At 51.5% G+C, this 247,958-nt stretch overlaps 13 protein-coding genes and 10 non-coding genes across 27 annotated transcripts; 10 read left to right on the forward strand and 13 right to left on the reverse strand.

Moving 5' to 3' along the window:
- Positions 1–2,275: 2,275 nt before the first annotated feature.
- On the reverse strand, positions 2,276–5,763 carry UROD (uroporphyrinogen decarboxylase). The gene is given in 11 exon segments (XM_075710675.1): positions 2,276–2,622; positions 2,810–2,876; positions 3,142–3,242; positions 3,370–3,507; positions 3,632–3,709; positions 3,711–3,794; positions 4,050–4,247; positions 4,345–4,407; positions 4,608–4,687; positions 4,770–4,882; positions 5,735–5,763. Coding segments are annotated over 11 exon segments (1,110 nt in total). The 5' UTR covers positions 5,758–5,763; the 3' UTR covers positions 2,276–2,457.
- Positions 5,764–6,094: 331 nt separating this feature from the next.
- HECTD3 (HECT domain E3 ubiquitin protein ligase 3) lies at positions 6,095–16,320 on the forward strand. Its single transcript, XM_075710311.1, has 21 exons — positions 6,095–6,418; positions 6,514–6,674; positions 7,128–7,220; positions 7,484–7,619; positions 8,051–8,166; positions 8,449–8,562; positions 8,971–9,053; positions 9,414–9,579; positions 10,062–10,143; positions 11,016–11,198; positions 11,870–11,922; positions 12,250–12,314; positions 12,753–12,856; positions 13,190–13,309; positions 13,653–13,742; positions 14,107–14,313; positions 14,705–14,834; positions 15,284–15,358; positions 15,593–15,674; positions 15,796–15,867; positions 16,121–16,320. The coding sequence occupies exons 1-21, from the start codon at positions 6,095–6,097 to the stop codon at positions 16,203–16,205; spliced, it is 2,541 nt and encodes an 846-aa protein (XP_075566426.1). The 3' UTR covers positions 16,206–16,320.
- A 5,061-nt stretch (positions 16,321–21,381) lies between these two features.
- On the forward strand, positions 21,382–30,020 carry LOC104028475 (E3 ubiquitin-protein ligase HECTD3-like). The gene is made up of 21 exons (XM_075710441.1): positions 21,382–21,705; positions 21,798–21,958; positions 22,520–22,612; positions 23,041–23,176; positions 23,548–23,663; positions 23,915–24,028; positions 25,110–25,192; positions 25,442–25,607; positions 26,178–26,259; positions 26,535–26,717; positions 26,813–26,862; positions 26,982–27,046; positions 27,321–27,424; positions 27,705–27,824; positions 27,953–28,042; positions 28,135–28,341; positions 28,597–28,726; positions 29,190–29,264; positions 29,541–29,622; positions 29,694–29,765; positions 29,936–30,020. The coding sequence occupies exons 1-21, from the start codon at positions 21,382–21,384 to the stop codon at positions 30,018–30,020; spliced, it is 2,538 nt and encodes an 845-aa protein (XP_075566556.1).
- Positions 30,021–31,043: 1,023 nt separating this feature from the next.
- On the forward strand, positions 31,044–135,894 carry EIF2B3 (eukaryotic translation initiation factor 2B subunit gamma). Of its 2 annotated transcripts, XM_075710431.1 has the most exons (14): positions 31,044–31,076; positions 31,309–31,457; positions 34,179–34,318; positions 52,485–52,644; positions 57,238–57,349; positions 82,307–82,396; positions 100,960–101,090; positions 101,740–101,933; positions 106,071–106,148; positions 106,851–106,999; positions 120,898–121,001; positions 132,675–133,155; positions 134,632–134,841; positions 135,732–135,894. In XM_075710431.1, the coding sequence occupies exons 2-12, from the start codon at positions 31,310–31,312 to the stop codon at positions 132,725–132,727; spliced, it is 1,359 nt and encodes a 452-aa protein (XP_075566546.1). In that variant the 5' UTR covers positions 31,044–31,076; position 31,309; the 3' UTR covers positions 132,728–133,155; positions 134,632–134,841; positions 135,732–135,894. The 2 variants fall into 2 exon arrangements, with proteins under 2 accessions (XP_075566546.1, XP_075566547.1); XM_075710432.1 differs by lacking the exons at positions 134,632–134,841; positions 135,732–135,894 and adding an exon at positions 134,011–134,081.
- An 11,355-nt stretch (positions 135,895–147,249) lies between these two features.
- PTCH2 (patched 2) lies at positions 147,250–167,650 on the forward strand. The gene is made up of 23 exons (XM_075710814.1): positions 147,250–147,324; positions 147,646–147,838; positions 157,781–157,970; positions 158,095–158,164; positions 158,410–158,501; positions 160,457–160,652; positions 160,753–160,874; positions 161,245–161,392; positions 161,622–161,753; positions 161,831–161,986; positions 162,119–162,211; positions 162,300–162,425; positions 162,505–162,623; positions 162,751–163,156; positions 163,240–163,552; positions 163,805–163,947; positions 164,037–164,217; positions 164,734–165,017; positions 165,597–165,734; positions 165,883–166,025; positions 166,297–166,396; positions 166,824–167,063; positions 167,237–167,650. Exons 1-23 carry the CDS (start codon positions 147,250–147,252, stop codon positions 167,648–167,650), a joined length of 4,074 nt encoding a protein of 1,357 aa, XP_075566929.1.
- A 2,416-nt stretch (positions 167,651–170,066) lies between these two features.
- Positions 170,067–177,200, reverse strand: BTBD19 (BTB domain containing 19). 2 transcript variants are annotated; one of them, XM_075711441.1, is made up of 9 exons: positions 177,150–177,200; positions 176,918–177,057; positions 174,620–174,857; positions 174,145–174,198; positions 172,566–172,625; positions 171,193–171,261; positions 170,676–170,807; positions 170,326–170,451; positions 170,067–170,201 (listed from the first exon to the last, which is right to left on the reverse strand). In XM_075711441.1, the coding sequence occupies exons 2-9, from the start codon at positions 177,004–177,006 to the stop codon at positions 170,067–170,069; spliced, it is 903 nt and encodes a 300-aa protein (XP_075567556.1). In that variant the 5' UTR covers positions 177,007–177,057; positions 177,150–177,200. The 2 variants fall into 2 exon arrangements, with proteins under 2 accessions (XP_075567556.1, XP_075567555.1); XM_075711440.1 differs by lacking the exon at positions 177,150–177,200 and having other exon boundaries at positions 176,918–177,006.
- Positions 177,201–179,079: 1,879 nt separating this feature from the next.
- On the forward strand, positions 179,080–179,757 carry DYNLT4 (dynein light chain Tctex-type 4). Its single transcript, XM_075711529.1, has one exon. It carries the CDS (start codon positions 179,086–179,088, stop codon positions 179,755–179,757), a length of 672 nt encoding a protein of 223 aa, XP_075567644.1. The 5' UTR covers positions 179,080–179,085.
- A 1,702-nt stretch (positions 179,758–181,459) lies between these two features.
- PLK3 (polo like kinase 3) lies at positions 181,460–187,957 on the reverse strand. Its single transcript, XM_075710930.1, has 15 exons — positions 187,799–187,957; positions 186,873–186,980; positions 186,670–186,786; positions 186,083–186,212; positions 185,908–185,995; positions 185,267–185,362; positions 184,373–184,568; positions 183,898–184,024; positions 183,387–183,496; positions 183,190–183,307; positions 183,002–183,085; positions 182,640–182,802; positions 182,383–182,512; positions 182,031–182,141; positions 181,460–181,654 (listed from the first exon to the last, which is right to left on the reverse strand). Exons 1-15 carry the CDS (start codon positions 187,955–187,957, stop codon positions 181,460–181,462), a joined length of 1,932 nt encoding a protein of 643 aa, XP_075567045.1.
- Positions 187,958–196,760: 8,803 nt separating this feature from the next.
- On the forward strand, positions 196,761–200,875 carry BEST4 (bestrophin 4). The gene is made up of 9 exons (XM_009479452.2): positions 196,761–196,912; positions 197,183–197,277; positions 197,792–198,025; positions 198,329–198,483; positions 198,575–198,652; positions 199,012–199,164; positions 199,453–199,533; positions 199,989–200,143; positions 200,458–200,875. The coding sequence occupies exons 1-9, from the start codon at positions 196,761–196,763 to the stop codon at positions 200,873–200,875; spliced, it is 1,521 nt and encodes a 506-aa protein (XP_009477727.1).
- Positions 200,876–203,438: 2,563 nt separating this feature from the next.
- On the reverse strand, positions 203,439–203,568 carry LOC142593629 (small nucleolar RNA SNORA35). Its single transcript, XR_012831106.1, has one exon. It is a non-coding gene; the product is annotated as a small nucleolar RNA SNORA35 (small nucleolar RNA).
- A 664-nt stretch (positions 203,569–204,232) lies between these two features.
- RPS8 (ribosomal protein S8) lies at positions 204,233–209,311 on the reverse strand. The gene is made up of 6 exons (XM_075710590.1): positions 209,281–209,311; positions 208,252–208,358; positions 207,793–207,892; positions 206,253–206,428; positions 205,128–205,257; positions 204,233–204,390 (listed from the first exon to the last, which is right to left on the reverse strand). Exons 1-6 carry the CDS (start codon positions 209,282–209,284, stop codon positions 204,281–204,283), a joined length of 627 nt encoding a protein of 208 aa, XP_075566705.1. The 5' UTR covers positions 209,285–209,311; the 3' UTR covers positions 204,233–204,280.
- Positions 204,604–204,675, reverse strand: LOC142593616 (small nucleolar RNA SNORD38). Its single transcript, XR_012831093.1, has one exon. It is a non-coding gene; the product is annotated as a small nucleolar RNA SNORD38 (small nucleolar RNA).
- Positions 205,915–205,987, reverse strand: LOC142593615 (small nucleolar RNA SNORD38). The gene has a single exon (XR_012831092.1). It is a non-coding gene; the product is annotated as a small nucleolar RNA SNORD38 (small nucleolar RNA).
- On the reverse strand, positions 207,984–208,087 carry LOC142593617 (small nucleolar RNA SNORD46). Its single transcript, XR_012831094.1, has one exon. It is a non-coding gene; the product is annotated as a small nucleolar RNA SNORD46 (small nucleolar RNA).
- LOC142593614 (small nucleolar RNA SNORD55/SNORD39) lies at positions 208,425–208,505 on the reverse strand. Its single transcript, XR_012831091.1, has one exon. It is a non-coding gene; the product is annotated as a small nucleolar RNA SNORD55/SNORD39 (small nucleolar RNA).
- A 652-nt stretch (positions 209,312–209,963) lies between the features above and the next one.
- LOC142593609 (U5 spliceosomal RNA) lies at positions 209,964–210,079 on the forward strand. Its single transcript, XR_012831086.1, has one exon. It is a non-coding gene; the product is annotated as a U5 spliceosomal RNA (small nuclear RNA).
- Positions 210,080–211,028: 949 nt separating this feature from the next.
- On the forward strand, positions 211,029–211,143 carry LOC142593619 (U5 spliceosomal RNA). Its single transcript, XR_012831096.1, has one exon. It is a non-coding gene; the product is annotated as a U5 spliceosomal RNA (small nuclear RNA).
- Positions 211,144–213,945: 2,802 nt separating this feature from the next.
- On the forward strand, positions 213,946–230,356 carry KIF2C (kinesin family member 2C). 2 transcript variants are annotated; one of them, XM_075711656.1, is made up of 18 exons: positions 213,946–213,994; positions 216,653–216,772; positions 217,501–217,617; positions 218,044–218,144; positions 218,392–218,487; positions 219,709–219,763; positions 219,850–220,012; positions 220,287–220,377; positions 222,011–222,074; positions 223,235–223,326; positions 223,565–223,707; positions 225,208–225,412; positions 225,834–225,944; positions 226,446–226,513; positions 228,081–228,177; positions 228,255–228,371; positions 228,741–228,867; positions 230,201–230,356. In XM_075711656.1, exons 2-18 carry the CDS (start codon positions 216,673–216,675, stop codon positions 230,275–230,277), a joined length of 1,824 nt encoding a protein of 607 aa, XP_075567771.1. In that variant the 5' UTR covers positions 213,946–213,994; positions 216,653–216,672; the 3' UTR covers positions 230,278–230,356. The 2 variants fall into 2 exon arrangements, with proteins under 2 accessions (XP_075567771.1, XP_075567772.1); XM_075711657.1 differs by lacking the exon at positions 217,501–217,617 and adding an exon at positions 228,652–228,667 and having other exon boundaries at positions 228,745–228,867.
- Positions 214,926–240,323, reverse strand: ARMH1 (armadillo like helical domain containing 1). The gene is made up of 12 exons (XM_075711658.1): positions 240,058–240,323; positions 239,613–239,681; positions 238,925–239,091; positions 237,902–238,098; positions 237,629–237,713; positions 235,113–235,235; positions 234,536–234,608; positions 233,418–233,547; positions 232,459–232,536; positions 231,584–231,689; positions 221,267–221,275; positions 214,926–215,056 (listed from the first exon to the last, which is right to left on the reverse strand). Exons 1-12 carry the CDS (start codon positions 240,261–240,263, stop codon positions 214,926–214,928), a joined length of 1,374 nt encoding a protein of 457 aa, XP_075567773.1. The 5' UTR covers positions 240,264–240,323.
- Positions 235,445–235,559, reverse strand: LOC142593630 (U5 spliceosomal RNA). Its single transcript, XR_012831107.1, has one exon. It is a non-coding gene; the product is annotated as a U5 spliceosomal RNA (small nuclear RNA).
- Positions 236,045–236,159, reverse strand: LOC142593637 (U5 spliceosomal RNA). The gene has a single exon (XR_012831114.1). It is a non-coding gene; the product is annotated as a U5 spliceosomal RNA (small nuclear RNA).
- On the reverse strand, positions 237,081–237,195 carry LOC142593638 (U5 spliceosomal RNA). The gene has a single exon (XR_012831115.1). It is a non-coding gene; the product is annotated as a U5 spliceosomal RNA (small nuclear RNA).
- A 3,534-nt stretch (positions 240,324–243,857) lies between the features above and the next one.
- Positions 243,858–247,672, forward strand: TMEM53 (transmembrane protein 53). 2 transcript variants are annotated; one of them, XM_075711131.1, is made up of 3 exons: positions 243,858–243,912; positions 244,499–244,611; positions 246,385–247,672. In XM_075711131.1, the coding sequence occupies exons 1-3, from the start codon at positions 243,858–243,860 to the stop codon at positions 247,045–247,047; spliced, it is 831 nt and encodes a 276-aa protein (XP_075567246.1). In that variant the 3' UTR covers positions 247,048–247,672. The 2 variants fall into 2 exon arrangements, with proteins under 2 accessions (XP_075567246.1, XP_075567247.1); XM_075711132.1 differs by having other exon boundaries at positions 244,511–244,611.
- The last annotated feature ends 286 nt before the right edge of the window (positions 247,673–247,958 follow it).

Raw genomic sequence — 247,958 nt, forward strand, 5'->3', positions numbered from 1 at the left:
TGCAAAAATCTTTAAAATTACGTGGGGAATTTAAAAAAAAAAAAAAAGAATTGAAAAAAAAAAGAAAGAGCAAGCAAAGAAACCCGCAACACTAGAACCTCATGCGTCACCAAAAGCGATGGCTTTGCAGAGCGCTTCTCCCGCCCCGCCCGAGACATGCAAACTCCTCTATTTGTGAAGATACTTCAATAAAAACAAGTTAAAGTAACTGTTCTCAGGGATTGCTTACTAAAAGTAACACAAAAAAAAAAAAAGCATTTATGATACTGTAAATACTATAGTATATGTGTCAATTATTAAATTGTAAAGTTATAATTATTTATAATTCTGTCTTTTATTTGGGGGATACTTGAAATTGTCGTGGGCTGGGGCGATTATTTTTATTATTGCTATTATTATTATTATTATAACTATTATTTAAAAAACCACACAAAACAAAACCACAGACAAAAAGAGGAGGAGGCACGCGAACATTTCTCAGGTTCCCATGGCATCGTCGGCAGCGAGAAGGGTGTGGGGGGAGGCGAACGTCCGCTTGACTCACAGCCCTGGGACGGACGGACGGATGGACGGAAGGAGGAGCGGCATCCCAGCGCTTAAGGACAGCAAAGGAAGGGACTCGGGGCGACGCTTGCTCGGACACGCATGGATGCTGGCGATGGAGGACACGAGCCCATCGCCTCGTACGCAGCCGTCTCCCGGCGGGCGCAGGGGTGCGAGGTGCCTGGGCGGGTGTGGGGGCACCGGGGCTGCCCGGCCCCTGGGGGGGGGGGGGGGGGGGGGGGGGCAGGCGCAGCCTCCCCGCACCGTTCTGCTTCCCGGCTCTGTGGTGTGGCCAACGCTCGGCCCTTCCCGGCTTCACCCCGCGCCAGGAGCAGACTCTCCAGCCCTGGGCCGGCGGCTCTTTGGTTTTGGTTCATTTCTTTGCCAGCGGGTCGGGAGGGCTGGGGGGGCCAGGGCCGGTCTGGACGGTGACTTGTAGTTAGAGAACGTGGGCTAGTTATCTGCTGTCTGGTTTGACTTTTAGTTTTTTGGCAAGTGACTTGTGTCCGTGCTCTGGCCAGGAAACCAATTGTACTCGGTCTCTGTCGCCACCAAAATAGCAGTCTTCAACCAGTCTGTTTCTCTCTTTTTTCCTTCCTTTTTTTTTTTTTTTTTTTTTTTTGCGTGCGTGCGTGTATGTGTGTGTGCGACCTCTTCATCTGATGTTTAATAATAAAAGGGATGAACGTTACCACCTGTATCTCTACTGCCTTTCTCTGAAGTCAGAGTCACCCCACTTGCTGGGCAGCCTGGCGTCGCGGGCAATGCGGGCAGGGCAGAGCCCTGGGGAGGCGGCAGCATTGCAGCCCCCATGGTACCCAGCTCCTGCGCCCCAAGCAGGGGGATGGAGCAGTGACAAGGCACCCTGGCTGCTTCAGGGTGCAGTTCCCTGCCATGCTCAGCGTCAGCAGGTCCCTGCCCACCCTGGTGCCACTGACCTGTCCATGCCAGCTAGTGTTGGTGCCCATGTCGTGGTCCATCCTACACCCAGCCTGGACTGCAGCGAGTGTGCTGCAGCGTGGGATGGGGTGGCAGAGTCATAACCCAGGGTTTCTGGGTGCTGCTGGCACCATGGGCTGCTTTCTGCATGGTTTGATGAGCCCCAGGCAGAGTTGGCCCTGAGGATCAGAGATGATGGGGAGATGTGTGTGGGAGTGAGATCTCCAGGACCAGTGGGATGGTCCCAAAGAGGCTGTGGGAGCTGGAGGAGGATGATGGTGGTGCTAGGGCCATGGTGTCTCTGCAGCCACCCCAGCCAGTGTGGCGGGGTGCTGGTGGTGCTGGTGTCTGGAGGGCTCCTGCCACGTGGTCGGCTGTCCCCTACGTGAGTCCTGCTGGGTCTCCCACCCACTCGGGGATGCCCTGGGTTGATGTCACATTGCCTATTCATTCCCGCCTGAGCAGGACTGCAGCACAGCTCGTGCTGAGCCTGTGGCAGTGGTAGGCTGCGAGCTCCCAGGCTGTGAGCCTGCCAGCCTCGGGCAGCCCATCTCCCTCCCCTAGCAGGGCTGAGTGCGTCCGTAGTGCCAGGAACTGCCTATTGTGCTCTGGGCTCATATCCTCTCTCTCTCTCTCGCAAGCCCTTGGCACAGCACTGTGCAGCCTGACAGGGAGAGGCATCCCACACACACACACACACACACTTTGCTGGCATCCCCCTTTCCCCATTCTGAGCTGCAGGACAGGGCACAGGGGCTCCCCCCGACCTCATGGGCCCCATGGCCAGGCTGCCGTCACTGCCCATCTCCTCCAGGGCCATCCAGTTCCCCGTCCCCCCCCCCAGCCAGAGCCACACGGCTGCTGCAGAGAAGGTGCTGGTTTAATGCTGCAGCCCAGCCTGGAGCGAGCCCTGTGACAACACACTACTTGGGGTGACTGTGCCCAAACCAGAGTCCTGTCCCCAAGCCCCCAGGCTCAGCTGTGCTTGTTGATGTGGCGGGAATGAGTGTGCACAGCCTCCACAAAGGCACCCACGTGCTCGGGGTTCATGTCGGGGTAGAGGCCGTGGCCCAGGTTGGCGATATAGCGTTGGGTCCCGAAACCCTCCAGCATCTTCTTCACCAGCTCGCCAATCTTCTCCTGTAGGCACAGTGGGAAACCACGTCTCAGCCCCATCCAGCCCAGGACACTCCACCCCCCCGCCAGTCCCCAGCCAGCCTGGGGACTGCTGGGACACAAGCCAGCGCTGCAGGTGGGGAAACTGAGGCAGGAGGCCTTTCACACAGGCTAGAACTAGTGCCCATTGCTGGCGATGGCCACCGCTCACCTTGGGTGCGTAGAGAGCACAGGGATCCAGGTTCCCTTGCAGGGTGACATCTTTCCCTGTCTGTGCACTGCAGCAGGAAGGAAGCAGGTGAGTTGTTCCATGTGGTGCAGAGGCCGGGGGCAGCCGGGTGCTTGCAGCCCCCACCATAGGGCACATGGGACCCCTCAGTGCAGACCCTGGTTGCTGTGAGCTCCACGTAGCACAGGGGCCCAACTATCCCCACCTCTGGAGCAGAAATCTCCAGGCGTGGGATGGCTCAGGGCAGAGGAAGAGGTCAGGGTACCCGGCCTGGGGTGCTGCCCAGGCACCTGAGCGCTCTGCCAGGCTCTTACCGAGCTTCCTGGGGCCGGATGGTCCAGTCAAGACCAACCACCTCGTAACCAGCATGGGCCAGGTCGCGCAGCGCGTAGTGCGCATCCTTTGCAAAGATTATCTGGGGAGGGAGGAGACGGCAGTAGTAACTCCACTGTGGGTGAGACTGGGGGAGGCAGGTACCGGGGGATGCACCCCTCTCCAGCAGCCCCCAGATGCCAGGGTCAACCTAGGCAGCTCCCCCTCACCATGGGCACCAGGGGCAGCGCCTCCTCCTTCAGCTTGCTCTTGACAGCCTGGGCAATGTCTCGGATGTAAGGCAGGGCGAAGTCCTGAAACTGCTCCGGGCCCAGGTGCCCCGCATGGGACTCAAACAGCTGGAGCGCCTGCCAGGGACATGGGGTTGGGAGAGACACACCTCAGTCCTTCCTCCTCCTCCCAGAAGCTGGACGCTCTCTGCTCCCTGTCCCCAGTCCCTGCCCGACCCTGTCCCCATACCCCAGGACACACCTGCGCTCCAGCAGCCACCTGCCCCACCAGGTAGTCAGTGACGACATTGGCCAGCAGCCGCAGCAGTTGGTGGCTTGCATCGGGGGTGACGGTAGAGCCAGCTCTTGGCCTTGGCCATTGTAGTGGAGCCGCCACCTTCAATCATGTAGGACATGAGCGTCCACTGTGGGAAGGAGAGGAGCAGAGTGAGGAGGGTGATGGAGACAGAAGAAGACTTGAGGGGCCAGTCACAGTGCTGAAGGTAGGACCCATGAGCACACCAGAGCCTGGGGCACAGCTGCTCCTGCATTGAATGTCCCCCAACCTATGCACCCCTATAGCACCCACAGCCCTGGGGGTGTCATGGCCAGTGTCACCCCAGAGGAAAGAGCAGAGAAGCCCAGCTGGGAAGCCTACATGGAGGAGCCACATCACTTACAGGCGCCCCGGAGAAGCCGATGAGGGGTACCCTGCCCTCCAGGCTGTGTCGCGTCAGTGTGATGGCCTGGAAGACGTAACCCAGCTCTGCAGTCACATCCACCTTCTGTCGCAGTTTCAGCAGATCCTCCACCTCCTTCAGGGGCTCTGTGAATGTGGGTCCTTTGCCAGGGACCATGACAACCTCCATGCCCAGCGCCTGCGGACAGGGGAAAATGGAGGAAACAGGAATGGGGTGTCCCCAAACCCAGCCCCGTTCCCAGCCACTGCTCCCCACCACTGGCCATGGCTCTCACCTGGGGCACCACCAAGATGTCGGAGAAGATGATGGCAGCATCCAGGGGGAATCGTCTGAGTGGCTGCGGAGGAGAGGAGGCAGCGTCAGTGAGGACCTGGGACCACCTCCCCATGGAGGACCTGGACAAGCACATGGGGCAGTGGGGTCCCCAAGGGCTGCACAATTTACTGGGGCCACCTGGGGTGGCCAGACCCAAGGTTTCTCCCTGTCCCCATCGGGGCAGGGAGAAGGAACACACAGACCCCCCCAGGGGATGCTCACCTGCAGCGTCAGCTCACAGCACAATTTGGGGCTCCGGCAAGTGGCAAAGAAATCCTGTGCTGCCCGGGTCTCCCGAAACTCTGCAAGCGACCAGCATGAGCGTTATGGGGTGCGTGCTGGGCCCCCCTTGCTGCTCCCCCCCGCACACCTCTGCCTGCTCACCGGGCAGGTAGCGCCCCGCCTGCCGCATGCACCACACCGGGGTGTGCTCCGTCTCCTCCCCGCGTGCCGCTCGCAGGAACGTGTCGTTCTTCAGCTTGGGGAAGCCCTTGGGGCTGCGGATGAGAGCAGATAAGGGTTGTCACCCACGAGGGGTCCGGGTGCCCTACCAGATCCCCGCGGCTGGGAGCAGGAGGTGCCAGGGCCAGCGGCTTGTCCCCACTCCCTGGCTGGTGACTGCAGGAAAGGGCTTGCTCCCAGCTGTGACAAACGCTCCCCATCACGGTCCAGGACCTCTTCCTGCTCAGGATTGCAGGGCCCTCCCCGGGGAGAGGCGATGCCAGGCCAGGGGCCCTGTGAGATTAAGTTATCAGGGCCAGCAGTTGCTCCCGCCTGGAGAGATTTGGGGCCAGCGGGGCGTGGGGGGTGGGCAGCCCTGCCACCGGCATCCCCAGCCCCTATCTGTGCTGTGCAGCCCCTGAAGGCTCAGGCACCCGCCGAGGTGGCAACCATGCGTCCCCAACCTCCCCACCACGGTGTCACCACTGAGGGGCTGCTGGAGCCCAGCCTACCCCAGGGACGGGGACCCCGGGCAACCGCGAGGGAAGGCCAGCTCTGTCCTGCTGTGACAGGTGGGGGCCATGGGGACAAAGTCCCCAAAACCTCCAGTGTGGGATCAGTGACTTCACTGCCGCACCAGTGGCCCTGCTGACCCATCCCAGTGCAGGATCAGTATTCCCAGTGCAGGATCAGTATTCCCAGTGCCTCAACAGTGCGGGATCAGCCCCCACAGGGCGTCACCAGTGACCCCAGTTCAGGACCCTGGCGCCAGCACCGTATCCCCAGGGCCACACCAGTGTCTCACCAGTGTCCCCAGTACAGGGCCCCAGTGCCAGAGCATGGGCCTCAGGGCCACACCAGTGACCCCCGTGCATGCCCCGCCGCCCTCCCCGGCCCCGGTTACTCACAGGAGCCGCTCGCCGTCCTCCATCCTCCTGCCCCGCTCCCCGGCCCCTCCGTTGCCTCCCGACACGGCCCGCTCCGCCCCGCCCCGCCCCCGTCCCGCCCCGCCGGCGCCGCCATCTTGCCGGAATCCCGCCTCTCCGTGCGCCGCCATCTTGCCCCGCCCTCTCCGTACGCCGCCATCTTGCCCTGCTCCTCGCTCCTCCGTACGCGGGCACGGGCGCCGCCATCTTGCCCTACGTCTGCCCCACCGGGCGCCGCCATCTTGCCTTGTCGGCGGGCGGGGTTTGCCGTAAACCCGCGAGTAGCGACCCCGCCGGTGTGGGGCTCGGCCGCTGCCCGCTGTGCACGGTGCCCGGTGCGCGATGCGTGCGGGCGGGGAAGCGCCGCACCAGGTGCTGGGCCGGCTGCGGTTCCTGCTGCAGTGCAGCGAGTGCTTCCGCCGCGCCCAGGCGCTGCCCGCCGCGCTCTGCTACGTGCCGCGGGAGGTGCAGTACAAGATCTGCAAGGACCCCGCCGCCTCCGCCGCCGCCGCCCGCAGCCTGCTCAGCGTCTGGGACAGCCCGGGGCCGGCGCGGGGCGGCAAGCGGGCGGCGCGGACCACCATCGAGGTGCGGAAGGGCGGCTGCCTCCGCGCCACCGGCGAGGAGTACTGCAACGGCGCCGGGCTCTGGGTCAAGCTCAGCAAGGTAACGGCGGGCCGCTGGCTGGGAGGCCGCCGCGGCCTGCGCTGCCCGTGGAGGGGCCTGTCCGTCCCCTGACGGGAGCCGCCTGTCCCCCGCAGGAGCAGCTGGAGGAGTACCGGAGCGGCTGCGAGCTGGAGGAGGGCTGGGTGCTGGTGTGCAAGCACGCCGACGGCGGGGACCGGCTGGTGCCGGTGGAGTCCACGGAGCGGATCCAGCGGCAGCAGCAGCTCTTCGGGGTGGACTACAAACCTGTCATCAGGTGCGGGGCCGCCGCTCCCTCCCTCTAGGTCGCCGTCCCTGGCTTCCCCGGCTCCCCCTTGCATGGCAGAGAGCAGGGAGGCTCTCACCCCCCATTCACCCGGGCCCAGCTGCGTGGGGTTTCGGTGTGCTGCCCCTCAGCCGTTGCTGTCCTGGACTGAGGAGCCAGCCTGCTTGGCCGCTTCTTCCATGGAAGTGAGGCAACAGGGATGCTAGGTGTGGAGCTAACTGGGTTTGGCTCGGTCACTGTGCTTGTCACCTGCCTAGCTGGGTGTGGGCTGGAAGAAGTAGGGATGGTTGGAAAGGAAGGGGCGGCAGATGAGGCTGGAGGTGATGGAGGATGCAGTGCGGAGGGGCTTTAAACCCGAATCTTCCCCTTCCAGCTACTCCTTGACCACCAGCTCCTTCTTTCCCCTGGGATTTTCTCACTCCCCCCTTCTCTGGGTTGTTTCAGATGGGAGCAGGTGGTGGATCTGACGTACTCCCTGCGCCTCGGAGCGAAGCCCAAGCCCATGGAGCAGGATGAGGCTGCAGTAGAGAAGCTTCGGTATGAGCTGTTTCCCAGCTTCTGCTGTGGTTGGGTGCAAGCCACTGTCTCTCCCTGGCTGCACAGACAGCCGTCTCCTGCAGACTTGGGGGAGAGGGGGGAAGGCAGGCAGCGGGGAACAGCTCTGCTCGGCACAGTCTTGTCCTAGATAAGCCTGCACAAAGCAGAAGACAGGGCAAGACCAAGGCAAGCAGGACATGGACCTGCCTTCCCTAACCCGTTAGCCTGGCTCTCTAGAGCCATTAATCCCTTTTCCCTGGTAGGTTTGTGCCCCCAACGTGGACTTATGAATGTGATGAAGACCTGGTGCATTTCCTGTATGATCATATTGGGAAGGAGGATGAGAACTTGGGCAGTGTCAAGCAGTACGTGGACAGCATCGATGTCTCGTCCTACACGGTGGGTTAAAGGGATAAGGCTGCATCAGCCCCGCTGTGCTGTGGGGCAGGGGAGTGTGGATGGTGCTTGGTATGCTGGGCTGGGCTGTGTTTGAGGATGTGGGAGAGAAGCCTGGGGAGCGTCATGCAGCTTATTGTGTAATGTGGCCCCTGGAGGGGCAGTGGTTTGAGAAGCAAATGTTAATATTAGCTGCTAAGCTGACTTTAGGGAGGGTTTGATATTCTGTACTCTGTGTGTGACCCCAGAGCACCTTGGAGGGTCAGCCCCAGTGTCCTGTACTCTCTGTGCTCCCTGTGTGTACCCACAGCCCAGCAAAGGGAAAGGGCCAGTCTGACACCCTCTGGCTCTAAGATTCATGACGAGAGTAACCACTAAGGAGAAGTTAATCCTACCCCCATGTGATCTTCTTTTCATTTGCTGCCTTCTTCCAGGAGGACTTCAATGTGTCATGCTTGACTGACAGCCACGCCGACACGTACTGGGAGAGTGATGGGTCCCAGGGCCAGCACTGGGTGCGGCTCAACATGAAGAAAGGCACCATTGTCAAGTGAGGCACCTCTCCCCTGCGCGCTGGCTCGTGGCTGGGGCGAGTCCTGCAGCCCCCGCTCTCTGCATGAGTCTGTCATGGCCCAAATTTGCCCTGTGCTCCCCGCCCTTCTGCCTTGCTCTGGCTCTGGGCTTGAAGGGGTCTTAGCATTGTCACAGGTACCCAGGGACCCTAGCACCAGCTGTGTGTGCATGATAACAAGTGTGACCAGGCAACGAGGGGGAGCAGCAATGGGTGTTCAGATGCAATTACCTTCTCCTCATTTCATGCTTCCCTTTGCAGGAAGCTCCTGCTGACAGTGGATACCACCGATGAGAACTTCATGCCCAAGCGGGTTGCCGTGTATGGGGGTGAGGGGGACAATCTGAAGAAACTGAATGATGTCGGCATTGATGAGTGAGTGGATGGAGATGGAGAGGGTAATGTGGCCCTTGCAGGGGCTGGAGGTGCTGGACACCCAAACCATGCCAGCACCAGCCTGGCTTAAGAGGCCCAGGGCCCTGGGACAGACATTTTCCATCTCTGAGCTGTGGGTTCACTCTGCCTACAACAGCAGACAGCGTAACTGTCAGGGCTCTCCTGATGCGATTGTGGGACCCATCGGGATCATGTCACCTGGACCTGAGGCACCAGCAGGTTCAGGCATTCAGCATAGGCCATGTTGCAGGCAACTGCCTCTAGGTTCCTGCCACATGTTCCCATTTCAAAAGATGCAAACCCTCTTCCCTTACCAGCGGCTGAGTGGATTTTGGCAGGATGGACAAGGGAACAGCTCTGCAGCCCTCGTCTGTGCTGTGTTTGCAGGAGCTACATTGGGGATGTGTGCGTCCTTGAGGACATGACAACACACCTGCCTGTCATCGAGATCCGGATCGTGGAATGCAGAGGTAGGGCTGGGTGTTCTGGCCACATCCATAATGCACCTGTAAGATACTGTACATTAAGAGTTTGTTCCTGTGGCTTGTACTTCTTGGCTCTGTGGGCTGTTTCAGACGAGATGCAGAACCATGGGAAACTCCAGGGGGACCTGGAGGTTTGCAAGCTCTCAGGTTTCATCCTATCTTTCTCTGCCTTCAATTTTTTTTTTTTCTTCTGTGAATGCCCCACTTCTTCACAGAGGTATTTCAGGCTCTCAGTGCCCAGCCCCAGAGCTGGTGGAGCTGGTCACATTCCTAGTGCTTTTACTTATTGCTGGAAGGCTTGCTTTCTCATCATCTTAGCATATCATCCATGGTCTTCCTTGGCAGATGATGGGATTGATGTTCGTCTCCGAGGCATCAAAATCAAATCTTCCCGACAGAGGGACTTGGGGCTTAGTGCTGACATGTTCCAACTGCCCAATTTAGTGCGCTACCCTCGCCTAGAGGGGACAGACCCTGACCTGCTGTACCGACGAGCTGTGCTCATTCAAAGGTACTGTAAGGAGGGGGGCAGACAAGTGGGGTGGCATTGCCTGCAGGGATTGGTGCCATCTCCAGCATGAGTATGGCTGGAAGCTGTAAAGCTGTGTGACTCCCCTTGGGACAGGCATCCTGGACCCTGGAGGAAATAGCAGAGTCATTTGGGAACAAAGTGGGCTCTCTGGGGTAACTCCCCTATGCTTTCAGAGGAATTTTGCGGCTCACATTCGTGGTGTTGTGTGTCACAAGCACAGCATATCTGTGCAGTGGGTGGGGCAGGTGCATGCAGAGTCCCTTGCAAGGGGTGTGAGGTCCCTGTAGTGCCCAGGGAGTGGGAATTTAGTACCAAAGGTTCTGTGGTGTAAAAGACCGTGGTGGGTTGGGTTTGGATCAGTTGTTACTTTTCTACTTGTGCCTGGGAGTGTCTGGTCTGGAATCAGCTTGTGCAGATCCCTGTCCCTCCTGTGTTGTGATACCTTCTTCTTTGGGATTTAGGTTCATCAAGCTCCTGGACAGTGTCCTGCATCACTTGGTGCCAGCCTGGGACCACACTGTTGGCACGTTCAGCAAACTCAAGGTGGGCGATTCCCTCTGTCTTACGGGGCCTCAGTCTGGCAGGGTAGTTGCACTTGGGCTGTGGCAAGGGAGGCAGTCAGTGCTTGTTGCCTTTAAAGCAGCTCAAGGGAAATACCTGGCTAAGCTCAGTTCATTAAAGCTGTGAAAGGTGATATTGTTTAGAGGCTAGTTTCCTGCTAAAATGCTGATGTGGAAACATGTAGCTATGGGGTAGCAAGTAGAATCAAACCAGAGCACTTCACCCTCAAAAGGACTTGGACCATAGCAGCACTGGGCATGTGAGCTGGATACACATTCCCTCCGAGATCTCAGCCCAGGACACTCTGTTCCTGCGCTTGCTGCCAGCAGCTTTGAGCTGGCTGTGTCCAAACAGCAAGGCTTTTACCAGTAACTTCTTTCTGGCTTTAATAAGCTTTTGATTTCCATCTTTCTCATTAGACTGAGTTTGTCCCTCCAGTAGTCCATTTTCCTTATGTCCTTTCCCAGAATACATTGCTGGGGTAGCCCCATTCTGTGTGTTTCCAGGCCTGGTGTCAGAAAGCACTGTAATTCCTGTGCCAGCTCAACATAGGACCCAAAGCATTTGAGGATTCTTGTTTGTTTAGAGGAGCTTGCTTTGATTACAGATAGGAGGGATAGTAAGACCGATGTTCTGGTGAGAGTAAGGGTGAAGGAGAGTCCAAACAACACTGGACTGTGAGCATCAGGTGATGACTGGTGGAGCAAATATTGTCAAGGAGAATGTGTCTGTGTTTGGAAGGGAGTGGCCCTGGGAGGGGGAGAGACCTGGAGGGCGCAGTGGCTTCAGTAGGAAGTAGGTGACGTGTTTTGGACACTGGGCACTTCTGATGTTTTGGACGTACCTGTTGACAGCATATCAAGCAGTTCTTGTTGCTGTCCAAGAGGCGCACAGCTCTCATTACCCAGTGTCTGAAGGACTCGGAGACCAGCAAGCCCAATTTCATGCCGCGGCTCTATATTAACCGACGCCTGGCTATGGAGCATCGAGACAACCCTGCCCTGGACCCCAGCTGCAAAAACGCTGTCTTCACCCAGGTACTGTCCCTCCTGGAAGGGTCCCCACTGCTCTGGGGAGAGTGGGGCATCCCAAAACCAAAATGAACCACTTAGAGGTGGGTGGAAGGGACAGCTTGGAGCTGAAGATACCTGGAGTCCTCAAGGCCTCTTCACATGACTCATAGGCTCTACAATTACATGTGCTGATGATCCCATATCCAGGAATAACATCTAGGAGGGATTTGGGATCTCTGAGTTAAAGTCTGTATCCTGGATGCTCTGTGTGGCATGTTGCTAATGCAGAGCATAACAATCTCGTTACGCTAAAAGGGCAGCAAAGAATTCTTCTGTGACAACAATAATGCAGCTGCATACAGTCCTGTGTCATGGTTTTACAGCAATGCTGATCTTCCTATTGCCATTCTCCCCACACCTCCAAAAGATCTGTGTGTGCACAAACAGCCCAGACTGCCGAGAGGTTTAATATGTGCTCAATGTATCTCTGAGGCCAGAAGGCTCCATACAGTGGTTAGCACTGTAATTTATGTTCCCCTTCCAAAAATGAAGGGCTCTTAGACAATGTAGAGATCAGCTTTGGACAGTATTTGAACGTTGGGGGCAAACCAGATTTCTTCCAATTTCCTGCCTTCACCTGGCACCAGTTCCCCTGGAGAGGGGATACCAGGCTTGATCTTCTCTGCTTGTTCCAGGTGTATGAAGGCCTGAAACCCTCAGACAAGTTTGAAAAGCCTCTAGATTATAGGTAAGTGGTGTCTGGGGGAGGGAGGGGATCATGCAGTGCTGGGAGCTCTGTCCTCTGTCACAGCAGGGTGTTTGGGGAGTCTGTGTGTCCTGTGCTCTGGAGAGGGTTTGCTAGGGCAGGAGCCAGCTCAGCCATGGGATCAGGGCCTGTTCCCCAAGGTGTCACCTCCCTGCTGAGGGTACAGGTGTCTCTGGAGATTGAGGCCGTGTCCTGTCCTAAGCCCAGGCTGGTCCACTCTAGTCCCCTGGTGTCCCTGCTGTGCCTGCTGCCTCCCCAGCATCTCCTTGGCTTTTAGCAGCACCTCAGGCGATGCCTGGTTCTCTGCAGGTGGCCGTTGCGTTATGACCAGTGGTGGGAGTGCAAATTCATCGCAGAGGGCATCATAGACCAAGGTAGGGGCTGTGTGAGGCAAGAGCTCCTCTGGAGTAGAGTCGGGGGCTGATGGGGTGACTCTGTTGCTGTAGGGGTTCTTGTTTGCTCCCAGTGTTACTGCCCACGGAGGAGGGAGGGAAGGCAGGTTGCCTTGTCCTGCCACTCCCAGCCATATCCTGGATAAGGAGTGCTGCTTGCTGAGATGGGGACCAGACCTCCATCAGTCACTAACAGCAGCTTTGACAGTGCCAATGCTCCTTCTGGCTGTCCTCCACAGGCCAGGCAGGGATGTTATTTCTCCTGTCTTATTTCCTCTGGTGCCATAAAGCTCTGACAGGAGCCTTCTGCTCAGCCCTGGGCCAGGCTGGATCAGAATTCCTCATCTTTGCTCCATAACTCTGAAGGTCAGCACATGGGGAGTTCACATCACTAAAAATGCCCTTCTTTTGGGGTTGCAGGTGGCGGTTTTCGGGACAGCCTGGCAGACATGTCGGAGGAGCTGTGTCCCAGCTCAGCAGACACCCCCGTGCCTCTGCCTTTCTTTGTGCGCACGTCCAACCAGGTGCTGTGGGTTGGGGTATTTGAGGCAGATCTTTCTGTGCCTGGCAATGCAGTGCTGTCCCTGTCCCCCTGCATGCCAGGGCTGTACCTACTTTCGCTGGTCCGAAGCTTTTCCTTGTGAAGGGTTGGGTGGATTGCGTTGTGGCACCTCGTTTTAGGATATGCTGACAAGTGCCTAGATAGTTGTCTCTCACTAGGAATATTGCCAAGGAGGATGGGGGGTTTAGCCCACTTCTGTTGTGAGAAGTGCCCAGAGGCACTGCAGGAAATGAGTTAGTGGTACTTCATGCTGTGCCGAGATCGTGACTTGGAGTTCTGCCTCTCACTCCTGTAGGGTAATGGCACTGGAGAAGCCAGGGACATGTACGTCCCCAACCCCTCCTGTAAAGACTTTCCCAAGTATGAGTGGATTGGGCAGATCATGGGAGCAGCTCTGAGGGGCAAGGAGTTTCTGGTAAGCTTTCAACCCTGTCCCTGTGTGGAGGTTTCCTGCAAAGGGAGTCGTTAGCCCCCTTCTGCAGCCTGTCTGACAGGAGATGGGGGGGGTCTGTGGTCACACACTGGGATGAAAGGTGTTTGGCAGGATTTGGGGTTGAGGGGTTAGGAGAGCTCACAGCCTGAGTTTTGGGAGATGCTGCTGGGAGCTTGGCAGAGGTTCTCTGCTCGGCTGTGATGAGCTCTGCATGTGGACAGGGGGAGCAGGGAAGCTCCTTTGTGTCTGCGCTGTTGAGCCCTATCTCTATCTTTGGGGATGTCTCCTTTCACACATACTCAGCAAAATTCCTGTTCTCCTTCAGGTCCTGGCTCTTCCTGGCTTTGTATGGAAACAGTTAACAGGGGAGGAGGTCAGCTGGAGCAAAGACTTCCCTGCCGTGGACTCCGTGCTGGTGAGAGGGACTGGGAGGCTGTGCCTATCCTATCCCTTGTGGCACTTAGCAAGGTGGTGATTTGTGTCCCTGTCCTCATGTTGTACTTGCTTGCTCCTGTGATGTGTCAAAGAAACACGCACAAAAAGGGCACTCCTGGCATTTAATGCATCTTATAGCTAATACAGAGATGGAGCCATGCTGACTACTGCTTCAAGCATGCAATGCCCCAGGGTCTGCTAAACAGCTCTAGGGCAGCATACCCCATGCTGTGCTGCTGTCACAGTCACTCCAGTGTTGCCTGGGAAGGGAGGAGATGGGGACTTGGGCACACCACCGCCCACTGGGCATCTCTCTAACAAGCACTCATCTGGGGCCTGGGCAGGTGAAGCTCCTGGAGGTGATGGAAGTCATGGACAAAGACACCTTTGAGTTCAAATTTGGGAATGAGCTGACCTACACGACAGTGCTGAGTGACCAGCGCATGGTGGAGCTGATCCCCAATGGCAGCAGCACCGTGGTGCGCTATGAGGACCGCAAGGAGTTCATCCGCCTGGTGCAGAGGGCTCGACTGGAGGAGAGCAAGGAGCAGGTAACGCTGTCCCATAGCATCAGTGGTCATTGAGTTCCCAGAGGCATACCCCCCAGTCTGTTTCTGGTAAAATGCATTGTGGTTAGTGTCCCTGTGCTCATTAGTGCAATAGTAGGCGATCCTTTTTGGTGAGGTCCTGGAGCCCATGGAGTTGTTGAGAAGCAAAGTAGCGTGTAGCAGCATGGGAGATACGGGGTTTTATTCCCAGCTCTGACACAGGCTTCCTGAATTAACTGGGATGCGTCTCTGTGGGATCCTGTTCCCTTCTTCAGGTTCCTTGGAGCATTTGCTGAGCAGTCACATGGCTTGCGTCCAGCCAAGTCCCTAGGCTCAGCCACGAGCCAGGGAAGTGGGCAAGGCATGCTGCTTACCTGCCCTGTCTCCTTTTCAGATCATGGCCATGCAGGCTGGGCTGCTGAAGGTGGTGCCCCAAGCTGTTCTTGACCTCCTCACCTGGCAGGAGCTGGAAAAAAAAGTCTGCGGAGACCCTGAAGTCACAGTTGATGCCCTGAAGAAGCTCAGTAAGTGAAGGGCTCTGCTGAAAACTCTTTCCCTGAAGACAAGACTGTCTTCTCTCTGTGCTGGGACAAGGAGAGGTGTGGGAGGCTGATATTAGCCTCTTTGTTAGAGTGAGAATGTGGGCCTGTATACTTCTTGCCTTTAGCTGGGTGCTGATGGGGCAGGGGTGTCCCTTGTCTGCATGCTGGGCCTCAGGGTAGAGGCTGTGGCATCCCTAGGCTGTCAGTATCTGAGCCTCTGTGGAGCCAAGATGTGGATCTGGATGTGCTTTCTGGGAGGGGCCTGGCTGCATGTGTCCCTCTCACCATGGGTCTACGTGCTCACACCCTGCAGGCACCTAGAGGTTTCTTCCTGTGCTGGCAGAGGACCCCTGGGTGAGCAGGGGAGGCCCCACTCCAAATTATCCAAAATTGGATCTTAGTAAACTCCTTTTCTGTATCCTTTCTACCAGCCCGGTTTGAGGACTTTGAGCCATTGGACACCCGTGTTCAGTACTTCTGGGAAGCACTCAGCAACTTCACCAATGGTAAGTGATTTGCTCTGTCCCTGCGTATCTTGTGCCATGACAGCCCCTGCATGCTGGCTGGGAACTGGGAGGGTGAAACCACCCTCATTGCTGCCTGGGGAACAGATGGGAGCCAAAGAGAGCAAGCAGCTGAGCTGAAGGAACTGCTTGCTAGTGCTGGGGAAACCTGGAAGTGGTTGTACTCTATCTTGCATCCTTCTAGGGTCTTCTGATGTCTTTGCTTTTCCTTCACAGAGGATCGCAGCCGCTTCCTTAGATTTGTCACTGGCAGAAGCCGCCTTCCAGCACGGATCTACATCTACCCAGACAAGATGGGGTGAGTCTGTTCTTCTGTGGACTGCAAGGCTGACAGATCCCACGCCAAAGGGATGTGTGGTCTGGTCTCCCCTGCCTCGCTGGCCTGCTGGTTCTGACCAGTTTGTCACTTTCTCCCCAAGCTCTGAGACAACAGATGCTTTGCCGGAGTCATCCACCTGCTCCAGCACCCTCTTCTTGCCCAACTATGCCACGTAAGTTTTGGTACTTCCTTACATCTGGGGGACTGGGCTCTCTTCTTAACCTTGGTGCTGACCCATAGGGCCCCATCGCTTTGCCATGCTTATGTCCCCCTGCCTGTACCATGTGGCTGCTGTGATTGTCTCTGTGAGCAGCTGGTGAAGCATAGCCTCCATCTCAGAAAGCATCTTGTCCTCTTGCCTGGCAAATGCAGCAATGGCAACTCCTCCTTGTCTTTTTTTCCCCCCCACCTCCTGCCATCCCTAGAGCCAAGGTATGTGAAGAGAAGTTGCGCTATGCCGCCTATAACTGCGTGGCCATTGACACAGATATGAGTCCGTGGGAAGAGTGATGTTGCAGCCTGACCAAGCAGCATGGACAATCGTTCGACAAAACCGTGCAGTGGGAAGAGCTCCCTTATCCCCCCAGGATATGTATATATAATAAACATACAGGTGTGAAGCCTAGCTCCCAGCAGTGGTAACCAGCACCTCTTTGGACATGGAGGTTTGGGTCTTCAGCAGGGTGGGAGCAAGCTTGGAGTGTAAATGTAATTACATTTATGGCCCATCCCTCATACATCAGAAAGGTCTGGTAGGCTTCTGTAATGAGTTTCTTCTCTACGTGTCCCTGTTGCAGCTCCACAACTCCCACTACTCCCAATTTGTGCTCCAAACAAGTGGGGTAGGGCCACAAAGCTGCACGGCAGGTTACAGCACAGGACAGAGAACTGTGAGCTGCTGCCAAGACCACAGGGATGCTTGTGTGTCCTTGCCTGAGTGTCCTGACCACATTCCTTTGCCTTGTTCCTGCTCTCACCTGAGGTCATGGAAATGAGATCATTCATCTAGGTTTAAGAAGAAATGGGGCAGGCTGGTGGGAGGTGCTGCAGGGGTGCCTCTGGCCACCAGGTGTCACAGCAGACCTGCACAGCAGGATTGTGGGTGCTGTCAAGAAAGGGCTTCCATGCTTTTACATCGCACAAAATCCCAGTTCCCGTGACCACCCATGGTTCCCTGCAGCCCTTGCGCAGCAGCGGCTGCTGGGGGAGCTGCTCCCCTATGGGAGGTGGGAACTGTGTACCTCCCTCCTGCTCTGTAACCTTCAGTTCTGCATCTGGCATGCTGGTGGCATAGCAGCTGTTCTCCCAGGCTCTTTGAACCTTAGTTTTCCCCTAAAAGCCAGTATTACAACTAATCTGTTCTAGTTCTCATGGAGATGTGCAGGCAGGGCCAAGCTCTTCTCCCAGACAGCAGGGGTTAGAGCAGTAGCAGGCACAGCAGTGCCAAGCTCTGCTCCCCTCTGCCTGGGGAGGTAGGTGGAGGTTTCATGTAGACAGGGAAAGCCTTTGCCCCAGGCGAGTGGAGAGACTGTGGGTACCAAGGGTTGGAGCTCCTTGAGCAGATGGACACACAGTGTGTGAGCGAGGAGTGGGTAATGAAAGCTTTACAACTTCAAAACCATTGGAAATGTTCCTTGATCTTCCCAGCCCTGGGCAGGGCTAGTCATTGCCTAGCACTGTGAACTACCAGATGTCAGTCCGCTTTTGTACCCCCAGCTCCATCTTCAGCCCGTGTGGTCTGTTGGACCACCACTACTAAGAGCCACTGAGTCACAGAGGCTTCACTGGAGTGCGGCTAATGCTGTGAGTTAAGATTTATCCTGTCTTAACGCTTCATGCCTTTCTCTCCTCTGTTGAAGGAGTCTGTCATCCAGAAATCACTTCCAGTTGTAAACAAAGTCCTTCACCAATTTCCTTTGAAACTGCTGTATTCCCAGACCTGCTGGGTGGTTTGTATTAAAAGGGATGTAGGACCAGGAGAGAGCATGTGTTGCTATCTCCCATCGTGGTGAGTGGAAGGAGCATAGGGTGAGCGGGGAAGCCATTTCTGGCAACACTTCCACACTCCACTGTGTGGGTGTGAAGTCCTGTCCCATCTGCTGGAGGAGGTTTTTTGTAAATCCTAGAATTATCTCAGAATTGAGCTCTGTGGCTGATTTCAATGACCAGCATGGACAGGAGCAGAGCCAGTGTGATACCTTTCTGCGCTGGTGGCTGAGTCACTTCCTAGGGTGTCTGTTTTAAATGGGCATGAGCGAGCTGGTGAAAGGACTTTGATCTGCTGGCTTGGCCTTGGTCAGGAGTGTTGGTAAAGGAGTCTTCAGCATCAAGCTGGGGTTTGAAATGAGCCATCCTAGATCCTTTCTGGCCACTGACATTTGGGTGGAATTGATCCTGCTTTTTCCAACCTTGCCCACTTGTATCTAAGGGAGATCAGCAGGAGGTCACATTGTTTACCAAGCAGAACTAGAAGTAGCAAGAAAAATTGACTCCTCTCTGGTGCTTTATTGCTGGACAGGGGACGAGTGGCTGAGGGTGGGATGGATAAAATGGCCCTAGTCTTTGGTGGAGGGTGAGCTGATGTCACCTGTGGGAATGGGCAGGCTAAGAACCAGCTGGAGCTGTTTGGGGTGACCAGCTGTGGGGCAATGGGCACCTCCAGCTGAGACATCTTCAACAGGTGACCACTGCTCCCCTGACCTTGGTGGAAGCAACTGTAGCTGACAGAGGGTAACTGAGGTAATTATGGAGGCAGCCAGAGCAGCTCAGGTTTCTCACTGAGGGATGAGATGCTTGGGCAGCTCTATTCCCTCTCGTCATCCATGTACACAGTCCCAGCCCTCCATCATGAGGGGAGAGCTGCCATGCAGGGTGATGCTGAGAGCAGGGCCTGGCTGAAGCGGTGGGATCCCTTCCCTAGAAGCATCGTGGCATCTTTATCCTTGGGGATGCTCAAGACTTGTCTGACAGCCCTGGGCAATCTGATCTAACTTCCAGTCTTGCCCTGCTGGCTTCAGGTCTAGGTCCTCCCTAACCTGAAGCACTCAATGACTGTGAAGTTATCAACACTAGCTTTTCCCATATTTCCCACATTTCTCTACTATTCCTCGCAGCAAGGTCTTTTAGTCCCTGACCTGTCACACACTCGAGTTTATTTCTGCCACTGAGAAAAGAGTGCTGCCCAAGGGCTTGCTGGAGCTCTGGGCAAAGGATCTAGCTGATGACGGGGATTTCTATTTAAAAAATACTTGCAGTAACAGGACCCTGGCCCTAGCAGCAAGGCTGCAGTTGGGAGCTTATCCAGGATGGTCTGGGTTTTACCCCTACAAGCATATTGAGAAAAAAAATTGTTGTACCATACATACCATTGGTTTACTGTCCATTTTGTGTTATGGCCATATACATGTTGGAGAATGGCAGCAGCTGCTGCTGTAGTGTTATACCAGGGTGTAGAGAGACCTGTGAAAGCTCTTCCAGTTGCGGGAAGAGCCCATTGCTGCAGCGAGGTCTCAGCTGAGATCGTTTAGTGCCTGGACAGAGGGTCTGGACAAACGTGGCTGCTGAGCAAAGATGCCAAGATAACCCATAGATCATGCTGTTGAGTTTGCTGTGCAAAGGTGAGCTGGGAAGGGGGGAGCTGGTAACCCCCCCGGATCTCCTCCACACAATCCTCTGTCTCATCTGTGGTGTTTTAAAGCCAGTCGCAAATCTGCTGTGACAACCCAGCGAATTGTGGAAAAGGTCAGCCTGGCTCAGCTCTGGCCGATCTCAGGGGCCCAAAGTAGGTGTTATGTCAGTGCTGGGTCACGTTGCTTCTCCTCTGATCTCTAAAGCTGCGGGTAGGAGCCGTCTCCTACCATATTTGACAAGACACAAGTCAAGTGCTCCTGCCCCGGACTCCTGCTGCGCGTGGCCTGGGGCGAGGGAGCTCTCCTGGGCACCAGGAACCAGAGGCTGCGTGTCACCACCCCATCACCCAGTCTCAAGTTGGTCGAGATCAATTTCCAAGCCAGTGCCATCCTGAGGAAGGTGCTGGTGCCCCTGTGCTGCTGAGAAGAGGAGGCATCTGCGTGTGCCAGCCTGCAGCGTTACGGGGTGGGTAGGGATGAGCTGGGGGAGGGACTGATGCCGTGACGGCTCCGTTTAACCACTCGCTCTCGTCTGACTTCAGTTTGCTGAATTGTCATAGAATAGCTTCAGGTGATTAATAATGCGCGTGTAGTCTAGCTGTTCTTGTTATTCCACTACTACCCTGGAGTATGACAAGCTATAAATAGTTTGACAGGATCTGTCTGTCCATACCTCATATAGGATCTAAAATAAAGTGAACGAACTAACTGCTCCTGGCCTTCCTGATGATTTGTCTGGTCTGGCTGGGGCTCCTGCATCCTTCTGTTGGGTTAAACAGCGATGGGGACTGGTGTCATGAGAGGCGACTGGAGGTGAAGCAGAAATTGGCCCTGTGACACCCTTTGCACACAAAGCGGTGTCATGGAGGTGGCTCAGTGTTAACTGGCTTAACCCTTTGCAACAGCTCTGCAACCAGTTTTACAGGGTGACAGGGCTGCGGAGGGAGGGCATGGGACCCTCCTGGCTGCCGTGGCCCTGGTTAGGAGCAAGGCAGAAGTTTGCAGGGTTGAGGGCACTTTGCTTCTGGCAAAGCCAGCGCCCGCTGCTGCCGTGAGGCACGGTCACGCCGGTTCAATAGATAACGCTGCAGGGGTGACAGCTGTCAGACACCTTTGCAGGCAGGGATGGAGCTGGACTCTGACCTGCCAGGAGAGCAGGCAGGCGCCAGAGGGGTCTGGGGACCTTTGAGCTCTGCCAGCCTGGTTGTTTCCTGATTCCTAAACAGAGCTCTTTGTGCCCAGCCTGGAGGAGTTCAGGTAGCATGGGGTGGAGCCGGGTTGTTCTCTGCCACCGCCTCGCTGCGGTATGCCAAGGGCAGGTGTAACACATTGCCAGCATTCTGAGGTGGTTGGGTGCTGCTGGGTGTCATGGCCTCGCTCCTCCTGCCAGGATGCCACTGCTGGCTGTCGTAAAGCTGCTCCCGGGCAGGGAAGCTCGTCATCCTCCTCAGCGCGTCCCCAGAGTCTCCCCAAGACTGCCTGGGGCAGGAATGTGTCCCCCAGCCAGCCAGGGGCCGGCTGTCCCCACAGCAGGATGCCCGCTCCCCTCTTCTCCCTATCCGTGCCGGAGATGTAGCCCTGCGCCCTGACCCCCGCGGGGACCCCCTCTCGGCTTGCAGGGATGCAGGCAGCGACGGGGCCGCCGGGGGCCAGGAGGGAGCGGAGTCCTGAGCCGCGGGGCGAGGGTCTGCAGGCGACCCGGCTCAGCTCCCGCCGGGGCCCGAGGGACCGGCGTGGCCGTAACACGGTCGCGTCTTGGCGAAGCGGGGGAGACGGCGGCCCCACACCCAGCGCCCCGCGGGGGAGCCGGGGCCCTGTGGGCCGGGCGGGGTGGGGAAGGGCGGGGCCGTGCCGGAGGGCACGGGCGGAGCGGCGCCGGCCCGGGGAGGAGGCGGAAGCCCCGGGGGCGCGGGCAGCCCGCGGGGGGCGGCCCCGGAGGGGCCGGGCCGGGAGCGGCCGGAGGCGGGCGCGGAGGCACCGCGGGCACAGCGGGGCGGGCACCGCCGGGGGCACAGCACCGGGGCGCAGCGGCAGCGGTGCCCGGTGCCCGGTGCGCGATGCGTGCGGGCGGGGAAGCGCCGCACCAGGTGCTGGGCCGGCTGCGGTTCCTGCTGCAGTGCAGCGAGTGCTTCCGCCGCGCCCAGGCGCTGCCCGCCGCGCTCTGCTACGTGCCGCGGGAGGTGCAGTACAAGATCTGCAAGGACCCCGCCGCCTCCGCCGCCGCCGCCCGCAGCCTGCTCAGCGTCTGGGACAGCCCGGGGCCGGCGCGGGGCGGCAAGCGGGCGGCGCGGACCACCATCGAGGTGCGGAAGGGCGGCTGCCTCCGCGCCACCGGCGAGGAGTACTGCAACGGCGCCGGGCTCTGGGTCAAGCTCAGCAAGGTAACGGCGGGCCGCGCCCCGCCGTGCAGCCGGGAAGGGCCCCGGGGGACGTCGGGTCCCGGCGGCGGTGACAAGCCGGGGTGTGCTTGCAGGAGCAGCTGGAGGAGTACGCGAGCTGCCGTGACCTGGCCGAGGGCTGGCTCCTGGTGCAGAGGTTTGGAGAGGGAGGAGATAAGTTGGTGCCGGTGGAGTCCGTGGAGAAGATCCAGTGGCAGCAGCAAACGCTCGGGGTTGATTATAAACCCGCAGTCAGGTACGGCCCCAGCCTGCTGCACCCCGGAGAGGGACCGGGCTGCAGGTGCTGGAGCCGCGTGTGCCCGGTACTCACAGAAGACGTGCGACCCAACCATCCCAAATCCCTTGGGCACGTCCAGCACAGCCCCCCTCACTCCCTCCAGTGCAGGTGGGACACATCCCTGCCGAGCTGCCTGCGGGCAGGAGGGTGCCCGCTCCTAGGCTAATCCTGTTTGCTTGCGGCAGCAGCTGCGCAGGATAAAGATGATGCCAGGGGGGTTCTGAGGCACTCGGGTTTGGGCTGAGCGATGCCGCAGAGGTAATGCAGTGATGAGAGCTCATATTTGATTTTCGTGACAAAAGGCCATGTGCAGGACTGGATTTCCCCACTCTGCCCAAGCTTTCACCTGGGTGCAGGGATGCTCTCATCCCTCCTGCAGCTGCTCCTGCAGCCCCTGGGTGCTGTCACTGGCCCCACACTGCTGCTGCCTCCACTCCAGGCTAAGGCAGTAACACTTGGGCACACTGAGCACTGACCCATCTTTTCCCTTGCGTGGCTCCTCTGCTGGTGCTGCTCCAGCTGGGAACAAGTGGTGGACCTGACGTACTCTACGCGCCTGGGAGAGACGACCAGAGTCATAGAGCAGGATGAGACTGCAGTGCAGAAGTTTCGGTACGAGTGCATCTCCTAGAGTGGTACTGCAGCACCCCAAGAGGGGGCTGGCCAGGGCCTGGACATGCCTGTGGGGCCAGGACTAGCTTCAGGGTCAGGAATGGGGAGGATGGGTGCCATGAGATGCCTTTTGCATTGATACCGTTAGACATTGCTTAAGCGAAGATGGCCTTTGCTCCGCAGAGCATTGGACCAACCACGTGGTGCTATTCCCACTGGGCTGGGGTGGCCATAAACATCCATGGTGGTGGTGGTGAGATACAGCCATGCCATCTGCCTGTGGTGGGGACAGCTGCCTGGCACCACCCTGATGTGGTGACCATGAGATGCTGTGGCTGATCTGAGCTGGGGCACCTGCACAGTGCTGGTGGGCAGGTTTGGGGCACAGCCTGGTCTCCTTGTCCCATTAACATGGAGCCCCCCTGCAGGTCCGTGCCCCCGGGCTGGAGCTACGAGCACGACATGGAGCTGGGGCGCTTCTTGTACAACCACGGTGAGAGGGAGCTGCAGTGCAGGGACTGCACCAAGGAGCACCTCTGCAGCATCGAGGTCTCCTCGCAGGTGGTACGTAGCGGGGCTCCTTCACAGCGTAAAGTCAGTGTGAGACACAAGCATAACTGCAGCTGCAGGGAGGAGTGGCTGGCAGTGGCTGTCTCCTCTGTGAGGGGCAGGGGATGGTGGTGGGGTTTTGCTGCTCTAGTGAAGCTGCAAGGAGTTGGGCATCAGGAGCAAAACCCCATTGTGTCTCTGGGGCACTGTGAGGGGTCCATGGCCATGTCCAGCTTGCTCTATGCAGGAGCCACCATCCACCTGCAGCCCTGCAAACTGAGGGGCTGGTCCTGACCTCCTCTGGCCCCATGGGACCCGTCCCGGGGGTGGCCATGGTGTGCCCAAGGATGCTCAGCTCCCTCCCTCTGCTCACTGCACTCTTGCAGGAGGACTACGGCGTGGCCCATCTGACTGACAACCAGACGTACACCTTCTGGGAGAGCAACGGGCCCCCGGGGCAGCACTGGGTGCGGCTCAACATGAAGAAAGGCAGCATTGTCAAGTGAGACCCCCGCTGCTGGCAGCTGTGCCTGGAGGGGCAGGGTGCGGGGCAAAACACCATCTTCCTCTTGAAAGCAGCTTTCCCCAGGCTGCAGCTGGGGGCTCAGGGTCAAGGTGGGGGCAGCTGCTGCCAGATGCACCCGAGGAGGACATAGCCTTGCCCGCAGCCCTGGGACATCTCCAGGGGTATCTCCATGCCCAGGCAGCTTGGGAGGGGGCGACAACGCTGCCCATTGCTCTTCTTGTCCCCAGGAAGTTGTGGCTGATGCTGGACGGGCAGGCCATCTCCTACATACCCAGGCGGGTGGCTGTGTATGGCGGGGCGCCAAACAGGCTGCAGCACCTGAGAACTGTCCTTATTAAAGAGTGAGTAACGAGCGAGGAACGGCGAGGAGCAGCCTGGGTCTGTCTTGGGCCAAACACCCTAGCTGTCTCTGCATCCCGAGCAGACACTAAGGAAAGGGCTGGGGTCAGTCTCGAGTGACCCCATGGTGACGGTGGCTCTCCGCGGGTCCCAGGATGCAGGTTACCTCTGTCCCTGCAAGCGTGGTGGCCCCCCGCCTCCACGTGCCAGCTGAGCGCCTTCATCTTCACTCCTGCTCCTCACCTGTGCTGTGGCAGCTGGGCTGCAGCGTGCTTCCTCCTGCTCGGTGACTTTGGGGGTCTTTCCTCCTCCTCCTCCTTCCCCTGACCTCTGGGAACACATGCTGCTGCCGTCTCCTTTCTGACCATCTCTGCTGTGCTGTAGCAGGAAGTCCCGAGGTGCTTCACCTCTCCCTCTTTGCTCTGGCTTTGCAGCACCCTTCTTGAGGCAGGCAGGGGTTTACACAGGGGTGTGAAGATGATCTCCTCCTTCCCCAAAACTTGCCTGTTTGCCTTTTTTTGGCTGAGCAGTGAGATTTGTCTTTGAAGAAGCACCCATGAGACTGCTGAGGTCTCTTTCCTGGTGGCAGGAGCCAACTCCTTGCTGTGTCTGGGCAGTGGCAGTGGTTTTTCCCCACATACCTGTAGGTCTTTGACAGGACCTTGCCAAAGGCTTTGGAAATACAAGTGAATCACCAAATTGCTCATCTCCACAAATCCTTGTTTCCTTCAAAACAGACCAACTCGGCTTGAAGGATGGTTGTGCCGATGCAAGATGCACTGGGACCCCCCAGGAATGATGATGCACTCTCAGCCATCTCACCTTTCTGTTCTGCTTTGAATTTATGCTCTTTTCTGGCTCTTTGGATGTGACTTCCACCTTTTTCAGGACGTCTCTGTGCCTCTGACAGCTTCTTCTTTCCGCTCAGTCCCCTCCTGCCGCAGCCCCGGTGAGGCTGGGGGGCTTTCACCACGGGTAGCAGCGCATCCTTGGCTGGGGAGCCAGACTGGCCTGTGCCTTGCTGTCCGCCTCGCTGGTGTCTGTGCCTTGCAGCTCTGCCATCTCCCTCCATGCTGTGTGCAGGAACAGCTTCCAGGACGTCTGCATCCTCCGCGACATGAAGACCCACCTGCCGGTGCTGGAGATCCGCATCCTGGAGTGCCGGGGTGAGCCTGCACTACTGGGCTGGGACTGCCAGCTTAGCCTGGCCCTAAACCTGTAGCCAGTCCTGGCACCTGTGGCTCTTCCTGCCGCACCGGCTGCTTTTTGGGGTCCATTGGAGGAAAAGCTGGGGAGTGAGCTTCATTTGGGATGCCGCAAGTGCTGGGGGCTCCTTGCTCCAAGTTGCAGCCTCTGAGCCATGCTGGTCGCACAGCTGCCGCCACACACACGGCATCGCTGTCCTTTCTTGGCAGACCAAGGGTACAATGTCCGATTGCGAGGGATTAAGATCAAGTCTTTCTGGGAATGGGACCTGGTCCTCAATGCCGACATGTTCCAGCCAGCCCGGCTGGTGCGCTACCCTCTCCTGGAAGGGGTGGACACCGATGTCCTGTACCGGCGGGCCGTGCTCATTCAGAGGTACAGCACCGGGCCGGCACCATCCCCGCAGTGAGCCTGGGTCCTGAGAAGGACCGTGCCCTGGCCTCTAGCAGGGGGTTGCATGTGCCTTGCTTAAAGTCTGCCAGCTCCTTTCCCACATGCAGCAGGGACTTTGGCTTGCTGCTGCCCATCCAAACATGGCTGCTTCCAGTGCCTGGGGAGCACGGTGCCAGCATGGGGCAAGGGGAACCCACGGTGTGGAGTCTCCCACCCTGCAGGGCAGCCCCAGGCTGGGGTCAGCACTGGCCCCATGGAGACACCCTCTGCAGCGAGTCAGCTGCAGTGCTGTGGCGTGGGCTGGGCTGCCCTCGTTTGTAGCTTTTTCTTGGGTACAAAATAAAGCGCTTGGACAGAGGGTGCTGGTTGGGGGCTCCCCTTGGTGTGCCAGGGTCCATCCATGGGCTGGAGGAGACCCATGGGCAGAGAGCATGGTGCCCGGGCTCTGCATGTGCCTGGGGCTGTGTGTGGTGAAATGCCATGGGCGTACTGGGCTCCACACTGGGCTCCAACCTCCTCGCATCCTCACGCTGCTCCTCTCCGGTTCTCCAGGTTTGTCCAGCTCCTGGACAGTGTCCTGTGTTACCTGATCCCCCTCTCTGAGGACAGCATTGGCACCTTCAGTGCACTCACGGTGAGCATTTGCCAGGCTCCCCTGGGATGGTGCCGGTAGGAGCGTCTCATCACGGGCTCGGCTGGTTTCGCTGGGGGCTGTGGCATGTTCCCCTTGATCTGATGGGGACAGACCAGCCCAGGGCTCATGTTGAGAGCTGCCATGCTGCACATTGCTGGAGGGATGGGGGAGCTGAGCATCCCCTGCGACACTGGGGGGCTGTGCTTGAGGAGGGGGAAAGAGAGGACATGGCAGCAGGATCAGGCCTCTAACCATCCCTGCTTGTCCCCTGCTAGAGCATGAAGCCATTCCTGCTGCTGTCCAAGCAGAGTGCAGCCGTCATCGCCCACTGTCTCCAGTCCTCGGAGAGCACCCCTCCTCACACCCCACCAAAGCTGTACATCAACCGGCACCTGGCCCGGGAGCACCGTGCCAACCCCGCACTGGATCCCAGCTGCAGGAACACCGTCTTCACCCAGGTATGGCAATGCCATGCCCCATGCCAGGTACCTGCCAATGCAGTGTCGCTTGCCCCCGCTGCATCTCATCCCCTTTCCGCTCTGCTCCTCTCCAGCTGTACGAAGGCCTTAGATCTTCCAAGAACAATCAGCCGCTGGACTACAGGTAGGTCTTCACGTCACATTTGTGGGGTGTCACCTCCACGGAGCGGGATGCGGGGGGATGCCAGGTGCTGCTGGCTCTCTCAGGGGAGGGGTGTGCATGGGGCTGTTGCTTCCCCACAGGTGGCCCCTGAGCTACAGCCAGTGGTGGGAGTGCGAGTTCACCACCGAGGGCATCATCGACAACGGTAAGAACTCTCCCCTCCTACCTGGGGCTCTCCCCTCGGCTTTCTTGTGCTGGGGGACAGCTCGGTGGGCTGCCCACTGTGGCGGGATGCCCACACTGTCCCAGCTGCTCTGCAGGAGGCAGCCCCGCTCTGCACACATAGGGTGGTCCCTGCATCTCCCCTATGCACCAGCGCTGCCCCTGTCACATGGAGAGCTTGTGGCTTGGCCAGATCCTGCGGCTTAGCGTCTGGCCCTGGTGTGTCAGGCACTAACCAGCCTCTGCCCCCATTGCAGGCGGCGGTTTTCGGGACAGCCTGTCGGATGTGTCAGAGGAGCTGTGTCCCAGCTCGGGCGATGTCCCTGTGCCCCTGCCCTTCTTTGTGCGCACCTCCAACCAGGTTTGGCACCCCACTGTCTGCCTGTCCCAGCCCTGGGGGGAAATCCAGCAGAGCCTGGGGGTTTGTCCCTCAGTTGCAATATTTTTGGGTGTTAGTCCTGTCTTAACACTTGCAGGGCTATTGGCTGGGGGGGCTGTGCTTGTACCTGGGTGGTGGAGATCTGGAGGGGCATAAAGGGCAGGAGAGGCAGGCGGAGGGGTGATGGAGAGGGAGGCTGCAGGAGGGACCATGCTGGGCCGGTCGCATCTGTGTCCATGGGTCCTAAGCCCCTCTCCTGCAGGGTAACAGCAGCAGCGACAGCAGGGACACATACGTTCCCAACCCCTCCTGCAAAGACTTCCCCAAGTACGAGTGGATCGGGCAGCTGATGGGAGCAGCCCTGAGGAGCAAGGAGTTCCTGGTGAGCACAGCAGAGCCTCCCTGGCTCGCAAGAGGGCTTGGCAGGGGCCACCGTGTCTCAGGCAGAGGGGCTGCCCTCGGGTGAAGGAGGGACACCGGGAGGACGTGTGCCTCTGCTCCCTCTGGCAGGTCCTGTCTCTGCCGGCACTGGTGTGGAAGCAGCTGGCAGGGGAGGAGGTCAGCTGGAGCAAGGACTTTGCTGCTGTGGACTCGGAGCTGGTGAGTGGGGCTGGGGGCTGGCAGGGCAGTGCCGTGCACTCCCGTGGATGCTCCGGCTCCACCATGATGGCTTTTGCCTGTTGGGATTGCAGGTGAAGCTGCTGGAGGTGCTGGAGGGGGTGGACAGGGAAGCCTTCGAGTTCATGTTTGGCAGAGAGCTGACCTACACTGTGGTGCGGAGCGACCAGCGCATGGTGGAGCTGATCCCCAATGGCAGCAGCACTGTGGTGCGCTACGAGGACCGCAAGGAGTTCATCCGCCTGGTGCAAAGGGCTCGGCTGGAGGAGAGCAAGGAGCAGGTAACTGGAGGGGCTCCAAGAGGACCCTGTCCCTGTGGCAAGCCCTCCTGGTACCTGTGGGGTTGGTGGCTGTGAAAATGTGTCCCCAAAACCAGCTCCAGCTGGGCGGTTCCTCTGTGCATCCCATGCTCAGGATGTCCATGAGACCCAGGGTCCCCTTTTGGAGTCCTGCAGTCCCTTCCCCCAGTGCCCTGGCTGGCTGCCCTGGGCTCAGACCGCTGCAGTGACGTGGGACCCCTCCTGTGCCCCCCCCAGATCGCAGCCATGCGTGCCGGGCTGCTCTCTGTGGTGCCCCAGCCTGTGCTGGACCTGCTCACCTGGCAGCAGCTGGAGAAGAAGGTCTGCGGGGACCCTGAGATCACAGTGGCTGAACTGCGGAGGTTCAGTAAGTGCCAGGGCCAGCCCAAAGCTGCTCCCAACCCCCTGCGTGGGCAGGGGCTCCCCTCGACGATGCTCATCCTGTGCATGCATCCTGCCCCGTGCTGAGTCCCTGGTCATGGGGTGTCAGGGAGCCTGGGGGAGGATGAGCCAGAGGCATCCTGGATAGGGCTGGGATGCTTCAGGTTTAGCTGCAAACCCCACTGGTCCACACTCTGGTCCCTCTGGTCCTTGGAAACTGTGAGCAGAGGTGAATGGCCACCCTGCAAACTGGGACCCCCACTTCTCCACCTGCCTTTGTGCAGGGGTGCCAGCCCCACTTGGGGTGCCGGGGGCTCACTGAGAGCGGAGGGTCTCCTCCTCCCGTGTGTCCGCTCTGGGCTCTCACAGAAGTGCAGGATGGACACATCCCATGTTAATTTGCTTTGCTGGGAGTTTCTAACGAAGCTGTTGCATATTCCTCATTGCAGTCACGTTTGAGGACTTTTCCTCCGACGACACCCGCATCCAGAACTTCTTGGAGGCACTCAACAACTTCACCAGCGGTGAGTGACCCCAAGCCTTTTCCTGCTCTTCATGTGCAGCGGGATGGGCCAGGGGACAGGGTACCCACTGCCCTGCACCCCGGGTATGGTCTCTGGGTGCTTCCCTGGGAGTTGGCTGGGGTCATCCCCCCTCGCCCTTCCTGGGATGCTGAGAGCATCCCTTAGTTTTGCCGTGCGCTCCTGGGATGCTTCTGCAAGGGCAGACCCTGCCACAGCAGCAATGACTGGGATGGTCCTGTCCCTGTCCCTGAGACTGTGCCCTGTGCTTCCCCTCAGAGGATCTCAGCCGCTTCCTCAAGTTCGTCACTGGCCGGAGCCGCCTCCCAGTTCAGATCACTGTCTACCCAGAAAGGGAAAAGTGAGTCTGTCCTCCCCGTGCCGGCGTCCCTGCGCCATGCCAGGGTCTGACTCTCTCTCCTTTCTCCCAAGCTTGAACGCATTGGACCTGATGCCACAGGCCTCCACATGCTCCTGCACCTTCTTCTTGCCCAACTATTCCTCGTGAGTCAAGCTGGGGACAGGAGATGGGGATGTTCCCCCCTCCCTGGGGCTGGCATTGGGGTGCCCTCCCAGGCTCCCCAGGTCCTGCCCCAGGGGACATCCGGGCGGGTATGAGAAGCGTGGGGCTCTTGGTGCCCATCACGGCCGTGACCCAGTGTTCCCCCCACCAGGGCCAAGGCCTGTGAGGAGCTGGTGCGGTACGCCGTGTACAACTGTATGTCCATCGACACTGACAAGAGCCCCTGGGATGAATGAGGCCCCCCAGGTGCCCCATGCCATGAGAGCTGCTCACCTTGGGGACACTGGGTTCAATAAAACTGCAGGGCCGGATCCTGCCATCCTGCCCCTGGTCCTGTTTGTGTCTGTGCTTCTCGAGGGCTGGGACTGGAGCATATTTGGCCAGTGATGCAACTGGGGGGCCAGCATGGCACTGTCTGCTGGGTGCTGCACCGGCATGGGGTGCTGCGGGGTGGAGAGCATGGCATGCAGGTGGGGGCTGTGGGTCCTGTCCCCTCCCCAGACACTGTGTGTGGGGAGCACGGCCACAAACTGCCCCCCTGCCATGCACCCTGCAGCCTGCCTCCCCAATGCACCCTGCCTCCTGCCATGCACCCTGCCCCCCCCCCAATGCACCCTGGCCCCCTGCCATGCAGCCTGCCCCCTCAATGCACCCTGCAGCCTCCCCCCAATGCACCCTGCAGCCTGCCCCCCCCAAATGCATCCTGCACCCCACCCCCCTGCCATGCACCCTGCAGCCTCCCCCCCAATGCACCCTGGCCCCCTGCCATGCAGCCTGCCCCCCCAATGCACCCTGCAGCCTCCCCCCAATGCACCCTGCAGCCCGCCGCCCTGCCATGCACCCTGCAGCCTCCCCCCCAATGCACCCGGGCCCCCTGCCATGTAGCCTGCCCCCACAATGCACCCTGCAGCCTGCCCCCCCCCCCCCCAAAATGCACCCTGCACCCCGCCCCCCTGCCATGCACCCTGCAGCCTTCCCCAATGCACCCTGCCTGCAGCGCCACCTCCATCCGCCTGGGGGCGCTGTGCCGCCGAGCCCCTCCCGCGGTCGGGCAGTGATCTGTGACTCGGCGCTCCGCAGCCTGGGATCCTTCCCTCGGTGTTCTTCTCGCCTCCCTGACCGGGAGGAGCCGATCGCAGCACGGCGGGGAGGGGGATCGAGCCTATCGGCGCTCTACCGCTGCTGTCCGCGATCGACTCGCTCGGCTCTCCGCGCGCAGGCGCAGTGCGCGCCGGTGCCGCCATTGCTGTCCTGTCAGTGAGGCGCTGGGAGCCGGCGGCTGCGGAGCGGAGGTAACGGCGAGGCGGGGGGAGGCCCGGCGCCTCCGCAGGGGCTGCGAGGGGCGCGGGGGAGGCGGGGAGCCGGCGCAAGCCTCTGAGAAGCGCTGGCGGCTAAAGTTGGGCCAGGCTGAACCAAACCGGTCTATAGCCCGACCCGGCTCGGCTCGGCTCGGCTCGGCCTGGCCTGGGCCTGTCCGGTTCTGCCGACGTTGAGTGAGGCCTTGTCCCTGTGCTTTCTCCGCAGCATGGAGTTCCAGGCTGTGGTGATGGCGGCGGGGGGCGGTTCCCGTATGATGGACCTGACCTCCAGCATCCCGAAGCCGCTGCTCCCGGTGGGCAACCGACCCCTGCTCTGGTACCCGCTGAACCTCCTGGAGCGCGCCGGCTTCGAAGGTGAGGCACGACGGTAGCTTGAGGTGGGGGTGGAGACGACGTGCTTACCCTGGCCTCTGCAGGCTTCCCGGGGCCACCTCCACCGCTCCTGTTTGTCGTGTGTTCCCCCCCCGCCCCATTGTTCTAATGTCTTGTCGCAGGTGCTCTGTTGATCGGGATAGGTGCTTTAGCAGGAGGTCGCTTCTCCACACTGGAGCTGTGCTATTGGCTCATGTCATGTCTTTTCTTTCACTATAGGCTGCACCTCCTGTGTCCCCTTCCCCCTCCTCTCCCCTTTCCAAGGCTTTTCCAGTCTATATGCTTTTCCCAACGTTGTCTTTCCCAGTGTCATTAACTAGGAGTCTCTCACTCTTTTTTTTTTTTCTGAATCATTAACAAGAGTGACGTGAGAGGCATGTCAACTTTCTTGGGATATCGTTTGGTTTGTTGTTTCAGTCTGGCCTGAAGTTCAGGGTTACTTGTTCTGTCTGAGGCATTTAGGCCTTGTTGTTGCAGCGTGGAGCCAAGTGCTAGGTTTTGGACAGAACAGGGCAGGGGGAAGTAACAGACTTGTAATGCTCACCTGTGGGCCTTGTTTCACGGGAGGGCTAAAATGGCATTTAGTACATGCTGAGGTTCTTTAATATTTTCTGGGTTTAGGTTTTTGTTTACCTTTTGAGCAGTGGACCAAATCTTTCTGTGGTGTTCCCCCTGCTACTTATAAAACTTATTCCTGACACCTTTTGTAGCTCTGTTTTTTCATGTTTGTATCTGTCCTTTGCCTTTCTGCTTTTCTGTTTTTGCTTGTCCTGCATGACTGTGCAATTATTTTATACTCTATCCCAAGAATGTGGCTTTTTTCCTGACTGCTGCTTTTCTCTGTGAAGATGTAAAGATCAGCTCATGGTTATTCATGTCAGCCTCTTACAGTTTCAGTGTGAAGGAACAAAAGAAAGAGCAAACATAAGGCTTTGCCTTTACTTTGTTTCATTAAGAAATCCTCAAGAACTTTTTTCCCTTGGAATTGCTTTTTGCCTGTTGTTTATTGAGTCTGCTTTCTGAATGTCTGCTTTCTTTGACTGTTCTCCTCTCTCTTTTTTTGCTAGGAACATACTTTTATCCAGTGATATGGATATATGGATAGCTAAAAGCTTCTCTGTAACCAGTCTTGTGCTTTGTGTGGCTCTTTATTCAGAAGTAACCATTTCCACTTGATGCTTTTGGCCACTAGTAGGTGGTGTTATGGTCAACCTTTCTCACATATAGCTTTTCAGTTTATCTATCCCCTATGAAAATTTGGATATGCAGGGTTGTACATACAGCTTCAGTAAGCAAGCTGCCACCTTCCTGCTCCTTTCTTGCTTCTGCCCCCTGACCAAGCTGTACGTTTCTGTGTTAATACTCCAGTGGTATGAATTCTCTCCCTGGATCATAATTCTAAGCATTACTGGAGGCTTTAGTTCCTCATACTTGCTTATATTAGTAAGTAAGTGTTCCACAGTCTGATTTACTGCATCCCTTCTGTCCCAACCATGAGTGCTTCATCTCTTCTAATAAATATTAGGAGACCTTTGTCCCACTCACCAGATTTAAGCTGAACTGTGGGCTTATAACTTCCACCTGACACCAATTCCTTCTCCATCAGTTACTTCTTTCCCCAATGCAAGGTGTGCTTTCAACCCCTTTCTCTAGGTTCTTCAACCTGTTTTGAATCCACATTGGCATCCAATAGGGGAATGGGAGGGAAGCCCTCCCATATCTCTGGTACCAAACTGCCACACGATTCTTATCTTTACAGTTCCTTCCTCTTTTCTGTTAACAGATTCAGGATGAGTTCAGTTTTGAATGATACAGCTTTATTCTTAGTGTGTTTTTATCTTGCCACAGGAGCTTCTTAGGCTGAGGGCTGTATTATTTTATTATTTCCCATACTTACCTATTAAAATTCCATATGGAATATGATGTTACAATATTGGGGTTTTTTTTTGGGGGGGGGGGGGAGGGGGGGAGATATTTTAATGTGAAGGTTTGACTCTTGCTTTTCCTTCCAGCTCTTGAGGTCAGAGGAAAAGGTTTCTTGCTGTTTTGTTTTCTCAGTCTTTTCTTTGCAGAGCTTCTGTTCTCACATTCTTGATTTTGGAAAATACCCATGCCACTGTCGATATCCTCCAAATATGCATTTACCTTTTTTCTTTTGTAGATGGGATGAGTTTGTTGCTCACATATTACTTCAGACCCTTGCCAAGCTGGTGCTGGGAAATAGTTTAACGATTATACAGTAATACTGTGGTTGGTGGTGGTGTTCACAGAAGATTATACCAGATCAGGGAGGGCAAAAGACAAAGCTCTAAAGAGTCAGTGACATTAATGTAGGGTCTCTTTGGTCTGTTTGAGGACATAGGGTTTGAGGTCACTTGCTAATGATAGAAGACATTTCTGTTCTGTCTTGCTATACTTGTGCCGCTCGCATGTGTCCCTTTCAGTATCAGCCCTCCACCCACACAGAGCAGGAGAGATTGTTTTCATATTCATTCATATTCATTAGGAGTTTAATTCTGTTCTTCAAAAGTTACTATTGCCAAAAGAGCTTGGTTCATCAGAGAACCCAATTATGTTACTTGAGCCTTTTGACAGTTCCATCAGGCTTTGTTTAAAAAAAAAAAAAAAAAAAAGTAAGTGTATCTTATTTGTGATGAATATTTTTTTTTTTGCTTGATCTCATTCCACTTTCCTCTGTCCTAGAGGTCATTGTGATTACAAGGAAGGAAATCCAAAAGATGTTAAACTTGGACACAAAAATGAAGCTGGATTTTGTGTGCATCAGTGACAACATGGACATGGGTACAGCAGATTCACTGAGGCATATTCACCAGAAAATTAAGGTATTACTGTCTTTTATTGAACTTGACTGGAAGACATTTGTTTATAATACTTTTTTTTTTTACTTGTGCTTTAAGAACTGTCCTGCGTAATGATATGGCAGATAACAGAATTTCCTGATCTTCAGAAGAGTTGAATTTTGTAAAGGTCACCTCATGGGGGAACTCAAACAAAGACTCTAAATGACTAGAATTGACAGCTAGGACGGCTGGAGCAGATCCAGGCTGGACACTGGCTGCTTCTTAGTCAGTGTTAGCTTTCTGGCAGGTTAATTAAAAGGATGTATTTGTTCGTAAAATTTTTCATACGATGTGTGATAGCTGTTGTCCACATAGTGCTTGGGGAAGTAGTTCTGTACAAATATTCGAGTTGTCTTAGCTTTGGCAATACACCAATAAGTAAGGAAGCTTATGTTCAGTTCTTGGCCCTGCCACAGCCTTGCCTGCACCGTTAGGCAAGTGACTTGCTCTGTGCTTCAGTTTTTTGCTTTTCCTATGCTTTTGCTAGCTTGGTCATATGGTAAGCTCCTCAATAAACAGTATCCAAATGTGATAGGGGGCTGCTGTTCTAATAAAACCACCAGTTTATAGAATTTTAATTTCTAGCTGCACAATTAAAACACTCCCATGTAAGGCAGAAATGCTGCTCAGAGCTCTTACCATGATCTGGGATGGAATTTTGGTTTTGTCGTTGTCATACACTTAATCTTTCCGATTTGTTCCCTGTCTGTTTAGGCCATCTTAGCCAAATTGGCTGTTTAAATAAAGGTTGCAACAGAACATCAATGGACCGTTTAAGTCCTGAGGTGCCTTTTTGTCTTCAGGCTCTTTTTGAAGGTAATAAACTGCAGTATAACAGACTATGTACTACCAAGAGAAGCATTCCGGTTGAGTCAAGATGAAACTTTCCAAGCAAATATGGGTGTCTAGGTGGCACAGCAAAAGAGATTCTGCAAGGGATTAATGTACAGACTAGAATAATTTAGAGGGTGAAGAGAAGATAGAAAGAAGAAAAGCAAAATCAACAAGATCAGTTTAACTTAACTGAATGTTTCTGTCGTGGAGAATCACGCTCTGTCATAACTCAGTTTGGCAGTATTTTTTAAATACTTGCATGCAATAAGGAGCTCTGCACTGCAAATTGTGACCCTGGCCTTAGAGTTTTATTGCCTGATCAGAGCGATCAGTCTGGCTGGCTGGGTACCTCTTTGTGGTAACCAGGCAAGTTTGCTTAGGGGGAGGCCTGGGAGACGACAGTAAAGCGTGTGGGGGTAAGAAAATAGACTGTGTCTTCAGAGGCGGCAGTGCTGATCTTCTGTTTATTTTTCAGAAGAAAGGCTTAGAGAAGATGTGAGGTGGCATTGGAAAACACACAGCTTTTCTTCAGTCAACTGCTGTGTATGAATGGCAGCAATTGCTTCTGCCCTTTTTATTCCATGCCTTGCTTGTCTGGCCAGAGAGGACAAAGTGGTCTCTTATTTGAAATAAGCCTATACTAAGCTCTTGAGCAGATTGCCGCACTGTGTATTTTGGAGTCATTCCTCTAGTAAATGCATACCACTGGTACACCTCTTACAGGGTATACCCTCTCCTGTGTGATATAAGTGAGAGAACTACACAGTAGAGGTAGCTGAAAAGCTGCAGTATGTTGGGTATGTCTACAGTGTAGCAGGAGAGGGATCTCACTGAAGAATGCCCTGGTGAAAACAACTGCTGCTTGTGGCCATCGTTTGCTGGCAGGCTTTTTGCAACCCGTGCCAGAAGTCTGATGAGGAGTTTAAACTGGTTGCTGAAACTTTTATTTGTTGCAAATTGAGTTAATTGCCCACAGACAGAAGAGCAAGTATGCTCAATAAAGACGAGGTAACGTGGCACAGTATAGACAACTTGCCTGTGTGCAATGCAAGTGACATGGAGTAAAGCCAAGATTATATGTAAGAAGTATGTCTAAGGCTAGCTGAACTGCTGATCACAAATCCTGAGATGCGCATAAATGTTGAACCGCTCTAAAGCATAAAAATCTTATGACTTTCTGCCTTATCTGGCATTTGACTGAGGGAGTTCCACCAGTGCAGCACTGCTGCTTTCTGTGCCTGCAGTTGCAGGCCTTTTTGCTGTGTTGCACCTTGGTTAATGAAGCTTGGTCCTTTAAAGATTAGATGTTGAGATTAGATTTACAGAATTGCACTCAGTAGTAGCATGAGAATACATACATGCAAAGCCTGTAAGGGCTAAAGGAAGGCAGTTTGTGGTGGTGTTTTATTGCTTTTTGGTGCTGGCATTTTTGGGGGCAGGTAAGACTGACTGTCTTGGTTCACAGTAACAAGCAGCTGACTCCACCAGTCCTACTCTTTCCTGGTTGTTCAGAAGTTCATGAGAGCAAAGGAAGCCTGTTCAAGTTTTTGTTTGCTGTTTGCCCACTCTACACACACGGGATTTTTCTGACATCTTTACTTCAAGAGTTGATATGCATGCTTTTTGCTCTGCTGGAACTCTTCCTGTTATTTTTGGCTGTCTCAGCCTACACCTGATTGACAAGGTAGCAGCTTCATTAGATTTTTTTTATATTCATTACAAGTCTGAATGTATCCTTTTCTTGGATCCTTCACACAATAAAGATACCGTGCCAAACTTGATTCCTAAAGGCACCTGCTTGAGAAGTAATGAGCAACAGAGAACTTGGTCCCTAAGTTCCACTTTTTGGGTTCCTAGGCCTGTGTGTCAGTCTGGCCTGTTCTTTACCAGTAGTTCTTTAATTGACTTGTGTGGTGGGGTGTTTTTGTTTGTTTTTATTTAAACATTCAATTCTGGTGTCTGAATAGCGAACACCATTGACCAGTTTGTCTTCACACCTCAATGGCTGAGAGCGGAGGCTCAAAGAGACAAAGTAATTTACATTAACGAAATTTGTAACGGTACTGGAAACTGGACATCTGTCCCAAGTCTCTCATGGCTTTGTGCACAAGATCATCTTTTTATACTGTGTGCATATTGCATACTCTCCCCACCTTGAAAAAGCCAGTGGGACAAGAGATTAAACACAAGTTGAAACTATTTTAAATGGAAACTACAGAAATAGAAACTTCAGTAGAGCTGCAGTCCAATTTCTGAATTGCGAATGTTGAGGTTTTTTTCAGTGTGTACTAGATTATAGCTTCAAAAAGGTCCTCAGTTTGAGAATGCGTCAGTCTAAATGTAAGTAACTGAAAAATCATTTTGCCGCATAGGAAGCAGAAACTGATAGGGATTTTTTTGTCTGTGTTTATATTATTTTTTCATTAGGTAATATAACACTTATTCATGTTTTACACTAAGTTATTAATGTCCAGCACTTAAGATGATGATGTCAAAAAGCAAAAAGTGCATATAGGAGTGACTCATTTATTTCTTAAATGTCTTGTTTTATATAGGGATATGAAAACAATTTAAGGACTTTGTTACAACTATTGATCAGATCCTTTAATTGCTTTCCTGTGGGCAATCCCAGCATTTCACTAGAATGCTGTTGGTTTCAGGATCCTGCTATAGTCTGTGTACCTTATGGCAGTTTCCATGGCTATCATTTTAATGTCCAGTCTTTGTTTTTTGATGCACTTCTAATATCATTGTCAGTTTTATTCTTCTGGCCCTTTAAGTTCCTAGTTTTCTGCTCATCTTTTTCAGGACTGATAATGGGTGGATTTTCAAAATATGAAAATGAAAGTGAAGCTGCAAAGTCTTAATTCTTTTCTCATTTATATATGGGATTGGAAATGTTAGAACATAGACTATGTAGACTGACAGTTGATGGTATTATAATAGTGCTCTTATTGAAACTGCAGCTTTACCACCATAGGGGTGTTTACAGGTCTCTGTCACTTTGTGATCTAGCCTAAACAGTGCCTGTAGGTTTGGATTGATGACCTGCCCTGGTCATGAAGAGTGAAGAGAGCTCCCCTATTCCAGATGGGGCCTTGGCAAGAGGAATTTAATGTATTTTGGAAGATGAAAGTCTGCTTTGGTAGCTGAGTAAATTCATTACAGGAACATCAAATTTATTTATTTATTTATTTTAAATGCCTTCTGACTTCCATTTTCTTTCAATTGTTCACATACACAATTATACTAGAGTAATTCTGAAGTGATTTACTTAGTGAAAACTTCAGTACTTCTTGAGTTATTGCCTTACCCACAGCATGGAAGTGAGACAGGTCCAGCAAGACTTACGGGACACAAAAAGAGGCACTACCATGGATTTCTTCAGCTGTGTGCCTGTCAGCTTTTGAAAAGCTGTGCAAAGTAGTGGAAAAAAACTTTCACTGAATCTTTTGAAGACAACGAAGAGCTATGATAAACCAAGCAACTTTGATGGATTGTAACAAGCAATGAATCAAGCAGTTACATCCTTAGGTTCCAAATCTGTTAAAGCAGTAGTCTCGTAGAATTTACTCAGTCCAGTATCTTTATGTTGAACTTTTAAAATATTGCTGTATGTTCATGTCTGTTTCCAAGAATCATTGTCAATAAATACTTTGAAACTTAAGAAAATTATTTTTATAGATTAAATAACAAAGTCAGCTCTCTCTAAGTCTGTAATATGTAAATATCACCACATCCAATGTACCTTAGTAAAAGCAGACTGTGAGCTCTTTAGGGCAGAATCTGCTTTCCTTTGTCTCTGAAGGACATATGTTTTGGTCTCCTCTGTTGGTTGGAGCCATGTTGCTATTGTCTTTATTATTTGCATTAAAGAATATTCTTGACCTGTCAGAGAGTGCTTGAAATAAAAAAAAAATTAGCATAGGTGTAAAAAATTGTTTTTGTAGGAAATGTAAATCAAACTCCCTCCTGAAGGAGGAAATCTTGTTTTCCATATCCCTTTTTTTTTTCCTGTCACTTTCTGATTCTGCTCTCTTAAGATATCTTTCCTACTTCATCAATCACTTAGGCTGTTACTTGTCACTGTTTCATCCATTGCAGGCATGGGAGGCACATAGCCTTTGCATGCTTTGCTAAGGAGCCTGTAGAATCTGTAAGGGGGAAGAAATAATTTGCTTTCTTAAGAGTCAGATTCTCTAAAGGGTAAACTTTCATTAGGGACAAATGAGCAAATAATTTGAATATAAGGATGGCTTAATCTAGCCCTAAGCTTGAAGAACTGAATACCTCTTCCATAGATGATGAGAAAACGCTAAACTTGCTCTGGATTTGTCTTTAATTTTCCTCACACATGGTGTTTCAAGATTAAGGGGTTTTTAAATGAGATCAGTGTTTGGCATTTTTAGTAAAACAGTATGTTCAGCATGCTGCTGTAAACTAAGGATGATGTTACAGGTGTGACAGAGCAGGTGCTAAGATGTAATTTGATAGTTTCTATGTTCCTGTTTTTATTTTTATGTAGCATCCAAAGCTTGCTACCTGCCAGGAGCAGTGGGGAAGGGGGTCTCTGTAAGAGGTGTGTGTTTTCTTTTTTTAAAATCATGTATAATTGCTTTCTCCTCAATAACTATTTCCAGTCCTTGTTTCTGGTTTTCATTGGTAAGCAGCACTGGCTGGAGCATTCCGATGAGTTCAATCTGAATAAGAGGGAAATTAGTAAGAGTCCTGGCAGTTTCAGTGGTGATATCTGATACGCTTTCTAGCAAGAGAAGAGATGCGAGTGCTGTCTGCTGCATGCTGCGGTAGGAGATGATGCAGTTTTGTTTTGTAGGCAGCTTGTCTTTCATTGGTGATTTTTTTTTTTTTTCCCATAATTGTGGGCAGTAGACTGCCTTTTTAAAAGTTAACTTCTTTTGATGTCTCTTGAGATTCTATGTAATGAAATCCCTGGGCTCACTTAGGGAGGCTTTTCCTCTGTAGCTGGTGTTAGTGGACACACTTTTTTCAAGTCATAATGTAAAGTCTTCCAGTCTGTCCACCATGGCTTTTTAGTGGGGTCATTCCCTCTAGTATGTTGCGCTGTGACTTCTTCAGTCCAGATTTATGTCTTCATTTATCTGACTTCTACCACCATTCTTAAAGGCCTTGTCTTGCAGTTTAGTAGACCTCCTTTGGATGATTCACAGGACCAGTGTGCAAAATATATGTGCCATGACCTGCCATGTTATAGCACAGTAATAGTGTCAAGACTTTGCTTGGTAACATGGAATTCATGATTTTGGGGATTAGTAACAAGAATTTGTAACAGGAACTAGGAGCCCAAGAGTAAATTGCAATGTCTCAGAATGTACTAGTTTAAATAGGGTGATGGTGAGCAGCCACTCTGATGGAGGAAGGAAAGGTAAACACAAGACTAGAATGTATCAGGTGAAGTATTTTTTTGATAGAGATGAGAAATTAATACTATCGCTTACGGTAATGGGAAGATTTTTTGCCTGGAATAGTGCACAGGTGTGGAACTCAAATGCATCAAATGCGGAACAAACACTAGAAAAGGAGATAAGATATTCAGAGTGGAATATAAGTGGGTTTCAATTTGCTATGAGAAAACATATGCTGAAAAATACAGAAAGGTTTTAATCAGAGCAGAATAGGATTGTGAAATAGTCTTCTAGAAGGAGTAATCAAGACAAAAATCCCCTAACTTTATACTGGAGTGAGAAGCTGATTTTTTGTTGGGTGGTTTTTTTTTTTTTGTTGTTGGTTTGGGTTTTTTTAAATAAACTAAGTAATGTGATATATGGAATGGCAGGAGGCTAAACTCTGACTCAGGAAACCTCTTTGAAAATTGTATTTCTGTGACTTTCTGCTTGTACCATTCATCAAACTGCTGCAGACCTTTTTGTGGGTTGTAGGTTATTGTTGACGGGGGGGGGGGGGGGGGGGGAAGATGGGGGGTGTCACTGTAGTTTACAAATGAGTTCCTCTGAAATTTAGGTGTCTCTAATATTTGACCGTTTTGTTTCTTGTGCCACATTTTACCAGACCCACGCAGCTGCTGTCTGGCGCCACCTCCCAGGCTGGGGCCTCTCCAGGCAGCAGGTTGAGAAACCTGTTTAAATCATGAATCTGTGTTTCAGGCTGAAGCAGGAGGTGGATTGGGTGTGCCTGGATCAAGCATTTGTCTTCACTGAGTCTATATTATTTTCATCTTCTGTTAAGCATTCTCTCCCTTGTGTCACTCCACTATACTCCAGTCAGTGATTAAAATGTGGTGTTCCAGCAGAGTAACAGCAATGGAACAATTTCACATTTTCCTTCCTTGATGAGCCCTTAGTTGTGTTAATGGAAGCCCTGACTAATATGGTGTGAATTAATCAGCATGTCTTCTGCTGCTATCATTGGTGAGTGCTTGCATGCGAAATGTTTCGTCTCAGGTGGTCCACCTGGCTTTCTCAGTTTCAAAAAGTAAGATTTGAAAGTAATACAGCTCTTAAAAAGCAAAGCAGAACAAACCCTAAAAAGCTACCAAAAAGAAGAAGAAAAAACAACTTTCTTTGAACAAATAAACAAAGTTTGAAACTCCAGATTCTCTTGGTATGTGCATCTTTGGGAGCCATGTTGTGGAAAGTGTGATGTCACGGTGGTGGTCTGTATGCTGCTGAGGGTCACTGATCCGTGGAGTCTTGGACGGCATGGCTAAGCGCTTCGCTTCCTCTGTTGAAAAATCTCCTTTCCAAACACATGATGTAAGTAAGCTTGCTGTAATGGCTGGAAGCTGGAATCTGAATCCTTTTGGTACAGCTGAGCAGAGTTTGGTGAGCACGGAAAGAAAAACTTGGGTCCCTATAATATATAGTTATGTATTTTTGTACTGTCAGTGGAAATAAAAAAAAAAAAAGAAATTCATTTGTAAGAGACAAGGTTTCTCTCTCTCTCTATATATGTATGAGCAAGACTTAACTAAATATTGTGTTCATCTATTTTGAAATACTAAAAAGAATTTCATCAGTTTTTTTCAGCAGACCTGACAGAAAATACTGTTTACTTGAATGTCTAAAATGCAAATAAAAATTGCTGTCTTGCTGTTTTTTCTGATTCTGCCTTTCACAATGTTGTTAGTGCTGTGTGGGAAAAGCAGATGTATTAGATGGCAGCTCACAGGGTTTGTAGCACCTTGTTTCCTTCTCTACATCCGACTGAAAGCTGCCACCACTGAGGCACTAAGCAAAATTTATTACGGATTGCATGCCCAAGTCCTATTCCCAAAGCACAGCTGATTGTCTTAGTAGAAAGCAGCTATGCTGGCAGGTGCTCAGGCTGGCGGTGTTGCTGGGGGGAATGATACAGCGCTGCCTGACTGTGTGCTTGATGAATGTGTTCAGGACTTTGCTCTGATCTTTATTTTTCCTGGCAGGGTAAGAGTTAGAGAATTCAACAGTTGTTGGTTGTTGTTGGGGTTTTTTTGGTTTTGGTTTTTTTTTTTAAAGTTACTCAGCTTTAGAAGAATGTAGCTAATTAAATTAATTATTTAGCTGCCAGGGTTTACTATGGATCAGGGATAAAACACCAGAAGTTTGAATGAGGCAATTAGCTCTGAAGGTTAGGATCAAGAGTGGTTATTAGGGCACTTGCTATTCTGCACATTGTCGGCTAAAGAGGATGCCTTCCATTATACACACAGGCAAAACCTTAGGTGTTTTTGCAAGAAGAGTCATTGACAGACCTGAGATGCCTGTCAGTTTTAATTGTTGCATCTCCCACTGCATGTCCTTATCCTTTTCATGCTCCTGGCAACTCAAGGCCTGTGCTCATTATGTTAACCAATACCTCTTGTTTCCATGTAGAAGTTAATTGACAGCATTTCTCCTGTATTACAGTATATGTTTTCATTTAGACCCTATGTGGTTTGTGATGAATTACACAAATTCAGCCTATTCTAGTTGCAGCCATAGTAAGCTCTTTGCACACATTTATAGCTGAAATAATTTGTTTAAAAGCATCCTGGTAAAAATCTTTTCCTGTTTTTATGAGCTACTAGTAGTTTTCTTTTTTGGGGAGTAAATAGAAGTTAGTGTTCATTTTTGTAAATCATCCTTCAGTTTCCCTACTTAAAGTATATACAGTCATCTTGTGTAAATAGCTTACTGTGCTATGTGTTGAGGGAAAATTACAGCTTCAGTAAAGGTAATCTCAAAAAACATTGTACACTTTCTGTCTTTAATGACACTTTCATGGACATATGAAGGCAAAGAAGAGTTAAACGTCCTTTATTATCAGCTCATTTTATCAGGTGTAGGAAGCCTTTTACATTAATAAGTCAAACTCAAGTTTACCATTTTCAAAAGTCATTCTGTGATGAATGTTCAAAGAAATGAAAAATCTGCCTGAAATGAATTTGTGCATCTTATTTTATTTCCAAAAAAGAGTAAGGTTTTAAGACTGTGGGGAAAAAAGCCAGTGTCCTCCAGCTGCCATTTTTCCTTGGTGCTGTCAGTGGAGAGGGCAAAGCCTCGTGCCATGTATGAGCCTTGAAGACGTAACTGTCACCCATGCCTGGGCGAGGACATGAAGGGCGGCGTGAAGGCATCGCTGATGTCTGTGCCACCTTGGACTCCACAGAACAGGAGGAGTTGTGTAGGGTTCCATTTCGTGTTCCTCAATCATGTCCTTGTTTTGAATGTTAAGTTACCATCTGGTCTGATGTTTCAATAATTTTTTGCTTATAACTTCCAATTTCCTTGGCCTTTCCCTGTGAGGCTCAGGGCCTCCCTGGCTTCAGGTAGGGTGATACTTGCAAGGAGGCATTCACAGGCTATTTGTATGTTTTTCTGGAATAACATTCCTTCCTTGCTGTCTGCAGCCTCTTTACTTTGTTTCTAGCCTGCATGATTTCTACTCATGTATTTTCACCATGTTTGGATCTTAACAGCCCTTCCCTTCATAGGAGGTTGGGGCTTTTCATGGCAATCGTGGGCTGTATAGCTATCATGGTTAACCCTGTTGCAGGTGTCATTCCTCAGTGAGTATTCGTACCTTGGAAGAGAAAATGGAATTGTTTAAATCAAACACAATTGTGTGTGTTAACCGAAGTACACAGTTCCAGTTATTGGGGAATGTGAATGGGAGTAGATGCCAAATGTCAACCCATGGAGTTACTGTGCTAGAGAGGGTTTTTCCCTGTGTCTGTTTTTGCAGCCTGGTACAGTAGTGTAACATTGATTATAGGAAGGTGGTGCTGTGCACAGCACAGGCTATTACAGAGGCTGCCACTTTGCTCAGCACTGTTGAAAGCCATAGTGAAGATCAGTGGACTTGTAGGATGCTGGACTTGAATTTTGCATTTTTGTCATGTTATGGTAACTAGGAAACCCATGTAGGTTATGTAGTTTTTCCTCTGTGCTGGAAAGGGAAAAAAAAATTGTGTGTTCAGGCTTTCTTGAAGCAAATTTAGGCATTCTTCTGTAGTATAAATTCTGTTAGATCCTTTGGGAAGATGGTGAAAATTCTGGGTGTAGTCTAATAGTGCTTGAAAAAGCAGTGGAGGTCTTGAAGTTTTCATAATGTGTTTCTTACAATACCAGTTGCTGCAGACCAAATATCACTGGAAAATTGGAGAGGTGCTAGAGGAGAAAATAGTATAGTGTGGGGGATAGTATAGGAATCTACAGTTCAAAACAGTACTTTTATGTAACATAGCATGATTTGTTTTTGCAGGAAAAAACACTTGAACAAAACTAATCAGGTTTCACGTGTGTGGACGCTCAGTTCAGCGCAGGCTAGCGTAAAGCGGCAATGCCATTGAGCTGTGTTTCACAGTGACCAGTTCTGTTGAGCCTGTGCTTTGTGGAGCAGATTAGCATTTGGGGTTTCTGTTGGAGTAGAGTTGAAACTGGGTTTTGTGTAATAACTTCTTTTGACCTTGGAAAGAGTTGCATGCTGTTTTTTTTAATTTAAGATCATGCTGATACTAGCTGTGGGATGGCAGAATGATTCCTGTGGACACATGCTGTATACGTCTTGGTTTTCATTTATAGTCTGGTTTGAGACTGCAAGGAACCATTATGATCCTCTAGACTGTAAGGGAATTTGCACACAGTAATTAGGGCTGTTAGCCCCAAAACTTATGGATGACTTGGTGCATGTGTTTCTGAAGGATAGCAAGTCTTTATTCATACATTCTAGTAGATGAAGAGTCTATTACATCCTTTGGTATTTTACTCCAGATCATATTTATTCTCTCTCTTAAAACACTTTGCCTTTTATTTCTACGTTGAATGCTGATTTTTAGCCACTGAATCCAGTCATGCCTGATTTTTGTTGTGTTGCTGAGAGATGTTCTGCTGTTTAGGTAATTGCGGGCTGTGGGCAAAGGCCTTCTTTCTCCTCAATAAGTTGAGCCGGTTGAGCTCCATTAGGACTACTTTTTATTATTATTGTTTGTAGGACTACAGCACCTGACTGCCTAAGGCTCTGCTTACATTAAGTGTTAAGCCTGGGCTTGAGCTCTGGGCTTTGGCAGCAAGCCTGCTGCGCTGCTGCTGTTGAGATTGGAGCCCGACTGCCGTGTTCTCCTTTCTGTTCACGTGAGGCAGAGTCCAAGATCAACTGCACAGCAGGTCTGGTAGCACTGCCATCCAGGTAGTCCTGGAAACCTGCCTTCCAGGAATAGGAGTGACGAGGAGAGCGCCATTTGTTTCTGGAGTTCTCCTGCCTGTGAAGGAGAGATCTGTTCCTGCAGTGCATTGAGCCAGGGGAGAATTCAGCTTGCCAGGCTTACCCGCCGTGAACTGGTGAATTCAGGACCTGGGTTACGGGGTGCTTCCCTGAGCTTTAGCACACATGGTTCTCGTGGGTGATGGTGCATGCTTCTGGATGCCTTAAGATGGGGAAAAACAGTCTCCTCTGTGGCACGCTTAGGATCTGGACATAAACCCAAGAGATGATGTCTGACCTCAGACAAATGAGAGAGCCTAGCGAGACAGGATAGTATGTGTCAGTGAATCAGTCCGGTGCCCCAGCATACTGATAGCCTGATAATTGTCAGTTTTCTCTAAGTGTAAAGGTAGCAGATTTCTTTTATTTTTAAAAAAAAAAAAAAGACAGCAGAGCATAAAACCATGTCCTTTAGAAGATACAAGTAGGAAATAGAGCTGGCATCCTTTATTGATGTAAGGCAGAAGTAGACTTGGTAAGTGAATGGTGAGTGGAAGGGATAGGCTATTAAAAGCAGGGTAAACAACTTGTGCTTGATGTGACAGAAAATGGAACCAGTGAAGAAGGGTAATGTGGTTGGAGGAGGAAACTGGGAAAATGATTTTTGAGTACTATGTGAGTAGGACAAAATTGCCTGACAAAATGAACCAGAGAGAATGTGGATTGCAAAGCTTATGTTCCAGACCAGAAGGTTTACTGTCCAGTGTCATAATATCAAAGTCCTGCTTTGAAAACATTCTTAATAAGCTTATGAACTTGTGTTCATCTGTAAACTTCTGCTCTTGGTTGCTGATAACTGTAAATTACCCTTTTCCACCCCATGTGTCAGTTTGAGCAATAGGTAATGAGACTTCCTCCTGGGAGGAGACAGGATGCCTTCCAGGCTTGAATATCTTTCCTGTTCCTAGCTTATATGTATGTAAATTAAAAAATATTGATTTTGGATGGTAGCTCTTGAGATACAAAGATAACCTAAAATGGTGTTTTTATTGTATGATCCCATCTGATACAATGCATAGGATGAGCCATATGATGGGACCGGGGTTAAATCTTCTCTCCAGCTTCTGGCATCTTTCTTCCAGCTTTCTTTGAGAAGATAAACAGTGATGCTGACAGGTTATGTATGTGAAGGCATTCACATTGCCTTAAGATATCCTCACCTGATGAATTCAGGGCCATCCAAGAGACTCCCTTGGCTCCTGCATTAGACTTTTCTGTTTTGTTTTTTTTTTTTAAAAGAAAAAAAAGAAAAAAGAAGCCTCTTTCACATTACACACTGTCTTTCAAAAAAAAAAAAAAAGTAAGTTCCCATCTTTTAATGAGAAGAGGTTGCTGCAGGATTTCAGATTGAGGGACATCCTGTGCCTCCACTGCCCTCTATCCTTAGAAGAGTTATGAAGATGCTGGTCTACAGCAAACTTGCTGCTGTAGGGTGAGCACGCAGTAGGTAAATGCTTCATGTCTACTAACAATGTACTAAATCATTGTTTGCTTCTGAATCTTGCTATCAAGGACATTACAAAAGCGGAGTGGGAATTCCCAGCCAAAGGCAGCCGTTTCATTTGGTAGTTAACAAGATCCTACAGACATCAAAAAATAAATGAGGTTCCCTGCTCCAGTTACAGCAACAGCCATAGAGCTTCAAAGAGGTCACAGGTGTGGAAATTGGAGGACTCTTAATGGAGACTGAGATAAAAAGGGATTCTCTAAAGCCTTGGATGTAAGTTTGTGATCTGAAGAGTGGTGAGTAATGCAATTGCTAGGAGGTGTCTTTGGCTTTGCCTGGAGCATGCTAACAAGCAATCAAAATGCTTGCCCACAGCCAAACTGTTCTTTCCTTTTCCACTCTTTAGAATAATAAAAGCATTACACAAACCCCACTGTTAATGCAACATGTGGGTGAAGTTCCAGGCTATTGTGTTTAAAACTCTTAGTCTTAATTCCAGCAGTAATTATAACTTGTTTCTCTCTTCCCTGTTGTATGGTAACACCACAGGAAGTGATGCAAAGTTCTCTGTGCGTGTGTTAACTTAGGCTGAGTGTAGGAACAGAGTCTATCTAATCTCTTGATTTTTTTTCTTTACCTGTCAAAGTCTCAGCTGTAATACTGTGCAATTGGAAAGTTTTTGTGTTTAACTTACGTGTTTTGTCTGTCTTCAGTTCTGTTAGGAGCTGGTTCTACTGCTGGTGGATATTTTGCCGCTTTTCTGTTTATAATGCAGTTGGACGTTTGTTTTCCTCTTTCTCTTGAAGCTGTTTTTGTTCAAATGAGAGATTTCCTTCAACACATGTTTTCTCATTTTCTAGTCTGCAGTTTTTGAGGCCCTCAGCAGTTTAGGCTAGGAGGTCCTGCCCTTGTCTATACTTGATAGAAAAAGCATAGTGAATACCACTAAAAATTCATCATTTGCTGCCAGCTATCTGTGGTAAACTTGATAGCTCCTGTTTGAACGGAAAGGATCCAGCAATTATTGCTGAATATAAAAGAGTTTTTAGCGTTGCCTTTGTATACAGGGTGTGAGAAAGTCCAAGGCTTTTTATTTATGCTGGTATATTACACCATATAATTGCATCCATCTTTTGATATGTGGTATGAATTAGTTCCATTGAAAACATGTTTTCTATTTTTAAATCAGTTGTCTTGAACTGAGTTCTTGAAACATTCTGCTTCTTGGTCCTGTTTTTGTGTAGATTTTCCATATTGTGCTGGGCTTAATATAATTGTTGACATGTTGGTTTTGAGTTTCTTTTTTTTTTTTCTCTATTTTGTATAAATCTCTTGAAGTTTTATGTTACAGTGTTGTGTTTATCCAGATTGAGTATGTAAGTTATCTCATAATATCTGAGCATCTCACAGTTCGGAAACGTGTGATGAAGTGCATTAGCCAGCGTTAGAAAGGGAGAGTGGAGATTTGGAGGCCTTGAGTGCTGTGCTTCTGTTCTTGACTTTCCTGAACAGTCTGTGTTCAGCGATGGCTAGACTGGAAGCCCAGGGCTCCATCCATGGTCAGTAGGGACAGAGAAACATGTCTTTGAAACTCAGTTCATAGGTGGGATGATCTCTGCAGGACCTTGTTTTTCTCCACTGATCAGCAGCTGAGTCTAAATTCTGAACTTGAGTGCATGTAAATTGCAAATCTGAGCTTAAATGGGGTTACTGAGGCCCAAGTGACTCTTCCGAGGAGTGTCATATTCTCCTTGTCTTTCTGTGGCTTTCGTGATGCTCACAAAAAACTTCAGCTGTGCTACCAGCAAGCTGGGGCTGCTGTCCCTATACCTGAGTAGCGCTGCAGTGTTTCCTGGTGTTCCCCAACCCAAAGTCATTTGCTGTTCTCTTTTATTATGCTTAACGTCTGGTCTGTACAGCAGCTTCTGTGGTAGAGCCCTGGTCTGCGACGAGGGCTCCTCTGTGTCATAAAAGTAGTAAACAAAATGGCACCTATCAAGTTTGGCAGAGCAGGAAAATGCCAGAAATTCCAAGCATTTGTTTCATGCCTCATCTGTTAGATGGTCCTCCTTGAGTTAAGACCCTTGCCTTGTCCTTCCCGTGGTTGTAATGGGTGTTGAGAGTGCATTTGTGCATGCATTTTTCTTCCTTTGCAGTGGTTCTGCTTGGGGTGTGTGCTTGCTGGGTTTTTTTTAATCAGTTCATGTTGATTCTTATCGTGTGTTTGTATAATAGTTTGGGGTTGATGTAATCATTGTTATATGTATTTCATTAAGAGATGTATGTGTGTGTACTTAGGTGTTTGCATAATTCATGAAGTCAAGTATGTTCACATACCCCTTGTTAGCACATGAGTGCATGTAGTAAGTATGTACTTCTCTTCTTTGTATCAGTGGCTCATTGGGAAAGGTGCACTTTTTGGCATGTATATATGTAAAAAACCCACAAGCTGTACCATTTATTTTCTTTCTTCTACACCCACCCTAAAAACGTAAAGAAAAACACACACTTCTGCTAGGGTTCTAGGATAGTTTATTTTTTCATTCAGCCATTAGTTTATTCGTTCAGGAGTTGTACACTGGAAAAAAAAGTGCATCCATTAGACAGTGAGGGCTTTATTTATGAGGGGGGTGGTGTTTCAAAGGGGAGGCTGTCAAGTCCCAAAAGAGCCTTTCATGGTGTATTCTCAGCGTGCTTCTGAGGCCACTGCTCTGCTCATCAGGAGGAGAGGCAGAAATGTGGGCTTTACAGAGCAACTGTGTGTTTCACTGGTCCCTGCGCTCACTGACGTTTATTTACATATTGGGAAAGTAAATGGGTAGAACAGATGGCAACCAGACATTTGGTGGTTCTGTTCCCGTATGCTCCTCAGGGGTCTTGCATTCAGTTTTTGCAAAAAGCTTGTCCTATAGTGGGGAGAAAAAGCCCAGGAGCCTGTTCACAACTATGAAATGCTTGTTGGGTTTTTGCTATAGTGATAGATTAAAGCATTTAGTAAAATGTGAAATAATTACAAGGTTTGTTTTACAAGTCCAGATACTTGTTCCTTAGGATAAGTCCATTGGTGTGTCTGTTATTATTTCTTATATTCACCACTGGAGTGAATGTATTTAGATTTGAAGCTGGTGATCCCTTCCTTCTACAAAGTGAGTTTGAAAAGTACAGGTCTATTTATAAAGGTCTTGGATACCTTTTGGCCTTTTCTGCAAATATTGTAACTCATTTGTGCTCTTGTAAAAATGGAATATCTGAAAATTTTGCAGGATTTTCCAAGATACTTAATATGTTTCTTCACTGTTTACAGTTACGAAGCAGGAGATTTACTTCCATACCAAGTTGATTTTTTTTTTTTTTCTGACTTTCTTTGTACACACTGGAATGTTGGAACAGGGTTGCTCCAGAGTGCTAGGCAGCTTGCTTGAGTGGTTTGGGTTGTTTTGGTTTTTTTTACAGTGTGTGCATGTTGTTTGTTTTATAGAAGTGATAATTAAAGCACTTCTCCTAGGCAAAACCGTAATATAACATACACATTTTGAAAATATGTTAAAAGGGGAGATGCAAGTCAGGTTTTGAATGTGTAAAATTCTCAACCTGCACATTGTTCCTTCCTGTAAAGCAGCCAGGTGTTTCTCAGTAAAGTGGGGAGAAATCAAATGAAAATTGAAGAGCTTGACCTTTTGCACAGCATGCCAAATCAGCAGCTCTAACAGTTTGTGACATGATGAATTCCAATGACTTATTGATAAACACACGAAACTGCCTAGCATTTGTAGGAGAACTTGTCAAATAATGTAAATACCAGACCTCAGTTAGTCTCACCTAGAATGTAGAATCTCCTAGTATTAGATAATCTCCTAGTATTAGTCTGTAAAGCAAACCTTTCTATAATGAACCTTTCTGTAATAAAAGGTCAATGCTGAACTAGTTTGCTTTGAACCAAGATAGTTTTCAAAAGTAAACATAGAATTACTGATCCTCCATGAGTTAATTGACTCAGATTTTACCAAGTGTTTTCTAGTGCCCTTCTTATTAAATAATGTATTTTAAAAAGACAAAACTAGGAAGCCATGTCATGCTCTGCAGGGAAGCTTACCGTAGTAAATGGTAGCACAGAAAGCAAAAATGGTGAATGTCAGGAATGAAACACTATCTTCTTCTTGAGACACGGTTAGAAGGTTGATCATTAACAAAAAATAAAGTGGAAACTTGCTACTCTTCTGTAGGCCATGCTGCACAAATATTATGTTAGGATTAGTTTAAATGAAGATAATTGCCAAACTATTAGATTTTTGGCAGTATATTCCACAACCCACGTGAAATACAGAAAATTGTTTCTAAGTAAGAGGTTTTAGCCAGAGTATATTGATAGTGTGCATAGTTAATGAAGCTGCTACGTCTCACTCAATATGTGACAATGTTTCTGTGATATATGCAGCAGTTCTCTTAAATACTTTGTAAGGCACTTTGGAATCCTTTGAGATCAAAATTAAATACAAACGTATTATTAAATAGAACCTAACTTCCTCTTTTTTTTTTTTTTTTATATGGGCTATTGCTGGTTTTAGGAAATGTATTTCTAAACTGAGCCCACCATCACAGTGCAATTACCAAGTAAATCACATCCTAGATAGTCTTTGCTTTTTTTTCCCCCCGATAAAATAACATAGTTTAAATATCTTTTCCAGTGGTTTGTAGCCAGATGCAAAGTCAGCTAAAAAAGATTTCTCCAGAAAGATTTCTTTTCTACATCATTGTGTAACTAAAAGTAACTGTTGTAAATACTGCAGAATTTCATGGCAGTCTTGAAAGTCGTGACTTCTGTATCCCCGGTTCCTTCCTTTAGGAGCAGATGATGGCAGTTTAGGTGGTCACATATTCTTTATGGTCCAGAGCTGGATAAGCATTAACCAAATAAGTAATTCAGTAACAGCAGGACTCAAGAAAAGTGAACTGGTAAAAACCAGTAACTATTCTTGGCAGAGTATGGCAGACCCTGTGTTTTTTTAATTTAAAAAAAAAAAAAAAAAAAGGAAGAAAAGAAAAAGGTTACGGGTGTATTTGTTATTGAGTCCTCAAATGCTAATCCATATGTGGTCATTTGTATCTCTGAAGGGTTTGGGTTGTTTTTTTTTTTTTCTTCTTTGACAGACTGATGTCTTGGTGTTGAGCTGCGATCTGATCACAGATGTTGATTTATATAAAGTTGTGGATCTCTTTCGGACACATGATGCTACTCTCTCCATGTTGATGAAGAAAACTCATGAACCCACAGAAGTGGTACCAGGACAGAAAGGGAAAAAAAAGCCAGGTATGTAGATAGGAATACATATATTTATTTATTAATAAATGATAGAGAAACCACTGGTATGTATGATATGTTTAGTTATCAGTCCCAGAGCGACAGAAATAAAAAAGGTACAGATACCCTATTTTTCCTCAGATTCCCTGGTGGGGGTGTGACTTGTTTTTTTCCAGCTCAGAATTAAGTATTAGACTCATGTAATCTTGCAGGCTCTGATCCAAAGCTCACAAGAGTTAAGGGAAAAGCTCCAGGTGACTTCAGTGAGTTTTGGATCAAACCCTAAATTTTTGTTACATATGAACATTAAAACCATTAAGTTTTTCAAGAGCATTAAGCTTCAGCCAGATTATAGCTGGAATTTTTACCATTGACTGTAGGGACCAGCATTAGATGGGTAACAAATACTTCTAGAAATTCTCCCCTCTCATGGTATGTACTGAATTACTCTTCTGAGATCACGTCCAGGAGCCTTTTGCTAGGCAAAACTCCCACTGATTTCAAGGACTTAGATGCTTATCTTGTCCCTCTTACCATAATATCTTAGTTAGTGCCTTGTAATCTTTAATGTATCTATTCTCACAACACTGCTGTAAGGCAGGGCAGGGCTATTATCCCCATTTTACTTATATGCTAAAAGTACTAAATACAATACAGTTGTTCCCATACCATACCTCTCATATTCTTTTAATGATATCTGTTAAATTGCTGAGGCTTGATTATTGCCAGCATAGTGGGTCCTGGTCCCTGAGTAAAGCTCGGAGGAACTACAGTAATACAAATAAGAAAGTGTAGCTTCAAACTATTTGAGAGGAGTGAAATGCAAGCCAACAGTTGGACTATGTGTGTGTCTGAAAGCGGAGGAAATGTGTTTTTAAACGAAAGCTGCTTAGACTCTGCATGAAAAGATTTTCTGGAGCGAAGTGTAAGGGTAGTAGGGCTGAAAGCATTTAGGACTTGGACTCTCAAACAGCTCTAAACCCTGCTGGTTTTGAAAAGGCAATCTAAGTGATAATGGCACATAAAACATTGGCTGTAGTAGTGCTCTTGACACAGAGTTGAGCATTCAGGAGTTATAAACTAATGGGTCTATGGTTAAACATCATAGAGCTGCTCAGTACATGAGCTCTCAGTACACAGGGTGGGGGTGAGGAGGTCTATAAGGATAAACAAGATCATCTGAACACTCTTTGCAAATGTAAGCACATCAGGTTGCACATGCATTCTTAATTTACTTGTTTTTTAATGTCTGTGTGCTTGACTTTGTAGCATTACTCTTCCTACATGACTTGTTAAAATTTGTGTATGATTTCCCAGGTCTGTAGAAGACTAAACTTGAAAACATTAAAATTCCATCATGTGGAAGTGTTTTGACACCCACAATGTTTTTCTGTGGGGCTGGATGCTAAGGTCTCCCACTCAAAGCTACTCTACTTGATCTGTCATGGCTAGCTCTAATAAGTTGTCATCTATGAACTGCCTTGGATGAGACTTTTTAAAGTCATTTGCTAAAAGCAGGGGAGTGCTGAGACTGAGGAATTTTGGGTTCTTCTCCAGGTTCTGGAGAGGGACAGTACATTTTAGGGAGCACTGGACCCTCCTACCTTTCATTCCTACTTGACTGAATGCACCCTATTGCTGCCAGCATCATCCTAGCTCATCCCTATCTCTTCCCCTGCTGGCTTCTTGCCACCTCCAGCCTCCATTCTTGTTCTCTTTGCTTAGCCTCCTCCTTTGAGGATCCTGGTCAAGAGTCCAGCTTCTCTTTCTCATATATTACTCTTTACATTACACTCCCGTCCCCTGTTCCACTTCTGACTTCTCATCTCGACCTGCTTCACTTACCTGCCCATAGTCACCTTTTTTCTTCTCTTCTGATTCCTATCTCTGTGGTCCAGTGTCCTTTCACAGACAGTCCCAATTTCCGCCAGTTTTCAGGGATTGCTTTGTCTCCCTTCCAGCCTGTCTTGCAGAGTCCTTGTTTTTATGCTTTTCTTTCCCCTCACCTTTGTGAGCTCATCAATTTTATTTCTTTGTAAAAAAACAAGTTGCAAAAACACAACAGATCAAGCTCTTTCACCTGGAGCAGTCATAAGAGCATGGCTGTGGAGCCTCATGGCTTGTGTGCTTTGCTTGTACCACCTGATGGTACAGAAGATGTTAGATGGCACCTGCTATTTGATCAATTCTAGGAGCTGAGGAATTGAAACAACGTTTCCTTAAGAATAGAATATGCAGAAATTTTTGCAGCAAAAATAGATGTCTTGAAAGAGCATGTGAAACTGCAGTTTTTCAAAGATTTATAATGGAGTCAGATGGCAAAAAGTACACTGCTGATACACAGGTCAGCAGTACTTACTGAATGTCATGCTGCTTCTCCGAAGAACTGGAATACCAGAGCTTTTCAAGGGAAGGCCCACCTAACCATTTAAGCTTAGGCTAAACACTTTTTTTTTTCTTTAGCCTTAGAAGCAGCTGAACTGTTATTGCTGAAGTTTTCCAAATGTTATTCTTAAGGCAGGTGCTTGGCATTGGAAATTGCATCCCAAACAGTTAAAATTTGATGAAACTTATAAGCAACTGAAGACAAGGTATTAACATGGAATGAGTCAGGCAGTTTTTCATAGTATGTGGCACTATTAGCTCCTTCTCTAAATTGTGACGTGTATATGTACTTGCACTGAAGTGTTAGTATTAGAAATGGATCCTTAGTTCTGACGAGCCACTAGATATATTTGCAGCTTTATTTATTGTTTCACTGTTCATACAAATTCATTCATTTTTTGAGAAGGAGCAATGAGGCTTTTATTTTGCATATGACATGGAATCCAATATGAAGTCATTGCTTTCGGGATATTATTGAACACTGAAGAACTGTGATATAAAGAATAGTTTTTAAATTAGCATAAATTCTGGTCTTAAGCAGTTATAAATTCATACTGATGATTTCCTTAAATGTTTGATGTAACTCAGCTGCAAGTTACAGGGTGTTCATTGGCTTTTATATTTAGGGGATCATACATTCACAATAATCATCTCATTGGCTTTTTTAATTGATCAATGAGAGGCATGGCAATTTAAAAAAAAAAAAAAAAAAAAAAAGGCAGGGTGCTAGTGAATGGTAGTAACCCAAATAAACAGAGAGTGTTAGGAATTCAGACACCCAGAATGTTGCCATGTGCTTAAAGATGACCTGCAAGGGATTGAGTGGAAAAGAGTGTCTGAACCTTTTTGTGTACAAAGAAAGGCAGAAAAGATGGGGATGGTGACTCTTTCCTGCTTGTTTTTCTTGTCTTGAAAGCAGCAGGCATGTCATCACTGGTATTCCCTGTGTTTGCCAGAAGACCTCTTGGTGGTCTTGCAGGCTGCATCGTGTGAATTCTCTCCCTTTAATTGAAAGGGTGTGGATACCAAATCTTTAACAAAGGTGTCTTTTTCCCAAGTGTCAATTAATTATGTTTGATTAAAAAGCATTTTAGAAAATCTGACTGAAAACTATTTCTTCTCATCACTGAATTGCTCAACTTCCACACTCTTGTGATGTCATGATTTCTTTAGGTTATTAAAAGCCTTCAAAATCGATGGGGATCTAATTTCTAAGGTAATTAATAAATTGCAATAGCTGTGTCAAATCCTTATTTATCTATCGTGAGGAGGCAAAACACATCCTACATTCCGTTTTTATACTTTAAATGATTTTTTTAGTTACCATCACTGCAGCTTTAACATTTTTCTTATACTTTCCTTGCAGGGATTTTATAAACTAGTTATGTATTCATTCTTCCAAGTAAGAATAAGCTGCCACCACTGTATTCAGATGTTGTGGAAAACTGCTCAAAAATAAATGCTTTACATTTCAGTAGACCAAAGTCACTGTTGATGCACAGTCACTGATTGCAGGAGAGGGGAATTGCCACAGTAATATATGTGACTATTAGGTATTCTCTTGGTTGGCAGTTTTACAAATAGATATTTAAACCAAGTTAACACACCCAGAAACATCAATGGCAGGAGTCTTAGTATCTATACTTTTATGTGTGTTTGTGTATGTGATTTAGGTTTTCTATTGCTATCAGTATTTATCTGAAATAAGAGATCAGTTGCAAAGTAGTTGTCTTAACTGAAATCAAAATCCTCTCCAGACCACCAAATTCTAATGTGGAGTGATTTATGAAGAGGAAAAAGCAGTTGGATTTTGAAGAACTCTGTTTGCCTTGGGTTTGTTGTATGAACTCAGGTAGCAGGGTTTCCCCCGGCCCCACCCCACTGTCCCGTCCCGTCCCCCCCCAAAAAAAAAAAAAAAAGGAGGAAAGCACAGCTCAAGATGAAGTGTTGCATGTCAGGACCTGTAGTTGGCATCTTCATAAAAAGGATGCAAAAAGCTTGCAGGGCCTGTGTTTTGAATGTCATGATATGTATCAGCTACCCTGACTGAAAAGATGTTAATAAATATTGTGGATAACTTTTGCAAATTCATTGATTTGCTGGGTTAGTCTGAAGCCTAGTATTTCATATTTTGGGGGTAGTTGGTGGTCTCATTTGTCTTTCTAGCCTGCATTAAGACAGGGTTATATAATGACTGTGTTTGTTTTTCTACTTCAGTGGAGCAGCGCGACTTCATTGGAGTGGATGACACAGGAAAAAGATTGCTCTTCATGGCTAATGAAGCTGACTTGGATGAAGAACTTGTCATTAAAAGATCCATCCTTCAGAAGTAAGCTTATGAGTCCTTGTAGTAGAAACTGAACTTGGGATGGTGGAAAGTAACTGTAGACTAGGAGTGATGGTTAAAGACAAAGTAGGATGAGAAGGGAAGAGGAAAAGCAGCTTTTGCAATATTCAGGGAGCAGTATTTTATTATTCATTACATCATTACAACAGGTTGATAGGCTTGTCTGATACCTTTATTGTGAAAAATTCCAGGGGAAAAAAAAGGAATGGTGAAAAGGTAACTCTCCCTGAAATGAAGCCAGTATTGCTATAGTTCAGATACAGATTAGATTCAGAAGTGGTAGACCTATGTCCGTAAATGAAATGCTAGTCTCATTGGCTGAGTCCCAGACGGATTTACAGTGTATCTGAGAAAGGCTCTCAGGATTTCATGACACTCTTGTGCATATAAGGCACAAAACCTCATCTGTGTTTCCAGGCCCCAAAAGATTCATTAGAGAATCCATGTTATATCCACCATTAAACTGCACTGGGGACTTGGATGAATTTATTAAATATGCCAGACTAGCTGAGCTTCCTGCACAACGTAATTCATATCCATTAGTAGAAGAATGAAAGATGGCTTGTTGCTCTTTATGCTCTTCTGTACAGTGATTTTAGTTTTCTTGGACGCACATTGTCTGACATTTTCTGCAGAAAGCTCTGCTGGCTCCTTCAGACCCAGCCTTTGCGGTCTGTCCCAAGCTGACAGTCAGACTTTCACCTCTGTGAGGTTAGACACCTGTGGGGCAGCCACCTGAGAACTGGGAAATTCAGCTGTGTGGACCTTGTAAGTCAAGGATGCAGACATCTGAGGTCTGCTCCCAGATAATCTCTTCTGTGAAAATGCCTCCGGTGTGTGCTGTAGGCCACAGCTAGGTGTAATCTTTCCTTGAACATCCCGCTACCAGATGCAAGGGAGGTGCTCTGTGCCCATGGAAAGATGACTCCTCTTCTGCCTGGATTTAAGGATTACCCTAGAAGGAAGGTGGTCAAGAGTGAGCCATGTGTTAACTGCTGTGCTGGAAAGAGCCTGTCCCAGCATGTTCCTACTGGCTCTCTCATGGGTTTTTCTTGGACATGGCAGGGACCAAGCTGCAGGCAAGCAGCTTTTATACATACACAGCAGCTGATCTGCGTAGTGTGGGAAATTTAGTGCTGTTGCATTCTGTGTTTTTGAGCAAAGACTAAGAGATCTGTTTTGGGCTAGGGAGAAACATTTTATCTACTGTTAGTGATGGGTTTGTCTTTATGGCTTTCTCCTAGCACTAGCGGGTGGCTGTGATGTAACGACTTAGAAATTGCTGTAACATGTGTGATCTCAGTTGACCTCTGATTTTACAGGCTCATCTAACCAGAGGATTTTCATTCCTGTTACCCTATACCTAAATTAATCAGGCTTTATCCTGCAGGCAAAACTTTGCCTTCAGGAACACCTGTTCAGATACATTGTCTTCAGCAGATCTTCTTGAGCATAATTGTTTGGGGTTTGGTAAATGTAGTGTTGGTGATATACAGATGGGATAAAAATCTGTATTTCTCCCTGTCTTTCTTATATTTCCATATGCACAGCTATCAAAGCTACTGTAAAGTGTTAACCACCCTCCAAGTAAAGCCCACAGATGATAGGATAGTCTAGAAGCACAAAGAGAGAAGATCTGCTAAGTGTTAAAAAAAAAGACAAAAAAAATTAAGAAAAAGATGCTCTCAAGCAGCAGGCAGATGCATTGGGCCAGTATCCACCTGTGTGAGCCTCTGACATCTGAAACCGCCTGCTGTGGATGCTCATGTGCTCTCTCTGTTTTACAGCTGCCATCTTGGAGCAGCTCTGAGGGAAGCAAAATAGTATATGGAAATTGTCAAATATTTTCAGATGAGGCAATTCCAGGGTAGCAACAACTGTGGGAGCTCTAGGAAGACAAAGTGTTGGCAGCTAATGATGTTTTAACCACTGTGTTGCCTAGACCTGCTCAAACCCTGGCTTTCTCATGTGAGAAACAAAAGCGACGCTTGAAACGATCTTTGAAGTCTTTTTTTTTTTTTTTTTTTGATACATCATAGTAAAGCAAGGAGAGGCCAAAAAAAAAAAAAAAAAGAGCAAGCCCAATCTCGTTTTTTCTTCATGGATCACTTGAAGTGACTGACTTTCAGCTACCATGTTGGCCGTTTCTTGATCTCTGGACTTTGTTTTGATGAAATAACAGACTTTGTGGCAAGATGGGAGAATTTCCAGTACACTCATTCGTTCCTCTGTAAAATACAATAGACATCTTGAGGGCATTGCTTTTGTTTGTTTTGCTTTTAATGGTCCCTTTGAAGGGCTATGGTGGTCTTGTTACATGAACTCTAGAACTCCTTCAGTGCTTGTTTTGCTCTTCAGATCCTTTTCTTTTTCTATTTTCTATTTTTCTCTCCCTTTTTAAGGAGGGGAGTGGAAGGAGGGACAGGGAGGGAGTGGTGAAAGGAATGGAAAGAGGGAAGATGAACTTTTCTTTAAAGCTAGGAGTCTTGTTACTGGTAAAAATCTAGATCCCATACAGAAATGGTTCAAAGGACCTTTGGCTTCCCCTCCTCACAGGAGGGAAGTTGTGTTGACAAAACATCCAAAGCTGTAGAACGCTAATTTAAATCCTTGAAGAAAAACCTTTTTCCTGACCTTTGCCTTCTTCCTATCACTGGATTTCACGCTCTTCACTTCCCTGCCATAAAAGAGCAGCTGGTGGGGAGAGACAGGGGAAAACACACATTCTCCTGAGTACCTGTTGAGTATTAAATATTTATTTGCTCTTGACTCAGGCATTTTGTAATAATGAAAGTGTTACAGAATGAAACATTTTAATAGGATTTCTAAGTTTATGTGTAACCTGTTATTCTTTCTCAGTTTGGTTAGGATTTCTTTTCCAGATTTGTTGGTTTGATTTGTTTTGGGGTTTTGTGAGTTGTGGATAGCCATTTTGGTTTTGAGAATGCCTCTCCTTGTTACACCGCAGAAAGGAGTCTGGATTTTGCTCCTTTGCTTGCCAGAGCAAATCTGGCAAAGCTTTCCATTCAGCTGTTAAAATTGTCCTTTTTTTTTCTCCTGTGCTGTTAATCACCCTTAGGACAAGTCCCACAGGTAGCATCCTTCCTCCAGTAAACAAGTGCAAAACAGTATCAAATACGTCCATCCAGGCACGTTTTGGTGTGCATCAGGATGGGCTGGGAGACAAATTTATTGGTGGTGCCTAGAGAGGCTAATGCTGCTGGGGAAAGCATTTTCAAGGAAATGGTTCCCTGTTTGGGTAATGAGAGCTTATAAAAAGCCATGAACAGCCTGTGTGTGTCATTCACTGTGGCAAATAGCTGCAAGATGAGATACTAGAATGAAAGAAATACAGTTTGGGGAAGTTTTGGAGCCAGCTTAGGGCCCTTTGAAGAGAAAAAAAATAAAGTTATGTGCTCATCCCTGGAGCCTGGTTTTGCTGGTGACATCTCTCTGACTTGGGTCTTGGCAGGATGAAGGAGCGAGGAAATGATGAGAATTCCATAGCTGCCGCCTTTGCTTTAGGAGGGGGCAAAGGTATTTGTTTTCAAAGCATGATTACAATGGACAGGGAGCTTTTTGCTCCACCTCTAATATTTATGGTCATGCAAAGTGAGACAGTAAAAGACACCTGTTGGAGCAGGTCTAAATTTGGAGCATTTCCTTTTAAGATCTTGTGGGCTGCGTAAGGGTGAGTTCAGCCTTCGTGGGTGTTCTGTCTGCACAGACGCAGGTGCAGGGCTTCTCCTAGAGAATATGTTCATAAATCACCATGACAATTCCAGCTACTTATTACCTCATGTGCTTCAGACAGAAAGGAATACCTCATCTATAAATATATACAGTACTAACATTAGTAACCTTGAAGTAACAATACAGATCTGTTTTTAAGATATTTTAATAAAAAGAGGGGGGTAAGATGGGGGAGTTTCTTCTTCCTTTTCCCTTTGCATCGTGAGAGTAAAAATGAATGGTGTAGTATAATTTTAAAAGTCAGCATTGCCAAGTGGGTAGGTAATGGGAGTTCAGGAATAGCTTTGATACACTTGATTTCCTTTCTGTTGCCTTGGGATATTGCTCTTTTTTTCTGCTGATAATTTGTTTTAAATAAGTGGATCATATATAAACACACTGCAACTTCCTTAGTGTTTCAGTTCTCTGAAACTGCCCTCCTTGGGAAATTGGCATCTCTGAAATACTCTGCCACTCCTATGGTGGTTCTTTTGGGTTTTTTTTTTTTCTTTTAAAATGTGCTTTTATGAGAAAGGCTGGGAATGACACACGTATAGGCAGATGCTCCACTGTGTAAAGCATCCTAAACTAGATCATGGGCAGATGTCCTCTTCCAGATCCAGCTGTGCTGGTGAAGGGGGCCACCACCTCCAGCTTGCCCCCAGCTGGATGTATGATCGAGTACTTCATGTGCCACAAGTGTCAAAATGAGTTGCATTACTTAACAGATTAAACAGTAGGGCTTTGGTAATGTGGTTCTTTTTACTTTGTGCATTAGGGAGTGGTCCCCACAAGCAGTGCCACTGGCAGGGGAGGGAGGGGTGCAATAACCCAACTCGGTAGGAAAATCCTGAGGAGCAACTCAGGGCAGACCAGGGAGCAAAAACTCTTTGCTGGGCTCAGCAGTCTACAGGATGAATATACATGTATTAGCTTTGGTGGTGGTCCCGTGCTGGAGAAATCAGTAGTTTTCACTATTAGCAAACTTTTGTTACCAAGTTTCCTTTGCATTCAAGTGATATTTTCAGGAATGCCATGGAAAGATGTTGGTTATATCTTTTTTTTTTTCTCTAAAATGTGACTTTTAGAGAGTGATGCGTAGATCTTCATGTCTTTCCCATTAGTCTAGATCTGCTCTTGCAGTTATTCCAGATCTGCTCTTTTCATAAATAAAAATAAAATTTTCTGACTAGCATCCAGAAAATAAGTCAAGTTCTTTTTGGCTCCTCCATCATGAAAATAGAAATTCTATGTGTTGATTTAGGTAATAATCCTTTTGCAGATGCACAAGCCAGAAAAGAATCTGGTTCCCCTTCCCAGAACTGAATTGGTTTCACAGTACTAGTAGGAATTTAGAAAGTTGTAAAAAGTTATTTTAGCCAGTAAAGCAAGCGGATCTGACTCTGAATCAAAACAGGGGAACTAAGTCTATTGAATAAGAGGGTGTGATTTTTACACACTAACTTCTCAGACTATAACCACACTTTAAAAATGTTGGTGTAGCTTTAATCATATTTCTTTACAAAAGAGGATTTTGCTGAACATTTCAAAAAAAGATATTGGTCTGTGAGTTGTTGTTTGAGCCCTGAGTTGGGAGTAGGTGTTCTCAAGATGCCCTTGGAGGTCTTGCTTGCCCGTTTAGAAGTTTCTCACTTCACTAAGAGTAGCTGCTGTAACTAAAAGGCATTCATTTTCTCAGAAAGTTTACCTTTTTTATTATGCGTTCAAACTTTGCTCAACTTGCTCTGCTTTTTCTGTAAATATGTTGGGGATGAGCGTAGCCTTCAACTTCAGAAACAGAGTATTTTTAAAATGATTTATTGTTTCTAAAATGGATGTAGCCAAATATAAGGAAAACATTTTAATTTGGTGCTTTTATATGTTATGCTTGTACAATAAACGTGAACATACTATCAAAGCAGTTCGTGAGACATTGACTTTATATTTTAAAGAACATACTGCTATTACTGATTTTAATACTGTTGCTTCCACAGGATTTTATTGTGTTTTGCTGCTGCCGTGTCATTTTATTCATTCAGTGGGGGGGTTGAAAGGAATGTACAACATGTCCAGGTCCTATTTATAAAAGAAAGGTCATGCCATGTCCTGACAGCTTGTACAGGTAAGAGGTCATGAATCTTAGAATCTGGAATATTAGCAACAACTTCTGTTGAATGTAGCTATAGAAAGACTTATTGGCAACAGATTTAATTTTACTGCAAGATTCTTGCCAGCGTTACAGTATGCATAAGACTAAAAGCAGAGAGCGTGAGGCTCAGCATTTGGTTTCTAATCCTCAGTAAATGTATGTTGCGTGGGCTGTCCTTAGTCATTTGTCTGTCTGTCTGCTGCGGTCTCAGACCAGCACTTAGCCCATGATTCGCTTTTACTTTTCGGAGGTTTCAAAGGAGGAAGAGCTGTATTGCTTGGACACCCTTGAGTCCATGTGACTTGGTAAATGCAGTGCTCTGGATGAGTCATCAGGTTGGACAATACTGAAGTTGAATCTCTCCCATTGTTACTCTAAGCCAGGCTTGGGTCTTGAAAAGATGACAAATGGTCTGTTCATTTTAGAAAGATGTCTTAATGTTGTAATACAGTTGCCACTGTGTAGTTTTTAGCGATGCCATGAGTTAGTTTATTTTGCAGAGTTGATGGGAAATACAGCCATCACCGCTTGGTTTTGTGACGTATTTACCTCAATTGATCCAGACATAACCTGTATGATCAAAAGGTTCCTCTGAATGGTCTGGTTAGGGGCGATAACACAGAATGATCAATTATTTGATTTTAATATATGTTTTCAGCCATAGCGTGTATTCAGTAGAGCTGCCTGTTGAAATCTTAAGGTTTCAGCGTGTGTCCGGCAATCCCGGAATGACCAGTACTTGACAGAGGGGCACAGACTCCTTATTGTGCAGTTGGGATGGTACAGAGAAAAAAAAAAAAAGCCAAAGGTCAGAGAAGTTATCCCTGCTTGTGCAAGTGCTGTCAGGCTCTCCCCTACTACATGTCCACCATGTGTTCCTCATCAGCGGGATGTGGAACTCCATGACGCAGAGCAGACTGGAATGCGGAGTTAGTTAACACCCGCCGTTGGGGAATTTATCAGCCAATATGGAATATGGGGGGGAGGAAACAGCCTAGTTTAAAGCAAAGTAAGGGTGAAATGAGGCATGTGACTGTTCCTCTTCAGTTAAAAGGTCTGATTCTGCTTGGGGCTTAGGTCCTGGCTCCCAAGCCCAGCCAAAGCTTGTGGTTCCCTTACTGTTCTGCATTGCTGTTTTGTTTTGGTTTTGGGGTTTTTTTAAAATCCTTTAAATTGTCATGCTCAGCAGAAGATTTTTGCAGTGGGCTGGAGGGAAATACCCTTGGGATTTTTGCAAGGAGCGATTCATCTAGTTCATTCTAAGAAACCTGGACTTTGAAGAGCCTTTCCTTCATCCTGGTCATTGAGATCCCAAATCACTAACTTGCAGGGATACATAAAAGTGATGGCCTCTCCATTAAAATTAGTTACACTTGGTATCAATTGAACGGTAGTTGCATAAAATTTTTAGTGCTGGTTTATTACACTTACTTCATGGCTACTGTGAACTCTAACCTGGATGATTTACTGTCATGTTTAACACTGCTAAGAATATTGTGAAAGTCATAATGGAAAGAGTCAAATACACAATTAGCTGGTTGAAGGTATATGTGTGCCCACGATCCTTACTGGATTAGCATTCTATTTTACTCGCAGCAAATATATATCTTTCAAAATGTTTCCATTCATTCAGAATACAATGCTGAATTCCCTCTTGAATAACTGTTGTGTGGTTCTCCCCAAACAGCATTGTGCTGGCAGTTTCTGGAATTACACAGGAAATGAAGAGCATAGCAAACTTTCCTTTCTCTTGCTAAGACATGTTCCCTGGGAGTTCTTCCAGTAGATCAAGTAAATAGCAGAGATCTGTTCCTGCGGGCAGCATGTCCTCTGTGTTTCTGCTTTGAAAAATCCTAGTTTTCGCTGGCTTTAAATCCTTCCTTTCTTCATCAAATTTATTGCACCATTTCCTCAGCTAGAGGAGATTAGATAGAGCTTCCTTTTATACGCAGTAAAATTTCTTATCCACTTGTCTTAGAGATTTCTGATAGGACCCTCTCCTTCCACAGACACCAAGTATGAAATACTCTGTTAGGAATTAAAAGGACATGGCTATTAGACCTTGATATGTGAACCAGCAATGCAGAATGCTATATCTTGCACAATTACTTATTCTAAATATAACTTACATGTTATCTGCATACTTGCATGTTGGCTGGCAATAGCTGTTGGTATTACTTGGGTCGATCATCTTGAAATCCTTTAACCTTTTAAAAAAACACATTGGGGGTGGTATTCATAATTCAGGTTAGTTGGAAGCTCAAGATTTTGGAAAATCTGGGTCAGTCAATACAGAGAGATTTTAAAAAGGGAATAATTTAGGGCCTTCAGACAGAAAAAATTTGGCTGATGGACTTTAATTAAACTCCGAGGGTTGGAAGCAAACCAGTAAGAAAGCAAGGGAAATTCAAGTTAAAGCCCAACTTCTAGTTTTTCTGCGTATAAATCCTCCAGCAGCTGGTGATATTTGCAAGAGCGCAAGAGACTGTCTTTCACTATTCCCTTTGATTTTATTTTTTTCCCTTTCCTTTATTATTCCCAAGGTGTAGCATTAAATATCATTTCATAGGCCATGTGTGTCCCTAATTTCTGTGTCCCATCTGTATGGTACATGTGTTCATACATGTATGCATGTATGTGTAATATATAGCTTTGTTCACTAATGTATGGGTACAGGATTTCTAGAGCTAGGTATTTATTTTTTTGTCAGTTTTTTTTCCCCTGAATGAGCTACAGCATTTCTGAAAATACCTCTGAAATTCCCACTTCTGTGACTTTGAGCCTTAGCCAGGTAGAATAGTAATAACAGAATCACAGCCAGCGGTGCCATAAATTTCAACTAAAGTATCGGGCAAGAAGGTTGATTTCTGTTTGTACTGTTGTTAGAGATATTTATGCAGGGCAGGTCTTTCAGCAAGTGTGATTATTTTCAGAGAGGCCCTCTCTCCATTCTTGCATCAGAATGTGCTGGGGATGTCTGTGGGGAACAGCACCTGACGAACAGCAGCCAGACACAAGGAATAAAATCCCTTGGGAATGAGACTTCTCTTTATGGCCATTTTTCACTTCTAAGGCCACTTGAAAAATATTGTTCTTCAGGTAGATCTCCTTCCTAGATCCCTGGGTTAGCATCTGGGTGCCTGCCATTTTCCCAGACCAAGGAGCTACTGAAGACTTAAGCTTTTCAAGTAGGAAAGTATGCAAGCACATATTTTGCAGTACCAGACACTATTGAAAGAATAATGGACCCTTCCCACATTCAAATCCATTCTTGCACTCGCTCCCAGACCTCTGGAGCCACTGTGCTAGCAAATGATTACATTCTGTTTCTCTTCCGTAACTCTTCCTAAACAAAATGTTAATTGAGACATTGATTTATACAATTTAGATTCTTTTGTTAAGTCAGTGTAGTTAAAAGTAGCCTCTGGCTATTGAGGGGATAGATCAGTGAGACAAATTAGTGCTTGCTGGTATGTTTTTCTGTATCTTACCCTTTGAGAAAATAGTATATATTTCAGATTTAAGGAATATGTCTCTTGCACGTGTTTGTTTTAGATGTACCCCATGATAGTTTAGCTCTAGAACACAGGATTCTGGGTGTTTTCTGATTTAGGTTATTATATGAAGGAAGCAACCTGAAAAAAAGTAGACTTTGGCATTTTTTTGCTATGTCCTTGATGTTTGTTAACTGAAAAGGAAGAGTTATGATACTAGGGATGTTATATATATTCCATGCTTTTGTATGTGACAGGGATAACCTTGTGCCTGGGGTAAAAAATTACTTCTCATGTCCTGGACAGCTGTTGACTTAAAGGGTTTGCAGAAAAGTTGTCTAACCTTACTTCTCAGTAATCTATTCTTGTCTTTGGAAAAAAATAGAAATGTTAATCTGTTTGATTGTTGTAGAGAACCATTAAAATAAACAACCTTTGTGTTTACAGTGGAAGGCTTCTCTTGTTCTACAGGTGATCTGGTGCTGGAAAGGGTAGAAGTTAACATGTGAATTGATGTGCTATCACCTGTTTGCATTAAGAATGTCTTGTAATCGATATACAAAGAGATATCACTTCTCTACTTGGCTTTGTGGCCTTGAGAAGTCCACTTAATGTTTGTCTCACACTTTCTTTGCTTTTTAAAATGAATGCAATTTTACTTTCCTGTCTCATAGGGGCATAACTCATGAATGTTTATGTCAATTCTGTAAATGTAAAATGCTGTTCTGAGTATAGGGTATTAACTGTTGGCTTTCCTACATTTAGGATCAGAATAGTACTTGTTAAAATGACCTGCAGGAAGCAGCTGATGTAACACTGCGTACAGCGTGAGTTACGGATCATGTTTAAACCTAGATTTTCAGTTTCAGCACTTGCATTTCTGCATGTCAGACGCCAGTAGTATTTAAATCTATTATTGTATAGTTTATTGTGTGTTACGTTGTTATGCGTTGCTGTTCTTACCACTCCACTGTCTCTAATTTCCTTTCAAGGTACTCATTCTCCAGTTTTTCATACAAAAGCACTGGACATACAACAAAAAATGAAATGTGTTTTCTTTTGCATTAACAAGCCACTACTCCTGAGTGTACATGATCAAATCTGTAGATAGGTGGTTCCTTGCGTGCGCATGAACTGGTTTTACAAATGCTGGCTTGAGCCTGGCACAGCTTGCAGCAGTGCACCTGAGCTAACATGCGAGTGGCTGTACCGCTGCCAGGGTCGGGCTGGGCTGGCAGCGGCGTAGCTGGGCGGGCAGAGCAGCTCCGGAGCAGTGAGCCCTGCGGGGGCTCAGGGCACGCCGTGGGAGTGCCAGAAGGACTCGGCAGGAGCCAGTTCTGGTGCAGAAATAGTAGTATCGTCTAGACTTTCTCAGGTCCGTATTACTCTGGATAAAGGGGAAAACGTGATGCTTATATTTCTTACTTCTTGGGTTTGTTTGCTGCTTTCCACTGCCAGTTTGCCCACCTGATGGCAGCTTTTAAATTCTGAGATAAGAATTGTGGTTTGTTACCCACACATACAGCTTTGGTCAGCACTTTCCGGTTCCAAAAAAATGCAAGCATCAAACGAGTTCTTTTGTAGTTCTTCAAACAGCGTACTTTTCACAGTAGAAAAGTAATTCCCTTTAGAAGGTGATCACTCCAAAGACTAACTGCCTTCATTTCTCCTAAACATTTTAAAAGCAGGACAACAATTTCCTATGACTGATCTGCTTTAAAAGATCTGAGTTGATTTGGGCTGCTGCGTGTGATCTGCTTCTTCACTTTTTTTAATTAAAATTTTATGCACGAAGAGAGAGTTAATGTTTTCCGAATGACAAGTTCTGGTAATAAAACAACGCGATACTGCCCTGCTAAATAGTGGCCTCATGAAGGTCACGTGCATAAATTAAGATATAATGAATGTGTAAGTCAAGAATGCCACAAACAGCAGAAATGCCAAATACCATATTTGAAGCACAGCTGAGTAACCTGCTGCAAAGAAATCTGTCACTTTACCTGTTCCTTCGTTTCTGTGTTTTGAAGTCATGATTGATGGATTCACCATCTTGAAGGCAGCGGATGCAAGGATATGAACTTGTGTGTCTCTGAAAAAAGTGTTTAGTCCTGAGCGCCAGTCTTCAAGTGACAGACAGCTCATAGCAGACTGCAGCACAATAATGTAAAGGCCAGCTTTACTTGACGCTCTTTCTGTCCATTGACTTCTTAATTTTCCTGAAGGAAAACATGTTGAGTCCCCTGCGGAGGTGACTCACAGGTTCTATTGAGGACTTCTGGAAGGCTTCAGTCTTTTACCTGCCATGTGCCTGCGTCACTACTGCTGATTTCATCTCCTCCTACAATGACAATAAGAAAACTGGCTCTAAGTGTTAATTCAAGTCTCAATGGAAGTATCTTAGATATCTTAGTATACTGCTGTTTCCTAAGGTTTCCAGACATGCTGACATGTAGCTGATGAGTGTTTTTCATCATTGATTAGTGCCTGAAAAGTTACTGTGTGGTGAAGAGGTGAAAGCTGAATGGAGCTGTTCAGCGTATAAACAGTTGAAATGAACAGGAGTTACGGGAAGGTGTGCTGCACCGTAGTGGTTTGAAGCCACAACCAAATGTGTGCTGTGCATGTCGGGGGAGAGTCAAGGACAACTGCAGTCCATGCAAGCTAAAGATGTTGGGGCCATATCTTTGTAAAGGCAGATCTGTTTTCTAAATGTAAGTTTACTGCTCTAAATTATTGATCCCTGCTTGCTGCAGGCTGGGTAGAGCCACGGATATGGAGAATTAGGTGAAGTTATAGGCAAGAGAGAAACTGCTGAGCTTCGGAAGTATTCCTTGGAGGTAGGCACTGTCTTGAACTTGTGTGTTATCTCCAGAAGTGGATAATATTCTTATTTACACTCACAGTTAAATATTTATTCCTCAAATTCTGGTATGTTGTGGCTTTTAAATCTAACATGACGAAGGACAACCAGATAAATTCTGTAGTAAAGTGGATCAAAATACAGTGAAAAAAGTGTATGAGAACCCATTCTTCATAGTCCTGTTTGTTACCTTAAGCAAAAACATGACCCTCACTGCCACTGTTTGTGTCCTGAAGAGAATACCATGCTCACATCTATGAAGAACTAATTTTGTCAGCTGGTTGAATAGTAAGACCCAAAATTGAGATTAACAGTTATCAAAAAGTAAGAAGCAAGTGCTCTGCTGTTATTTGATCATTTTGTGCTTACTTGCTTATCTGAGATTTTCACCAGTTACTTTTTTTTTTATGATTTCTGAGTATTGTTCATTAATGTAGTTATTTCATTGCTGAATGACAGCATATTTTTACACAGTGCTGTTGCTTCTAGCATCGTTTCAAAAGGAGAGGTGATTCTCCTTGCCAGAAGTAGAACTGTTGTGTTGTATGGTTTGTACTTCCAGAAATTCCTTCAGGGCTTCAGTTTGTATTTGATTTTTGGCTGGTTTGCAAGAATATATGATCCAATTGATCCAGTCACATTTTTAATTTTAAACATACATAGTTTGTATACATTAAAAAAGGATCATTTGCATGTAAAGAAGAGCCCATGAAAGTGTGTTTGAGAATTCTTACCTGCACCTGGGCATAGAAAAAGTTCAGCAAATTATTTTGTGTGTATCCATTGTATATTTGTTTCTTTTTTATCAATGTACGTCAGAGGTCCAAATACAAATAAAGTGTGCTATGCAGGCTAATTAAATCAATGCCTCTGTGGAAGAACTTAGTTTCTGGAATTGCTCTTGTAAATCTGAGATGTAAACAAAAACCTAGTTATTTTTATATCGTTTCCCTTTGCCTCATGTACGTGATTCTGGAAGTTGAAGAGTTATATGTTTATGCCTCTTTTTATAGCAGAATATTTGCGTGGCTGAATTTTTATTGAAGCATAATTCCTGGTTTCCTTAAAGCTGAGCAAAGCTACTGTACAGTGGGAACACACATTAATTTGATTTGCTGTGAAAGGCTGTTCATTTTAAAGCTGTGAAGGCAGCAAATTGTCCTCAAGTGTTTCTTCATTAGGAGTTGTTTGCTGCTTTTGTAGAAACGGCTGCTACAGCCAGGGAAAGTAAATTGGGAGCTTTTCCTGAAAGAAGGATGTGCAAAGAACAGCATTTAGGCCATGGGATCTTACTGTCCTTCCTTCTCCTGCCCCTACCTACCTGGGGTTGATGCAGGCACCACTGCATTTTATTCTGTTTCATTTGAGCTGCGTGCCGAGATGAGCAGTCTCCAGAGGCTCCATTTATCTGCGGTTGGATTTAGTTTGTTCTTTCTTGGCTGGGTTATAGCTTCCTCGTAGACTATGAGCTCATTGTGCTGGTTCCTTTAAAATGTAGAACGCAAAGATAGTACCTGTCTTAAGAGTTTAGAGTCTAAATGGACCGTGCGATTATGGATATGGCCCTTGCTCCCATATTAAATGTGAAATTCCAGCTCTTCAGGATAAACCTATTTCCTAGTGAATTCCAATAAAATAATAAAATCTACTACTTGTGAGGAGCACAGCTTCTGTGGTGTGAATAATCAGACCCACTTCTGTTGAAGTGCCAAAACTCCCTTATATTTTTAATAGCAAATTATTTTGAGAGCAGAGCCCAGAAGCATGGGATTGTTAGAAGTAAACTAGTCTTTTAAGGCTTCCTGTTCATTTTGGTTGTGCTTACTGCTTTTTACCTCTCTCTGATTTTTTTATTTTTTTTTTTTAAACTGTTCTCTGCAAAAGCAACCATTGTAGACTTGGCCCTTTTTTATATTACTAATACAGTCTAGAGGGTTAGTACAGGTCTTTATAGTTACAGATTGTTTCTAATCCATTTTTTTCTTCATAAACTAAAGGCAGGACTGTACACGAAATCTCTGTTATTGTATTTGTGCTTTGTACTCATGTACTTGTTGACTGTTTTACAAGCCAGTAACGTAGTAGCCACAGGCTAGGAAGCTTGCCCAGAAATCTGGCATATTTAATTAGTGCTAGTAAACAAGCACAGTTTCAAATTTAATTTTTCCTTCTTTAATTCCTATAAACCTCAAGCCATTTAAAACTTAATTTTGACACTAGTTTCGTTTATGCAGTTGGATAATACTGAAACAGTCCACAACCACAGATGGAATAGTCCCAGTCTCTTCCAAGCAAGAAGGGAATAGAAGTTGTTTTGTTTTAATAGTATTTGAGGTTGCCGTAAAACTGTAAATGATAATCTTCAGGTCATCCGCTACCCATATTCTTCTTCTTTCTGTTAAGCTAAGTGTTTCAAGATGAGGAAGTTGTCCTACCGTGGCTTTAGCCTTGTAAAGGAAAAGGATTGGATTTGTTGCCATTCTGGTCTTTGTACAAAGAGCTGTTCTAAGAGTGAGTTGTGGAGGCATCTGAACTCTGTTACTTGCCATAGCCAGTTTATTGCTTCTAGGCTGTGAGTTTTAACTCGCTACCCCAGGTGGCATAAGCAACAGAGGCTTCAGTTGCTGTCTTCTCTCTTGCTTTTCGATACCAGCTTGTGATCAGTGGTGAAAATGGTTCTCTACTACTGCTTTCGCTATTAGGGACCACTGAAGTCTAGATTATTAACATTTCTCCTATCTATTTCATTGCTGGAGCCACACTGTCTCCAGACAAGTAGTGTGCTGATGTCTCCTTATCACAGCAATAAAATACTTGCTAATTTTGGCCAAAAACTGGACTTTGTAACTGCAGCTAAAAAAAAAAAAAAAAAAAAAATTGAGTATTTAAGTTGTGAAAATACACAGATGAGCCAGTGTCTTATTAACTGACCAGACAGCTTTTCCTTCAAGAACGTGGGGGGGGTGGGGGGTGGGGGGTTGTTTTGTTTTGGTGTTTTTTTTCAAATGAACAGTGACTGTCTCCTACTTATTATAAAGGCAGCTCCCACCTACTGTATGAAGTGAGTTAGCATGTGCTGGGCTGTGCAGAACAACACTCTTGTTCGTGTAAAGCTTCTCAGTTAGCAGTAACCATCCCAGGGAAGGAAGTTAGCCTACTTACTGGTCAAAGTACTGTCTCACTGCATTGAATTCACCAGGATTTTCTTCTGTCCTCTGCAATATCCTAATTGCCATATTATCACTGTTCAAAAGGAGTGAAATTCCTCTGGCCCAACCCTAAGCTGTTATTCAGGTCCTAGTAATGGGTGAAAGATGAGAAAGATTTTTGGAAATCCAGCTCTGTCCTCAGTGCAGTGTACGTTTTTGTTCAGCTGGACGTAATGCTGTAGTGCTCCAACTTTAGCATCCTCCTGAAAGCATTTTAGGTGTAAGCTCAGTTTCTTATGGTAATATGAAGCAGCAACTTCTGTTATAGCTATTAACAAATCTGGAAATTTTAAATCATGAGTAATCTGGTCTAACCAGAAGCTAATCCAATGTGGTTGTAACCACTGTAATTACTTGTTTAAAAAATGCAAATTTGGACTTTGGGTGGATGTTAAGCTCTTCTTGTGGTAACGATAGATTTTTCTGTGTCTTGTCTCTTTTCTTTTTTTTTTTCCCTTGATGCTTATGTTCATCATCCCATGGTATTTCTAATGGTGTTTTGTAAAATGCCAGTTAGCTATTAAAAGAATTAATCATAAAGTTCTTTTGGGTTGAAAAGATGGCAGATGTCTGCAGTGGCTTCAGTCTGACTTCAGTTCTCCTTTGGTTTTAAATTCTGCTGTCACTCTGCAAAAAGAATGCTACATTTTCTAATTTTAAGGCATTGTTTTAATGAAGTTCTTATTTGATACTGTCAAAATATTAGCTGATAGATTAAATAGTATAGGTTCTTTTAACTAGAAAAGAATGCAAGTAAGTATCTCTCTATTTCTTGTGGGATATTCCTATCACTTGGGGTATTTCTTCACTGCAGAATTGGGCTGTACTCTAACGGTGATGTTGCCCTGATCCCTGATGGCTCTGTGTGTCCTGAAATCTCATGGCTCAAGGTTGATGTTGCCCCAAATCCAGGCTAACATGTGTCTGAGGATGTATCTGAATACTTGGGCTGAGTCATGACTTCAGTGTAGTCGAGTTGGGAAACCCCTCTGTTTTTCTGTAGGGAAGCAGGATTCAGCAAGTCTGACTGCTGATACCTTTGCGTAGTTTCCCCTAAAATGTGTTTTTTCTTCTATGTACCCATTCAGCATTGCTGAGATGTGGAGCAGCCTGTGTCCTGGCAGTCACAGCCAGGCTCCCTCTGCAGTGGCGACAGAGCCAAGTTGTGTGCCCATTTGAATTTCTGCCTGAGATAAAGCTGTTTTCATTAATTGATTAAATATTTGACACTTAACAGTTGTTGGGGTCTTGTCAAGATGAAGTGTGGTTACTGCATTACCAAATACTGAAGTGTCCAAGTTTCAGTGTAGCTGAGATGTGAATAGGTACGACTGTGAAACCTTACCATGAATCAAAAGTGAGGCAGAAGCAGTAGGTTCCAGGGGGAAATCAAAAGGAAACACAGGTCAAAGCACCAGCTGAGGGAACTACAGATCCTCAAGGAGCGGGAGCTAAGTGTAATTCACTTACAGTAGAAGGAAATGAGCTTTGCCAGATTTGCTGCAGAGGACATCCTACATGGGCTGGATTGGGGTAGGTTTTGGTATTTTAAACCATAACACTTGAATTTTTCCCTTCTTTGGATTCAAAGCTCGTGTATTCTTGCTTTCTAGACAGTAAGTGTTGGGGGGAGCCAGATGCTGCTTTGTCTAACACACAACATGTATTGATCTTTTCTTTCTTCCCTTCTTTCCTTCTGTTCTTCCTTCTAACCCTAATGACCTGCTATTGGACTCTTGTCAGGCTGTTTTCCAGTCCCATGAAATTTAACTGTTTTGAATGCAAATCTCTTCTAAAGAAAGACTCATAAACACACACCTGCTGTCATAAGACCCCATTTGCTTGTCAAGAGAAGATCCTAGAAAAGGAAAGTTAGTGATGGGTATGGCCTATGCACAGTAACAGGTTTAAAGAGGAATTTTTAATTTTAATAAACTGATGGTGTGGAAGTAGGTGGTTTTCATGAGGTACCTGGAAGGCTACTCACAATGGGAAATCCAAAGGTATGTGTGACAGCTTCAGTTTGTCCTGCTTCTGGGCCCTGTAAAATAAAAATAAATGCTTATAATGCTTATTTCCACTTTGGTTTTTCCACTTGTGCTTTTACTTGGAATTTAAGGTCAGGAGAGGGGAGATTTCCTTTTGCCTGTGTGCTTTAGTAGTCTGAAGTTATGTGATTACCTTAAATCCCAAAATTTTGCAGACCATAGATTTTAAGTTCTAGCCACTAGTAAAACCCACCTCACCTGAGAGGCACAGAAGGTCTTTGGAGCCTTATCGAGCAAGGCTGTGATCAGCCAGTCACACTGCCGACTACCATTTTGTTTGCCTTTGAGTCTAGGCCAGTGACATAAAGAAACTGTGGCAGCCTTGCTGTGTTTAAGCTATATATTGCTAGTGACCTACAGCTTTGACCTAGTATTCAGTTTCACTGTTTCCCATGCATTTACTATAATTATTTGATTTAAGAAAATATATCATATGTCTACTGCTTAGCCCTTTGGGAACTGGTGTAGGAGGGATCAGCGGGAGCTGCTGTTGTTCAGTAGCCTCTGTACAATCCTCCAGCTTCAGTTGTTTGCTTAAAACATGTTCCTCTTGTGTGTTGTCATCCTTTCAGCCCTGGTGATTTTAGGGAACAGTTATTTACTAAGGTGAATTTCCATGAAGCAGGAAGCAAAATGAGCTGAAAATTGGAAATTATTAGGGTTGCCAGGTGCAGACTTTTCATTCTTTTTCCTCCTTTAGCAAAGAAACCATTTCCCAAAGCTTGATGAAATCTCTTAAATCACAGTTTAACCCAGCATAAGAAAAATAAACTCAAATACCAGAGCTGAACCAAGTGACTAAGCTGTGTCCCATTGTGTTGAAATCGAATTGGTTATAGTGCACAATAATCTACTTTATTGTCATCCTGGCCTTAACTGTAGCATAAGATGATTACATTGAATGTGTATAATAATAAGGTTTACACTTTGTATATACTGCTTTAAATATTTTGGCACACCATAGAAAGAACCTTTACGTGCAAGGCTTGATTAATCCTTTTCCTCTGTGTATAGAACAAGTAGCTGCCAGAGCTCAAGGGTAGAACCTATTAATAATGTCTCTGGCAGTCCCCGCCCTCCTTTGCAGTGTATTCTCTTCTGTTCACACCAAACTCTGGACTTATTATCATTTTGGTCTCTCTCTTTTTCTTTCCCAGTTTCTACATAGCAATTGAGGTATTCTAGCAGATTGACTCTAGTATAAAAGTGTCTAGTATAAAGTATTTGCATTTTCTCTGTTTGTTCAGTGGAGGACAGGGAAGGAGAGAAAGGGGCAGGGGGGTTGTGGGGAGCCCAGCCCCTGCTTTATTTCCTACAGCTGTTAGCACTCACCATGGCAGAGAAGACCCTTAAAACCAAGTTTAGGGAAATGCTTTCCCCAGCAGCTGTGTCTGGCGTGCTCCCGGGGAGATGCACGTGCATCCAGCGATGTGGCCGTGCACGCCCCAGGGAGTGCTCTGTGGACTTGGGGTGGGTGAGGAATTACTGTTCTTGATTTCATACGGGGAAGCTGAAGCAGGGCAAAGAAAAACATTTTACGTGAGGTCATGGGATGAGTTGGCTGCGCAGCCATCAGCACCCTTGCTGTTCAGCGTTGAAGTCAAGAGAGATGTTAACGTTAAAGCACGGTGTTGGTGCCAAGATAACAACTCTTTTCTATGGGAGGTCATGCTGGCTTATTGTAAGCCATTACTGACCTTGAACAAGCGTTAATCCTGAGTTCTGACTGCTAACCTATACTCTTTATACTAGAGAAAATGATTTAATCTTTGGCTTTCAGTGAAAGTTGGTTCCTTTACCAAGAAGTTTTCAGCATGTTTTTGTCAGAAGTAGGTTCATAGTTTGTATTAGAGTCTCACGGGTATATTAATAATACAACACAACAAAGAAAAATGACATGCAGTGAAGGTTTTAAATGAAAAATATTTATTATTCGGAAGGCTTTCAAGCAACTTAGGTCATTAGATCAATAAAACGTTTTCGTTTAGAAAGTGCTTCCCATTCCTGATGCCGTCTTTCTCCGGAAGCAGCGACCGGGAGGCTGGCTGGCTGGCTGGGTAGTTACCAGAGCTGCCTCTGGGCAGCTGATGTTAAGCTGCGAACGTGGCGTGTCCTCCCTTGCCAGGTCCTCAAGGGACCAAAGTGCGTCTTACCCTCCTGTCTTTGTAAGTAAGGTTGTTAGAAAACTGGAGGAAAGGAAAGAGTGAGGGGGTGCCTCTGAGCTGGGAAACGAAGGTTGGGGTCACCCAGGGCCCACAGCACGTTTTGTAAGACACCTCGTAGTAGCCTACGCTGGCTTGAAATCTTGGGTGATTGCTTTTCTGTGCCCCTTTCCTCTCCACACCAGCTCTCTCGCATCACCGAGGTATTCCTCATAGCCAGAACCGTTGTTCCAGCCGAGAATCAGCATCCTCTAACTAGACGCTGCTCCCCCTTCTCTGAAGCCCAGCGGAAGAGGGGCTCCGGGCCGGGCGGTGCGAGGGGGTCCCGGCCTGCGCCACTACAGCTGCTGCCATTCAGCCCGGAGGTGGCAGCATTTCACTGGTGGGCAAAGGAGGCCTGGGGTACAGTGGGGACATTCATTTGGCTAAGTGCTTTGGGATCTTTCTGGCTGAAAGCACTGCGTTTAAAAAAAAAAAAAAAAAGAAAAAGAAAAAGAAAAAAAAGTTAAGGTCATAAGGTGTCTGAGATTTTTGAAGAGCCAATGTAACAGTGGTCTTTTATTATTAATGAGTTTACAGCCAAGAGCTGTCCCATAAATGAGCAATGCGATTTAGGGATTTTTATTTTTTTTCCTTTAAAAGTAGGAATGCTTGAGACATTAAAGGTGGTCTGGCAGCTTTTGCTGTGAGACTTCTCTTCGTGTTGATCTGTACACTGGCTTTATATCAACATGAGAGCACCGCCTCCACGCAGACAGTCCAGGGTCAGCACTGTGTGTTTGAACTGGATGGCACGCTTCTTCATGCAAGAATACAGTACGTAGCCTGGGGGATAGGGAGAATGTGGTAGGCTGTTTGGCTACATGGACTGTGAGCTACATATAATTGATAAGAAAAGAAATGAGTGTGGAATGCATAGTTTGCACTTAGCGTGCTTTTATTTATTTATCTATTTTGGAGGGATGAGGAGGAAGATGAACTAATACCCCATAAGCCCACAGTGGACGTAATTCAGATATTGGTTCAGGAGCCAGGTTATTAGCAGTTGTGATTAGGTTTTTATTATGTCATTGGTCAGATTAACGTTAGAGTATGGACAGCCTCAGGTCCTTGAGCTTATTTAAAGACCTTCGTATTTTCCACCAACAGCTGTATGAAGTTAAAGGGAAAGAGGCCATAGGATTTCTCTTTCTCAGCTAGTTTATTTGTGAGGTGGTGAGGTTAATGTGGCAATATCCCATGCTTAGTAGAGAGGCTTTTTGGCTTTAAGCATTGTGTATGCTCCCTTCAGATTTATGATTTTGACCCCAGCCTGGCATTATCACACTGTCAGTGGGAGTGCAGGGCTGGTTTGAACCTCCAGCTCTTGGTGGTAATCTCTCTTAATTAGTTTACAGTTGAAACAATTGTCTGTCTTTTTGCCTTTAAACAAGGGAAGTTTGCTCTATCAGTGGTTGATTTCCCTGAGGGAGGAAGTCCTGAGAGCGGTTATCAGGGAGAAAAAAGCTCCGGGCTCCGCTTTCAAAGCAATGCCATGTACGAAGCATGCATCAATCCTGTTAGTACTGCTTATTATTTCACAATGGCGTGTCAGGAATTACGGGCACAGACCTTTCTAAGGACTCTTGCAGACCTTTATGCAGCCTCATCCCAAGTCAGGATTTTGTGGAATTATGGGCTAATAAAAGCTAATTTTACACATTAAATTGCTTTCTTTGAAATTGCTCTTTTAATTGCTGATCTTTCCCTGACTTCTCCACAGATCTCTCCAAGCTTCCTCATTGTCGACTTTCTGCCAAGGAGCCTTCCATGCCTCATCATTAGGGCTAAAATCTGCCATCACTTAACATAACACACAGAGCTTACAACTGGGAGCAGCCCCCTCCCTTGCATGGGAGCACAGACAATAATAGACACTATAGTGGCAGCGCCAATGGGAGTTTTACCATGTATTTTAATGACTTGTGCTTGATTACATTTGCTAGATTGAACCAAAGTTCATTTAGTAATTGGTATGATTCTTAGAGGGTTCACATTTGACATTCCTCGCTCATTAAAGAGCTCCAACAATGGCTGTTACAACTTTCATCTCAACGGTGACCCTCTCAGATATATATCCAGTCTTTTTCTTTTGAGACCCAACCCGGCATTCATTAACACTTAACCATCTGCAGTCAGCCCATCCTAGTACCTTCTCCCTTGCTTTGATGATACAATTAAAAGCCTTCTGTATTATCTCCCTCAGAGTGATAAGTCTAGGTGCGTCAGCTCTCAGCACATGCATTGTTTGTTATTTGATTCTCTCTGTATCAGCTGTTCCTCACGATGGGCTCATTTTTCATATGTTGTAAAGATTAGCTGATGGAGTGGGAGATCAGAGGCATGAGAAGGGAGTGTGGCTTTCGATATTAGTAACCAGATGCTCATTTGAAATGGTGATGGAGTTTGCTGTTATCTGTTAGATTATTTGGCTCCTTTGCTTTTACCTGAAGATAAACTGGTTTAAGCGCTAGTCAGTGAAAATTAGCATCATCTTTAGTGGCTTGTTATGAGTGCTCTTATCAGTCTGGTTTAGTGTGGCTATTCTCTCCTTGAGTCTGGTTTACAAAAATTACAGCTTTGTTTATGCATGTGCCCAAACTTGCCTGTTTGACCTTTGAAGCTGTGATTATAATATTAATCTATGGGACTATTCTGTTGCAAATCACTTAGGTGGTCTGTATTTCAGAGGATTTTCATTGTGGGACCTCCCTCTTGTCCAGCATGATGTTCTGTTATTGTTAGTATATTCTACATTGAAAGCTAACTCACAGTGGCGTTTCAGTACATCTTGTTGTCTGGCTGGTTTTTGTGGGGTTTTTTGTGTGTGATGGAGCTGCAGCTAGGATAGCACTGTGCTACTGTGTGTCCACTCGCATTGATTTTGTATAACTTTGTTACAAAGTTGCTTAGCTACAGAAAAACCTGGTACAATACTTGCATGCAGATACAAACTTCAGCCCGCAAATCCTCAGTGTCCTGCAGTGTTAGCTAAATAGTGTTATTCCAGTTTGCAGGTGGGGAGACTGTATGTGTGAAAGCCGCACAGACACTGGCAACAGAACCAGCATTTATTGAGATGTTCCTGTTTTACACTCTTCTGCTTGATGTCTAGCCCTTGCAGCCTTCCCCTGCCTTGTATTTAATGAGGGTTGTGACAGATCTTGAATAGGGAGTGAAGAACCTGGCATTCTGGCACTAAAGAAAATGTGCCCTGTTTGTCATCTTCAAGTTAAGAATTGGGTTTTTTCCTCCTATTTTTCCCCTATATTTCCCATGTTGTGTCCATTTCTATTTTTTAACATGTTTCTTGCCTTGTTCCATTGTTTTGTTCATTTTCCCAGCTTTCCTCCCTGCTCCATTTCTTTCCATTTTCTCTTTCACCCATTTCAATAAACTATTATATTCATTATGTAATACAAGGGAGCCCTTTTTCTCAGAGAAGATACAAAAATTCTCCCTCTCATAAATGCACAAAATGTAGAAACCATCCTTAGGATGCAGAGCAGGAGGGAGTCTGCTGACTTCCAACTGCAAGACCTCATTAAAATTAGTGGATTCCCTATCCTCTTTGCATAAGGAACATTGCTATTTGGGCTGACTTCCACAGCAACATCTGGGCCACTGATAAGATCAGTACTGGAGCATTGCTAGGTGAGCTCATGTTTTGTTAATGAAGTAATCTACTGAAAGTGCATATATCATTTTTTAGTACCACATACTTTACTGCAAAGTGTCATACTACTGTTGTAGGAGCTTTCCTTTGCAAATGGGACTTAAAGAATTTTGTTATAGTTAATAATATACTTAGCTTGAATTGAATGGCATGCTTGAGAAATGCCACCTAAATTATAAAATTTTAAGACTTACATACTTTGGCATTCAGTGCATTAATTGAGAAATACACTGAAAAATGGCTTACTAGAACACCTGATGTTCTCAGTAGCTTTGGTGTTACTAAATATTGAGTGTGCTAGTATTAGTTTACTACAGATATATATATATATGCATGCCCAAGTTGTGAGTGATCTCTCTGCTGAGCTAACGAAATAATAAAAGTGATAATGATCACAAACATCTGACTTCAGTGTGTTCTGGAATAAGCAAGCAAGGGTTGGATAGAATATACTGGTAAGATGTGTTCATTCAAAATTCATTATGAAATCCAGGTATCAAAGGAGGAAAAATGAAAACAGAGACAATTTCAGGTGTGGATTGAAATTTCTCTCCTTAATAGCCTCTGGACTTTGAGTGCAGTTGCAGATCTCTTGAACAGCCCAGTGTAGTCCCTGACTGTTGTTGTCTTTTGTCTTTTTTAATTTGCAAGCTACATATTCTTGTGGCTTTTCTGTGCTGAGAACTAGTGGTGAGTGTTCAGACAGCCAGAACACTCTTAAATGAGGCTACAGGTGTGTGGAAGGGAAAGTAATATTGGCATAAAATATCTAGCTGCTTTGAGATAGGTTCCAAAAAGGGTTTCCACTAAGACCAGAGAATAAATAAATAGAAGTAATAGAAGTAATTGACAAGTCTTTCTGATTTAAAACTTTGTTCTTAAAATATTGAAGCTATTGGAGATTTCTGAGTTTCTGAAATGCTAACCTGCCACTGGTCTGAAAGCAAAGACTTCCCTGTTTGCTATTGTTTGGCTAATGATGAGAGAGAGTTTTACTGATCTTTTTCATCTTGCTGGACTGGGTAGGCAAACACTTTGTAATTGAGCTGTGGCAGTCATTTGTAATGTGTAGTGTGGGAAAGGTGAGCAGACCCCATCTCCTTCCCTTATTCCCCTCCAGGATGTGTTGGAAAAAATACAGTAGTGTTGTTGTGTTTGCTAGCAGAACATGCACAGCCTTGCATATTAAGGCAGGCACTTAGCCAGAAGCTTTGAATTATTGTACCCTGACATTACCCACTGTAACTTTTAGCACTCTGGGCCCATTACTTTGGCTTCCTGCCCAGTAATGTGCAATTTCCACTTACATAAGAAGATGTAGCAGGAGTAATGACTCCTTGGAGGAGGTGTTTTCTTTCGCAGCAAATCAGCCCAGGGCCAGCAGGTGTAAGTTTATAGGCACAGTCCAATAATGGCAGCCTGCACTGTTCTCCTCTGTTAATCCAGCAGTAGGTGGAAAGAACAGCTCTGCCTTTGCAAACTTTTCACTATCCACTGACTTAATTGCAAAGTCAAGCTCTGATAAATGGCCATGTAAAATTCTATGATTTTCCTTTTTTTTCTTTTCCAGGCATCCCAGAATGCACATCAGAACAGGGCTGATGGATGCCCATCTCTACTGTCTGAAGAAATACGTGGTAGACTTCCTTGTAGAAAACGGGTAAGACACAAAGCAACACACAAGGTAGTAGCAGGTGTTTGCATTGATATGTGGTTCATACCAGAGCTTTTAAAGGAAGATTTTTTTCATTAAATGGGCTAGCATAAAATAGAAATGTAAAAGAAATGAGTTTTCAAAATGCTTTAACTACACTAAAAAGAATGCCAAGCATTATGTCCGAGTTTCTTATTTGGACTTTTTCTTAAAAAAAAAAAAAAAAATCTAATAACAGCATAAGTGAAAGCTAAAATTTTTGCCTCATTTCTGCATCCCTTGTTTTCCTAATGTATCTGTGCTTTTTAGCTGCTCATTTCACCAGGGCTCCCCCATTGTTAGAGCTGTGAATACATTTCTGACCTTTGATTTCCCCCACCACAGTCTGTTTTGGCCTCTGCAATCACCTTTTCTCTCCCCCTTCACATCCACCACCGCTGCAGGTGGGCTAACTCTGTAGCATCCTATGTTTTTAGCTTGTGATGTTCCTCTGTCAAAACTCTGAGACCACCCACTGAGAGTAAGAAAAACATCCATTTATGGAAGTGGAGAAGGATCTTAGCTATAATATTTCATGAAACAGACCAGAAAAATACCCTGTTTATCTTTAAAAAACAAACAAATGAACAACCCCCCTCACATAAGTAGTTCAGTTTTGGAACGATGTCCTGTTCCTAGACTTTTTGTAGTGCTGTCATGCCCATTACATGTATTGAATGCTCTCAGAGTTCTCAAGAGTTTTTCTCCCCTTTTAAGTAAGATGAAAGATAAAGGGGCTAAGTGTTATGTTCATAGTGGTTTTGCTTAGCACATAAACTGACATGTGAAAAAATGTTGGGAGGAGGGGAGATTTGTGGTAGTCTTGACCATATACAAATCTGGTGATGCAGTTGGATATGTGATTGAAGGAGCTCTTCCAGAGTAAAGTTCTGTGAGTGAGTTAAAATTAAGTGGAAAATCTGTGTTAACCTCCAGGGCAATTTCTTACCATGCATAAGAATAAAGCTTATCCGATACTTTGACTGGCACATGGGGGCATTGTACGAGTCATTTTAGTTCCCATTTGTGTATGGGAACATGTCTGACGGGTGAGAAAGCTCCAGGAGCAGCAGATGCTTTAAATCTGGAATAAGCTGTTTATTCAGTGTATTTTAGAAAGTCGGTGACAGTCTGGACTTTTTGTATTTCCTGTGGTAGCGTGAAGCAGTGTTTACACCTTTCTTTTGTCAGAATACAACATGTAGGACTCATTTCTTGAAATCCTAGCCATCTGGTTTTGCTGGGATTAGACATTTCCGGAATACTACACATTTCACACATTCAGTTCTTTTTCCCTGCTATTTCATGCTGTTTTGAATTTAGATCATTAGGTCTGTGGGACAAGGACAGTCTTTGTCAGACATGCTACAGTGCGTGACACAGTGAGGCCTCTAAGTGTAAATAGTGGTGATTTCAGGGCTTTATGCTATTTCCATTGAAACTGGTGAGATCTTTGGCTTTGTCAGTGGTGAGATATTACCTTGTGTTAACCAAAGCCAGCAGAGTGAAATCCTGCCCTGAACTCCTCCAGTTGCCCCAGGTCCCCCTAGAACAAGTCTACTGACTTTTTGCAAGTATGACCAGTTGGTTTTTTGTTTTCTATAGAGAGGTCATTCTGTCTTCACTATTTTATGAAGCTGTGCTTCTTTTCTGTGACACTACCATGACAAATACCTAATTACAGGAGCTAGATAGCATTTCTTAAGACCTATTAGCAACATCTGGCTTACTAATGGCAGGTAGCTGCTTCAGTCTCTTTATTACACACTTGCTGCTTATTCAGTCAATTGAGAGAGAGAGTCAATTGCAAGTAATGTGCTTAACTGGCAAATCTGGGGAATGGGACTTTTGCCACGAGGAATAACTTGGGCTTTCAGGCTCCTGGCATTGGTGGGCATTTGCAGCTTGTCTTTCTTCTCTGAGGAAGGGGAGGACAGTGCATGCCCAAAAATCTTTCCATGTTTGGCAGCAATACACCAGGACTTTTGAAATACCCTGTGGAATATTTTTGCCTCAGAAGTACTGACATATACATAATTGTTTGGGTTTAAGGATTCTTTTTAATACTTTGTTTTTTAGTCTAGAGAGAACCTACAGTAAGATTTTGCCTCTCTGCAATTCCGCACCGGGACTGGAGAAGCTCAGATGCCTTGTTTAAGCTGTGCGTGTTTAAAACTAACAGCAGGGACTGAAGTGAACAGTGAAGCTCTTGTACGGTGCCAGGAAGTACTGACACAGTGTACTTCCTCAATATTACAATATTTACATTGTGTTAATATTTTAACAGTGGGGGTTGATGGCAGGCAGAACACCTTTTTTCATTGTTTGTAGCTCAGTGAAGCATTTACAGTTTTTCAAATTTTATTTTGACGTACAAAAGCAGAAGAGATGTTCCCCAGCAGTAAAAAATTCAGATCCTACAACTGGCTAGAGCTCACTCTTTTGCAGAGGAAAATTATGATTACTTCCAGGTCAAAGAATTACGTGAAAACTAATGTGGTTATGTATGTGGGATCTGTTGCTTCACATGGGATAAAAGCCCAGTGTAGTCCCAGCTTAGCTGCAAAGATGTGGCAAGAATAAGCTCTCTCCAAGTGAATGTAGTTTGTATATAGCTGCACCTGAAAAGGTAAATTGCATTTGTCCATTTTGATCGGATTAATATATGCATTGTATGTAAAGTCCAAAGTCACTAGCAACTAATATGAAAACAGGGAAAAGAGAATGTGAAATGGCTAAACCTCTGTTTTGTCTAAGTATATGAATCTTGCTTTAGGATTTGGGACAACTTTGTTACATGACACCTCTGGAAAAAGGCTGAATTTGTTGTTCAGCTCCAGAATGGAGTTGTGATACTGAGGTTTTATCATCAGCTCAGCCGCTGCCTTGCTTTGTGGTCCTAGACAGGTCCCTTAATTTTTCTATGCACTTGTTTCCTTTTCTGGGTGGGATTGTTTGGAGAATAATCAGTGTTTGTTTGGCAGCAGTGAGATTCTACCAGCGGGGATGTTAGGAGAGGTCAAAAATACTGTTTGGTAGTCTGTAACTCAGTTTGTAGTCCTTTAATACATTTTTATGAACTATTTTTAAAGGACTGAATAGTAGATTCTCCTGCCTGAAGTTTTATTGCACTATAGCAAACCAAACAAATTCTTGAGTTTTAAAAAGCAGAGATCTCTAGTGCCTTTGGATAAAAGTCAGAGGAAGTGGTCTGTTTATTAGAACCCCCTCAAATATGTATGTCCAGACAAAAATAAAAAATATCACGCCTCTAATGTTGTTTAAACCTGGGGAATTTATTTTTCGGGGAATGAAACTGCTTTCTCTTTCTTCTCCTAGGAGGAAAAAACCCCACATTTTGGCAGTTAAAATCCCCATCTCCATCTCTCTCTCATCCACTAATTCAACACTTCATCTTAGTGAAATTGAGTCTTCAAGGGTATGACGGTACTACCCTGTCCGAATTTACCAAGGTCAAACACTTGTGGTTCCACACTGACTTGGGGAACAGCTGAAGAAATTCTTGCCCCTAGCAGTTTGTTATTCCCTGTGGCTGGAATTTACACCTTCCCTTCTCTCCACACTCCTGCATCACCGGGGCAGGTTGATTATCTGAGTGCTCCTTAATCAGCTCCAGTGCACTGGCAGCCTCTGCCCAGGGGTGCCAGTAGGAGCACTCAGAGCTCTGCCCTGGGATGGACATCTTCATCCCTGCATCTGCAGTGGATACCCAGCACTGGCGACTTCTGGGTCTGTTCCCACTAGATTCACAAGAGGTCATGGACGATACCCTGCTACCAACTGGATTTATCCCATCTGAGCAGGGACTGTGACCTCAATGTGAACAAGCAGCAGCTTGTTTGGGCTGAATTTTCTGCTGATTATAACTGTCCCTGGGGTTTTTTTCTGCAGAGACCTTTGGTTCTTCTCCAGGTTCCTTTCTGCATCAATGAAGTTAGAGTTGCTGAGGTTGGTCTTGGTTTGGCAGATGTACTGAGTCTTGCCGAATTGTATCACGTCTTTGCACAGGAGGGAAGTCAGTTAAAAATCTGATCTCCCGGTATTCAGGCGAGAGCTTTTCTTTCCTAAACATTTCCTTTTTCAGAATACAGCTAACCTGAAAGCTAACCTGAGGATCTTACAGGTGCTGCACTTTGTGGCGTGGGGAAGACAGGCGAGCGCTGACCCTGTGTGTTGCAGGAGCTGCTCTGCCAGCACAGGGCAGGGATAGTTGAAAGTGAACACCTGCACCGCATGATGAACTGCACAATATTGCTTTTCTTAAAACGATCATTACATGAGCTGAGCCAGCAGGCTAGACAGAAGCAGAGGCTGTAGCTGGCTGGGGGCACGGCTCCACCCCACAGCTGGCGGGCCTCACACCCCTGGGGCCCTGGGGTGGCAGCCAGCACAGTAGCCAGTCCCTTTTTTGGCACTCTCCTGAGTGCTAGGTTGGAATCCTGCCTCGCTGCTGCATTCAGGGCAGATGGAAGAAGAGAGCCCTTATTCCCTTTCCCCTGTGAACTTCGTCTGCAGCGGAGGGCAGGATCTAGGCCTGTGCTTTGTGAGCCCGGTGTGTTGCGCAGGCATGTGCTGATATTTCTTTGCTGCGTGCTGACAGTTTGCTTGCTAACAATCCCAGCAAAGCTGCTAGCAGAAGTAGTGTGATCAAAGTGAAATTGCATGGTACTTTGTGTTCTGTTTTTCCAGCAGCTCTAGCCTGGTGAAATAAGATACCTGATTTGGGGGAGGGTGAGGGAGGGAGATAGATATAAAGCAGCCCCTTCCCCTGTAAAGTTTTAACGTGGAAAATTCAAACTTGCTTTGAAAATTTAAGTGTTGAAGATGTGTGTGTCTCTATATATCCTGTGTATATGCTTAAAAGCATATGTAATATGCATTTATAATATATGTATGCATGAATGGCATTGTGCCCACAGTCAGTTGTGCAGGTACAGGTGACATTTGTTATATGTGTAAGGATTTCACCCTGCTCACAACTGAAACCTGTAGATACATGGAGGCTGCCATTTTCACCTCTCATTGAGGTAGGCCAGAAAATCTGAAGCCAGATCAAGGCAGCGTAAAACAAAGCAGTATGTGGTCCTACTTATTAAGTTACCTCCCAAAAATCCCTTTTGTCAAATTTCATTAGTGCAGAGCTTGTCATGAGTATGCTAATCGAACCTTAATTACAGGTTGGGTACACGAAAAGCTGCATTTAAAAATACTAGCTTTGCAAAGGTAAGCACTTGGCAGTTAGGAAGTGCCACAGCTGAGGCTCCCTGTGCAACCTTTTGCTTCTGTGTGTGCCACATACTATGGTACAGTCTCCAGTTACATGACTCTGTATGGGTTTTTTGCTTCTGTGACCATTCCTTCATTTGTTGCCTGAGATGCTCACTGAAGGAGATACTGTCCAATATTGTGTGTAACTTCTGTAGTTCAGGTGGAGGCCACCAGCCTTACTTGTTGCTCGCTGTTTAAACCCTGTTCTGAAGATAAGGTAAATACTTCTCCTTTTGGATTCTTGGTGCTCATCAGTGATATTATAATGCTCTGCACACACTTCATTAACTGTCTTTCCAGCACCCTGATTAGTGAAGTAGTGGTCTTTCCCCATTCTGAAAGGGGGAAACTAAGGCACACAAGCTGAAGTTTGAAGCATCTTTGTCTTAAGTATGCCGTTTTTCAGTCCTTAATGGTATACAGAGAACTCTTACTGTTGAAATAATCTTTTCAATTGATGATAGCTGTCACAGGGTGACACTGATCAAAGCAAAAGCACACAATCAGTGGCAACCTGCAGAAATTAGATTTACGTTTTGCATTCAGCAGCATCTGTAAATTCCTCTGACGGAAGGGAATTTAAAAAAAAAATTAAAAATCAGCTCTTCAGGCATCATTCATTTGCCTTAAATATTAGCAATTCTTTTCTCCTCTTGCAGCCCTCTGCCTTGTACATTTAACACACATGTTCTAACAAATGAGGCAGGCATTCTTCTGCCTCATTACACAACCTTGATTCATCCCAAGGGCATAGTCCATCTTTACATTGGGTGAAGAAGAGATCGAGACTGGGGAGAGAGGAAAAGTAGGTGAGTGTGTTTATGGATTGTGTCATAACGTGTACACACGAGGTCTTAATTAAGGATGTATAAGCAGCATAGTTCTAGCTTTTCTTAATTGAGTGCCCAAACTGTTATCCTGATGTTCTTTTAAGTGTGTGTGTATGTATTTATAGATGTGACACTTTTAGAATTAGTGAGGCTACTGTGACTCTTGCTAATGGAGTGGCTGTTATCAACATAGAGTCAGCCACCAGAAGGAGATGGGATGCTCTGAACTTCAAAGAATATCCAGCTCAGCCTTTGTAACCTTGGCCGGGAGTGTACGCTGTTACTCTGCGGAGTAGTGCATGAGCAGTCCAGTTACCTTGCAGAAAGAGGCAGAGAATGGAGCATGCCCAACATAGAAGGATGCAAAAAATTTAGCTGCTAAACAGGTGTCTTCCAAGCATGTGCAAACAGTGGTTTTTCAGACTTAGCTTGATGTAGTATGGGCACTTTTTATGTTTACAAATGTAATGCCCTGACGAAAAGACAGCCTTGTGCCAAATTGCAAGCATGGAAGTGCAAGAGCTTTTCAGCAGAGCAGTTGAAATATTTTTAACATGGACAAAACAAAATATTTTCCATAATTTTGTTCTTGGAAATAGCTGAGACATTTTTGATGAAGCTAGCAAAAAAAATCAGCTTGAGGCAAATACCTGGCATGGGTAATTTCAACCAAAACAGTTAAACTTTGGCAAAGTTTACAAACAGGTGAAGACAGAAACTTGCAACAGGAAATGCTGGGTAATTTGTCTATATGCACCCAATTGTACAACCTCTGAAAGCCAGTCATCTGAGTTTTTCTGAAGGCAGATGCCACTGTGTATTTGCTCAGAGGTTATGACTTCTCTGTTACGCAACAGAGTGGCAATTGCATTTTCTAACATAAGGAGATCTTTGGAGTTCATTTCAAAACACTATGTCCATATATCTAAAACAAAGTTGATAGCACACGTCTTCCTCTTCTATGTTAGAACATTTTAAATACTTTTGTGGTGTCCTTCCCCTTTTTTTCCCTCCTCTTCCTCATAAAAGCAAGGTAAAATTTTTGTTGTGTTTAGTAATGTGTTTTGCAAGTCACCATTTTGTCCTGAATCTAGTACTTCTAAATTGTTGGGCGTAGAAAAAGCCACCATTTCCATTGCATGGTCACCTGGGAGCTGGGCAGCTGTTTGTGGCCAGGAGGAATGATGCGTGATACTGGAAAGGCAAGAATGATAAACAGCAGCACTGTGGTTGATTCGAGAGGTCTGAGTAAGCATTAGCAGTGCCTTGTCCTGGGAACGCTGAGTGCTAACGGTCTTGCTTGCCACCAGGGAAATCCACTTTCCCTGGGGAGCCCTCCTCTCGGGGTGCACCCTGCGAGAGGCTGAGCTGGAGCTAAGGAAACAAATCGGCTCTTCTGCGGTTCTTCCAGCGCTGGCTGGAGAGCTGCCTGCCAGAATTTGCCAGCAGAGAAACTCTTCTCTGAACTGAGCAAATTTGCAGTAAGCTTTATAGTCAAAGTCAGTATGATTTGTTTGCAAAGTTAAACACTGGGGTTTTTTTTTTTTTTTGAACTGCTGCAATAAATAAGAGCAAATCGTGTGAGGTCATAGCGCTCTGCCTTTCCAAAATGCTTCAGCTGCAGTCCCAGAGCAAGCTTCTCTGCTCGGCTCCCCTCTGCTCTGTCCAGAAAGCCTCCGCCGGGCCAGCACTAGGAGGGGAGAGGAAGGTTTGCTGTCTCAGTGCTCTGTATTCTGAGATCTGTGGCCGTGAGAAGAGCTGCAGCGGAGCCACCCTTCTCCTCCCCAATAAAAGGCAGGGGCAGTATGAGATCTTTGAAAACTGGAGGTGCGAGTGACTGGCTCTGAAGCTCCTGCTCGGATGGCTGTGTGCTATGCTGTACACAAAGGCCCCTGCAGGTTTATATTAAGGTGCTGCCCAGACTAAACCAGTGCATTTTTTCTTTTTCCCCTCTAAATGCCTTTTTATCATTCAGGCTGTCACCTGTGTTTCCTGGCAAGGGCTGCTGGCTGGGGGAGGTCTGGCAGAGCTGAACACCCAGCTTTGGTGGTCTTTGTGTGGCTGCCTGAAAGATGGCTTAAAACAGAACCTGCTCTGTGAATACCTGCGAGTTAACATGTGTCAGCCGTGTGGCTGGAAGATTTCTCCTTTGCTGTAAAGAGAGATTTTATAATGAATACTTTCCTTGTGATTAAAATGGGTAAATAAACAAGTAGCTCCTACAGGAAGTATACTGTGTGAAGACAGGGCAAATAGATTGTAGCTTTCCAAACAAGGAAAAGAAAAAGGGGGGGGGGGGGGGGGGAACCCCAACCAACCAACCAACGAACCCAAGCTCCTCCTTAGTGCATTTAACCTATTAGAATGTGAAATGGCAATTTATCTTTCCCATTTCCTTTCCTTGTCAAACATATCCAGCTGTTGGAGCTTTCTCTGCTCCTTACTAGAAATGCCAAGATTTGAAATTTGTTGGTGTCCTCCTCCTTCTCCTCCGGACTGTATTACCATTATCATCTTTCCGTGGTACCAGTCAAACTCACCCCTGAAAACCTCAGGAGAAAAAACCCTAATGATCAAAACCAGATTTAAACGAATCACAATTTTCAGCAAATCAATTCTGTAATAAATGAAATTCCTTTTCCTGTTAGCAGACTTCCTGGGAGCAGACATATCTCTGGATGTGCTGAATTGGAGCTGATTAACTTCATGAGAAACTGCAAATCTTTCTTTATGAGACCACGATATGCCACGGTGAACATGTGCCTTAGATACTCGAAGCATGCTTGGTCACAGCACAGTATCCTGTTCCTAACGCAAATTTTTGTAAAATAAATGTTAAAATATTAATTTTGTCCTCTGTGATTTACAGCATCAGATAATGACCCTTTGGATTCCCTATGAAAAGTGAATGTAGGGAGGACATGAAAAAGGTCATTCAAATGTCAGTGCAAATATTATAGAATCACAGAAAAATTTAGGTTGGGGAGGGACCTCTAGCAGTCTCTAGTCCAACCTCCTGCTCAAAGTAGGGCTAACTTTTGTGTTGCTCGGAGTTTTTTTGCAGTTGAGTTTTGAAAATCTCCAAGGATGGAGACTGGGCCTTGTCCCAGGACTGTACCACTCACTGGAAAGCTGTCGTCTTTATGTCCCAACTGGAACTTCCCTTGTTGCAGCTTGCATCTGTTGCCTCTTGCCCTTTTACTGTGCACCTCTTGGAAAAGTCCGGCTGTCTTCTATATTGATTCACTTGTAGTAATGGAGAAGTGTAATCAGATCCCCCTGCAGCCTTCTCTTCCCCAGGCTGAACAAACCCAGCTCCCCCAGCTTCTCCTCCTGCGTCATGCACTCCTGGCCCTCTTGGTGGCCTCAGCTAAGCTTGCTCTGATCTGATAATAAACATTAAAAATTGTTAACTATTTTTCCCACTGTTTCATGCAGTCACAGTTTCCTTGGGTAGCCTTCAGTCAAATTGACTTCTGTCTTCATATGAGATGTGGATTTTGAACCAAGGAGGAATGATAATTCTTTTATCCATCTATGTGTGCTGCTTTTCTTTTTTTTTCCTTAAATCATTGCCATTTGGACAGTATCATCCTAAGCATTCCTTCATGAGTGCAGTACATTTTCTTCCACACAGAACTACTCATATGTAAGATAAGACTTGGGGTGGGACATTTCCCTTGTGAAGAACCTTGCTGGACATTTCCTTGTGAGGATACAGTCCTTATATGTGATATCATGGCATATTTCTCTTGCGGTGGGAAACATAATTCTCCTGTATTTTCTGTTCTGTTCAGATGATCTGAATTTCTCCCCAAGATTGTGAAACTTTCAAGAATTTTCAAGATCATGTTTTCCTTTCTTCCCCTCTCTGGTTTGCTTCTAAATCTCTTCCACACCGCTTCAGTCACTGACTGATCCTTCTGATATGCTGAGAGTCCCCTTTTACTCACAAGTTGAATTTTTGGGAGAGAAAATAGTGATTGTTTCCCTACTATTCCCCTTCTCATAGTTTTTGTACTCTTGGTGTTAGTTCAATGTCAAATTTCATTGTGCCTTAGCCAGTCAAATGAAACATGAACAGTAATAAAGATGTCTGTAGCACTGTTGCTGACTTTATTATTGCATTGAATTACTGTGATGGGAGACTTTAAACTTCCTGCATATAGAAGGGAGAATAAATGCTACTAATGATGACAGGGCACACATGCCTGAATAGAGTAGCTAAGAGGTATCTTCATTAAGTCAGTGAATTACCAATTGATAATAACATTTTAAGTTGCTCGAGTATGAGGTAAAGGCTGATCTTAGAACAGAGTCTTGAATCAAAGTTGAGCAACTACAAATTGCTTCACTTAAAATAAAGTAAAAAAAAAAATTAAAACAGGGAGTATAACATTTTAAACAGCTATAGTCTATGAGAAATGCTGAGTGCTGTCTAGTTAAGTTACTGGATTTGAAGAAGTCAAAGACCTGAATGTGGAGGAAGGGTGACATTTCCCTAAATCAAAGACACAGATATGAACTGTAGCACACACAGCATTTTGCACCAAATCTTTCTGGATGAATACCACCTAGAAAGAGCATGACTAAAAGTAGGCTCGTGAAGAGAGATGGGATTCATTGGTCAAAAAGCTGCTGCTTAAATTCTTCAAGAAAGGATAAAGTCACAAAAAAAGAAGTCTAGTCTTATCACAGGACAGTAGAACATGTTGAAAATGCCACAGTGAAGAGAACAGAAGAGTTGTTGTACAGGCAGGGGTGGAGCAAGGATTAGTAATCAATAGTGAGGATGGGAATTAATTAAGGTAGAATGATTGCTGGGGAGAAGGATGTAGAAACGGGACTTGTACAGGTGGAAGCAGGACTGAATTATATACCAGAGCTTCCAGTTTATCTCCCAGACTGCTGAAAGAATGGGTGTGTTGTTAAGTCAAACTGAGAATGGGTGCATTTGATTGCAGACCACCAAGCATGATATCTGCATGGAGAAACAGAGCAAAGCGATGCAGGCATCTACAGTGCCTTTCATGCAGCCTCAGTGGAGCAGGGTGAAAGAGCTTACCCATGTGAAGCTGCAGCCATGTCTACATTTTTGACATGTTTTCTACAGACAAGTCTGAAGCATTTAAGTCTGTCTATCTAAACATATACTCGTGCACCTAAAGTTTACATAGTTCATCAGTTTTATGGACATACGTCAGCTTTCTCAAATGCATCATATGCATGTGTTTGTTTAGGCATGCTATCAGGATGCCTATGTTCAATGCACTTTTCAGAAAAGGAGCCTAATTTCAAAGGCATTTAGAAAAGAGTTGGTAACTCAGACGCAGATGGCTGCAAAGGCGGAGGTGGGAGAGAATGGGGAAAGATGAGTTCTGGCAAGGAATCACATTTGGTGCAGGTGCACTTGTTTTAGAAGAATGGGATGCTGTCTGGGAATGAATGAGATCCATTCCTCAGCAGCATGTACAACCTGCCAAACACCCTGGGTGGCCTCCGACAGCCTTGGAGACTTTTGGTCAGAGAAAAGTTCTAAAAATGTCTAAACTTGCTGGCATTCCCGTGCAAAAGCTGTATTAGGCGGGAGCTGCAGGGCATTCTGGTTGTTTGGCGAGCGGGCAGAGTTAAGGTTACTTAGATGACCTGAGCTGAGTGCGCACACGCTTTCAAAGGATTTGAGTGTAATTGAGGAGTTTTAATTTCTGTGGTCAATTTTTCAGAAAGCTGCCTTGTTTCCCAAAGGGTTTTTTGGCAGAAGTGGAAGTTAGATCCCGACTCCTTTAAGTGCATCCAGACTTGGTGGAACTTGAGAACAGCTTTTTATGTGGTTTGCATCCATACCATCCCTTCCATACTTTGATCTGGATCCTCTCTACATTATGGTGTCTATGACTGTCACTTGCGTGTTGTCTTCTGCTTTCCCTCCATCATCCAGAATGCAAGGATTTCGGTGGTGATTCTGCAGTTTTGGGAAGTCATTCATAAACTTGAGCTGCAAAGCAAAGCTGTGCAGTTGTACTGGCTTGCTCTGCAATGGCTTTTGAAATATTGTCACGCATGCTCTTATGAACGTTGGGAGTAGGTTGCTGTCAGACTTGAAGGTTTTGGTTAGAAAATAGTATGGAAAGACAAATGAAGCACAAATGCAGTCATGTGGAATTACCTTTTAGTAGAACATCTCTCAAAGTTTCCTTGCCTTCTCCATAGGTTTTTAGCTCCAAAAATAATAAGAGACACTGACAAATAAGTAATTAATATGAAATTGGGGGGGGGGGGTGGGAAGAGAAATATATTTACTCTTTTTGTGATAGAAATTTTGAAAGTAGAATAGGACGAATAGAATGTAGCAAGAAATAACATCTTTGATGCTATGATCTGTGTTGCAGGTTATTGAATTCGGCACAAGTAATTGCTTGGTAGTTTATTGGCTTGCCTGGTTACTTTGGAGTTTTCCTTTACCATAATTGGTCTTGGGTACACCAAACAAAGGCAAAAACATTATTGCAGGATATAAGAGCAGCATTAGCCTTCTGCAGGGATGTGGTACATCTTATAAATTTATCATTTGAGATTTTTTTCCTTTTGTACGTAGTCCTTGTCTGCTTTCTCCACATTGTTAGCGTGTCTCAGAAATTCCAGCATTTTTAGCAGTGAATCAGTGAGAAGGGGGAAAGGCCTGTAATTGCTTTTTCCATTGTGCTTGTTAAAACCGCATTGTGGGAAATGGACCCAAACACTGTCTTTTAAGTGGTGTTGAGTATGAGGCAGGTGGTATTAACTCAGGACTGCATTAACTCTTTTCAAATCTCTTTCCTGTTTCCTTGAGGAAACATGCCTGGTGTATATATGTGGCAAGGGCTGTTTGCCTGCCTCTTGCATTGACATTTTAATTTGGTCCATGATATAAATATCATTTCCCTAATCCCCCTTGCCCTGACCCTGTTTTGTCTTTTCTTCAAAGTGAGTTGACTTTTTTTTTTTTCCTCTAAGGAGGGGGGAGGAGATGGGAATGGTGGCTGGCTGCTGTAGTTTGGAGCATTAAATGCTTGGGGAAAAAATCTCAGAGTAACTGTTGTTTCTTTCTTTGTATTCACATGGAAATTTTTAATCTCCATCAAAGGATCAGGAGAAAATAACGTTGAGATTTAACAAGAGAGCTCCCAGCTTACATGGAATTTTTAAATGTTATTTGGCTTTATCCTTTAAGTGATGAGAACCATGAACTATGTACCTACAGGGTTCAGAATTAACTTTTCTCTTTCTTCCAACACACCCTCTTTTTTTTTTTCTTTCTCCCTCCCTTTTTCTTACATCTTTATTGTTCTGCATAAACATGCAACTTCTTTTTGGCCAAAACTATAAGTGCCTTAGGATTTGTTTAGTTGTATTTATGTATACATTTCTAACATTAATTATGAGCACCAGTCTGAAATACAGCCTCATGTTCTCCTTTTGATGTGATCTGAAAGAATCTCTGTTGAAGGCCATGGAGCTAAGATCAGAACCCAACCCACTGTATGCTTGCATAGTTGTACAAGAGCTAACATTAGCTTGTTTAAAAAAAAAAAAAAAGGCAAAAGTAGGTCTAAAGGGGCTAATAATCTGCTTGTTTGTAGTGGGGAATCACAAATACTATCTGCACCTGTAGATGTAGCTGATTGTGCTAATAATGATAGCAAGGGAGACCCCCTGCAACTAGCCCATGGAGAGTAAGAGCAGATTTCATAGGTGGGTGCTGACAGCAATGGTAGATTTCATGCTTCATCACAGATTAATAAAACAGGGAGGATATTAAAATGCTAATACTCATTAATACCTTTTTATGGTGTTTAACATTAAACATGGAAAATAAAAATGAATGACAGCCGGTAAATGGAACTGACAGTTGTGTTCAGGGTGTCTGAAGCTAGTGAGAACTAGCTGCAGGGAATAAAAGCTGTGGATGCTCCCATTCCTGCTGTGGGTCAAGCCAAACAGCACCTCCTGGTACCTAGACTTTTGCAAGGTCACCTAAACTTAAACTTAAATAGACTCTTCTATTATTATAAAACATTTGATGACATTTTTTCTTTACCAGCCTTGGTCAAAACCATTATTTGCTGTGTCATATGAAAGACAGAGTCTCCAGCAATACTTATGTCTAAGAGCAGAAATCACAGCCCAGTGAAGCACAGTTGTGAAATTACTTTTTTTTTTAAGTTTAGGTTGTCAACATTTGCTTTCTTCCCCAAAACTCTTCTTGTGTTTCAGTTGGCTCCATTGTTCATTTCTTACTAAAGTTTCAATAAGCTTCCCTTCATCCCAGAGGCAGTTGCATTTCAGCAACAAGTAAAAGTTGGCCCTCTGTGGCTGTAATGTATGTAATGTAATATAATACGATATAATATGATATAATATACATAGAGACAAACTTAATTCTGCCATATCACAGGCTGTTCTAATTTCATTTGTGGTTAAAACTCACTGAAAACTTCTGCGTAGCTGTGTTTAAATATGAAACTTAAAGATCTAGGGTATTTTCACCTAATATTCTTCACAAGTAAAAATTTTTAAGTCAGCATGAACCTTATCTGTGCCCTTGCTGTCATGCAAAAATCCCAGTAACACTGGGAAGACATCATAGTGCACAGGGTCAGAGGATAAAGGGATTCTAAAGGCATGGTACTGATTTCTCTGTGGTGGTGATAGTACTTGGTAAAGTTACAGTTGTTTGACCAAGTATCCACTTTTGTACCTTAACATTTTAGGTTTTAAATAAAATTAACCTTGAATATCCTATGTTTATAATGCCTAGGTCTGAGTCTGCAGTCTGCAGAGCTGACTGCAAATGACTGATGTGTGCTCTGAGCTATTAGGTACATTTAATATAGACTTTTCCAGGGGGTTTCTTTGTTTTTAAAAATTTTATCTTCTCTTGAATTCCCAGCTGTTTCTTGCACATGCACGATGAATTTCAACTGCCCTGTTCTCTTCATTTCCCCAATGTATGCACTGTCTCTTGCCCACATCCCCCTTTGTTGTGACCTGCTGTGTGAGTGGAGGATTCCATTCCCAGATATAATTTTAATTTTTATATGGTTAAAATCTGGTCAGAATCAACCCCTTTCAAAACTGCTGCCATCTCCTGTTGTTCTCACAGGACTGAAGCCACATAAGGTGCTCCAGGGATTAGTCCCTCCTTCCTTTACAAGCAGCAATTTAACGGCACTCTCAATCTTTGGCTGTTTAATTGAAAACCTACTACTTTCTGTCAAGGTGAAAACAGACAGATAATCACGTCAAAAATCAAATTTTGGGGAATGAAAGATCACAAAAAAGGCTCGTCACTTGAGCTGGAATTTATGAAAGCATGTTTATTTTGGCAAATGTTTCTCAAAAGCAGGTTCATTTTTATCCTCTCTACCGTCTGGATTTTCCTGTGAGGTGTCAGAGCATGGTTATTCTGATTTGGCTTAGAACTGGATTTCTGCCAAAATTTTGTGTGTGTGTGTGTGTGTGCCCTCCTCTCCTTCTGCCCATCCTCCCACTTTCTTTCTCCTGGTCATAGTAGATTTTCCTCGTCATAGTAGATTCACCTTGTGTTGATCTTAGTGGGTATTTCATTCTTACGTCTTGGTGCTAAAGAAAATAACAAGCTTAGAAACCAGGGTGACGCCACGTTGTGAAACCTGAAGAGAATAAAAAAAGACTGCTTTCTTCAGCATATACAATCTTACACTTATTTCTTCTTAATATAGGCACATGTAGTTCAGGATTTGATTATAAGAATTTTTAACACACTAGACCAGAAACCTTTTTGGTGTGTCTTCTCCTGAATCTACATTACAGGCTAGTTGGTTCTTCCAAACTCCTGCTAATTTTTTTTCTCTCAATGAAGGGTCTTCAGTCCTATCCCTCCTTTGATTTAAATTCCTTTCCTAGTCCCAGCCAGATGTTTGGTTTCCCCTGCTGTTGACAGATAATATTCTCACGCTATCACTTCGTATATCCACATTTGCAAGATCTGTCACAAAAAATTCTCAAATTTTTGTCACCAAGTACCTTACTGCATATTTTTTTATACTTTCCAAAGGCAATTTCCTTTAATATCGCATATAAATTCTGCTTAAACAGCAAGCAAAGACAAACCTTCCTGGTTTTCCTTTTCCAGTAAGAAGGGTGTGTTTCTGAGCCACATCTTATGGATGACCCGGAGATTTACTCCAAAGGAATGTGGCTAGCACTTCAGAGAATTGCAGGAAAGCTTTAGGAGTTTGGCCGAGAAAGAGTACACCATCAAAAACCAGGCAAAACTTTGTCTTTCCCCCTTTCTACCGCTTTCATTTCCTACCATGTTGTGTTGTCCTCTGCATCAGACTATTTAAGACTGCCAAATACTTGGATATTTTATAGGTAATATATCTTATAAATGCCATGGCCAGCCTCTGAGGGAAACACAGGATTGTCGGTTTTGGATGGAGTATAAAACCCAAGCAGGAAATCATTGCTGAATGGCACAGCTGCGGGCAAACATTGTAAGCTAGTAAACTGCCCATCTGCACAGCCACACGTGTGTCGGAGCGCAGGGCCAGGACGGCCGTGGCAGAGCGCGTCTGTAAGTGGTTAGCAGGGAGAGATTTGGTGATTAAAGAATGAAGTGTTTTGCTTCATTAGTTCCTGAAATACAGCTATCTGAAGGTGATTATAATCTTATTTTCAAGAAGGAGGAGAGACTGAAGACTAGAGCTTTTCCTTGTCTGTAATAAAAAATACAAGCAGAATTTCAGATCTGGGATGGGTTAGATCATCCCACTACAGGACGGAGGATGTGACACAACCTACAGTTGGGGACTGAAGGAGAAGTTTGTCAAGAAAAAGGAAAACGCTGTATTTGTTCATAGGGCTGAACTGGTGATCGCATCTGAATCATCCCATCAAAGTTAGAGACAGGAAAGACTGTTTTGGTCCTTTTTCTGTTTCACTATCATTGACCTGAACAGGAGCCTGGGCAGGTTATGAGCTGTATGTTTCTTAAAGTTTGAACAGTTTAAGATCTCCCTTTGCTAGAGATATTGCCAACCAAAGTCACTTTCAGGAGACTCATTCTAGTACTTTCCTTTTTTTAATTTAACCTATAGTTGGTTCCCAATTTTGCCATCTTTCATTCTAAATAACTCCTCTTTCTTTGTGGGTTATCGTTTGTTGAGTTCCTCTAGCCAAGCTCTCTGTGTTAGTTCTTCCAATCCTTCCTCTGAAGTTTAGCACTTCCTCTTATACATGCCAAGTTTGAGTTCATTTTCCGCATGATTTTCCCAAGCACTGTTTTAAATAATCCACAATTCAGTAACTAAATGCAGATTCTTAAAATAATGAAACAACAACAATAAAGCTCTTTTAAGACTACATCTCATGCACTCCAACTTTAAAAACTGTTGATTTGGGGTTTTTTTCCAAATACTTTATTGAAAAATAAAATTATCTTCTAATAGTCAAAATTAAATTACCAGTGTTATAATCCCATTGTATAGTAGATCTTTGTCTATTGGGAAGTGGTTTTTTTTGTTCATTGTAATGTATATATCAGTGTAAGAGGAAAGATAATCTAGTGATCAGGGTCCTTAAGGCATAGGTGGCTTGGGGTCAAGTCCCTGCTTTATCACAAACCCCTCTTGACTTCTCTGCCTCCTACTATTGGGGTGTCAAAATGAATATAATAAAAGTTGAAATCTTACGCAGGGAAGATGGGTGTATTGCCAGCTGAAGCCTTTGGAAACTTCCTGTTGACTGATGTATTTTGGATTGGGGCACCTAAAGAGCGTGAAACTCTTGGGACCTAAACTTTTTAAAATGTATTGATTTCTCTTGGTTAAAGAACAGAGTAAAGTGTTCTTGATGTTTCTTGTGAGCAGGAAGACATCATTAATGTCTGTGTCATAAATAGTTTAATTTAAGGATCAGATTTTTCAGATATCCCTTTTTTTGGTCACAAAGAAAAGGAGCTGCTTTGTGTTTTCCTCTATAGGCACTTTATTTTCTCTTTTCCTGTCAATTGATGCCATTTCTTAAGACACATAAAGTAGATTTCAGTTGTTGTCGTTAGGATGTTGGTACTGTTCTGCATTCCATCTGCACACAAGCATGAATTGCAGGGTGATGCCATATTAAATTATAGGCATCTCTGTTAAAATATAGGGGAATTAGTTCTAAAGATGAAGCTTTTTCCTTATGTTGAATCTTCCGTATATTGTAATGCATTAAGGAAGCATGTGACTAGTGGACAATTTCTTACTGTCAGATATCTTGGAGAACCTGGCGTTTTGATTTGTTCTCATGAAAAATGTTCAAAATGTCTCATAATGTTATGCAAAGAAAATGAAGACATGTAAGTTTTAGTGTTCATGGACTTCTTGTGTGCTTCTCCTTCCCCAGGTCAATCACATCTCTCCGGAGTGAACTGATTCCACATCTGGTTAGGAAACAGTTCTCTTCTCCTACCTCATTGGAGCAAGGACTAGACAACAAAGATGATGACCAAAAGAAAAAAGAACAAGCATCCCTAGGTCAGTACAAGTGTCAAAGATCTGATGAAGGTTTTAAAGCCCATATGCTACAGCTGAATTATTGGGTAGAGTACAGAATTGGCCTGAAACACTAGTTTGGGGATTTTTTTTTCCCTCTTATACTTCATGATAGCAAAGATTATAGTAGATTTCTTTTTCAAATACTACTATGCATTATATAAATATTTTTGTTCTCCCTTATTTTGGTGTAAATCCAAAGCAAATCAGCTAGGTGCTCTATATTTTTTTCTTCTGGAATACAGTATAGGTAAATGCACTTTTGAAAATGTAATTTTAGGAGGGAGTTCCTAAAATTGTATAGGGCAACAGACTAAGCCTTAACCTCCCTGCACTGGGAACTGGACAGGATCTCAGATCTTGGAATTTATTTTTAGCATTTCTGCTCTCTCCTTGTGTGACCTTGGGCAAAACATTGCATCTGTCCTGCTCCGTTGGTTCCCACCTGCAGAATAAAAATAAGCACTTACTCACTACATGTGATAAAATCTGTTAATGATTGCTAAGTATCTAGCCATTCAGATGATGTGAGGCAAATATTTCCTTTCACCAACAGTATTTTAATAGTATTCCTCCTCAGAAAGTATTTCATTAAATCCTGTCTAACTTCATGCATGTGTGTGTTCTCCAGACATTTATAGCTTCATAAAGGAAGATAATAGCTTGCTGAAACCTGCTTCAGATAACTCTTGTTGGAATGATCATAGAGGAGATATGAACGAATCTCTCCATGAAGGAAAAGTGCGCTGCTATGTCCATATAATGAAAGAGGGACTGTGCTACCGAGTGAATACTCTTGGGTTGTATATTGAAGCTAACCGACAGGTAAGAAAAATACAGAACTGCCACATGGGAACACAGCAGTAGTTTATGGGACATTTTAGCTTCCAGGAGTGGCTCCCAGGGATATAGCTGAAGAGTGTGTAGGAATTGAACCAGTGCCATGTTCTCTAGGCACATCATCCTACTGGTTGCTGGATAGGGACATGAGGCCAGGAAACAGTTCTGTCACTAATTTACTCCATAGCTTTGATTTAGCTAAGAAAACCCCCACCCCACACACTCCTGTTTTTTTGAGGGTGGCAAAACCTGCAGCCAAAGAGCCAAGAAGTGTGGAAAATGAGGCTGGAAGTAGCTTTGGTAGATCATCTAATCAATGTCCTCCATGTCCTAAAAGCAAGATCGGTTCTGACTGGACACTTCCTTCTAATAGATGTTTATCTAAGTGATAATGACAAAAGGTATTAAAGATTTGCAGGAAGACTTAAACTACGCATACATTCAAATTGCCTAATGCTTTCCATTATGAAAGAATTATGTTATGAACAGGTTTCACTACGGTGGCACTCCAGGTAAACAGAGATGAAATGTTGATGTGTTGTAGCTTTCACTTTCACACTACTGAGGATTCATAAAACAAAAGATCACAGGGAAGGATTAGAGAAATCCTGTACTAGCTAATGAGCTGATGACGTACAGCTTCTAATATGTTTGGGGGGGGTTGGGTTTTAACTACACTGACTGATGCAATGTACAAGTTCTCACTTCACTCTGCTAGTGATGAACTTTGTTGCTATCAGAAGTGGACTGTTTCCTCTAGGTTTGAAAGACCAATAGGGAGTGCAGTAGGGAAAGACTCAAGATTTCTGGAAGTGGGGCTGGGAGAGTGATAAAGTTGTATTGAGAATCCTGGAAGCAGTGGCTGCCTTGCCTTTGCTCCCAGATTGAGTTGATTTCTTTTTAATAAAATGAATGGATGAATTTATGCAAATCAGAATTGCAGTATGGCAGAGTGAGTTCACACACTAGAGCTCTTTCTCCTTGGTGTCTGTAGAGGAGCACAGAAATAAAGTGATTTGTTTTGCAGTTAGGGACATGGGGAAGAGAGGAGGGAGGCAGTACTGCTGTCAGAAAGGGAAAACTTTCCCCAAGAATATCAGGAACAAGTGTGCCCAAAGGGTTAAGGGAGAACACTGCTTGCTAGGGGAAGTGTGCGTGTACATTTGGCAGCAGCCACTTCAGTAAAAAGTTATTGAGTTGAGCCAGTCAGACTCCGTGTGGGTTTTTTTGTGTTGGTTTGTTGTTTTTTTCAAAACCTAAATATTCTACATTTTGGTCAGTTCAGGAAGTGTGTTTGCTCCTGGGTGGTACATAGAATTAGTGTTTTGAGATCACATGGGGCCTTCAACATTGGAAAGGATTTTCTTTGAATTTTTAACTTTTCCAGAATGGTAAAATTTCTAAGGAAACTATGTGGAGGTAAAACATAAAATGGAGCTTAATGAGGGGTTGTGAGAAAGGAGTTCCTTTTTCCAGTGCCACTGCATTTTGTTTCTCTTGCTAATCCTCATAAAAGATACACATTTAATTTTATCGGCTTTTTTTTACCTGTTTTGTTGGTCTCTAAGGAAGACTTTGGTGTCTTGTTTGCTCTTATCTTGGTCTTCACAGACCAGATTCTGGTTCCCTGGCTGCAAAGCCGGGACCTATAACTTTGCTGTCCAAGAGGACAGACTCACGGAGCAGTAGCAGTGCAGTCCAGTCCAGTAGCTGTGGGAAGGAATGGCATCCTAACCCATTGCCCTTCTGGTGAGGAAACGCTTTACTCACATCATTTCACTTCCAGCTGGGTTTCTGGATGCCTGCAGCCTGTGTGTGGGCAGGTGGGTTCAGGAGGGAGTTATCTTCAATAGCAGGAAATAGTTTCTTTGTAAGATGAATTAAATCCAAACACATCTTAAACCTTCCCTTGACCCAGGCACTCCCTCTGACTCCTGCCCCCTATCTAACCTTCCTTTTCAGAGCAAAATGCTGGTAGCTTTCTTGGGTCACCCCTCAGGCTGCACTGCCATTGACTGATTCTAATAAGGGCTTTGCTCTGGCCAGTAAAATCCTTTATTTATTTCACCACGCCACCTTTCCACTGAGGACGGCAAGAGCCTTTCCTTGTTTCTTTCCCTTCCCACGGAACAACACTGGATAGTAGGAATCTTTCCAACCTACATTGTAGGTATGCTTTGGTGTGTGTTCCTTTCTATCTGTTGTGGCTGCCCAGCTATGTGTCAGGTGAGGACAACAGCCCTTCACCAAGCCAGCATCAACCAGGTGGATTGGCCTAGTTGGTGGTGTTTTGGTAAGCTGGTGGTTTTCTGTAGTGTGTGCACCTTGGACTGAAGGATCTAACCTACTGTTGTTTTTTAAAAAACGAAGAAAACACAAGTCTAGTGGGAAGGATCATCTTCAAGATGTAAAGAGCTACAGATGTGGAAATGTCTACTGGGGACAACAGGCAGCCTGAAATGATAGCTCAGAGGTGTGAGCTCATCTGAGCTAATCTCACTCATCTGAATGAAGCATCAACTGTGAAAATTCTTCTCATATGAAAAACAACACTATTTATCAATCCTTGCATGCTGGAAGGGAAACGGGCTGGTCGTATTATGAATATCCAAACAATTTCCTGCAAGTATCATCTCATTTGAGATCTTGAGATTTTTTTTTTCTGATCTGATCCCAACTTCTCCAGTTCTGTGGGATCTGCTTCTTGAGGTTCACTCCCTAGTCATCAGCTCTTGTAATCCCAGTTTTCTAAGGAAGTCATTTTACAAAACTGTACTGTATGGCAGCTCCTTTATAGCAGCTTTGGAAATTTCTGGCAACTCTCAGCCAAATTTAACAGAGTAATAGAGATCTCAAAGATAAACTTTCCTAAGGGTTTTTTGAAAATAGGTTCCTGGGTAGAGAAAAGAAAGACTTAATGAGTGCCACTTCCTCGCCTCAGGCAAATCCAGTTACACCATCACTGTGCTGAGACTCCAGTTGACCTCCCAGATGGACAGTCAGTGCATACATCCTGGCTGGCCAACAGCACGTGTTGAGCTCGGCACCAGCCCGGGCACACACTGCCTCACACTCAGGCATATGATTTGCCATGACATAGACCTCTTAGCGCTCATGCATCACTTCGCCACTTTCTGTATCTCCCAAGTTTCTTTGATTGCCATCTCTGTCCTACCAAGATGCATCATACATTGCATTGCTGCTGCAAGTAACTCTGTACAGCACTGTGTCTGTGCATTGCTGTGAGACTCCAGCCTCCCTTGAAATCCCCATCCGTGCTGTCATCACCTCTTCTGTGGTGTGTGACCTTGGCCCCAGCCTGACGCCAGGAGATGCAGAATGCCTCAGGCTGCTCTTTCACCCAGAAAGAGAGGAATGATGGAGTGATATCCCATCCTTCTACAACGCTGGCTCCCCTTTCTTTTCATGAGCCAGTTCAGAATTGCTCTCCATGGATTTGTTCTTGGCTACCTCATGGGCCATGTCTCTCTCTATTACCGTTGTGGCTTTGTCTGCTTATCTAACACCTGCCTTCTCTCTGTCAAGAGCCTTTTCTTCTTCAGCTTTCTACCATCTGGAATAGCCACTTGATCAACTTCAGCTTCTTTCTCCTTAAACATCTGAAATGCTTTTTTGTTGCCTGTACCTCAGCATGCTACCTTATTGAGTGGGCTTTTTATGCCAGTTTACTGGTTTATATTTGATATTACTTGTTTCCCTCTCTTGCATTACTGAATGGTGTAAAACACGTTGAACTGCATTTGAAATGGCAGATGCTGGACATTGTAGTAATGTACAGGATGTCACTGTGTTCAGCTGGAGCCAGCCTGCTTGCTGATGATGATCCACTGCTTCTCTACAGGTGGGAAGCTGAGTTGAGAGGAGACATGCAGTGCACTGCAGTGGAAGTGTACCTGTCTCCTTTACGAAAGGAGAAGATGATAAATCACACATATCTGGTTGCAGATTTAAAATGCAGGAACCTACATTTTCCTTTAAGTTACAGTGTTTACGGTAGATGCACTAGTGCAATGGAAACCAGAGCCATCTTTGAGCTGTTTATGTAACATGCACATACAGCACTGTCATGTTAACTGTTTTAATATGGGTTTTTCCATCCAGGTTCCCAAGCTATTGCTTCATCTGGGTCTGGAAGAGCCACTGGTTCATGGGTCTGCACAGATCACTGACAGAGGCATGGTAAGTGTTCCCTTTCCCCGTGTCTGCTCTTTCAATATAGTCTGCACACCCTTTGCTTCAACTGCTTCCTAAAATTCAGTCCCACTGTTGGAAGTGAAGCTGAGTTCTGAAGTGTGGAATTACAGTGTAGGTGATACAGCCCAGACTCTCCTCACAGGCTCGCCCATGGGTTCCTGCCTTTCAGTCTTTGTTGTTAAAAATGTTTGGTAAAAATTCTCTCTTACTCCCAAGTCAGACACTGCAGTCTCTTGTTCCCTAATGGCAGTTCATGGTAGTTGAGCAGTTTGCCTCCCAAAGGACACCAAACTCAGAAGGGGCCAGTATTTTAGCTCTGCTTCTTCCTAAAGTGTTTTGGTGGAATACCAGCTTCAAGCCTCCTTTTCAGAGGAGCAGACCTTAGTGAAACCAGTGAGTACCAGCAGGACTATTCTTACTGTGCTTACCTTACTGCGTGAGGCCTACAGAGCTGGACCAGCTAATGGAGTTTTACCAAGCTAATGGACCTTGGGAAGACTGTCCAACTGTCTGCCTATGGGATGGCCCCCAAATTCCTAGGTCTTTCCTCTGCCAAGGATCCCTAAGGGTAGAGCAGGGTACACTTTGTTGATGAGTGCTTGAGATGTGCTGTTTGGAAGAGGTGTATGGAGAACACATCGGAGAGCTCCAGGTACTTTTGCCAGTTTCCACTCTTTTCTTCCCTAGGTTGGATCGGACAGCATCATTGGGTCATCCACACAAGTGGGGGAGAAGACATCCATTAAACACTCCATCATTGGCAGCATGTGTACCATAAAAGACAAAGTTAAGATAACAAACTGCATCATCATGAATTCTGTTACAATTGAGGAAGGGTATGTCACCTCTTCGTATCTCGGTCCCCTAAATTTGCAGTTTCTTTTTCTAGATAAACTCTGAGTCCGTAATTTTTGTCTTGTAAGCGATCCTCAGCCAGAACAGTTGATCCCAGGGGGTATGTTTCTAAAGACCGAGTCAGAAATAAACCTCTATAAACAGGCTACAAATGCACCAGTGAAATGAATTAATGAGAGGGCTGCAGTCTTGGAACATAAATTTCTTCTTTTTGGAGAAGATTATATCATCTTCAGAATCTATAAGTAAGTTAAGTGGATGTATGAGTCTGTATGAGCTTGTGTGTCATCCTTCCAAGCTTTATCTGAGTGGCTGGGTCTGTGAGTATACCTAAAACATTTGAGACAGGAAACATATTTTGAAGTGTTACACTTAACAACTAGACATGTTCTTATCACCTTTGAACATTACAGCTTAACCTAAAATGTCATTTTCTTTGGCCCTTTTTCGTCATCTTGTAGCTTTATTTTACCATTGTGTATGCTGAGTAATAGAATAAATTAATAATCTTTTCAAAGAGAAAATCTGCCAGCTAGTAGAGGTTTCCCATGCACTAAAGATACTAACTAAATAGGTAGCCTTGAGCTGTTCATTTCCAAATGTGGGAAAAGTGGCCTATCTGTAATTGTTGATGTCTGCATGCCCCCATCTTTCCATACATGCTGGCTTCCTGTGGATGTCAGTGGAAAGGAAACTGCTGATTGAGTCTGTGCAGGCCTGTATAAATTCCCTGCTCTTTCATGGCTTGAGGTTTGCTTAGGGCCTCAGGAAAAAGGCCAAACTCTTAAAAAATGCCAAGTTGGCTCTGAAAGCTGCACATCTGAAAAACAAAAAACCCCAAAGGATGTGGGGTCTATGGAGGATACTACTGTTACATAACTAAATTACAGGTAAGTATGGTACCTTACTGCCAAGTGTTTGTCTTTAATAGAAATCCACAGTAATTTCAAGCACATCATAAATCAGAATTCCGTTGAGTATAGAAAATAGCTGGTTTCCAGTTCAATCGCAAATGGATCCAGTATGGCTGTATCACAAAATGCGGCTGTCATAAGAAGTACCAGAACCTCTCTCGTTTGATCATGAGACCCTCTGTCATTTTGATTAATGAATTGATGCGAGTCATAATGGTATAGTTTTGCATATGAAGTGAGCAGCTCTACCGTTAAATCACAGAGGCAGCTACGTGTGTAAATAGTGCTATTTTTATGAAGAGTCCCAAATCAGCTTGTGTTTGTCTGCACTGGTATATGGTAATATTCTCTTCTAAATCCTAAATCAAGCTCAGAGTCGTTATTTTAAGCATTCCCCAAAATTCTATAAGCATCATAAAGGTGGTGATGCTTATTTTTTTAAGAGGGAAAAACTAACTTTTGGGGTAACATTTTCGTGAATTTCTGGAAAACAGTGTAATCCCTGGTCACTCTCAGTGAAAACAATGTAGCCACTATTGAGTGAAAAACCTCAGTCCCAGGGGTCAACCCCCTTAGCTGTTCTATGGTTACTGCACACTGATGCACTGGAGTCCAATTTGTAATTATTCCTCTCCAGCCAGAATTAAGATTATGGACCATGGAGCTTTATTTCAAAGCCTGTTGTAATTCATATTATGTAGATCTGCAGAGATACTGAACTGATAAAGTATTTCTTGTTGCATCATGGTAAGTCTTAAGATTAGAGGGGTATGAAGTCATGCATACACAGGTAGCGAGATACAGAAATATTCTAGCTGCTGAGTCTTGTTGAAAGAAGTCTTGCTTGTAACTTAGTGAAGAATTTCTATGTATTTTTACCCTCTTTCATGACTTTGATTAAATTTGATAGATTTTTGTTAAAATGCTAGTGAATCTTACATGTGTTGATGGATCCATTTGCAACAGGTGGATAAATTATATGTGGTTTTGCTTTAAACTGCCCACAGTGGACAACTTCTCTCTTCTCCCAAGTGTCTCTAAAATAACTCAGGCTTTATCTAATCACCAACTTCAGAAAATGTCTTGGACTTTAATTGGGAAGTCAGTATATGTTGGCTGATATGGGTCAAAATGAGCATAATAAAGTGCCTTAACAGATGAATTTCATTTTTTTGTTGCATAGCAAATGTCCAGTAAGTAAGCCAATTTTAACACTGTCTAAGGTACTGTATATTAGAAACTTCTGGAATTGCACTGAGAAGTGGATAAAAACTGTGTCATTTAAAGAATACACATTTTAATACTGACAGGAGCAGCTCCACCAAACTAATGGACTACTATATTAATGCTCTAGTCAAATGTGAGTGGTAACTTGAAGGCTAGTCCCAGCAGTGTTCATTGCAATAATACCAACTTGAAGCAGTAGGCTGAGAAGACTGCAGTAGGGCATATATTATGGAAAAGACAAAGCTGTTTAGATAACCCAGAGAAGACAGAAAGATCGGGTAAATAATTTCTGAAAGTTGGGAGACTGGGAACAACCAAAGGCAAAAATTGCTCCACATTCTAAGTTCATTTATCAAGAGCTATGATTATACATGGCACTGCCTTGGTAATTCCCTTACCACTTACACCACCTCTAGCTTCTCTGGGTTGAATCTTACCTTTCCTTTTTTTCTTTTTTGTTTTTTGCCCCATCTCAGCTGCAAAAGTGATCAGCAGCTTCAGTTCACTATGTCAATACAGGAAAACAAAACAAAACATATGAACAAAACAACAACCAAAAAAAACCCAGATTAAAAAGTTTTATCTCTTGATGATTTTCCTGTAATGTGATTTGAGGATCCTGTGCCATAAATCCTGTGGCTTCAAGATCTACAAATTACATCTCCAAACCAGCAAAAGATTTTGAACAGCCTCACCACATTTGATACCAGCTTCTGAAATGGATAAATAGATTCTTTCTGGGCAGATGGGAACACCACAAGGTGCTTAGAACAAAACTAGGTTCCTGTTGTTAGTCTGTGGTTGGCTCATTATTGGAGAAACAGAGGTTATGACCTAGGTGGTGATGACCTTCCCAACTGAATGGATCAAGGAATTGGGGTTAGCTTGGACAATGCCATTACATACTGTTTGCAAATTATAATCCGTTCTCCAGCAATGGCTGGTGTGTTCGATACTCTGGAGGACCAGTAGCAGGAGTTTTTGTTTTCCCTGGTGGGTAGAGCTTCTGTTACGTTATATATGTCTCCTGTGAAGTGATTTGAGTAGATACGAATCCACCCTTAGAAGAGATTACAGGGGATTAAAGAAGTTAGTAACACGGGCAAAATAATTGGTAGACCTTTCTTAATGTGTTTCCCACTGTGCAGCTAATTCTTCCATCAGTGAGACAATAAAATAGTGAAGATTACATACGTGCTGAATGATGGACATACTTGACCAAGCTGGGAGGGATGTAATTTATACAACAGCGCAAGTGCTGAGAGATGCTGACTGCCCAGGTGACAGGTTGCAGCGGGGAAACGGTTCTTGTTTCCCTCTGGACGGCTCCCCAGAGCTCAGTGACAAATGACTGCACTGAGTTACATAGCTGGAGAAAATCTACTAACTGAGCTGAAATTATAGGTCACTTGAAAACTTGGTATATCTGAATGCTCCTGCAGTAGCTGTACTTGTCCTCAGTCTCTGTAGTATCTTGGGGCTGCCCCTTCTGTTTGTTCTGTTTGCATTAGAGGTGGTGCAGTACAACAGGGTCCCTGGATTCCTATGCTTTTGGGGCAGGAGTCCCCTCATTATAGCTTGCTTGCAAAGGAGCAGTCTGTAACACTGGCAGACTGACTGAAGCTGGTTATGTAGGGAGATTGTGCCATTTGCAAATGAAAAGTGATGTCCCTGATATATTAACTCCACCCTGATATCTTCATAGAACAGAAATTAATGCTGTTGGGGCTTGCAGACAATCTCATAACTAATTATGCTGACCTGAAGTGTGATAACTGTGTTTCATTAGGTATACTCAGGCACGCTTAGCTTCCTTGAAATGCGACTTAGATATGGATGGATGAATTCAGCTTCAGGTTCCTGTTTTGGCTTTATTTTTACCAGCCCTGTAGTTTTACTTAGTTTGTCAGCTTCTGGCAGCAGGAATTGTCTAATTGCTCTGGTCATACAGGACCTTGTGCCGAAGTGCTCTGAGCATTACAAATAATATTAACAGGAAAAACATGTTGAATCCTTTATTCCATCCCTGCAGATAAAGATTTCGAAATCTTCTGTTTGTTAGTAAAACTATCTCAGTGTATACACTTACTGAAATGAGCTTGGCCATTTTATCATGTGTGCAGTATATCCTTCTTCCTTGGAGATGGAAAATTAAAGCTTCCCTGGGAAAGATTCAAGAGATGTAGTAGGGAAAAAAAATGCCCTGATCTTTGGACTACTTAGAGGTTAGTTGAGGAGGCAAGCATGAAAAGCTCGGATAAATATCAAGTCCACAGTAAGCCATGCTTTGAAATGGTCTTGTTGACATGCTGGTAGCCAGTACCATAGGGGCTCTGTGGCAGATTTAGTCTCTGAAATGAAGTATTTTGCTGCTTTTCTTTTTCCAGGGAAATACAGGAAAGCAGTATGCTTCAAAAGATGTTTTTATGGAAATCATAAATAGGCTGCTGTGATTATCAGAGGGGGTGACAGCAAGATGCAAATGGCTCAAGATTTGCATCAGGATTTTACCTCCACAGCTAGGAAGTACCAGATCTTCACAGAGTAACCAAGGAAGCTCAACCTGTCTCACCTGTAATTTTTTCAGAAAAACTGCTCATTAGGGATGATCATTTTTGGACAATGGAAAAGATAAAACGAAATGTCTGTTCATCTGCCTGGCACAGGCCAGAGAATTTTAGGCAGTACCTGCTGAGTTAAACTCAGCAGCTGTGACTTTAAAAGATGGCGATCTTCTTTGAAAATCACAAACAATTTGAAGTCTATCGACCATGTTGGAAAGCTGTTCCAATGTTCATTTTAGTCTCCCTAACTATTTCCATTTTTAATGTATAGACACACACCTCTGATCCCAAGTGTTTTACAGTCTGCAGTCAAAGATGCTTCGTGTGGCACAGGGGCTTGCCAGCACAGGTGTAATTTGTGGGATGTAGAATCACAAGCTCTGAAGGGCAGGTACTGCCTTCCTTTGGTATTTGCATTGCTGACATTTAACAGTTCTCTGGGTGGCACTCTGCAAGGTTCCTCCTTCAGCTGTACAGCAGTGTCTTTATCCTGGTGTCTGTTGTGTGGATATACTTTGATGTGATGTCTCAAAAGATTCCTCACCGTTAAACTCCTCACAATGTATCCCAAATTGTGAATAGCAGTGGGAGAAAGAGAGGGTTCCTTCTAGAAAGGAGTTTGCAGCAGACAGTTTCCAGATAGCCTGATGCAGTGGGCAGTCTCAGATCAGGAACTGTAAGACTGGGATTGCAGGTGGGACTTAGTTTATCGTGTGTGTGTGCAGGGGCAGGAACTATTGAACAGTAACCTTGTCTCTTTGTTGTGTTTGTAAAGCTTATAGCGTGTTGTTGGAACGACATAAAAAACATACTACCCAAAGAGAACTGGTGAAATTCCCCAATATGACACACTGCTAAGGTTACCTTTTGGAAAGGGAAGGGATTAAAAAGACACGCAGATCTGCTTCAGGTCATAATGGCAGCAAACTGCAGAGCGTTGCAGCATCAGGCAACTTGGAATGCAAGGGAGGTGACGATGATCACTGCGGATTACGAAAACTGTAAGGAGGTGACGTGAATATTGAGGACAGAGGGAAAGTCAGATGAGTCCCACGGGGAGATGTGGTAAACTTTGGGGAATTCCAAATCCCTGGGCAGAAAGAATAGGCTGGATTAAAAATTTGTATAAAGGACTAAAATACCCAGATTTGTGGAGGAAGGATTGGCACTGAAAATGTTATGTCAGCTAAAACTGGCATCTTCGTTGTTCAGTCGTATAAGGACAGAAAGTTATGTGTTGGATTTTGTTAAAGGTGTTCTGGCTACCAGTGTGAAAGTAGGTGGCACAGATGCTGTAACTCAGCAAGGAGACTGGAGAGAGACCACATGTGACTGGTTAAAGGCTACTCTAGTTTGCCACATGTCTCCAATTTATTGCTACTTTCTATGAGAAAATGTACAAAGGAAGAAAACAACAAGCAAGCCGAGCTGGATTGACTACTAACTGCAGATTGATTGTGAAGTTTATTGGTTGTTTCCTCAATAGTGCCAAATCAGCACCTGATGTAGAAACAGTCAGTGGTTTGAAGAAAGTTCTAATTAAAACCAGCATGGAATTGAGCATTTATAGGGGTTCAGCGCATAAGTAGTCTTTTTCCCCTTGGATAAGGGCAGTATAAAGGAATGATCCTATTGCCAAGGCAACATTTGTTGAAATTGTAAAATACATTTTACAGCACATTCCCTCATGAGAAAGAATGAGGAGATGAAGTTGTTTCCAGCACCATAGCTTGCAAAGCTGGAAATAAAGATTTGCTTATGCTGGGATTCCCAAACATTTTGTGTTTTGAACCATTTTTTAAGATGGCTGTTGTCTTCTGGACACTTTGTCTCATACCACCAATTGCCCCCCTGCCCTATGCTAGCCCTAGAAAGAAGAATGAGTTTAGAATAGATATTGCAGAAAGCACATGAAAAGTGAGAATTTGATTCAGAAAAAGCACATGCTCAGCTTAAATATATGGATAATGTATATATATGGATAAAGTATATCATGGATATGGATAAACATGAATGTATGAAGAAAGCTAGGTATAGTCCTTGCCTGTAAAAAGGGCTCTTATTTCTCTTGCTTCTGTAGCAGTCATGTTCTGTCCTTTCTGTTGCACCTCTTGGTTTTAAACTGTAAACGTTTTTGGTCAGGAACCATAATTTTCATTCTCCTATTTAATTCAATGCACATGCTGTATAAGATACTGAATAGAGACAACCTCTGGCCGGCAGAGTTTGCTTTCAGGAAGATAAATTGAAGAAGAGAGAGCAAGCTAGGAAACCAGTGAGCAGGAAGTGGTTGAGCTACTTGCAGGGCTAGTTTTCAGTTACTTTCAACTGAAGTAAAGTTCTACTGTATCTAATGTATTCAGGATATTTCTCATATAGTACCTGTTATCTTGTGAATGTCTGAACCATTATTACTAGCAGCTCCTCAAAGAGAAGTTTTCTTCTGTCTAGCTTCCTGATACATCAGTCTGTCTTAAATAAATCACCTGTTCTTTAATCTCAGGTGCAGATGTTTCCCTGATAGTGCAGGGAGCTCTTCACAATTTTCCAAACATCTTGTACATCAAATGTTGAACTCAAAGCATAGATCAGCTCTGAAAAGTGGCATTTTAAAACATCTCTCATTCTGCTGATCTGCTGCTTCAGGTGGCCAGGGTTATGTCTTACTTCAGAGCTATAAATAAGCTTCTGCCTCCTGCTAACCACATGGGTCTAATCGAAGAGGGGTATGGAGATTTTCACAAGCAACTGATTGCTGTTGGGTTTTCATGGGAATCTGGGTGTGAGTGCCTCTGGTGCTCTTGAAAATCTTCCCCAGCCAGGGTATGGAAAAGGAAGAAATTACCACATTGTGCCAGAATCGTGCCTGTAAGTTCCTTAGGGGCCCATGGGGTTGAACAAGTTCAGCTTAGCTCTAAGAAGCCAGGCTCAGTTTGTAAGGGTGACATTTAGAAAATCCTTCTCCTTGTCAACCTAGCCCATGTGAGACAGAAGTCGATTTAACCAATAATGTCCTATGGACGGCTACAGCTCTCAACCCAGAATTGCCCTTGAAAAACCCCAGAGAAAGTGTCTTTCTAGTCTGTGTGCCAGTCACCCCGCTCAGTCTGATTGTGCCGGCTAGTGAGCAAGTAAAGCAAACCCAGAGATGGGAGCGAACGTACAATTTTTCTGCTTTGTTACCTTCACATAGACATTGATAGCTTTTCCCAGGCATCAGCTGAGTGTCTGTAAAATCGTGCAGGACATGGCCTTGCCACTCTGCAAAAGAGAATCCGGAGGGAGGTCACTTTTCCTGCATGTGGGGTTTTCTGGTGTAAAACTCCTTGCAGCATACTTTCGCTGAAGCGTGCAAAACCAGGCTTGCAGCTTCATAAAAGGCCACCAATTTGTTTGTTCCAAGATCAGCTGGATTTAACTGAAGTTTCAGAGGTGAGGCACAACCTTGCAGGCGACCTCCCCCTGCAGCCTAAGTTTCACTTAATAAAACACATTAAGGTAGGTTTGAGGCAATCCTTTAAGGTCAGTTGAACTTTCACTGGAAAATACGAGTGCTGGCAAGTATATGCAATATGTAATGCAAAATGTTTAGGGTGTGGGGAAGAAGTGTAAAGGAGCCATACCACAGTGATGAGCTTGGCTAGAAAAGAGACATGAAACAAGTTCCTTAGTGAAAACACCCTCAGAGACGGGTGAAGAATTTAGGGGCCTTGGTAGAATGTTTTTGTTACCCCCAAGGGGAAAAACAGGAGATCAAAGCCCAAATTCACTTAAGAATGCTTGCTTTGAAATGTATCTATAAATTATAGCACGTACTGCTGGCATCTATTGTAGTCTTTGGTATTTACTTGCATGTATAACGTGAGATTCACAGTGCCCTGCATTCGCTTGTTAGTGTGTAAAAGCATTCTTGGCGTAAAAATGTGTGAAGTGTGTAAGACATGTTGGTGAAGGCAACGTGTCAGATTCTCAAATTTCCTAGTAGTGTTTTTGGCTCTTCCCTGTTTTTCCGTGGTCTTTGTGTCTCATCCCTGTGATCGTGCGTCCCAGCCACGGACTCACTGGCTAACAGGGGATTCCTTGAGGGGTTGCTGGTAGGTTTTAGAGCTCTACCTGCCTCCTTGCCACCTCTCAGTGTTATTAAGGTGCCTGTTGTGGCTGTTAACTTCTTGGTCAGGGCAGAATGGGATGTTGCTCCCAGGGGAATCCACAGCTGTTACCCCTCAGTCAGCAAAGTAGCTGCCGAGGCATGTCACCCTTTGCTTTTAACTCCTGAATCAGTCTCAGTTTTGTAGCTCATCTGGAGGAGCAAGAGACCTGACTTCTTGGCACAGCAGAGCATTACCAACAGGCTGTCCTAAGCTTTATGCTCCAGGCTTTTTCTTCCTTGTGAGTCTATAGTTTTAAGCATTGCATTTTAGACACCTCATTTGCTTTGCTGCCCAACAGAGATTATGTCGGGGTTTTGGCACAATTGGATTAAACTAGCATACCTGGATAACTTCCATTGGCATTTCAGGAGATTTGCTGTAAGGCAAACCTGTGACATTCATACCTTCCTAAGCTTGCACAACTAGGGCGAGAGCTGCAGTTGAGGTCTTGACCTCAGTTACTTAAGCCCCTTTCTCCCAGGAACGTTCATCACTTTAATCACAGAGTCCTAAATAATCAGTGGGTAGCCTGTAATTAGGGGGTTGTGTCTTGGACTTCTGCAGCCTGCTCTCGGTGTGCTGAGCACTGCGTATTTTGATTTCCCGTTCCTCCAAAGGATGTTTGATCTCAGATTTACACTTTAGAAAATTAAGGAGGGTACGGCACCTCAGTCCCCTGGCAATCTTCCCGCTTTCAGTGGTAGGTGCCTTGCTTTTCCTAAGTATCGCAGTGCTGCAGCGATTGACACACTTGATTTAAGAGTTTGATTTATAGACTGATACTCAGGCTGAAAGTCAGCAGTTCCAGGGCTGCGTAAATCAGCCTGTCTCTGGGACTAATACTTCCTTATTTATAATTTCGACAGGAGATGGAATTCTTTCTCGATTCTTTACATTTCTTTCAGATGTAATCGACCACCCTGTCCTTTGGTTTAAAGCTATGTGACTTTGCCACAAATAGAGGGAGGGGAAAGTAAGCCAAGTCCAGGAATTGCTGTGCTATAAAAGCTCCATATTGTATGCTCTTGGACTTTGCTTTCTCCCAGCTTCCTTCAAGCCCACACAAGAGATGGACTTGAGGTTTTTTGGCTTTCTTCCCCCCCTCCATACATACGCTGACCTTTTAGAAAAATAAATAAAAGATAAAGAAGGACCTGGAATGTTGCAGAATGTGTGTACATTTTGCTCTCTGTTGTTTTCTGCTGGGATTAGTTGTTTACAATGGGGGAGAGAGGGAGGGCAGAGGAAGGGAGGTCTGTGGCCTTAGCCGAAATTAGTGGCATTTCAGAGTGATCTTGTTAGGTGGTCTGCAGTTTAAAGACCTAAATCCTTGTAATCCCCCCATGCCTCCTTGGCCACTACTCTTTTTTGCTCTTGTTCTCTCACTTTCAAAAAAAAAAAAAACCACCCCAAAGTCAGCCTCTCTGTCTCTCAGATACAGGCGCATAACATACACGCACACTCTCTCTCATATGCTTCCATTTGCACGTTGTACCTGTATAACAAATTAATGTCTTAGCTACATCTGTTCCCACTACAGGACTGGGCTTGTAAAATGCTCTCTCTAGAATGCAGACGCACACTGAGTATTTTTATTTATTTTCTGAAAAACACCCAGCTGCCAGACTTCAGTTTGTGATTACACTTAAAACAAATTCAAATTGAAATTTCAGCCATAAATCAAATGCCCCAAATTAGTTCCTCTTGTGGGTTTGAACATGCTCTTTGGATTTTAAGGTCAGAAGATATCCGTTTTCACTGTGCTGAAAAGTTTAAAAATACACTACATTTTCGGAAAAAAAAAATATGGTTTGGATTATAAAGCAGTACATCAAATGTGTACGTATGCACACACACACAACAGTGTCAATGAAGCTGGCTGCTGTCAGAGCACCTTTGAGGACTAATAGCACCTAATTGTTAAGCAAGGCAGGAACCTTGCCACTGCGGTTCCTGCCTGTTTAGCCAAGGAGAATACAGCAGAGTGGCCTGAGATGTGATATTTACCCTGTAAGAGAATAAGTTTATTCCTTACTCTTCAACTTAAAAAAATAGTAAAAATTAAATAAACACACAAAATAGTTCTCTTGGCAGGCTTTATAACATACTTTTTTTTTTAAAAAGGCATTTACAAGTGGTTTCAAAATGGCTGTGTTACATCTGTCAGCGGGTGAAGGGAACACCCACAAATTGTGTTTTTATCTCTTGAAGTTTTGTTCCACTTGAGCAATAAAAGCCGGATTCACTGCTGGTTTGTGTGATTGGGGTAATCTGAGCGTCGAGTATGGTTTCAAAACTTCTGCAGTTGGTTGGGTTTACAAGTTTTGAGGAGCTCCTGGGGTGGCGGAGTTCTTGGGTTTTGTTTTACCCTGGCACTGGGGAAGGGTTGGTTTGCGAGCACCTGGCACAGACAAGTTCCTCTTGGTTCCCTGGCCTGTCCCTCCCAACAAATGGTTTGGCAGGAACCCCCCCTTATCTTTGATGTTAATGTCATCAGCAGTTTCTTGGTTACAATGCTATTCTTTCTCCGGGAGTTGAAAAACTATCCCCAAGTAGGCTCTGAACACACATGCAGTATTCTCCAGCCTGAACTCCAGACCAACAGCTTAAACCCACTCTCCATTGGGGAACATCCTCCTCTGTGAGGATAACGCCGAGAGGTGTAGTGTGCTCATGGTTCCTCGCATGCTCCAAAGAAGTGATAGATGGTGGGAACCTAAAAGTTTGCAGGGGAAAGCTCTCATCTGACTGGCTTGAAGCAATGAAGGAGGAGGTATTTTGGAGTATGCGTTTTGGATAGGAGCCATTTCAGTGGGAAGTGAGCAACCTCTCCCATCGCCTTTGCTAGTCCTGGTGAAAGCCAAGTCAGGATGGCAGCAGTGGTCAGTCCTCCCTCCACCGATTCATTCCCTAGCCTGGCTGCAAATGCAGAGTTGCTCTCACTCGGCGGCGATGGCTGTTGTGCAAAATGATGGCCTGAGCAGCTGCACAGGCCCATGAAGCTATTGGAAAGGAAGCAGATCGTGACAGTGTGAGAGCAAAGGCAGGCGGGGGTCTGCTGTGTATCTTTGCCGCTTTTTATCTTATTAACATGTTAGTAAAAACCTTGCCAAGGCAACCTGAGCTGGTTACTTGTAGCATAATTGCTTATATTGCCTCCTTGTAGGTCAGAGGAGGGGGAGTTTAAGCGAGTTAAAAGAATAATTGTTCAGAGAGGACAGTCTGTTCAAGGGGGTCATAACTGCTAACCACTGCGGCTGAGGTCCAGTTTTATTGCTTTTACTCCTGCAGAATTAATGCTGGTTTTGTGGGGCAGATGGTTTCTGCTCTGACTCACACAAGCAACAGAATTGTAATATGTTTAATGGCAAATTCTGTATACTAGATCATAGTGAAGTGTAAGCAGGAAAATACTAGGAATTAATTTTAGGATCAGCAGTCTGGAGTGAGAATTGATGTTTCTCTCTTCTGAGGATCACAGCCGGCTAGCTCTTCATTCAAGACAGAATTGAGGCTTGGGGCTTTGACCTGATACCAAAACCCTTCTATGCTGTCAGTTCAGATTCCAGGGTAACAATTCTGTCCACGAGCCAGCCCGATGGTGTGGTGCAGCTGTGTTTCACTAGTGCAGTGAGTAGCAGTGGTGCCTGTGATGAAGGTGGGAATGGCTTGCAGGTCATTAAACTGTGGAACTCGCCATGTAGAAAGTCACTGAAGCCAAAAACTTCAGACAGAGATCCGCTGTTCCACTGAGGATAGCAAGAATATCCACAGTTGTTGTAATTAGTATTAGCAGAAATACTGGGGAGAAGATATGAAATGCATGGTTCACAGTAGGATTAATATGGGGGAGCAGATTACTTGCATCTCTCTGGGGTTATATATCTCGCTTATACCTTCCTACCAGTCAGCTGGTTTTTATGTGTGTTAGACTTAGTATTTTAGACACTTCTTAGCTGGGTGCCTTGAAATTTTCTGTGCTTCAATGACTTCTACCTATCTTTGCACATGTGAAAATAAGGAAACAAATTATTTGCATTGTAGCTATTTTTTTCTCTGTAGCTTTGAAATAAATTATATTTAATACCATTTAACACTACTCGTGATGCTGAGTGAACAGCATTTCAGGACACATCATGGATACTAGTAAACATTCACAACTTCCATTTTACTGCATGGAGGGGCTCAGACCAGTGCAATAACTCACTCAGCATCTCTCAGCAGAGGAGTTATGAAGCCAGCACTTGGACTCTGAACTTCTTTCCTACCTGGACAATCAGATCCGCAGATCTGAAAGCTGGTTATCACAGATTCAAATACATTTTGGAAGAAGGGGACTTTTGCTAAAGTTCCATCCTATGTAGCATTTCAAACTGTGGTGTCAAAGGCTACGTGAGCGTGAAGATGTCCAAGGCAGGCAGAGCAGATCCAGTGTGTGTTTCATTGGTTTAGTACTGCAGAGTAATCATGTTTGGGTGCTTGAACATAACATGAACAAAGCCAACCAGCTGAGTATCAATCTGCCCTTTCTCACCACCATTTCTTAGTATCTGACAAGCTGGAACGTATGAAACTTCTCAGCAAAATTCATAGGGAAGGACTGGGCTGCTGCTCCTCTTTTTAACTGGGGAGCTGAGCAGAGAAGCCACCCCCACAGTTACCCAGGCTGTCTGTGGAAAATACAAGACTTGATCCACGTCCCAAGTCCCAGGCTAGTGTCCTGTCTATGAAATCCTCTGGCAGTATTTATTCTGTTAAGGAAATATAGAGGAAAGCTGTTCTAACAGGAGGTAAAACTGGAAACCCTTTTTTTGCAAACCCATTCTGACAGCTGGCATTTCAGTTTTTCCAGCAACTGGGTGTGAGGATCAGGAGAAGAATAGTGGAGGTTTTGAGAAAAGAGCAGAACTGAACCTACTTACAGGATCATGTCACAGGCTCATTACATATTCCGATGGATACCTTTGGATTGTACCTGTCATTTTAAATAATTTTCTTGGTTTACTTTGTGTTTCTTTTGTAGGTGCTGTCTTCAGGGCAGTGTTGTCTGTCATAATGCCGTGATAGAGAAGGGTGCAGACATCAAAGACTGTTTGATTGGAAGCGATCAGAGGCTGGAAACCAAAGGTAAGTAGAGGAGCTGTGTTTACAGTGCATTTGTAATAATTTTCAAAATTTCTTCTTCGAGATTTTACTCCTGCTTCGTCATGAAGTGCCAGTAAACAGTGGCAGTTCTGCAGTGTGGTGTCCTATAATATTAAGATTTGTTTTTCATGGAAAGTACAGCTTCTTGGCATAAGAATAGCCCAGGGACTTGCTCCTCTGAAGTTGGCAGAAAAGCTCTGTTGTTGTTGTTGTTACAAAGAACAAGATTGGGTGCTGAGACAGTCTTTTCCCAGAGACCACAATTAGATCAGCCTGAAGTTGTCCTCAGCAGAAGGAGCTGTTATTTTGACTAGTAATCTTCGTCACTGTCAGGGGCGATGCAGTGAAGTTACTGATCACACAGACATCCTTCTCTTTGTAGATGCTACCGACCCACGGTGCTCCCACCCACCTTTCTCCGAGCAAAAGCTCGAGGTGGAATATCATACTAGGAGCTGCTGCACTCAGTACTAAGTTCAGCTACATTCAGATCTGCTTTACTGCTATGCGAGGCTGTTTTGGGGCTTCAGAGAGGTCGCAACTACGTGGCTCTCATTTGGGCAAAGTTAAGCCATCCAGTGGAAGTGTGCGTGGCGAGGGCTCGGTGGTAACCGCCTGAGTGGAACTTTTGATTTCCTGCCCGAAGAGATAATGGGCAGGAAATGGCTGTCTCAGTGACTGCATCCCAAGCAGAGGGCTTTTTAATGAATATTTATAGTTGGGGTTTGGCAGATCCCTGCTCTAGGGTGTGGACTGAGGACAAAAGTGAGTTCCTTTGCAGGCTGCATGTGAAGTTATTTAGTCAGATCAGGATTTGTTTGCTCGCTTTGTCTTTATGGGTGGGTTCCCAGTTGTAAGTGTCCTGACACAGAGCAGGGTTTGCACTTAATGTAGTATAGCGTAACCTATTGTCAGCTATGCATATGACAAATTTTCCTTTAACTAAGGAAAAGTAACCTAAAAGTAAAAAAGACTTGTGAAAACAAAGTATTGATCTTGCAGTTGCAAGTCTCCGATACTGCAGGAAACACCGAGTGAGTGTTCTGTGCGCTGTGGTCTTGGTCCCTGTATACCAGGGTCTGTGCCTACTCATGGCTTTGCCCGTCACATCAGCCTGAATCAGTGGCCCTTGCAGGTTTCATTGCCCCCTGTCACTAGAGATTTGCGCTATTCATGATGCTCCATCTGTGTCCTCCCCTGAGCATAGAATCATAGAATCATTTAGGTTGGAAAAGATGTTTAAGATCATCGAGCCCAGCCATAAATGTAACACTGCCAAGTCCACCACTAAACCATGTCCCTAAGTGCCACATCTACACATCTGCATGAATCACTAGGAGAGCTGAATCAGGTCGCATTTCGTTGTTAACCTGCAGCATGAACTATGAGACAGGGTGTAGATTAAGCTAATATTTTAGGAAATGGGTATATGTTTGATTTCTTTAGTAGATCATATCAAACAGAAGTATCACCCTTTGACCTTGTTCACACCTGCTTCAGTAGTCTCTTCCAGGGTGCAGATCCTAGTCTGGTTGATTTTAGTATGGAAACCGTTCGTTCTTCTTGATTGTCCTTGTCATGCTTGTCTGAATAGTTTTCAGGGTCCATAGATGTATTTGCAGGGAGAGTAACGAAGCTGTAACCCATGGTTCATTTGCCTGTTCTTGTAGAGTCTACCACTCACCTCTCCAAAGCTTAAACCCACTTCTTAATGAGTCTGTGGGCCCTCTAGTTAAACTGTTCAGAAACGTATGATTTATGTTAGCAAAGACACATTCAGGTAGATTATGAATACACCATTTTGCTGAGCAAGAAAAAATAATAAAGCCTCAGTTCATTTCCCTGCCTCAGTTTCCTAACCATTTTGGAATTTCTTTGGGCCGGGGGTCAGGTTCTCCTCGGTGGTCTGGGATCTGTCTGTGAAGTTCATGACTTATTTCCTGAACTGTGGAGTCTTTCCAGCCTAGCATGTCTCTTCTGACCTTGGCTGGTCCTGTAGTAAACTGGGCCCTCTCTTTTTCACTGTGAAAGCATGCCATGACTTCCTTTCCCCTGACCAAGACTTCCTGTATCTTGTGCCAAGCTTTTGGTGTGGCCCTGTAAGTCTGTTTCCATACTCCTGTTTTCATCAAGACTTTGGCTGTGTTGTTCTGTTTGGTAACTTTTCCTTCTTCAAACTTGAGCCTCCATGGCCAGGTTAGAAAAAAACTAGTTCTCTTGGGCTGGAGCCACCTTTTGTTGCAAGCTGATCACACTTCAGCAGGCGTAAGCGGTAGCAGCTGGCTGTTGACCCTAGTCTGTGAGTTACATGCTAGAAACCTCCTCAGCAAATGCATACACCTTCCCAGAAACATTAAAAAATGAAAATACAGCAGTCCCTTATTCCCAAGCATCAGCCAGGATTCATCAAAGGTAGAAATATCCCTGAATCATCCTACACAGCCCCAAGCAAATCCCACAGTTGACTTTGCTGCAGGACTGGCTGTGTGCTCCTCGCTCTGCCGTATGAGTCCTGGCCACACTGTTCAGGTGGCTCGGGGTACAAGAGCTCTTTGAGCCAGGGTTGCACTGACCTCCTTTCATAAAAGGAACTCCAGTCCCATGCAAGGAGGATGGCAGGAGAACAGCTACCACAAATGATAGGCAAACGTAACTCAAACCAGCTCTCATCCTTTTCCTTCTGCGGAAGAATATGGGCATATTTAGGGTGGTCCAAATGGTACAGCTGGGAGTAATGGGATTGAATTAAACACAATTTAGGTTGGCTATATGGAACGTTTTCTAACGATGTGGTCTGGTAGGCTGTGGGATAATCTCCCTGGGGACATGGTGGGAGACCTCATCACTTAATAATGGGCTTGGCAAAGCTCTGGACACCTAAATAGAGGGAACACTCCAACACTGGTTACTGGGGTAGATCAGATGGATTACTTTCAACCTGAAAAGAAAATTAGAGACACAGGGGGGCCAGGTAACTGTCAGCGATGACATCCCAGTCCTGCGTTGACTTCAGCCCTATCACAGCACTGGACAGAGATGGTACTTTTAAGTGCCTCTTAAAGTCAAGGTACGGAGTTTTATTAAACTTCTGGATTTGCAAGCCATGCCTCCTGAGAGCTGTACTATTCTCTTCCTACTGCTTTTATTACCATGCTTAGGAAGCATCCACTTTCCTTCCTCTTTGATACTTTAATTTAAGGAATTTGCTAGCAGAGAATTAACAGATGGGCTTTGTGAAAGCTACCTCACGCAGGTAGCAGTTTGAAAACAAGTTGGTACCTAAGAAAAAGGAGGTAATTATTAAAAGGATAGGAAATGGCAGGCAGCAGTTCTGAAAGAACTTAATTGCACAGAGCATTCAATCACTGTTTCGAAGACAGTTATTAGGATCATGCTCCAGCCTTTTTGATGGACCTATTTTTAAAGAGGAGCTCAAAAGCAACATGCACTCATTGAAGTAGGACTAGAGAGAGGGAGTGCTGGTGATGGGCCAGTCAAGGAGTTAGATGAGCCCTAGAGTCAGTGAGTTCAGTTCCCAAAGGAGTCTCTAGGCCAGATTCAGCAAGGGAGTAGTTACACATCTGGTATAGGTTAGCCAGGAAGAGGCGTATACTGTAAAGTGGCCTAACCCTTCTTTAAAGCAACACCAAGAACAGAGATGGTAAAGACACACACATAGGATAAAACTAGCAAAATTGACACAAAACTCACCACCGTATCCCTTGCCTTCATCTCTGTTGTCGCTGAGGCAGGAATGTTTTATATGCATTTGGATATTAAGGAGCCAATGTCATTTGGGGACAGCTTGAGTCATTGCACACCCAAAAAGTGCATTACAGCAGTGCTGTTGCCTCAAAGCATATGTTCAGAAAGGGAAAAAATACCAGCAGCCAGGATGCTGATATAATCTTAGCTTGGTATCCTGGTACATACTTAGTAGTAGCATTATCTCCGTGACCAGGCTGTAGACTAAGGCTTCGCTGTGCTTGTTCCTGTGCAGTTTTTATGCTACCATATATTTTATTTTCCTTGGTGCCCTGACACAGTCAACACCCATAATGAGTAGTGCTTGCTGAATGTGGGGGTTTTCCATATTCCTCATTTTCCTATCCTTTTTCAGTTTGTGTCTGAAATCTTAATTACTGTTGACTATGCAAGAGACAAGATCCTTTCTATGGCCTTCCTGCAACATTTGGCATCTTAATGCTTCACAACTGTTAACAACCTCATTTGTGCCTCCTCAGTATGAACATGGTTGGATCTTCCTCCTATTCTACAGAGACCTGAGAGACGGGGAGATTCTGATCATCTGCCCATTCATTTGGACTGGCCAGCTTAAGTGCTGAAGTTGGCTGTTACATGTGGCATTTCCTAGCCATTAGAGACCTGACATTAGCATTAGCATTTTCTTTGTAAACATTGGGAGGGAAAGTTCAGTCCACTGAAAAAAAACCAGTTTTATTATATGGGATGATGTTGGCCCTTGCGTGGATCATTAGCAGTGTCAGAAACTTGAACTCCATTGTACAGTTTTCTGCTGCTTCAGCTGCTACTTCTGCTACTATCAGATGGGAACTGATAGTAGTGGGTCATCTTCCTTAAGGGGACCTGGATCTGCAATGGGACAGGAAAAACTCTTTGCCAGGAGATTTCACGGATGCCCATGGGCATCAGCAGCCCTGAGATCCACTCCTGGTGCTGGGAGGAGAAGGCTCTAGTTACTATAGGCTTTACTGATCCTGCCCCCAGCATCAGCCATTGGGCCTCAACTATATTACCTGTGTCCTACCTGATCCTGACTCCTGCTTCACAGCTCCCTGGCTTTGTCCCAGGACCAGTCTCATCCCATTTCCAACCTTTGTTTTTTCCTCTAGTCTTTGTCCCATGGAGGTTCATGGTTTTCTCTCTTACTTGGTTATTCCCAGACACCCACCTGACTCCTTCTCTGGTCTGACCATAGCTGCTATTTCCAGTCCCCTTGCCTAACAGTCCCATACTCTATTTCCCATCTGGCACTCACCCCCTGACTGCTTTGAGTCAGACTGCATCCCTTTCCATACCACCGTCGTGCCCGGGCAGGATCATTCTGGGCACAGGAGGGAAGCAGTTCTGTGCTGAGAGCTGCACTGGTCCATAGAGCAGGGATACAAGCGTGGAGGAAGCCCTGTCTTCCTCCTGCACTTCCATGGTCAAGAGTGCTCACTGCAGACAGAGTCTCTGGAGCTTTTAGCTGCCCTCCTGAGAACATGCGCAAGCTGAGATTTTTTTTCCAGAGGCTTATCACGTAGCCAAAACTGTGTGGTTTCTCACAAGAACAGAAAAAGGCACATATCCAGTAAGGACTGGCTCCCGTTTCCAATCATTTTCCAAGTCCTGTTCCAAGCTTGGAGTCCTAGGACTTCTCAATGAAACAGAGTAAGATTGTTTTATTTTAATGAGGGCCAAAGAGCACATTTTTCTCTACTGTCATCCTCTGAAGGCAGGTACAGTTTATGAAACCTCCACATATGAATGGGTGACTGCTTGTGAGGATGCTTCACCCCAGCCAAGATTTAGCAGGGTAGGGACAGGAAGGAACTGAGGGACTTTCTGATGCTCTCGCTGCATTCAAGTAGGGGTGAGCATCTGTTCTTGCAAGATGCTGAGTACCTCCTGGTGAGTACCTCCTGGTGAAGTCTTCAGGAAGTGAAAACACTTGGCACGACACAAGATCAGGATCAGAAAGCATGCTGCAGTGCAGATGGGAGTTACGAAAGCTCGTGAAGAACAGACACAGACTAAACAGTGCACACATGTATGTTGTGCACTGGGGTGCAAGATGAGCTGGAGATGATGCAGGAATGGTGTAAATTCATAGCAAAACTGAGAGGTCCATAAGATTTGCTCCCGAAGTAGTTTAACTGCTGAGTGTCCGTGACAAAGATATTGTTGGCAGTTAAAACAGGCATCTCTTAAATAGTTGTCATTTTTGTTTCAGTGACTATGCAGTGACTGCATTTCTAACTGATCCAAATAAGCCTCTTTTCCAAGTTGTATAAAAATGGTTTATGAGTTCTGGCCTTAGCAGTGGCATAAAACTTCCCTAGAATATCCATCCGGTGACGCTTTGTCCTCCCTTCTGCCGCTGGGGTCTGTCACACTTGTGCACACTGTCATTCCTAGCCAGGGAAGTTCAGGATTCCTGCGTGAGCGGGTTAAACGAGCTGCCACATTCGCAGCATGTTGATTGTGAAGTCTACCCATAAGGCAGCAGTTCGTAACCTTGTAGAAATATTTTTACATGCTCCACGCAGAGAAAATAACCACTTGTGCTCTGCTAGAGCTCAGCCACATGAAAGAGCCAGGAAGAACACCCCAATGGATGCTGAGAAAGGAAAGGGACCTATGCTTGCATCCAGCGCAGCGGGCAGCAGTTTCCAGATAAATATGGCATCTCGGCCACCTTAGCAGAAAGTGTAGACAGAGTCTTTCAGACTGACATTTCTGAGATCACTGCTCATGTTTGCTGTGAGGTGGTGGTACCCCGTGGGAACACATCGATTGGTACAATCCAGTCCCTTTCTTAAACACTTTGCTAGGACTCTGCCCCAATACTAGAACTCCAAGCATGTCCCCCTCCCCAAGGAGCTTGCTATCTTAGGCACATCCCCAGCTCTTGGTCTCCTTTTCCCTTGACTAATCTTTCTCCGAAGACCCTAACTGATCACTTTCCCATACACCTCTCTTTCTGGTTCCTTCACTCCCCCCATCCACCTGCTCCAAGCCACAGTAAATACATGTCTCTTTGGGCACTGAATTCAGTGTTGCCTTTACCTTTGCACTCCCAAGACACATCTATTCCCCAGATGGTTTTGAGGGCAAATAGGTTAATACTGGTTGAGCGATGAGAAAAGCCTCAGGTGAGCACCGGCACTGTGCACTGGTGATTACTCAGGGTGGGTGTGAGGCAGGACTGAGATCTCTACTGCCTGCCCGTTTTGGGCTGGAGACCCCAGCTGTGGGCCAGAGCTGATCTGCCTGAAGCTACTGCCAGCCCCGTTCCCAATTATTCCCCTGGGGTGAGTTGCACATCCCACCCCTGGGAGCAGCTGGGGCACCCAGCTCATGGGGAGCATTACTGCTGGAGACCTGCGGGCTCAGCTGACGGCTGCACAGCGCAGCTGACACAGTGCTTGGGAGAAATCTGTGAGACACTCCTGGCCTTTGGGGCCACGCGTGGTCACCCCTGATCTCCAGCGATCGCGTAAGTAAAGTGTAGCTGGCGAGAGAGCAGGCCTTGACTGGAAAGCCCCACTGCTCTGTAAACACAAACAAATCAGCCCCCATCACCTGCTTCCCTTCTTTATCTCTACATGTAATTTAAAACACCCTCCAGCCTCCCAAAGTCAAGCTTCAGCTGCTTCCCATCCCCTTAAGCCCCTTTAGTTCCTCTCCCCCCCAACCTGGCTGCTTTTCCCGGGCCAACCATCACTGCAGAGACAAGTTGCTCTTCTCTCCCACTCTCTGATCCTTTCTGTCCTGGGTGAATGTGGTAGGAACCACCCACAGCGTGTTTTCGTGCATGCATTTCTGCAGCCACCCCTCCCCCCCGCCTAGTTTTTTAAGTTAAACTATCTCTTGCTTTAAAGAGAGCAAATACACAGCAGTGGCTTTCATCACTGCTGTATAATAGAGCAGTAATTCTGTGCCAGGGACTGTTTTCTATTTTATTTTAAAGGGTTTATAAAACAGTGTATGTAATTGAGTGAGTAAACTGAACGTTTTCTGCAGCCCCTGAGGGCTGGAACTTCGTGGTGGTCCTGGGCCTAGGCCCTAACCTTTTTTTTTTTTCCCCTCTCTTCCCCCCCCTCTTTCCCCTCCTTCCCCTCCTCCTTTACAACCCAGCGTTGCCACCAGCAGCAGCAGCAGCAATCTGTCTGGGGCTAATTGAGCAAACAACAAGGAGATGCTTTCACATGGCTTTTAAAGGAATGCTCCGGCATCCCCTTTCTGTAAGCAGCTTGGCAGGAACCTGCCAGGAAGGCTGGGGAGAGCTGGGTCCCCGGGCCCCGGCCTGCTGGTGGGGTTTGTGCTGGGCTGCGCAGTCATTTCCGCCCCTCTGTTTATTTGCATTACAATTTGTTTTTAGCCAAGCACCAAAAGCTGCGCTGCTCCCCAGCTCTCTAGCTCTCCTTGCCTTGTGCGTATGTTTTTAAGGGGCTAGTGTACAGTATGTGTAAACAAATGTCTTCCAAAGCAGGAACGCATATATAACGAGTGACAGGTTTTTGATTTACACTCAGTAAAATCTCCATGGACGCTCGGTTCAAGCACCCAGGCTGACTTCAGGCTGGGCTGCGTCAGCAAGTTGAAGCAAAGTGCTAATCAGGAGGTTGAATGTGTTGATCAGCTCTGGATTTGCTTAGTACCAGATGCTCCCAATCTGAGAATATCTAGTTGAACATGATTTAAGGTTGCAGAGTCCAACTCGAAGGCTTTCTGAAAGTCCTTTCTCTAATCCCTCTTCTTTCTCTGTGGGCTGAATGCATCTGTAACCCTGCCAGTGGCAGATAAAAGGCAGCCTGGTAAGAAATCCCTAATGGGGAGCTGGGGAAGGAGAAGGGAGCTGAACAGCTAAACATGTGAGGTACTTCTCCCTCCTCCCCCAGAGTTTCAGGCAGAGTTTCTGCATGAACTGAGCTTGCTGGTACCAGCCAGAGCCACTGGCAACTGGCAGCCACGGCTGATAATGAAACGCTATCCGCAGCTCGGCTCTCTGGCACACTCAGTGGAGTCTGAATTCCCTTCCCTCTGCAAGGAGGGCTTTAGGAAGGGAAGAGGGAAGCAGGGTGAATCCTTATCTGCGTATCGTGTCCCCTGGGGGTGCGGAATCGGGCTTTGTTTCGAGCAAAACCATTCCCTTTATCGCTTAAAAACTTTCTCGCGAATTTGAGACAGGCACATTCATGTGTTTTCTTTTAGCCTGTATAAGGAGAAATGAGGTTGGTGATTTCATGCGAGTCTCTGAGGTAGCAGTGACATACCAGGCAGGCTGTGTGTGCCCGCTTCGGGGAATCTGGGCCACACGGATCAAGGAGGAGACAAAAACAGGCAGAGGAATGGGAGATGAGGGAATGCATGCTCTGATTTCCTGTGTGCCTTTGGCTACTTAAACTCCATAAACACGCTGCTGCCTCAGTGTCCCCATCTATAAAATGGGAACGCTTCTATTTGCCCACTCTCAGAAAGCATTTTGAACTCATCAGGTGCGAAATGCAAGATCTCATAAGGCGGCTACAAGCATGTCAGTGCAAAATACAAATAGTTGGTACCACCTCTGCAACAAAGTATGTGACAGGACCCATCCCAACTCTGCATGTTTAGGACAGTGCAGGATGCTGTCTGAAATGAAGCAAGAAGTTCCTTATTAAAAAGTATTGCTACAGATAACCTATATATAGAACCATAAATTGACATGGCTTTTATAAGCCTAGATGAAGGCATGTTTAATCTGCAGAGGCATAACGTAATTACTCACACTGGATGGTAGCCAGGGTCTTATTCACATCACAGAAATCAACATGATAGGTAGTCTGCTTGGAGGAGGTTCAGGAATGGAGTCACAGGAGTTGCTACAGGGCCTGTTTGAGATATATTGGGAAAGTTGTTGGGGGTGAGGAATGTTATAGCAAGAAGTGCTGCAGGTTGGATTTGAGGTACCTTGGCAAAGCTGTGTGGGGTCCAGGACGGGAGGAGAGAGGCGCTGAAGGCTGGACTTGGGGCTATTGGCAGAGCTGTGCTGGAGAGGTTGTGTGGTGCTACCTACACCACACTTGCACCTGGCACTTGTACAGTCAGTCCCTCATTTTCCTGAGCACTGCATCCACCTCTGTTTGTCCTGCCTAAAGTGCTGGAGATTGGGCTCCATGTTCCAACTTCGAGCTCCAAGATGTTAGCATGAGGCTCCAGGATTAATTATAAGTTGTCACTAAATACCCTGAGCAAAGAACTAAATGACTCAATCTGATGCTGAAGGTGAGCAGCAGTTCTTGATCTCCTTGGTTTTGCCTTCACAAGGGGTCTCTGAAAGGCAGTCGTGTGGCTAACCCAACTCTGTCCCCCAGACTGAGGAGACAGCAGGATCCATATGATTGTGGGGTCGGGGTTATAGAGGGAAATTATCTTGCCACAGTCCAAAACTCCTTGAAGTTTAAAGAGCAGTTTTTGATCAGACCTTTTCTGTAGCAGTGGTTTGCATGGTGCAAAGGTAATGTCTTCAATTTTAAACCAAGAGAAGCATCATGTGAGCCCGTCCAGTTTGGGGATTGCCAGGAACTTCTTCATTTAGCCAAAGGTGGCATGTTTGTTGTTTTGCAGCAGTCTTGCAAACTCCACTCCCCTGAGGGGAGGAGTTTTAGGTGGGTAAATAAAACACAACTCGTTATTTCCATCATCCTTGGCTATCCACCCCCGCTGCTGTGTAAGGTGTGGGAGTCAACACAGCATCCATCAGTGTATCCCAGCACCTCACAGGCCTTGATGCTTTATCCCAGGCTCCAGAGCTGATTGTTATTCCTAATGTGCAGAAGGGGAGATGGAGAGCCTAGGGGCACCGGTCAAACCACCTGAGCTCCACCTGAATAGGTGTCCAGCTCCCAGAGAGCAATTTAGATTCACCGCCTCCCGCCATGGTACCCTGAGGACACCCACTTTGAGCACACCGGCTTTGTGTCACGCTCTGAGGCCACATGCTTGGGTTTTTTAGGCACTGGGCTTTCAGTTGCGTGTTTTTATTATTTTGGCTTTAGATCCCTTATTTGCAGTCCTTCCCTGACAAGCTGCTTTTGCATTTTAAAGGGAAAGCTCTTTCAGTACAGTGCATTAACAGTGCTGGGGCAGGGACTGGCACATTAATGTGTCCACTGGGGCTGTGCAGAGCTCCTGGGAACAGGCAAAGGAGTGACCTTGTATAAATTGCCCTTCCAACAAATTTGCTCCACAGAAGTCTGAGGTGGGCTGTCCACCATTACCCTCAGAGATGATAACTGTGCTCAGAGACGTTGCTTCTCACGGATGCTTTTGGAGAGGCTCCATCCAGATTTTTATAATCCAGGAGGGAGAAGTCAGGTTTAAATTTTTTTTTTTTAACAGCCCTTTTTTTTAAGCTGCCAGGGTTGAGTTGGGATTGCTGAGAGGATCTCATGCTGCCTCGGTGATGGCTCCCCGACGCTGAGCAGCCAGCCCCTCTACTCCCCGATCTCCGTGCAGTTTGAGGGCACACAGCACACTTTAGGGACGGGGTGGATTACTGATCTTTAATTTTATGTCAGATCTCCCTGTTGGATGTTGATGGTTCTTTGCCTCGACCTAGGTGTACACCTGTCAGCAGCAGCTGTGACTTCCGTCGGGCCTCTCTTGTTTAGTAGTGACACATACATGTGAAAACTCTCATTAGAGAAACCTCCTGATGTTTAGTCAGTTGTTTAGGCTTTTGCCATGTGTGTGGGATACTGTCGGAGAGACACTGGAGTCCAAAGAAAGGCAGCGAATCCGTGTTTGAGTTCCCCAGAATCTGCTTTTCTCATTTGTTTTAAAGTTGCAGATTTGAAAAGTGCAAGGTCTGAAGCACTGCTGCAAAACTCAATTCCTCTTCTTTTCCTCCCTCTCTCTTTTCAGCCAAACATGTTAATGAAGTCATTGTGGGCACTGAACAGCTGATGGAGATATAACCCGAGTAGCTTTTAAAGATGATTTTATGGAAGCCAGCAGCAGAACCAGATGTTCAAGCATCGTAAGATCATCCGTACAGATCAGTACTGGCACAGTTTACCCTGTCATTGCTCCTTTCCTGTTCAGCTTTATATTTATGTCTTAATAAAAAAGTATTTACAGAGTGGTGTGTCCGTCAGCCCCTCCCCCCTCATTGGGATGCACATGGGTTTGTGCCGGGTAATATCGGTTCCTGCACGCCCGGCGAACGCACTGTACTTTTCCAGCAGAAGGGAGAGCGGGGACCACACAGACTGTGCCCGCTCCAAAGAATGACTTAGCCGCCCTCCCTGCAATGTAAACCACGTCCCTGCAGTCCTGCACCACCGTCCCCGAGCCTGGGAGAAGCCACTCGGGATGCTGCTTGTGCATCTCATCAACGCAGCAGGTGGGCAGTGAAACACACCGGCAGCGCGGGCTGCTCTTTGCAGCCCGGCAATGTTGCCAGCCTCCTCCTCCTCCTCCTCCTCCTCCTCCTTCTCCTTCTCCTCCTCCTTCTCCTCCTCCTCCTCCTCCTCCTCTCTCTCTCTCTCTCTCTCTCTCTCTCTCTCTCTCTCTCTCTCTCTCACTCATATGGTGCTGCCCCGTAGCACAGAAGTGTTTAAGCTGCGCCTCTTCTCTTCTGTAAAGGAGTTGAGGAGTTTGGCACCCATTTCCGTCAGGGCTGAGTTTAGTCCGTTACTTTGAAATCCTGCCCAAGAGCAAGTGTATGAGAGGGCTGGAGGGATGGGGGAGTGTGGAGGGGAGGGGGGGCATGAGCAGTGGGTGCTCTCTGCCTTATTTTGGTGGCTCTTTCGCTTGTTGGTTTGTTGTTCCTAATCACAGGCAAGAGGTCCCTCCCCACATCTAGATGGTCTCTGGATGACGGTACCTACATCTGTGAGATGAGCCGAGCGTGCTAATGTGAAACGCACGGCCTTGTGGTCAGGGGTTGTGCCAGGATTGTAAAGCACCTGGATGGGATTGAAACGCAAGCTGTTCTTTAACGTTTATAAATTGGACGCAAGTTCCTACCTAAAAGCTGTTTATTAGAATCTAATAGGATTCAATGGGACATTTATCTGCCCCGCCAGTTTGACATCCAGAGGTGCTTACAGCAACTGGCTGGGATGATATTTCATTAACTGAAGTGATAAATGTGTGCTTCATGGGCACCAATGTCCCCTGAGGAAAATTACCATTTCCTAGCTAATTTGACAGGAGAGAGATTATAATCCAGACATTCCCTGCGTTTCATAAACAGAATCCCTCCTGTATGGGTGAGGATGAGCTTCAAGGCCTTTGAGAAGCTGCAGAAAGAAGAAACGCGCTGCAGTTCAGCTCCGGCTTTATGCTAGAGGTTTTACCTTGCGTATGTGCGCAAACATGTTCCTAAGGTACGAAGCCTTTTTCATCCAAGGATCGCGGAGGCTTTACAAAGGTTAATTAAAGAGAGTTCTTGTCTGTGTGCAGCAAGGGAGCGAGGCATCCATTTTGGGTGTGTAGAAACAGAAGCAGAGTGGAGCGTAATTACCTGGCTTTGCATTTTACCAGAAGGCTGTGGCAAAGACGAAAGAGGTCCGCAGGGACTTTGACTCCCGGTCCTTTTGCTTAAACACAAAGCCATCTCCCTCTCCATTTTTAGGATACATCTTAACTTCTGAAAAGTCGGCATCCCCTTACTTAACAGCTACAGCTTTACCTCCTTGTGCCTTAATTACATGTTAAAGTCTCAGTCCTTTTGTTTAGCTAATTTAAGAAGAGGGTGGGGGGCTCTTTACTGTGCCGGTTAGAATTTAGCATTAATTTAGTGTTCTCTGACACTTGAAAACCTGGCCGGGATTTGAGGCATTTTCTTTTCCTTTTTGCCTTTTACGACCTGCAGGTGTTTGGTGTGAGATAAAAGTAGATCCCAAAGTGAGATTTCACAGCACAAATTATCAAAGTGAAGATTCACTCTTGATGTAGTCTACGTGTGTGGCAGTAATTATGAAAAATAATTCGGGATAATAGGGCCTTCAGGAATCCCAAGGCGGGCACTGGGAGGTTAACCCTTCCTCATCTGAACTGGTCTCCACGCCGCTGTCATCATCAGGTGAGCAGATGATGGGTTGAGTCAGGCAACTTTACAAACCGAGTGATAAACATTACAGTCTTCAAGAAAATCGGGGAGGCGACCAAGGAAAGGGAAGTTCAGCTCCCAGGAAGTTTTGGATGTGACTGTTTGGTCCCAGGTCGTACAGACCTTTGGGAAGGTGTTACTGGTATGGGCTGCTCACCAGCTTTGAGAAACAGGTCACGTCTCAGATAGCAAGTAAGTCTCCTCACTTTGCTGCTCTGTCGCGCCCAGGCAGCTGAGCATTACAGCCTGTGCCCACCACGGTGCTGTTAGCACCAAGGCGGTGCTTTATAGGCAATGTTTCTCTGAAAAGATGGAGCTTCCCAGTTCTGTAGACACTGGTGATTCCTGGACAGGCTTGTCCTGAGCGCTTCCTTGGCAGATGTACAGCTGGGGTTGATGTGAGAAGGTTCTTGCAGTGGCGTGTCACGTGCTGCATCCGCACACAGTAAAGCAGAGGCTTGTCGTGATGCCCAGCAAGGTCCCCAGCTGGCAGCACCTCGGGCTCCCGGGTCTCACTGAGCAGTGTCTTGCAGCTCCTAAAAGGCTTTTTCTGTGAGCAGGGCAGCAGGTTGGCGTGGGTGCAGAGCTCAGCGGCAGTGTGTGTGCACGCCTGGCTTGTACTTCTTCCTGTGGGTCCTTCACCCCTAGCACAGCGTGACGGGCACCTGAAGCTCTGCCCCCTTGCCCAGGCTCTTGTGAGAGGTGGGCACCACTTGCAGCAGCTCTGCAGCGAGGTCCTTCCCAGGATGTTTGCAGCCAAGCCCATTTGCAAGATGCAGCTTTGGGAAGAGCATTTGTCGGGCAGTTACAGATATCCAGAGCTGTGGCTCCCTTCCCTCAGCTGTTCGTGTTTGCTTTTGTAGGTGGCTGTTGTGATCTTTCAGGAAGCAGCAGCAGCTCATCTGCAGTCAAACCGAAGTGGATGGTTCCCATCTTCCTGGCAGCCTTGGAGTGGAGCCATGAGAGGGGGACGCGAGCAGCCAGCCATTCCCGGGGACAGTGGGCTTCCCACCCCGGCGGTGTTCAAAGGGACACAAAACCTTCTTTGCACCGCTTTGATCTCACTTTTGGGACAGTTTTTTGGCCTGTGGACAGGAAGGGGAGAGGAGTGCCAGGCTGAGCGGTCGTATGGCCTCAAGTCCACAGGTCTGGGTCCCCCGTCACCTGTCAAGCTGACACTTTGTGCAGCCCTAGACAGGACTCTCCTGAACTTCTTGGAGCTGGGCGTCACGAGGACTCACCAGTCTTTTACTGTCTCCAGTCCCCAAGGTTTATGCTGGAGAGCCACGTTGCTCTTGCTGGCTTCCTTGCTGGCTTCTGCACCTCACTTTCCTTCCTCTGGCTGCCTGGAAAGAGTGGTTTTCACCATGCCCTGCCCATCCTTTGGACTTTGCTGGTGGGACCTTCTCATCCCAGGAGACCAGAATTTTCCTTATAAAACCTTGCAGGTCTGGGGAACATCAATGTATTCAGGAGGTGCTTTGCTGCCTCTACGCTGGCCCAAGTCTGCAGCGAGGGCAGCGGCTGGCTCTGGTCCCTGCCCTGGTGTCTTGCTAGGGGCAGGGTTAGGTCGAGCCCCAGCTGGGGCTCGCAGAGGAGTCACCTGCGCCAGCAGCGATGGTGTGAGGACCGCACGCTGCACAGTGCGTGGTGTAACCCGCTCCCTCGGTACTGCCGGTCCCAGGACACCGCAGTGGCCATCGGTGCTGCCCTCCTGCCACACACGGCCATTCCTGTGGCCTTTGGTCACCTGTTGTAAAGGACTGCAGGTTGCAGTGGGCAATTGGGGCTGGGTCCGTTGCCGTACAGGCTGCCTGCCGTGCCCTGACCCAGCCCCCGGTGCCATGGGGGGAGCGCAGGGGTGTGGGGCCCTTCTTGCCGGGCAACTCACAGAGTTAATTCGGGGATGTGGAGGTGCCCTCACCAGGGTCCGGCACCCAGCACAGCCCCGAGCATCTCTGCAGCCGCTGGCCCACGGAGGCTCGCTCGCTTTGAGCCAGGTGGCTGATTTCTGGATCCTGTCGGTTTTCACTCCATCTCCCGGGAGCCAAGGTCCACAGACGCGCCTGTGCCTCCCAGACGGGCCGGCAGACGAGAACTTCCTTCCAGGCCCTATAGACAGACATTTTATATACCTTAAAATACGTGTGTATATAAATATGGAAAGCAAGAGCTGGGGAGAGCTTGAATCTAAATAAACTTGTATGTTTAAGGCTTTTAAAATGCTAATGTTGAATTTCAGGGGAGGGGGGACGCAAGGGGATTGTTGGACTGAGCACCAAGACAGCTGATGAGCCTGGATCGGTGCCTTTACAATTCAAGGAAAAATGGGATAGTTTGGGAAGGAAAAAGGGATTTTCTTGTTTTTGTTTTTAATAGAAAATAAAAGAAGCTGCCTTCTTATTTGCCTCCCTCCCCCAGTGCCGGAGCAGAGAGCGACTGGTGTTGTATGCATAAGCTATTCCTTTGTGCAACATCTAAATGGTTAATTGTGTTTGAGGAAGATGTACGGGCGAATGGAGGGACCACCCAGCAAGAGACAGACAAGAAAGAGCGATCTCTGAAATGTTTAACCAGAGAGAGAGCAAAGTTGTTTAAAAATATTTAATTTACAACATTCCACACTGCTGATTATAAATTGGCCGTCCAAAAACACTTCTGCATGCGGGGAGGGATCCAGGCAGCATGAAACAAATTCTTGTGATTGTTTTTCCTATCTTCCTCCCTCCTTTCCTTGGGGAGTTTAACCCCGTGGCAGGATGCGGGTTGCCCCAGGCAGGGAAGGTGGCGACCGACCTGCAGTCCCCGTGGTCTCCGGTGTGAACACCTGCGCCCGGGGCTGAGGCGCAGCCGTCTGCCAGCGCTGGGAGAGCAGGAAGGGACGGTGAGGAATGACGGACTGGTGATGCCAGCGGCAGGGACAGGCACATTTGAGATAGCCGGCGGGTAACAGCCCCACAGCCCTTTCCCTCTGATTTTCACCCCAGCACCAGGATTCCCCCAGAGCATCCAGCCGTGCTCCCAGGCGAGGACAGCCGGGAATCCCCCGGCGATGGGTTGGGAGACTCAGGGAGCCAAGCGCAGCCGGGCTGCGCCACCCGTGAGAGGTCCCTCAGCACCATGACGGTGCCTGCTCTTCGGGTCGGCGGCGCTCGGCCACGTTGCCCGGCCATTGCCAGCAGAGCCGGGAAGGAGCCGGGACCTGGGCCCTTGCGGGGTCGTTGAGCAACAGCGGCGTCTCCCCCCGCTCGGGCCTTTTTGCAAAGGGGGTGGTTGGCGCCGGATGCCGGGAAGAAGGGATTTGGCTGCGCTTTGCTCGCGGCCGCTGCTGATCCACGGCTGGCTTCCACACACCCGGCGGCCCCGGCTCTGCTCCCCCCGTGCGAGGGGCTGGGGCTGCTCTGCGAGGAGGGATGGGTTCCCTCTGGGAGGTGGCCAGGCCATCTCCCCCATCACCTGGGGATCGCTCCTGCTCCCACCACAACGTCCTTTCCAACCCTCTTAGCCCCTGTTTCCCCTGTGGTGAGGGAGGTCTGGGAGAGGGGGCTCCTGGGGTCCTTGCTGTGCTGCCCCTGGGAGACCGGGCAGGCGAAGGATGCACGTGGTAGGGGTCAGCCCCTTCTTCCCCGGCTGGCACCAACCCTGCCGCCGTCCACCCTCACGGACATCACCCGAGGGGCTGGAGAGCCACCGTACCCGGAGGGTGCTGAGGAAGTGGGGGGAGATGCACAGCCCCCCAGCCGGTGACCCTGCACTGCAGAGGGGATCTGAGCAGAGCTGAGGGACAGGGGGATGCAAGAAGAGCCAGGATCCAAAAGCGGTGGCTGCTCTCGCTGCAGATCCCTCCTTGGCATCTCCTTGCAGATCCTGCCTCGGAGAGCAAAAGTCCGGGTGCTTTCACCCACAGGACCCTGACCATGCAGCCAGCCCCCCAGGAGCCCTGGGGAGCCCCAGCCAGTGGGGAGGGCAGGGTGCTCGCCTGCCCCTGCTAGCTCTCCTGGCAAGAAGGGGCCACAGGGAGGGCTGTGGGCCTCTTTGCCGGGGATTCCCACAAGTTTCCTAACCCCTAATCAGCTGGGAAGCCTCGCCGACCACCTGGGCGCTTCCTCGCGTGCAGCGAAGGCCTGTGACAGCCCGAGGAGCCAGGGTGGGTTTGGCTGCTTGCCCCGGTGGCGAGCTCTGCTCTCGGTGGCTGAACCGCTCCGGGCCCTGCCAGCCCCAGCCGGTGCCGGGAGTGAGAGCAGAGACAAAAGAGCTTGTGTCCGCCTGCCAGCAGCCGGCCCCGCCGAGCGGCCGCCCGCCCAATTAAACCGTGCCCGCTTCCCATGCGGCAGGGGCACCCGGCGGGCTTGCTGGCCCCCTCCCACCACCCACCAGCCCTGGGGGACCCCCACCCTGTGGGGCCTCCCCTGCCTCCCCGCAGGCGCCAGCGCTTCAGCAGCCCTCGCCGGGCACGAATACGCTGCCCCGGTCCCCCAGCGAGGGCATCTCCAGTGGCTCGTGCTGGGGATGCCTCACCCCATCCCCCAGCACCTCCTGTTCCCCCTGCTTTCCTCGCACCCTGGGGCTCACAGCACCCGCCAGCACAGGCAGCGGGGTGCTGAGCATCCCTCCCCACTCCCGCTCCCGCTCCCCCCAAGGGCCGGGTCGGGATGAGACCTGGCAGCAGCAGCCACCGCCATGGCAGGAGCATCCCCGCGCCCCGTCCCGACCCACGGGGCCGGTGTCACATCCACTTAGCCTGCTCCGAAAATCCCTCACCCTGACACCTTGTTAAATACCCACCAGGGGTCACAGTTCCTGGGTTTCTTTTTCCTGCTTTTCCTTTACCCCGCTGAGACGTTTCGGTTGGCAGGAGCTCCCCCCCCCCCCCCATTAGGTATCTTTCGGGGAACAAGAAACCTAGATCACTTACAAATTAATTTGGAGTTAAACCTACAGAAAATGAGAAACATGCTGCTTTGCAGGAGAGAGCGCTTGGCCAGCGATCAAGAAAAATACATCCAAACCGCCCGATGCAGCGCGCTCGGCGGCGGCCGGGGATGGGGGCTGCGTGCTCAAGGTAGCCGTCGGCTGCATTCAGGCGCGTTTTAATGGGGCTGCGGCCTTTCCTCATAATTAAAACCGTAGCAAATGAACAAAAGGGAGAACCTGCTCCTCGGCGCGCGAGGGGATGTGTGAGGGGACACGGGGAAGGCCGGGGTGGGGAGGGAGGAGGTGTGGGGTGCAATGCCGTGGCACGGGGGTCTGCCAGCCCTGGCACCTTCACTCGCCTGGGTGGGGACCAGCCATGGGCACCGCTCGCCCCGTGCTGTGCGGATGCCTTGGCGCCAGCATTTCCCCATAGCCACATCTTCAGGGGCTGCAGCAGCTTGCGCCAGCGCTGGTGTCCGAGGGGTGGCCCCGCGTCCCCTCGCCCCGCGGCGCCTTGTTGGCCAACAAGGCGCCGCGGGGCGAGGGGACACGGGGCAATGCGGGGGACCCCAAGCCCCCTGGCAGGCGGGTGGGTGGGTGGAGGCGGGTGGGAGCAGCCCCCCGTGCTGGGTGCTCCTGGAGGGTCGCAGGCGTGGGGCTGGCCGCCGTCGCCGCGCATTGTGTCTGCGGCACGAACGGCTGTGCCGGGAGGGGGCCGCGCGGGGGAGGCCAGGGCGGCGGAAGAGCAGTGATAAGATAAAAGGTCTGCTTTCCCATGCCGAGGAGCCGGGGGGGCGCGGGGCGAGCGCCGAGGCCACCCAGGTTTCAAGCGCTCGGCCTCGGCGCCTGACCCCGGCACATTCAGAGAGCACTTCCTAAATTTGTCTCCTGTGTTCCTGACTCACAAGCAATTTCCTCACCCATAAAACGGCGTCAGCATGAAAGGACTGGCCGGGACACCAATTACTTGTCACCGTTTTACCACCCCACTGCTCACCGGTTCGCAGCCACCGGCACTGCCCGGCCAGGATCTGCCCCCTCTCCGCAGAGCCGCTCTGCTCCGTGCAGCCGGGGGGACGTGGCGGTCGAGGTCCCCCGCGCCGTGGGGAAGGTGCCGTGGGGCAGAGGGATCCCCAGTGCCCAGCACCTGGCAGAGCAGACCCAGGTCTCTGGTGCTCCTGGGTGTCTTGAAGGCATCTCCCAGCCCAGCCTGCAATCAGGGAGACATCGAGCATCCCCCCGCCCCTCACCCCGGCGCTGGGGCTGACCCTGTGCTGGCATTGTCCCCGCTCTGGCATTGTCCCCATGGTATTAAAGATGCCCCTATGTGGCTGCACGGGAGGGAACAAGGCTCCACCATCACCGCCATGGTAGCGCCGGGCTCGTTGCTGAGCATGGCCGATGGCCCTGCCGTGGGGTGCATGGACCTGTGCCGGCACAGGGCATTGCCATCCGGGTGCCTCCATGCCCTGCCTTGTCCCTGCTCTCTGTGTCACCTCATCTGTCCCCCCCAGTCCCGCTTCCCAGTGCTGTCCCCAGCGCTGGCACATCCCAGCTGCTCCCACGTCCAGGGGATGGGGACAGGCTGGTGCAGAGGGGCTGGGAGTTGTGGGGGTCTCGGGAGGGTCCGAGCACAGCTGGGACCCCCGGGAAGCCCCCATCCACCTCCTGGGAGTGGGGACACGCTGTGTGCCTGCGGCCACAGCCCAGCCTTCCCCAGCAGCGATTACCCACCCTCCCCGCAACAAATTGCTCCCGGCTTCATGCCGGCAGCGGGCGAGGTTTGCCCGGGGCCCGGCGAGCGCCACGGTGGCTGCTAAATGGGTTTTATGGTGGGATTTAGGGACTTTTCTGCCGGGTAATTGATTTGCCCAGGCAGTAAAAGATCAAGGCAGGGGCTCAGACGGTGGCTCCTGGCATCTGCCCACCGAGCGGGCCGGGGCGCGGGTGGCTTGGAGCATGGCCGGGGCCAGCGGTCCCCGATGCCATGATGCACGGCATGGGGCACCATGGCCCCGCAGCGATGGGGCGAGGGCTGCGGCTCCGTCCAGGAGCCCCCTTGCAGCCCCCCCCCGCTCCCCGCATCCTCGCACCCCCCTCCCCAACCCCACCACAAAACAGCCCCCAAAGGAGACAAAAGGGGCTGTTTGGGGACCTGCCACCTGCTAGTCCCCATCCTACAATACCGCAGTAAAGAGGCACCAAACAAAGGCCTTAAAATCCTAAAGGGGCCCATTCATTAGGGTGACAAAGGGGGAAAGAACTACATTATCATAATTAATCCCGGTGCTGGCGGTGGGTGGCAGGGCCCTCTGTCTTCCAAGGTGGTGTGGGGACGGCCGGTGTCACCACGTCCACACGCTATTGTGCGCCATGGCCTTGCGGGGCTTAGGCGGTTTTTAAGCTCTGTAAACACCGCAGGACCCCCCCACGGCTGCCAGGGATGCCGTGTCCCCCCCCGGGACCCTCCCCAGCCCTGTCTGTTTGTCTGCTTGCTGTGGACCCCCCCAAAAATCCCAGAGCTGGGATGGGTCCGGTTGGTCCGTGCCCCCTCAGTGCACCTGCCCCCAGGGCTGTGGGGGGCTGGGGAAGAGGCCGGACCCCCGGGTTCTGCTGGCGGTGCTGGGCTGGGGCCTCGCTGGCCATGTCCCCTGTGCCGTGTCCGTGGAGAATTACCCCCGGTGGGGTGTGGCAGGGACCCCTCTGCTCTCTCCCCAGGGCTTTCCTTGGCCTCGGAGATGGGGCCTTATCCCTTCCCCGCTATCTCAGCCCTGTCTGGGGGGACCAGGGGGACTCTGACTTGGGGACCAGCCTCTCTCCCCTCCAGCCTCCTGCTGCTGGGGAGGCGCGGGGAAACTGAAGCACAGTGCGGCACACGGACATGCGCGGGGGTTTTAAGGGATGTGACCGCCCTAATCCCCTGTGGTGGGTGCTGCCTCCCTTCTGCATCCCTTGGGACACAGCATCCATTTGGGACACAGCATCCATTTGGGACACAGCATACCCTAGGACACAGCATCCCCTTGGGACACGGCATCCCTTTGGGACACAGCATTCCTTGGGACACACCCGGTGCTGGCTGGGGCAGGGGGCACCCCGACACCGCCCATCCATCTGGGGGGCCTTCCCTGCACCTCCACCTCTCCGGCCACCCCGATGGAGTCCCGATGGGCGCTCCGCAGCCCCGGGGTCCCTGGGAGCCTGTGCCTTGCTTGGGGCCATGGCCAGGCGGGCTGTGCCGGTGCTTGGGAGAGCACCATCTGGTTTCCAACTAACAAACGCCCGGCGCTGGCTCCCGGCAGAGGAGTTGCTGCTGCGGCGGCGGCTGTTTATGGCATGCCGAGGCTCTGGCACGTCCCCGCCAAGTCCCCTCTGCTTTCCCCCTTGGCCGCAGGGCTCTGGGGCTGCATCACAGCCGTGCAAAGCCCGGCTCCACGCCCCAGCCCCTGCCCGGCCTCTGCTTGCCCGGAGGATGCCACTGCCCGCTGAGGCCGTTGTCCTGGGCTGCCTGTCCCGGAGGAGTGCCTGCTGCGGCGTGGCTCCTGCCCGCAGGGATTTTCCCATCCCCTTTGCTCGATGGGGTGGGATGCGCAGTACGGGGACAGGGGACAGGGTGGGCTCCCCGGCCATGCCATCTCCTCTCCGGGTGCTCGGTGGGTGCGGTGCTCCCGCCACATCCCGCCAGCTCACCCCGGCATCTGCCTGCAGCAGGGGCGAGGGGCGAGGGTGGGCAGGGCCCCTGGGTGGCCCTGGCACGGGGGCAAAGCCCCGGGCCCCCACTTCACACCCGCGGCTCTCGCAGCCACCGGTGCTGCAGAAACACTGCGCAGGGTGGGGGCTGCGCGGAGCCATTTGCCTTTAATTGAATTTATTTGTTACAACCCCAAACAATGTAAAGCAGGCTTCTCCCAGGCTCCAGCTGCCTGCCTGCCCATTAAAATACCATCTAGAACAGCAAATCCCCCCTCCCGCCTTGATATAAAACAGCCGGTCAGCAAGAAGCGGCAAGCAAAGTCTCCCTGTGCACGAGCTGATCCCCTGCTCCCCATCCTGCTCCCCCAAGGCCGGTGGCCCACAGGGCTCCGAGTCCCCTCCCGGGTGGCTCCAGGAGAAATAAGGGTCCTGCAGGGAGACCCAAAGCCCCCGGCTCAGAGCAGACCCGGTGTCTGTGAGCCCATCGCTGCGGCGTCAGGGCAAGGACAGGCGGAGCCCTGTCCTGCCCACAAGCCTTTTCCAGTTGGGTTTTCAATCCCCGTTGGCAGGGCAGGATCTGGCCCTGTCGCTGGGGTTGTCACCCCCCCTACCCCCCGCAGAGATTGGGATCCCCAAGCTGCGCCTCTGCTGAGCCCCCCACCCTCAGCCGCAGGCCCCGGCGCACACCAAGGGGGTCTCCATTGACCATCCCACGACTTTTCTAAGGACACCGGTGCCGTTTCCCCGTCGGCAGGGTACCAGCGGGAGAGCCCAGGTGGAAACCGATGGTGACAGATAGGAAGCGGATGGAGAACCCGGGGGGAACCGGCGGTGCCGGTGAGGAGGACAACTTAGCTTTTTAAAATTAAGTTTATAAAAAGCAGCAGCTGCCCAGCGGTAGTGCGGGTCCACCGAGGAAGAGGAATGGTGGAGCTGTTAATAGCAATCAGGCAGCAGAAGTGCTGAATAGCCATTTCCCTTCTGTATTTGGGGACACGCCAGATGCTACAGGCCTATCGCCGGACAAGGCAGAAACCCTTTACGTGCCGCTAAGGCCCGGGAGCGCTCGGCGGCAGCGGGTCGGGCTGGCGGGGGCCGTGGCCGGGGGGCATGGAGCAGCCGCCTGAGGAACTCGGTTTATTTATGGGGGTTTCCCCCATTTTTGGCCAGTAAGGGGACACCAGGATGAACATCACCGTCGTTGCTCCAGGGGACCGGGGGTGGGCACTGGGGATGGGGATGCACATGGGGTGGGGGATGCTCCACGTGGGTTTACAGACCCCCCCCGCGTGCCCTCAGCAGCTCCTCGGGGCACCGTTCCCGGTGGGAGCAGCAGCAGGTCTGTCCCATAAGGACCTGAGAAAGGTGTAAAATGAGCAGAGAAATAATCCTAATTACCCCACAAATTATTGGTGGCGTTGACCCCTTGCCCTTTTGCCAGCCCCCTGCCCCATGGATGGGGGGTTCTGCGCCCCCCTGCCTCCAACCCTGGGGTGCTGGGCTTGGCTCCCTGTGGCAGGGGATGGGGCAGCTTGTGGGCACCCCCAGAGAGTGGGGTGTCTTCCTGCCCCCCACCATGGCCCTGGGGGAATATCTGGCCCTTGGGGAGGGCAGCTGGCACTGGGGATGGGGGGACACCCTGCTTTTGGGGGGGGGGGGTTGTTCTTGGGAAAAGGCATCAGGGTGTGGGGGGATACCTGGTCCTTTGGGGAAGGACACCTGGCCCTTGAAGGGGGGGTGCCCATCCCTTGGGGTGGCTCTAGGGGAGATGCGCAGCCTCGGGGGGGGGCTGCTTATTCCTTTGCCATGGCTGGGGGGGGCTGCCCAGCCCTTGGGGGGTGGACCCTAAGGGGCGATCCAGGCCTTAGGAGGGCTGCCTGTCCCTTGGGAAGCGGTTATGGGAGGATGCCTGACCCCGGAGGGGGTACCTGGCCCTTGGGGTGGCTATGGGGGGTCTGCCCAGCACTGGGGAGGGGGGGTTGGGGGGGGGTGTATGGGGAGGGAATGCCTGGACCAAGGAGGGTGGCTATGGGGGATGCCCATCCTCTGGGAGAGGCTGCGGGGGCACGCCCGGCCCTTGGGATGCCCTTGAGAGGGAACGTCCCTCCCCTGGGGCAGCTCCAGGGGGCTGCCGGCCCTTGCGGGGTGGCTGTGGGAGGAGGACAGTCATTCCTGGGGGTGAATACGGGGGGTCCTCATCCTTGGGGGATAGCTATGGGGGGGCTACCTGTTGGGGGGGGCGGTTACAGGGGGATGCCTGTCCTTGGGGGTGGCTGCGGGGGGATGCCCTGCGGATGGGGTTTGCTATGGGGAGTGCCCATTTGCTGTGGGGGATGCCCACCTGCAGGGGTGACAACGTGGGGGTGACAGCGCAGGGGTGCCAGTGTGGGGGTGACAGTGCGGGGGTGCCAGTGTGGGGGTGCCAGGGCGGGGGTGCCAGCGTGGGAGTGACAGTGCAGGGGTGACAGTGAGGGGGTGACAGTGCAGGGGTGACAGCGTGGGGGTGCCAGTGCAGGGGTGACAGTGCAGGGGTGACAGTGTGGGGGTGCCAGCCTGGGGGTGCCAGTGCGGGGATGACAGTGTGGGGGTGACAGTGCGGGGGGGTGCGAGTACAGGGGTGCCAGTGCAGGGGTGCCAGCGTGGGGGTGACAGCGTGGGGGTGACAGTGCAGGGGTGCCAGTGCAGGGGTGACAGCGTGGGGGTGACAGCGCGGGGGTGACAGCGCAGGGGTGCCAGTGCAGGGGTGACAGCGTGGGGGTGACAGCGCGGGGGTGACAGCGCAGGGGTGCCAGTGCAGGGGTGACAGCGTGGGGGTGACAGCGCGGGGGTGCCAGTGCGGGGGTGACAGCGTGGGGGTGACAGTGTGGGGGTGCCGGTGCAGGGGTGCCAGTGCAGGGGTGACAGCGTGGGGGTGACAGCGCGGGGGTGCCAGTGCGGGGGTGACAGTGCAGGGGTGACAGTGTGGGGGTGCCAGCCTGGGGGTGCCAGTGCGGGGATGACAGTGTGGGGGTGACAGCGCAGGGGGGTGCGAGTGCAGGGGTGCCAGTGCAGGGGTGCCAGCGTGGGGGTGCCAGTGCGGGGGTGCCAGTGCGGGGGTGCCAGCGTGAGGGTGACAGCGCAGGGGTGCCAGTGCAGGGGTGACAGTGTGGGGGTGACAGCGCGGGGGTGCCAGTGCGGGGGTGCCAGCGTGGGGGTGACAGCGCGGGGGTGCCAGCACCGCGGTGACAGTGTGGGGTGCCCACCCCAGCGGTGCGGCCCCGGGGAGGGGGGGAACACGGGACCTGCCCATCCCTGGGGGCGTCTGGGGGGGGGCGCTGCCGGTCCCGGGGCGGGCGCGGGGGGCAGCCCCGGGCGCGGGGGGGGCCGTTGCCCGCGGGCGGGGCGGGCCGGGCCGGGCCGCCCCCGGTGCCGCCGCCGCCGCCGCGCTCCCCCCCGCGGCGGGGCCGGGCCGGGCGGTGCGGGGCGGGGGGGCGGGGGGGGGGGGGTGCCGCCGTGTGTGGCCGCCGGCGGCGGGCGCGCCGTTGCCTAGCAGCGGCGATGGGCGCTGCCGCAGCGGCGGCGGCCAATGGGAGCGGCGGCGGCGGCGCGGCCCCGGCGCCCCCCGCCCCCGCCTCCCCTTTAGAGGCGCGGCGGGCGGCCGGCGGCACACAGCCCTGCGCACCGGCACCGCGCCGCGCCGCCACCGGCCCCGCCACCGGCCCCGCCGCGCGCATGGGGGCCGCCGCGCTCGGCCCCACATAACGGGGGGTGCCCAGCCCCGCCAGCCGCCCCGCCATGCCGGCCGAGCCCCCCCGCGCCGCGCCGCTGCCGCCGCCGCTCCGCGCCGCCCGCCGCAAGCCGCTGCCCGAGGTAAGGGGCGAGCATCGCCTGCTCCCGCGGGGGGCTCCGGGGGCGGGGGGGGAGGCTCGGGCTGCGCGGAGGAGCCCGGGGCCGGCGTGGGGGGGGGTGTTGCGGAGCGGGTGTGGGTACCCCCGTGCCCCCCGGCTGGGCGGCCCGCTCTCTCCCCGGCTGGGGACCCCCCAGCATCGCGGGTGCCGGAGGGGCTCCCGGTCGCGCTGCGCAGCCCACGCAGCGTGGCCGCCGCGGGCATCCCGCCCCGCTGCGGGGGTCCCCCCCCCGGGCAGGGGCTCCCCTTCTCCGCTCCCAGGCTGATCCTCGCCCTCTCCCCAGGGCAGGGCCGTGGGCCAAAGGGCCCCGCTGTGGCTGCGGGCCCGCTTTCAGGCGCTGCTCTTCGCCCTGGGCTGCCGGATCCAGCGGCACTGCGGGAAGGTGCTCTTCGTGGGGCTGCTGGTGTTCGGGGCGCTGGCCGTGGGGCTGCGGGTGGCCTCCATCGAGACCGACATCGAGCACCTCTGGGTGGAAGGTAAGCGCGGCCCCACGGCCTCAGCCGCCCGTGGGAACGGTCCCGCTCCCGGCCGCGGCTTTGTCCCCCCCGCGGGGCGCGGAGGTGCGGGGCCGGCCCGGAGGCAGGTGACAGCGCGGGGAGCGGGGCGGGAGGAGGAAGAGGAGGAGGAGGAGGGTGCCGCCGGGATTCCTGCGTGCGGGGCCGCGGAGGACGAGGCCGTGGATGCGGGCGAGCGGCGGTCCCGTCTTGCGCGGCCGCTCGGGCTGCCGCGTCTCGCGTGGGTGCGTGGTGCTGCTGAGTCGCAAAGGGCCCCCCCCCCACGCGTGTCCCCGCGGGGGGGTCCCCGCGCGAAGTTGCGGTCGCGTCCCCGCACCAGCGGGCACGTGCGGCGGGGATGGTGCGTGGCGCCGGCTGAGCGTGCGTGTCCCCACGCGTGGGCACCCGCTCCCCGCGGTGCCGCTCGCCCGCCGCCGGGCCCTTTCCCCACGGGAGGAGCCCCCGGGGGCGGTCGCAGCCCTGTACCCCCATGGGGCTGCAGGTCCCGGCTCGGGACCCCTGCCCGGCAGGGACGGAGCAGCGGGCAGGGTCAGGCAGGAGCAAATCCCCGTTTCCGAGTGGAAGCGGCTGATCCCCCTCCTTTGTTATTAATAACTCCAGCGTGGATTTTTCTCTCCCCTCAGCTCTGCTCCCCAGCGCTGGGATTCGCTTTCCCTGTGCCTCCCTCCTGCTTTGGGGGTCCCGGGGGCATGGCACCCTGCATCGCCCCCCCCCCATCCCTGCCAGGCCCTGGCTGGGGGGGGGGTCTCCCAGCCTGGGGTCCCCGGCGGGGTGCTGTGCAGGGGCAGATGTTGCTCAGCGGAGGGGTGTCAGCCATCTTTGTGCGGGAGCGCTGCCTCCTCCCCCACGCCCCGCTCCCTGTGTGGTCCTCAGCTACTCTTGGATTTGGTTCAACAATAGAAGCAACTTTGCTCTCCCACCCCCTTTTTTTTTTTTTTTTATTAAAAAAAAAAAAAAGGCCCTGCACTCCCTCACTACTCGCACACAGATGTACGCACGCACTCCTGCCCAGGAATGCCCGGCTTTCCCACCTGCTCCCCACTCCCAAGGGGTGTTTGTGTGTTGTCCCCCCCCCAGGTCTCGTCTCCATCACCCCTTTCCTCTGCAACACGTAGCAGAGAAATCCAGTGATACCTCCCGGTCCGGCCGGCGCCTGAGCGGTGGTTGCTGGAGGAGGGACGTGCTCCCTCCGTGGTTCCCTTGCTCCGGGTCGTGGCTCCAGCTCCATCGGATTTTTATTGTGCTTTTGGGGTTGCAAGGAGTCGGCGTTTCTTGCAACTGTGGTCGGAGCCAGGGAAGCGGCTGCTGTTCTTCCTGTTGCGGGGGGACACAGGACCTGCAGTGCATTGGGGTGGAGAGTGGGATGGGGAAAGGGCCGAGCCTGGGCAAGGCTGGAAGTGCCCAGACACCCGTCTTTTCTTGCACACGCGTCTGTGCCCCACTACGCTGCCCTGCTCATGTGGGTATGGCCCGAAGGCACTGCAGCTGCTGTTAGAGGCTATTCCCCTCTGCTGTGGTGTGGCTGTAGCACGGGTGCCAGGGGCCTCTCTGAGGAACTGGCTCTCTCTCATGGCTGGGGCATCTTCTTCAGCATTGGGAGATGGATTGGTTTGGGGTTTTTTTTCACCCCATGGTGAAACACCGCTGATGTGGGGCATCCTGTCCCTTCCTGGGCGATGGATGCACTGGGATCTGCACACATCCCCTGCTTTGGATCTGCAGCACCCGGGGTAGGGATGGCATGTAGTGCCGGGGTGCTGGACATGCTCTGCGGGGTGCTGCTTGGGGGCACCCTCTTGGCCTTCCTGGGAGGGCTCTTCCCCCAGGAGTGTGTGCTTGGGGCAGACCCCTCTGTGCCTTGCTCCTGGGTGGCACGGCCCCAGCGTGCTCAGGGAGGCTGTCCTTGGGCATTGGCACTACCTGCGACTGCCAAAGATGATGTGGCCAGGGTGGCTTTAGTCCTGTGGGGTCCCTGATGGGGTTGCGTGGGTCTGGACATAGAAGGCTTGCAGCAGCTTTCACTCTCATGTATCAGCTGTGGGGCTGCCTCCCTTCCCTGTAACCATCTGTGGGTGCTTGCCTCTCCACTGGCCTCTGCTTCTGTATTTTCTGGCGAGATCAAAGCATCCCCCGGTGTTCTAAGGTGTACCCACCCCTCCCCTATCTCTGCACCCCATCCTGGTGTGGGGGGGTGTGTTATTGGGGGGCAGGAGGGCCTGGGCTGCCCCTGGGGAGCAGGATGCAGTTTCCCAGAGTGTGTGGTTGGATCCTGAGCACTTTAAGCTGCTTCTGGATTCTCTCAGCCACCACTTTCTCCTGTCCCCGGGTGTACGGCGGGGTGGCTGGTGTGCGTGTCCCTCTGCAGCGAGCCTGCTACTGCCATGCCAGGTCAAGGCAGTGCAGGCTTTGCCCCCAGGCTGACAAAGCTGGGTGCCCCTGTCGGCCTGGCCCCAAAGCCTTGGGATCCCCAGGGTGCTGGGGGACCCCAGCTCCTGCTCTCGCTGGGTATGTGTGGGGAGATGTTTGCAGGAGCACGGTCCATCCCAGCCCTGAGGCAGCGCCGTGGTGTGTCTAAGGGACAGAGTATGTGTGCAGGGAGTCCTGGTCCTATCACCCTGGGCCAGTAGGTCCCAGCTGATCTCCCAGCTCGGAGGCTGGGTGGCTGAGGGTCCTGGGAAGCCTCTGATGACCCCCTGAAGCCAGGCTGTACCTGCTCACCTGCCTCTGCCTAGCCAGGCTGCAGGATGTGGGTTGGTGATGCTCCAAGCCAAACCACCTCACCTGGGCGAGGTCCCATCCCCGCAGGAGTGGAGCATGACCCCGTGCCAGGCTGTCCCCGCTGCAGGCTGAGCTCAGCCCTTCCGGAGCCGGCAACCTGGCGGGTGCTGGCAGACGGGGGGGGACACGAGTGCTGCTTCCCATGGGGGCACCGTGCTGCCATCCCTCCCCAGGGGAATAGGGTGGGTAGCCCTGCTTTGGCCCCATGGCTGGGGTCAGTGTTGGGGCCGTGCTGATGGCAGGTCCCCTGATGGCCACCCTGAGCCTGGGCTGTGACCTCGGCTGCCGTGGGAAAGCGCAGCGTCCCCTGTCCTGATTTGGGGAGTGTCCTCAGCCCTGTGGGCTGGGGGCTGGCGGAGGGGTGCTGGCAGTGCCCTGGGGTTGTGCCTGACCCGCATCCCTGTTTGGGAGATGGAGGGAGGCTGTGTCACCCCATAAATTGGACTCGACTGTGGAAATGTTCAATTAGGCTCCTCCGAAGCAATTAGCCACTCAGAGGCTTTGAAATCCTGGCTAGTGGTGAGTGTTGAGTTACCTCTAGACACCTGGCAGCTGCTCCCGGCTCTCCCAGGGCGTCTGTAGGGCCAAGGGGCTGGGGCAGCGAGCTCCGGGCAGGCAGAGCCCTGGGTGGTGAATGGGCCTGCCTGATTTATAGCACCGAGGGCTGGTTCAAAGGAAGGCCGGGTTAATTCCTAACCGGAACAGCCCAGCACCCCGCACAGCCGTCGTGCTCTCAAAGAGCTGCTGAGTCTCCCCAGAGGAGACCCTGATCCTCTCCTGGAGGGGTCGGGGCACCCCAAATGCACCAGTGGGATGAAATGGGGTGTGCGGTATGGAGGCAAGGGGAATTTGCTGCCTCGTTCTCAGCTTGGGGCATGAAGTCAAGACACCCCCGGCCTCCTTGACAATAGCTTTTGTCCTTCCTTGACCTCTGCAACAGGACTTGGCACGGGGCATCCACTCCCTGGCACCCAGGGCAGGGCTGGGGTGCAGCCCAGGGGCTCCCCCTGTGGCAGGGGCAAGCAGGAGAGGAGACCCAGTCTGGCTCTGTCTTTGCAGAGAGAGGGGTGTTGGGGATGGGAAAGCCACAATGAAAAGCCAAGGATGGGGGTTCAGCACCCACCCCGCCTCTGCCCTGGGGAGACCGTCCATGTGGTCCCTCTTCCCATCCCCTGTCCCCACTGTATGTGGTGGGACCCATGGAGGGGGGTGTGGGGCAGCAGCTCTGGGGGGAGCAAGGTGCTGTGGCCATTCCTGGGTGGGCACGGGGAGAGGTGGGTGGTCTGGTTGCTGCCGGCGTGTGGGTTTTGTGGGGTGAGATGTCAGTGCAGGGGCTGGTGAGCGGGCAAAGCTGGGGCGTGGGGCTAGGGGGCTGCATGGGGCTGGTGCCAGCAGCATGGGGGGCTCTGAGGGCGGCTCATCCCTGTGGCGGGGGGGCAGCGAGACACCCGCTGGGATCCGGCCTGAGCCGGCCTCGCGCCGATGGGGCGGCTCCCGGGCTGCCACGTCCCTGCTCTGTCCCCAGATGGGCGTCCTGTGGGGACAGGATCCCCGCTCCTCTCTGGGTGCGGTGACACAGGTATTGCCCCGCAGGGAGGGAAGGGGCTGCCTGGAGTCCCCAGCGCTGCCCTGGGGACCCTGCTGCCTGGCCCAGTGGGATTTTTTTCCTTCGGGACCCTGCAGTCCTCTCTGTTCACAGAATCTGGGCGTCCTTGGGGACCCTCTGCCTCCATCCTCAGGGGCTTAGAGGATTGAGGGGCAGCTGGGGCATTGCTGCCATGGGGTGCTGAGGTCCCCATTGTCCCAAAAACTTGCCTCCCTGTCTCTGCCCTCTGCTCCAAAGCACCTTCTCCCTCGCAGCCCCGGCTGGCTCTGAAAGGGTCTTTCTCCTTGCTGGGGCGGGGGGGAGGCTCACCCAGCAGACCCCGCCTGCCCAAAGATGGGGCGCAGGCAGTTTGCCTTTATTTATCTTCAGGAGGCGAGCGTGAAACCTCTTGCTTTTCCTTTTCCCTTACTTGACAGCTCGGTTGGCTTTTTTGGGCTGGAAAATTTTGCTAATTAACCCAAAAAGACTGGGAGACTCTTTACAGATGGCTGTGGCTTATCTGCCTCTATCCATTTTGCTTTGCTTTTCCACTTTATATATTATTTTTATTTCCTAGAAAGTGGTTTGTTTTTTTTTCTTTTTTTAAACTTAGACATATCCACGGACATAGGGAGGGGGCTCTTTTTTTGCGTTTTAAATGTTATTTGGCGGCTGGGAGGGGGCAGCGCCAGGGCCCGAGAAGAGGGTTTTATTATCTGCCTCTCCCTCGGGCCTGGAAAAGTGGTCTGAGTTCAAAAAATTCATTTCTTGCCTGAATGAAGCCAGCAATGTGGAAAAATTTCACCATTCAGAGGGGGATGAATGTATGTTTCAACCACACATTAAGTGACATTAGCAAGCAGTGGAGTGCCTAATGTGGCCATTTTTCACAGCAGCCAACAGAGGGGGTGATTAGCATAATTAGTACAGGCAGCCCTATACATATGGAAATGGCAAATGCCTAAATGCCAACACCAGTGGAAATTTATGTCAATGCTGACAGGAGTCTTAGCGGTGAATAGTTCCCAACTGAATCCCCTCTCCCCCCCCCCCCCCTTTTTCCCCCCCCACCTCTTTTTTTGGGGGTCGCGCTGTCCCCTCAGCACTGGCCGGGGTGGTGCGAGCTGCTGGCTGCCCCCCCGCCCGCGCTGGGAACTGCTACCCCGTGATTTGGGGTAATAAAGACATTAATTTAGCTTTGCCGTTAAACAAAAGGGTTTGGCCAGGGAGCTGGCCTCAAACGGGCCCTTTCAGCCCCCTCCGCCGCTGGCTTTTTGAAGGCATCCCCCACTTCTGCCGCCCCTCTTGACTTAGCCGGGCGGTGGGAGCCCCTTTGGCGGGGCCGGGTTTGGTCCAGGGCAGCGGCAAGCCCACGTTCATCCCTCGGCGCTGCCGGGGACACCCATCTGCCACGCACAGCCCCCCCTTTCCCTGGGGCCGGCCCCGCGCCGTGGGGTGAATGGGGCCGGGAGGACGTGTTTTGACAGGATGGGGCCGCGGGGCTTTTGGCGAGGCCGGCGGTAGCGGCCGGGACAGGTAAAAATGGCTCTTTCAGCGTGCCCTGGGCGAGACTTCCTCTGGAGCAGCATGGGTCCTTTCACTGCCTCCCTAATCCAGCTAATCCGCCCCACAACACTTTGAAGGTGGCCTCCAGCTTGCACGCCGCTCGGCACGGGGAAGCGGCCGGCCGAGAGATGCTTGGGGCGGCGCCTCGGGACCCCCTCCTGCCGGGATGCGGGATGGCGCATGGGATGCGGGATGATGCCAGCATCTCTCTGTTGTACCCGGGGGCTTTAATCTCCCAGGGGCAGGCGTATCTGCCCGCATGATGTGCTCTGTCCGTGCCGTGGGGCGGCTCAGTGTTTGCCCCCGTGGGTGCCCCTTGTTGCAGTGGTGGGGTGCTGCAGAGGGGGGGTCTCCATGGGGATGGCTTTTCCCAGGGGATCTCAGCATGACCTTTCCCCACCTCCCAGCTGTGGACTTGAGCAAGCTTTCTAGCCCTGGCATTGGGCTGTTGCGATATGGAAAGGGGGCTGCTCCCCAGGGGACCCCCCCCTTAACTGCCCCCAGCTCTTCCCTTGCTGGGGGGCTCGGCTGGAGCTGGGGTCAGGGCTGGCCTGGCTCTGGGGCTGACTGGCCCTGGGACAGGGCTGCAGCATCCCCCGTGCACCAGCCAAATCTGGGACTCGCGACGTTTGTCACCATGTCCCACAGCCCTTTTACAACAGCCAGGAGGACAGGGTCTGATTTTTGGAGGCCAAGCGAAGACATGTACCCAGGCATGTTCCCTCCCTGCCACCCTGTCCCATCTGGGTCACCCAAGCGGTGGTGGTGGCTGCTGGTGGTGCCCAGGTCCCATTTGCAGAGCGGTGGCACAGCTTGCGGGGGGACACAGAGTGGTCCTTGCAGCAGCATGCATCTCCCGGGGGGACACCGGTGCCTTTCCGTGGCTCCCAGCACCTCCCCTGGCCCTCCCTCGCCTCCATCCCCATGGCCCTTGCCAGGCAGGGAGGGCTCGGTGTGGGGCTGGCAGCCTGCCCCGACCCACTGCCCTCCCGGTGCTGCCCGGGCACGCTGCCCTGGGGGGCTGGGGCTCTGTCCTGGCTGGGAGCAGGAGCAACCCCTTCCCCCTGCCAGCATGGGGCTGCCCATGGCTGGAGGGTGCAGGGGGGCTGGCATCGGATGGGGGTGCTGCGGTCCCCGTGCCCACCGGGGTGGACGAGGGCACAAACTGGTCCCGCTCCTGCTGGGCGAGGGTGAGCCGGCTGCAGTGCCAGGGCCGCAGCCATGGGTCCTGTGCCAGGAGGGTTCGGGGAGCGGTGTCGGAGCGGGGGGTGGCTCAGGCAGGGTGGCCAGGAAGGGGGCAGGGAGGCTCCCGCCCTGCTCTGTAATTTTGCGGCGGATGCTGTAATTACGGGGAGGGCTCCCACGGGCGGGAGGCAGCCGCGCACGCAGCTGCCCTCGCTGCTGGGGACCCCATCCCCTCCCTGGCACCCGCGCCCCTCCCCACTTGGGCACAGTGAGGGCCTGTTCCGCACCCTGGGTGTTTGGGGCGTGGGTGGGCATGGGGTCCCATCCACGCTCCAGCCCATCATGCTGCTGCGTGCCTGCACCCTGTGACCCCCCCACACAGCGTGAAACCTCCGGCCGGTGGAACGCAGCAGCGGTGCCCACCCCAGGGAGGATGCTTGCGCAAGGCACGGCTCTGGGGACCACCCTGTCCCCAGCACCCACTGTGAGGTTTTGGGGGGTGTGGGGGTCCCTTTGCCTGGTGTGGGCATCGGGGGGTGGGGGGCAGCCCCTGCTGGGGAGCCGAGCAGGCTGTTAATAAGCAGGACCGGGGCGCCTGATTGGAACCAGAGGGCCCTTTGCATGAAAAAGCTGAGGGCTCCCTTTGTTAATTGGAATAAAAAAAAAGAAAAAGAAGAATTTACATACAGTTCCTCATTAACGTGTTCATTGTTGGTATTGGGGCGCCTGCCCTGGCCCCCTCCCCGGGCCGGGGGGCTGCGTGCGGCGTGGGGCGTCGCGCCCCGCTCCCGGCCCCGGGCCGGCCGGCGGGCGCGCGCCCGTTTGAAGTGTCCTTGGCAGCCCTGTGTGCGCTGCCTTGTCTTTTCATGTTGCTCTTTGGTTAATTAGGGTGTTGGAATTTGAGGCTTCCTCACGGCCTTTGAAGCTTGCTGACGGCTCGCAGTGCCCTGTTCCAAATTAACACTAATTACAAGGGATGGCTTTTTATTTTCTTTTTTTTTTTTTCCCCCCTTTAATTTTTCGGGGCCTCCCCCCCACACACACTTGCAGATGTGTGGCTCCTCCCGCGGTCGTGCTCGGCGGAGATGCCCGCGCAGCGCAGCAGGATGCGTCCCCTGGGAGCGGCGGCGATGCTGGGCACCCCCTCATCGCCGTGTCCCACCACCCACCCAGGTTCAGCGTGGGTGGCGCGGCTGAGATCAGAGCAGCTCAGTGCACCTCCTGCCCGACCTCCCAGCCTGCTGGGAAGGGGATGGTTGTGTCCGTCCCCCCCCCGCCACCCTGTGACACCCACCCTCCCTGTGTCCTCGCCCCAGGCGCCGCCGTCCCCTCTGACACACACACAAAGGCCGCGGCCGTGTCCCCCCCTCCCTGGCCCTGGCACAACCTGCATCCCAACTGGCATCTGATGGACACCAGCTGCTCCCCAGCCCAGCCAGGAACAATAAAGACGGCCTCCCCCCACCCCCAGTTCCCAAAAAGCAGGGGAAAAAAAAAAAACCCAACCCAACCAAAAACACCAACCCATATAATAAGTCATTAAAAGGGAAGATTCTGCTCCTTATTTGCGGTCTCGCTCTGGCCTCCTCAGCGCTGGCGGGGGGCCAGGCCCGCCGGGGCCCCCGCCTCTTGCTGAGGGAGCGTCCCAGCACGGATGAATCCTGACCCCCCCACTTCCCCAGCACCCGGGGCTGGGCAGGAGCCAGCCTCCCCCCCTGTCCCCAGCAGCACTGCTTCGGGGTACGCCCCGACGCTGGGCACCTGGGGCATCCCTGGTGGGTGGCACTGGGGTGGGGGCTACATGCAGCATCCCCCCCGGGCAGGGGGCTGGGAGCAGGGCGGCCGGGTGCTGTGCTTAGGGGTCTCAGGATCAGCCTCCCACCCTCCTCTGTGCTGTGTCATCCCCCCTTCACTGCGCCAGGAGGGATGGGAGCCCCTTGTTTGATGGGGATGGGGATGGGATGGCTGTCCCTGGGATGCTGCTCCGCCACGTGAAAGGCTTCGCAGGGTTTGAGCTCAGCCCCAGCTGCGCTGGCAGGGGGGGATTTCTCTTCCGCACTGAGGCGGCTGCAAATAAATTCGGTGGCTTCTCCCAGAAACCTTGGCCCCGCTGCGCTCGGAGCTCTCCCGCTGCCATTGGGGATGGATCCCAGACCCTCGGCGGGATGAGAGGGGTCCTGCAGAGCTCCCCAGCACCGTGTTCCTCCCATGTCCCCAAGCCCCTCGCAGGGCAGCCTGCACCTGCAGGGGTTTGGGGGTGCCCACCTCTCCCTACACCCATCCCCTGGCTGAAACATTGCCCGCCTTGGGGTGCCAGGGAGCGGCTGGGCAGGGTCAGGGTGGGGTGTCCTCAGTTTTGCGCACTGTGTTGGGGTCTGGTTGTGTTGGGCGTCTGTGGCACCCGTTGCAGCGCATGGATGGGATTGGGCAGGATGCATCCCGTTTGCTTTGCCAGCTGTCTGTCTGTGGGATTTTTCCAGGGAAAGCAAAGCCAACAAGCCTCTCTGGGGCTGGAAATATCCACGTTGGTGGGAAGGGGGATGCCTGGTGTGGCGTGGGCTGGGGTGCTCCCTGCTTGGGTGTCCTGGATGTGAGCGCCCAGAGGAGGCAGCAGTTGGGGAACCCTATAGCAAGAAGCCCCCCCGGGTTAACATGGCACCACCTGATGCTGTGGGGCCTCGCTCCTGCCTGTCCCCTTCCCTGGGCATCCTGATGGGCAGGATGCGTTGGTGGGATGGGGGCTCTGCCAGCCGTGGCACTGACAGGGCACATTGCGGTCCCCTCCGCAGCGGGCAGCCGGGTGAGCCAGGAGCTGCGCTACACCAAGGAGAAGCTGGGCGAGGAGTCCGTCTACACCTCCCAAATGTTGATCCAGACCCCGAAGCGGGATGGGGAGAACATCCTGACGCAGGAGGCCCTGCAGCTCCACCTCGAGGCGGCCCTGGCCGCCAGCAAAGTCCAAGTCTCGCTGTACGGAAAGTGAGTCCAGCTCCAGACAGGGGGGGAAAAGGGACCCCCACCGTGTCCTGCGTGTCCCCCACATCCCTTGCCGTGTCCCCCGTGGGATGATGTCCATCCTCAGCTCCTCCTTCTGCCTTTCCAGATCGTGGGATTTGAATAAGATCTGCTACAAGTCGGGTGTCCCCATTATTGAGAATGGCATGATCGAGAGGGTGAGTGGCAGGCATGGCGTGGCTCCCAGGGTCACCCTCCCCACCACGGGGGATTGGTCCCCCAAGAAATGGGCAGTGGATGGGCCATGGTGGGGATGGGGCTTGCCAGCCCTGGGCGCTGCAAAGGCACCACCAGCTCCGTGCAGGAGGGTGCAGGTTTGGGCAGCCCAGCAGGGCTGGGGAGGGAAGCGGGGGGGGGGGCCTGATCCATCCCTGCTGACCCCTCGCATCTCCTCCTCCTCCAGATGATAGAGAAGCTGTTCCCCTGTGTGATCCTGACGCCGCTGGACTGCTTCTGGGAAGGCGCCAAGCTGCAGGGAGGCTCAGCCTACCTCCCGTGAGTTTGGGGGGCTGTCCCAGGGGGGGTTGCGTGTGGGAGCGGGGGCTGGGGGGCTGCCAAGGGGCTGTGCCTGTGCAGCCTGGTGCTGCTGCCCCAAGGTCCCTCAGTGCTGCTGCTCGGCCCCAGGATGGTCCCACCACCATTGCTTGTCCTGTTGGGTCAACACCCCGGGGACAGGTCCCTGTCCTCGTCTGCCTGGCCTCGGTGGCATGGGCAGGGCTGCACCGCTGCGGGGGGCTGCAGCCCGCAGGCAGGAGCTGCCCATCCCTGGCACGCCGTGCTGTCGCACCAGCCAGGGATGGGGACGCAGGGACGGAGGCCGTGCAGCAGGCAGGTCCCTGGGGGCTGCTCCCTCGCCAGTGCTTTGTGGGTGCCATGGTGGCCAGGAGGCACCCACACTCCTGAGCTGTGCCCAGGGGCACAGTGGGCACAGAGTCCCCGGGGTGGGTGGCGGGTGACTCCCCGCCAGCTCCCTGCACCTCGGTGGTGGGGCTGGGAACCCCGGGCTGGGCGGGGGGGGGGGGGGGGGAGCCCCCCCCACATTCCTTCTGTTTACGCGTGTGTTTGTCCGGGAGAGCCGGGGCGGCTTGTGCATTGTCAGCAAACGCAGCCCTGCGCTTTCTCATGCTAATGCTGCTCTGAAAGCTGCCCCTTGCCAAACAGATGAAATAGTGGCCTTATTCAGGCTGCTGCTGGACTGGAGGAGGGGGAAGGGGCCGCAGCATCCCCAGCCAGGACTGGGGGACCGGCTTTTCCCCCCCAGGACCTCAGGTTCTCCCCACCCCAGCCTGGGGAGCAGCCAGGAGCGAGAGCGAGCATGGCTGGGGTGGCCGTGCCGAGTGGGATGCTAGTGGCATCCTCCGCCGGGGTGGGCAGCATCCTGGCGCTGGGGTACGTGGCGGGCAGGATGGCACCCACAGCAGCGGTGGGACCCAGCTCTCCACACAGCCGGGCGAGTGGGTGCCCGGGCGGGCACCCTGGCTGAGCACGGCCAGCCCATGGGGACTCGTCCCCCTTTTTAACGCCAAGGGGTGAGCGGGGCGGGAGCTGGGAGAACAAAGAGCAGCAATCTATGGAAAGACAAAAGGATTTGCCCTGGCTCAGTGAAGCAAGTGAAAGCAGATAAAAGGGGCTCTCTTTGGAAGCAGCAGCAGCTCCGGTTGGTATGTGGGAATCTCGAACGGCCGGCTCCGGCCCAGCCAGCCTTCATGAATTATTAGGCTGCGTTTCTCCCCAGAGCCCACATTTGCTTGGGGCTTTTTCTTCCCCTCTTTGGAGCACTGGGATGGGTTATTGGCTTTTTTGTGTGTCCTTTCTGTCTTAAAAAAGAAGCCAAGCGAGGCTGGGAGCTGGCCCCCAGCATCCCAGGCTGGGATGGAGGGGACAGAGCATCTGCAGGCAATGGAAAAGCCCCTTTTCCCGGGTACCCAAGTCCCATGGGATCCTGCTGGACCTCCAAGGACCTGGTCCATGCCCAGCTCCCAGCACCATCCTGAGCCCCCAGAACCTCTGCTGAGCCCCAAAACCTCCTGCTTGGAGGGAGATGGCAGGAAGGGCTGGAGGGGATGCCGGGAGCCCTTGCCTGCCTGCTCCCCTCTATCAAGATGTTAGCCCGCGGGCAGTAATCGGCCTGACTGCTTGCACAAAGCGGGGCCAGGCAGCGGGGCCAGCTCCCCCCGGCTTTGTCCCAGCCTAACAGGATCAGGCATGCTACTTGACTCGGGGCACGGCCCGCTGCGCTGCGCAGGGCACGGGGGATGCCGCAGGCGGCCCTGGGAGGGGGTAGGGGATGCGCTGGGGACCGATGCTGCTCCTCTGCATCCTCGCACCCTGCCTTCGAGGGCACCCCTGGGGTCCAGAGGCATGGCCCCTTGCATGGGATGGGGTGGCAGTGGTGGTACCACATGTGGGTTTCGGCATCCCCCATCACCCCAGTGCCTCTCTCTCCCCAGGGGCCGCCCAGACATCCAGTGGAGCAACCTGGACCCTCTGCAGCTGATGGAGGAGCTGGGGCAGTTCACGTCCCTGGAAGGCTTCAAAGAGCTGCTGGATAAAGCAGAGGTGGGGCAGGCTTACATGGAGCGGCCCTGCCTGGACCCCCGGGACCCCCAGTGCCCCCCCAGTGCCCCCAATAAGCAGAGCCAGCAGGTGGGTCACAGCCCGTGGGGACCGGGATGGGTGCGGGGGCTTGCTGCTCTCCTGCCCACCCCGCAGTCCCACATCCCTAATGCCTCCCCTCTGCCCGCAGAGCCCCGACATCCCAGCTGAGCTCTCGGGGGGCTGCCACGGCTTCTCCAGGAAGTTCATGCGCTGGCAGGAGGAGCTGATTTTAGGCGGCACAACCAAAGACTCCCAGGGCAAGCTGCTACGGTGAGAGCTGGCGCAGTGCAGGTGTCCTCAGGCACGGCGCAGGGGCCCAGCCACAGCACTCGCCCCTGGGACAGTTTGGGGCAGGGTCCCCTCATCCTCATCCTCATCCTCATCCAGTGCCCATGGGAACCCACCCTGGCTGCAAGGGGGCTGTGGGGCTGTCTGGGAGAGCGTGTGAGGCTGGCAAGTGTATGGGGCTGGTGAGCGGGGCAGTGATTTGGAGCAAGGGAGAGGGGACAGGGGGCAGGATGCCTGGAACCTCTCCTGGGTGTCCATGGTGGGGCTGGGAGCCGTGGGGTGGGGGACGGACCCATTCCCGCATCCTGGGGCACTGCAGCTGGTCCCAGCGAGGTGCGTGCCTGTCCCCCAGCGCCGAGGCCCTGCAGACCATGTTCCTCCTCATGAGCCCCCGGCAGCTCTTTGAGCACTTCAAGGATGACTATGAGATCCATGACATCAGCTGGAGCGAGGAGAAGGCGGGCGCCATCCTGGAGGCCTGGCAGAGGAAATTTGTGGAGGTGGGCATCGGGGACAGCCCCTGTGTGGGGCTGGGCAGGGGTGAGCCTGTGCGTGCCATCCCCCTGCACCCAGGTTTTCATGTGGCCACGGGTCCTGGCACCGCTCTCTTGTGGTCTGATGGGTCCCTAGGGACACTCAGTGGCGATGCCAACACCCTGGGTGGCTCGGGGGGATTGTACTGGGGAGCAGGGGGGTCCTGACTCCTCTAACGGGGTGCACCTCTGGCAGCTGGCACAAGACTCCATCCCACCCAACGCCACGCAGAGCGTCCACGCTTTCTCCACCACCACACTCAATGACATCATGAAGTCCTTCTCCGATGTCAGCGCCATCCGGGTGGCTGGGGGCTACCTCCTCATGGTGCGTGTTCCCCCTCTCTCTGTCCCCCGCCGTCCCTCCCTCGCCCCCGTCCCCCCTAACCCGCTGCGCTCTTCCAGCTGGCCTACGCCTGCGTCACCATGCTGCGGTGGGACTGCTCCAAGTCCCAAGGGGCTGTGGGCCTGGCTGGGGTCCTGCTTGTGGCTCTCTCCGTGGCCTCTGGCCTGGGGCTTTGCTCACTGCTGGGCATCTCCTTCAACGCAGCCACCACCCAGGTATGTGCTGGGGAAAAGAGCTGGGTGCCACAGGGCTGGTGGGACCCTGGGGGCTGTGGGGTGGCTGGGTGGCCGGGTCCCCTCCCAGGTGGTGGCTGTGCCCCCCCACTGACACCAGCTGCTCTCCTTCAGGTCCTGCCCTTCCTGGCCCTTGGCATTGGTGTGGACGACATGTTCCTCTTGGCTCATGCCTTCACTGAGACCAGCCAGCACATCCCCTTCAAGGTGAGCGCTGAGCCCTGCCCGGAGGCTGCCTGGTCCCGTCCCACCTCCCTGCGGCCCCTCTCGTCACCCCCTCCCTCTGTCCCTGCAGGAGCGGACGGGCGAGTGCCTGAAGCGCACGGGGACCAGCGTGGCTCTCACCTCCGTCAGCAACATGATCGCCTTCTTCATGGCAGCCCTGGTGCCCATCCCTGCCCTGCGTGCCTTCTCCCTCCAGGTTCGGCTGGGGTCCCTCTCCAGGGTGGGGGTGGGAAGGGGTGACTGGACCCAGCTCTGACATGTCCCCCTGCCCGCAGGCTGCAGTGGTTGTGGTGTTCAACTTTGCCATGGTGCTATTTGTCTTCCCTGCCATCCTGAGCCTGGACCTGCACCGCCGGGAGAAACGCCGGCTCGACATCCTCTGCTGCTTCTACAGGTACCAGCACCAGGCTGGCCAGGATGGGGCTGTCCCCATGGGTCCCCCCCAGAAGCATGGGGTGGCTCTGCTTCTCTCCCTCAACATCTTCTCATCCTTCCCTCTCTCCTTTCCTCTCTCCCTGCAGCCCTTGCTCCTCACGGGTCATCCAGATCCAACCCCAGGAGCTCGCCGACGCCAATGACAACCACGCCTGCCACCCCTCCCCTTATGGGCACCCCAGCGTGGCCACCAGCACCCAGATCACCACCACCGTGCAAGCCTTCACCCGGTGCGACCCCTCAGGCCACCATGTCGTCACCGTCCTGCCACCCACCTCCCAGGTGTGCACTTCACCTGCTGTCCTCCTGCCCCCCACCGACCCCCTGGGCTCGCAGGTCTTCGCCCCATCCAGCTCCACCCGGGACCTGCTGGCCCAGCTGGACGAGGCCAAGGGCGGGCGGGAATGTGTCCCCCTGCCCTTCTGCCGCTGGAGCCTCGCCGACTTTGCACGGGAGAAGTACGCCCCGCTCCTCCTGCGGACCCGGACCAAGGTGAGGTGGGGACGGCCCTGGCAGTGCCGCCCGAAGCGGGTGGGTGGCACGGGACCCCACCTGACCGCCCGCTGTCCCCACAGGCGGTGGTGGCAGTGCTGTTCCTGGCGCTGCTGGGGCTGAGCCTCTACGGCACCACCATGGTGCACGACGGGCTCTACCTGACGGACATCGTGCCGCGGGACACCAAGGCGCACGCCTTCATCTCGGCCCAGTTCAAGTACTTCTCGTTCTACAATATGTTCATCGTCACCAAGGGCGGCTTCCACTACCCGGGTGCCCAAGCCGCCCTGCTCAGCCTGCACCAGGCCTTCAGCACTGTCAAGTACGTGGTGCGGGAGGGCAACCGTGACCTACCCAAGATGTGGCTCCACTACTTCCAGGACTGGCTGCGAGGTGAGGGACATTCCTGTTCTCCATGCCCTCCCAAACCTGCACCCTCCCTGCTGGCCTGGGAATGCCTTCCCTGTCGTGTGGCACCCTGGGGAGGGTGGTCCCATGGTGCCCTCAAGGTGCCCAGCGATGCCAAGCTGAGCCCCAGGGTTTCTGCGTGCCCCTCCTGCTGGCACAGTGCTTCCAGGGGTGCATGGGATGCCGGGCAGGGTGGCATGCCTCAAGGGATGCTCACCCCTCGCACTGCGTCCCCAGGGCTCCAGGCCACCTTTGACAGGGACTGGCAAGCCGGACGCATCACCCACGACAGCTACCGCAATGGCTCCGAGGACGGGGCGCTGGCATACAAGCTCCTAATCCAGACCGGCAACAAGAAGGAGCCCTTCAACTTCAATCAGGTGTGTGGGGACGGGGCTGGGGCCACCAGGCTGGGGACGACGCTGTGCCCGCTGCCCTGCTCATGCCCGCTCCTGCTCTCTCCCTGTAGCTGACTACGCGGCGGCTGGTGGACGAGAACGGCATCATCCCCCCTGACACCTTCTACATCTGCCTGACGGTGTGGGCCAGCAACGACCCCCTGGGCTTCGCCGCCTCCCAGGCCAACTTCTACCCACCACCGCCCGAGTGGATCCATGACAAGTATGACACCACGGGCGAGAACCTGCGAAGTGAGTGAGCGTGGTGGGCTCCCTGTGGCCCCCTCCTGCCCCCCGGCATCTCCCTGCAGAGGACCCTGCTCCCTGCACCTTTCCTGCCCCGCAAGAATCCCCCCAAAGAGAAACCCTCCGCATTCCTCATCCCGTCAGCATCCTCCGGTAGAGAAACTGCCCTGCTTTCCCATGCCTCACAGTCATCCCCCTGCACCCCACACCCTGAGCATCCCACTGCGCGCTCCCCCTTCACCCTCCTGCCGCAGCAACACCCCCCTGCTCCAGCCCGCAAGCATCTCACCGCAAAGAAGCCCCGCCACTCTGTTCCCCCTCTGCCCCACAAGCATTCCCCTGCTCCCCGTGACCCCCTACCCTACAAGCATCCTGCCCCCAGTCTGCTCCCCAGCCCCGTGGTACCCAGGCAGGCATCGGGCTGCCTGGGCTGCCCTCAGGCTGCTGTGGCTGGGGTGCCCCTGTGCTGCCTGCACTCCCGTGCTGCCTGCACCACCATACTGCCCGCGCTCTCCTCCCCAGTCCCGGCAGCCCAGCCGCTGGAGTTCGCCCAGTTCCCCTTCTACCTGAGCGGGCTGCGTCGCACAGCTGACTTCGTGGAGGCGATTGAGAGCGTGCGGGCCATCTGCCGGGAGGCCGCCCAGCGCCACGGGGTGCTGAGCTACCCCAGCGGCTACCCCTTCCTCTTCTGGGAGCAGTACATCGGCCTGCGCCACTGGTTCCTGCTGGCCATCAGCATCCTGCTGGCCTGCACCTTCCTCGTCTGCGCCCTGCTGCTGCTCAACCCCTGGACAGCCGGCATCATCGTGAGTACGCACCCCGATGCATGGGGATGGGGGGGGTGACCGGCTGTGCTGCCCTCCTGATGGGTGGGGACAGGGACATCCAGCCCTGCTCCCATCCTGCTGGGTGGCCCTGGGTACCTGCTTTGTGGGGATGGGGCGATGGGGTGGCCAGGGGCACCCTGGGTGGAAGGGATGCCCTCATATGGAGGTGGCAGTGGGTGGACACCCATATGGAGGGATCAGGGACATCTCTTATGAAGGGAACATATGGAAGAGACAGGGATGTGGGGACATCCATGCAGAGGAGTGTGGGGGGAACACCCATATGGAGGTGGCAGCAGGTGGGCAACCCATATGGAGGGATCAGGGACACCCCTTATGAAGGGAATGTATGTAGTGGACAGGGGTTTGGGGACATCCATGCAGAAGAGGTTGAAGGCCACCTGCAATAGATGGGACAGAAGGACACCCCAAATAGAGGGGAAAGAGGCAATAGGGTGAGGCTGCCCTTTATGGAGGGGTAGGATGGGGCATGCCAGGTGGAGGGGCAGAGGGGACAGCCAGGCAGAGCCACACCTCCCTGACCCCACCGCTCCCCAGGTCTCCATCCTGGCCATGATGGCGGTGGAGCTCTTTGGCATCATGGGGCTGATGGGCATCAAGCTGAGCGCCATCCCCGTGGTCATCCTCATCGCCTCGGTGGGCATCGGTGTGGAGTTCACCGTCCACGTGGCCCTGGTGAGTGCAGGCACACCCCTGCCTGGCCACGGGGCACCACAGTTCCCACTCCCCAGCACCCTCACCCCCTTGGCCATGTGCCAGCGGGTGGCCACGTCACGGGTGGCACATGGGGACGAGTCCCACGTGACATACTCACCCCATGCAGGGCTTCCTGACGGCCGCGGGGAGCAGGAACGTGCGCTCGGCTGTGGCGCTGGAGCACACCTTCGCCCCCGTGATGGACGGTGCTGTCTCCACGCTCCTGGGCGTCCTCATGTTGGCTGGCTCCGAGTTTGACTTCATCATGAGGTGAGCACCAGAGGGGAGTAAACGAGCTGCTTGCTGTCCCCCAAAAGCTTCGGCAATGGGGCTGCTGAGCATGGCAGCCCCCCCAGCTGGTGGTGGGGATGTGGGGCAACTGGCAAGGACGTATCTTGTTGGGGGCACCCACCCCATCTCGCATAGAGGCTGGGGAGACATTGGGGGGCTGGGGTGTGTGCTGTGGGAAGCCATGTTTGGGGTGGAATGGGGTTCATGGGGGCCGTGCCTGCTTACCCCCCTCTGCCTGCGGCCCCCCCAGGTACTTCTTTGCAGTGCTCACCATCCTGACGCTGCTGGGGCTGCTCAACGGGCTGGTGCTGCTGCCCGTCCTGCTCTCTGTCATCGGGCCACCCCCTGAGGTACAAGACCCCCATCCTGCCTCTCCCTGTCCCTCCCCCACCCCGTACCCACCTCTCTTGATCCCCCATTGCCCCTCTCCCTGTCTCCCCTTCACCCTATACCCATCCTAGCCTTGCCCGGTCCCAACCTCACCCCGTACCCTCAGCCCGTCCCTCACCCTGTACCATCCCTGCTTTACCCCATCCTTTCTCTGCCCTGTATCCAACTTGCCCCATACCTGCATGACCCCACTCCTGCCTCACCCCACACTGGGCTCCCCCCTTCCCTCCCTGACCCATCTGACCCCATCCCTGCCTCACCTCCTATCTCCCTCATCCCACACAGCCCTTGCCCCATCCTCGCATCACCCCATACTCCCTGCCACCCCCTGCTCCTCCATCCCTGCATGTTCCTGGTCCCTCTTAACGCCATCCCCTCTCTCCCCAGGCATCCCCGGTGGGTAACGGCCTGCCCCCTCCGGAGCCGGTGCCCCCATGCCTGGGCCCCGGGGGGCTGTACGTCCGGCGTGCCCCAGCCTGGCCTGCTGCCTTCCCTGACCCCTTGGACACAGAGCACTACACGGAGGGCATGGGGCCAGGCACCCCCCGGGGACCCTTCATTGTGCCCCCTGCCCCGGCACACATCCTGCTGGAGGCCGGCAAGGACCCCAGCTTCCCCCGCATCACTGTGAGTGTCTCTGCCCGCTGTGACATCGCTGGCTCCCGGGCATCCCCTGGGAGAGGGTCACGGATAGAGCCAGGGGATGGGGGCTCATGGATCCCCTGTGACCCTAGCAGGGTTGCCAGAGGGATTCTCAGCGTGGCTGGGGCCCCTCACACACCATTTACCACCCCCCCCAGGTGCTGAAGCCCTACAAGGACAGCCCGGAGGTCCAGGGGAAGAAAGAGGCTCCCAGCCCACAGCCCGCACCCTCCCTACCCTTTGGGGAGCCATGCCCCATGCCACCCCGAGACTACCCACAGCCCTGCCCGTCGGGTGCCCGGCCAGCCCCCCCTGCAGCCCTGCCCGCCTACAGCACCCACCTACAGGGTCCCGCCGGCAGCTACGCCACTGTCACGGCCACCGCTTCGGTGACGGTGGCCCTGCACCCCACGCTGCCTGGCTCCTACCCCAACTTCGGCCCCGAGGGCTTCGCCGGTGGCGAGAGGGACTGCCTGGAGGAGCCCAGCGTGCCCAGCGCCGGTGGCACCGCCATGCCCAATGCCTTCGAGATGCAGAGCATGGGACGCCGCGGGGCAGGCGCCCGGCGCTAGGTGAGCTCGGGGACGCGGGCACCCTACCCCAGGGCTCATGCACAGTGGCTTGTGGGTGTGCATTGGGTTTGGAGGGACCTGGCTGATCCCCCCCCTTTCTCTCTCCCCGCAGGTTGCCAGCTCCTGGGCAGAGCATCTCCCCAGCGCCTGGCAGGCACAGGAGGGTGCAGAGCAGGGTCGCCCGCATTGTGCTGCTAATCGCCGGAGCGGCGATGCCCCCGGGTCTCAGCCAAGGAGGACCGGCTCCCCGTGCCCCCCGTAAAGGGGCTCGGCAGGGCAGGCTGGCACTTCTATGCAAGCTGTGTGCAGGCCACGCTGTGCCCATGTGTCCCCAGCCTGGGGCTGTGCCAATGGTGCCATATCCCCCTGTGCAGGGTTTGGGGTTACCCTGCCCCAGGCTTGTTGCCCCCCCCAGAAATGGAAGCACTAACCCCCCTCCCCTCTGTTTCTGGAGCTGCTGGCAAGGCGGGCTTTGTGTCCTGCCAGCTCCCCCCGCTGCGGGGTCACTGCCTGCTCCCCGTCACCTCCTCCTGGGACCCCCCCACCCGGGCAGTGTGCTGGGGTGCCCCAACAGGGTGCCCTGGTGCCCCCCATCCCGATAAGGGCACAGCCCCAGAACCAGCTGTGCCCTGGGGTGCTGTGGGCAAGGCTTGGGGCGGGCACCCCCCACCTTTATTTATTGCAAAGGGAAACTATCTATAGAGAGATATATATTTTTAAGCTTATTTTAAAAGATTTATTTCTCAGCCTACGGCCTCGCCCGGTTGCCCAGGGTGCAGGCAGGGAGGGGGCAGACCCTTTGCCGGTGCAGGGCTGCCCACCGGAGGCAGCGGGAGCCCGGGGCAGGGGCGCAGACCTGGTTCATGCCCCTGCTCCATGGGGTGCTGGGTGGCCACGGGCAGCTCACCCCCTCTGACACGCTGCTCCGTGCCTCAGTTTCCCCACCAGGGAGCACGGGAGGGCTGGAGATCGGGGACGTGCTGTGCTGCGGAGCCAAGGAGCTTGTTGCTCCCATCGCACAGGCAGGGTTTTGGTGTGGGGGGGTGTCCTTGGGGTGGTCCTTGCTGTGCTGAGCCCCCGAGCTGTCCCACAGTCACGGCCCCTCGTGCAACGCTCGTGCTCTGCCCTGGTGACAGCACGTGCTGGTGCGCACCCACAGCAGCGCACGCTCATGTGGGCACACGCGGTGCCACCAGGCACATCTCTCTGGGAAAGCAAATTTCTCACCATGTCCCCGTGCAGCGGGGCTGTCCCTGAGGCCAGCCCCTGTCCCCGTCCCCAATCCCGGGCACCATTCGCACCGTTACCCAGCACTTTAACTCCAGCGGTGGTTGCAGTGCCCGCGACCCCGGCCCCCCCCGGCTCCCAGACACTGCCGCTGAGCTGGGGTGGCCCCGGGGACCCCGTCCCCGTGCCAGGCGTGGGCACGGCGGGCAGCCCCCCCCCCCCAACACGCCATCTAAGTTATTTATATCAAAGAGAGCAAAGGTTTATTTTTGTAGTTTGTACAGGCGGTAGTGGGGACCGAAGGTTTATTTTTAAAGAGTAAATATATATATTATATATAAATTATCTGCCGTGTCCAGCCCTTTCTCCTGGGGGGCACAGCTGGGGGGGGGGGGGGGGGAGGTGTTGCTTGCAACAGACCCAGCTGTGTGTGCACATGCAATGGGGTGTGCAGGGGGGTTTGCGTGCTGTGGAGAGGTGCATGTGGCACATGGCGGGGGCGGGGGGTGCTGGCGGCCTGTCCCCCCCCACCCCGGGGCTATGAGGGGCTGGGGGCTGCTGGCAGGGCTTGGGGTGGGGTTCAGCGGGGGTCACTGCTGTTGGTGCAGCGGTGCTGGGTGGGTGCAGAGGTGCCGGGGTCTTCCCTCCCACTTGCGCCCCCCCCCCCCCCCCCCCCCCGCTAAGCCCCAGGCTCCCCATCCCGCTCAGCCCCTTCCCCATGGGGTGCAGGGTTGCGCCCCTGCCCGGGCCGGTGCCAGCGCTCGCTGCAGCACGGCCCCGCTGCCGGGGGAGGGCAGCACGGCCCCGGGGAAGGGCCCCGGCACAGGGCCCGGGGGGGGGGCAGCGGTGGGGCAGGGAGAGGGGGGAGCTCACCCTCTGCCCCCACCCCTGGGGTCAGGGCCTGGGCTGCGTGCGAGTGCCGCGGCGCCAGGGCGTCCTCGCACCTGCCCCATGGCCCTGCTCAAGCCCCCTACAGTCCCCGCACCGCTTTTTGGGGTGACCCGGTCATCCTGCCTTGACCCCGAAGCCGTGGCGTGGGGCAAAGGGCTTTACTGATGCTCTTGGCTGCGGCGGCTCCTCCGGCAGTGCCCAGCCCCACAGCCTGCCCCACTGCAGGGCACCCAGCCGGGGGGGCACTGCTGCTGCCTGAGCCCCCTGGGCAGGCTGGGGGGACCTCGGTGCCTGGCCCCTATTTGGTGTGGGGGTCCAGGTGGCGGTGGTGGTCGCGGGGCCGCGTGCCGCGCCGGGGCCGGCAGAGGCGGGAGGGCACCCCGCTGCCCTTCTTCAGCGCGTGGCACCGCCAGGCTGCCGCGATGCTCTCCACCTACGGGGACGGGGATGGGAGCATCAGTATGGCCATAGTGTAGTCCTCCCCCCAGACCCAGCCCTGCAGCATCCTCCAGCCCCAGAGGTGAGCCAGGGCACCCCGAGAGGAGGCAACAGCTCACTGGGATGAGCAGGTCCCGCTGGTTGTGGCTCTCCAGCATCGCCAGCTCGCTAGGTGCCAGCAAGGGCAGGCGCAGCTCCCTCACAGGCAGGGCGGCCACCTCGGGCACTGGGCGCTCCAAGACGGCCTGCGGGACGTGAGGGATGGGGCCTGTGCATGCTGGGGGTGTTTGGGGGGGGACACAGCCTCTGCGCCCACCACACAGCCACCCCAGGCTCAGGCACAGGGTGCCTGGGTTCCCTGCCTGGGCTGTTGGGGGGGTCTGGGCACCCCTGCGTGGCTCTGCCTGGCAGGGGAGCAGCCAGAACCACCCCCCCCCACCCCCCACCGTCATCACCGTATTGCACTCACCGAGCTGACGTGCGCCCACTCCCGCACGGCCTGCACGAGGTCCAGCTCGTCCACGGCCAGGCGGTCGCTACGCAGCACCCGTGCCAGCACCACGTCAGAGAGCTCGTGGAAGCCCTGTGTCCGCACCACCGCCTGCCAGCACACCGCAGCACCGGGGAGCTGGTACCGGGACCCCACACTGCGCCCCCGCCTCAACCCCCCCCCCCCCCCCCCCCCCGCCCCCACCATGGGCCATTGGACCTATCCTGCCTGGCACCCCAGCATCCCCCCCACCCAGACCCCCATCCTCTGGCACCCCTATACCCCCCAGCCAGCCTCTACCTGGCACCCAGCATCTTCTCCCCAAACGCCATTTGCTCCCTTTCCTCCCTGCCCAGCCTCCAGCCACCCTGTTCTCAGGGGCCCTGCTCCCCTGCCTCATGCTGTGTCCCCCAGTGTTCCCCATGCCACACGCCCCCGGTGCTCCCCATGCCCCGGGGTACTCCGTGCCATGCTCCCCCATCGCCCACAGCTGTACCGCGGTGCAGCCCTCGATGAAGGCCAGGCAGTGCTGCTGGAGATCTGCCTGCCCGTAGGTCACCGCAGCCTGTGAGACAACACAGACACCTGCGAGGGGGTCCGGGGGAGGAGGGACCCCCTGCCAAAGCCCTACAGAGACACAGGCACTCTCAGGGACCCAGGTGAGGCGAGCATCCCCGTGTATGAGTGCCATGGTGTGGGTGTGGTGGGGAAGGGGCACCAAAGTCCCCTCCTTTCCTAGCCTGCCCCACGGCAAAGTGTGTGGTGGCTCTACTGCCCACAATGGTCACCCAGCCCTGCCATCAGCAGGAAGCACCTCATTTTCCACCACTGCTCGGGGATGTCACACAGCCCCAGGCGGGCGAGGGGCCCCGGCGTTGCTCTCACAAGGCCACACTGCGGGGACATGGGGCCACCCGTCCCCAGTGCTCCTTGTGTGGGCACAGGGTCAGCTTAGAGCCCCCCCACATGTGCCCCATGTCCTGGTGCCAGCCCTACCCTGCCCCACAGCTGCCATCCCCCACTGCAGCAGGAATTTGGGGTGCTCTCATCCTCCCCCAGCCCTACCCAGTGATGCTCGCCCCAGGGCTGGCACTGCCCATCTGGGCACCAGGAGGACACGTCACTGTCGCCCCGTGGGGGCAGCCCCTGCGTGCAGGGTACTCGGGACCAGCCCAGGCAAGGCGAGCATCGCCTCCCCCTCCACCACGGCAGGGGACCAGCATTGACGCAAGCAGGGAGGGAAGGCGAGATGTTTTCTTCAGGTTTGTTTTGTTCTGGGGTTTTGGGGTTTTCTGTTTGTTTCCTCCGGGCCAGTTTTAGCTCTGTTTACGCCACGGTGGTCTGGCACCACGTCTAGCAGGAGCTTCTGTGCTCTGGGGCCAGCATCTTGCCCCGAGAGCATCGCTTCGGCCCATGGGAGATGGAACAAATCCCCCTTCTCTGGGGAGCAGACTTGGTCGCACCAGACAGTGTGGCAGGGCCATTGGGACCCACCTCCCTCCCCCCACCCCAGCCCCTTGCTATTTTTAGGTGCCCCAACTCTCAGCAGGGTTTCTGGGACTGGCCTCAAAACCAAGAGAGCTCCCAGAAAACCAGTGCTTCCCCATTTCATGCAGATGATGGCACGGCCCTGGCACTGCGGAGCTCTGGCCAGCATGAGGCCATCCCTGCCAGGCTGTGGTGGCCCTGGTGTCCCTTGCAGCCCTGGTACAATGTGCCCAGGAGCTGGTAGGGCAGCTGCTGGGCCAGGGGTGGGTAGAAAATCCTGCCTCACTGTCCAGCCGAGAGCAGAAGGGTCAGGCCAGCTCCTGCCCCAAAATCAGACAGGTTATTTTTAACCCTCTGTGACCCCACTGGGGTCACACTCACCTGCAGAGCCTCGCAGACCTGCTCCACGCTCAGCGTGTCCTTGATGAACTTGACGCAGAGCTGGAAGGCAGATGGAGAGAGGGTGGGCAGAGCAGGGAGCTGACCCCTCCACTCCCTCCCTTGACTCTCAGTACCCCCTGAGCCCCCAGGACATGGGACATGGGGTGGAGGCATCTCCAGCCCTGCAGGGTTTCATAAGGCAGCGATGGGCTGCAGGTAGGCAGCCCAGGCACTGATTCAGCCAGTGACCAAGCTTGATGTGACGAAACCCCAGCCAACCTCATAGCCCCATGTGGGTTACCTAACCCTGGCCACGGTCACCGGCCGTGTCCTGCCACAGGGGATGGCCCTGGTGCTGGCTGCAGTGCAGGGAGTGACCCCAGCTTTGCACAGCCCTGCCTGCCAGCTGCTCTCTGCCTGTGACTGTTGGGGGACCACTATCTCCAGCTGCAGCCCAAACGCACGCAATGCAGGTGGGATGCAGCCGGACAGGCACGTCTACCAGGGAGCAGGCCCTCCCTCCTTCCCATCTCAGCTGCCTCCCACGCAAAGGGGTCAGAGCCCCTGGGAAACCCAAGGGGATGTGACATGTAGGGAGGAGCTGTCAGCTGGAGCAGAAGGGCCCTGAGTCACTGGCAGGAGGGACATGAAGTCACCCTGCAGCTGGGGACACAGCCACGGGCTTCCCCGGCTTGTCCTTGGTCAGCCCCTTCCCTTCCACCCCTTTATGGCTCTCCCTGCCGCACGTCATTCCCCCACGGCTGCATTTGCGGGATGGTGGGGTGGGACTCATGTGCCCAGGGCACTGGGTTCCCCCTTTCTGCAGCACTCCTTATGTCCCTTCCCTGCCCAGCCAGCTGTTTGACAGCCCCGTGCCACATCTGGGCTTCTGCTGAGCTGGTCCGCACGGGGTGATGGGGCAGGTCCCATCCTGCTGCCCTGGCACACAGCAGCCCACGATTCCTCAGCTCCTCAGTGAGGTACTTCCCCGGCGCGGTAGGAAGGAAGGGGAAGTCCGGGCGCGAGATGGCGGGTCACGCGATCGGCCCGGTCATAATTCAGGAATCACTCTGATGACGTGGCCCAGCCACCCTCCTCAACGCCAAGCTGCTCCAGCTCCCTGCCCCCTCCTCGTCCGGTTCCCACCCCTCCTTTCTGCTCCCAGCTGCCTTCCCAAAACCTTCCTTGGCAGCACCGCGGCCGGCATGCTGAATGCTCCCCAGGACAGGGGCTTTCCCTACGGCATCAGCCTGCCAGATGACCAAAGGGCACCCGTGGGTAACGGTATAGGGGCTTTCCTGCTGCTCTTTGCCATGTGGGAGATGTGAGTCCCCGTGCCCTTCCCCAGGATTCCCCAGCCCCTGTGGGGCTTCCGGACAGTGCTGCAGCCCCTCAAGGGGCAGCCCACCGGACAGACCCTCTGGGATCGAGAAGCAGGGGCTGAGCCTGAGATGGACCCGAGTGATGCATCATGGTGCCGTCCTCAGAGCCACCTCCAGCCATACAGGGACCATTTTGGGGTGCTCCTCAGCATGGGGGCACGTGGGGACCACCGCCCCCAGTCTAAGCAGGGCTGTACCTCGCACAGGTCCTGCAGGCCGTACTCCACCGACGAGGTCAGCACCTCCAGTGCCTGCAGGGAAGAGAGACCTTGTGAGCATCAGCGTGCAGGGCTACGGACAGGCACGGCAGCCCAGGGCAACCCACACAACCTCCGTGTGAGCTCCCAGGTGGGGCATGGGGGGGGAAGGGGCTGCCACATGGGGACATATGAAGGTGTCCTGCTCTGGTGTCCCCATTCCCAGCATCCAGGGTGTGCACAGCCAGCTGTCCCAAGGCTGGGGCCTACACATGTGGGACAAGGTGCGCTGGACACCCCACTGTGCTGGACTGAGACCCCACACGCTCATTGCACTGTTAGCCAGCTAGAAAGCATCATGCAGAGCATCCCCTCCACCTTTGGCACCCCAGGAGCCACAAAGCACCCCCTACTCCTGCATCCCCACCTTGACCCTCCCATGCCCGTGGTCCCCGCCAGCCCCATCCCCACTCACGATGTGGCTGTTGAGGGTGACACTGTTGGTGTAGAGGAACTCGATGACAGCCAGGAAGACCTCGGGCTGCACGTTGCCCAGGATGAAGGGGCCCTGGGGTGGGATGCTGCCAGGGTGGTCCTCACTGCCTGCCAGCCCCTGGCCAAGCATCCCCCGGAAAGCCTGGCAGCGGCATGCCAGCACACAGCGGTGCGCAAACACCTTCTGCTGCTCCTGGCCCACCACGAACGTCACGTCACTGAGGGGGGAGAGGGGACCGTGAGGGATGGGGTGCCTTGGGAAGCCAGGGCATGGGATGCCCTGGGGCTGGGACAGGGCATATGGGCAGAGACCGGCTGGATGACTGTCCTAGCAGGGCAATGCCCTTTAGTTTTTACCCGGGGCTTTTCCCAGAGTAGGCATAGAGTGCTCCTTGCTGGTGGCTCCTTGCGGCCACCTGAATGCTGCAGGCTGGGTGAGCAAGATGCATCCTCTGAAAGGCATGAACAGCCATGGGTGCCAACACAGATGGCCATGGGTGCTGGCACAGAGCAGGGCAGAGAAAGGCCCGGGACAGCTGGAGAAAGTGGCTTTCTCTTTTGGCACAGCAAAGCCAGGGAAAGCGCGGCTGCCACCGGGCTCGGCCTCCTTGACTCACAGGCACTGACTCATGGGCTCAGGGATCTGAAGCCTCCAGCATCACTCCCAGCAGAGCTGGCACTGGCCCTCCCTGCGCCTGTGGGACAGGGCAACCTCCACTACACACTGGGGCATGGGATCCCCCTGCCCTAGTCCCCCACAGCCCCCCCCAACACCATTTCCCAGCCCTACAGCTCCAGGAAAGGGAGGCAGGACTTGGGGAAAGGGAGCAGGCAAAGGGCAGGGAGTCTCCAGCCTGTGTGCGCTGTGTGGCCATGGCCCATCCATCCCCTCCTCCTCTCTTCCCCCATCCCAGCAGGGCAGTGAGCAGAAGACACGCCACCAAACTCTAGCTGCCACAAGGCCGTGCACAAACCCACCACCCAACCCTCGTGGGATATGCCCACCAGAGGGAAGGGCACCTGGGTCATCCCACACGTGTATCGGGATACACATGGCTGGAGTGTGCTGGGCAGAGTGAGCAGAGCCCAACGGGTCCTCTGTGACTGGTACTGCAAGGGGGACCAAAATAAACTGCTCCATGGCTATGGTCCACAGGCCCAGTGGTGGAAGCAGGGTGCAGGCTGTGAGATGTGGGATGCAGGCTGCGGTTATGGGATGCAAGGTCTGGGATGCAGGATGCAGGCTGCAGGATGGATGCAGAATGAAGGATGAAGGTTGCAGGGTGCAGAATGAAGGATGCAGGCTGCAGGAGGAAGGATGCGGGATGAAGGATGCAGGACAAAGGCTGATGGATGCAGAGTGCAGATTTCAGGTTGAAGGATGCAGAATGAAGGCTGCAGGATGCAGGATGAATGGTGCAGGATGCAAGATGTGAGTAGCAGGATGTGGGCTGGGGATGGCCAGGCACTGGCAGGCACTTCCACACTGCCTGGTGGTGTGGCTGGGGAGTTTTTACTGGAATTTTTCTTCTGGGTGGCCAAAATGTCAGCAGGGATGGGGATTTCCTCCAGTAGCACTGGCATTTGTGCCAGGCCTCAGCATGAAGTGGGCAAAGAGGACCACAGAGCCGGCCAGCTGCCAGGCAGGAGGTGCTGTGCAGGTGGGGGGCTGAGGCAGCGCTTCTCCATCTCTGCTCCCTGCTCTGGGACGAGGTGGCAGGGACACCAGGCGCTGCAAGGTGGGGGGCCAGCCGGGCTGCTGCCTGCCTGCCGGGGTGCGGGGAGGTTGGCGGTGTCAAAGGAAAGCACCGATGAAGCTGGGGTGGGAAAGGAGCTGAGCATGGGTGGCTGCCCCTGGGGAGCACGGTGGCTGCAGTACCCCCACTCCTGGCAAGGGCGGGAGCCCCAGCGCGGGATTTAGCCTGGGACACTGCCTTGTCCTGCTGGCACCATGCCCAGGGACAGAGGGGGTCTGGGTGCACCCGGGGACCTTCCCTCCTCCAGAGAGGCAGTGGCCCCGTCCCAGGGGGGATGCACCCGCGCAGCCCTGGGCTCCCGCTGCCCTGCGGATGTTGGGGGAGCGCTGCAAAAGCCATGCGGGGTGCCCCCGGGCGTGCCCAAGCCACGCCAGCCCCGCCAGCTGCCCGGGACTCCCCACTCTGCTCGGGAGCCCCGAAACCCCCCGGCAGGGCTCGGGGCCATGGGAAAGCAGCACGGAGCAGGAGCCGGGGGGCTCGGCATGGCTGGGAGGGGGGGCGGCAGCCCCCCGGCCCCTCACCTGAACTGAGGGTTGTTGACCAGGGTGCGGAGGGCGGCGGTGAAGGCGGCCGCTTCGCCCTGCAGCCGCGCCGAGCAGGGTCCGGCCATGGGCTGCCTCGGGGAGGGCAGCGGAGGAAGGCGGCGCAGGCAGGCGGGAGGCTGGAGGCAGGCAGGAGGCAGAAGGCAGGCAGGAGGCAGAAGGCAGGCAGGAGGCAGGCGGGAGGCAGGCGGGAGGCAGGCGGAAGGCAGGCGGGAGGCTGGCCGGCCTGGGGAGGCCGCGGGGAGGAGGCGGCCGCGCCGTACGACACGGCCATTGCTAGGGAAACCTGGCAGGCAGCGCCGGGGGCAGGCAGCCGGGGAGGCGGCGGGCAGGGAAGCCCACCCTTGCTGCCGAGGCGGCTCGGTCCGGGCATTTGCCGGGTGGGAGCGGAGCAGGGAGGCAGGCCTGCATCTCGGTTTAAGCGGCATCCCCCACCGTGGCTCCAGCACCCCCGGCACCAGGACCTGCCCCCCCCCCCAGCTGGTGGCTTTGCTGCAGAAGAGCTCGTGGATGGGGCAGATGGGGGTGAAGGGAGGCAGGCAACCGGGATTTTGGAAAAGGCGACGCGTGCACAGATTAAATGCACAAAGATCACCTCCACATGCACAGCCCCCATGGAAAGCCGCTGGGCATGGCTGGGTCCCCGGCAGCAGAGCAAACTTGAGCCCAGCGTGGAGATCTGTCCCCTGAAACGGCAATAGGCTTCTCTCCTGCTGATGCTCCAGGCCAAAGCCCTGCAGCTCTCATGTCTGCTTAGGACACAAGCAATCGCAGGCAGAAAAAAGCATAACCAGCCTCGCCCAGACCAAGTGCTGTGCCAAGGGATGCCCTGTCCCCCTTTCTCCCAAGCCTGGCTGGCCCCAGGCAGCCTGCAGACGGGGACACGGGGAGGGTGTCCATGGAGGGACCCACCTTTGCTTGTCAGCAGCAGTGGGAGGGAGAGGGAGGAGCAGGGCCCACAGCCGACAGCAGCACCCCAAGGGAGCGGGGTCCAGCTGCCAGCGTGCTTGGCAGCACTAGTCAGCGGCAGGCTATAAATACCTCTGACGGGAGATAGAAACACAAAAGCCGTCTCCACTTTCCTCAAATAGCTCCGCAGCCGGGCCAGACAAAGGCACATTGATGAGGCAGCCGTGGCGTACCAGCTGGGCTGGGCTCCGCTGGCGGAGAGAACCCCACTTGCGGTTGGGAGCCCCCAGCAAACCTGCCCTTGGGCCAGGGCATTGCAGCAGCAGAGTCCCCGGCACGTGGCGGGGCTGCGCTTGATGGGTGCCCACCCGCCCACACTCTGCCTTGGTGCAGGGGGGGAATAAGTATCCAAAGGATGCAAACCTTTGGATAAAATCAAGCTGTTGGTGGTCCCAGTGCAGCCCATAGTTGGGGTGCAAAGCAGCCATCACAGTGGCTGTTCTCCACCCCTTGCTCTTCCTTTGCACATTCAACACCAGCAAGCATCTTTTGGGGCTGGCAGGGAGTAGCTGAGGTTGGAGGGCACATGCCTGGCATGACCGTGTCCCTGTGTTGGCGCAGCTGGAAACACAGACAGGGCAGGAGTGAAAGGGGATGGGGCTGTCCAGGGACCAGGAAACAAGGAGTTCTGGGAGCCATGCCCCAGAGCAGCCCTGGAGAGCGGCAGTGTCACATAGCAACACTTCATGCTCCAGGAGCACAACAGGTTTGGCCCTGCTCACTGTGACTTGCAGGACCAAGGTTAGTCCTGGGCAGCCGGGAGCACAACATCAGCTGAAGCCCCCTGTGTTTACCCCAGCAGGGCAGGAGGGGCCTAGGGGTAAGTGTGGGACCTGATGCAAGCAGGGGGGCGGGGGAGGCTGGAGGGGAAGGAGCTGCTCACCCATGCCGGGGGGAAAAGGCTGGGGATGAGAGAGCAGAGGGCTGGATGGACCATGCATGGCTGCGCTGGATCAGCCCCAGCTGGCCGAGGCTGCTGAGGATGGAGAATGAAAGACAGCTGCCACGGTCCCCCCAGACTCTCTGCATGCAGCCCCGCAGGCACCCATGTGCCAGGAAGTGTGGGATTTGCAGGGGGCAGGGAGATGCAAAGCAGAGAGGCAGTGGGATGGAGAGGCTGGGGGACAACCCACCTCCCCCCGACACTCAGAGCCACATCTCCTTTCCAGGCCACCTGTATGGCCAAGCAGCCCTCCTCAGAGGTGGCCCTGCCAGCCCAGGTGATGGCTGCAGACAACACTGAAGCCCCTCCACTCCTGGCCACCCGCCACAGTTCCCAGCCCCCAGCACGGGGCACTGAGGAAGGCAAACCACCGCTCCTGCCCTCCCGCCGCAGCTCCATCCTCAGCACCCACCTGGCACCCCCAGCCAGCCGCCGCAGCTCGCTCGGGGCAGCCCCGGGGGGCAGGCGCCCTTCCATCGGCCCCTGGATGCTCCACAGCCGCGTAAGCTTCTCCGGGCTCCCCCTCTTCCAGCCCATCCTCAAGACCCGCCTTGAAAACACTTACAGGATGTGGCCGGATGAAGGCTGCAAGTTTGATGCGGGGCGGGTGCAACGGGTGCTGGAAGGGGCCCTGGCCAGCACCCTGGGGACCACAGTCTACAGCCCCCAGGGCAGTGCCCCGCTAGCCCAAAGCCTGGCTGAGCTGCTGCGGAGCCGGGCGAAGGAGGTGGTGCCGCCCCGCTACAAGGTGGTCTGCCACGTGCTGCTGGGCCAGCGGGGCCAGCAGAGCCTGCTGGTGGCCAGCCGGGCACTCTGGGACCCCGAGAGTGACAGCTTTGCCTCCGCCACCTTCTCCAACGCCTCTCTCTTCGCTGTGGCCACAGTGCATGGGGTCTACTTTGAGTAGTACCTGCCTCTCCCTCCACCCAGCCTTGTAGGGCTGCAGGGGGACAGCAGCTGAAATAAAGATGCTTGCTCCAGCTGTGGCTCATACCTGTTGGCTTTGGCCATGCTGCATGCAGGGAGCAAGGCATGGAGGCACCTCAGTGCCTTGATGCTTGCTACAGCCCCCAGCCTGAGCTCACACCCACACTGTGGCTTCCATTACCATGATTTGCAAAAAGACCCAAGCTGCAGCAAATACAACCCAAGAGGCTGCATTACCCTGGAGCAGGCAGCTGCCCAAGGCCACGCTACAGGGAGCAGCACAGCCTGCTTCCCACAGTGCAAGCTGCTCCCAGGCAGATTGATTACACCAACACTGGGGAAGGAGTGCTGGTATAACCTTCAAAGCAAGCTCATGGAGCAAATTAAGTCCCTCCTCTTTCCTGGCCCCATTCCCAGCTCATATCCCATCACACCAGGTGTCATAGTGCAAGGACCCAGGCAACCCACCCACCCCCTGGGCCACAGCTCCTGCCTTCTGCAGCTCAGCAGAAGCATGAGAGCAGCTGGGTTTGGTCCAAGTGCACAGACAGTTGGGGATGAGAGTTTGGCAGCAGCAAGGAAAAGCTGAGGCAGCTCCACAGGCATCAGCAAGAGCTAAGTCTGCCTTTCCTTCCAGCCCCAGGAAGGGCAGCAGAGGTACCACATGGGCTCCTCACCCCCATCCTGCCTCCCTGACCTTGTCCCCCAGCAACAGCCAGCATCAGGAAGGGTCTTGCCTGGCAGGCAGAAGCAGCCCTGGAGCAAGGATGAAGATGAAGCCCTTTTGTGACCAAGGCCCCAGGTCCAAGCAAGGCAGACACAGTTTGCCCTTGTACAAATAAATTTTTATTGAGGTGAGTCAGGGACAGGGCAGCTGCACATGGACAGACCAACAGGAAAATAAATAATTCCATATAAATAAGATACATAAATAGTCCCACATGGCAGAGACTGCCTTGAAACAAGAAACATCCCAGGGTCCCAGTGAGAAGAGGGCTTCTCCAGGCAAGACCTTGGATCCCATCCCCCCACCCTTTATCAAACCTCAAGTTGTACCAGACAATTCACAATTTGGGAGTGGACAGAGCATGGTTGGGCCCAGCACAGCCTCCTCCTTAGTGTAGCGGTAGTGGAGTGGCACACACCAGCCCACGCAGCCCCTGGCAGGGCAGGCAGTGCCCTTCACCCCTGTCCACCCCAGGAAGGGGTTTTTCCCTACCCCACAGCAGCCAAGCCTTGAGGTCAAGGCTGTGCCAGTCCTCTCCAGGCCATGGAGAGGGTCTGTGCAACTGGTGCATCACTTTGGGCAGGACAGCCCGAGCCCCCACTGCAGGCAGCTGCCAGCCAGGGCAGGCTGGAGCACCAAGCCACAAACAAGGCACAGCCAGACCCAAACCTGGCTGTAGGGCACTCACCCACCACCTCCCCATGCCACCCCACCAAGACCAACACAACCAGAGCAGGAGCTGCCAGCGGAAAGACAGCGATTGCCCAGAGCCAGGGAGCAGCAAGGATGTCCAGATCTGCTGCTGTAACCACATCCACATGTCTTAGTCCAGTCTAGCTGAGCACCAGGATACAGGGTGCCCAGGTGGGCAGCCAGCACCACAACATACCTCCCATCCTGTGGGAGGGCAGGGGGAGACCTCTATGTCCAGAGAGGGTCCCCCCAAGGTCCCACACTAGGCCTCAGCCCGTTCTTGGAGGAGCTTGAGGATGTATCTGAGGCGGTGGTAGAGCTCAGGAGAGCAGCCAAGCTCCTGGATGCTGCACAGCTTGTAGGTGTAGGAGTTGCGCTCCCGATTGATGTAGGTGACAAGGCAGGAGTGGTCAGGCTTGCTAATGATCACCTTGGTGTGGTCATTGTAGAAGTTCACCTAGGAGACAGGTTTGGCTTGGTTTAACCCACGCTTCCCGCGGCATGTCGGGAGCTGGGATGGAGCCACACTTCCTGCCTCAACCTGTTCCTCCTCCCCAACCTGCCCGGGAGCATCCCTGCTCCATGCCCCATGGCAGGAACGCACCAGCCCCAGCACCAGGGCAGACAGAAGCAGCCGACTGAAACGTCATGTCCCTCATGGGCTGGACAAGCTGTGACCAGCAGCTCCAGGCACTGGAGCAACATCCTGCACCCACAGCTGTTTTCACAGCTGCACCTTGCATTTGGGCTGTGGCAGACAAGGTCAAGAACAAGCCAGGAGTCCCCAGCTGGCCTAGTCCCCACAGTGCATCTCCACTGTGCCCCACACATACCTGGAGGGTGCCACTGCTGAAGAGCATGAGCAAGGCTTGGTCAGTCTTCACCCACTGCAGGAGAAGCAGGGCCGGCTGCCCAAAGTCATCTATGCTGGGCAAGTCACCTCCCTTGGAGAGAAGGGTCTGCATAAGCCACTGGTCCCACACATGGGAGCACTGCCACCAGCATACACACAGCCAAACCTGAACACACCCCCAGTGGGGTCCCCGCTCCCAGGACACAACTGTCTGGGTGTCCACCTGGCCACAGCCTGTGAGCAGAGAGTCCCACAACCCCAAGCAGGTTGGGTCAAGCCATGACCCATCATCCAGCCTACCCATCATCCCAGCCCAGGGCCCCAGCACCCACCTTCACGAGATGCTGCTCCATGTAGGATGCAAAGTAGCGCAAGACACTCATCTGTCCCTGCAGCTGCTCAGGGATGGTGGCCACAGAGAACACAAGGTGTTTGCTGTTGGTCGGGTTGTAATGCACAGTCCTGGGAGAGAGCAGACCATGAGCTTTGGGGCCACCCAGAACTAAACCCACCCTGGCACAGCCTCCCCTTGCCCCTTCCCACCTGAAGGGCTTTCCCCAGAGACACCAGCCCATTCCCCACTGCTTACCTGTGGTTGGGGGAAAGCGTCATGTGCGTGCCGTTGTTGAAGAGGACCCCGATGCTGCGGTTGGAGAGCTGGTAGCCAAAGCCGTACTTGTTGGAGTAATCCACCCACTTGCTCACCCAGACAAAGTGCTCATGGCGGGCCAGGGAAGCCGGATTTTTCTCCGCTGGTGGAGAGGAGAGGGGGTGAGCAGAGCAAGCAGCCAGCCCCTGCCCACCTCATCTCCCCAGGGGGGAGCAGGTGCCCCCCAACCCAGCAGGCTCTTGGCAGCATTTAAGGCATCCCAAATAGCAGCCGTGCCTTTGTCCCATGGGGAAGGGGATGCAGAGCACTCTGTCCATCCCAGAGCAGTCCAACCGGTTTACCTGGGGGCATGGAGGAGAGGCAGGTCCGCAGGAGCCGGACAGCTGACTCGATGATGGCAGAGGCAGTGATGCAGTCTTCAAAGGCTGTGGACAGAAGATGACAGGCTGAGTCAGCCGGTCCCGCTATCAGCCAGAGCAGGACAGGAAGCTCTGGGCAGGCTGGGGTGGCCTGGGCAGGTATTGCTCACCCTCACAGCTGCTGGCCATCGTCCCCCGGATGGAGGGGGACGCAGACTTGCGAGATGTCTCCTCCACCACTGTCTCCACTGGGCTAGAGCTGGCGCTGCGGCATGATACAGGGGTGGCCTGTGGAAAGACCTGGCTTTATCACTGTCCTGCCTGCTCCCCCAAAGAGGAGTGTGCACAGGCTCAGGGACGTTCTCACCTCATTCCCTTCCACGGTTTTATAGCTCATCTGCCGGCAGATCGAGGTCTTCATCAGCCCAGTGACCAGCTTGGAGATATCATCCTTGTCCTCCAAAGAGCCCTTCTTGGCTGAGGAGAGAGCAAGCGGTGAGCACGCTGCTGAGCACAGGGGATGGGGACATCTGGGCCACACCCCCTCCCCCCGTAGCTCAGCTCTCCCTCATCTGCTCCCATGCCCACAGTGGCAGGGATGGTGTCAGGCAGCTGCCTCCCACTTTCACTTCCCAGTTCTCATGCAACACAGGGCTTCCAGGAGGAACTGCCCCTGTGGGTTGCAGCACAGCATCCGCTCTCCAGAAGCGCACCCATGCCAGGCCACCAGCACCAGAAGGGCAGGGGCAAGCCCAGCTTGTGCTGGCCCCAGGCAGACATTCACAGAGACCCATCAGGAAGTCTCTCCAGGAGATGGGACCCACTTCTCCAGAGAGGAAGGGTCACCCAGAGGCTGCTGGGCAAGTGCATGGACTCACCCTTGGGTTTCTTCTTCCCAAAGAGTGTCTTGGTGACTTTGGCAAACAGACTCTTTGCTGGGTTGGGGGGACTCAGCTCTGGAGCCATCACACAGCTGCTGGGAGGGAGCTTCTCAGGCGTGTAGCCCTGCAGAGAGGTCAAGGCAGAGGTTTGATTTCTGTAGCCCACGTGCTCCAGGCAGAGCAGCTGCCCTGGGCTGACCGCAGTCACTCACAGCCCTCCTGACAGCCAGCTTGCATTTCCATCAAGCCTTGGCCCCACGACCAGTATCAGTACAGGAAACAGCCCGTGCTATGGGGACAGGGTGGCAGGAGCACACCAGATCCCTCAGTTCCCCTGGCTGGTATTTGGGCAGGACAGTGGCCACTTCCTTTGAAGGACTGAGACCTGGGCTCCAAGGAGAGCACCCTACACAGCCCAAAAAAACTTCATCCCACCTGGAGAAGGGTCAAGGCCAGACCCCCACCTGCTCACCTTGAAGAACTCATGGTCCAAAATCTGCTCGAGGGTGAGGCGGTCCTGGGGGTTGCGTCTGAGGATGCCAGCAATGAGGTGCTTGGCAGGCAGGGAGAGGAAGACCGGGAGGGTGTACTCCACCTGCTTGATACACCTGTAGGTCTCCTTGAGGTCGGAGGTCTCAAAGGGAGGGTTCCCACACAGCAGGGTGTACCTGGGAGAGGACATGCATGCCACCATCACATCCCCACCAGGCTTGTGACTCAGCAGCACTTAAAACAAGTAAGTTATTGGCATTTGGCCGGCCACACCTGGCTGGGAGCACCACTTCCAGCCCGGGCAGCCGCACTCACATCCGGCCACACTTCCTCCTAGCAACTGTTTAAAGCAACAGGCGAGGAGCCCCGGGGAAGGGGAGAGGGCTGGCAGGAGAAGGCTGCCCCACTGCCACCGCTTCCACCCCCTGCACAGCTGCCAGGGTGGAAAGCTTGTGGAAGCTTGTGGGCAGCAGCCGGGCAAGGGGCTGGATGCGCTGAGGCAGCACAGCAATCGCTCCCCAAACAAACAGAGCGGCAGCTGCCGCCAGCCACCGAGATTTTTCCATTTATTTTTTTAATCAGGTTCACAGGGCAGTCAAGCCTCCTTTGAACCAGAGCTGAGCATGGCAGAAGAGTGCCTGCCCTTTGCAGTTCCTCCCCGTGCAGCCCCTGAGCAGCATCCCGGGATGGCTGGCAGCACCCACGAGAAAGCAGGGCTGGGCAGGATCCGGCCACTCGCACCCCTCCCCCTGCCTTTCGGCAACCACCGCAAAGCCACACAGCAAAGTGCAAGAGGACTTCCTCATCGGGGCTCTCCCCGACCCCGTGCAGGCAGGGCTGCAGGACCCCTCCCCGCCCAGCAGCGCAGACTTACATGACACAGCCCAGAGACCACACGTCTGACTCTGGCCCATGGCCCTGCCTCAGCAGCACTTCTGGGGCCAGGTAGTTGGGGGTCCCACATATTGTCCTGTGGGGCAGAGCACCAGGTCAGGGCACGCTCTCCACCCCCTCACAGACCACCTCCCTCCCTCCAAGCCCTGGGATTTAGCTTGCAGCCTGTCCTCCCCCCTCCACTTTACTCTTTGTGGACCAAAGCCCCCCTCCATCTACAAGAAGCCCCATACAGACTCCCCCCTCTCCAGCTCCCAGGGAGCAGGAGCAGCTGCTCCTGGGGAGCCATTGGGAAGGGCTTGTCCTAGAGCCGGGGAGGAACAGAGCCTTTGTGTCCCAGCCTGTGCAGCCGGCAGGGCAGCCGGGCAGGCACAATAGCGATAGTCAGCACATTGTTCTCCCCGACGGCTGCGAGCGAGCTCCTGAAGGAGCCACAAAGCCCCCAGCCCCCTTGCCTTGCCTGCAGCTGGGGCAGGAATCACTACCCCACCCCAGGAAGGCACCCAAAGGCTTCCCCTCCCCAGGCCAGGAGGGACCACTCACCCCTCTACCCTCCTGGGAAGCCGCAGGAGGAAGAGTGAAACCTCAGAGGGCTCTGGTACAGGGAAACCTCAGACTTACTTTTTCTTCTGGTCAGAGATATCCTGGCAAGCAGCTAGACCAAAGTCCCCGACTTTCAGCTCCATATTTTCATTGATGAAGAAATTGCCTGCAAGTCAGGGACGATGCGTCATCACAAATCCCTCTGGGGCAGCTCGCTCCCCACACAGCACCCTGCCCCAACCGCAGCACTCACCGAGCTTGAGGTCTCTGTGCAGGATGCCCTTGAGGTGAAGGTATTTCAAGCCTGAGATGATCTGTTTGAGGTAATAGCGCACTTCAGGCTCCAGCAGAGTATGGCGGGCCTTCCAGATGTGGGCCAGGGACTGCAGAGGGAGAGAAGGCAGCTTGGTGATGGCAGGCAGGGAGAACAGGCAGCCCTGCTGACTAGGCAAGGGGCAGGCAGGGTCAAAGCCAGTTCTTCCAGAAGTTGCACATCCCCAAATAATCCTTCTTCCACAGCCATGACCTCAGCAGACTCCCCACACAAGGCTGAGGTTGCTCAGCACAGCCAGGGGAACCACTGGATTTACGATGGCCCCACCAGAGCTAAGGGTTGCCAACATGAGCAAGCAGCCCAAGTAGGACAGGCAACCAGTGGTATCCCCAGTGCCACGTGAAACCACACGAGTTACAGCTGAGCTCAGAGGGTGTGACAGAGCAGGCAGCAAGGCAGCCCAGGAGAAGGAGTGTGCTAACAAAGCACCTCAGATAAGGCCTGCTTCAACCAGCCCCTGCTCTCTTCAGGAGATCCTTTAGTAGGGAGGCCACACCAGTGCTCACCTTCCTACTGCAGTGCTCCAGGAAGATGTAGATACTCTCTGCATCCTCGAAGTAGTGGGAGAACTTGACAATGTGCTTGTGGTGCAAGTCCCGGTGCAGCTCAATCTCATTGGTGATCTGAAAGGGAGCAGTGGTCCTGGGTCAGCACAGGGTCCCCGCTGCGCCCCACCAGCCCAGCACCCCACCAGTCCCACAGCACCCACCTTCTCCCGCTGGTGGGGTTTAGCCACCCGGCTGTGAGGAATGACCTTCACGGCATAGGTTTTGTTGCTGGAGAGGTCTGTCATTTCATAGCATCGTGCAAACCCACCCTGTAAGGGAAAAGGTGGTTACGGATGGGTGAGAGACAGCTCTTTGCCCCTGCCTACGAGCCTCCTCCTCCTCCTCCGCTCCTTGCGGCGCAGCCCGGCAAGCGTCACACGCTCCCTCCTGCTGCGTCGCCCACTAAGATCTGAACTATGATGCTCTCAACCTGGGATTTTCTTCACCCAGTTCCTGTAAAACCTCCAGGGCCTTTTTCCTCCCACCATGGCCGGACTCTGCATCTTTCCACACGACAGATCAACCTGGAAAGTCCTGCGCAGGGCAGGGAGCCCAGGGACCGGAGACCACCGAAAGGCAGCCCCATGGAGACAGGTTTTTCCTGCCATGATGTCAGCCTCCGATCTGCACACTCAGCCGCCGAGGCCGCCCGGGCCGGGCTGGGAACGGGCACCCGCCTCCCACGCACACCGCTGGCAGCGGGAGGAAAAGTTGCGTGTGGCGGAGCGGCACCGACCGGCACCCCTGGGAACCGGGGCACCCGCCGGCCCACGCACGCCCCGCGGGGCGCCCCGAAACCGATGCGACTCCGATAGCCGGCGAGGCACGCAGCCAGCCCGGGTGATTCACAGCTTCCAGCGCTGCTGCGGGCCCGCCGGGAGAGGCGGGGAGGGCGGGGGCGGCGTGCGGCAGCCGAGGGGCCGCATCCAGCCCCGGGCCACCCCGGGGGGCGATCGAGCAGCGGCGCAGCCCCCCGCCCCCCCCCCCCCCCGCCGCCGCCCCTCCCCGCGCGGTGGCTCCCAGCCCCGCTCAACCCGGCGCCCCCGGCGGCGGCTCGCCCACCCACCCCCCCCCCGCTGCCCGGTACCTTTCCCAGCAGGCGTCCCTTGCAGTAGGAGCGGCCGGAGACCGGGTCGGTGATGATGCGGGTGGTCTCGGCCGCGCGGGGCGGGGGCGCCGGGGCGGGTGCGGGCTGTGCGGGGAAGCAGGCGGCGGGGAAGGGGGGGAAGAGGCCGGCGGGCTCCATGGCGGGCGCGGGGGGATGGAAGAAGGAGGAGGCGGCGGCGGCGGCTCCTCCGCGGGGCTGGGGCTGCTCCGCCACCGCCGGGCCCCGCGCACGTGGCCCCGCCGCCGCGAGCTGCTGCTGCCGCCCCGGGAATCCCGCCGGCTTTATCAATGGGCGCGCTGACGTCACCCGCGGAGCCCCGCCCCCGGGCGGCCCCGGGCTGCCCTTAAAGCGCCCGCCGCACCGTGAAGGGTGAGTGGGAGGGGGCGGCGGGGCCCTACGCGCCTACCGGCAGCCCTTGGCCGGCGGTGAGCCGGGGGAGTCCAGCTACGGCCCCGCCGCCGCACAGGGCCCCCCCAGACACACACAGCCCCCCTCAGACACAGGGACCCCCCCAATAGATGCATGCCCCCCCCCCCAGTCACAGAGACCCCCATAAGACAGGCAGCCCCCTCCCTAGACACAGAGATCCCCTATAGACACATCGAGACCCCATAGACACACAGAGACCCCTCCTCAGCTCCCTCCCCTCTCTCCCGGACATGCAGAGCCCCCTCCCCATACACACCTGTAAATACACCCCCCACACCCACTCGCAGGACGCCTCCCCTCACAGGGGTGACCAGCTTATGTCACACGTCCCCTGGGGACCCCACACCCCACGGAAAGGCCGTGGCCAGGGTGGGATTCCAAACCCATGTGTTCTCTGCAGGCCCTGGCCCCCCCATGCCGAACCTGGATGCAGGCAGGGACGCTCCCCCGGAGCACCTCACTCTGTGCCAGGGGCCGGGGAGGGGGGTCACAGCCCACCCCAGGTGGGGCGCTGAGGACGGAGGGGACAGTGGAAGATGCGGGTGAGCTCCCTGGCCAGGCTGTCCCCTGGGTAGGTGGCCCTTGGCCACCCTTTGCCCTGGCTCCAGCCCAGCCCCGTGCCCCCATGGCCCTCAAACAGCCCCGAAAGGTCAGGCCCTTGCGGCTGCCCACGGTGGCCAGCCCAGGACTGGGGACCTGCAGGACTGTCCCACTGGGGGTGTCCATCCTTGCCCCCCGGAGCCTGGGCACCCCCTCCTGGGCTTCCTGGGGGGCTCTGGCGTTGCGGGGTGGGCCCGGCTGTGCCGGCCCCTGCGTGCGGTGGTGCCCGGGCAGTGTGCCAGAGCCGTGCTGCTCTCTAATGGCCATCAGGAGGACGTGTCTCTGCCACCCGAAACGGGTCACAGAAGGATGCGGGGCATCTCTGCCTCCCCCCGGGCGTGGGAGCTGGTAGAGGCAGCTGCAAATCCACGGCCCCCCACGAGCCTGGAGCAGCAGCATTGTGAGAGCTCCTCAAAAGCAGGTCCTGCTGCCCTTCCCCTGCTCCGTACTGCATACGGGGGGACTGTGTGCATGTCCCTTGCTCTGTGCCTCGGTTTCCCCACACTGCACTCCACCTCTGCTTCCCCGGGGCAGCTCAGGGCTCTGGTCACTGATGCTCAATCTGCTCCTGAATATGCTGAGGGTTTTGCATGAGTACTCCCAGCCAAACAGCCCCCTGCTTCACAGCACATCCCCTGTGCGGGGAATTAACCCCCTTTATTTGCTGCAGGAAAGCTGAGCAAACCTGACTGCGGGGAGAGAGGAAATGAGCTGGATCTGTCTGCTTTTTTTTCTCAGGTTTCCAGCTTTTGCAGAAGAAATATGTGCAAACCCACCGCCCGGCAGCAAATGCTCTCCAGGAGCAGGCAGGGAGGCAGCTGCCCCTTGGGGGGACGCTGCCTGTTTCCACCAGGGCCCCAGAGCTCCCTGGGGCACGGGCGGCGTCATGGGGCAACGCTGGTTTTCCGACGGAGGCCCCAGCTTGGGGTTGCTGGGAGCTCCCCGGGGCAGAGCTGAGTCAGCGTCTGGAGACAGCTCGTGGGTGGAGGTGCCCAGGGGTGCAGGGAGGCCCCAGGGGACCCGCCTGGGGGTGGTGGGACGACCTGCCCGGGGGTGGTGGGACAACCTGCCCGGGGGTGGTGGGACGACCTGCACAGGGCTTGCGTCAAGGTCCCCCACAAAGGCACAGCGGGGACCAGTGAGGGCCGAGAGCTGCCAGCTCTGCTCCTGCTCCCCGCTGGCTCCGGGCGAGCTCTTGGGCTGGGTTTGGGGACACAAACAGACCCCATAGCCCACATCCTGCCAGGGCTGGGGCATCTCCTCTCCAAGAGGGATGGAGCCTGGGATCAGCCTCCCCTCCACCTGGAGTTCAGGTCTGCAGTGATGCAGAGCATCAAAGCCGGGGGTTTTCCCATCGCTGAGCTGGGGCGGTGGGAGGAAGTGTGGTTTGACATCAACAACCTGCCTGGCCTGGGGAAGGGGAGGCTCTGGGGTGATCTCCCAGCTGCCTGCAGCTATTTAGATGGAGTTACAGAAAAAGGGAGCCAGGCTCTTTGAGGAGGTGTACAGCGAAACCGGGACAGACACCCGATGCAAGTTGCATCAAGGGAAATTCCATCTAGGTACTAGGAAACTTTTTTTTTCCCCTGTGAGCACGGTAAAATATTGGCTGTGGGATCTCTGTCCTCCATGATGCTCAGACTTGGCCTGGTCCCCCTCAAGGTCCCCCCATCCTCACAGCATTCAGTGATGCTCATCAGGAGCAGTGAAGCTGAAACCAGCTGCCAGCCTTGCCTCTGCGGCGGGGCTGCCTTCTCGGGGCGGCTGCACGACATTGCTTTGTGCTCTGCATGCAGCACCTGGGCAGCAAGAGCAACACCAGCCAAGCACCTGCATCCCCCTGCAGCTGGGGGTGCCGGGGAGCTCCCTGGGATGGGGGTGGCAGCCCTGACCCCCTTGGGAGTGAGGTTTTCCCCTCCCTCAGCACTGTCAGCCGGTGAGCGCCTGCAAAGCACAGGGCTGCAGCCACCAAGGAGGAGGAGGGAGAGGGTGGCTGGTCCTTCGGGTGAGCTGGGGAAAGAACCACCAGCTCCAGCATCAGCACCAGCTCCAGCTCCAGCTCCAGCACCAGCTCCAGCACCAGCACCAGCTCCAGCACCAGCTCCAGCACCAGCTCCAGCAGAGGCCAACCTGCCCCATGGGCTGGCTGGGGATGTGCAGAGGGGAAGTTGCAAATCTGGGCCAAGCTGCCTGGAGGGAGAGAGAGACCTGGATCCCTCCGGATTAGGGAAGTGCTTGGATCTGGGGTGGTATGTAAAATGCTAGTGCTGGAAGGTACCCCCTGTGAGGCAGGATCCTGCCCATGGAGGCTCAGAGAGCCCTCTGAAATCTCCTGCAATGGGCTTATAGCTCAGCTGCTGCCCCGGAGCAGGGGGAGTCGGGGAGGCTTTACCCCAAGTAGGGTGTTAGCAGGCTCCGGCCCATGGGTGCCAGCTCGGGGCTGTGTGATCGTGGCCGGGGCACATCAGGAGGCAACTCTCGCTCCCCAGGCCGGTGCGCTGCCGGCACCTCCCTTCCCGCAAGGGCCTGAATGGCCGTTTCCTGCGTCCCACCCCAGCAGCCAAGGCTCAGCCAGCCCCGCTTCCCTCCCCATCCCGTCCCATGCTGGCACACTGAACCTGCTGCTCATGGAGCAATGCCTGCAGCAGGACAGGGCAGGTCCCGCTGCCAGGAACCCACCCCTCTGCTGGGGTCTGTGGGTCTGGGAGAGACCCAAGCAGGGTGCACAGGACACAGGTGATGGCGCTGTGTCAAGGGGAGCTGCCGCTCTCCTACTGAGGGCTGGAGCATCCCTGAGCCGAGACATGAGAGCAGCACCCAAGGTGCCAGTTTTGAGCCATGAGCAAGGGGTGAAATCAAGGAAGGAAACTCCTGAAGCGGGGTGCCTTCTCAAACTCCGTTGCATCCTGGCCCTTGCTCCCGGGGAGCACTTTTGGTATAGTACAGGTGGCCCAGGGAAGCCTGAAACAACCCAGCACTGTTATTACTGGTGTGCTGAGCTTGCCAGGCCTCTGAGGCACCCAGATATGCAGCATGTAGGGTGTCCCCACTCTGCACCCTGAGCCAGGCTGCAGTGGCTGCCGGAGCCCTGCCCCACTGCTGTCACCCCGCTGGGCTCTGGCACCGCAGCACCGCACAGGCGCTCGGGCCAGGTCCCATCTCACCCATCTTCCACCACCACTGAAGCAAAGTGCCGCTGGTACCACGCCGTGTGCCTCGGTTTACCCGGTTCGCACAGCAGTGAGCACAGACACACTTTCAGGGTGTGGAAATACAGCTCCCCTCTCCAGCGCTGCTTTTCCTGTGGGTTGTGGAGCTTGTGCCCGACCCCAGCTCCTCCTTCCCAGCCTGGGACTTGTGTGGGGTGGAATGAAGTCGTATGGGGTCTGGTGATGGAGAGAGAAGCTGGCCCCTTTGGTCCCCATCCTGCAAGCATGCCCACCCTGCATCCCCTCCCCAGTGGGGCTGGGAGTCGCACCGTGCAGGGAGGTGGGGACCGGCCAGGCAGAGCTCTCTCCCCGTCCCAGGAGGGAGGGGAATTCAGCAGACCCCAGCCTGGTACCTCTCCAGGGGCCTGGGGGGCTGATGCTGGAGTGTGGAGGGGGATGGAGGGAGATACGGTTTGCAGGGGAGCGGGGGGCAGAGGAAGGTGGAAACTGGGAGAGTCTGGGAAGGGACGTTGCTTTTGGGGGGTGGAGAGGGGAGGGGTGGGGAGGGGATGGGGGGCTGTAGGGGCCGTGGTTTATGGGGTGTTGCAGAGGAAGGTGGGCCAGCGGGTGCATTAAATGTAGGGTGCTGTGTGCAAGCATATTTTGGGGGGTGCCGCCGCACAGTGCGGCCGGAGGGTCCGTGGCTGGTGGGAGCCCAGCGAGGGGATGCACAGGGGCCCGTGGCCCGCGGGGGGGGCCGAGGCGGGCCCGGGCCGGGGCGGGCGGGACGCGGCGGGGCCGCCCCGAGGCGAGGCGGAGCCGGCGGCCGCGCCCGGCGGGGAGCGCGGCGGGGCGCGGAGCGGCCCCGGAGGATGGGGCGTGCGGCGGCAGGTGAGGCCGGGCGGGGCAGCCCGGGACGGGCCGAGCGCAGCCCCGGGGGTCGCTCCCTGCCCGCGGGCAGCCGGCCGGAGCGGCGGGGCGGGGGGTGGCAGCCGCGGGGGGTGGCTCCGGGGCGGGGGGGGGGGGTGCTGCGGGGACCCGGGTCCCTTCCCTAGGGTGAGAAGCGGCGTGCACCCCCGCGCCCGTGGCGGGCTTGGAGCAAGGGGAGCGGGAGAGCGGGTCCCACAGGGGGGTCACCCGTCCCCTCTGCTCTCCCCGCAGGCGCTGGGCTGGCGACCGTGTCCCTCTGGGGCAGCCTCCTGCTTGCTGCCGGCCTCGCCCTCCACCCTGCACCGCCAAGCTGCAACTGCACGGAGCCCATGGACTTCCAGGCTTTCCGGGAAGCTCCGCTCCCCGAGAGCTGCTGCCTCAACTTTACCAGCTCCAACATCACCCACCTGGACTGGGGCGCGCTGGTGGGGGTGCGGGGGCTGCGGGAGCTCTACCTCTCGCACTGCAGCATCACGGCCATCAGCAACGCGCAGGGAGTCCCCCCTGCCTTGGAGATCTTGCACTTAAGTCACAACCTGCTGGAAAGTCTCCCCGGAAGCTTTCTGGAAGATGCCCCTAATTTGAGGGTCCTTTATCTGGACAGCAATCAGCTCCAGGAGCTGCCCAAGTCCTTTCTGAAAGCATCGACCCAGGTCCAGGAAGTCTACCTGGGCTTCAACGCGCTGACCTTCCTTCCTGCCAGCCTCCTGAAGCCATCGCTGCTCCAGCTCCAGCTCTCCAACAACAGCTGGGACTGCAGCTGTGCTTTGCTCAGCAACCTGGAGGCTCGGCTCAGCCTGGTCACTGAGGTTATCTGCCACACGCCGGAGCGGTACCGTGGCGTGGACCTCCAGAGTATCCCCCAGGATGAGCTGTGCCGCTCACACAGCCTCACCGCCCTCTTCATCTGCCTGCCCCCTCTCCTCATCCTCGCCAGCATCACCTGGTGCTTCTGCAGGTGGAAGAGAAAGACCAACTACAGCCTTCAGAGCAGGTTCCAGAGACAGCCAGCCACAGCAGAGAGGGGCAACACGCCAGTGCCTGCAGAGCCCCACCACTATGTCGCCTACGAGCTGCCTGCCGCCCCCTCTGAGACTGAGAAGAAGGTGCTGCTGGGGAGCCAGGTCCTGCTCCAGCCCTCCATGGACCTGCTGGAGAGCAGCGGAGACCTCTACGAGGAGGTTGAGATCCAGGTGAGATCCCCCAGCAGTTCCCAGATGCCAACCCATGAAGGGCAGCTGGCCATGGGGCCGGGCCGGCAGCAGGACAACCCAGTGCTGAGGGCAGAGGAGCTGAGGGGCAGCGAGCCAGAGGTGGACACCGTCAGCGTGAGTGAAGTTCTGAAGGACTCTGCTGACCGGGAGAAGATGTACATGAGTCAGTCGACCAACTATTACAACCTGGTACCCGGCATTGAGCTGGAGGACTCAGACAACCTGGAGTATGAGAACATCGACCTGCACTGATGCCAGGACTTGGGCTGTGTCTGAGACATGCTGGGAGGATGGCAGGGGCTGGGTAGTGAAAGCCAGCAGAGCAGGAGAGGCACGAGCTGTCCTGCCGTGGCTTACAGTGCCTGTTTGCAAAGCTGCACCCCAAATTCCCATCCCTTCCCCTGCACTACCACATGCACCCCTCGCTTGCCATGTGCTGCAGCTGGGCAGGGGGTGCGAGGGTGCTGTGGGCACTGGGGACCCTGCTGCAGGGTGGCAGTGTTTGGCGACACACAGGCTGGCAGTGCCTGAGGAAGGATGTGGAGAGGAGATGAGGGCTGTCTTGTCTGGTTTTTGGGGACCAGGTGACAATACTGTATGAGCCAGACCTACCAAGCAGGGCCTCCATCCTCTCTCACTGGAGCCAGATGGCATCTGGCACGGACCCGCTGCTCCCCAGCACACAGATAACAGGGTCTGGGGACATGAAACAGGGCTGGCTCTGCCTACATAGTCTGCAGGGGGGTGTCATGCGTGGTCAGGGTGCCCTGGGCTTGGCAGGGGGAGCCTGGGGTGGCCCTGCCGGCTCCCCACCCCACATCCCACCATGTCCCACTGCGTGGCACAGGGGCTTGAAACAGCCAGTGCATGTGTGCTGCTGCATGCACAAGTGTGTGTGCACACGTGTGTGCGGGGACTGTGCACAGGTGGGTGTGAGCAGGTGTGCGAGGTGCACACACACACGCGCGCAGGGAGGCACTGCAGGGGGCCCCTTGCAGCCCCCGCTGCCCCAAGTGCTGCCAAGCCCTGTAGGATCCAGCTCTCAATAAGAAATAAATCATTTTACTCCTGGCAGTGCGGCTCCACCCCTGTGTCTGCGTGGTTTGGGGTGGTGGGGAGCCGACCGACAGGACGTGGGGGAGTGCAGGGGTGGAGGTCTTTGCTCCTACCCCATGTCCCCTCCCATGCCCTGAGTGATGCCCTAGCGTGGGTCTCATCCAGCAACCCCAGGGCCGCTTTGCTGGCGTGGCAGAGCAGAGCTGGGCACTGGCTGAGGGTGAGTGGAGCCCCTGCCTTGCACCGTGATTTACAGCCCGGCTGGGGAAGGGTCAGCCTGCTGTAAACGCTGTGCTTCCCAGACAGGGCAGGGACTTTGCCGGGCTCCTGGGAATGGAGCAAAGGCTGGGAGTGCTGTAAATCATCCCCCTGCACAGGCACACCCCTGGCGAGTCTCACCCATGGGTGCTCCAGCCCTTCTCCAAGGACAGGGGGCACGCAGGTGCCCTCGAGCCCTGTCCCCCCTGCCAGGGGGACACTTCCCAGGCTGGAAGCCCCAGTGGCCGCCCTGCTCCGCACTGGAGCTGTCCTGGGCCTGGGCCGGGCGCTGTGCCGAGGCAGGAAGGGAGGGAGCCGGACAGGGCAGGACGCAGCACTCCAGCCGGCAAAGGAAGCGATGTTTCCTGCGGAGCACAGCGTGGCCTCCAGCAGCTCGCGGTGGGACGAGCCATGGGCCCCAGTAGTGTTTTGCCCCAGCCCCAGCGTGGGTCGTGGATGAGGATGGGATGATTTCCCTGCATGTCTCGCTGTCACTCATGGATGTTTCCCACTGGTTTATGTCCCATTGGAATTTTTCCCTTCCTGCTTCCTCCTGGGCCCTGGGAAAGTGGCTTGGTGCCAGCCTTTAATATGCCTCCATCACCCCCTACCAGGTACTGCAGCCAGGGCATCCCGGCGTGCCCCATCTCATGCCATCCGCAAGTCTGTTGCTGGCAGTGAGGATGTGGGCAGCGATGGGTGCTTTTTTCACCCATGCTCCAGAAATATCCCGCAGCCCTCCCTGGGTGCTGGCTCTGCCCACGCATCCCGGGGTCCCATTCCCAGGGCTGCCAGGAGTGATGCAACCCTGCCTCCGTCCTTTCCCTCCCTTCTCAAGGAGCTTAAATTCAGCCACCGTGGCTGCAAAGGGAAATGACCCAAACCACCCCACCAGGTCCTGCCCAGCCCTGGCTCTGGCACCCACACCTCCCACCAAAATCTCTGGCTGTGACTGGTGGCAGCGAGGTGTGACCAACCCGAGTTCCCTGTTCCCTGCTTCTGACAGCCCCAATCCATCACGGGGAGGGCTCAGCTGCGCCGGCCCATGCTGGGGTATTTAGGGGGAAGAGGCACCGGCGGGACGTGTGGGTGCAGGCAGGAAGCAGGCAGGGCTGCAGCAGGCGTGGGAAAGGCAGGGTGGCCACGTGGGCAATCCTGCTGATGGGCCATAGTGCTTGGCGTGGGAGCGAGTGTGCATCCCCTGGTCCTGCAGCCTGGACAGTGGCGGGCATCCCACTTCTCCTCAGCTTAGCCAGTAGCCAGTGAGAGAAGGATTTTTCCACTGAGGTGTGGGGCTGAGCTGCAATGACTGTCTCCTACACGCTGAAAGTCGCCAACTCCCGTTTTGGAGGTTTCTCCAAGCTGCTCTTCCGCTGGAAAGGTAGCATCTACAAGCTGCTATACAAAGAGTTCATCGTCTTCGTGGTGCTGTACGCTATGCTCAGCCTCGTCTACCGGTGAGCGGGGTCGGTGTTGCCGCCGGTCGTGTCCCTCCCTGCTGACACACGGGGATGTGCGGAGATGCCCCATTGGTGATGGACTGGGGTGCCTGCAGGGAGGGAGAAGCCCAGGGGACTCCCCCAGGGAGGGTGGGAGTGGGCAGGGGAGGGCAAGGAGAAGGGGAAACAGGCAATGGCTTTTTGTGGAGGTCTGAGGCAGCACCCCAGCCCCACCGCTCGCCCCTGACCCTGCTGTGTGTCCCTGACCCCGCTCCATGTCCGCTGCAGGCGGCTGCTGACTGAGGAGCAGAAGCGCCTCTATACCAAAGTGGCTCAATACTGCAACCGCTCCACGGACCTCATCCCCATGTCATTCGTCCTAGGTATGGGTCCCTGCCTGGAACCTGGGAGTTGGGGTCCCCTGCTCCCCCCAGCGCTGGTGGCTCCCCACCACTGCCCATCCTGACCTGATGCCAAAACATCCCTTGGACACCACTGGATGGGGGATGGAGGAGCCGGGCACCCCAGGGATGGCACTTGGCTCCCAGACCCACTCAGCACAGCTCCCTGGCCCTGGGGATGCCAGTGGGAGGCTGTGATTTCCCCTGGCCCACTCTGCACCCTCCTCCCCATGCCCAGGAAAGGGGCACCTTATCTGCAAGAGATGGTTGTCCTGCCCTGTGCCACCTGCGCCCAGGGCAGGGAAGAGCTGGGGACATCCCCATCTCCATCCCTGGGGAGGGCAGCCTAATGGGAAGCATAACGTGTGCTTTATCTCCCGGCCACAGAGAAATCTGTCACCCCTGGAAATGTGGCAGCTCTCCTGGCGTGGGCTTGTCCTCACCTCAACCCACTGCCCGGCTGTGCCGAACCCCAACGTGCTATCTCTCGGTGCAGGTTTTTATGTCACTCTGATCGTGAACCGGTGGTGGGCCCAGTACACCAGCATCCCCCTGCCTGACCAGCTCATGTGTGTCATCTCCAGCAACGTCCACGGCAAGGATGAGAGGGGCCGCATCCTGCGGCGCACCCTCATCCGCTATGCCAACCTGTCAGCGGTCCTCATCCTGCGCTCCGTCAGCACCAGGGTGCTCAAGCGCTTCCCCACCATGGACCACGTGGTGGAAGCGGGTGAGGAGCAGCCCTGGGGGTGATGGCTTGCAATGGGGGGTGAGAGCTGGGGACCATAGGTGTGTCCCATCACCGGGAGGGTGTGCTGGGGGCCGGGGATCCTTACAAGCATCTCTGCCCCAAACTGGCATCCTTGCACAGATATTCACCCCCAAAGAGCCCTGCATCCCCTCTGCCCAGCGCTCGTCTCCAGGGGCTGTAGTTTCACCTGGAAAACCCTGCGTTCCTGCCGGGCACAGTCCCAAAAAGGGCTCTCCCGCACCAACACGGGGGCCGTGGTGCTGAGCCTCCACCCCGCCGCAGGCTTCATGACGCAGGACGAGCGCAAGAAGTTCGAGAGCCTCCACTCCGACTTCAACAAGTACTGGATCCCCTGCGTGTGGTTCACCAACCTGGCAGCCCAGGCCAGGCGGGACGGCCGCATCCGCGACGACGTGGCCCTCCGCCTGCTCATGGACGTGAGTCGGTGCAGGGTGCGCGGGGGGAACCAGGCGCTGCGGGGGGGCTTGTGCAAAGCCCGGGTCACCTGTCCTTGTCCTCTCTGCCCAGGAGCTGAATCTCTTCCGGGCCAAGTGCAGCATGTTATTCCATTACGACTGGATCAGCATCCCCCTGGTGTACACGCAGGTGGGTACCCCTGCACCCCGCGGGACCACGGGCCCCCCGAGCCCAGATCCCAGCTCCTTCCACCCCACAACGGCAGCGGAGCCCCACAGCCTCCTCCCTGCACCCTGGTGGGGAGCACTTTACCCCCTTCCTAAAACCACTTTACTCCCCCATTGAATCTGGTGCTGGATCCGGCATGGTCGCTGGTTCACAGCCCCACAGGGATATGCGGGAGCCCGGGCGGTGGGGCAGTGCGGTTTAGCCTTAAGCCCCCCGAGACCATCAGTGACCGGATGAACCTCTTGCATCCTTGCTGCCCCTGTGCTAAGCATCCCCCTCGGCTGCCACCCTTGCCACCGACTGACCCGTGCTCCTGGCAGGTGGTCACCATCGCTGTCTACTCCTTCTTCGCCTTCTGCCTCATCGGGCGGCAGTTCCTGGAGCCGCTGGAGCCAGGGCAGGAGGGGGACCTGGACATGTATGTCCCTCTCTCCACCCTCCTCCAGTTCTTCTTCTACGCCGGCTGGCTGAAGGTGAGATGCGGCCATGCAGCTGGGCTTTGCTTTAGGGGCTGGGGGTGGCCAGGGGGCCCTGAGCACCCCCCTGGGCTGGGGGGTGGCTAGCCCAGGGCACGGCACCAGCCACATCACTGCTGGCTGCCCTTGAACACATCCTCTGGGGCCAGCCATCACACTGGGGCACCACGGAGCTCCAAGTCTGCGTGTTTCTTGTACCCCGCGGGTAGAAGGAGGGATGGAGAGCCCTGTGGGAAGGTGTCCCTGTCCTGATCCCCTGTCTCACCTGGCCCCCTCCCTCCCCAGGTTGCAGAGCAGATCATTAACCCTTTTGGAGAAGATGATGATGACTTTGAGACCAACAAGCTGATAGACAGGAACCTGCAGGTGGGTCCTGCCCCAGGCTGATGTGTGGGGCTGCTGCAGTCGGGGCACAGGAACATCCCTGCGCCCTGGCAGTGGGACCCGTGCCCCACCGGCCCCCAGCCCTGCTCCTGGCCACACAAATCCTTGTCCAAAATAGATTCCTGTGCAAGGAAGCAGGACTGCACCTTGTCCCTCCATCCCTGTCCCTCCGTGTGTCTGCTCCCCACGGCAGGGTCAGCACCCTCCCAAGGGACACTCAACAGCCTGGCACTGCTGCTCAGCCCCTCACCTCTGAGAAAAGCGTGCAAAAGGGGGAACCACAAATGCAGCCAGGAGATGGGCCTGGAGCCTCCCTGGCCCCTTGCAGAGCCCAGCCCTACCCCTACCAGGTTGGTGCTGGGAGCAGTATCTGCAGCCACCGTTTCTGCTCATGTCCTCACAAAGCCACCCCTGTCCCCCGCCTTTGCCGTGCCCAGGTGTCCCTGCTCTCCGTGGATGACATGTACCAGAACCTGCCCCCCGCCGTGAAGGACAAATACTGGAACGAGTCCACGGCTCAGCCCCCCTACACCATGGCCACAGCCGCCGAGACCTTGAAGCCCTCGTTCCTGGGCTCCACCTTCGACATGCGGTGAGTGCACAGTGCAGCCCTGGGGCTGGAGAAAAAGAGGGCGAGCGCTTCAGGGTAGCAATAGCACAAGCGGGCTTGTCCCCCCTGGGCCTAATTACAGCAAGCAAACAGTGAATCCCCCCTGGGAGCGTGTTGCTCAGCCCCTGCGGGGCTTGGGGGCTGCACTGGGTGATGGATGAGCCGCTGGGGCAGGGACGTGGCCTCCCGGAGCTGCTCCCTGCTTGCAAATGCATTGGGATGGAGGCAGTGAGCAGTGCTGGGCATCCCTGCGGAGGATGGCAGCCCGTCCCCATCACCCCGCCGCGCTCCCCCAGCGTGTGCGAGGATGCGGAGCAGAGCCAGCCGGCAGAGGCCTCGCCGAGCATGCCGCGCATCCAGACGCCTCTGCTCAGCCGCTTCTTCACCGCCGCATCCCCCGCCATCAGCATCAAAAACTTTGGTCGGGGTACCCGAGGTCACCCTCACCTGCGGCGTCCCCGGGCAGACGGTGGCTTCCCCTCCCCTTACCCTAACCGCTCCGAGGACCATGACTCGGTCACCCGCATCGAGGAGGAGGAGATGGAGGATGAGGAGAGCCAGGCCAGCGAGCCCACCATGCCGGGCAGTCACCTGGGGGGGACCCGGCCACCAGCGGCCTCCGAAACGCAGTGGAAGGAGCTGCCACTGATCCAGGTGAAGGCACCGTCCAGTGAGAGCATCGGGGCTGACCGGCCAGAGGCCTGGGAGCCCTGAGGCTGCCCCAAAAGCACCCCTTTCCTGGGGCCAGAATAGCTGCCCTCACCCCAAGGCACTGCCACCAGCAGCCATGAAGCTCCCTGTCCCCAGACACCCCCCTTGGACCCCCTGTCCAGAAGCAGGACGTTGCCAGGTCTTTTGCCACCCAGCCCTGAGCCAAGATGTGTCCCCAGGTTGATGGGAAGATCCTGGTGGGGTTGGGATTGGGCAGACAGCCTCCAACACTAGCTGTTAGCCCCAAAACTGCAGGACTCAGCCCAGCTGTGTGATGATGCCGCTGACTTGCAGCTGGCCAGGCTCACTCCCTGCTCCCATGGCCCAGCGCAGGGGACAGGGGACAGCCCAGACCCCGAGCAAGGGACGGGATGAGGGCGTTAGCCTTGCAGAAAACCAACACCGTGATGGAGATGTCCCCTGAATATTAATAAAGCTATTGCCAACCTCAGCTTTGAGGTTCTTCTTTGTTGGTGCGAATCATCCCCAGCAGTGAGACAGCAGGGACATCACGTTTATCCAAAAAGCGTGTGAATTTGGATTTTGTCAAGGAGTGCGCATGTTCTCCTGGGGCAAAAAGGGCACAGCCCCATGGACTGACACCAGCGACAGTTGTGGGTGTATTAGACGGTGTATTAGACCAAGTGATACAGCCAGAAAAAAAAACAAACCAAAAACCAGAAAGATGCTTTCTGCCCCTGTAGAGGGATTCCCTCACTCAGACACGCGATTCCCCTGAGAATATTAGCAGAGCTGTTAAAAAATTCCCCTTCCTGCAAGCCCCCCTTTCCCAAAGCCACCTTTCCTTTAAAGCTCCCATCTCCCCCTCAGCAAGCCAGCCCGCTCCTCTGTTGCCCTCCGGGCCACTGCTGGACCTGTTAAAGCATAACCACAAGGTCATTTTTCTGGGTTGGACCATGTCCCGTGAAAATACCCCGGAGTTAATACGGTGTGGAGCTGAGCGAGCCATTCAACAGCAAGGAGCAGCACTCAGGATGATGAGTGACCTCACCTGGGTTTTGCTGCCCGCTGCTCATCATATGACAAGCAGCTTTTTTTAAATTCAGCCCTCGCACCAATCTGCAGAAGTGGGTAAGGTCCTTAGACCAAGCTTTGGACCCTCATAAACCTTGCCAGACTGAAGCTGTGCTTAACCCCAGCCCCTGCCCATCTCTTTCTGGCTCAGCACATGGCAGGCTGGCCTCCTCCCAGGCAGGTAAATCCCTGTGCTCATCCATGGGGCTATGCCAAGGCCAGACCAGAAACCATACAACCTGCGGCCAAGCCGCACGAGGTCCCGCAGCCCGTGCCACCGTGGGAGCCAGGGGCCACCATCCCATTCCCATGTCACGCCCCTACAGCATGGGTCCGGCGGGCAATAGGTGCTGCTCTCGTTCCCACAGGCCGTTGCCCTTGGCAGCTGCATTTTTCAGAGCAATAACTTAATAAGCAGCGTGCATTGATGAATTAGCCATAATCCTGTTCATCAGGGACCAGGTTTACAGCTCCCGCTCTGACACCAAGTTGGCACTTTCTCCATAAGCCTCGGTTTCTCCATCTGTACAAAGTCCCCCAGAAACAGCCCGAATCCTGTTTGCACTCTGCGGAGGGCGAGGCAGAAGAAACACGCTCAGAGGAAGCAGCAGTGACACATCCCTCCCGAGCACCCTTTATCGCTTCTGCCCCACCTCTCCGGAAAGCAAGCATTGCTGGAGAGCAGGGAAAGTTTATCCCAGATCGCTATGGAGAAGGAATGTGCTTGTGCAAACATCCCGCCCAGCCCAGGTCCCACTGCCAGGGACTCCAGAAGGGCGGCCGGTTGCACCCGCCTGGGCACAGCTCCGCTTGTGGTGCCCGTGCCAGCGCACGCCCACCGCGGCATAACCGCGCCGCTGCGGCCACCCGGGTAACAGGTACCGCTTTCTGATGTGGTTGGCATTGTCTCTTCTTCTGCGGCACAGAGCCACCCTCAGATCCCTGCCAGCGAGGCAGGATCAACCCACACTGCCCAGGGCACCCGAGCCGCTAGCACCTCCTGCTGCCACACACAGCAGCGCGGGCAGAGCATCACAGGAAAAACTTAAAAATACCGAGAAGTTATTTGTGGGACAGACAGTCTGCATTTTAAGGCACTAAGAGACATGGGTCTCGCCACAGCTCTGTTTGGGACAAGATGATCACGGGCTAGCTCCTTCAGTTCAGAGCCAAAAACTGCGACGCTGGGACTGTAGGTAGTCTGCATCGTGCCAGAGGGCTGCTACGAATAAATGAGGCTTTTGTAAAAATAAAGAAATGAGGTGAAGCGTGCACTGCATCCACTTGGCAGGCACGAAACATGCGAGTCTGGCTCCCCCACAGCCCTGGGACTGGTCCCTAGATGGGCTCCTAACTTCACCCAAATACCTGCACAAAGCATTTGGCAATTAGATGCAGAGCTCCGTCACTCTGGCCTTCTAGAAAATGAGAAGCCCCAAGGAATGATGTTTCATGCCCCAAAACATCCAGAAAAGTTTTTGTTCACCACAGCTTTCCAATCCTGCTACAAATGACAGTGCAGAAAGCTGGAGGTTGTACCCAGCTTTCGAAAGGGACAGCCCATGATGAGAGCCTGGCCCTTCTGCTAGAAGGAATTTATCTTGCACTGGAATGAGACCAAGGAGGTCAGGGAAAGACCAGCTGGTCACTGAGCAGTGCAGCCAAGTTTAGCCAAGGTAGATTACAAGAAGACACTGGACCCTGAAGGCAATTGTACAACCAGGCAGGAAACCCCAAGCAATGGCGAAAGGGGCTGCTGGCCCGAACCAGGGGACATGAGCGGGTGTCATCTGGGAAGCGGAGGCCGGCGGTACCAGCTGCAGAGGACAGAGGTAGAAAAGCCAAGTTTTCAGCCAGGCTTAGCACAGATGCAGAGTCTAAGAAAAGCAGCGCCGCAGCTGCAGAGCTGCTCCCTGGCCAGCCCTCTCCTGAGGCAGCAGGGCCCCTCTCCCCACTGACCTCACTCCAGGACCCCAAATGTGGCACGTGCTGACCTAACACACCGCAGATCCCAGAAAGCCAGAACTCCAGCAGGGATGGACATTTGCACCTTCCTCCTGCTCGCAGGTTTCCAGTACTGGAAATTTTCCACTTGAGCCAAGTCTGACAACACTTTTGCACACCCACTTAGGTCCATTAAGTCACTGTCCTAGAACCCAGGGAGATGTTTTAGTCGAGAGCATGCAGGGTCAGAGCTTGCCTGAAGACACAAAAGCGCTCAGGGGTTCCAGGAGAGATCCTTCTTCCTTTCACACTCTACAAGCAGAGGAGCTATGCAAGCCCCCTCCACCCTGCACACATAAATGAGCACACAACCCCTTTACTGTAGTAGACTCTTGGTTTTATTCATTCTCTCAGCAGAATAGTTTTTATTCATTTGCCTTTTCTGGCCTTGATCTTCCTCAGGTAGAACTCTAATTCCTTGCCTTCCAACACATAGCCATCGGCTCGGCCACACTGTCCAGGTCTAGAGGCAATGCAGGCTGCAAGGAGAAGTCACCCAGTTAAAGAAGTTTAATAATTCACTACCCCAGTATACATAAACTGAAATAAAGACTGCATGCAGTGTCTCTGCAAAAACACGGACAAGCAAGTTATCAGTAGCACATACACCAGTTTACGTGCTGGCTTCAGTACCTCCCCCTAAGGTATCACGCTCTCAAACCTGCTTTGCTGGACTGCATCCCTAATGAAGTCCTCTTCAGATCTCCAAACTGTCATCGCTCAAATTCAGTAGCAGAACTGGACAAAGGTCTCATCACCAGAAGACTTCAAAACACTGAACTATTCCCCAGAACTTGAAACTGGTCAAAGCTGTTACATGTTCGTAGGACATTTTTCTGACACACAGCGCACCCCATGGGCCTTTGCTCATTTTGCAAGTCTCAAGCCCCATCATTTCTCTCAAAGGCCAACCAGGAATGATCCCCTCCAGGAGCCTGGCTGGGACATGTGCCAATTCAAGCTCCAGAAATAGATTTCCCCTTCCTGCCAGAAGTGGGGTATCTCCAGAGAAGATAAAACAACAAGTTACATTTAAGACCCAGAAGATACTTCTGCAGATATGGAGAACACCCCATTGCTTTCACCCTGCAGTTAGCTTTATCACAGCACATCAAACTTTAAATGAACCCAAGACCAAGAGTAAGATCTGCTCTGGCACCCTGTTTGTGCCCTGACTCCCTTATCCCCACCCACGTTAATACTGCCAGGGACTCACCAAGTAGCTTTCCTTGCTGGAACTGCTCCTCAAGAATACTTGCTATCTTGGCATTCTTCTTTCGCTCATCATATTTTTTCTGGATCTTCTTTGAACGCTTCTTGTTCAAGATCTCCTCCTCCTCAGGAGTCTAAAAACAAGACCACAAGCAAAGACAAGGTGAAACATGGCCACCTTCTGCTAGAGCAGGTGGTCTCCACTAACATCAAGGAGACCCTCGTATTCTCAGCACTGCACTGTGTTTCCCATGCCACACCTTGCAGAGGTACAAATACTTCAGCCTCACAGAACCAGGCGCTGTTTCACTTTTGAGGCCAAGAAATGCAACGTTGCTAACTAGAATCACTGCTGACAACAGAGCGCAGTGCCCTAGGGAAGGGTGCTCTCATACAAATTAAATTGCAAAGGTTTCCTTGATGCATTAATCCTCCTCCAGAAAAAGCAAATACTCTTTCCCTCTCCAGACATAATGACAGCACTTGGGTGTGGCGCAAGTCCTGGCAGACAGGTTACAAGCTCTCACTGTGCTTCTGAACTGCACAGTGCTCAGCTAAAAGTGCTTTGTTTTTAATGCAAGGAGACAACCTTAAGCTGAGTGCTACACGTAGGGGTTTAAATACCTCCTAGCAGTCTGGGGTTTGCATCTTGAACAAAATTAGAGACGACAGGTCTGGATAGTTTAAAGACACCTTGAGATCACTTAAAAGCAAACTCAACTGTAGTTAGCAATCCACAAGCTTCTCAGCAAAGCAACCATTCCTCAGCACAAGGACCTGATCTGCAAAGTCTTCCTCAGCATCATAAAATGTCATCGCTCTCCCTTCAGTAGCAGAACTGGACAAAGGTATCATCATTAGAAGACCAAAGAGATCGTCGGGCAGGTCCTTGTGCACGAATGGGCACAATGCCTCAGAGAGTGCTCCGTGGCACCGAACACTCCGTTAACAGAACCACACTTGTCCTGGGAGCTGATGGGAATGTAGCCCAGATAAGCACTGTTATCACGGACGGGTACGCAATGCTGTTCTGGCAGGCACTGTCCACTCACGACGGCTAACTGCCTCTAGCAGGGCAGACTCTACTCTCTGCAAGGAGTCAAAATGACAATGACGATCCCAGACATACCAGTTTGGCACCCTTCTTGCGTCCGAGGGGCAAGGCATAGTGGGCTTCGTACCACTGCCGGTATGGGGTGCTGTCAATGAGAACAATGCAATTCTTCACCAGGGTCTTTGTCCGCACCAGTTCATTGTTGGAAGCATTGTAGACGACATCGATGATTCTGGTCTTGCGAGTGCAGCCTTTCAAAAGAAGAGTATGAATTCAAACCTACAGGGATCAGACAACTGAGAATACAGTCCACAGCATCTCACACATACCCTCAAACCACCACACGCTTATCACAATCAAATATCCTCCAGCTTCCCTGGCAATGACTTAAATTTAACTAAAAGATGCATCTGTCCAGCTTTCTGTTGCTAGGACAGAACATGATTCGACCCAGATGAAAAATTGGAACCTATGGCCTTACTGGAACTAATCTCAAATAGGACTGAGTAATGTTAAAAAATAAATTTTCACTGGAAGATGCCTTGGCAGATGCCAACTGACACCGCACACAAGCCTCAATCCTGTATGCACTTCCTAGAGTTACTGAAGTAAGCTATGTTGAAAAGGATCTGCAACACATGCTAGAAACCATTTATATAGGATGAGGGTTTATGAGTAAATTGAAGAAGCTGGTGTTTCCACCCTTCAAGACACACCTGGAGTATTCAGTATTAGCTACTAGACTTGACTGTTCAGCACTTGCCTGCCCTGGACACACAGCCCTCCACGTATGCAAAGGCCAGGCACAAGAGGGGTTTTATCCTCTGCACTCACGTACCTCATCCTCATCCTGCAAGGTACGCTCAGTCCCCTCACTTCTGTAATACTGCCTATGAACAACTGCACTTATCACAGTACAGACAATGGTCTGTGATCACTGAGGAGAAATCACCTCCCTTCGCTCTCACACCACGCTGGCTGCCTTCCTTACTGCTGGCTTTACTATCATATTGAGTAACACCAAACAGGCCCGGGCCCAAGTTATATGGTTTTCAGTTTGTAGTTCAGAGAAAACCCACCTTGCTCCTGGGAAACACTATAGACTCCCCTCTCACTAACGCACTTCCCACTTCGGCTTAGCAAAGCAGGAGTAGGAAGCAAACTGCACGTGCTACTGCAATGCTCTCCTAGGGCCACACCTCCTCAGAAAAATCCTCACCTTTCTCTGTTGTACAGGATCACCTAACTTTTAGTAAGTGCTCATCAATAAACAAAAAATTTGCATTTACGAAGAACCACCCATATTTAGTTCTGTAGTTCTCCCCACCCCAGGAAAAAGGTAACGTGAGCATGTCACTCAGTGTAACTATGACACTCCAATCACTGTGAACTTAGCAGACATCCAAGTCTCCTAAGGCCACATAAGGTCAAAGTTATCATCACTATGCATGCTGCTTCAGACCCAGTACTGCAAAGCTCCACACTGTTCACACAAACACAGCCTACAAAAATCCACGCTTGCATCATCATCCCTCTACTCTGTAGCAGTACCAGGCACCAGCGCAGCTGTAGAAGACTTTTCCCTTCCAACACATCAGGTTTACGATGTACTTACATTCTGACCCCCAGGAGAAGTTGCCAACATCCAACCGAAGGGCACGGTATTTCTTATTTCCACCACGAACCCTCACCGTATGAATTCGGCGTGGGCCAATCTACGGTCAGAAACAAACACCAGGGTGTTGTTGGTGCTGGAACGCTGCGCAGCTCATGCAGGACTCCAGCAAACTCCTAAGCTCAAAGGCAATGTGGTCAGTGTAACTATGACAAACCCCAGCATCGGCAGATACGGTAAGTGACCAAAACGGTCTGTTGCATCTACCTAAGGTGAAAATTTCATCACTCCAATTGCCTCTTATTTCAAAAATGTATCACTGCTTTCTGCAGGTGTAGAGGAAAATACCATCTCTTAAAGAAGCAGCGACACATATTTAACTATTCGCAAAACACAGCACACGACCAGCAACCTGAGTTTGAAAACAGAACTACTGAGCACCCTCCCCAAATCACCCACCTTAGTGTTGGCAGGAGGTCGCCCCAACTCATATTTCCTCTTCTTGTGGTAGGGCTTCCTCTTGCCCCCAGTCTTGCGACGCTTGTGCCAGTTGTCCCTGGAGATACCTGAGTGGAGAGCAGCGTGGTCAGGGGACAGCACGGAGCCCACCTGGCCATGGCAGGGCACGGTTCTGAGTCCTCAGCTCTCCAAGGTTGGTATCCGCACAGTGCACTCAGCCTTATGCAGCAGAGAAGCTTCATCATTGATACTCAGATCCGCCTCGGCCTCCTCCCTTCAAGCAGGGCTGTACAAAGCGGACTCCCTCCACAGCATCTAACAGGTGTCCCCTTTGGGAAGCAGCCTCCCAACCTACCTCATGTGCTGGGCACCCTATAGGAAGTTAGAAAGTGCCCCATCCCAAGCTGCTAGGCACCCTATAGGGGACCACCCTACACTATCCTCTGGGCCTGGTAGATCATCTGTAGAAAGGAACCCCCATCCCATCCACCTGCTGCGCCCCTGAGAGACACCCCAACACAAACCCCCTTCTCCCACCCAGTCTGCTGGGTGCCCCATAAGGACTGCCTCCCCACCGCACCCCATCTCCCGTTTCCCCTACAATCCCCCGCCAACCAGCGAGGTACAGGCCGCCCTCCCCCCCCCCCCCCCGCCTCACTCGGTCCCCTACAGAAGCCGTCCCACCTCATCCGCAGGGTTCCCTGCGGGAAACGCTCCCTCCACAGCCCCCGAGCGCTACGGCCCCAGCGCCACCGAGAGCGAGCCCAGCGCTCGGGGCCTGCAGCCAGGCAGGGCAGGGCAAAGCGAGCCCGTCCGCCGCCACCCCCCCTCCGCCGTCCGGCGCCATGTTGGGCCTGGGCATCCTTCCCCCGCCAGCGGCTCGGCGCCGTCGCGGCCGCCCCCAATGGCGGGCGGTGCGGGCTGGCGGCAGCCCCCGCCCTCACCCGGTAAGGGGCAGGGGCGGGCAGCGGCGGCGCGGCGGGCGGATGGCGGCGGATGGCGGCCGGGCCCGGCGGCGGCCCCACTCACCCATGGTGCGGCACTGGCGCAAAGAGGCGGGGCCGGGGCTCACGGGGCGGTTTGGCGGGGGCCAGCTCTCGCGAGCCCGTGACGTCACCGCGCCGCCAGCGCGGGGCGCGCGCCGTTGCCCGGCAACGCTGAGGGGAGGCGGGGGGCGATGGCGGGGGCTCCCGGGGCCGAGCCTCAGGGCGGGTCAGCGCCGGGGCCGCTCTGCCGGGGCATCAGCGGGCCCGGGCTGCAGGCCGCGACGCAGGGGAGCGCTGTCGGGGGTTTGCCTGTCCCGGCTCCATCGTTCTTGCCCCGCGGGTCACCTCCAACCAACGCCTCCGCGCAGGGCCCGGGGCTCCCGGCATCCCGCGGCGGGGCCGGGCGCGCGCAGCAGCCCCCGGACTGCGGCCGTGCCCGGCGCTGCGGGCCGCGGGCGCCGCATTAGCATACGGCTCATTAGTATTCTGGGTGATTTGCGTACCCAGGGTGCACCGCGGGCCGGCGGCGCGGTCCTGGCAGAGCTGTCCGCCGCTCCCGCGGTCGCTCGGGTCTGGGTGCGGGGCCCTGCCCGGGTGCGCTACCGAGGGGCAGGGCCGGGGCGGCGGGGGAGGGAGCGGGGGGGGTGGGGGAGGAGGCGGCGGGGGTCGCCGTCTGCGACGGGGGGACAACCGGGGGACGGCCCGTGTGCGGGCGGGGTCATTGGCATACTCTGGTTTCTCTTCAGATCGTATAAATCTTTCGCCTTTTACTAAAGATTTCCGTGGAGAGGAACAGGCACGAGTGTCGATGAATTTTTTTGAGGCTCCATTTCGGTGGGGTTGCCCCCTTTGTGGTTAAAGATAGAGCAGCGCGGTGGCGGGTCCTGGTACGGGAGCGGAGCGCTGGGTTTGTGGGGGCAGGGTTAAAGTCCGCGCGGGTGCCTTGCCCCGGGCTGGTTTGGGTTTTCGCTGAAAGCAGCCTTGGCAGCAGAGGGGTTGCGCAGCGCCGCGGCCGGTCTCGCCCCTCGCCGGTCCCGCCCCTCGCCGCGCCGGCTGGCACGGGGGGCTGGGGGGGGCGGCACCGCGGGGACGGGCCCTGCCGTGTGGCGTCACGCGTGACGTGTCGCGCCCGGGAGGGCTGGCGGGGGGGCCGCTGCTGGCCAGCAACTGCCCTGGGTCGAATTTTCCTCTCTGTTATTCTTTCATCCCTTTTCCTTACAGTTAAAAAAAAAATAATTATTGAACTGTTTTTATCTCACAAGTTTCTCGCTTTGACCCTTCCAATTCTTCCCTCATCCCTCCGGGCGGGCGGAACGAGCGAGCGGCTGCCGGCGCTTGGCTGCCAGCTGGGGCTAAACCACGGCAGGGACCCAGCAGCCTCGCTGGGGCTGGGGGAGAAGGGACCCGGGGGCAGAAGGGACCCGCTGCGGGCCCGGCCCCCGGGGCGGCGGAGCTGGCTCGGCCCGGCCCCGCATTTCTGCCCGCGGCGCTGACCCCGCTGCTCGGACCCCTCCGTGCCGCCGCCGGAGCGGCCGCCTCATTAGCGTGTGCCTCATTAGCATGGGGCTGTTTGCATACCCAGGGTGCAGCGCGGCAGCGCCGGCTCCCGCCCCGGCCCGCTCTCCGCCGCCGCGGCCGCTCCCGGCGCCGGTCCGAGCCGTCCGGTCTGCGCGGCTGTGCGGGCACGGCGGGGCCGGGCCGGGCCGGGGGCCGCGGGGCTGGGGTCGGGCGTCGCCCTGAGCTGTGGGGCGTGGGGCCGGCGGGCGGCGCGGGCGGGGCGGCATGGCGGTTATACTCTGGTTTCTCTTCAGATCGTATAAATCTTTCGCCTTTTACTAAAGATTTCCGTGGAGAGGAACAAGCACGAGTGTCGATGAATTTTTTGAGGCTCCATTTCGGTGGAGCTGCCCCTTTTCTGGTCAAAGACAGGTCGAAACATTATAGCGCATATCTCCTTTCTGTTCCCCACGCTTCTGTGTGGCGCTGCCCGTATCTCCCTGCTCTGCCGCCTGCTCTCTGCCCCGGGCCCGGTGGCGGTTGGGCCCCGCTCCGCTCCGCCCCGCCCCGCCCCGCTGTCTGGCGTGCGGGCCGACTGCGCACGCGCGGTCCCGCACTACAGCTCCCAACATGGCCGCCGCCGTCGCCCGCCTTCCCCGCCCCGCCGCCGTGCTGGGCCGCGCCCCGGTGCACGCCGGGAGCTGTAGGCGGCCCGGCGCGCAGAGCATGCCGGGGGGTGTAGTTCCCCCCGCCGGTGTTTCCCGGTAGGCCCCGCGGCACGCCGGCGCGCGGGGTTTAAATCGGCGGCGGTTGTGCGGGCTGCAGGTTCGCCCCTGAGCAGCCGCTCGCTCCCCTGGTGCCCGCGCCATGGACTCGCGCCTCTACCGCCATGTCTGCCCCGGCCGTGTCATCAACATCCAGCGGAGCAACGGTGAGGGGCGGGGGGGAGAGGGAGGCCCGCGGGGGTCCTGGCTGCCGCCTCCCGTAGCGCCCCTGGGCAGCGGTGGGGCGGCGCCGCGGGGGTCCCGGCCGGGCCGGGGGCTCAGCGTTGGCCTCTTCCAGGCTTGATCCACAAGGCGACGGTGAAGACGGTGAACGCGGGACGGTCCTCCGTGTCCGTGGAGTGGTCCGAGGGCGGCGCCGTCAAGGGCAAGGAGGTGAGTGATGGCCGCGCCCGCCGCCCCTTCCCCGCTCTTGCAGCTGATTCGGGTCTGCGCTTGCTTTAGCGTCGGGCGTAAGGAAAGCCGCGACACCCACGCGTGAAGGTAAGGCGTGAAGGCTGGGCGCGCTGTGGCCGCGGCGGAGCAGGCTCTGAGCCTCTGGGTGAAGCGGGGAATGCTGGGCCCCTCGCTTGCGCTGGCGGCTGATGGTTTGGATGCCCCGGAGTCCCGGTTTTCTCAGCTCTGGGGCTGCCTGTTGGTTTTTCCTGTCTGTAACAGCGGCCTGCAGGCTTTCCGTAGGGCTTAACGTGCCGCTTACTGGGGGCCACGCGAAGAGGGCTGAGTTTGATTTCCTGAATCCCTGTGCTGGTGCGAAATAAATACTGCGTGAGATTGGGAGCGGGGGGAGGAGGGAGCCTGGGGCACTCGAGGTTGATGTGGCTGAAATCCTGACACTTCACACATCTCCTTTGGCAACCGAGCAAACGTGCTTGTGCTGTCTGTTTCTCTGGAAACCCATACTCTAGAGCTTAGTTAAAATCTTAAAGTTGCCGTTGGCAGGTTCTTTGAAATAGGATCTTGTACTGTTTGTGTTCAAATACGCAAAATTTGCAGATTCAGGTATGATTGCTGGCTAAATTCTGTGTAGGTCCTACAATACTAAAACTTTATGAAGACAACTCAAAACCCAGCAAATTTTCTTACACGCTGTTAGTACATATTATATTGTCTGCATATACATATTTCTGAGCTAATTCACTTTCTGATTAGATAAAGATTCCATATAAATCAAGCTTTATAGATTACTTCTCTTATGTTATCATGTGGTGTCTCTACATTTTACAGAGGTTCACCTACTTGGTTTTGCTCTTTTTATGGACTCTTTATTTAAGTAATTTAAAAGTTAATTGAGAACTCAAGAACTTTCTGGAGTGGTGCTTGCGTTGCTCTGCTAGGCAAATTCCCGTGCAAGCTGCTGTGAGACTGGAGTTTTTGTGTACACGTGCTTTCAACCTCTTTTGTAGGGTTAGGTTTGAAAAACTGAACTGAGAGAGTTGGTCTCTTGTGCTCGAGCTTGCCCTTGGCTGCCTGCCCCGTGGCTGCCTGTGCCAGGGTGCCGCAGAATGAGGCAAAGGCAGGATTATGACTTCACTGGAGGGTCAGGCAGGAGGTGGTAGCTGGCCCTAGGTGAAATTGCTCACAATAGCAAATGAAAATGCAGGTGAACTGACTTGTGGATTAAATGCTGAATCCTTCATTTCTCAAAGTCTAAGCAGCTATTTGAAGTTTATTTCAGTAAGCGCAATCACACAGTAAACACTTAATGCTCTCCTACAACAGAAGTCACAGAGTGACTGAGATTTACTAAGATTAGCAGTAAGAGATTAGAGCAGTTGATGCCAAATGTGCTTTGCCCATCTCTTCGGAAGTGTTTTACGGCACCTGCAGAGCTGCATGGTCCATGGTAGATGAGGGTAAATGGCTTAACTAGCACATTTCTTCTAGCATATTTGGACATACGAGACCACTCAAAGGGAATATGAGCTACTGTCTTGCCCTTCCAGGCAATTTTAACTTAATATTTGGCAGGCAGTGGGTGAGGTTTGTTTGCCTGTACTGAAAGTCGAGGTTAAAAAAAAAATATGCCGTAAGTGGTAGCGGCAATATTCCACTCTGTAAAATCCTACCTTTGCTCTTGTAGATTGACCTTGAGGATGTGATAACAATAAATCCTGAGTTATCAGAAGAGCAACCTGCTGCAGATGTGAAAGAGAACCTTCCTTTGCAAGAAAATGTAACTGTAAAGGTAAGTGCTTAAAGTGATTTAGTCTCTCCTAAGGTACTAAAGTGTCAGCAGCATAGGTCTTGTTATAAATAATACGGTCTTGTTATAAATAATACCCTCCGTCTTAATGTTTGAGGTCTCTAACTTGTCTTTTCTGCCTCACAGTTAGACTTTGGTCAGAAATCCTTGTATTGGTGTTGTCTTGAAGTGCTGTGCTAGGTGTTTGCAGCTTATCCAATTCCTTACAGCAGTCATTGTTTTTCAGAAACAGAAGCGTAGAACAACCCTTTCAAAAATTCCTGCTCCACGGGAAGGTGAGAAAATGTTCTTAGCTATATTCCTCTGAAACAGTGGTGGTCCTCCATTGCAGCCATAATATTCTAGCTGAGTGCATCATAAGGCTGGTTATTCAGACAATGCTAATAAAGAACATGCTGGTTCATACCAACACTCTGGACTCCTGAGTGCAGAAACTTTGCTAACAGATTGCTGTCCTGTTCCTACGACCTGGGCTTTGTTGACATGCTGTCCTTTTCTGCAGCATTGCTGTAGTTATTCCTTGATACTGCTTTAAATGTCACTAGGCAGTTACTGTTGCAGTGAGTTTTAAAGTTTCGTATGGAGTTTTGCAAATGCCACAAACACAAAAGGTAAGTGGCACTTATGAAGATTAAAAGTGTCAATGAGAGTGGAAAGGGCAAGAAAGAAATAGTGGTGACAAATGGATGTTTCCTCTTCAAACAGTCCCCCTTGACAATAACTAGAGCTTTATCCTTGGAGACATTTCAGACCAGGCAGCCAAAGCGCCAGCTGGTGTGCCATAGCTCAGTGACTGTGTCAGTACAGCGTTTTGAGCAAAGCCAGAAGAGAAGATAGAGATGTCAAGAGTGTGGCATCGCTAAGGAATTGTTTTTCTTGAGGTGTCAGGAGTTAGAAAACTCCCATGTTTTCTACCTTTTAGCTTGTTAGTTGACTCTTTTGGCTTTTTGAATTGCAAGTGGCAGCATTACAGGTCTATTTGTAATACACTCGCATGCTGAGGTTGCTAATTTAATGATCCTCTTACAGTGCACAGTTAGCCAGAACTTGTGCTTTTCCATGCAACTGAGCTGTAAACAAAACAGCAGGGCTTGTCTGGCCTCTTTTGCTGTATGTGATGCAAGACAGGGAAGCTGGTACCAGAAGACAACAGTACAAATGCCCTTGCATTGGAGAGGCAGGAGTAGTCAAAAGAAGCTTAATGTGTCAGAAGTTGCTCTGTACTAGAGCATCCCCATCTTCCTCAAATCCAGAGAACTCTCCATAAATTTTGTGAACTGGCAAGGAAAACGATGTGCTAAAGTTGTGACTGTCTCTAGACAGGTCAGCTAATGGACCTGGGTAGCCAGCTGGAAAAATAAAGGTGTTTTAATCCAGTCACTGATTGATGGAAAAATGGCCTCATAGAGGTCATGGCTTTCCTGAAGTATAGAATCTAATTGCAAATCTGAAATATCTGTCTTTCCTACTGGCACAATCTTGCTGCTGAAGACCTGCTCAGAGTACAAGAGAGAAGCAGTATTTTCAGTATTCCTCAAATATTATTATCTGTTGTTACAGCTAGCTAAACCCCACAAGTATCAATGAGTATCTGTCTTGTTGCACACTCTGCACTGCACCAATTAGAAAGCTAACTTTGGCTTCAGGTTTAGGTTCTTAGACCAAACACACTCAAGAAGACTACGAGGTGTCTGTCTCCACCTCCTTCAGGGAAGTGAAAGAAGCAGCAGCAGTGCTTTCAGAATGACTTAAGAAACAGATGTTGCCTCAGTCCTCTGAATCAATAAGAATTTTGGAGGATGCTGAATACCGTCATGTACAAGAATCACTTAAGTCAAACCGATTTAGATGCAGCAAATCCTCCAGCTGGTATGCCTGTCCAGGAGCACTATCATTTATAGAAAAAATGCTGCTGAGTTTGTGATGAGATCAGGTCTGGGCATGTGTGACAAACGCAAATGGAAAAAAATGCCATCTCTGAGTATAATGAGACTGATGCCTTTTGTTCCTAAAGTTGCAGCAGTGACACCTAAAGTCTCTGCACCTGAGCACAAGATTCCAGGTAAAGAGTCAACAGATACGAGCACTGAATTTTGTGGGTACAGTTCTAAGGAATTTGATCCAGAATTGAAATTTACCCTTGGTCTGAAACAAATCTGGCATCCTCTAAAACCATAGTGATTAATTCTGGATAAATTATTGTGATTGCTAGAGGTGAAGGCAGTTCTAGTTTTCGTATCACACTTCTATTTTTTTCATATCAGATTTGCTTTCTTTACAAATCCCTTGAGGTGTATGTTGCAATGCCTTCCCCAGACAGCTTTGCAAGGGACTTCGGTCTCGGTGAAATACCTTGGCATGTGACAATGGAGACTGCCTACAAAAGGACCCTTTCCAAAGATTTACTGTTGTGATTATATAGAGTCTTTTAGCTGAATTCAGTGTTATCAAGCTCCCTCTCCACTGTGCACCACGCATGCTGTCTGTGCGTGGGTGCTGTGATGGTGGGCATGATGCTGCCCATGACCAGATTGCAGTACTACTGTCACCATCAGTTGATTCACACAGCCCTGCATGTGTGAAGCTTCAGAGGATTTCCCAGTTCCCTGACTTTAACTTCTTCCTTCCTAGGTATTAAGGCTCTGGAACTGCCATTTTAGTGAATCCTTAGTGGTACCTGAAAGAAATTCACTGGAACTGCAAATCTGGAATGAACTCTTTGCTTTTCTGTAGTGGTGTATTTCATGATCACTTCTCACTGACCTATGTTTTGTTGCTTTGTCCTGCACTTTGCTAATGCATTAGAGATCTGGAAGTGGTCCTTCTAACTACACCTTGTTCCTCACTGTTCTGCATTTTGTGAGTACTTGATTTACTTGCAAATGTTTGAGTGACTGAGGCATGATGCTGACCTTGAATTCGTGTTTCCAAAGCTGTTGCTGGCCGTACCAGGATGTCTGTTATCACAGAATCTCAGTGCAGCCTCCAGGAAAATGAGATGGGGGTGGATCCCTGCACTTCTATACAAACCAGAAACAATTCATCAGTTCCTGGTGAGTGGAGAAAGAATTCTTACTATGAAGCAAGATGCTTTGTATGCATTTAATTAGGTGAACTGCAAATCCCAGGGGGAGGAGCAACCTCTACTCCTTCATATATAAAACAAGAGACACCTAGAGGTCTGCCACTATGTAAATATCCAGAGCTCCTACCTGAAGAGGTTCTCAAAGGACTTTGGAAAAATGTTGTTGAATAATGATGTGCTTTATTAGCCAGAGAGCTGCGGTTGTGTGGATGCATGTGGTATCTGCTTAACGGCATAAAGAGGTATTCACAGGGCTAGAGTGGGAAGAGAAGTGCCTTAATACTGCTGACAACACACTCTGTAACTACACTAGTAGTAGTTTTACCTATACTGCTTGAGTGAAGCAAGAACTTGAGCCTACTTGAATTATGAAACTGTAGTTATTTGTGCTTATCAGACCTACCCTATGAACAGTTGAGGGCATACCTTGTGTATTAAGTTCTGCAAAGACACTGAGATAAGAGGCTTGGTACTACATTCTTGTCTAGTCAGTGTGGCCTTGATTTGTAGCTTTGAATAAAAATTGGTAATTGGCAAAGGATTTAATTATTTCCTCACTTACCACAGGTTTTAGCTAGTTCTCTCTCCTGATCCAGAGTTGAGGAATGCCTATGGTCTGCGAAGCTTTACAAATCACAAAATTATTCTTGATCTCTGGGATCTAATTGTCTGGTTTGGTCTGGCTTCTTTCTGCAGCTGGCCGAACCAGGACTAGCAGGCTGAGCTGTGCTCCAGAAGTCTCACTGACAAATGGAAATGGAAATACAGAGGATCATCTGCGTGCTGCTAGAATGAGCTCTTCAGTGAGCCCAGGTACCAGGGAGCAGTGGGTAAGAACTGACTCACCAGTCAGCAATGCATCACTATGTGATTGCTGCTTTGTATACTCTGAGACTAAAGCTTTGAAAAGGTGCCTTTGGCAGTAAGACTGGATATCTTGAGTATTTTTTATTACAAACGTATAATTCTTTTATAGTGGTATCTCCTCAGAAATGCTGCCTTTACTTTAGAGTGGTAATGAGGCTTGCTAGGTAGTTTCTGTGGTAGGTAGATCCGGTTTGGGAGGGAAGCACTGCAAAATTAATGACCATCCTTCCGAAGATGATTGTTTCCTGTACTGATTGTTTCCTTTCACTTGTAAGTGAGTCTGTCAGCAACCTGGAAAAGTTGAAATATTTGTATTGTGCTTAAAACCTAGTATGAAAATTTAATCCAAGGAAATGTTTTTGTTTTATCTAGTTCGGAGAGGATCTAACATTGTGAAAGAGATGGAGAAGATGAAAAACAAGAGAGAAGAAAAGAGAGCTCAAATTAATGAAATCAGAACAAAACGTGCACAGGTGGAGTACTCTGCAATACACCAGTAAGGGGAAATTCTATAGGATAGTGCATCACAATAGTTGAAACCAAAACATTTTGGACAGGTTTTATTCTTACGAAGCTGTACATAAGGATGGATTGATTCTAATTTTAGAAAGTTCTGAATCTTGTGGCTTCTAATTGTGTACAGCTGATTGTTTAGTATGCTCTGGGGCTTTTTTGCTGCAACAGGTTCATTACCTTCACATCCATGGTTTTTCCATGCAGGAATTTGACAGCAGCTGCCCAAACTGGGAGTTTGCACGGATGATCAAGGAATTCAGAGCAACTTTAGACTGTCAGCCAATATCTATAACTGACCCAGTAAGTAAATACTGATGATACCAACTGCAGCCCGTAGACAGACTTTATTTTGTACTGAAGATTTCAGCATACGAGCAATTTAGTGCATCACTGCACCTTGGAAATCCTCTGAGCGTATTGTGATCTTGAGGCACCTGGTGGTATATGCGAGGTCACTTACCTCCCCTATTTAGGGCTAAGCTGCCTTGTATTAGTTTGCTTATGTCACTAGTGAAGAGCTTGGACTTTGACAATTATCATGGAACAATTTGTGTGGTAACATCAGTATTTTTCAGAGCGTGTAAATGGCAGAGCCTATTACATAGTAGGGTAGCTTGTTGTAGGTGCAGGTATAATTTAAAACAGACTATTGCCCTATAACAGAAAGTGTTATCATATGTAAGTCATGTATTAAGTAATTTTAAACTAGGTCAAAAAGCAGAGGAGCTAAAAGTAGAGGTCAAAAACTAGAAAAACCAGGATTGGTCAATATCTTCAGCAATTATGGAGGTAGCATTGTTTAATACCAGAGAACAACTAGTCCTTGTCCAGCAAAAGGCTTGCTGTGGTCAGTGAAAAATTGACAGCATTTAAGTTCAAACAAAAAAAAAAAGTAGGTGTGGAGTAGCTTACAACACTAGGTGGTTTGTGTGCTGGCATCCTATGGGGCTGAGAACCAGCTGTTTGTGTACATATCGCTGCATGACAGCAGAGGAGTTTGTCTTCTGCTTTCTGCCTCACCCAATGGAATATGCACTTTCCCAAATTCAACCAATGTGTAGCTGTACTGCACAAATAGCTAAACTTACTGCATCAGAACTCCAGGTCAAAAAAAAATACTTCTGGGGTAAATTAAAATAATAATAATAATTTGCCTGAATTTGACCATAGTCACAGTATTGGTATCACAGATTTTGCTGGAAAGCTGGCCAAGGACTAAACATTTTACTAATTCTGACACGGAATATTTGGGGCACTTTCTATAGCATATCGGCACTTCCACCTGCTATGCTGGAGCGTGCTACATAAAGGTCAATGGTTTGTAGTGGGTTTTTTTTGCACTGGATGGACTTTAAGACTTGCATCCCTGCATGAGTGGGTCTGATAAGTAGCAGAGGCAACTCTGATCAGCATATAGAAAAGCAGATGTGAGGGAGCATTGGATCTTTCTCTCTGTAATACTAAGTTGGTGTGGCTGTAATTGGGAAATAATTATTACTTGTTTTCTTACTTTTCTTTTAGATAGAAGAACATAGGATTTGTGTCTGTGTGAGGAAGCGCCCTCTCAATAAACAAGGTGAGTGTACTGACAAAGCAGCTCTGTCTTGGAGCAATTTGGCATTGTTTATTCTTGTTAAAACTGAGGGTCTTTTCTGTCAACAGAACTTCTAAAAAAGGAATGTGATGTGATTACTGTTCCGAGCAAGTCTGTCCTGCTGGTGCATGAGCCAAAGCAGAAAGTGGACCTAACAAAATACCTGGAAACCCAAGCATTTAGATTTGACTTTTCATTTGATGAATTCTCTTCTAATGAAATGGTGTACAGGTAATGCTTTCTTCTCATTGGGAACAACCTTCAAGATAAAAGCACAGAGCTATGGCTAGATGGGATCCTGGCTTAAAGAAACTGCTACCTGAATAAATATTAAAATCCTTTTTGGAGGAAACCAAAGGACTGAAAAGTCTAAAGCTTATTTTTTGCATGGCCTTGCTGATTTCCTAAGGAATTGCTTTTATTTGCCTTTTTTTGTTTTAGGAAAACTGATGAAGCAGGGTATGAAATGCTTGCCTTAACTGTCTTTTACCTTCTGAATATCCAGGTTCACTGCTAGACCTCTTGTAGAGACCATCTTTGAGGGTGGGAAGGCAACATGCTTTGCATATGGCCAGACAGGCAGTGGCAAGACACATGTAAGTTGTTTTGGTTTTTTTTTTCCCTCCAAGACCTCCAATTTTCTAGCTTTAGGTAAAGTATTTTAAAGCTCCTTGATGTTCATAATGAGTAGGATTGTATAAGGAGTTTGGATCTTGGTTTTATTGGCTTAAAGCTAATACTTTGGCAGCTGTTAATCTTCTTTTTTTGTAGTGTTATGTATTAGTTGGTTTCCTTTGAGGTTGTGAGGAAAATCGTACTAAAATCCCGCTATAGCTGGCTTTTTAAAAGACTCTAGGATGTCCTGACATGTTAGTGTTAGTCATTGCTATTCCTTGCCTCAAATGGCTGTCGATGCCTAACTTCAGTCTGCAAAGTGGGGCTATTAGCCTACATCTGAGACAAAGGCTATTGTCTGTGTTGTGTTTGAGCTTGGAGGCATTCCAAAGACTTTAGCAATTATATAAAAATAAGCCTCTTGTTGCATTTAAGTGATCTGCTATTGTTTATGAAGTGGGCAAATTAGTGTGCTCACTTTCTAACCACTCCTTCCAGTCTACCAGCTGCAGCTTCAAGAGACCTGAAGATTGTGTTTTCTGTCTCAAAGGTGATATGCTCTAAATTTTCAACAACTGTGTTGTCTTTTTAACTTCCTTCTTCTGGAAACTATAGGGAAGGAAAGTGGGAAACAGCATGATAGTGGAGTCAAATCTGCTGCTGTCTTGTTCTGCAAGAAGCCTTTACCCCAAACCACAGTGATCTGGACTAGGCTAGCTTGCCAGTTTGAGTAATCAGACAGTTGCTGTCATTCCAGTGTTAGAGGCAAGTTTTAGGCTAGGATCTCCTATCATCAGTGCAATGTAGCAAGCTGTAGATCTCTTCCAGTAATCCGGAAGGAAATTTGGAAGTTTACAGAAGTCTGGACACAGGCTGCCTCTGTTGCACTAGAATGGGCAGACAAACATGCTCATCTGAGCATCATTACAGGAATACAACTGTAAGGCACTAAAATCATAGGCAATGAAGTTACTTCCCCTTCCTGATCCTAGGATGCAGAACTACTGCAAGGATAATAGCTGTACCTTGACTGGAGTGCTGCATATTAAACTCTAGTAGACTGAGAACGTGTCATGGGATTGAGTTGTGGTTTTAAATAATTGACTCTGTTTCACATAAAAGTGGTAGAGCCGGTCACCAGGATAGCACCAACTGAAAATTTTGTTGGGATTAAAGGTACCTTGGTCAAAGGAGTTAAAGGTATTGTCAACTCTAGAAGTTTGATGTATTTTGATATGACGTCAGCTTTTGCGAGTAGCAGTGAAAATATTACTCAGCCTATGTCCTAAAAAATGAGGCTTTGTTTCTTCTGACTGGAGGCTATTTGCTTGCACTGTCAAGGCCATGCATTTCCCCTTGGAGGAGCAACTGCTTTGACTCTTCACTGCAGAACCTTACAGGCATTCAGCTGTTGCCTTGCATAGTCCAGATCTTCTTTCTGAACCGATAGGGAAGCAGCAAACTAATTTTATCCTGAATTGTACTGTGTTCTAATCATCTCGCTGACATCAGAGCATATGTATATGGTAACTTCCTAGTATGTTCTTGGGACTAAAATCAGGTAGACTGACTTGTTTGTACCACACCTTACCTCTGGCCTTTTTCTCTTCACAGACCATGGGCGGAGACTTTTCTGGGAAAGCACAGAATGCCTCAAAGGGTATATACGCTTTTGCATGTAAGTTGATTCTTCTTTAGATACGAAAATCAGAAGTGGTGCTTTTTCTTAAATAGATAAGATCTGGTTTTGTATGGCTATTTAAAATGCTTCCAGTAAAAGATACATGAAGTATTTGTTTTCAGTGATAAGTAGTGGTATTTGTTGCAGGAGGTATGATTATTTTTTTTTTGTTTCACAAAATATTTTCCATCCAGCCTGTAAGTTTCTAGATCCACACTTAACTCACCAGAAGATACTTGTTTTTGAGGCAGAGAGGTAGCATATTCTCTGGTTTGGCATTTGCTGGGCTGAACCATTTAATTTTGATTCTTCTGCTTTGTTTTTTGTCTCAGACTAAGGATGGTGTTTGGAAATACCTGACTTGAATGCAACACAACCCTACCCATTTCTGATAAAAAGCTTGTTATACAGAAAGCATATGAATGTAGTTATGTTTCTTCTTGTAAGCATTAGATGCAAAAAAACCTAGCGCATACAAAATATTCAGAAAACAGACGCTTAGAAGCCCCTCCTTGATATAATGCCTAGAAAACACTATGAACCCTGACCTCCTCTACCCTCCCTTTAGAAAGGCATATTGTGAAACTAGTCCACGTAGCAAGGCAGTTGAAACAAGAGCAACTCTTTGCTAGTCTCTGAAAATTAGTTATGACTTGTCCTGAAGGAAAGTCTTTGCTTTTCAGCTCAATTTCAAAGTCTGAAGCCTAATTGTGAGAAGCTGCACTGGATCCAGCCAAAGGGTCAACTAATCTGGTATACTGTCTCCAAACAGCAGCAGTGCAGATGCTCAGGGATGCATGTTTTTTAGGCTTTCCGCAAGAAGTGCTTGAAACACGAATACATAACTTTTTCAGGCCTGTCCAAAACACGAGCAGATCTCGGTGTTCCCCCAGATCAGTAAGGATTACTGTCTGTGGGTGACACTAGCAGTGAACTTCTGTATCCCCCTGTGATTTTCAGTGCCTGGATGAGGATGCTGCTGGAACTGCTCTCCAGATGGTAGCACAGCACTAATTGTTCCACTAGCATTTGTTTAGGATGACTGTTATTGAGCTGCTAGACACTGCCTTATGGCTGCGCAACACTTGAAAGTAGATCAAGTAGCAACTAGAATATGTTTTAAACTAGTTAACTAAACTCCTGCCTTTCCTCACTAGCACAAGATGTCTTCCTCCTTCTAAACCAACCCAGGTACAAGAGTCAGGACCTGGAAGTCTATGTGACTTTCTTTGAAATATATAATGGAAAGGTAAGACTTTTTTTTTTTTTAAACTTGACCTGACTTCTTTGGCTGAATCATTCATAAGTAGCTGAGTGAAACTTACTAGTTTCTATAGTTCTACACAGTCTAGTCTTGGTGTGCTTGGAATTGAACTGGAAGGTTATGTTAACGGTACTGTTTCTGTACAGTTTTCTATAAAGAGAGTGAACAAGACTTTCAAGGAGACTTTGTTCAGATTTGCCTTAATCTTGTTGCCTAAATATAGGTGTTTGACCTCTTGAATAAGAAGGCAAAGCTTCGAGTCCTGGAGGATGGCAAGCAGCAGGTTCAGGTCGTTGGTCTCCAAGAGAGACAAGTCGGCTGCGCTGAGGATGTCATCAGAATGATTGAGATGGGCAGTGCCTGCAGGTTTGGTGCCTTAAAACCAATAAGAAGAGTCATGTACTGTTGTACCTCCATGTCTACAAAAAATATATAATGTCTGTAACTGGTGCTTTGAGACTTAAACAGGAGCCTGTTGTTCCCAGTAACAGGCAGGCACTGAGCAGCACCTCTGCATGAATACAAGATGATGGTTACAGAATAAAGGGCTAGCAGGGATGAGTATAGTCTGCCTTCATAGCGAAGGTCAGAGTTCATGGTTCATATGTCCTCATGTAACTCCATGGAGAGAGAAGCTAATCACATGAGGAGATGGCTGCCCTGGTGCCACAGCTAAACCGAGCAGTCAAGCTGCTTTCTAGAAGTATCAGCTAGTTTACAGGAGCACAAGTAGCTCCTGTGGACTTGTAGGATCAAGGAAGAGCAGCTCGCATCAACCTAGAGTTGCAAAAATGCTTTGGCTTAACTGCAGGCCAGATGAGCTATTCCAATGGCAACAAAAATGTGCAATGTTGCTTGGGGATCTTGTCTAAAGAATCCTTGAGAGCAGGTGCCAAGGGACAGCTGTAGGCTTGGCTCATCATCCTGGCAGGAAGGCTGTGGTTGGGGCAACTCTACTGTTATACTGGTGTCTTTAATCAGGAGCTAAAATCTGAATTACCAAGTTTTTTTCTGTCTTGGTTAAGTTGCAACTGCTGTGGAAACATTACTAGGCAAATGAGAACTCCTTGGCTTCTGTATTACACTGCATGTGCAGATATGCACATCCTGAAAGCTCCTTTGGCATTCTGCTGTGCATGCTTTTTTGGCTGACGATTCAGTCAAGAACTGCTTAACATTTCAGACTCCTGCCTCACTTCAGGACAACCTCCTTCCCTTTCCCCCAGCAGCAAGGTTGCAGGTGGGACAGCGAACCTGCCAGCCTTCTCAGGGAATAAATGATAGTGAAGGTGGCAGGGAGGCTTATGGTAACCTGTAAGACACCAGTCTGTTTCCTGCAGTGATGGGGCAGGTGCAGTTGCACAGCAGAGGTAAGGTGCCAAGCTAGCTTGGCTGGAGCAGGGTATTTACCATGATTGTAATGTGCTAGCACAGCTAATGCTGTTTATTGGGGAGCTTGGCTGAGCTTACTGCGTAATGGCAGATCCATTAGGAGAATGACACGTGGCCTGCGCTGGGGCAGGGAGATGCAGTGCTGAAGGTATGTCTTCCAGCTCCAAATGCCTGTAAGGCATTAGCAGTCAGAAAGGCATTCCAGTGTAGGCTGACTGAGTTGAGTCAGGTAGATTAAATAGCCTTAAATCTCTACAGCTGGGGTGCAGGTTCATATTTTTCACAGCAGTCCTTCTATGCTCTTGTATCAGAGGTAATTCCATAATTCATGCAAACTTGAGGTATTAATGTGTGGAATAAAACTGGGGAGGTTAAACAACTTAATTGAAGGGCTGCAGGTCTTGTCTATTGCTGTTGAGACCTACTGAGTCTTCTGTGACACAGTTCTAATGCTTGTTTTCATCTCTGCTGTAGGACATCTGGGCAGACTTTTGCAAATGCTAGCTCTTCACGGTCACATGCCTGCTTCCAAATCATACTACGCCGAAGAGGGAAACTGCTTGGCAAATTTTCCCTGGTGGATCTGGCAGGAAATGAGAGGGGTGCAGACACCTCTAGTGCTGATAGGCAGACACGAATGGAAGGTGCAGAAATCAATAAGAGCTTGCTGGCTTTGAAGGTGAGCTATAGCTCCAGGAGCAAGTAGTGCTAATCAACACATAGATTCTGCTCACATGTAACTCTGGGGTTATCTGTTCTGTTTCTTTCCAGTGCAAGGGAAAAGAACAGCCAAAAAAGATCCTAGTTTAGTGTGTTATCAACCCTGAAAAGGGCATGTACTTCCATTTAGAATGTTTTCAGGAAAGCACTGCAGTTTTGTCAGGCCAGACACTGGTACAGCCATTTCAAGCTTCATTCAAGTTGTCTTTTTTTGTACATAGATGGATATACCAGCTGTTCTGTGACAGTCAAATACCTGGAGTATATTTAAAAAGCTATGAAGTACTTACAGAGCAATAGAAATGACCATTCTCCAGCCTGTTGAGTTTACCAGCAATTGGTAGTTGATATTGCATTCACAAGACTTTGTCTTTTCTTAGGAATGTATCCGAGCTTTAGGGCAGAACAAATCTCATACCCCTTTTCGGGAGAGCAAGCTGACCCAGGTGCTAAGAGACTCTTTCATAGGAACAAACTCGAGGACCTGTATGGTAAGTATGTGCATGGCACAAACATACACACTGCTTACGGGTTCTGTAATTTGACCAAATAGCTGCATGCTCTTCTACAGCGAGGGGACTTTGAAGTCAGAAAGCTTCAGTTCTCTGCAAAAAAGTCATACAGTTTTCCTCCTCCACTCACCCATGGTGACTGAGATCAAAAACCCGTGAGCTTTGCCCAGCCCCAGTAGAAGTGGGGCTGCAGAAGTCACTTTCATACAGTGAATCACAGTAGAGCCTGGTGTGCTCCCAAAGGGCTTTGCTTCCTGTGGAGGCTGCAGCACACTGGGTGTACACAAAGCCAGTTGAAAGCTGCATACAGGGCCACTGGCATGTCCCACAGAAGTTATAAAGAAAAACAGATTTGCCAGAATGTCTTGACTCTGACCCTTTGCTCTAGCATGTCCCAGCTGCCTCTTGAGATCTGTAGGACCACTAATATGAGCAAGAGTCAGATGTGGGAGTTGCTGAGGTATTTTGTTCTGTTTGCAGATAGCAATGATTTCTCCAGGCATGAGTTCGTGTGAGTACACCTTGAACACCCTGAGATATGCTGACAGGTAATGGCCTTTCTGACCTGGGGATTCTACTCTTGTTGCAGAAGGTGTTTTGGCTGCTTTTATTCTGACCAAAAGTTCTCTTGTCATTGCCTGTAATGGCAGTTTGGAGGTTGGCTGTTAGGACCAAATTACCTTAGAGCTGTCTTATGAAACTAACCTGGGTGTTCTCTGTGTGAGACATAACAGACATGTATTAAACCATGACTAATACCTCCTTTCCTCAGAGGAGTCTCTCATACTAGACTTCAGACTGTCCTGGGTTTTGCAGGGAGTTTACTCTGTCCTAAATGGTTACCTCCATGCCCTTTACTTTTTGTAGTACTTTGGGTCCCATCTGTAAGTGGTGTGCTAAGAACGCACCCCTGACATGGCCCTACAGCTGACACAAAACACTTGGTGCTCTTGATGGACTTTGATGTGAGCTAATAGGGTATGGCACCTTGGAGACTTTGGGCAAAATCTGAAGGACCTGGGGAACTCAAATGCCTTGAAGCAGATGGTGGAAGTGTGTGTTTTGAGTGCCCCATGGTTCATCTTGGGTACCTGCAGGGCACGGTAGATTTGCAGGGACTGAGCCCCAGGTTTCCCTGGGGGTCTTGCTGATATCTGAAACCCCTGTGACAGAGCAGTGAGCACTTCACATGACTCTACACCTCTCTGGTGAGGTGACAAGTAAAAAGATGACTGACTTTTGTCATATGTTAACAAGATGACACTTGCACGTTTCAGGCTTGGTAGCTTTCCTTCATTTAGTTCACAAAAGGCTGCTTGGTTCCTTCCTGGAAAGCATTCCACACTCTGAAAGGATGCATGGTAATTCTTGTCATAAGCATTCAGGAACACTGTGAATCTTGACAGATTCCCAGATTTGATTCTGTATTGAAGTTCCACTTTTTTCTTCTGGTGGACAGTCAGTCCTGCTCACCTGAAAGTACAGGACAAAATGCAACATCTGACTTAGTGTGCTTCAGTAAGATTCTAGTCTTGACTTGGGCCTGTTGGGTTCTTAGCCAGTGCATGAGGTAAGTTCAAGCTATAAGAAAGGGGGTATTAGGCTGAAACTTGCTGGAAATATGAAGCTGATGCTAATAACTGGAATGAAATGCCCAGCTGGTATCTGACATCTACATCTAGTGACATATCATCAGCCATGGCTCTTATCCTTATTATAGACCTATTCCAGCACAGTGGGTCTCTGGGAAAAATCAATCTTACTCCTTTTCTTTCTATACTAAGTTGTCTTAGTTGGTCATGACAGACCAAGCTGATGTGTGGAAGACTGCTTCTGTGAAAGGTGTTGCTGGCAATTAGCATTATGCACTTGGACATTTCTCTCCAGGAGAGGTCCCAGATTGGTTGTGGAGACAAACATCTCTCAGCTTTCCTTCCCACAGCCCTCTGGGGTTTCTGCCCATGTGAGCTTGTTCAGGGGGTGATAATGTGCAACTTCTTAAGCACAGCCGAATGGTTTTTGCTGAGCACTGATTGATTGTAGTAGTAGTTTTGTGATGCTGTAGCCCAGAAACTGCTGAAAGAAGAGCTTGAGTGACAAGTCATCTTGTTGCAGAGTGAAAGAGCTCAGCCCTCATAACGGAGGTGGTGAAACACAGAATCAGATGGAGACTGAGGAAAGAGAGACCAGCGGAGAAGGCTCAGGTTACAATGTATGTGCGTGCAGTGGGCTGAACAGATCTCAAAGCTGGGAACAACTTGCTGTTCTTACTTGGGCTGTTTCTTGCAGCTCCCCAAGGATGAGGAGGAAGAAATCTCTCCCCACATGTTCAACTTTCGTGAGGCTATGACTCAAATTAGTGAACGAGAGGAGAAGGTTGTAGAACAGCTTAGAGAACTGAGACAGGTATGTGGAAGAGGCAACCCCAGCCCAGGCTGCCTTCTACATGTTGATAGCACCTTGCCTTGTCTGAGGCAAGTGCTGCTGGGTAGGCTGTGGGCTGTACTGCAAGAAGCTGTCAGTGGTGTTTACTTTTTCCTCACTGCCAACTTTCTCCTGTGGCTTCCTGCCCAACTGGCTAAACTGGGGCATTTCAGTGCTTCTGGCCAGCTGGTCCCCCTTCCCCTCCAAACTAGCAACCTCTACTTGCTGCTAATGAGCACTGACTGGTAGTGGTCTGTAGAAGCTCAGCCCTGATTGGTGTGCCAGATTTGAAGAAACTAATTGAGTTTCCAGAAAGTCAATTTCTCATCGCTGTTATCCTTGTAAATATAGAGAGTGATGACTGAACTTGACTACCTCTTGGGAGTCACGGAGCAACCAGACTATGATCTTGAGACCTTTGTGAGCAGAGCTAAGCACTTTGTAGACGACAGCTCAAGAAACTTCCGTAGTGTCAGAGGTATGTGAGTCCCTGTCTCTGACTAGCACTGTCACTAATCTTTTTTCAAAGACCTGAAAGTAGCACCAGCATACCTGTGGGGGTTTGAGCACCCAGTCCTTCTGCATAGCTTACAGTTAGGATCACTTTCCTGGGTGATCATAGGGACAGATCTGAAATGTCCTATTGTCTGTGCTTTCCAAAGTAAAATCTTGGCTAGTAACTTCCACTTTCTTTGCGCTGCCATATAAAACTGCCTTCCCTTGAGCAGAAGGCAATATCCACCAGGAGCAGATGAGCTGAAGTCTGTTTGGCTAGTTGGTTACATAGTTTACCTTTTGCCTTGGTCAAAAAGCAGACTTTGAGGAAATAGTTCCCAGTGCCATGTTCTAGGGATTCACAGGGGTATGCCCACTGTTTCCACTCCTGTTTTCATGGATATCAGGCCTTAATACCCACCCACTTATACCAAGTGTCTGCCAGGCATATACTGAGATGCCATGTCTGCCAGCACCTGCGTTTGGCATGCCTTTGCCTTAGTATAGGGTGTTAATTAATGTGCAACAAAATCCCTCCAACTGTTCAGTTCTGACCCAGTTTGGAGACTTCCCAGCTCTGTGCAGGAGGATATCAGCTGCCCGTTCCCTGAGTGCTGCCTTTGTTTGGACCATGCTGGTTGAAGTGTCGGTAGAGAGGCAGCAAGGCAGATGTATGAGCTTGGCTGGCATGTGCTAAGAGTACCCATACATAGACTGCCTGACTAGGACGGGGAAGCTACACTGGTACCTGCTACTTTTCTGCCACTGTTGCAGTAACTTGGGCTTTGATTGCTACTTGACCAATTACAGCTGGCACAGTCTTTGCCTCAAAAACAGGGCTGGGCGGGATTTTTATTTTAATGAGGCTGAAAATTGTAGCATCAAAGTGAACTGTTAACCTGAAGTAGTGACTTTTTTTTCTTAAACAGCCCTGGCTGTCCTCCCATCTCAAATGCAGCCTGATAGCTGTATCCCTCTATTCACCACAGAGGGGTGGTGACAAGATAACAAGAGTAAATGCCCTGCTACCTTCTCTGCCTTACAGGCCAGGGAAATCTGGCCCTCTGGGATGGTTGGATTAGTGGCATCTGTTTGCAGTTTGAACTGCAAACTGCAAGCTTGAAACTAGTGATGAGTAGAAATGAACAAGTACAGCTGAAGAGCTTTGTGGGACCAGGCAGGATTTGATGTTGGCTGAGCAGTTTTTGCCCAGTTTGCTTCCCTCTGTGGCCCTTGCAGAGCCCTGCTGAGGGGGACAGCTGGGCTGGGGAGTTCAGCTTCCAGGTTGGTCACCCTGTCACTGTCTGCCTTTACAGAAACGTTGGATGCCCTGGGGGCTGCCATGCAACTGGAGGAGCAAGCCAGCAAGCAGATGAGCTGGCAGAGGCCTTAGTAAATACAGCAAAACCCGGGTTGAACATAAGCAGTCTTTTGTATGTCTTGCATGTTTGTTGGTGGTTTGTGTAACTCCTGTTTTAAATGTGGTAGAGCGTCTGCAGGTCACGTGTGCCTGAGGGCAGTGAACATGGCAGCCTCTCTCTATTCATGGCCTGGTATCAGGGTACTCGGCAGAGTCCTAGAAAGGCACCCCCCCAAGGCTTGGGGAGTGGGGCTGGAGAGTCTGCTGGATGTGTCTAGCATCTGGCCCTCTGCTAGTGACAGTGGCCTCCTCTGATAGAGCTAGATATACATGTATGGTTTTCTAGTGTACATATAACCTTTCCAGACATGCTTGAAACATTGCAAAACTGTTGCAAGCCTGGCTTTTCTAGAAGGAAAATGGACTATGTGTAATTGTAAAAAATCAGTATTTTAAGAAGTTTGATAAATAAATGTTCTTGGACTTAATTATCTTCTATCTTATAGAATATATTTGTTGCTGATTTTGGGAAAGTCTTAACAGCCCCACAAGACTGACTGGTGTTGTAGAGATAGGCTGATTTCTCGGATGAAGTTTCTTTTTGAAGTCTTTACACTTGTAATGTTTACATCAAAATCACTCAAAATAAATTTTGTCTCTTAATTTTTGAGATCCTGCTGGGTAGAACTTGCCTAGCAAGGGGGAAGCTGGTTTAGAGGGTACCTATCCTGCATGTGAGCAAAGCTCGGCATGTAGTGAGTGGCTCAGTTCTTATGACATCAGGTAAGTAGGAAGAGCCCTGTGATGCTCCCTTGTACCACTGGAATTTACTTAGGCTTTGAAGATATAGCCCCAGGATGTTATTTCACATTTTTTCCCCATAGATTTCCCATGCCTAACATGCCACAAAATACACATGTTCAATAGCCCACCAAAATCTGTATTTGAGGGCAGAAGTGGCTGGCCACTGGCTCAGGTGCAGCAAAGTTCCTCCATGGCCCTTGTGTGCAACCTGGGTCCAGGTGGCCCCACATAACCTGTCCTCTGGGAAGGAGCAGGCAGAGGGGCGGGGGGGGAGGCATGTGCTGCTGCCCTCTCTTTCCTGTTTGTTCAGCTTGCTTGGGGGGTTGTCTCTGAAAGGACAAAACAGCCCTGTGAGCTCTGGGTCCAGCAACACAAGATGCAGCTATGCAAACATCAGATCACAAAGGGATCCTTCTGCTGTTTCTCCCTTTTCTCCCTAGACCCCCATCCTGGTGTCCTGCTTCCAGAGCTGCCTTCTTACCCCCTAAAGGTAAAGGTGTAATTTAAGTGTCTGTGCCCCCAGCTCTGCACATACCTGTGGACTGCATCCTTGCCATGTCTCTGGGGCTGTCTGCTATTTTGGAGACCAGTTTTTCAGCCTGGACTGGGTCCATTTTTGTGTACCAGGTCTCAGGACTGTACTGGAAAAAGCAGCAAAAGAGTTAGGATCTTGATGGGATGTGGGCAAGCATCTAGAGAAGGGATGTTTCAACCCTGACAGGATCCTCCCCCACAGCTGGGGCACTTTGGATTCAACAATTTAGGTACTGGAAGCACTGTGGGGCTGAGCACTCTAAGGGCCTCTGAACTGTCAAAGCTGACTTGTACCTGGGCCCTGCCTGCATCATATTAAGATGGCATGTCCAGAGTAAAAGGGCTGTGATGCCTTACTGAGTTTGGACTAAAGCAAAGCAGTCCTATTCCACTTCAGATGTTACTACACTTGGATTATCCAGCCTTGCCCAGTGGTGTCTTGGGGGGAGTAGGGATGGGCCTGGGTGCAAGGAACAAGATGTTGTCCCTTGTTTGTTCCACCTTCCCTTACTGTTGTTTACTAATCTGTATATCCACCCCAGGAGCGGGAGTCAGGAGGGACTTGATTTGGAAGAGCTCAAGTCACCTCTTGCCTCAATGGCCCTTCAGCTTGTGCTTCTGACATGAAGTTCCCACTGTCACAGAAGTAGCAGTAGTCTTGAGATCTCTCCTTGCTCTGTCTTGGGGCTGAGTCAGAGCAATTAGCTTCCTGAATACTGAGATTGATGGTGAACCCTTCTCAAAGGGTGGCTGGGTTTATTTCTGGGCTCTCACGCAAGACTGGATTTCTTGTGAAAAGAAACTCCGAAAACATCCCTGCAAAACAGAGCAAGGTTCTAGGGCCACTAATAAACCCTATAAGGGAGGTACGTTTACCATAAAGTGCTGGAACAGTGTGTGTCCTAGTGCCTTCTTTACACACTCCTTCACGAAGGGAAATGTGTGGACGAAATACTGCAACAGAACAGAGAGCGGGTGTGTAGGGAGAAGAGATGTGAGTGTGTGTATAGAGGGCAGAACTGCACAGATGTTGTGGCTCCAGATAACCCATGTCACACACCACTGGGTCCCTGACCCACCTCCTTCAGTGCCAGTGCTACTGATGGCCCTTCATGAACACACCAAGAGGAACTTGTGGGTCCCTGCTCAAGCCTCACCTTGTCCTGCCCCTCCTCCCCCAGTGCCAGTTCCCACCTTCACTGACAGGAGGGGAGGGTGTTTCACTGAAATGATTGCAGTGCAGTAGTTGCCAGGGAGTTCATCCTGCTGTGCTGTCAGTGCCTGCTCAAAGGAAGGGTGCACTGACCCTCTGCATTACCAGGCAGGTTTGAAAACCCTCTTTCACCCTGAGGAGCCTGGTTGTCAGCCATCGCTCATTCAGCCCTTCCCATCTACTGACAGCATGGTCCTTCCCTGCGGCTGTTACGCAGGCAGAGCTGTGCTGAGGCAGGCCAAAACTCTTTACCCAGCACCAGCAGGAAAAAATAGCCTGCTTATAATTCTGTGCTAGTGTCTTGCTCCAGGCAAATTGTCTTGCTTAGCCCCTGAGCTCTGTCTGTGCTTGCTACCTACAGCAAGCCTGGGGGTAGAACAGAGGTGTGAGGACCAACATTGGCTTCCCAGCACCCTGCGTGCAGTGGGTGGCAGGAGGGAGGCAGACAGGAGGGAAAATACAGCTCTTCCCTGAAGGAAGTGTCACTCCTGCCTTTGTGAATAAGCCTGGGTCTGCTACACTTAGGGAAAAAAAACCCACAGTGCAGGCATCCTTTCTGCGCAGGTGCTCTGGGAGCAGCTCCCATGCTATGATGTCCGCCACCACGTACCACCACGCTCACCTCCAGGGAGATGCTGGAGTGTCTCTGGCTGGCCACATGATCCAGGTTCCCCACAGCAACCATCAGGCCGTGTACCACTTCCAGCTGGATCAGCTCTTCAGCTACTTCTGCTGACTCCTTGGCTAATACACTGCAATGAGATAGGCCATCAGCCCCTACCCCGTATGGGGGAAGCAGCACAAAACAAAGTGAGTCTGGGCCTCTTGGTGTGATCCCAATTGAAAATGATGCGTTCCTACCCTGCCCTAGTGGCACCAACAGACAGGAGAGTCTCAAAATAAACAAGAAATGTTTGGCTGTGTATGGATTAGCAATCCTTTAACATGTGGGCTTACTGAGAACCAATTGTTTAATGATTGGCAGGAGCTTCCTGGTATGTATTAAAGTCTAGCAAGTTTCTTGTGTGACCATAAAGAACCCAGAACTCAACCACCGCCACCATTACTTCTGTAAGCATGTCCCTGGAAGACACTCCATTATGGCTCCCTACCCACCAAGGGTTTTCTGTTGGCTGCTTTTGCAGGAAAAGCGTTCTGATAGCACTATCTTGTGGACACTGCAGGAAATTCATACTGAATGAACCGATTTTAGCACAAACAGCTGAATTTCCTTAAGGATTCTGCAGTCAGTCATAGGCACTAGATTCTTCCCTTGAGTGGTTGATGTTAAATAAGGGTGTTTCACTGCTTGCTGTGGCTCCCAGCTATGTGGACAATACAGTGGCCATGAGCAATACAGCACCCTTCAGCCCTGCACTGTGGCAGGACACACACTGCTTCCAGGCCCAGCCGCAAAGGGGACACTGTGACAGCACACAAGGCCAGAGCAGATGGGATTCTACGTCACCCTATAAAAAAAAAACCTTCAAGCCAGCTCCAGTGTCAGTAGCAAGGAGGGTCTGAGCACGGCTACCTGCAGGCAGCAGTGCTGCCCCATTCCTGAACACACCCCACCTCTGAAAAGGCTAGTACTGGGGACTTGGCAGAGCTGGGGTACTCAGCCAGAGAGCAGTGCCAGAGGTGAATGTTCCCTGGGAGGAACATGTCTCGGTCCTTTCCTACCCAAAGGACTCTAAGGTCCCTTTATGCTCCTGTGGGTTTTGCTCCAGAGTGTCTTACCCAATGGCTTTTGCAGCAGCTGCCTGCTGAATATACACCAGCACAGGCTCCTTCGGGCAAAGTGTGGTTGGGTCTGCATAAGGAACATTAGGAAGGTGAGAATGATCAACACTCCTAAGATGTTAGAAGGGAGGGGAGGTGGAGTTACACTGCTAGCATGAGCAGAGGGTGTAGTTTTTCAGGAAACGTGCCTTAGGCAAACGCTATGTACCATATGTGGTACCCCGCAAGGATCTGGGAGCATGATGCCTGCAGCTCAGAGGGCCTGCTCTGCTGACTTGGGGGAGGAAACACCCGGGGCTGGAACTGTTCATCAGCCTCACCCAGCAGACCTCAGCGGGTCTCTGGAGGCCTGCACGCTAGCGTTAGTGCTGCAGGCAAGCACTGCCTTGACTCGGGCAGCCCTTGCTGCTGTGCCCCTGGCCTCAAGGGCAGCCCCTGGCACCTCCTCCCCCACGAGTCAGGGCGACGGCTGAGCCCTGCAGGAGATGAGGGACCTTGGGAGAGGCACCCCCCTGGTCGCCCTGGCAGGCCGGGGCCTGCTGTGTACTCGGAGGCCTTTGGTCAGCTCTTTTACCTTTGGCAGTCTCGTCGCAGAAGGCAAATGGTTTCTTCCCGGGTGGCGTCAGTAATGCAACCAGGCCCTTCAGCAGGGCTGGCCGGACCTTGCGGGCCATGAGCGCCTTCAGCAGCTGGGTGGCTGGAGGAGAGGGGAGCCCCTGTCAGCACCGGCACTCGCAGCCCGGTGCGTTTGTGGAGAGAGGCAGGGACCCGAGCCAGCACCTCGCGGTGAGGGCTCTGCGGGCAGGAGGCGGCGGCAGCCACCCCAGCACCCGGGCCCTGCAGAAATAACGGTTCTAACAGACACAACGGTCGCTACGTATGTCTATCTTTGACCAGAAAAGGGGCAGCTCCACCGAAATGGAGCCTCAAAAAATTCATCGACACTCGTGCTTGTTCCTCTCCACGGAAATCTTTAGTAAAAGGCGAAAGATTTATACGATCTGAAGAGAAACCAGAGTATAACCGCCATGCCGCCCCGCCCGCGCCGCCCGCCGGCCCCACGCCCCACAGCTCAGGGCGACGCCCGACCCCAGCCCCGCGGCCCCCGGCCCGGCCCGGCCCCGCCGTGCCCGCACAGCCGCGCAGACCGGACGGCTCGGACCGGCGCCGGGAGCGGCCGCGGCGGCGGAGAGCGGGCCGGGGCGGGAGCCGGCGCTGCCGCGCTGCACCCTGGGTATGCAAACAGCCCCATGCTAATGAGGCACACGCTAATGAGGCGGCCGCTCCGGCGGCGGCACGGAGGGGCCCGAGCAGGGGGGGTCAGCGCCGCGGGCAGAAATGCGGGGCCGGGCCGGGCCGGGCCGGGCCAGCTCCGTCGCCCCCGGGGCCGGGCCCGCAGCGGGTCCCTTCTCCCTATTCTCACGGGGACAGCAGCATCCAAATTTGATACTGCCCCCTCTCCTACAGCATAAGCCTTACAGTTCTATTTTTAACCAAGCAAAGGACAGCTCCACCGAAATGGAGCCTCAAAAAATTTCTCGACACTCGTGCCTGTTCCTCTCCACGGAAATCTTTAGTAAAAGGCGAAAGATTTATACGATCTGAAGAGAAACCAGAGTATACCCGTGACCCCACCCGCACACGGACCCACCCGGGGCTGATGCCCCAGAGGATACGGCGACCCTCCTTCCCCTGCCCCCGCCGCCCCAGCCGGCCCGGCACCGGCTCGCCGCAGCCAGGACAGCCTCGCTCGGCCCGAGCCCACCGGCCACGCCGGCTCAGGGCGGCGGGGAGCAGCAGAGGCGGCGCGGCGCTGCCCCGCACTGCACGCTGGGTATGCTAATCAGCGCCATAGACGAGGGACATGCTAATGAAGCGCCCCGCCCCGCCCCCGCGGGGAGGCCGGGCTGGGCGGGGAGCGGGCGGCGGGGCGGGAGCGAAGGACCGGGGCGGCGGAGCGGGGCAGCAGCGAGCGGATGGGGGCACGGACCCCGCGGCGCCCGGGTTGGGCCGCGTCGTCCCCGCGGGCAGCGCCGCGCAGAGGCGGGAGATCGGCTCCGGGAGAGGCCTCCGGACGGCCCCACCGCCGCTTCGCCGCCACGGCCCGGAGCGAGGCGGGAGGCGGCCGGGCCCCGCGCACGGCGCTGAGCCGCGGGCGGTAACGAGCGGGCCCACCCCGGGGCCCCGCCGCGCCAACAGCGCCAGAGCGGCGGCCCGGGCGGGGCTGGAGCGCCCGGGGCAGGTCCCCAGCTCACCGCTTCTCCCGGAGCCCGAACCGCCGGCAGGCAGCTGCCCCGCCGCATCGACCGGGCTGGGAGAAGGGGCCGCCCGAGCCCCCGCCCGATCGCTCGCTCGTCGTTTGACCGGCCAAAGGGTAACGAGGCGGCCGCCCCCAGCGGGGGTAGGGACGGTGCGGAGAAAGCCGAGCAGCGGGGCCAGCGCTGCGGGCAGGCGGACCGCGCCGGCTGCTACACCGCAACTGAGGCACGGCACGCACCCCCCACCCCCCCCAAATCGTTCTATTTTTGACCAGAAAAGGGGCAGCTCCACCGAAATGGAGCCTCAAAAAATTCATCGACACTCGTGCCTGTTCCTCTCCACGGAAATCTTTAGTAAAAGGCGAAAGATTTATACGATCTGAAGAGAAACCAGAGTATGCCTGTTGACCCACCCGCACACGACCCCACCCCCGGCTGTCCCTCCCGAGGACACGGCGACCGCCGCCGCTCCCGCCCGCTCCCCCGCCGCCCCGGCCCGGTGCACCAGGCACGGCTCCGCGCCCGGACCGAGCGGCCCCGCGGGAGCGGCGGCGGCGGACGGCGCTCCCGGGGCCGCGGTAGCGGCCCGCGGTGCACCCTGGGTATGCAAATAAGATGAATGCCAATAAGACGCATGCTAATGAGGCGCCCGCAGCGCCGAGCGCGGCCGGAGCCTGGGGGCTGCAGCGCCCGCCCGGCCCCACTCGGGCCGGGGCCTCTCCTCCGCTCCGCTGCCCTCCGGCCCCCCCGCTCTTCCCCACACCCCCGCCTCACTCGGCGAGGCTTGGAGACGGCCATCCCCAGCCCCCGGGGGTTGCAGGACGGGTCCTACCTTCGTGCTGGACCTCCAGGTGCGGTGAGCACAGCACGCCCAGCACCGGCTCCACGAGGGCAGAGGGTGCCTCTCCCACCACGTCCTGGGGGGAAAGGGGCAGAGTGAGGGGGACAGCCTTCACACAGTGCTCCAGGCCACCTTCTTCCAGGCACCGGGACTGCCCAGTGCAGCCCCCAGCACCCAGGGGATGGGCTCAGCTCCCGCCGGGGCAGGACGGACAGACATGGGAGCTGGCGGTGCCCTCCACCCCCAGCCAGGCCCACTGCCCACCTGCATGACTTGGAGCGTCTGCAGAGCCAGCTGCTGCGCTCGGGGGGAGGCGCATGGCAGCACAGCGATGAGGCCTTTGTAGACTTGGTTCTGGTATTTGGGATTGCCGTGGCCCAAAGAGCCCATCAGAACCTGCACGTCTTCTTGAGCCTCTGCTGAGCTGGAAGTGACCAAGAACTCGGCGAGGAATTGCATCCCTGTGCAGAGAAAGAGACACCGAGTTGTGCGTTTGGATGAGTCTGCAGGCCACCCATCTCAGCCGTTCCACTGACACCCCAAGAGGACCCAGCACCACATCCCACTTGAAGCACAGCTCACAGAACAGAAGCCAGGCAAAAAGTTCTTTGTCTTCATCAGGAGCTGCACCACCAACTGGAAAAACAGTCAGCAAAATTCTCAGCTGGAGTAGTTGGCCAAGGCCCTTCTCACAAGCAGAGAATCTGGCACTGGGATGCCCACAGTGCTGCTATGGATCCCTCTGCTGATCCTGCCGCTTCGTCTCCCTTGGAGGAAGCTGTGACGGCAGGTATCTCCCCATAGCCTCCAACAACGTCATCTAAACTACAGAACAACTAATGGGGTTTGGCTTTCACTGCCCAGGAGAAAAAACAGGAAAAAAAAATGTTGCAATGCTCTTTCAAAAGATACAAGCCACAAAACCCTCCCACCCCCAGAGGGAAAGTCTGGGAAAGTTTGCAGTAGGCGAACGCTGCAGGTAAGAATGGAAACTGTTTTGTGGTTTAACTGGAGCAGTTTCAAGCAGCAGGACAGCAATATCGCATCAAAAGAAATGACTGTAAAGAAAGCGAGCTCATTAAAAACTGAGAGAGGGGATGAAATGCAACTGCTCAACAATAGCCGAGACTCTGAACTCCTTCAGCCAGAGAAACGCCGCGGCAGTCTGCCATCCGGCAGGTAGAGGGAAGGGAGTGGCTCAGCGCTGCGAGCAGCCCCGGGGGCCAGAGGTCAGGGAGAACATCTTTGCCAGAATTAGGAAAAAACATGGATGGACACGCCGCCTACCGTAGCTTTCACAAATGAGCTCCTTATACTTCCTGCCAGCGTCTGCAACGAGCTGCAGCAGCTTTACAGACTCCCTTTTGTCCTCTTCTTTCAGGTGGTTCAGCCCTAGTATTTCCAGGAGAATCAAGACACCTCCGATCTCCAGAAATTCAATAAGGTATCTGCGCCTGCAAGGATAGGAGGAACAAAGCCAAAAGCGTCACCTGCCTTGGAGCCCATCTTCCTCTCTCAGCACGCCGTGCTCCTGGGAACCATCACCTCCCGCCTCGCTGCAGCAGGTGCCCGGTGCCCGGGCAGTGGATGCAGGGCAGCTCAGCCTGGACCGCAGAGGCAGATGCCCGCCAGCAGCACGCCTGGCTGCCAGCAGGTCACCAGCCACCGCTTTACCCTGCGCTCATTTGAGATATTGAACCACGGGCACAGAAAGCGCCGTCTCTGCACTCAGACTCTCACCACACTTTTTCCACATTGTGTCAGTGACCCGGTGGCTCTGGAGATGGGCACAAGCAGTGGATTTGGTTTTGAGAGCATTTGAAATTCCTACAACAAGCCTCACTGGGGCCTGCCTTGCCTGAAATGCTCACACAGCCCTCCCAAAAGACCGCCAAGGACTTGTTACTTTCTTTATCTACTCACCCTCATGTGCCTTCCCCATGGCACCTCTCACACAGTGACATTCTATACTCACCCACTTGCAGCAGATAAGAAGATGCCAATAGACTTGAGCAGCTTGTTGAGGCATGTGCTGTACATGTAGCTGTTTGACAAGGCTAAGGAGAGATTTACAGACCATTGTGGTATCCCCCAGACAGCCTTTGGTAATATGGAGGTCTGAAGTGGGTACTCTCTCTGCGAAAGAGCATGGACCTTCCTCTCACAGGCGTGCAGAGGCAGCACGCTCATCCCAATATGAGAAAAAAACCTAATCCTAGGTCCCTGAGAGACAGGTTACATGACTTCCCTTCAGTTCCACCTTTAGATATCCAGGGGTTTTTTAACCCTGCAGAACATGGCTGGATATGGATGTCTCCATACAGAAGCTTATTCTTTAAACAAATTTTCAGTAGCAAACTTTCCCTTCCTCTCCATCCCACTACTGCACGCCACCTCCAGCTACCCAAGGAAAGAGATACGTCATCCTGAGCCATGCTGTTAGGCGAGCCAGAAACAAGCTGGCTCCCTGGGAGAACTCCAGCTCCAGCTCTGGTTCTGTCTTGCCATCATTGCTTTTAATGAAGTTGTCCAGGATGCGGCTTCGAGCAACTTTGTGGGCACTGTCCCATTCCTGCAAGAAAACCATGAGCTTCCTGATGGCTTCCTGCTCTTTGACAGAAGTCATGATGTCTTCTGCCTAGAGAAAAGTGAGAAAGAAGTTAAAAACGGGCTTTGAAGATACAAGAAGTCTGTACTAAGGAATTACCACCAGAATCACATTTAGAATTTCTGGCAAATAATATTACAGCACCGACTAGCCATTAATTTAATCTCATTTTCCTTTATACTCATTTCACAGACAGGAAAACTGAGGCAAAAGGAGAGTTCCTGGTATGTCTGAAGCTGCACAATGAATCTGTGACACACTTGAGATCATTTTCCAGGGCAGGTGGCTTCACCACAGGAGCTCTCTGCTCTGCTCTGTTAATAAAGTCATTTTGATGTTACCCATTACCCCAGCCTTGGTTTCTCGCTAGCCTCATGATATGAACACTGCATCTCATATCTGACTTGCCAGAGAATAAATAGGGTGAAATGAGAGCGGAAATAGGTATAGATTTATGGGGAGCGACAGGGTCAAGGGGGCTGTAAGTGCCTGTTAGCACAGCCGCGCAGCATGCCCTCACCCACGTGATGGAGCGACAGTCATTTGGACTGGGCCCACATCCACTCCAGGAAGATGTGCTTGGCCTTGGCAGTGGGAGAGCACTTTGGGACCCTTTGGCATGACAGACACTTGCTCTGTTTTTTTCTTATCTAATTCCTATGGCATGTTTTTAAACAATGTAAGAAAACCTGAAATGATAAGAACTACAGGCAAGAAGACAGAAGCTCCAGAAACATCCCTTGCCTGTACTTCCTCCCATCCCTTCACACAGGTGTTAAATAAAGCAATGCATATTTTGCCAATTTCTTTGGCACGCTTTTGGCTCAGTATGATATCCCCTATTCCAGCTTGACAAATGTGAAGGTGCGCTTAGTTGGGGGATGAAATGTCAGAGGATTAAGCTCTCTGTTCATTCAGGTAGGTGAGAATTCCACTGACATGTATGCGTTTGGCTTTAAGACACTGACCAATCTCAAGGAGCCTCGCAGTTAAACATCAGTATCTGTGTACATACACAGATGCAGAAAGAGGGACAAGGTCACAGGCAGCTGCATTAACACAGGTGCGTTGTCCCCCACCAAGCTGTACAACATGCCTGAGGATAAGAAAGGAATTCACCCCTTGTGTAATACAGTTCTTGGACTGCCTACATAAGAAAAGCACCATTTTAGGTTCCACTTAAAGTGTGGTTTAAGAGAAAAAAATGTTAAAATGACACAAAATCTTTGGGTTTCAGAATAAGAAGTTTCTTTCAATGTAATACAAGTCACCAAGATTACCAATTTCCTACCTACAAAGTTCTTAAGCCTCTTCTCCTAGAATCTGGAGCAAAATTCCAAATGAGTTCCAGAATATCCTCAAGATACCTGCTCAACAGTAACATTTCTATTGCTATTTTCTGAACCAGACTGAAAACAATGACAAAGAGGTGAACATGTACCCCAGTGCCTGAAAACAAACAAACAAAGTGTTCAAAAAGCTGGATAAGAAACAACATTTGAGAATTAAGATGAGATGAAATTTCACTTGGGAATTAACGGTCTGTGTTCTGTAAGGAGTCTGTGTCCTTGGCAGGGCGTTTTCAGGATCTCCTTTGCGGGGAAGCCGGTTTAAAATAAATCCATTTTCCCAAAATAGTTGTGATTGAAAATGTTATTAGCCATAACAAATGTTAGTGCTGACAGGAGAATGGCCTGTTAGGGGCCTCTGGTGAAACAGTCAAGTGAAAGTCATATTTCACATTATTGTGAGCATTTTCCTGTGATTTACAGAATATTTGTGAAACATTACTTGCAAGGCATATGATTGATACTGAGAGAACAGCTAGTGTGTAGGGGGAATCTGTATTTCACAGAGACTGTTTGCATGAAATTTACAGTCCCATAAAGTGCTCTTCTGTCCTCAACAGAGATCTAGTTAAAAGAACTTTACAGTCTGAAACATCCCAAAATTGATTCTAAATTAACATTTCCATATTTATGTTTAAGATGCTGGTGGTGTAATGCTATCCTATTTTTATTATAAAGCTGCAGTAACCCCCCACTATTCAGAAATACTGGCACCAGCCTCTGGACATGAGAATTTTAGTGACACAAAGGGCTTGCCTATGAATCAGTGGCAAAAAAAAAGAGGAGTTTGAAACAATGGTCACATGAGGCTTCTGGGGATACAGTGGTATCTGTCCCTGGCTGCTATAATAACAGCATCTGCTGACATAGTAGTCTTTAAGCTGACATTGCAAAGTACCCTGAAAATGTACATGAATATTTTTATTATGACCATTTTACATATGGGAACATACAGACACAGGGAAGTTAAATGACTTGTCTGAGTTGTCTGTCAGTGCTAGCATCAGCACGTAACTCCTGTTTGTTGGCTTCAAACTCTGCTTTCAACAGTGCTGGGCTGCCACCCCAGTCCATTGGACCTAATAATCAAAACAAACTGGGTCAGGGCAGTGCTTTCTTCCTGCCAAGAAAAATGCCAGTGATTTAGGAACTGGCTCTGGCAATTCAGCAGTTCTTTACATCCAGAGTGCTGCTAAATCATCAGATTGAGATCAAAAGGCAGACTGGTGCTGCATCAGCCTCAATCAGAGTGTGAGGTGCCAGGGACTGATAGCCTTGGACTCATGGAAGGCTAGAGTGACGGTGATTTGGTGTTACCTTTGTATCTTGCAACATCAAGGTTGTGCCCCGCCTCAAGCAAAACTTAAGAGCTTCTGTTTCCCTAGCAGGTTTCACACTCTCGTGGCATACCTCAAGTCCCCCAGACCCTCCTCACACACAATGCACCTTCCTCGGTGTACCCCAATGCCTTCTACCCAGCCCCTATCAACCCACAGTCCCACTGGCCACTCCCTCACCCACATGCCCTGCCTCCCAGCCCCGCTGTTAACCCCAGCCACAACCCCAAACCCCTGCACTCCCCTCAGCCCCAGCCAGGCCCTGCACTGACCCCTACACCCATCCCAACCCCTACACCCCCTAATCCACTGCAGCCTCAACATTCCCCGCCACAGGCCCAACCATCCCACCAGGCCTGATCCAGCCCAACCACAGGCCCTGCACTCCCCCACACCCCATAACCCGCCCCAGGCCCTACAGTCCCTCACACGCTCCCTGACCCCAGTGCCCCCGCAGCCCCCAGCCCGCCCCACCTGACCCAAACGCCCTGCTCAGCACCACCAACCCCCCTCAGCCCCCACGCCCACCCCATCCCCCAGCCCCGCTGACTGCGACCCCCGCTCCAGGCCCTACAATTCCCCTCATCCCGACCCCCCCCGGCCCTACAACCCCGCCGACCCCAGCGCCCGCCTCGGCCCCTCACTCCCTCTCACCTTCCCCGAGGGGGCGGATACCCCGCAGAATAACTGACACCGCAGCCAAACCAATCGCGACCCGTCTTTGCCCCCCCGCCCAATGGGTGGGCCAGTTTTCGCCACCAGTGGGCGCGGCGCGCAGCCCGGGCCGGGTGCTAGGGGCGTGTTGCTAAGGCAGTGGGAGGCGGGGTGGGCGCTTTGCCTTCCCATTGGCTGAGGGAGGGGAGGGGTGGAGCTTCCGGTGGGCCGAGCGGAAGCGCCGGTGGGGTGGGAGGCGGGAGTGCGCGGCAATGGGGGCCCGCGCGCTGGAGGCGGCGGTGGAGCTGGCGCCGGGGGAGGCCCGCGGTGCGGGGGCGAACGGGCCTGGGGGGCCCCGAGAGTGAAGGGGGGGCAGACGGGCCCGGGGGACCCCAATGACAGGAGGGACTGGGGGACCCCTGAGGGTGGAGCGGGGGCGAACGGGTCTGGGGGACCCCTGAGGGCGGAGCGGGGGGGCCCGGCCTGGGGGACCCGTCAGGGTATGGGGGGAGGGAGCCGTGGAGACACTTGTGCCGTACCGGCTGTCTGGTAGTGCCTGGAGGGCAGGGCAGGACACTTCCCTTTCCCCCCTGGAAGTGGGCAGCAGCCTCTGATGCCTCCCCAGCTCCCGGGAGGCCTGAGGAGGGGGTCTCTGGCCCCCCGTAGCGATCTGCACACTGCTGGCTCTGCATCAGTGGAGGGCTTTGGGCAGCTGCAGGGATTGAAACTGCTGTCCTACTGAGCACACCCACGTAGTGAAACTGGGGTGAGGCAGTATTCGTAACTGACTGAGAAATTAAGCTAATACCCACTTCGCCATTACCTTTAAACTTTATTAACCAGGCAAGTTGCCATAAGTTCTGATTCTGGTAGACTGGAGGACAATTATTTTAAATCTTGTGATTTGTTTCAGAGAGCAATACAGAGAGAGGGTGTGCAGATGGTCAGCCCGTGGTGATCCTCCTAGGTTGGGCAGGCTGCCAGGACAAATACCTGGCCAAATACAGTGCTATTTACAGTCAGAAGGTGAGTAGCTTATTTATGTTTTCATGACACTGTCATACAGCTCTCTGAGAGACTGCCTCTTTTCTGCATGGTGGTAAAGTCGCTCTAAAGCTTCTCTCAGTCTGAAGAGTCACTGGGAGTGAGCAGCAAGTTCTTTTGTCATTGAAAGCTCCTTGTCTCTTGGAGCCCAGGCAGTGTTATCTAGCAGTTGCTGATGTCATCTTTGTGTGTGCAGCTGAGACAAGAATACTTCCTTGGAGAGGCTTTTTGCTGTTGTGTGAATCACTGGAGTATTTTAAGGCTTTTAAAGTTCTGAAATTATTCAGGAATGACATGAACTGTGTTAGCTTTCCAAACAGGTAAACATGCAGGGAAAGATTATGCGTTTACTGCTTGCTGATAGGCCACAGCACAGACTTGGCAAGGCCAGGCTGAGGACTGACAGAGCACGTCAGCATCTGTCATCCCTTCGGCTTTTCCTTGCTGTGAAGATGATTCACCTAAATACTGTAATCCAAATTAATTTTATCCTGTCTGTGAAACAGGCATCCTGTGATAATCATACCTGCTCACTAGGAATTCCTTGTGTTTGAACTAGAGAGGTCTGTCCGATTGCTAGTTCCCTAAGTTATAATACTGTATTTTACTGGAATGACCCCAGCTTGTAGTATGGGGACCCAGTGAAACATTAGACTTTTTTTGTGGTCAGCAGACAAGGATCTTGTGTTTATCCAAATCTGTTTCAGCTATAGGTGGCAAAGTTTGTATGTTAACAAGTCTATTGTTAATGTGTTATCCAGTGCAAGAGTCACGAATTGGCTTGTTCTAGTAAGAATTAATTGTTAAGTGACTGTTGTGACTAAGATGCTGCTGAGCCAATGAGGAACACATTATGCGATAGCATGCCAACTTTTTTGAAAATACTTTTCTATCAGAAAGATGATAGGAATGGGTAAGGAGAGAAAGGGTTTTCTTAGCTCCCTAATGAGGAGTGGCTGCAGCCATGGCAAGATGGTATAGAAGACTTTGATTTAAGAACTTGACACCCTCTTCTTCCTCATTTGCTGTTTAGGGAGCTCTCGGTGGGAGGGCTATCTTGGTGGCTTTGCCTTGTGTTTGTCAGTGTGTAATGTCAGTGAGTTTGGGTGATAGAAAAGATGTAAAGCATTTATAAGTGTAGTTCTATCTGCTCTATTCAGAAACTCCTCCAAGACCCTGTTTCCCAATCTACACCTAAATGTAAGGCCTTACCTGTAAAGGCGATTGCTCAGGCGTTCTGAATCTCTGAACCAGTGCTCTTGATTTGCACAGCTGGAGCGTTTCAGAAAGGCTTATGAAAATCATGTCAGTGTTGATTGTGGGTGAGTCTTAGAGACAGCTGCAAACAAGTACTACCCAAGGACAGGAAGAAGTTCCTTCTCCTTCTTACGTTTGTTTCAATGTCATGAACGAGATGTGTACCAGCGCAGGCCCTTCTTGCTGAAATGGCTGATACTGAAGGTTTGTGAATCGCGGAGGTTGTTTTCTCTTCCCAGATGAAGACTAACACCCATAAAAGCTTGGGTGGCGATGTCCCCACAGCAGACAGCAGTTTCATAACACTGTGTGCTGTTATGATTAATATAATCCTATTCATGTTGGTGCCTTGCTACTGACGCTAAAGGCTTTCTTCTGGCCCTGTGGTTTCTGTTGGAAACCTGTCCCAAATTTTCATGTTCTTTTTACCGATGCTTGCCTACTCCATGTAATGTGCAGCGCAGCCTAAATGTGTGTGGGGTCTCTTTCTGTTCTTAGGGGTGCACCGTCATCCGCTACACAGCTCCATGGAGGATGATATTCTTCTCCGAGGTCTCTGGCATCAGATCCCTGCAGACCCCAGCCAGGCGACTCCTGGAGCTGCTCTTTGACTACAGCATTGAAAACAGACCGGTTCTTTTTCATGTTTTTAGCAATGGTGGTGCCATGCTGTACCGTTACATTGTTGAGGCACTCCACACTCACAAGCCATTTAAGAACCTCAAAGTAGCAGGCACCATTTTTGATAGTGCCCCTGGCAGAAGAAACGTGAGAGGAGGCCTTCGTGCTTTGGCAACTGTCTTGGTACCCATGAATGTGGTGCTCAAGTATTTCCTCTTATTCGCTTTTGCTACTACAGCTGTCGTGCTGCGGATCTTGCTGTACCCATTGACCCGCCTCATCCACGAGAGCCATTACGATGTCCTACTGAAAGCGCCCTCGCGGTGGCCTGAACTTTACCTCTATTCCCAAGCTGATGCCATCATCAAGGCCAGCGAAGTTAAGTGCATGGCTGATGCCCGGCAGCAGCTCGGTGTCTCCGTGAAAGCTGTAGACTTCTCAGATTCGGCTCACGTCAACCATATGCGGGTGTATCCCACCTATTACAGCAACCTCTGTACGACTTTCCTGTCTGACTGTGTCAGGGGCTTGCCTCGTTAGTGGTGTAATGACCTCCAGTGTTTACCTCTGCTTTGCTCAGCTTGTGTGGGAAATGTCACCCCCTTTGCCTTTGTGTCTTTGAAGGGAGGGAAGTAGAGACTACTTAGCTGCTTCCCACCCACCACCACCATCTACAAGTCTGAAAGCCTCCAGAAAGGAGGCTTTATTATATTATAGAAGAAAGTGGATACCGATTAATTTAAAGTACTGAAGGTGAAATCCTAGCATGGTTGAAGTTGATGTGATTTACCAAGGCGTCACAGACCAGAATTTCACATGGAGTGTTATTTGTTTCTTCCTGTCTCATGTTCTCTGCTTTCCATGTTGTCTCCTTGTCCCTGATGTCCAATGTGCATGTTCTGTTGCTTTGTACTGATTTTACAATATAGCTCTTCAATGCCTTTGTTGTTTTTTTCCTCTCTGCCATTTCTTTTATCTTGCAGTGAGCAAACGGAAGCAGCTCTGCAGGACTTCTCTTGGTGCATCCCAGCTCTTGTTATACTCCCTGCTGGAGATCAGGCCCAGAAGCCAAGTGTAAGACCTGGAAAAGGCTTGTGCAGGGCAGCATGTCCAGACTGTCATCTGGTTCCATTAAATAGCTGAGATAGATGGAGCAGTCAAAGCTCTGATCATTGGTGGGAGCTCAAATATTTGTGATAACTTTTGTGTTCTTCAACCAAAAGATTTAAGTTAACATTTTTTAATGTCTTGTGTTTTGTTTTTCTTCCTTCCAGTCTTTTCTGTGTTCTCCCGAGCAGTTTTGCTTTCTTTGAGAACTGCTCGTTTGTTATTCTGTGTCTTTGAGCGGCCTATATTGTGCATCTGGAAATGCGGGGAAACTGGCACAGCTGTAACCCAAAAGACCTCAGAAATAGAAAGGTGGAACTGCAGAGAAAAATGAAACTGTCTCT

The sequence above is a fragment of the Pelecanus crispus genome, chromosome 5 (assembly GCF_030463565.1).
Source record: "Pelecanus crispus isolate bPelCri1 chromosome 5, bPelCri1.pri, whole genome shotgun sequence".
NCBI classification, from domain to species: Eukaryota; Metazoa; Chordata; class Aves; order Pelecaniformes; family Pelecanidae; genus Pelecanus; species Pelecanus crispus.

Bases quoted from the DNA above. Each gene is read 5' to 3' on its own strand.
- HECTD3 (XM_075710311.1), top strand. From the start codon at position 6,095: ATGCGTGCGGGCGGGGAAGCGCCGCACCAGGTGCTGGGCCGGCTGCGG. The intron at 8,563-8,970 runs GTGAGTGGATGG...CTGTGTTTGCAG, and splicing joins AATGATGTCGGCATTGATGA to GAGCTACATTGGGGATGTGT. The intron at 9,580-10,061 runs GTACTGTAAGGA...TTTGGGATTTAG, and splicing joins CGAGCTGTGCTCATTCAAAG to GTTCATCAAGCTCCTGGACA.
- LOC104028475 (XM_075710441.1), top strand. From the start codon at position 21,382: ATGCGTGCGGGCGGGGAAGCGCCGCACCAGGTGCTGGGCCGGCTGCGG. The intron at 23,177-23,547 runs GTACGTAGCGGG...GCACTCTTGCAG, and splicing joins TCGAGGTCTCCTCGCAGGTG to GAGGACTACGGCGTGGCCCA. The intron at 28,342-28,596 runs GTAACTGGAGGG...TGCCCCCCCCAG, and splicing joins TGGAGGAGAGCAAGGAGCAG to ATCGCAGCCATGCGTGCCGG.
- EIF2B3 (XM_075710431.1), top strand. From the start codon at position 31,310: ATGGAGTTCCAGGCTGTGGTGATGGCGGCGGGGGGCGGTTCCCGTATG. The intron at 101,091-101,739 runs GTCAGTACAAGT...TGTGTTCTCCAG, and splicing joins AAAAGAACAAGCATCCCTAG to ACATTTATAGCTTCATAAAG. The intron at 121,002-132,674 runs GTAAGTAGAGGA...CTCTCTTTTCAG, and splicing joins TCAGAGGCTGGAAACCAAAG to CCAAACATGTTAATGAAGTC.
- PTCH2 (XM_075710814.1), top strand. From the start codon at position 147,250: ATGCCGGCCGAGCCCCCCCGCGCCGCGCCGCTGCCGCCGCCGCTCCGC. The intron at 147,325-147,645 runs GTAAGGGGCGAG...CCCTCTCCCCAG, and splicing joins GCCGCAAGCCGCTGCCCGAG to GGCAGGGCCGTGGGCCAAAG. The intron at 165,018-165,596 runs GTGAGTACGCAC...ACCGCTCCCCAG, and splicing joins CCTGGACAGCCGGCATCATC to GTCTCCATCCTGGCCATGAT.
- BTBD19 (XM_075711441.1), bottom strand. From the start codon at position 177,006: ATGGCCGGACCCTGCTCGGCGCGGCTGCAGGGCGAAGCGGCCGCCTTC. The intron at 172,626-174,144 runs GTACAGCCCTGC...TCTGCCTTCCAG, and splicing joins GCCTGCAGGACCTGTGCGAG to CTCTGCGTCAAGTTCATCAA. The intron at 170,202-170,325 runs GTGAGCTGTTGC...CCGTCCCCGTAG, and splicing joins AGCGGGACCTGCTCATCCCA to GTGGAGAGCATCGCGGCAGC.
- DYNLT4 (XM_075711529.1), top strand. From the start codon at position 179,086: ATGGCCAAGCAGCCCTCCTCAGAGGTGGCCCTGCCAGCCCAGGTGATG.
- PLK3 (XM_075710930.1), bottom strand. From the start codon at position 187,957: ATGGAGCCCGCCGGCCTCTTCCCCCCCTTCCCCGCCGCCTGCTTCCCC. The intron at 184,025-184,372 runs GTGAGCAGGTGG...ACCTCTCTGCAG, and splicing joins TGGACCATGAGTTCTTCAAG to GGCTACACGCCTGAGAAGCT. The intron at 183,308-183,386 runs GTGAGAACGTCC...GTCTTTCCACAG, and splicing joins AAACCGTGGAAGGGAATGAG to GCCACCCCTGTATCATGCCG.
- BEST4 (XM_009479452.2), top strand. From the start codon at position 196,761: ATGACTGTCTCCTACACGCTGAAAGTCGCCAACTCCCGTTTTGGAGGT. The intron at 198,653-199,011 runs GTGGGTACCCCT...TGCTCCTGGCAG, and splicing joins TCCCCCTGGTGTACACGCAG to GTGGTCACCATCGCTGTCTA. The intron at 200,144-200,457 runs GTGAGTGCACAG...GCGCTCCCCCAG, and splicing joins GGCTCCACCTTCGACATGCG to CGTGTGCGAGGATGCGGAGC.
- RPS8 (XM_075710590.1), bottom strand. The intron at 207,893-208,251 runs GTGGGTGATTTG...TTCTGACCGTAG, and splicing joins GACCTCCTGCCAACACTAAG to ATTGGCCCACGCCGAATTCA. The intron at 205,258-206,252 runs GTATGTCTGGGA...TCTTGTTTTTAG, and splicing joins GCAAGAAGGGTGCCAAACTG to ACTCCTGAGGAGGAGGAGAT.
- KIF2C (XM_075711656.1), top strand. From the start codon at position 216,673: ATGTCTGTTATCACAGAATCTCAGTGCAGCCTCCAGGAAAATGAGATG. The intron at 217,618-218,043 runs GTACCAGGGAGC...TGTTTTATCTAG, and splicing joins GAGCTCTTCAGTGAGCCCAG to TTCGGAGAGGATCTAACATT. The intron at 228,372-228,740 runs GTATGTGGAAGA...TTGTAAATATAG, and splicing joins AGCTTAGAGAACTGAGACAG to AGAGTGATGACTGAACTTGA.
- ARMH1 (XM_075711658.1), bottom strand. From the start codon at position 240,263: ATGACTTCTGTCAAAGAGCAGGAAGCCATCAGGAAGCTCATGGTTTTC. The intron at 235,236-237,628 runs GTAGGACCCGTC...CCTCTCCTCCAG, and splicing joins CCTGGAGGTCCAGCACGAAG to CCACCCAGCTGCTGAAGGCG. The intron at 233,548-234,535 runs GTAAGACACTCT...ATCTCATTGCAG, and splicing joins GCTGCTGCAAAAGCCATTGG to TGTATTAGCCAAGGAGTCAG.
- TMEM53 (XM_075711131.1), top strand. From the start codon at position 243,858: ATGGGGGCCCGCGCGCTGGAGGCGGCGGTGGAGCTGGCGCCGGGGGAG. The intron at 243,913-244,498 runs GTGCGGGGGCGA...GATTTGTTTCAG, and splicing joins GGCGCCGGGGGAGGCCCGCG to AGAGCAATACAGAGAGAGGG. The intron at 244,612-246,384 runs GTGAGTAGCTTA...TTCTGTTCTTAG, and splicing joins GTGCTATTTACAGTCAGAAG to GGGTGCACCGTCATCCGCTA.